Raw genomic sequence first — 239,440 nt, 5'->3', positions numbered from 1 at the left:
CCCTACATTTGAACCCTAAAGTTCAAAGTGGGGATCCAGCCTTGACAAGGCCTCAGATTCAGAACAGACATTAGGAACCAGATCGACAAAGGCAGTTAGACTCCGACCTTCCACTGAAACCACTGGACGTTAGGAGCCTAAATACTGATGTGGATCTGGGCCCAGGAGGCTAAGTGCAGCACCTCACTCATCATGTGAATTATGACAAAAATCAGAGTGACCCAGGACGGATCTGAAGGCAGAAGGACCTTGGCCATATCTCGGCTCAGTGAAACTGAGGCTACGTTTGCACTAGCACTAGCACTTTTCTCCGTAAAACCTTTGTTGGTCGGGGTATGAAAAAAAAACCCACAACAACACACCCCGACTGACAAAAGTTTCACCAACAAAAGCGTCGGTGTGGAAAGCGCTGTGCTGGCGGGAGACACGCTCCCGCTGACGTAGCTGCTGCTGCTTGTTGCGGGTGGTTTGATTATACCGGCAGGAGAGCTCTCTCCCGTTGGCATAGAGCAGCTACTCGGGAGAAATGACAGCGGCACAGCTGTGCTACTGTAAGGTCCGTAGTGTAGACATAGCTAAATAAGGCATGCATGATTGACACCAATAGGAATTATACACGTGGACAGAGCCCATACCATGCCCTGGAGTACCACCTGCACTTTGAATGGCCTAGGTTTGCCGGTCAGAATGACAACTTTAGTGTGACTTAAAAGGGATCCTTTGGTTGTGGTATTTAGTGCACTTTCTCAAGCTCGTGTGAGAGGCAGCACAACCTAGTGAACTGAGCACAGAGCTGAGAGTCAGCATTCCCAGTGTGAACTCCACAGTGACACTGGTCCTTGCAGCAGTCTTGGGCAAGTCGCTTAGCTTCTCTGCCTCCATTTCCCCATTTACAAAATAGAGAATTCTTACGAACCTCCCTCCCAGCAGCATGGGGAGGGTTAACACACTCATTTTTAAAAAGTTCTTATTAAACAGACTTGGTGTGATCTATTTGAAATGATAAAATTATGTGTTTATGGGCTGCTAAAATGGCATGTTGCTGACCATATGTACTTAGACGCATTGGGCCTAACTTGGCCTTTTCATATAACTATCACTAGCGTCTAATGGAAAATATGCCCAAATTAAAAATACATTGGTAAGTTACAGACTCCTTATGCCAGGAGCAGACACTATTCAAAAATTAATATAGAACACTTTGCACTGCTCTAGTACATCCAATGATTTCAAACCACTTCACAAATATTAATGAATTAAGCATCATAACACACGTGTAGGGAAGGGAGACATTATCACTGTTTTACAGATAGGGAAACTGAGGCACTGGGTAGTTAAGTGAGTTACCTCAGCTCACACAGGAAGTCGGTGGCGGAGTAAAGACTAGAACTACCTCCTTCCAACTCCCCAGTCCTATCCTTTCATCACCAGACCTTCTTCCTCCTTCCCCTCTGCTCCACTGAGTTTTCTGAAAATGTCACTGGCATGAAGCAGATGAATCCCTTGCCAAACATAAAATTAGGTGAAACTGAAGACTTTCTGGAGTCATGGTGGCTGAAGCCAACTAGCTAGTGTCTTTTATACTGCCGAACCCAGAAGAATCCTGTGCCCAGAGCACACCACCGGTGTAATTTGAGGTGATTGGGTCCCTATGTGCATAAGACATTACAGTGTTTGGCCAGATGTTTGGTTTCAGAATCTCATACATCGAGTTTGAACTTTGGTGGCTGAGTTATAAAACCTTAAGTACATGAGGTTTGTAATCACAACACTGATTCCACCTTAAACTACAGCAACACTACCGGGCACAGCTATAATCCCCCTTCTCATTCTATTACTCAACCCAAGAGGTTACCCTGCACTGTGACTGTGAGCGGAGGAAAAAAGAAAGCACAGTAGAGGCTATGCTAGTCCCATCTGCAAACACACACAAGCAGCTCCTTAGTTAAAAGCCTTCTGAATACTCAGAGAGGATCATCTTGAGCAGAAATAGGTCATGAATCATCCCTGACACACAGGTCAGCTCCAACACAATTATCTTGAAATACAATGAATGCCATCAATTCACCCGCTTTTGAGGAGGCACAAAGGTTGACAACTATATGAAGAGCATTACACAGCAAGGCAGCATCTGGGCAGCTCCTCCCGCCAACTATCTCCATATCCTGGAACCTCCAGGATGACAGAGTCTGGTTTGGGTCTTTTCCAAAGACACAGCCGTTGCTGGGATCTCACAAACCCCAGGATACTTATGTGGCTTTGCAGATAAAACACCCAGGAAGGTCTCACTGAAAACTGACTCCACAAAACACTTTTATTTCCAAGGGAATATTCCTTGTGAGAGTGAGTCCCTTGCTGAGGTTTGAAGAGGCCTCCTGCCAGTCTGATCTGGACCCCCTCCCCCCAAAAGTGGGCTTATTGCTTGTGCTAATTTCAGCCATTGAAGGTAAGGAGTAAGGGGCTCCGCCAATGCCAGCCAAACCTCCATCCTGTCTTGTGGGCAGGAGATTAGTCTCCAGATGTGGGAGACATGGGGGATATAAATAATAATCAAAGAACAGGAGAGAGTTTAAATAGGTCCCCACTAAGACACTTCAGGTTCACAGATTTTAAGGCCATATGATCATCTCATCTGGCCTCCCGCATAACACAGGCCAGACAACTTCCCTTGCTGGCAGCTTGAGGCATGAGCTTTCCAGGACAGGCAAGAACGTATTCTGTGGGACATCAGGATTGCCAGTTTGGATCAGACTCATGGCTCATCTAGTCCAGTAATCTGTTTGCAACAGCGTCCCAGCACCAGATGCTTCTGAGGCAGGTGCAAGAAACCCTACAGAAGGTAGATGTGGGATAATCTGCCCCTCAGGGAAGTCTCAGAGTCTAAGGCCAGAAGAAGCGACCAGATCTTCTAGTCTGTTCTCCTATATATCACTGGCCACCAACAGCCCAACACCCGCACACTAAACCCAACAACCAAAATGAGACCAAAGTATTACAGCCCACAGGAGACTAGACTAGTATGTGCCACAGGCAGAGAATAGGAGGGGACCAAGGTGCATCAGTGTCCGAGGCCCCTGCAGTGGCAGGGAAATGACTGAGTGAGAAATACCCAAATAATCCTGGCAAGTGACCCACACGTTGCAGGGAAGGCAAAACACATGGAGTATGGCGATCAGCTACAGCCTGAGCACGTGAGCAAGAACCAGCCAGCCCAGTACCTGAGAATGAGAATGCTCGGAGCCACCTCAGAGCCCTGGCCCGACCCATCCCACCCAATGTCCCTTCTCCCACCGTGGCCATCCTTGATGCTTCAGAGGAAGGAGATATAAACACAAAAACAAACCACCGCCATCACCACACAACCTCCCAGAATACATGGGGGAGGGGGCATGCACAAAATCCCTTCCTGACCCCTCCTGGTGGCCAGCTGAAAGTCTGAAGCATGAGCTTTTAGGAACATAGACATAGACCAGAAGTGAGCCCCAGGGCTGCCCTCCCGCCCCCATCCCAGCAACCCCGTCATACAATTGCACTCTTAAATTTGTCCAGCTCTTTCTTAAAATTAATTCTTTGCCCCACAACTCCTACTGGGAGGCTGCTCCAGAACCTCACCCCTTCTAGTTTCCAGCCTGAGTTTGTTCATGGCCAGTTTATACCCATTTGTTCTTGTGCCAACATTGTCCTTTAACTTAAATAGCTCTTTACCCTCCCTGATATTTGCCTGCCAAATGTACTCAGACTCAGAGAGGAATCATATTCCCTCTCAGCCTTCTTGTTGCTTGACTAAACAAGCCAAGCTCTTCCAGGCTCCTCTCATAAGATAGGCCCTCCCTTCCCCTGATCATCCTAGTAGCAAATCTCTGCACCTGTTCCAGTTTGAATCCATCTCTCTAGAACAGGGTGACCAGAACTGTGCAGTGTTCCAAATTAGGTCTTACCAGTGCCTTGTACAGGGGCATTAAACATTTTTCTCTCTTTATTGGAAGCGCCTATCCTAATACAGCCTAGGATCACGTTTGCCTTTTCTCTCCTCTCCTCTCTCCTCCTAGCCTGTGGATCTTGTCCTTTTTCATAGGTGACTGGAGCCAAGGCTTGCCTGTTAAATCAGGCTTTTAAATAATCGCCAATCAGTGGAAGGGTGGTAGTTATGAATGAAAGGCGGGAGTTTACTGGAGGATCCCCAGATACTATTGTGTTAAGTATTCAAGCAATAGCTTATGTAAGTTGGTAGCTATCTTAGCGAGACAAGGTTTGGGAACACAGGTACTCACTTAGTTCCCCGGTCATGGTTTGGCCAGTCTCCTGTGCACGACCCTATCAGCCAAACTGCTGCCCGGTGACACTCCACAGACTGAGTCACCAGGCAGAAACATGGCCTAGTGTTTTGTTTGTTCAGTGTCTCAGAACTCTTCCATCCCAGGTCTAGGTGGTTGGGGTAGTATATAACCCAGGACCTACTTATTTTTGAAAGTGTCTTTGCAGATCTGGCTGCATGTGTGAAATCCCGATACAAAAATATGTCATGCACTTTTGCATGTTTAGGCATTTGAACAGCAGAGTGCCTAACTGATATGTGCAATTACAGTGGTTGCAGAGGTACAGCTGGGTAATCGCACATGCAAAAAGCCAGTTGTGACGTTGTGCAGTCTACATGGTTTTATAAAAATATAAGTGAATATAATGTAACTGGGATAGTTTTATAAAAATTTGGCAATAAGTGAATATAATGCAACTGGGATATGCTTCGTGCAAAAGGTCTCTTGTAAGGTATCATTACAAATTGCATAATCTACTGAGTATGATCATCTGATTTGTATAAATGTACCACTCTGGTATCTAAAACTAGAAGTATAAAATGTAACTCTGAGGGCCTATTGTAATTATGTAAAGTGTGGGCCATTAATGATGGTTTGGAATCTTGATGACTCCCATTGTCTGCAGATGGCTGTTTACCTGTGAGTCTTCCTGTATATGTGTGTGCTGGCAAGTGAGTAATGAAGTCTTGCAGTGACATGTGATCGTGTCACCTGAACTGGAATCCATCTTTGACCTGGTGCTTTTCCAGTGAGGGGGGGTGGAAACCCAGAGGGACAAAGGATTCCCGCCTTATGCAAAAGATATATAAAGGGGTGGAAGAGAACAGAGAGGAGAGAGGAGCCATCATGGAGAATCCCCTAGATAACACCTAAGCTGGAACAAAAGCTGTACCAGGGGAAAGAATTGTGCCCAGGCCTGGAAGGTGTCCAGTCTGAGAAAAACTTACTGAAGCATCTCTGAGGGTGAGATTATCTGTATTTAGTTTGATTAGGCATAGATTTGCGCATTTTATTTTATTTTGCTTGTGACTTACTTTGTTCTGTCTGTTACTACTTTGAACCACTTAAATCCTACTGTCTGTATTTAATAAAATCACTTTTTATTTAGTAATTTACTCAGAGTATGTATTAATACCTGGGGGAGCAAACAGCTGTGCATATCTCTCTATCAGTGTTATAGAGGGCGAACAATTTATGAGTTTGCCCTGCATAAGCTTTATGCAGGGTAAAACGGATTTATCTGGGTTTAGACCCCATTGGGAGTTGGGCATCTGAGTGCTAAAGACAAGCACACTCCTGTGAGCTGTTTTTGGGTAAACTTGTAGTTTTGGGACAAGTAATTCAGACCCTGGGTCTGTGTTGAGGTGGACTGGAGTGTCTAATTCAGCAAGACGGGGTGCTGGAGTCCTGAGCTGGCAGGGAAAACAGAAGCAGGGGTAGTCTTGGCACATCGGGTGGCAGCTCCCAAGGGGGTTTCTGTGATCCAACCCGTCACACCAGTTATAACTCCCCACTGGCTAGCCGTTTGCACAATTGCCCAATTTGCATGAGCAATTATAGTAACCACATGCATGCAAAAGTTTGGTGCACAAATTTGCTCACATTTTTGTGCATGTACTTTTGGAACTCAGACTGTCAGATTTTTACTGACTGTCTCCATACTTATAATTCTCCGCAGCCTTGCCCTACAAATATCCAGCAGGGAGCGAGGGAGAACGGGATCAATGCACTGAGTCATGCCTTACCTCCAATATATGCTACCGAGAACCCCCTGTTGGCCGTGTTCCTGTCTGTGTGGAGGACCAACAGCAGTTTGTTTCTAGTGGATGTTATGGGAGACAGCATCTCTCTCCCACACCACTTCCCCAGGAGGGAAGCTTTCTCAGTGCCTCCATCAAACACTGCCAGATGGTCGTAATCACAGCCATCTGTTAGGCTGTTCCGCCCCTCCAGAGCCAAGTCCAGGAAGAAGACTTTGATTCGGTATCCTGGGGGGAGCTGGATGGTCCAATGACATTTGATATTGTTGGGGTAAAAGTTGGGATACTGAGGACTGGAGAAATTTCCTTTGATGGCTGTGTACACTTCCTGGCATTTGCCTGGTTAGAAAAAGAAAACGTATTACCAATCAAACCGAAACCCCTGGGTGTGGAGGGAGCAGCTGCTGGGGGGTTCTCTTGATTTATTGCTAAAATATATCGCAACAAATTATCTTTTCCACATAAAGGTTTCACAGCCACATGCTGTACAGATCTGCCCCAAACGTTCAAAGAGTTAGGGGGGTCGTTAGCTGCACAATTGCGGCCAGACTCCACACAACGCAAAGGATTTCAAGAACAGTGATAACAACAAGCACCCATGCAGAGCTTTTCAACTGAGGACATCAGTGTGCTTTGGCAAAGAAGGGAAAAGGATCCTTATCCTCAACCTACAGACAGGGAAACAGCGAAGTTAAAAGCTTAACATGTCACATGACCAGGACATAGGCAGGGGTCATGGCTACAGGTCAGAGCAGGAGTCCGGGGGTCAGGCCTAGGTTACCTGGAGTGAGGCAAGGCTGCGACTAAGCAGACACAGGGACTATCACAGCCACTGCACGGCTGCTGCAGCTGGGCTTCAGAGCCAGTCTGCTGACTCTTCCCACCAATCATGCATAGGGTGACCAGACAGCAAGTGTGAAAAATTGGGAGGGGGGTAATAGGTGCCTATATAAGACAAAGCCCCAAATATCAGGACTGTCCCTATAAAATCGGGACATCTGGTCACCCTAATCATGCAGTGTGGCCTATTGGTCAGCCTGCTACAGGCCAGCTGTGCTCGTTAGGTTGCCTGGAGACTGGCTTTGCTGCTGCAGGCCCTGATTCCTGACAGTGCTACCCCAGCGAGGTCAGTGGGAGCTTTGCCATTGACTTCAAGGAAGCAGGCTACAGCCCTAACCAAGAGCAGGTGGTCTTGTGGTTAAGGCCCTGGCCTAAGACACAGGAGCTGTAGATTCACTTCCCAGCTCTAGTACAGGCTTCCTGTGTGACTCTTGGTAAGTCCCCTGATCTCTTTGTGTCTCAGTTCCCCATCTGTAAAATGAGGCTGATACTGTTTCTCTACAAGGGTGCCCCATAAACATTTTGAGGAGGCTTAGATGCTACAGTAATTGGGGCCGCAGAAGGACCTAGATAGGAATGACTTGCTCAAGATCACACGGCGAGCCGGGGCAGCGGTGGGGATAAAACTCTTGACTCCTGAGTCCCAGTTCAGTCGCCCTGCCTGGTCAACCATGCTGCCGCTCTAGAATTAAGGTCTGAACACTCTTAAATGTACTTTTTATTTAAATGGATATGACACAGATGCTAGAAGGGCCCCTTCCACTCTCTGGGAGCCCCTCATATACTAAGGCTTACAATTCACAAGCATGACACCAAACCATTTCACTTGCTGGCCTGCACGCAAAAGATCTTGCCATGGGTGGAGGAACAGTGAATCTATACCCCCTTTGTGAGAGCAACACCCTGGGACAGTGGTGGAGAAGAAGAGGGCCCAAAGGGCTTCCCATACATCTGGTAGCTTACGCTGGACAAGCAGTTGCCTCCGTACCTGAGAAAAAATAGGCCTTGAAGCCTCTACCTCCTATATTGAAGTCTGACTTGAACACCAGCAGGAGCTCGTGCGTGGAAGAGACGATATCAGGGGGTTTCATATTCCCACAGTAGTGGCTGAGATGCATGTCCCCCATCGTGGGCCCATCATAGACGGCCACGTAATCAAAATTGCATCCCTCGTTGTTTTCCATCTGAAAGTCAGCAAAAACCAGCTTGATGATGGAGTTGGGCACTGCCCGGATGATCCAGCGGCATTCAGCATTGTTGGGGTAATTCTCAGGGTAATCAGGGCTTGTTATCATGCCGGAAAGGCCAGTGAGCACTCCCCCACAAACATCTGGAAACAAACACAGATGGGTTACACACATAACACCTCCGAGAGAAGCAGAGGGAAGTCCCATGGCCCACAAAGGGGATGGAGAACATCCACACACATGCCTCCACCCTGGAAAGAGGAACAAAGGAGGCAAAGAAACAGCTTGGGGGTGTAGAAGGCTATAGGTTGTCTCCAACTCCATAAGGAAAAGCAGTTTCCTGCCAAATGAGCAGAGCAACCCAAGTTTCATTCCATCTGGAGACTGACGATGGACTAATGTACTGGGCCTGGGAGATTCCTCCTTCAGGGGGCATTGTAGAGAAAGTGTTTTTTACTCTCCTGTCCTGTTTTTTACTAGTCAAAATGGTACATCACATGATGCTCATTCAGCACTAAGGTCCCATTGCAGGGCTGAATTCTTCTCTCTGTTATACCTGTGCATCCCTGCTGCTCATTGCCCAGGTCTAATGACACAGTTAAGCCCCCAGAACCTTTATTCCTGGTGATGCTTCATAAGGAGGAAAGAGACCAGCTTGTCTCAGAGCCCAGAGAGTAAACTGTGGGCTGGCCATTAGAAAAGCCATCCTTTCAGTTGTAAACCGAGCACACTGGCGCTGGAAATCACTGTGCTGGGGGGAGGGATAGCTCAGTGGTTTGAGCATTGGCCTGCTAAATCCAGGGTTATGAACTCAATCCTTGAGGGAGCCATTTGGGGCAAAAATCTGTCTGGGAATTGGTCCTGCTTTGAGCAAGGGGTTGGACTAGATGACCTCCTGAGGCCCCTGACATTCTATGATCTATAATAAGCCCCAGGATTTTGCAGACTCACTTTTCAGACCAGAGCTGCACTTTAAGCCTGATACTATGCAAGACCTGTCATTTTTGGGGGTGGATTTTTAGCAGAGTTTATTCAAACACCCTCAAACAGACCAGATTCACACCAGAACTGAGCCGGGTATTCATCACATCCCTAATTAGTTCACTCTGTATAATCCTTTAACTCTACTTTGTGGGACACAGTTTGTTTCAAAGGTGCTCGTGTAACAGTCTCTTTGTCCACTGCTACACAGCAAACCTAGAAGCCTTTCACCCAGGCGTTTCATGCATTAACCCTTTGAGGAAACTCCACATAAAATCTATTCCAACCTTTCCGGTAAGCTGCAGAAAAGCCTTGACTGGCCACGTGCTTATCTGAGTGGAAGATGATGGACATGACATGCCAGGAAGAAGTAAACTGCGGAGGGGAGCTCTTGCCACAGAACTTTCCCAGGAGATTCCCCTCGTCCTCGGAGAAGCCGTTGTAGATTTTGAGGTAGTCGTACTCACAGTTGTCGTGATATTCCAGGTCAAAGTGGTCAAAGGTCAACAGGGCCGAGGATCCTTCTGTGACCACTATGAGCCAAGTGCACTCGGTGTCATAGGGGTAGAGTCCAGGGAAATTAGGGCTGGAGAAGTTGCCATATGGTGCGGCGAGGACTCCGCCACACTTGACACCTAGAGAAAACAAAACATTGCTTATAAAAAACAAACAAACCACAGAATATTTATCTGCTTGGTAAATCTCCGAAGCCGATGATTTGCAAACCAGTTACAATAATTGCCCATTGTAGCTGTTTGCTCTTAAACAGCATCCATGTTCTACCCAAGAACTGTCTTGACTTCAGTGGTGCACAAAGTGATTTTCTGTACATTTGCAAAGTACTTCGGGCTAAAGAGAGGAGGAGCCCAAAAGTGAGATTTTAAGATGGAACTCAACATGGTGGTGATGCTGTTGTGCCAAAGTTATTTACAGGAACAATAATTAATAGTGATTTATTAATCTATTTTCATTCAGGGATAGTTTGCTCACTCACTTCCCAATCCTTTGCCCCTCTAATCTCAGGATACTGGCCCCTCTCAGGTCATCAAATTGTTTATATTATATCTATAGATAAGGGATCGGCAACCTTTGGCACACGGCCCATCAGGGAAATCCGCTGGCGGGCCGGGACGGTTTGTTTACCTGCAGCGTCCGCAGATTCGGCCGATCGCAGCTCTCACTGGCCATGGTTCACCGTTCCAGGCCAACGGGGGCTGCGGGAAGCAGCGTGGGCTGAGGGATGTGCTGGCCGCCACTTCCCACAGCCCCCATTGGCCTGGAACGGCGAACCACAGCCAGTGGGAGCTGCGATCAGCCAAACCTGCGGACGCTGCAGGTAAACAAATTGTCCCGGCCTGCCAGCGGATTTCCCTGACGGGCCACGTGCCAAAGGTTGCCGATCCCTGCTCTACATGAATACACACAGCTACGCAGTAGAGCTTTCCCACTCTAACTAGCTCATGCTGCCTGTTTGAAATCTCCCGCCAGGAAACGAGCTCCATGTGGTCCTTTCTGTCCTTTTTCTTGCTGGAAAAAAACCAAAGTGAATCTGAAACCAGTGGAGACACTGGCCTCAGTTGTACCCTGCTTGGAAAGCTGCCTTCACACTCCAGAACCCACTGACTGTCTGGGAGATGACAACAACAATACAGACTGAATCTAGAAGGCAGATCTGACAGCTCCACCACCCCATTCAGAAGGATGCTGTGCTGGGTGGCCATTCCATCCGTCTCCTCTATGCAGCCCTCTCAGGTGGACCAGAGATGGTACTGTGCATGAAGCAAAGTATCTTCTTGGAACATCAGGAGTCATGAAACATCAAGAACGACAGTAAAGTATCCTGCCACCCCCAATACACAACAGCAACCGCACGATGTTCCTGGCTACCATTGAGCATATGGAGAACTAGCTGGGGCCTGTATTTTCCCCAGAAGGGGACCGGACCATCAATTTACATTCAAACATTGTCTTTTAATCAGTGGAAGACTATTGCATTGAGGAAAAGTCCACAGAAGGAGCTTGTTTGGAAAAGGCGTCTGTGAGAAAATATACCCCTGAATTCACCTCTTGCACTCTATTGTAACAATCTTTGTACAAAGTATGCCTCATGCGGTGTCATTTGAAAATTCAGAATTTACTGGGCATTATTGTCCTGGTAAAACATGTGTAGCAACATTGTGTGTAGAGTTATAAGATTCTACTAAAACATGTTCCAAGTCTGGGGGTGGCCAAACCAGTCCCTCAGAGACAAAGAGCAAGCTGACACCTCAGACAAGCGTAAACAAGGCCAATAGGTCAGTACCTGATAAATGGCCATTCTTTGGCAGGAAAGGAGGTATGGGTGAAAAATCTATATCTTAGCAAAAACAAACAAACAAAAAACAACAAAAAAAACCCAAACAAACAGCAAGAAGTTCTCATCCAAACAGACTTTTTGTCTCCTGAATCTCAGTTGGAAATGCTTTCCAAAGGAGATTGACACTATACAAAGGGGGAAAAACGCACCGAGGGACCTCACCCCCTTCTCCTCCCCCTCCTCCCTCTCTCTCTCTCTCTGTCCACCAATTCACTGCACCAGAAGGAACAAAGGAAGCAGACATTACACAGAAGATTGTCCTGGCCTAAGAAGTTCAGCCAGTAAGACTGTTGAGAACATGTGGTGAGAAAAACTGTGCTTTGAATTTATCATAGTTTATTAAGTTAGGCATTAGTTGTGTTTGATCTTTATGTTTCTTGTAACCATTTCTGACTTTTATGCCTCATTACTTGTATTCACTTAATTTTATCTCTTGTAGTTAGCACACTTGTTCTATCGAAACAGGTGTGTTTGAATTGAAGTATTTGGGCAAATCCATTTGGCATTACAGGATTTGTGCATATAATTTCTCTTAATAAAATACAGGACTTTATATGAGCTTCTGTAGTCCGTGAGAGGGCTGGGCAGTACAGTACATACATTTCTGGGGGGAAATCTGGAAGTGGGAATGTGCTGGGGTCACCCTGCAATTTAATTCAGGCTGGCGGGATGCAAATGCACACAGACATAGCTGGGAGTGATTTATATGCTAAAGTGGAGGCAACAACAGCAAAACAGTGTAAAGGACACCCCAGGTTAGAAGGCAGGAGTGACACAGTTACTCACTAGTCTAGATTATATCCTGGGTATGTCACAGCATATAAACACCTGGCCTCTGAAAGCATGAACTGTAGAACAAAACCACTGTCAAAGTAGGTGAGTATTCAGACCTGTCAGCCTTGTCAGCATTCTTCTTTCAAGTGCTAATATGTTGGGGAGGGGGAATATTTAAAGCTGGTATCTGAGAATCTAAGCTCAAAGAAACAGGGGTGAAGGGCTTGATTCATTTACCAGTGAGTTATGGATTTACCGATTGATTTTCTAATGAAAACTTTATACCACAATGTCGTCTTCTTCTTCAACGCACAGCTGAACAGTTGGCCACAGTGATTGTTCACCATTTGGTCTATTCCTGTGTGGCCGCAAGGGCTTGACAGCCCAAGAGTCCAACATCGTAACAGACTTGACGAACCCATGTAATAGGGGGTCTGCCTCTGGGCCACCTCCACCCCTCAGTTGGTGGAATTTTATCGCGGATGTTACAAGCCACCCGGAGAACGGCGTTCGCTGGAACGTCTTGAGGGATTCTCGCGACATGTCCGAAAAGCGTAAGGCGCCGTCGGTGGACAATGGCCCCAGTAGTCTGTAGACCGGCATGACCATAAACATCTGCATTACAGGTTAAGTCATTCCACTTTATGCTCAATATACGACATTGGCATTTTGTGTGGAAAGTCTCCAGCTTTGCCCAGTCTGAGCGGTGTAGTGTCCATTGTTCGCTCTTTTATACTGCAATGCAGCTACTATAAAATAAAGGGAGTGGGAAGAAGCTAGCAAACACCTGCAACTCACCATAATCAGAGAGTGGATGAATGTACGGTTGTGCTAAGCATATACCACCAGGGCCAGCCCTAGACAAAATGCCCCCCCTTCATTTGTTAAACTTTTGAATACCTTATTTTTTATTGCATTTGTAGCCCATTTCATTACTTTGATGCATGATTTACATGCATGCTTTATCCCTGTCATATAAGATGATAAATTTGCATGCTAGGATGTGTAAATCTGTATTTATTCATGCCATATATAAGCAAATAAAAAAAATGTGTTTCCTCTAAGCTTATAAAAACTTTTTAATTTTAAGAATAACTGAAGTGTACTAACATCAAGAAACTGAACTGTGCACCAACATTGGGTGGACCAGTATTAAATAGTGTTACAGTAGGTGACAGCCTTCTTAGACTGTTAACCCTAGTCCTTTAGTTCAAAAGGTTGCTTTTTTTGCCTTTGTCCTCATGAACTGAAGCACAGCGTCAGAGATTCAAAACTGGCCAATGGCATTTTCAAGCAATAAAATAGCAAGTGATGTCAGTCTCTCGTTAGTCATAGTCCATTGAAGATATATTTTAATGAGCCTGAGCTTTGAAAACTGCGCTCCCCACTCCCAACTGTGACCGGCAGCATGAGCAGAGTCCTCAAAGCTATCCACACATTAGGAAAAGTGTCCTTCAGCTCTGCATCATAAATGAATTGGAGAACTTGGAGTGGAGAGTGCTTCCCGTGTTGCAAAATGTGACAGATGTTGTCTAATTCGACACAGAGGTCTTTATCATTGACGTCCGAACGTTTCCCATGTATCAGCATCTGGTGAAGGTCGGTACAATTGTTCAAGAGTGTTTTCCTGTCTTCCAACAGCTTACTAACGTCAGGTCTTTTTGTGGTGCTTCATTTGTCCAAACCTTTCTTCAATGGATACTCAAGGAGTGTCAATGAGAGAGCAAAAATACTCCCTCTTGAATTTTTCTTCCGAGCTTCCCATCATCTCATCTCTGCCCTCATAACCAAACTGTCTCTTCTTCCGATGAATACGAGTTTCCTTGAAGACAGGCTCAACTCCTAAGTTTTCCACCATCGCTCTGGCAGCAGTGATGGCATCTTCAAATCCGTTGTCTCTGTAGGCCACAACGAAATCAAGGCAGCTTCTCATCAAAACAGTAGTGGTCGTGATGTCCATCGACTGAGTTTGTAATGCCTTGCTTACAACATTTACTTGGAACAGGATATGATGCCAAACCACAACTGACACCAGAGATTTGAAGTCAGTGATCTGGTTTGCCAGGCTTTGTGCCTCGTGTCTGATTATGGTCTTGGCTTTACTTGACTGCACCAATTCCATCAGGCCGTCGTAAACCTTAGTCACTCGGTACCTCACTGGCCTTATGCTGTCAATTTGGCTCTCCCAACGAGTGTCACTTAGTGGCTTCACCGTCAGATTTGTAACATTGTCCGTGAGGATCTTCTCCCTGATAGTTCATGCTGAAAACAGGATGCATATTCTTTGCAGTACTCTGAAGAGAGATACTGAATCTAAAGAAGATGATGCTGCATCTCACACAACCAGGTTGAATGAATGGCAGCCAGAAGGCACGAAGAAACCTCTTGGATTCAGCTCATGGATTCTTGCCTGGGCACCACTGTTTCTTACTTCTTGTTTCAGAGTAGCAGCCGTGTTAGTCTATATCCGCAAAAAGAACAGGAGTACTTGTGGCACCTTAGAGACTAACAAATTTATTAGAGCATAAGCTTTCGTGGGCTACAACCCACTTCTTCGGATGCATACTTCTTGTTCACGCCGTTGTCATAGCCTTGGCCGCGGCAGTTCTGAAGCTTTAGTTTATTCTCATTCCAAATGTTCATAAACACTTTTGTTTGGTCTTTTCCAGTGGAGTCGTCCACAGGACGGAAACAGATAAAGTGTCCCTTTACTTGGATACAGCCATCCTCATCATCAACAAATCTTACTGTAAATGACATCTTTTCACTGTGACTAATGTCGGAAGTGCAGTCCATTATTACGGCGTCATACTTTGCTTTGATGAGACGCATCAATATGTTATCAAGCACCTTCCTTGCCAAAAGGTCAGTCAATTCATTTTGAATTGTTTTGCTGTGGTAATGGTCCATAGCTTCTTTACAAACTACTTGACGTAGGTGCTCACGCATGAAATCGTTGTATTTCCCAAGGAGCTTGACAAAACTGAGGAAATTACTGTTACGTTCAGTGAACAACTTGTCCAATGAGCCCCAGAAAACCAAATTATTCTTTGCAAGGAAGAGGGTAATTGAGATCAGACACTTGAGCACGTTCCTACAATGCTTGTTTCTACATTAACAATGCTCTGCTTTTCTGCGTCTATGCATTTATTCAGCTTGAGCCTGGACTCACCCTCCATCCATTTGGAGTAGGCCATAAAATGGCTGCGTGACTTTTCATGTTGCTTCAGAGCATCAGTTAAGCTATGCTGGTAATTGCACACAGAAAGCACACGCAACAATTTGGCATTCTTGTCAAATATTCTGCAACACAAACAGACCACTTTGTCAGCTGATTTTGAGTAAACTAGCCAATGCTGATTCAGTTTCTCGCCATTCTTGAGCATTCTTTCACAGTGTGACTTTGAGAAGTGTCACTGCTGTTCATTTACTGGAAATGTCATATCCTCGATTTTGCACGGCTCGTTCAAAACTGTATGATCAATATCGGCAGAGTTTAGGATCGCCACTCATAAAGCAGGATCTGATGTATCGATTTGTGGTGTGCAATTTTTCTCACTGCTGTTTCTATCATGCGAGGCTGATTCTTCTATATAGTTTCTCTCTTTTCATGTAAACCAGATTTTTCTTTATCATCAGTCTCCTTTTCATGTGAGCCACATTCTTCTTTATCATCACTCTCCTTTATATCACCAGGAAAACTGGACGATTCTCCATCACTTTCCTCACATTTCCATTTCTTATCTACAGGAAAATCTGCTAATTCCTTAGTAATAGGACTTCCATCACTTACACTTCGCTCCTCAATTTCTTCTGCACTGGGACGATCACTACTGCCTAAAGCCCGGCCTATGTTGTTCGGTTTCAGATATTTTCCCATCAAATTTGCCCCTTGCTGCAAACTAGATTGCAATTGCGCATTTTGCTTCCTATACCTAGCTCCTGAAGGCTTGTTCAGGGACAGCTTTTATTTTCTTTAGGAGAAAACAGATAGTGTTAGGGAAAGCAAAAGTCTATGTTCCGCAGTCTTAGAAAGTCATCAAACATTACGTGTTAAGCATGGCAAAAGAAGTAACAGTATTTATTTTAAATTGTTGCATAGAAAGGGATTTGGTAGTTATCTCTGGCATCTCATTAAATTTGTCCTTTATTAGTCACTATTTACACGCTTCAAGTCTTAAAACACAAGTACACTTTCACAATTACACAATAAAACAAGGTTCCCAATATCGCAACTGGGCTCTCACTTCGTTCTATCTCACTGCCTGACTGGCGACGCCCCACCCCTTATACACCCATGAGGGCATGGCTGACAACATTCTAGGAGGTTCTAGGAAAATTTAGTTCTCAGGAAGTCTGGAAGGTTCCATGAGATTCTACAAAGGTCCAGAATATTTTAGAAGGTTAGTAAAAAATGAATAAGGAATACCTGAAACATTTTACTTCAAACATTCTATTTTCCCTTTTATTGCTAACAACAAAAACAGCACCCCAAGCCCAGCGCCCCCCCCCCCAACAAGCCCAGTACCCCAGGCAGTAGCCTGGGTCGCCTTCCCCTAAATCTGGCCCTGTATACCACATTTGGGAGCAAAGTAATATCCTTTGTCCCTTCTGAGGGACACGTGTAGATTCCCAAACAAGTCTATATGCTCTCAGTCTGGGCAAAGTCTATTGCAAATCAATAACTGGCCATTGCACATTGCTTTTCATTATGCTTGGCAGTGCTGTGACCTGCTAAGGAGGGAGGATCTCTGCATAAATGAGCATTGTGATGAGCAGTCAAAGACAAACAGTGAATGTACATTTGTGTGTGTGGGCGCCTGCGCATGGGTAGGATGGTCAGATAGCAAATTGACATGGTAATTACTAGGGATAGGCGATAAAGTAATGTGGGGAAGGTATTAAACTAATAATGTTATTGAAATAAATAGCTAAGCGGGGAGCCTGCAGGAGGAGTAAAGGTTACTTCAGAGACAATTACTGATGAATTAATAGCTCAGTGCTTCAAGGTACTTAAGTGAGCGCAGTAAGTGACAGTGGCTCATGAGCAGCCAGCACCGTGTGGGGACTTTGGATTAAGAGGGAGGTTCATTGAATTCTAGTGGACTTATTTCATGTTGCAGAACAGATGGCAGTGTGGTCTAGTGGACTGGCAGTCAGGAGATCTGAGCTCTAGCCCTGGCCCTGCCACCGACCTGCTGTGTGACCTTAGAGGTGTCATCTCACCTCTCTGTGCCTTGGTATCACCTCTGATTAGACTGAAAGATCTTTAGGGCAGGGAGTGTCTCTGACGATGTGTACATACAGTGCCAAGCACAATGGAGCCCCAAACTCAGCTGGGACACCTTGGTGTTATTTTATACTATGATATAATATAATAATTATAATGAATTATAACGAATACATAAATGGGCAAAGGGGGACAACCCACTGGCCCAGCCCCACCAGATTTAGCAATTCAAGGCCCGCGAGGTTGAATGACACATCCCAGCTGGCTGGAGTTGCAGTAATTTTGACTGACAGCTCAGGGACATGTTCCTGGAGGAGTCAAAACACACAGGGAAGCTGCCGTGTTCCTGGGGGCTTGATACAGACCTGGTTTGAGCGACGTTCTGGATGGGGTGCTGCACCCACGTGAGCACTTCTGCTTCTACTACTTTTGCCCCATCCCGCTCTGAGGCCACCACGGAGGTGATGTGTGACTTGTAATTCTGTGTGCAGTGTGCATGGAGTAGCAATGCAGCATCCCCGCACCTGTGTCCACTCATTTCTCTTCCAGCAAGGAAATACCCCAACCTTAGGCTAGATCCTGCAAAGTTCTGAGCACCCTCAGCTCCGACTGGCTTCCAAGGCACTGAAGGGATCAGCCTCTGACAAGAGTAGCTCCCAGAGTCCACATCTTTCCCGACTCCTCAGACACCAGGACAGCTCCAAACTCTTGCCTGTCCTTTGAACTGAAATCAAACCCTGGGAGGATCAAGAGGGGGTAGCTTAACTTTTGGGTTGCTCATGTTTTGTGCACCTTTGGCTTCCTAGCTCCACTGGGAGATGCTGGTGCCACAGGACCTCCAACCCCAAACAGCCAATCTCTCAGGTTCTTCTCCGAACTAAACTGAGTCCGTGAACTCCTGGCAGCTCCCCCACCAGTAGCAAGGGCCTTTGTGTAGAAAATAATGTTTGAGGAAGCCCAGTTATGAGATACAAGCACTGATTGTCGGTGAAAACATGACAGATTTCATGGCCTGATCTGAGAGACGCATATTCTTAGTCCAGGATCAAGTCCACATTGCATTCATTTTACAGACAAGACAGAGCTAAAACTCTGAACTAAAAACAGCTCTTAACTTTGCTGAAGCTCTGATCTAGGTCCAGATTTTGTGACATGCCTCTGTGTCTTTCTAATGAGCATCTGAACTCCTCCAAAGGAGGGAGTGTGAGTCTCTCTAGTTAATTTAGTGACAAAACCAAGCTGTCAATATCTGACTCTACAAAATCCTTAATGTGGCAGTGCTTTTTAGCCGGAATTTCCTCTGCTAGACTTTCCCTACTTCTGGACCAGTTTAAAAGAAGAGTAATTTGTTGTGGTGGTGGGTTTTTAGAAAAATAATACTTAGAGAAGCAAACAAATATTTCAGAAGAGTAACTGTAGACCGATGTGGAGACTTCCACATTGCTACCCCTCAATCTTTAGCAAACTAAAAGAGTGAACCATAAAATCAACCAAGCAGCATTCTAAAGCATTTTATCCTGTGTCAGTGACTGTCAAGGAAAAAGTAACTTCCCCCAGACCAGACACATCGCTACACAGAATCATAGAGTATTAGGGTTGGAAGAGACCTCAGGAGGTCATCTAGTCCAATCCCCTGCTCAAAGCAGGACCAACACCAACTAAATCATCCCAGCCAGGGCTTTGTCAAGCCAGGCCTTAAAAAGTTCTAAGGATGGAGATTCTACCACCTCCCTAGGTAACCCATTCCAGTGCTTCACCACCCTCCTACAAATAAGGTCCAACTGCTGATGAATAAGTTAATGGCACAGGGTTCTACTGATGCGGTTGAAATATTTCATTTCTATAGTTAAAAAGCAAATCCAGAACTACCACACTGCTTTAGAGCCAGGCCTTCAGCTGGTGTACATGATCCATTGATTTCGGTAGAGACACCAGCTGAGGAACTGGCCCATACAGTCTACTGTATAAACAGTTGGGACGATGCAGCAGAAACAGGGCAGGGGTGCCGCCAGCAAGGGACAAGGGTTAATCAGCTTGACATAAGCAAAAAAAACCCAGAGCAACTGCAAATGCCCCCCAGCCTGGCACTCAACTCAGTCCTATGACCCTGGGGGCAGGAGGAGCCCTGCCATTCACCGCCTGTCTTCCAAGCAGTCATTTGATAGCCTATCCCCTGAGCACATGTGCAAGAGGGGGAAGAAGTTGGGCTGAGTTTAACCCCTTGCTTGCTGGAGAATTGGGAGCAGCGCTGCCCCAAGCCAAGTCTGCACACACTGTACTGTCTATACATTAAAAATCTAAATGAAAAGGAGACATTTACAAATGAGTAAATACGGTAATAATAATAACGCATAACAATACGGAAGGGCTTGGCCTAGAACTGCTTCCTCACACGTCTAGTTCCGTCGCAGCCAATGAGACTGTGTGTGTGTAAGGATGGCTCATATGAATAAGGGCTGGCAGGATCAGGCCCTAAAACAACATCAAATATTGATACACCAGACAGAATATCAAAAAGCCCATGAAACGGGCATCGTTCATTCATGCATACACACTGCAGGTGACCTAGGAGCGTGCCTGCTGCGAGAGTCCTGTAAGAGCTACCCCAGCTGGACATCAAACTGAAGGAGCCCCTGGAAGTTAACCCTTGGTGCTTTGGTGCTCAGCACAGCTGAACAGAGTCTTACCTTCCTTAGCATGCATCCTGTTTGCCACCCACAAGAAAGTCATTGCCACAAGACACCCGACGTGAATATGCCGCATCCTCAGACACAGCTGTGCTATGAAGCAAACAAATGTACTGTCATGAAACAGCAAGGATATGCTCAAAGCCACCTAGCTGGAAAAAAAAATAAAAAATAAAAAGTAGGAGGCCGGTAGAATTAATAGTGGAATTAATAATTCATTGCGTGTTTGAATTAGTAACCTGATCTCTTCCTTGCTCCCTTCACTTGGTTTTAATGATCTGGATCAAATGTCCCTAGGATTTACACTGTACCAGATACCTTGTCAATACGCCATATTTAGAAGAGATATGAATGTTTCGGCTATGGTATATAACTGCAGTAAGGCTGTGCTGACAACATGCCCTTCTGGGGCTATGAAAATAATTTAGTTCACAATGCAAGACAGTGAACCAAAATGGGAATTTCAGCCTTAACACAGAAAAGTACCCTAGGAATTAACTTGATTTATACTGCGGCACAGGCACTCACTGCACAAAGCCAACTGTTGATAAAAGCAAAAGAAACACAGAACATATTTTAGTCCATATTTTTAAACAAAAGCCACATTTCACTGCTGTTCCCAGAGATGTCATGCGATACGCATATCAAAGATCCAGGGAGCTTCCGATGCAAAGGTGCTTGCTCGCTTATCCGCCCAAAGGCTTGGGCTGGTTAGTTAGTTCTAACTGCAATTCAAAACTGCCAGTGAAATAAACAGAAGGATTTTGTGCTGCACAGCAGGGCCTGGAAGGGGGAGGACGTTTAACCAGCATTTAGCTGGTGAAAAGTGGATGAGAAAGGGCAGCCCATTTTCTCGGCTATGTCTTGTATCTTGGCTTGAGTGGCAAAAAGCAGCACAGTTTGAAAACCTGGCAAGATTCCAGCAAAGCTTAGTGGTTTGTTACTACCTGTGAATATGGTTGGACACAGCCTGATGTTGGAAAAGGAGACCTGTGTATATTCAAGTGGGAACAAGGCAGGTTTGATTAGCTAAGAATGTCCTGAAAGATTTGCCTCTAAAAGATTACACAACAATTCTTTTAAATTGACTTCCTTCCCCCCAGCGTCCAAACTCGACTTCCCATTTTAATATATTGCTTTTTAAAAAAGAGGGACTAACAAGATGCATCTGCTACGATCAGACCCTGTGTCCTCTTTGTTTTATTCCTCACCCTTTCTTTATGGTCATCTTTCTTTATAGATGCATTAACAGGTGTGTTGTGAGCAAGACACGAGAAGTCATTCTTCCGCTCTACTCTGCACTGGTTAGGCCTCAGCTGGAGTATTGTGTCCAGTTCTGGGCACTGCATTTCAAGAAAGATGTGGAGAAATTGGAAAGGGTCCAGAGAAGAGCAACAAGAATGATTAAAGGTCTAGAGAACATGACCTATGAAGGAAGGCTGAAAGAATTGGGTTTGTTTAGTTTGGAAAAGAGAAGACTGAGAGGGGACATGATAGCAGTTTTCAGGTATCTAAAAGGGTGTCATAAGGAGGTGGGAGAAAACTTGTTCATCTTAGCCTCTAAGGATAGAACAAGAAGCAATGGGCTTAAACTGCAGCAAGGGAGGTTTAGGTTGGACATTAAGAAAAAGTTCCTAACTGTCAGGGTGGTTAAACATTGGAATAAACTGCCTAGGGAGGTTGTGGAATCTCCATCTCTGGAGATATTTAAGAGTAGGTTAGATAAATGTCTATCAGGGATGGTCTAGACAGTATTTGGTCCTGCCATGAGGGCATGGGACTGGACTCGATGACCTCTCAAGGTCCCTTCCAGTCCTAGAGTCTATGAATCTATGAATCTCTTGCTGTGTTTTGTCTCTCAGATTGTAAGCTCCTAGGGACAGGGACATGCCCCTGTTTAGTGTCTGAAAAGCACCACGTACATCTCTGGTTATTATTAATAATTATTTGTATTACAGTAGCATGCAAAGGCCCCAACTGAGATTAGAGCCCCATTTTGCTAGCCCCTGTACATGCATATTGAAAGACTCAGCCCCTGCCCTACAATCTGAATAGACAAGACAGGCAGCAGGTGGAAGAAAGGAAGTATTATCTATATTTCACAGATGGAGAACAGAGGCACAGAGAGATGAAGTGACTTACCCTACGTCACACAAGAATTCTGTAGCAGAGCAGTTCTGGACTCAGCTCTCCTGAGTCCATTATGTGGTACCGTCTAAACAATAAATAGTTATGTGTAAGAGGACCAGGGTTTGGTTCATGGGCATGTCTCACTTGGCTTTCATCTCCCGCTGTGCACAGATAGGTTGCTACCACTGCAGGTTTGTTGTTGTAACTCCTCTGTGGATTTTTTTCTAGCCCAACCTCCATGAACGCTGAGAACTGTTTCACAGCGCTCACTTACAAGAATGAATTAGCATTTCAATTGAGGGAAGCAGGGGTTATTTGGTACTGTGTTAGGTACATACCAATGCCCAAGTTAACCCTGGACTCCCTAAGCAGGGGAGGCCGCCCTTGTTAAATGTGGTGCGTGGTATGCTCAGGGAAAATGCCACATCCTCAGCAGCTGATGGTGTCATATCCTTACCATATATCAGTGCTGGTGAAAGGTGCTGAGCTGGCAGTCTTGGAAACCAGAGTCCTCTCTTCACTGATTCCTCTATGTCGTCAACCAATATGTTTTAAACCTGATGGGGAGGGATCACTTCTGAGGGATGAGGATAATTAAGTCTCAGGCCCATTCTGCCTTGGGAAGGATAAAGAGGAAGATATTAAGTACGATGATGGTTTTTCTGATGTGGTCACTCAGCCCCTAAGAACAGGACTGGGACCCATCAAGTCATTTCACACAGGAATTCCAACAGTTGTAAGATAATGCCAATCTGGGATAGAATTCAATCCAAGATCTTAAAGGCTCTGTATTCCATCACCAACTCACTTCCCATGCATTTATTCACACAATAGCCCAGCCATGTTCTTTGTTAATTTAATTTTATGGCTAGTCTCATGATACCTGGTACTTTTCTGAAATCCTCAGCTCCTGGAGAAAAATGCTTACATGCTGCGAACCTCGGCTTTTCATTTAAAAAAAACCCAGTACGTTTCTAGCCTTTACGGCTGCAGAGAAAAGCTTGAGAAATGTGACCTGAGTGTAAAGTAAAGGTTCAGACAACAGAAGCTCAAAAAGAAGAACCCAACAATAATTTTTATCTCATGATTTTTAAGCCAATCAGTCATCATGCTCATCCCCTCAACAATGTTGTGTATTGACCTGATTATTCCTGCAAGTAACATATTTTGGGTTGATCATTCTACCAGGAATGATGACTATGATGGAGGTATTCAGTGGTTACCAATCAGGGTAGATGGGCAAAATACTAGATCTCCCATCTCTCATTGGACATTGATGCAAAGCATTCCCATGTTAAGTCCAAAGAGGTTCACAAATATTTTATGCCAGATCCAGGTCACATGGGCTCACAGGCCCTGAAGTTTGAAAATCTTGGTGGGGGGCACACAGGCAAGGGTCAGGGTCAATGGCTTTGTGCTCATTCTGCCTGACTGAATCTACTTATAAAGCATCAGCTTCTATGGGTGCTAGGTGTGAGCTCATAGGGGGACTGGGACTAGAAGTGGGGCTAGTGGTGCTGCTGGAGAATACCATTTGGTCTTTCCAGGCTCAACGGTGAGAGAGAGCAAGTGGGCACCATGATAGGGTGTTTACCCCACACTGGCATACAAGAGGTTACTAAAGCCCTAGGGAGGCTGCGCGGGAAGGGAAGCAGCCAATAGGAGAGAGGCTGCGAGGAGCAGTCAATCAGGGCCCAGGAGTCTCACAGAAATGGAGCTGCAGACAGAGCAGAGGTCGGTTGCTACTGGGAGCACAAGAGGGGAGAACTGTGTCCCTAGCACTCTAGCAGGCTGAAAGAAAGCTAGCAGCATGGACAGGTCAGTTGCTGGCAGGGACCGGGGGAGCAAGGGAGAACTCCTGGCTGGCTCCAGGGACTGAGCAGCTGATGGCCCTGAGGTAAGGGCAAAGGAGGAGCTGGGGCCATGGGGAAGTGTCTAGGGAATCGTAGCAGTGGTGAGAGGAGCTAGAGGAACAGCAGGAGGCTGCGATACACAGGGTCCTTGGGCTGGGACCTGGAGTAGTAGACGGGCCCGGGTCCCTCCAACTCACCACAGGGAAGTGGCAGGATTTGGACTGCAATACTAATCGCCAAAAGGGGGAAACACGGATGGTGACCTGGCCGAAGGGTTGAGCCATGAAGAGGACACTGCAGTTCCTGGGGCCGTGGGAAGGGCTGCAGACAGACAACGGGGACAGAGCAACAGTGTGCAAGCCACGGATGGGAGGGCATCGGCATCGAGCTAATCCCCAGGAGGCAGCGCCGGACCAGCGGTGAGTGATGCCCCCTGACAGGCGCAGTCTAAACGCACTGGCCAAGTGCAGCCTCAAAATGTGCTCATGGACAGCCAGCTAGCACCAAAAACCTCCCAGTCAGAGGTTCACAGACATGAACAGAACTTGTCTGGGCCTCTGCTGGTTCAGTCACCACCGTCCTCACTCAACATCAGCGGGAATCTCTAGAGTAAATTAGCAATGGACGCTGCTGGCATCTGTACACTGATTTCCCTCCTGTAGCAGGATTACCATCCCCAGTGCCCCGGGGACGTCCCGAGACATTATGGAACCGTTGGTCAGGAGGCACCGTGGAAGCACAGGGACACCACAAAGATGGTCCTGGCTTCCAATAAATCTCAGGAGAGCTGTGCATTTTAGGGTTGAACCCCTTTCCTGGTGGACTGGCGGATGGGGCAACCCGCTGCTTCCAAAGAATTGGTCCAAACCGACATTCGTCCAAAGATACTGAGGGTACGTCAACAGTGTGATAAAAAAACCTCTGGTACCGAATCTCCGAGTCAACTGCCCCGGGCTCGCGGTGCTATAAAGTAGCAGTGTCAACGTTCAGGCTTAGGCTGCAGCCCACACTCTGAGAGCCCACGAGGGTCTCAGATCTAGGGTGACCAGATGGCAAGGGTAAAAAATCGGGACGGGGATGGGGGATAATAGGTGCCTATATAAGAAAAAGCCCCCAAAATTGGGACTGTCCCTATAAAATCGGGACATCTGGTCACCCTACTCAGATCCCAGGCTCCCCCCCGAGCCCGAACGTCTATGCTGCAATTGTATAGCCCCGCAACCCAAGCCCTGCAAGCCTGAGTTAGCTGACCTGGGCCAGCGGTGCTCTTTTATTACAGTATAGACATACCCTGAATTTCCTGTCTCCTATTATTATTGTATTGTATTACAGAAGCTCCCAGAGGCTCCAGCAAATATCAGGGCCCCATTGTGCTAGGCACTGTACATACGCATAGCAAGAAACTGCCCCTGCCCCATAGAGCTTACACTAGAGAAGGCACAGAGTTGCATGGGAAACTGAGGCACTGAGGGGTGAAGTGACTTGCCCAAGGTCGCACAGCAGGTCAGTGGCAAAGCTGGGAATAGAAACCACATCGCCTGCCTCCTCTCATTCCTTATCCTCCTGACCACGCTATTTCCCATGGAAATAACCCCTACAGGAAACAATTTAGTCCTAGGACATTGCCATATGTTATAATTTTATGACCTCAATCTAGGTAGCATCCCTGAACTGCTTTACTTAATATCGCCCCCCCAAATTCCTATGGATGTTAGTTTCACCAGCCGCACGCTCCGAAGCCAGGAAGAGTTTATGCTTACAAAGGGAGAGCCATGCCAAAGGACCACCAATTTTGTCACTAAAGGGCCGGCTTTCTAATGGTTAACAGAGTAACATCTCACCAGCTGACTGAGGGAGAACAAAGCAAATGCTATGTAAATAATGCCTCTTTCTCCTGCTCTCTCTCCAGAGAAAGAAATGCAAATCTTGTTTGCCTTAATGTTTATGGAGGGTGGAGGTCTGGAGAGAGTCAACACAGTAGCCAGAATCAGTAGCTAGAGGAGTGTTAGCCATCCATTTTGTACACACTGGAGGGCAGGCGTCCTGTTAAGTAGAAGTGGCTTCATTTTATTTTAACTTAATCTGGTCAGTGTTTAACGTGGCTGTCACAAGGAGAGCAAAGCACCTTGAACCGAGGCTACACCAAGGCCATCTGCAGGTAGGACAAAAACAATTCTTCCTATCTGTCAGTGAGTAGAGTGTCCCCGTCCCTGGAGCCCGTGTGATACACTGGGTGATGGCTGTAGTGTAGCCCTGTTGTGTAGACATTAGGGCCGTTACCTTCTGACTGCACATTTTTACACATTTACCTTTCTTAATACAAAATGCATTCCAGATTTGCAAAGGGAAAATCTTTTTGGTACACTGAGGGCCTGACTCTGCTCACTCAGATTTACACCTGTGTAACTTGGTGGCTCTGATGGGAGTTACTCCGTATTTACAGTCCTGAAAGCAAGCCCAGAACTGGGTCCTGACTCTCCTGGCCAATACTATTGGCATTCTCAACATGAGATAATACACGTGAGCAGCTCTAAGACAGGCAGTGAAAGAGTAATGCCATCTAGAAATGTTCCAGGCAATATAACAAGCACATCGTTTACCAAAGGCAACCCTGAAAACAGTAATGTTTATGTGTCTGCCTTGTAATCTAAGGAAGAAGCAGGTCATTTAGTCTACACCACTCAGATGAATTCTGTTTTGAAATCTGATTGGGTGAGACAGCGCAGTCCTAGTCTTTAAAAAGTGATCTTGGATCCAAGATTTCCAAAACCAGGGATTAGTGATTTTGGATGACTCTGTTTTTTGGGTGCTCAACTTGAGACACCTTAAGGGACCTCATTTACAGAGGAGGGTGTTCAGCACCTTCTGAAAATCCCCTTCTGGCAACTCAAGCTGGGCACCCAAAACCACTAGCCACTTTTGAAAACAGGGCTCCAAATCAGATGGGGACAGTGCACCTGACTTAAAACTTGATAGACTGGTAATCGCTCCTAATTAGTGTGGTTGTTTCTCAAAGACAGTTGGTAGCCTAGAACTAAAGATAGCAAATCCACCCAATAAAGAAAGTACTGAAGATGAATGGTGACTCATAGGCAAGAAATTGATTATTACAGAAAACGTTAAGACCTCGGTGAATTACAATGTTCTTGCTCGACAGCTCATGCTCCTTTTTGTGCAGACTCTTGTAAAGCGGATGTAATCAGCTGAGGATAATCAAGACTTTGTGTTGCTTCTGAAAGATTTGCTTCTCGTGCGGTGCCACATTAGCCAGGGAAACGCAGAAGACAGCAAGCGTGTCATCTGTTTCCCTCCTTCTAAGGGTGAAATTCTCTGCTGCAGCAACAAAACAACACTCAGATGAATGCCAGGAAACCAAAAGACCCAAAGGCCTCAAAGGAAAGAGTGACAGGTGCTAAAAAAGTCACCTTCAATGCAGCAGGAAGAGAAGAAAGGGCCGTCTCTAAATCTAAGCCAGTAAGACATGTTGCATTTATTAATTAAGCAATAGGGATCGATACCCAAGTCATTTCTTGTGGATTAATGTCCAGCTGGGAGGAGCTGACAGCCTGAGGGACATGAACACCAATCTGTCATTAATCCCCAGGAAATGCTCTCTGCCAAGGTCATTAAGTGCCTGGATTTATTTTATGGGTGATAATAACAATAATCATACTTCCTCCCTTGACCCCCACCCCAGCTGAAGTGCTATGCAACAGCAGGAAATCAAATACAGTACAGTGTACACATGAATACAGACTTCCCTCTTCAAATACAAACACTCAACGTGTGTGTGTGTTCTATTTAACATCAGGGAGGAAAAGGCATTCAGCTACTGTGGTGCAGGGACCCATGTAAGAATTAGATTCACTAGCCAGACGACGTATCCACGCCCAGAGATGCAGGGCATTCACTGCCCCCATTCACACTCACTGTGGGTGGCTGGGATGTGCCGTGGGATGTGTGGGGTTGGGTGGGGTTTGTTGTGAGATGCTACCAGGGTGGTGCTTCTGCTTTCTCCTGTTGATATCACTCGGCTGCGTGCGTGTGTTCCCTCTGTGTGCTGCCCCAGCTCTGCGCAGATAGCTGATACAGCAAACCCGACGAGAACACCCAATAACCACAGAGTCTTAGTAAGGTACAAAGGCACCTCGGCCAGGTTTATTGCGACCCTGACACAATTTCAGTTCCCCGTAGATTACTTAGTCTACCGGGCATACTGCTAGAAAGTGCCGCTCGGCAATGGACTCAGCTCAGTGGCGGGACTTTCCACTGCCCCCTCAGCCGGACAAAGACACCACCCCAGGGATACATTTTTATACACAGGTACAAACAAGTTATACATCACTCCTGACGTATTGAGGTGCAACCCCTCTACGCAGCAAGGTACAACCCTTCTACGTAGTAAGGTGCCGCCTCGCACCTTGTACCTGTTGGTTCGATCAAAACAACTCTATCCATCATTTTACCCTTTTGCCCCTGTCATTGGGATGGGTCGGCCTGTTCCATGTTATCTGTGGAATGTTTCGGTATAATGTGTCTTGGTACCATGTTTATACTGTAACTATGCTAAATGAATATACATTTATGCAACATCAGCCCTTTCCTTGCCAGCTTCTGTGAGCAGGGCCTGCCTCTTGCTCACAGCTTAACTTTGCTTTATGCTATCAAAGTCTTGACCATTACTTTAGTTCAGGCCTTAGGGCCTTTACTTACTACAGGGTTTACCTGTTTGGTTAAAGGGTTCAATTCGTATTTTTGTTATCTTAACTTGGGGGCAGGCGAAGGGTTTGAGCTGCCAGGGCAGGATGGGTGGCTAGCGGCTCAGTGGGAAGCCATTTGGGGAAGCGTCCAAGACGGATGTCATGGACCAGATGCTCCTGCATCTGGTGTCATGACACCGGCACGTCTCTTCACTCAGACATCCGCACGCGCTCACTTCTTGGTCCGTATATTCCCCTTAAGTCCCCAGGTGCTCCTGCTGCTGGCGGTTACTCACCTTCCAAGCTTCAGATGGGCATAGAAACCACAAGAGCTTCAGAAGCCACAACTTCTAAACCAGCCTCTGTCAGCCTGAGGGGCCTTCTAGCCGCCCAGCGACTCACTAAGGAATTTAAGGTACTGTGGTTATTGCTGTAGAGATGCTCCCAATAAGAGCCACTTAAGAGCAAGGCTCCAGTGACCCCCTGGTTCTGCTGTGTCCCATAGCAGTAACCATCCCCCTCGAGCAGACACCAGGAGGATTCAGAACAGGAGCGAAAGAGGCTGGTATTGCTGCTAAAAGCATCTATACCCAGGTCCGGTTAATGGGCACAAACAGTAAACCAAAGTCTGGGGCCCAGCTGCCCAGTACAACCTCCACAACTCCCAGCCCTCTGCAGGCCCACAGCCTTTGCCCCCCCCAACACCAGCAGGTGATCATCCCCCACAGGCAGTGGGAGAAAGCCCAGTGGTTTTGACCAACCCCATCACTGTCAGGCTGGCTCTGACTGCAGAGGTTTGAAGCTGTGCTGTAGAGCTCCTGGCCCTCGCTAGCACGGTTAACAGAGACATCCGCCTGTGCCCCTTTCCTGGGGCACATGCTCGGTACTGGAGTGCATCCCTGACTCTCTTTATCATCCCACCTGCCCTTTGAAACTGGCCTCTGCTAACAGGATTAGCCCTGGGATTAAATCCATTTTACTCACGGCAGGAATCGATGATGATGTTTTTAACTCCCCCTCATGTAGCTTACCTGTTTAAGGCAGCTGCTAGCAGTGGGCTGGCCATTGACTCTGTGGTCCAGCCACAGCCACTGTTTTCTGGTGGTGAGGGCTCAGGTAAAACGTATAATGCCTAATACTGGGGCTCAGGTGTTTTCTGTTGGGAGCCAGTACCAGGATTTACGGTACAGCTAGAGGTGCCAGCTAATAGTCTGACACTGGATAGCTCCCATCTCAGCCACACAGTGTATTAAAGCAGCCTACTCCCCTTAGTTAAACAAACAAAGCCCAAAGGAGCCCTTAGAAAAGTGCTACAGTAGGAGCCGAGATGTTAACCACAGAGTCTGGGACAAATTCCAACTCTGGCAATGACATTCTAGCTAAATTCTCCTAGCCCAGGGCAGGGAGTAAGGGGAGCTGGGGTCTGTTCCCAGCTCAGCCACTGACCGTCTGTGTAACCTTGTCAAATGACAGCCTCTCAGCTGTAAAACAGGGATACTGACACCAGGATCTGCCTCATGGGGATGGAGTGAGGCTAAGCTCAGTAGTGTTCATAAGGTGCTTTGAGATCCCCTTATAGCAAACAAAATAAGGCTGTATTTGGATGTTTATAAGTCAAAGGCAGGCTATGTGAATGTAGATAGTTCAATATGGCTGTGAATATAGTCTTGTTCTTCACTCCCTGCCCTAAAATGTTGTGTATTGTTGCTGCCTTCAATTCCAGAGGTGGCTGTATTGCAGTGGTAGGTGAAGTGATCCCTTCCCTGTCTCACAGAGACATTGCAAAGCTTACTAAGATCACCTTTGTAAAGTGCTTTGAGATCCTTTGATGAAAGATGCTGAAGAATGGCGAAGTGGTACCGCAGTGTCTGCAGGCCCCATTGTACTGAGCCGTGCACGTGCCCACAGTCAGACACTCCCTGCCCTGAAGAGCTGCCCAGTGTGTGGGTATGAAAGGCGGGCTGGAGCTTTGTTGTCTTGCTCGTGTATCTTAGCACCTGGTAAAGCATGCATTTGACTTGTAGAACCGAGCCACTATGAAAAACAAGTCAAGACTCCAGATCTCTCGTCACAAGCCCATCACCATCATCAATGAGAAGGTACGTGTTCTGTCTGCCTAGCGCAGGGTCACTCAGATGACACACTCAGTGCAGTTTTCTATTGGACATTCCTATGGCTGAGGAGAATGGTGACATCCCCTCAATTAGCAATGAAGACTGACCACTCGATGCCAATAACAGTGGGACACACCACAGTGGAATTGCCCTGTCTAGGAACTGCTCCAAGGGCTTTCAAGATCTGGACTGGGCTGGACTCAGGCCTCTTTCATTGACTAGGATATGTGCATGTTTCAGGTACCACTGTGGTCTACATATGATAGATCCAAAGAGCTCAGCACCCCATGTGCACTTATTCTGCTGCCTAAATGGAACCTGAGCTTATTTGGAAATTTGGCCCTTTGGGCCTGATCCAAACCCCACGGACATCAATGGGGTTTGGATCAAACCTATAGGAATGTGTCTTTTCTAGCTGATGAGGTGTGGTCCCAACTTGAGTAGCCTAACACCAGTTAAAATCCTAGTGAAGACCAGGCAGTTGGTAGTTTTTCACATATTAGTGGGTTGAGTTAAAGACTATGGAAAATCCTAGATCTAGTACTAGGATTTTACCTCATGTTAGTTACCGTGTGTTAGTTAACTTGAGCTAAGAACACACCTTGTTTCTGAGTGAAGGCAAAGCCTTAGCGTCTGATTTTCAGTGGTGCTGAGCCCATAACTCCAGTTAGGGTCAAAGGGTGCCTTGGGTCAGGCCTATGCTGTCCAGAATAGCCTCCATTGCTACGCTCATGGATAAAACTACGAAGGTGGCGATTAGCCCTTGCCTTGCTTGGAACAGACTCATCAGCCGGGCTTAGAAAGAACATGGGTCTGGCTGGAGAATCTTGCCCGCATGCTCGGGGTTCTGCTGATCGCCATATTTGGGGTCGGGAAGGAATTTTCCTCCAGGGTAGATTGGCAGAGGCCCTGGAGGTTTTTCGCCTTCCTCCGCAGCATGGGGCAGGGGTCGCTTGCTGGAGGATTCTCTGAGACTTGAAGTCTTTAAATCATGATTTGGGGACTTCAACAGCTGAGTCAAGGGAGAGAATTATTCCAGGAGTGGGTGGGTCAGCTTTTGTGGCCTGCATCATGCGGGAGGTCAGACTAGATGATCATAATGGTCCCTTCTGACCTTAAAGTCTATGAGTCTATGAGTCTATGCTTCCTCCAGGCTCGATTATTGTACAGGTGGTCAGAGCACTCTGGGTTCCGCCTGCTTTCCTCCAAAGCATGCATCCATCGCTGGCCACTGTCAGCAACAGGCTGCCTGCCTGGATGGCTCACTGATCTGGTCTGGGATGGCAGTGCCTAGGATGCTCTTCTTTGTGTGGTTTAGCTTCCCCATTCCATCCAGCTGCATGCCGTGTCCCCAGTTGCTGCTATTTGTTGTACCCACTGGATACAACATTACTCAGGAAGCCAGGAGAGGGGGTGGAGAGCTCTCTACCAGGTGCTCCTAGGAGACAGCATATATCAGCCTCATGACACGTTCACCCTCGTGTGACCTGGGGCCTGCAATTCAGCTGCTGTGCCTGAACTGAGGAATCCTCATTTGTCAGCCAAGCAGTCCTGGGCTAGAGGGTGGGGGCGACGGGATGAGGAATAATGGTGACCAGCCAGGTCAGTCCTGTCAAATAGGAGTCTTGCCATTAACAGCAAGGACCTCTGCATCAGGACCACAGTGGATTAGTTTGTACTGCAACCATTTTGCTTCACTAGAAACAGAGTTACGCCATATCTGGGTCTCACACAGTTTCTACCAGGTAAGAATCTATAAACCACAAGTCGAAAAAGACTTGGATTCATTTTAAATGGAAGGGATGTTATCAAACAGTGGGACTTCAGAGCTGATCAAGGGTTTAAAGACAGTACCAAGTAGGGAGAGGAATTACTTAGGCAGGAACACGAAGTAATGAGATGAAATTAAGAAAGAGAATATCTAGGCTGCATATCGGAGAAACCTTCCTGGCAGTGAGCTGCATTAGACGGTGGACTTGTCTCCTTGGGGAAGTACTGAAAGCCTCATTGCTAGGTTGCGGGTCTAGCACTGGAAATGTCCTGTAGGGACCAATCCTGCATTGGCCGGGAGATGAGCTGATCTCTTTGATCCCAGCATTCTGACATGAAATGAGCCATCTGCATCTCCAGAGATGACTCTACACACACACAGCACTAAGAATCCATTTCATAATTGATGCAACAATCAATATCTAAGCATTTTTTCAATGAAACTCTTCCTATGGGATACTTCTCTGTTCTGCTCCTAGAGTCTGTTGAAAAGTGGGGAAACCCATCTTCCTTTAGTAAGTAAAGAGCCCAGGCACCATCCTGCCAACTGAGCATTAGTGTCACACACAGGCTGGGGCTGGAGTACAAGAACAGCCTGTCTTTGCAGCATGGCTTTCACGCTCAGCACACTGAGCAAGGGCCCCTACCTCCTCCAAACGGGGCTGCCTGAGCAAGGGAAGGTGTAAATCCAAGCTTGGGCAGAGGGAGTTTGTGGAGTGGGGGAGAGCGTCTGTGGAAACTGGAGAATAAAGATCATTAGGGCCTGGCCAGAGGTGGGGTCTGTTTAGAGCAGTGGTCCCCAAACTGTGGGACATACTTCCTCTCACCCCCAAGAGGGCACAGAGGAACGTTTAGAGGGGCAAGCCCCCACGGGGGGGGGGCAGGGAGGGAGCGCCCAGCTGCCCCGCCCCCATCCGCAGCTCTGCCCTCATTCCCTCTGCCCCCTAGGCCAGCTCCACCTCTAGCCCCAGCTCCCCCCACATCCCCAATTCTGCCCCCAGCTCCGTCCAAGCTCCTCTGCTGAGCCAACTGTGCAGTAGTGTGTGTGTGTATGGGGGGGCGTGGACAGATTCCATGACTGGTAAGGGGAGGGTGCGACAGGAAAAGTTTGGGCACCACTGCCTTCGAGATTGCTGTGCCGACAGCTGCTGTTTAAGGCTCTTCACATTTCCAGGGCCACCTCCCACACTAAGGGGAAATTCCCCTGAAGAATTTCCCTCCTCCAGGGAATGCAGATGGCTGAGCTGGTGGAGCCGCATGCAAAACTGCCACCCTCTCTCCCTGCAGTCTGCCTTTGCAGGATTGCAACCCAATAATATTCACAGCCTGGGCTGTGTGTCTCTCACTCCCCTCCCTTCTAGCCATGAACAAAGAGAGAAGGCTTAGCAGCAGAAGGGCCAGACCAGCTGGGCAGGGTTGTGCCCCATCGTGTTCCATATGTGCTGAAATATCTAGGCATATTGGGGTGGAATGTAAAGTACAGTTCCAGTTTTAACTCTCCCATTCTTTGCTAACTTGAAGTTATACTCCTGCATTTTCAAAGAGCTGCACTGGGTACATCGATACTGCAGCTGGGAGCATGCGTCTCTGCTCGGACACAGACGCGATTTGCTCAAGCTTGCGTACTAAACGTAACAGCGTAGTTGGGGGTACCACAGGCAGTGGCTCAGGCTAACTGTCTGAGTGCACAGCCGGGATTCCGGGTGGATTTGTCCTCAGGTGGCTAGCCCAAGTCTCCCCCTGGGCTAGCCATGGCTACACGGCTATTTTTTGCATGCTAGCTTGAGCAGAGCATCTGCCTAGCCTCCCCAAGTAGGGAAGCATGCTCCCAGCTGCAGTGTAGACATACCCACGGGTGTTTAGCAAAACCTCTAGATTTTCAAAGCTTAATGCGTGTGAACAAGTCTTCGAAAATTTGGCTCATAATGGTCTGAGATATGATGCCTTCCCCTGTGTTCCTAGCCAGGGCCAAAGTACAGCCAGTGACTGAAGAATCCATCTCAGGCTTTATGAGACCCAACATATGTTGGGACAGGACTTGGGCAGTCAGCATTGGGTAGAAGTCCTACTAGAGCGGATAGGTTCACAGAACTTCCCCATCTACCATAATAGTATAGTGGCTGCACTCAATATGGTTAAAACATGGTTTGATATTCCAGTGCAGACCTAACCAGATTTTAACCATGTGTCCGAATTGGGCAAAAGCCCTGGATATATCTTAGCATTTACCTATGCTGGGGAACCAGAACCACATTTTGTGTTGTGGGGATGACTGTATTGTGAGCCAGCACACTGACCCAGTTCCGTTAATGTGCTTGTGTGGGTTAATTCGAGACTCCCAGTAATTGGAGTCAACTCTTATTGACTTGACTGGAAGTTGACTGGTTAAACCCCAGGTAGCTCTTTGAAAATGTAGAGATTCATATTGTTGGAACAGAATTTATTGTGGTTCAATTGTAACACACACACACACACACACACGTGTGTGTGTGTGTTTGTACAGGGTCTAAAACAATGGGGCCCCAATCCTAAGGGCGCTGGACATGACTGTAATACAAATAAATTAATTAAATTATATTATAAAGTTGGGTCTTTGTTACAGATTCCAGTCTCGTCTGCAATACCGAAAGAGAAATTCTCTTGTGGCAGAGCAGAAGAGCTACTAAGAGAATATTTACCAACCAAACTTGCCAACGTTACTTATGAGCCTGCAAAATGTGCCAGCCTCACTATTGCTTTAAGTGAAGAAATAAAACACTTGGTCAAGCAAGTCACTCCTCCTCGGTATAAGTTAGTTGTCAACGTCACCATTGGAAACAAAAGCAAAGATGAGACTGTGGATATAGTGGTGACTAGCCAGTGTCTGTGGGACCCTCATTCAGATAACTTCACATCCTCCCAGTACGTGAATGAGACACTTTTTTGTGTTGTTTTGGTACATGCTGTTTATTTCGAGTAACAATCCAAATACATCTCCTTCGCATAGGAAGAGCTTAGGTATGTTACTAGCTACAAGTAAAGCGAGACGCTGAGACACGGGTGTTTGATGACAAACTTGGAACTGTGCCATAGCTACAGCATACACAGTATGCAGAAACTCTAAAACAGAATAAAAATGCTAATTAACAGATGAATTTAAAGATGTGGAGAGAGACTATGTGCACCGTACATCACGTATACACTTATGTGCGCAAGATGCCTTGTCATATCCGTAACAATACCTGGCTCTTACATAGTGCTTTTCACCGGTCTGTCTCAAAGTGCTTTACAAAGCGAAGTACATATCATTCTATCACTGGATGTACTTTTACTAACAACTATTGTTTTCCATTAATAATGTTTTAAAATGGAAATTATGATACCCAATACTTTTATTTCTGAGATCAACCATCTCCTCCAGTCTGTTACATCTGGCTGAGCCTGGGTCTGCATGGAACTCACAGGCAGTTTGGACTTGTTGCTAAAGAATCCCAGGGACAACTCCTAGCCTGCACCTGCCAGATGTTCTGCCTCTGGCAGAACAAATTCAGCAGCTCCACTCTCTCCTGCCCTTGATTCAGCAAGGCACTTAAGCCTGTGCCTAACTTTCAGCATGTGAATAATCCCATTGATTTTGTGTACTTAATGGTCAGCAAGTGTTTAAGTACCTTGCTTGAATTGGGGCTTTTGTTGTTTTCTACTTTATTTTGTATTTCTTTTAGGGGGAGGGGTGGTAGTGAGGAATTTTATTGAATAGATTGTGTTTTCTTCATTCCTTCATCTCCTCTGGGGTAACATAGCTGCTTTGAGGCTTTGTAACCAGGGCCGGCTCCAGGCACCAGCACAGGAAGCAGGTGCTCGGGGCGGCCAATGGAAAGGGGCGGCACATCCGGGTCTTCGGCGGCGGGTCCCCCGGTCCCTCTTGGAGGGAAGGACCGGCTGCCGAATTGCCGCCGAAGAATGAAGCGGCGCGGTAGAGCTGCTGCCGAAGTGCCGCCGATCGCGGCTTTTTCTTTTTTTTTTTTTTCTTCGCTGCTTGGGGTGGCAAAAAGCTGGAACCGGCCCTGTTTGTACTCTGGAACAGCTAGTAAGGTGCAGCCCTGCAGGCCTCTATGCACTGCCCCTTCCTCCCCCCACAATGCTAGAGCAGAACAGCCCCGTGGAAAATCCAAACATTATTCCAGATATGAGGCAGTGTTCCTGGGAAGTTCAGAAAGTCAGTTCTGGCAGCCCTCTGCCTATGGAAAAGTCAGGCAGTCACCATGAAACAGCTTTTCTAACTTGAAAATAGCTTCAGTTTCATAAACAATAGAGACTATAAAATGCTTGGGAGCAGGTAAAGCAAATAACCATCATCCCTAAGAAACTGAGGTTTAACAACAGCTAGAACATCATGCACACACTTTCTCAAATAGATTTTTAGGATACATTTTTATTCTCCACGTGAAGTGTTGTACACAAATGATAAAGGATTTTACATTTTTGGGGTACACCGGGCAAACCCATACCAGTGCATCAACACATCATGGGGCAAGGCTTCATAAATGCCCAGTGGCCAGAAGTATTAGGGTATGTCTAACTGCATTGTAAACCCGGGTCTGCGGGACCCGGGCTCATGGACTCGGTGTTCCCAAGCCTGTGTTTGAGCATCCACACTGCTATGTAAACCTGGCTTTACAAGTGCTGGATCCAGGTCTCACAGCCGTGTTAACGCATCAATGCTATTACGCTATGGAGACCTTCTGACTTGGATCTGTGGTTTGACCTGTGTTCACGCTGCAAAAGGAGAGGGCTTGGACTGGAGTCACAGCAGGAGTCGGGCTCTGACCCACTGCCCTATTAGGGCCCTAGGACCTGCGTCCTGAGTGCTTGCTGACCTAAATCAGACTGATTTGGAATGGGGGCTTGTAATAGGGTGCTGGACAAAAGGCACTGACTCAGCCCCTGTTAGCTCAGAGCCTGCTAGCTCAGCTCCCAGTAAGGGGAAGAGATTGGAGCTGACAGGCTGTGGCTGATTAAAGCCCTAAAGGAGAGACACCTGTGCGCTTGATGAGGGAAGGCCTATAAAGCTAGCAGGAAGGAAGTAGAAGGGGAGGAACAGGAAAGTGAGGACCTGTTGCTCCCAGCTAGCTGTAAAAGCAAGCTGTTCCCCAAGGGGTTACCTGCCTGACAGCAAACTGTATAAAGCTGTATATACGTGGTGGTGGGAAAATACAAGGAAATAAAAGGGCACTGGTGATTGAAAGAGTGGTCTCTCACGAATTTGTGCCACGAGCAATGAAGGGTACGTCTACAGGGCTCAGGTTCAAACCTGCGTCAAAGCCTGGTCTTTTGTGCAGTGTAGACATACATTTAAAGTCCCTTATGGCAATAACCTCTGGATTAAGAGTTCCCAATAGTGCAGTGACATGGTAGACCCAAATGGCTTTCAGGGTGTTAGTACCGTGACAACGATGCACAGATCAGAGCAGTTACTTACCTTCTCCTTTTTAATTACAAAATGAAAGTGATGACACAAAAAAATGAGATAAAAGTAATGCTAAATGTCTCTTTCATGAAATTCTGAGTTACTGCTTCCACCTTCATTCTCCTCTTTCCTAGCTGTGCCACGTTATTGTCAGCTAGCCTATAGGGATTTTTAAAATAATATATTAAGAATTATCTTAAAGACACTGTATACAATATTTTATACAAAAGCATATGAAAATATATGCACGAGAAACCCAAACAGGTCAAAGGACAAGTTCAAATTGATGTTTGCATAGGAAACAGCAAACAGGTGCATGCTTGGTCTGCATTTCTTTTCAGAGGAAGCCGGTCTGGAACACACTGCTAAAATACAAAATAGGAATCCTCTTTGAGTCCGATGGCTTTCAGACATCTAGTCATATCTTCATTAAATGCTACCGAGCCACAAATCAGCACAAATGGCTTTCTTCTACAGGAATTTATCATTTTCTTAATCAAGTTCTCAGTTATATGGCCAGTGTGTGTGTTTTCTTGATAGCTCCAAGGAAGTTTTTCCAGGGAAGATTCCTGGAAAGGCAAAAAGTTTACACTGTATCAAGTTATTTTAGAAAAAAAGGATGATTAACACTTTGAAGAGTTAATGCTTAGACCAAACATCTGACCTCCCTTGACAGAGTTTCATCTGAAAGTTTACCCTTCAGGAATCCATCTAGGTGGTTTCTTCCAGGTCAATAATTGATGTAAATGAACCACTGCAACAGCTGTGCTTTTCCGGGACAATGAAAATCACAAAGCCCAGGATGAATCAGGTGTGAGCTGGGAACAAAGCATTCTCTGTCAAGGGGATCTGGCTGTGGAACAATCTTTCAGAGGAGATTGGGCAAATCCAGAATCTGACCATTTTTAGGAAATGTTGCAAAACATTCCTCTTTGAGACAGCCTTCCCATCAGAAGTGACACTTACAATATGAAGACCTCCCTCTATTCCCAACCCCCTAATAACACCCCTCTGCAAAAATAAAACCCTACCCCAAGCAGAGTTTTGACCCTAAAAAGGGAGAAATGCCAGACATTCCATGAAGTCCACTAGGGCCTTTGCCATTGTTAGTGATTTTATGTGGAAGGTGCTCACATACTACCATGATGGGCAGCAGTATAAAACTGATTGATAAGTAGACAGATAGAATTATAAAAAGGAAGCTGTACAACTTGGTGTAAGATTAAAACAAACCTCTTATGAGAGGAAATCACAATGAGACAAGATAAGAGAAAAAAACGTATGGACTGCCATGTACTGATTAGTGTCAAACAGGCACCACTGCCCTGTACAGGATGAAATTTCAAGCCCTCCTCAATGTTTGTGACCATCTTATTCTTTGATGGCAAAAGGGTTTTTAGGAGCAGAAGGTCATGAGTTCTATTCCCCATTGCCCATACTGGCCAAATGAGGGATGCAAAAAATGATTCATGCAGGAAACGTAAAATGCTGTGTGATTCATACTGTTAGCATAAACAACTTTCTATAACCTGAGTGCAATGAATCTTTATTTCTGATGTAAATAATTTTCAACAATAAAAGTGAGGGAACACCAGATTTGTGTGGAACATACGTAAATTTGAGACTAAACGAGCAACATCCCTGAAAATGAAGGCTACTTCAGAGGTAGGCCCGTGTCCATGAATTCGGTATAGTTAGCAACTTTAAGTATGTGGCCCCAACATTTTTACACATAGACACGACATTGGCTTCATCAGAGGACTCCAGTGTGAGATAAGTTGATGAGAAGCTGGGTGGATACATGCTGCAAGGTGAGACACCAAGCTGGCAGTGAACATTTGTGATGATTGAAACTAGCTAATCAACGTGAGCAGCAAATGAAAGCAGCTAACAAATCAATGCATGGGTGCTGAAAAAGGAAAACCCTTTGGGTGCAGTTTGTTTATTGTGAGTTTCACAGAGAGCTGAGAGTTTTATAAATACAACTTTTCATATGCAGCAATGATCAATTTGGAGGGGGGGAAATATTCCATGGCGGACACAGTTCAATGGGACTTTCCTAACAGAACCTCTGTCAAGACAGGTCAACTAGTGAGTGATACAGTTGAAAGTCTGCTAGTTAGTATGAACAGGATTTAAGAACATGTTCTCAGACAGATGCTACTGGATCAACACATGCCGTTGGTCACTGGTAAGCAATCAACTTAAATAACACTGAGGCAAAAGCAGAGAAGGCAGAGAGTTGTTCATCACAGAGAGCCCAGGGATGAGTGTATCTATATCAGAATGTTACCTGGCTAAGGACGTAACATGTTCTGACGTTCCAGTATCGAGACTGATCTTGGAGAAGAGGTTTCAAGTAAATATTTTCAAAAGTCCGGAAGCAACCAACCAGGGTTATAAAGGTTTCATCATCTTCATTTTCTGTTATGTACTGGAGAATGGGGAGCATTGGTGCTGTGCCAGTTCCAGAGGCAAGCATAAGAAGTTCTCCATACTAGAAATTAAGTGGAGGATTTTGAATGGATTATAGTAATTGGAAATGGAAAAACCTATTAGATGACTCCATTTCTCTGAAAGGGTGCTATAGCAGGCCTATAATATCTGATATGTTCTCTAATGGGGGATTGTGTCAGGTACATTTACACACAACATTTAGTTTTTTCAAAGGCAAGATTTTACAAAACTTGGGGGGAGGGATAGCTCAGTGGTTTGAGCATTGGCCTGCTAAACCCAGGGTTGTGAGTTCAATCCTTGGGGGGGGGCCACTTAGGGATCTGGGGCAAAATCAGTACTTGGTCCTGCTAGTGAAGGCAGGGGGCTGGACTCGATGACCTTTCAAGGTCCCTTCCAGGTCTAGGAGATAGGATATCTCCATTAATTTATTTTATTTATTTATTTATTTATTTAACGGAAACTTTTTCATGATTAAAAAAAACAAAAACAAATGAAAACCATTTTTTCTTGGATATAAACATACCCCTGAGTTTTAAGCTTGATTTCAGCTAAAACATGCTGAGTCTCAGTTCAGTGCCCCCACTGCTGACACCCCTTGTCAGCAGTGGTTTATATTTCCATTGTAGACAAGCCCTCAGATAAAGATGAAAGCACTCAAATCTCATGCTGTAGAGCGTAATTTGGACAGCTGCAGGAAGGAACTCTTTCCTTCTCTGTACAATTGCTTGGTGCATTATGGAAGTTCTCTACCTTCTTCAGCAGCAGTGGACATTACAAATAAATAATAGTAATACTTAGAATTTTGATCCACAGAGCTCAAAGCACATACAAAAGGTGGGTGAGCGTTATAATCCCCATTTTATAGATTAGGAAGTTCAGGCCTGGGGAGGGCTTGATTTTCAGAAGAGCTGAAGGATCTCAGCTACTTGCCCAAGTTCACACAGCATGTCAGGAGAACCCTGGTCTCCTGATTCCCAGTTCGGTGCCCTGCCCACAGGACCACCCTGCCTCCTTTAGCTATGGCTAGGGACTTGATATCAGACTGGATGAACTACCAGGTCAGAATTGATATGGCAAATCCTATGACTCCATACAAAATCAGATGAAGTGCTCACAGCCAAATCAATCACTTTTATTCAAGAGTTGGATTGAGGACAGCTGAGCTGTATCCCAACAGAAAAGTTAGTGGCCTGTGGAAATCAAAGCCCAAAGTTCCATTAGACTGAGAATAGATTTGCAAAATAAAGGGCCCACTCCAACTCCTATTGACTTCAGTGGAAGTTGGATCTGATCTTTTATGAACAAATCTACCTTAAGTGCTATGAAACTTTCAGCTTCCTTTTATACAGGCCACTGATTTATACAGCATACTAATTCTTTGGGACTGCCATCAGTGGGAGCCAGGGGTGCTTAGCACCGCTCAAATTCAGGCCCTACATGTGCCCAGGCTACCAGTAAGGCTGGTTCCCCGTGGTACAGTTTGCAAAACCTATTCTAACTTATGAATTGGTAAATTAGCTGAGCAGGCTGGAAGCAGGGCACAGAGATGGTGTTTTGGGACTATTTCGCGATATATTGTGAATGAGCTATTTAAATTGCTGAGCCATATCCACTTTTAAAATACGATCAGTTTTGATGTATTTTGGTAACAAATTACTCTGAACGCAAAAATAAAAGGGAATTTTATTTTTGGGTGTTAGCAGAACTCATAAAATACCCTCCATCTATTATTATTATTCATAAATAATACAAATAATTATAAACAGTTTGAGCTTCTATGGTGACTTTCACCCAAGGGTCAGAACGTGCTTTATGAGCTGTATTTACCAGGGCTTTGGAGCAGAGTCCGGAGCTGGAGCGCAGAGCAACTCCGGAGCAGTGGAGCTGCAGGTTTTTGCCTGGAGCTGGAGCACAGCTCCAAAGCCCTGGATTCACCCTCTGTTGGGATGCAGTCACTTCTGGCAATGCAGCACAAACTTGATCACGAGTTCTGAAGAAGGGGAAGTGAAGAATAACTTTTCCAACTGAAACAGCAGGGGGGATTTCAGCAGGCAGAATGTAATTGCTCTACCTGGAATTTGGCCAGGTCCCTGGGGTTTTCACACTCCTACGTTGCAAGTGCCATGCGATCTCTAACAACCAGAGCCACAATTCTACATCTCATCCAAAAGGTGGGGATTAAGTAACAGTCCCTACGTTTGTGGGAAATCTCTCCAAAATTTGATATAGTCATTTTTGCTGTGAGTTTGGCACCCATACGTGGGATCACTATTTGCAGCATCATGGACATAAGACTGCACACCTCACTGAAGTCTGCATAATCTGATGATACCACATGGGCCAAATAAATATATCAAATGGGTGAGATCTGGCCCTGGGACTAGGAGTTTGATACCTCTGCTCTGGTCAAACTTGGTCTTGAAACATCAATGTAGTTCAAAGTGATGCAAAACAAATTTGCACGCATTTTTGGTGATAACTCTGACCAGTTTTCTTCGTTTCAACACTAATGAAATGGATGCTCAGCAACAGTTGCTAGTGTTTTATAATCTCCCCCACTCCTCCCATTCCTCTCCCTCCTTACATATTTTGCATTCTAACAAGATCCATTTACTCCAATCGACTTCAAATGCTGTAGCACTGTACAGTAAATGTGTGAATCCTTCAAATAATCAAAATAGTAATCTAATTGACACTCTCCCTTTGGTACATTACACAAAGTGAGCTACTATGTGCTGAGCCATTCTGTATCTATTATATAACTAACCTGATTAGGGCTATATGGGAAGCCTCCAAATGGCCCTCGCCAAAAGACTGTGTCTCCTTCAATCCAGGATTTTATATATTGTGACATTAGCCCAGCCTTGTAGCACTATTAAAAAAAATCACACAAAAGGAAAAAATAATTATACTTTGTTGGAAAATTTCCCAGCTTAACGTTAATTACAAAATTATCTCTGTTTAAAACAAAAGGGGGGAAAACATTTCAGGGATTTAAAAAATGACTGTTCTATTTGCAAAATAATATAAACTTGTAACAGTAACAAAAACATTTAACTGAAATGATACTGGATCAAATCCAGCTTGAATAGAATGTAAACACAATACACACTTATGAAGCCTAGGCTTTCTGAAGCTAGGAAAGCCTATCAGAACTCTCATTTACAAAGCACACAAAGAAGAACTCCTTACAGTCAAAAGCACAGCAAGCTTTCTTGTGTTCTCCAGAGCTCAGAACACGGCCATGTAGCACAATTATTAAATGACTGGGAGCTGGAAGTGCATTCTGGGTATTGATATTCAAATGAACACCACATATTTTACACTTTGTTTCAGATCTCCCAGATGCTACAATGGCACAGCAAGTAACTACTGAACCGGAGTCAGATTTCCCATCTGAAATGTTAAAATGGGTATTTTTAGTACAGATCATCTGAATGTGAAGGGATGCTCTGAGATTTTACAAAAATGTGGACATGGACCTCACTAAAAACGGCATTCACAAAAACTGCTCTTCTTCCTAACAGGTACAAAACCACTGTGAAAACACTGTTAGAGACTTCTGCATAAAGACTTCATGTGTTACTGGCAGGAGTCATAGCTTGCCTGCAATAGAGGAGGACACAAAGGGAAATGCTAAAACCCTGGGATCATCCAGTTAGTCCTGTTACCATCCCTAATGGCATCCATGCTGTAAGATACTATCAGAGACATTTTCCATTCAACGGGCCTTGCATCTTGGGTAGTCATTTAACACCTATGCTGAGTGGGTAGAAAAGGTATCATATCAGAATGGTTTGTATGGTAAGCATCTTACACTCACCTTCCACAAGCATAAATGGCAATGCAAGGTATAAGGCAGTAGCAAATTAGCAGTTACTTCATGTTGCCTACACAGCACTGGGCGAAAAGCATTTGGAACTGAAACACTCTCCACATCCAAATATCCCCCCTCAATCTAAATGAGAAATGACTGAACTGGTTTACAATTAATTTTTGTAAATAAAAAAAAATATCTCCTGGGATGAAAACTTCTACACTCAGTTTTATACCAAAAGAAACCATAACATTATAAAATCACTCAAAAGAAGGTGTAAGAGTACGGCTTGGCACTTAAGGACTAGAGGCCTAGGGCTAGCCAACTCTGATTACTGAAGGAACTGCTCTAGCCCACCTATGCTGTGGGACCTGAGGGAGACAGCAGATTCCCCTATCAGGGGCAGCAGGAAGCTGTGGTAGAGAGTGAGGAAAGGTTCTTGCAGGGAACATGAGAACTCAGAGCCAGTAGGATGAACTCCAGCCAAGTAAAGCATGGGAGTGACTGTTAAATTAGGACCCAGCTCTGGAAAGGAGGAATGGGGACTTTCTACTGAAGGGGAGAGAGATATTGAATGGGGGTTGGGGCCTGGAGGGAAATGTGTTTCTGAGGATTGACTAAATTGGACCCCAGAAGGGGACTGTTTTAAGTACTGTGGACTGTGCAGTTCTTAAGGGGAAGAAGGGGAAACAGAGTGACCCTAGGCCACAAGGGGGGGTGCTCAGAAGGTGGCTGTCCCTGTTACAGAGGGTTATGCATGGTAAATAGCAACTCCCTCACTCTAAACTGTAGTATCACAAACGTGATAGTGTAACAATAGGAAACAGAGGGGTTTGAACAGTACGTGGATTGCACAGTAATAATAATATAGTACTTCCCAAAATTGCCTGAATAGTGTGAAATACACTACAACCTACACAGCAAGTTATAAAAATGGGTACTTTCTGAGGAGGTGTTGCAGGCCTTTTATTACTGCCAGAGAATCATTATAGTTCCCTTTGGGATGAAAGGTTCTATATAAAGGAAAGGTATTATTACAATCATTACTATTATTATTGAAACGCAAAACCTGTGTAATAAGCGAGTATACATGAAATTTCACAGTCAACTTATAAATGTATCCTATTAATGCAGCTCAAATGTAGCACTTTTCCCCGATTGCCACAACAGTGAAATAACCCACCCATAAAAGTCTTTTATCAGAGTTACACACATTTCTAAAGGACTACATTCTATCATACAAATGAATAATAAATCCTCAAAAGTATAAACTCCTGAGAGACAGGCAGAGGCTAAGAGGTTGTACTCTAATCTGCCTGGAAGCTGTAGCTGTCAGAATTTTACACGTGGAGTAAAATCCATCTTCCCCCCAGAAATTAGCAGAGATATGTAAATATGACCAGAAAGATGGAACTGATTTTGATTTCCTACACAAAATAATTATTTTTGCTGACCCTGGTCCTGCAGTCCTTATTCAGGCAAAACTTCCATCTAAGTCGAGGGGTAAAATCTCGGCCCTGTTGAAGTCAATTGGAGCTTTGCCATTAGCTTCAATAGGGCCAGGATTTCACCCCAAACGGGTCTCAGTATCAGTTTCTAAATGTGAAGACCACAAAACAGATGCTTTATGGTTCTACATATTTTGCAGCAAAATGAACAGTTTCCCTGAAAAGTGTCCTTAAAGCAACAACCCCATCAACAAGCCTAATTGCTGAAGGTTGCTCTTGTGATAAAGGCACTCTCCAGGGATGCAGGAGAGCTGTTTCATTTCCTGCTGTACCACAAACTTTCAAAATCCTCCATTGGCATTGCCACTGCACTCACATGACAGACTTTAGGGGTGAAAAGGGACCAGAGGGGCATCATTCCCGCAGGGATTCCATGCACAGGATTTAGAACTAAGCCCTGATCCTATTCCTACCATAGTCAATTGCAAAACTCTGGCCTTGATTTTGTAAGGATCACTTAATAGAGAATATGTTGTAAATAATTTATTTACAAGACACCTTTTCACTTTCAGTTTTGTGTATGTGAAATGACCACTCTTATCAGCAAAGCACAATTGCCCCTAAATAATTACAAAAATGCTCCATGACACGTACTCCTAATTATTATTCTCATTTGCTAAATATTAACAGAGTGAGTTCTGTAGATTCAATGGAAGAAAAACACAGTCCCAAATTGTTTACAATCTTATCAAACTAATATAGACTACCTACTTTTATTAAAACTTCAAAGTATCCTTCAGCGTTTACAGGGCTAACTGGAGTATAAGCTCTCTGAACCTCCAAACCATTCACCATCCCTCTGAGAAGAAAACAAGATGGTACAGGAAACCATTACTGGAATCACTGATTGATACTCTTTAGAGTGATGAGCAAAGGCTATTGTCTGAAATACACAGCAGTCTTTCCTCCCCATGGGTCATCCTTTGCTGAGACAGATGTTCCCTCAATTAGCTAAAGATCCAGGGAGTGAAATAACCTCAGATTTCTCTGCAGACCCTTTACGACACTCTTTAGTATTCCTCCAATTCTCTAGGCAATGGCACCAGCTATGTTGCGCTTGTTGTCTGGGGAAGCTAACCAGGCAAAGGAGTGTAACAGACGTTTTGTGTGGAGCAGATGAATGTGCAGTATTGTGAGGAAATGCTATATTGGTAAATTTGAACTGTTTGGGCTAGAGGCTGTTTTTCACTGTTTGTACAGCATCCAGTAAACGTATAATAATAACTGATATATATCAATGGTGCCTATAGTCTGACCTTCTTCTGTATCTGACAGTGGTCACCATGAGAAACTAGCACAGATGACAGCTCCTCCCACATGGCCCCTTTTTGGCAAATACTATGCCAGGGGAGGGAATGTTTTTCCTGACCTCAGCTGGCAATCAGCCACAAAGCACATGGACTTTGGATACAATATTGCACGGTGCTTAGCCACCCCAAGCTACAGGGCCTAACATTGAACTCCTGATTTCGTAGTTTGCCTTCATGCCACCACATTGATAAAAATCGTGTGCTGAAACAACTACTTTTTCTCTTTTTCCTTCTGTTAATTGCTCTTCTTAGCCACACTTAGTTCTCTTTTCCCCACCACCAACACAAAGGTAATGTTGGGAAAAAATGAAGCTATGGAGTGGGCTTTCACTGTAAAATTAACAAACTTAAACTCATGAGTTCTTTCAACTGTATCATTACAGAAGCACAGAAATTACGATTTACTTGGTATGAAATCTTTGTATATTGACAAACTGCATATTAAGTCACGTAATGTAGCCCATTTAACTAGAGACAAGTACAGTACCTTAACACAATATGTTGTCCTAAACTCAATCCCAGGCTGCTATTTCCTGGCAGCTCAAATTTATACTGGTAGGTGTCCTCTGTTAGCTGTTCCACAGAGCTTATCTTGAAAGCAGTAAATGTATCTGGATTTAATTCTGAATTACTACTCTGCAAGAACAACAATAAGCAATTACTGGGGTAGGCAGCATCCTTTATTTCACTTTTATTTTTAAAAAAACTTGTGTGTGAATTTAGTGCTGGTGAAACTTAGGACCCCAGAAAAATGTGCCTTGAAAACTCTAGGGACAAGCACAGATTTGGGGTCTCTCTGCTGGTTTGTTTTTTTGCAGTGTTTTTTTCAAAATCTAAGATGTCATTTAAAAAAAAAAAGTTAGATTCCAGATCCTATGACCACAAAGAAAACCTTCTAAACATGACTCAGTGCAATGCTGTCTTCCTGAGGGTACAGAGAGAGTTCAGTAGAAACAGCTCTAAGAGAGCGTAACATCCTAATGGGGACTTAACGCTGAACTCTAATGACCATTTTAAAAACCAACACTGTTAATTATTTCACTGCTGATTATGTTAGTAGAAACATCCTGCTTTACCAGCATGGTTGGATTTATTTGAAAGGGCATTTGACAGGAATAAAACTATGTTTTGAAGAGGCAAATAATTGACTGCTGTGTCAAATGTTAATTTTTTATCCTCAATATATGAACCTGAAAATGAAGGTAAAATAAAAGTTGTCTAAGGTGAACAGTGAACGCTATCATAGCAGAAGAGATGCTGACACTCTCATCTCTGCTTTTTTCCCTAAAAACTTGTTGCCTCAAGCTGTGGAATCACCACCTATTCTACACAGGGCACATCACTGTAATATCCAAACACCTTCAGTAGTGCATTAAGAATGAGAGTAACACCTGTCGTGTGTTTGTTCTCTCATCCTCTCAAGAGAGAAAGACGTATGTGCAGGACTTTTTTTAATATACATGTTGCTATGTATTTATGTTAGGGACAGAAAGACCAAAGAAATGCACCTTGCACTTGGACCGGAAGGTGGTGAAGTTTATGATGGTCCTTCATTTTCTGGGTGAGTTCATTCGAGTTTCAGACTGGCCCTGAAGAAAGTTCTGTCACCTGCACAAACAAGCTTTAGCCTTATTTTATCACCTTCATGTGATGTGAGCTTGCTTAGTGGCACCAGAAACCGCACTTTAATGAGGTACATATTAAAGTGAGAGTTTGGGAATTTCCATTACAGCAGGTACACCTCTACCTCGAGGTAACGCGACCCGATATAACACGAATTCGAATATAACGCGGTAAAGCAGTGCTCCGGGGGGGCGGGGCCACGCACTCCGGTGGATCAAAGCAAGTTCGATATAACGCAGTTTCACCTATAACGCGGTAAGATTTTTTGGCTCCCGAGGACAGCGTTATATCGAGGTAGGGGTGTATTATGGGGGAGGTCTAAATTCCTCTAATAAAAGACCATTATAGATCACCCCACCCTCAGCTACACAGCTATCAAACGCTTACAAACACAAATGTGATAAAAGTACTGACTGATTGGATGCTATGAAGAAGGCCTTTAAAGTCCCTACCTCCTCCTTCTGTTTGGTCAGGAGGCTTCTGTCTTTCTTTGCTTTGGCTTCTTCCCACTGGGCTAGCTCCTTCTGATACACATCATAGACACACGGTTTGCAGCCACTGCCACAGCACTGAGATTGCAAGGGTTCAGTGGGCATAAGAGAGAGCCAGTCATCCTCACTTTCACTCATTACCTACAAAACACAACCCAAGCATCATTCACAGGGCTACATGTTTTAAGAAAGAGGCACACATGAATCTGGTGCTAGCTATCTGCTGCTTTAGAAACATCCATCTCAATATGTTGAAGATTTAATTCAGGAGGCATCCAAACTTTATCTAGCTGAAGATATATTTGGCTAACTTGATACAAGCAATGCTCCATCTTCATTTGAGTGGCTGCAATCCTCTGCTTTAATACAGAATTGTTATACTGCATATGACCAATGGCCCACAAAGTCCAGTATCCTGTCAGTGACTGTGGCCAATACCAGATGATGCAGAGAAAGTTGTAAGAAACCCATGAACAGTTTGGTGAGCGGTTTATGCCCAGCAGAATAAGTGTCTGTATTGCGTATACATTAGACAGGAAAAATAATGTAACCGTGGATGTTCTCAATATTCATATAAGTTGCTATATTTTTTAAATCCTAGACTCAGCCTCAGTGACCAAAGAAGAGCATTGTGACCTAGGATTTATTATCTCTGTGGGCCACACCCCTACATTAAAGATGAATACGTGGTGTGCTCTGGTCCCATCTTTATCTTGCATCTTCTTCTAAATCCCCTCCTTCAATACATCTTTATTAAAGTACTGTATTCAACATATAAAGTAGCATTCTAAAACGTGGCCTGCAGCTGCCCCCGCTTTTAATAGAGAGGTTCAACCTCTGGGAGGCTGGAAGATAAGCGATGCTGGAGAAATACAGGTGGTGGTCAGAGAGAGGAACTTGACAGGGAGCAGTGTTTAGTGAAATCAGTCAAGTGAAGGGCCATTTTGGTGAGCAAGAGAGTTGCTACAGGGTTAGAGATCGAATAAATAGGCGAGGGCAAGTACTGGTAGAATTATCTTTAACTCCCCATCCAAATATCCTTATATCAGACACTCCTAGATCATGTCCTATCAAAAGAAGTCCCAAAACTGACCTCTGTGGAACATCATAACTTTTTAATGCACTGCTAAACTTGATATTATTCTCAATGCTTTGGCATATACCGATGAAGAGTGCTAGATAAGAACTAGATATTATTAATGCTGTATCATTCAAAAATGAAGAAAATTATAAAACCACAAGTGGTAGCGTTGAAGAATACTTAACACCTATAACCATTTTCATTTTCAAGGTGCTTTATGGGCATTAAAACTTATCTTCACACTTGTGACAAACATATTATTATTCTCATTTTACTGATGGAGAAATAGAACACTAAGGCCACCATTTTGAAAAGTGGCCACTGACTTTAGCAGTCTAGCCACAGGGAGCAACATGCTGAGCATCCATAGCAAAGTCAATAGGAGTCGTGGGTGCTCAGCATGTCTGAAAAGTTAGGTCCTAGGTGTCTGTTATCTCAAAATAAGTGGCCATTAAAAAATTAGCCTTTGTGACCTGACCAAGGCCAAAGATTAATCTCAGTTGTTAGCACAGGGCCTACAACTCATGAGAGCTGACTCCTAGCATTGTACTCAGACCGTGCTACCTTCCACCCAAGGAATATTCTTCTTTCACCCAAAGATAGTAAGTTCCTTGGAGCAGGTACTATGCCCCTATCTTTCTGTTGGGAAAGAGCCTAGGACATCAGGGAAGGCAGGTCTCTGCTTTGGTGAGTTTCCAATCTGGACAAACGGAGAGTAGACGAAAGGAACCTGTACAACACAGGAGCAGTGTTTGGGGAGGGCATTCAATATGCCTCTCAGTTCTGTGATTCAGGTACGGCTGTAGTATGATAAAACCATCTTCCCCTTGCAGTCCAGCCCAGCCACGCAACCCCATCATGCTACCAGGCAAAGGCGAGACTGGGAGCCTGCTGCTCCCTGTAGCTACGGGAGGTGGCAGCTAATCATCCCAGTTGGTGGGACCGAGTCAGGGCAGATTGTAGAGCGGCTCTCTTGAAGCCCCAGCTCCCGGAGTCATGGGATTAGGGGAGAAGCTCTGCATTCATGGATGGACAGGTCCAGTCTGTGCCACGGCAGAGACAGGCTTGGAAATGGGGCCCCCAGCTAGGGTTGTCAGGTGTTCAGTTTTTGACCAGAACCCCTGGTCAAAAAGGGACCCTGGCGGCTCCCATCAGCACTGCTGACCAAGCCACTAAAAGTCTGGTCGGCGGCACAGCATGGCTATTGTAGTCTCCCTGCCTGACCTGCCTCCCACGGCTCCCGGAAGTAGCTGGCACGTCCAGCTCCTTGTTGCGGGGCGGCCACTGGGCGAGCGCTGGCTCCGCAGCTCCCACTGTCCGGGAGCCACGGCCCACAGGAGCTGTGGGGGCGGCACCTGCAGGCCACTTCTGGGAGCTGCCTGAGGTAAGCGCCACCTGGCCAGAGCCTGCATCCCGAAACGCTCCCACACCCCAACCCCCTGCCCCAGCCTGGAGCCCCCTCCTGCACCCCAAACCCCTCGGTCCCAGCCTAGAGCCCCTCCTGCACCCCAACCCCCTCGGTCCCAGCCTGGAGCCCCCATCCTGCACCCCAAACCCCTCATCCCTGGCCCCAGCCAGAGCTCTCACCCCCCCACCTCGCCCCAACCCAGAGCCCCCTGCACCCCAAATCCCCAGCCACACCCCAGAGCCTGCATCCCCAGCCGAAGCCCTCACGCCCCTGCCCGGTGAAAGCGAGCGAAGGTGGGGGAGGGCGAGCGATGGGGAAGGAGTGAGCGGAGGGCGGGGCCTGGGGCAGGGGCGGGGCCAGGGTGTTCGGGTTCCCCCGATTAGAACCTTGTCAATCCTGCTGGCGGAGCAGGGCCCAGCGCCCCTCCGCTCCGCTTATGCCTCGCTATAGCCCACGTGGGGTGGGCAACACAGGACATGGCGGGGGGGGGGGGGGGGGTTGCTCAGGGACTGACACTCCCCTCCCTTCCTCCCTCCCTCCCGGCAGTGACCGACTCCCCGGGCTCCTCGTCCTGCCCCGAGCCATCCTCCGGCTCGCGACCTACCAACGGCCGCGACGCCCTCACCATTCGCGGCCCCCAGAACCCGACTGGCGCGCGCCCCCTTTCGTCGGGAGGGCGGGAACAGAAAGAGCTTACCCACGAGTCATTGGCTGGCGGTGCCGTCAGTCGCCGGGACAGCCAGCGCGCTGCGTACCCGGCATGCCCCGCGCTAGGGAAAATGGCGGCCCCCAGTCGGTGACTCTTCCGGGTGGCTGGGCCGAGGAGGGCGAGGGCCGGAGTCCCTGACGGGAGCCGACCATGGCGGGGTTATGGTGGCCTACGAGGCCGGCGGCCGGGGCGCTGAGGGCGTGGGGCCCGCGTGGGCCGCACCGCGGCAAGACTGTGCAGGCCCCCCGCAAGCCGCTGCCCCGCACGCCCTGGACCACCCGCGGGCCGCCCCCGGGGGCCCCCCTGCCCCGCAGCTGGCAGGACAAGCGGCCGGTGCAGGAGCAGATCCCCGGGCTGGAGCAGGTCACCTACGCGGGCAAGCAGTACTTCGTGCCCTGGCTGGCCCGGCCCCGCCACCCGCCCTGGGAGCGTGGCTGGCACGACCCCCGCCACGCCCTGGGGCCGCGCTACGAGGCGATGCCCCTCTACAAGGAGCGCGTCTGCTACGTGTGCCACCAGCGAGCCAAGATGCTGGAAGGTAGCGGGCGCGGGGCAGAGGTGCTGGGTGGGTGAGGGAGCCAGGCCGCCGTGAGGACTGGGGGGAGGGGGGCAGCAGCACCCAGCCTTGCCTGGGGTAGCAGCGGGGTGTTGGAAAAGGCGGCCCCCTCGTTAGGGCACCAGCCTCGGGAGAGCCAGGGTCGGTTCCCTGAGCTGGCACTGCTTTCCTAGGTCACCCTGGGCAAGTTACTGCAGCTCTGTGCCTCACTTCCCCAGCTGTAGCTGGGGATGATAGCTGCTCCCCTGCCCCCCCCCCCCATTATAAATACATGAGGTTGTGAGGTGCTCAGATGCTACAAGTGATGGGGTCATATAAATACCTTAGACTGGGAGGAGGGGTGTAGAGGGACCTGCCTGAGAGAGCTAGAGTAGCAGTTAAGGGGGAACCACAATAATATGCAACAACTAGCTGCCAGACCTAGCCTATAATTGGGGCCCTACCAAATTCAGGGCCATGAAAAACTCCTCTCAGACTGTGAAATCTGGTGTTTTGTGTGCTTTTACCCTGTACAGATTTCAGAGGGGAGACCATCATTTCTCAAATTGGGGATCCTGACCCAAAAGGGAGTTGTAGGGAGATCACAAGTTTGTTTGTTTTTTTGGGGGTGGAGGGGGAGGGAGAGAGAGAATCACTGCGCTGAGTGGCTGGAGAGCAGTGGCTGTTGTCCGGGCACCCCGCTCTGAAGGCAGCACCATGCCAGCAGCAGCGCACAAATAAGGGGGGCAATACCATACCGTGCCATGCCATCCTTACTTCTGCACTGCTACTGGCAGCAGGTCTGCCTTCAGAGCTGGGCCTCCCAGCAAACTGCCGCTGCTCTCCAACTGCCCAGCTCTGAAGGCAGCACTACCCCAGCAGTGCAGAACTAAGGGTAGCAGTACTACAACCCCTTCTCCAATAACTTTGCAAACCCCCCCCCCCCATTCCTTTTTGGGTCACTACCTCTACAATTACAAAACTGTGAAATGGCAGACTTAAATAGCTGAAATCATGACATTTATGATTTTTGAAATCCCATGAACATGAAATTAGCCAAAATGGACTGTGAATTTGGTTGGGGGGTGGGGTTGCTGCGTGTTATAACTCAGGTGGAGGCTGCCCGTTATCCTAAAATAGCTCATATCAAGAAGGCATTTTGTGTTGGCTGGAGTGGCTATAACCTAATTCGTGTTGGGGAGTGGGCCACGCCTCCCCCCAAACCAGCTCACATGTATGCAACAATAGTGGTGTGCATAGTAGTCTAGCACCTACTTTCTTAGGTGGGTGGACCAACAAAAATACTGGATTAGTTTGTAAGGGCTGCAGGGTAGGAATCATGTCACCTGAAGGTACAGGGCTGTGCACAGTGGGGCTCTGATTTTTGTTGGGGCCGCAGCTACTATGATAATGTAAACAGAAAGCTAAGAAACTTTGGCAAGGGGTACAGGCTCTCTTTCCTTTCAGTATGGATACCAGCACTTAATTTCAGATGAACTATGCATGCAGCAGAATGCAAGATCCCATTTACATTTAACATGAAGTATAATATGCAAAGTATACATATGCTATATGTAGTCTCTCATATCTTGTTTCCTTGTAATTCTTAACCCAATATACTACAATTAAAAAATAAGTAGGGAAAAACACTTCTAAACTAATCTCTTTCAACTTACATGTGTAACTTATATGGTGCTAATGAGGCATGCACACTTATTTCAGTGTTGTAAAACAGTACATAAATGAAAGTGGTCAGACTACATAAAATTAATGTTCCTGATAACTTGGTCATGCTGAGAAGTATTCTATATTAGTGGTAGCATAAGTGCTTAAGATTCAATAGGTAAAAGAGCATTTTTATATTAACCCATTTATGGCATAGTTAACACTGCTGAATATCTTCAATAAATATATTTTGATTTGACTCCAAGGAGTAAGGCAAGCGCTCTGGCTAACAAAGACAAAATTAATGGAAGGCTTACCTCCAAAAGTACTTAGTATTATTGATGAACCAGCCAACCAACTAGAGAATCAGGATGAGAGAGTACAAAATGCAATTTCTCATGCCCGTGTCTGGAATACCACTGAACTTATTCCCAAGAGAGAGAGTTATTGGTAAGTCCTCAAAAGTTAAAGAAATCTTTACTTACACTGCAGCCTTTTCAGGGAAGCTCTGCTTCAAACAGCCAGTTTTTTTTTTATCAATATCAGTTTTTTTAAAAAAATGTATTACCAGCAGAACATTATATTTACTGTTTAATGTTACTGAGGTGAATTCAGTTTGTATCTGGTTGCCAGCCCTCACTTGTTTACAATTGTACTTGTGTGTATATTCAAAACTTGTTTTCATCTTATGTCAAAGTGTGTAACAGTCTGTGGGTTTGTACAAACTTAGTTCTATTTTAGATCATATCTCAGCTAATACAGATGTCAATTGTTTTAATAATTGAAAGTAAACATTATCACTGCCAACTTGGAACCCGATTGGTATGTCAGATGGATTTAAGTATTAAACAAATCTGCATTAACCATTTGGAAATGTTACATATTTCATACTGTTATGGCTTACTTGTATTCATGTACTAGACTGTATTGTATATTCTGTACACCTATAACTTTCAAAGTCATTTTGTATCCTATCCTACTAATTCTTGTCTCATTCTAAAGCCCTGTACTCTTGGAAGACTTGTTACATTTGTGTAGGACAATGGCTAGCAAGTATCCTTCCCTCTCTAAAAGAATGTTGGCTAGAGACTACAAAGTGGCGGCTACATGGGAGAGAGGTTAGTAACTTTATTTTATTTATTTGGAGAAAACACTTCTCTCTTTCTCTTTACTTGTAATCCTGATAGGGAATAATAAAGAAAAATACTAGCTTTAAAGCTAAGGACATGGATGAGGATTAAAATAAAGCTAGCACCTATGAAACCAAGTGTCTCAGAACCTGTTAGCTTTAAATAGTGCATTAGGCATAGTTGAGGTAAGATAGCTGGTCCCTTGTCCTCAGAAGTTTACTATCTAAACTTTACAGAATATGAAAGAGACATTGTGGGGAGAGGAGACAGACAATGGTGCATGACAAAAGGCAATATGAGCATTGTTTTCTAAAGAACTGATGATTTGTTTACTACAATGTGTGCATGAAATCTGTACAATCTTTCAAGCCATACTTATATGGGATCAATAACTAGTGAACTGGATAAATAGAAGTGTTATGTTTGTATTCTGTGTAAATCATTGTCTCCAGTTGGGCAGCTACTTAACATTCATTTTGGGCGGGGGGGGAGACAACACGAGGTGCCTTCCAAAATAAATCAGTATTCTTGCAGTAAGACTATTGCGACACTTCATGGTTAACTATGCAGGGGTTAGCCTATGGCTTCATTTTTCCATAGAGTATTAAACATTAGCAAATGAAACCTAGGGCATCTTTTCCTTTGGATGCATGTTACAGTAAAATTATAGCAATAGAAGAATAAATTAATAGACGTGGTGGTAGATTATTCTAAATTAAGTACAAGTGTTTAGTGAGTCTTTGCAATGTTTGCATGCAATATAATCTCTCTTTACAGAATCATCTATTCTTCAGGTTCGTGGCTTGAATGGAATACTTCTGAATGCCATTAATCCATTATTGCCAGTAGCCTCCAAGGATGAGATTCTGGCTACCGAAAACCACATTCTAGAGACCTTCCATCCCATCTCTCCTACAATTGATCTTCAGGAAGTTAATGTATATGAAGAACGAAATGATACAGGTAAAAGTTGCGTAGCACTTACATAAACATTCAGGCTAATGTTTACTAGTGGACAGCACTACAATCTTTAACTTCCCCATTCCCTTAAACATTTCATGTGCGGAGGTTAGATGGTGTACAGTTGATAATGGATTAGCCAATTTGCTAGCCCTATATAGGGTATCTTACATGTTCTTCATAGCAGTAAGTCTAATCTGCGTTAATACAAATTTAATAATTACTGAAAAGAGTAAAGGAAAGACTAAACTTTGTACTAAACTTTTTTTTTTGGTATCTCATGGTTACCCATAATCCAGGTTTTAGAGAGGGTTATCCCTACCCTCATCCTCACACTCTGTACTTTATGGAATCAGCCAACATTCGTCCAGCCCGATTTAAACCAGAACAACTCCGGGCTAAAATGCTCATGTTTGCTTTTGGCAATGCACTGGCAAAGGCAAAGATGCTATATGGGGTACGTATTCACATGACTGTCATACCTCACTACTTCTATAGTAGATGTTATTGTTCATGGCGGCTGTTGTAATGGTATGATCTAAAGGTGCAGTACAACCTGTGTGGTTGGAGATGAATAAATTGCAAGCCAGCAGCAAAGAAAGTTTTGCTTTCAATTATACAAAATTGAGAAATGGTACAGTGATCTCACAGACTTGGATTAGAAGGTAGATTGTTGAAATACATACTTACTACCTGCACTTTTACTTAACTATGGAGATAGGAGGTATCTGTTGATGAGTTTTAGTTCAGACAAATATAGCATGGAGTTTGTGATTCAAACTTTCCTATACCATCCCATCCTCGTGCCCCAGTCCTGACCTAGAAGTATGAATGCTAGATGGGAGTGGGTAGTTCAGTCCATAGCATTGTAGCTGAAATTTCCAAGAAGGATGCCAAGCACTGTGGACTTATGATATGGACTCCTCTCTCTTTGAAACTGGAGTGAAACTCAGAGCACTTCAGAGGCCACTCAGCAGCCACTCGATGGCAATGACTTAGTCACTGTTGACCTGGATTGAATTTGAACTGATGACGAGGGGTGAGAGCCTCTGAATTCCATTAAGTCGGATATTACAATATTTTGAAATCTGCATTGATAACCATTTGGGGGGGGAGAGAGAGCTCAGTGGTTTGAGCATTGGCCTGCTAAACCCAGGGTTGTGAGTTCAATCCTTGAGGGGGCCACTTAGGGATCTGGGGCAAAATCAGTACTTAGTCCTGCTAGTGAAGGCAGGGGGCTGTACTTGATGACCTTTCAAGGTCCCTTCCAGTTCTAGGAGATAGGATATCTCCATTAATTTAAAAAAAAAAAAAAATTTATATCATCTAGTGACTTTAATGGCCAGGGATTTATAGGTAACCTTTAAAGACATGTTTGATTCTTACTCTGAATTGACAAACAACTTAACACCTTGTTATGCCAATAGCAATTATTTTAATGTGTTAATGAAGGTTAAGAGTAGACTGGCAATGGGTAGAAATCAGTTGAAGCAACTGTCTTGTGTGTAGCTGAAGTGAAAAACTAGAACAGACATAATTCAGTTTACATCTATATTCCATTGCCATTTGAAAGAATTAAAATTAGGGCTGTCAAGCGATTAAAAAAATTGATTAATCACACTTTAATAGAATACCATTTATTTAAATATTTTTGGATGTTTTATACATGTTCAAATATATTGATTTCAATTACAACACAGAACACAAAGTGTACAGTGTTTATATTTGATTAAATATTTGCACTTTAAAAAGCAAAAGAAATACTACTTTTCAAATCACCTAATACAAGTACTGTAGAGCAATCTCTTCACCATAAAAGTTGAACTTAAATGTAGATTTATGTACAAAAAAATAACTGCATTCAAAAATAAAACAATGGAAAACTTTAGAGCCTACAAGTCCACAGAGTCCTGGTTTCTTGTTTGTCTGAGCGATTGGCTCAACAAGTTTGTTTACATTTGCAGAAGATAATGCTTCCTGTTCACGTCACCTGAAAGTGAGAACAGGTGTTCTCATGGCACTGTTGTAGCCGGCGTTGCAAGATATTTACATGCCAGATGCTCTAAAGATTCATATGTCCCTTCGTGCGTCAACCACCATTCCAGAGGACATGCGTCCATGCTGATGACGGGTTCTGCTAGATAACAATCCAAAGCAGTGTGGACCAACGCGTGTTCATTTTCATCATCTGAGTCAGATGCCACCAGCAGAAGGCTGACTTTCTTTTTTGGTGGTTCAGGATCTGTAGTTTCTGCATAGGAGAATTGCTCTTTTAAGACTTCTGAAACCATGTTCAACACCTCATCCCTCTCAGATTTTGGAAGGCACTTCAGATTCTTAAACCATGGATTGAGTGCTGTAGCTATCTTTAGATATCTCACATTGGTACCTTCTTTGTGTTTTGTCAAATCTTCAGCACAGGTGTTCTTAAAATGAACATGTGCTGAGTCATTATCCAAGACTACTATGACATGAAATATATGGCAGAATGTAGGTAAAATAGAGCTGGAGACATACAATTCTCCCTCAAGGAGTTGAGTCACAAATTTAATTAACACTTTTTTTTTTACGAGCATCAGCATGGAATGGTGGCCGAAGCATGAAAGGGCATACAAATGTTTAGCATATCTGGCACGTAAATACCTTGCAATGCCAGCTACAGAAGTCTCATAAATAAGAAGTGGGCAGCATTATCTCCCATAAGTGTAAGCAAACTTGTTTGTCTTAGTGATTGGCTGAACGAGAAGTAGGACTGAGTGGACTTGCAGGCTCTAAAATTTTGCATTGTTTGAGTACAGTTATGTAACAGAAAAAATCTACATTTGTAAGTTGCACTTTCATGATTGCACTGCAGTACTTGTATGAGGTGAATTGAAAAACACTAGTTTTACAGTGCAAATATTTGTAATCAAAAATGTAAAGTGAGCAGTGTACACTTCGTATTGTGTTGTAATTGAAATCTATATTTGAAAATGTAGAAAAACATCCAAAATATTTAATACATTTCAATTGGTATTCTATTGTTTAACAATGTGATAAACTGCAATTAATTTTGAGTTAATCGCATGAGTTAACTGTGATTAATCGACAGCTCTAATTAAAATACAAAATCTATATTCAAAACCTGTTTGAACAGAACTTTCTGAGCAAGATATTACCTTTGTTAAAGTCCTGGCTTTAAACCAAATGATAATTGCTGATTCTGTATCTTCTCATCCATTGTCTGTTGTAACTCTTCCTCCCTTCCCTCCACCCTACCCAGGATGATCCCAAAGTTTTAGAGCACCCAGTAGTAGTACAAAGCATTGGTACAGAGGGTCGTATTTTCCAGTTCATGGTGTTCCAGTTAAATACAACAGACTTGGCCTCTAATGATGGTGTTAAAAACCACGTCTGGATTGATTCTGATCAGTATATGTATGACTACATCCGGTATCTTCCAGGAATCAGGAAGAAAGTTGTCAAGGTAAGTTAACAGGCTTGAGAGAACTAGTTTACTCACCAGAATTATAGAGTGGAAATCCTACCCCTTTACATATATTTTGAGCCTTAGGAGCTTGTACAGACGGTATTGGTATAGATAGGACAATAGGCTGTTTGGTACTTAATTGTGAACATTGAAATAATATAGGGCAACTATCAGTCCTGTGTATATATCAGTGTATTCAGCTGCATTGCAATTTATATTAAGCTTGCTAAGATGGAGACATCTTATGTAGATGTACAATTTCATTATGTCCTTATTGAAAAAGTTATTCAGTGAAATAACTAAGTAAATGAAGAGAATATTAATTGTCAACTCCCCTTAGACTAGGAAGACTCTAGTCTCACTGGGTAAATTCCCCACCCATCAGTGCAATCCCAATGGAAATACGCTCAAACCCGCTTGTCTGTCAGAGAAAGCTTGTTTCAGACAGACTGCCCTGTTTCAAGTTGTCTCTAAGTATAAAGAGACTATTGCTTGGGAAAATATCAGTTCACTACAAACTGAATATCCAAGTCTCTTCTCTACAGTTTCCTCCTGGAATATATGGCTATCGACCTGATACATTCAAGAAGTTTCTGGCACTGTATTTGCATGGAGCTGTGCAAGATTCTACTCAAACCAAAATCCTTTAAGTTTACTTCCTGCTATTTTCATCAGAAGATCGTACAGCTAAGCAAATGTGATCGTATACTACTCTTAAATGGAGTAATTTAAGGGTTTAAAACCTAACAATTTTTGAAAATAAAGACTTTTTTTTAGTAAGTGTGTGCACTTGAATATAAACTTTCATTGCAATGGCCTAACTGTACCATTATACACATATGCATTGTTAATGAACCCAGCCTCCGTGAGTATTTTCCCAATTTTCCACTATCACCAAGAGGGAATATGCAAACCAAACTACCATTTATTTCTTACTGTTTGTGGGAGCAGATTCTGGATGTAGCAGCTGGGAGAGCAGAAATCCACAGAGTAGAACCTGAGCACAGAATGTGTTGAGCGGGTACCCGACTCCAAAGCAAACAGCACAATCGTTACTTACCAAGTTGCATTATGTAGAAAACCCACCTTTATAAAGCTTTAAGCATAAAGTCTTGTGGGACAATGGGCCTTCACAATCACCACACTTTGGTTTTTCTTCTAAAATGCTTTTGGATAACTTAGTGCCCAACTCCTTATTAGTGATTTACTTTAGAATATTATCTTATTACCATCAAAATGGAGTCTCTCTATAGGCAGAGAACTGAAATTCTTCAGGGCACGACACTGGTAAAGAGTCCTGTTAGCCTGCAAAGGTGTTAAAACAGTTTTTGCTGCTATAGCTACTAGTTTGGGGCAGGGAGAGGGAAGGATCGAGCCCCTAGGTCTGAGCTTGGGTGGCTAGCCGGAGTCTCTCTCTGCTGGAGCTGCAACGTCCACACTGCTTTTTAGCACGCTAGCTCAAATCTGTCCATCCAGGCTAGGAGGCTTACTCCCAGGTGGAGTGTAGACATACCCTATGGTGCTACAATAGTAAGTGGCCTCAGAACCACAATTCAAGAAGGATTATTAATAAAGTGGAGAGGGGTCAGAAGAGCCACAAAAATGACTTATTAAAAAGATCAGAAAACATGCCTTAAAGGATAAGCTAAACAGACTGAGCTCCTTGAGTCTAACAAAGAGAAGGTTAAGTGTGACTTGAGTACAATCTAGAAGTGCCTATACAGGGAACAAATATTTAATAATATGCTCTTCAATGTGCAGAGAAAGGAACAACAATCCAATGGCTGGAAGTTGAAGCTAGACAAATTCAAACTAGAAATAAGGTGTAAATTTTTAACAATGAGGGTAATTAACCCTTGAACAGTTTACCAAGGGTTGTGGTGAATTCTTCCTCACTGAGAATTTGTAAATCAAGATTGGATGTTTTTCTAACAGATTTGCTGTAGGAATTATTTTGGGGAAGTTCTAGGGCCTGTGTTATACTGGAGGTCAGACTGGCTCGTCATAATGATCCCTTCGAGCCTTGAAAGCTATGAATTCTTACCCAGCAGACACGAATTTAGACTCTTTACCTTCAGATCAGTTGTCCGTAATCCTAGGCAAAGAGGCTGGATTGGCTGTGACCCACGTGAAAGCATTTTCTGACTCCATGCATGTAGGAAACAACATGATGGTTTGCAATATTTCTTAAGGCACAGTGCTAAAGGAATTTGAGCATACTAGGGCCTCAAATGGGATACCAGTCTCTGCTTCCTTATCTTGGCTGGTGCTCTGGATAAAAACCTCCTGGGTGGTCCTATAATAGAAAACATTAAAGAGCCTTAGCCCTTACTCAAATTGTTTAGGAAGCCAGAGTTTCACTAGCCAAATTCTGGGTCAGCAGTTGTACCCAATAAATCTTGATGTCAACTTCTGTAAAATCAAGTTGAAAAATTCAATATGCAAGGGCAAATGCTGGGGGGGGGGGGGGGAAAAATCAACTGATGTACCACATCTATCTAGATTATATTAATTTTGCTTGCCCAAGAGATGAATAGCTCATCTATTCAAATTGTGTTGGAGTCTATTCTTTGCATATAATTATATAGGAATAAATCTGGACTAATAGCTATACAAAAACTGCATTGCTTGTCAGGTGCCAATATATTGCTGCTCCAGCTTGGTTTGCCATTTGCCGTGTCACATGGCGCTCAGAACAATTACGAGCAGTTGGCCTAGAATAGGCTAGCCAATGGCCCTGCTCCCTTCGGTTCCTTTCCAGAATAGAGACGATATACTGCAGAGGCAACATAACCCAATTAGCTCCCTCCATTCCTGCTCTAGGTGCTAACTTACCCTAGAGAAAGTATCCTGAGGATGGTCAACACTTACGATCCTATTTGCACTCCCAAGACAGCCAGGTTTTACGCTGATGCGGCAGGTAGTTATGTTTGACATCAGATGTCAAACATGACAGCGTCTCCACTGGAGCTGGGAGAGTAGCTAGCAATGATACACTCCTGCACCAGAAGTGGGCTATGGAGTAAACCCGCAGGGGGCTGTACCACCACTTTCCAACATGTGCATAGGACCCAGGCTGTGCACCTAGAGAGTGACTGAATGGAAGTAACCTCCCTGCAGAGCTCAGCAATGGGAAGTTTACTGAGGCAAACCTTAGAGCAGCATCACTCCTGGCTCTTGCAACTGGTACTTTAGACACCTGCTTTGGTGGAGGGCTATGCCTTGCTGTGCCACCCCACCCTAATTCAGCGTGGCACACCATAACCCGTAGTGCAACTCACTGCTCTAAACCCCAGTCTGACAGCAGCTGGCAGGGCCCTGGATTCCAAATGCCCCAGGCACTAGTGCAGGTTCATTCATGCACAAGTGGGAAGTAGGCAGGGCAGCGTTACACTACAGCCCAGCATGGAGCCTGGATTCCCACCAAAAATGGGAGTTTTAATGTTCATGTGAGTAGGAAGGGGCTCACAGGTGGGAGAAAAAACAGAAAAATGATTGATTGGTTTGCTTTGGAGATGTTAGTTCCCCCTACTGGCTCCCTCACAGCAGCATCAGTGGTAGCTGGAAGCACCGAGGGCTTAGTGCAGTAAGCTGCTAATTGCCAAAAGGTGGTCTCCCTGCCTCTTACGAGTCCATTTCATCCGAGGCAAAGCACTCCACATGTTTGTTTGGGTACAGCCGCTTTCAGGATACCCTGCTGGCCATTTAGACAGTCCGGTGTTGAGCTAGAGTCCCCTCTGAACACTTTCACTGACAGGCAAAATAAAAGGCAGGATTATTTACAAGAACAGCTCCACTTCACAGGATTGCTGCCTCCAGGAGTCATTGGGGTAGGGAAGAAAGATGGAGCAGTTCAAATGAAATTCAGACACCCCACTGGGGAGACTTGAGGTAGGCTGAAGCATTACCTTCTTATGGAAGAGAGTGAATAGAGTTTGGAGATCACAGGCTGGGGTGAGAGTGGAGAGAAGGGCAACTCAGAAAGGCAGTAAGAAAGAACAGTGCCCCAGAGGTTCAATATGGGGAACGCAGGCACCAGCTTAAGGCCACAAGAAGGTGCAGGGGGCCATTTTACAGAAGTGTGCCATTGAGTAGAGCACAGACACGGTTTGTAGGACTGTTTCGCGCACAGCTCATTCTTACCTTTGCAGGCCAGGGAAGTAGCGAGAGGCCCTTGCTAGCATGAGATTTGTTCTGGCTAACGGGCTTTGAAATCTAGCACAGACGGTGCCTAAAATAGGCAAAGTGGGTCTCTGGGGTTGTCACTTAGCTAAATATAGGCAGTAATGGGGTGTCTGGCATTGTAGAGAGAATGTAAAGGCTCCATAGAGGAACACACTGTTACACAGGGGCCACCTGTAGAAGCTGGACAGACGCTATATACAGAGCAGACCCAGCACCAGACTAGGTTTTGTGAGCATCTCATATGAATGTACAAAAAGGCGTATGCTCAGTAACCGTGAGTAATCAGTATTCTCAACATGCCTCAGCTACCCCCTTGTTTCCCTCTCTTGTGAGCAGAGAAATACCTCCTCCTCCTCCGATTTCTACAGTACTGTGACAATTCTAAGGCCGGCCCCTGCAGGGACCAGCCAGAGTGTTTTGTGACAGGCTTTTCAAGCTGCTCCCACTCATTGATCTCCTGTCTGTACTGTTTCAACAGGTATTCAGGGCTTAGATAAAACATTTCTTGTGATGAATTCCTCATGCTGTTCAAGGGGAGAGTTGTTTCTTAAACAGTATGTTCCCTTGAAGTGTGCCTGGTATAAAATCAAACTCTTCAGGCTGTGCTAGTAGTGCTGCCACGTCAACTCAGTTCTCAGTGGGAACCCCGGCTTGTACATACCCTCCTCTTGCATTTAACTAATGAAAACAAACGTGGGAGAGAATTATCCCTAGGCTGGGCCCTGGAGACCATTTATTTGTGGACCATGGCAGTTTCTTATTCCTGTATTTTAACAAGTTAGTACGTAACCCAACAAGAACCAACAGGAGAGTTTCCTCTGTACCTTGCTATACAAATGCAACAGAAGCATAGGTAAGGGCTGGTGTTCTTGTCTGATTTTGTAAGCTAAGGAGGGTCATGCCTGGTAGAGCACATACTTGGAAGGGCTTGACCCACCATAAAAATCTACCATTGAACTGAGTGTGTGTATCTGCTGGCTGTATAATACACAGTGAGAAAGAACATTACCCTGCACTAACATGCAGAAGATGCATGGGCTCCTGGCAGTGGTGAAAGTTAGGAGCTACTGGGCTTGCTCTTCAGGCATGGCCACCATGCCAAAGCTTGAAGGATCATCCTGATTTCAGCAGGTTGGACCTGCAGCACAATGTTTTTTTCCGTAACTCACTCAGCCATGGATCTGAAAGTCAACCTAGGTTCCTTTCTGCTCATGTATCAGCACCCCATCTTGTGTTATTTGTAAGCTGAATTCTTAGCACCAAGGACAGAAGTAAAACTGTAATCAGAACGTAAGTCTGCCGAGGACACATGAGCACGAATAAAATCCAGCCCTTCTCCCATATCTGTATGAGCTGTGCAGTAGGAGGATAAAAAATATCAATGATATAATTTACATTAAAAAAAAATCTTTTTATTTTTTAATTAAATGTATTTTTCCTTTTTTAAAAGGAAAATATTTAAAATGAAATCTGAAATGATAATCTATGTTAAGGCCTAAATTTACTATCATTTATTAAAATACTTTCAATTACATACAAGTAATATTCAAGCAGTATATATTTGCTGCCAAAGTTTTAAAGAAAGTCAGACCATTGAACTGGTGGAAGGCACTGGCTACACACCTGGAAGCAGAGTTAGTTGATGTGCTAAACAAGCTTCTGACAACAGTAGCCTCCTCTGCAGGTACAGAGAGAATATGTTCTTCATTTCAGTTTATTCAACTAATTCATTTCAATGACTAGTTCATTCAAAGTTAGGAAACTGATTGGGAATGGAAAAAGGAAAGCTTGTTTTCCTCTCCCAATCTCCAAATAAAAACTAGGTGAGAGAATGTTTTAAAATCCTGCAGGACATGATTTGTGGTCACCAATCAGTTCTATCTACCAAGTACTGTTAATTCTTCCTTGGTCTAATAAATCAGTTTTAAATGAAAAACATGTTTTGATAAACTTACTCTTTATTGTGTCCAGCATATTTGATAGTTTTAATTTAACTAAAAACCCAATTTTAAAGTGTTTTTGTACATTTTTCATTTAATTCCAATTTCTATCCAGAGCTCAACTACAAATCACAGGTGAAAAGAATAGAGCAAATAGAAAACGGTGAATGATGCATTTCTTAACATACATTTATTTAGATTCTTAGTTTTTACATGTTTTGTTAAGTTATATAATTTGCATAAGTAACTATGTATAGACATAGTGCAGCCTCCTGGTTACTAACAGGAAGAACCACATTTTAGTTTCCTTAGCTATACTTTAGTTGGTTTTGGTTAATGGTTACCAAACAATAAGAATCAACCTCTTGTCAGGAAAACAAAAGTACAAATTCAAAACAGGATTAAAATCTATTTAAATCATGCCCAATTGCCCTGACAGCTACAGCTGGACACAAGAGTTTGTAGCATTCTCACAGCCACAGAGACTGGGAGCAATTGCAGAGTATTATTGTCAGAAATATAAGGAGCTGGGGAAAGTTGGTCCAGCACAAAGCATCCTCACTGTTTTCCTCTGGTTGTGGTTTCTTCCCCTCCACCCAGAGTTTCAGGTTTTAGAGAAGCAGCCTAGGCCAGCAGCCTGAGAGCTAGGAACTCCCAAAAAACACTACCATCCACCCTGCCTCAGTTTCCCCCATCTCTATATCATGCAGACTACTTCACTGGGGCTTGTCGTAGAACCTTGAAGGGCTGAACATTTACACAGGGATCCCAGTCTGCTTGCTGTCCAGCCTTTCTAGGGCATCTCCCCACAAGGATTTCTAAAATCATTCAGGGCTATTTTCCCCAAGGAGGGGTGGGAAACCTATCCTCAGCCACTTTGTCCCCTGCCACTGCCTCTCCGTTCAGCAGATGTCTCGTGGCTCAGTCTTACTAGAGCAGAAGCACAACATGGCAGGGGCCAGTGGTCCTCGTTAGGTAGCTGTATTGGAGAGGTGGCTGCCTAATAGAAATGAAGGCCATGTGGGGAAGGGAACACACAAAAGGTTCCTTTTTAATGTAAACAAGATCGAGTTTTGGAACGTTACATTTCCGACAGTCTTTTGAGCGAGCATGCCCACCTTATAATGCAGGAAATCAATTGCCAGTGAAGCTGGTTTCTTTGAGTGGCTCTATGCTACTCCACAGGCATTGTCATATTGGACTAGATCGGAGTCGACAGCCTTTCAGAAGCGGTGTGCCGAGTCTTCATTTATTCACTCTAATTTAAGGTTTCACCTGCCAGTAATACATCTTAACGTTTTTAGAAGGTCTCTTTCTATAAGTCTATAATATATAACTAAACTATTGTTGTATGTAAAGTAAATAAGGTTTTAAAAAAGTTTAAGAAGCTTCATTTAAAATTAAATTAAAATGCAGAGCCCCCCGGACCGGTGGCCAGGACCTGGGCAGCGTGAGTGCCACTGAAAATCAGCTCGCGTGCCGCCTTCGGCGCGCGTGCCATAGGTTGCCTCCCCCTGGACTAGATGGATCACTGGTCTAATCCAGTATTCCATCTCTGACATCGGCCAGCAGAAGCTGCGTCAAAGAAAGGTGCAAAAGAAACCCTGTTGGAACAAATCTTGCTACCAGAGAACACATTCCAGGGGGAGGAGTTCACTCAGCTACTCCCCTTCTAATATGGGTGTATTGGCAGATGCTGCTCTGAGGTCCTGAGTAGTGCAGGTTCCATTCGTTCTATAAAGTACGCTCAGAGCAAACATTTGCCATCCAGTCCCAGCACCATCATCAGAGCAGTTCAACAGGGAGCTGGGGCCCTGCCTGGCACAGTGGGATGTGGACAAATTAAACAGGTAGGACATTACGCTGCCCAAGCATAACTTAATGCCAGCATGGACAACAGGAGTGCAAATTCCAGCAGCGTTACCCCGTGTCAGGACACTGGGGGCACCCTATGACTAGGATAAGTCTAAACTAGCGTGATTGCCAGCTTGAGGAGACATTCCCACGCTAGCTCTGATTGAGCTAATGCACTGGAGTGCAGCGGCAGTGGCGCAAGCAGTTGGACCACAAGTACACACTTGGGGCTGCTGCCCCTCCTGCCACAGCGACACTGCTATTTTTAGCACACTAGCTCAACGAAAGCAAGCGCAGGGGTGTCTCCTCACGCTGGAGTTCACACCTTCTTTCTCGGGTGGAGATATACCCTTAAACTAGACTGTGCAGGATCCATCTCCCACAGCTGTGGTGCAGCGATCGCGGTGGTGTAACGATGGGAGAAAGGATGCCCAGGTGCCTGCTTTACACCCTTCACAGAGAAAAGCATTTCTGAGCCCAAAGGACAGGTCTCACGGAATGAGAGGGCCCGGATACAACGGGGCCATGTAGAGACCTAGCGGACACAGGAACCTATTTATGCCAAGCAGTGACAGCCTCCTCAATGCATTCTTAAATCTGATAAACCACTGAAGCCTTGAAGGCACAGGAGCCCTGTTAGGTCCCACCTTAAAGACTGATCAATCACCACCATGGACATGGCACAAAGATACCATATATATCTGCATATAAGCCATCACCCCAATTTAGATGTTACATTTGAAAATAATTCCCTGCTTATAAGGGAAGTAGACTTATGCAGAAGTATACATGGCCGCAGGGAGGTGCCAAGGAAAAATGGACATAATTTTAAGGGGTGCTGAAGAATTGAGACAGCCAAGTGCTAGAGGCCTTTTCAGGTCGATCCACAGAGCTCCCTTCATACCTGATCCAGTTCTGCAGTGTCAGAGCAAAGGGAATGAGAAAAGAGATTTCTAGGGGGAATGCAATAGGGAATAGGCTGATGGAAAGCCAGGTGGCACAATATACCCCTGCAGTGCCCTGACTCTCCTGGCTAAACAGGGGACCACCTGGAAGATGCTTAAACCCCTTCCTCCCTGGGGATTCAGAAATGAGGTGTGGAAAGCAGCAGCTGCAGAGGAAAGTAGGAACAGCAGAGCCAGGCAAGAGGCCCCTGGACAGCAGCCGGCTGGCTTGCAATTTTGGCAGCTGTATTGGCTGGCACAGGGAAGAGTTTGCATGCTGGCTATTCTGGAGGAGGGAGCCACAAGCCAAGGAGCTACAGAACCAACTGTCTAAATGAGCTGTTCCCAAGGGGCCATTAAAACTGCACCGGGATTAGAGGATTATCTGAGAGGAATCTGACACCTTCCTTGGGGTTTCACAAAGAGCAAGTGGGGGGGGGGTTCATTTAGCCCTGGGGGAGGCCCTCACACAGACTAAGGGAAGGCTGAGCCTGAACTTTGCCTTGTCAACTGCTTTAAAAACAGGTTTCAGAGTAGCAGCTTTAAAAACAAAATTTAAAAAATCCAAAACCCAGCATTTCTCCAAGATGGGAGCCCATCTTGCTCCTTCAAGCTCTTACACCCTCAATGGCTTCTCGGGCCCTTAGCAACCCATTAAAGGAGATGTGAACAAGGGATGAGACATCTAAAAGCATGTGGGTTTCTCTTTGAAGCAGGGCCCCGTAGGTACCATGGACTCTGCTGTGAACAGCGTAGGCCAGATGAAGATATGGAGGAAGGTTCAGCTGTGGGAGGGCAACATTTGAGTGCTCCCAGCCTAAAGGATTTTACAGCCAGAATCTGACCATTCTTGGAAACAAGTATCAGGGGGTAGCTGTGTTAGTCTGTATCCACAAAAACAACAAGGAGTCCGGTGGCACCTTAAAGCCTAACCGATTTATTTGGGCATAAGCTTTCGTGGGTTAAAAAAAAACCCTTCTTCAGATGTGAAGGAAGGCGTGGCTTTTTTACCCATGAAAGCTTATGCCCAAATAAATCAGTTAGGCTTTAAGGCACCACCGGACTCCTTGTCATTCTTGGGAAGGCTCTTTCTCCTCAGTGGGGAGTGAACAGAACAACTTTGAATTTAGTAACTTGAACAAGTCCGTAGCCACACAGTGATAAATCGAGGCAGCCCTGACATCCCAGAGTGGCTGCAGTGGAAGAGTCAGACCAATGCTCCTTACGGTCTCTCTGAGCACAGTCATTGTAACTGTTATACGGGAGCAGGGAAGGGATGGCCTGGTTGAAAGGCAAGTACCGAAAAGTCACAGAACACTCATGAGCCTTCTCACTCTCGTCTCACTGGCCCTTTGGGGGATGGGCTGGTTTTCAGTCCTCTCTGACAATATTGTCAGTCCACTTTGGAAGCTTGGAGAACTTCAGCCTTAGGAACAGCGTCCCTTAAAGAACAGAAAAGCAATTGAAAGGGCTTAAGGAACAGTGGGTTTCTGATGTGAATGAGCTCACCCCTTATAGCATACTTAGTGGAGAAATGGAAAGGAGAGAGCTCTTCCTATGGTTAACTCCCCATTCCCTTCCAGCTCTGGAGCGGTGTGGACCATCTTAAAAACTCCAGCTAGGGAGGCATCCTACCTCCTCTTGGAACAGTTTTTCTCCTCCTCAGGGCAAGTTGTCCCACATCCCAGGCCAGGAAACCAGGCCCATTTAGGTGGTCCTCCAGTGATAGCTTTGCTTTTTCCCCCCCTGCCTGAAGGAAGGAGACTGAAGCGTCTGCCTGGAAAGGTGAAGGCTGAAATGAGCACTTCCACAAAAACCAAGAGCTTTATATAAAGGAGGATGGCATATGGGAGGGGTACCTGCCTTTACGCAGACCACCACCATTCTGGACCCATGAAAAGGAACTGCTTAGCCCTCACCACAGTATCCAAGTCTAGAGTGGTCGAGGAACAGAGCTCTGACGTTTCTGTGCATGTGGCACAGAATGGCAGTGAGACGACACTGACATGGACGTCCACACAACAAACATTCGTATAAATGGTTCAGGACATGACCATGCTACCCCCCATGCCCCATAACAAGTGGAATGGTAAAGTGCTGGGGGGGCAGGGGAGGAAGAACTGCTCTGCAGCCAGCCTTCCTTTCTCCAGAGAGGGCCTTACTCCAAGAGCCACCACACCTATAGCAAGACCCATGCACTGACTGGCTACGTAGATAGTCAGGAAGAGACGGCAGTGCAGGAACAGTTACGTTGGGTGCTGCATGAACTGGGCAGGACTTCACCCAGCACCCAGTGCAGCAGACTCTCCAGGGTTGGAAAAAGCAGTTGAGATCACAAACTGGTGGCCACTTTCTTGCAGTTGATCCTTGCCCACTAGGAGGAGGAAAGACACTGCTACCCTAGGGCCATCTCCCCAGTGTGCTCTGGTCAATGCAAAGGGAAAAATAGAGCACTCACTAAATCAGGCCACATCCAACCAGCTAATCTTGACCAAGGAAAGGATTGAAAGGAAGTATTTGCCAAAGAAAAGGAGAACACTTGAGTAATTGCCACCTGCTGGGAACAGGAAAAGAACTTGGTGGGTCAGCGAAACATACTTGTAAGTGAAGAGACAGCAGAAGAAAGGTTACTTACCTTACAGTAACTGTGGTTCTTCGAGATGAGTTGTGCACATCGATTCCTAGATTGCACAGCCAGAGAGGACCACTGTGATCATCTAGTCTGGCCTCCTGGGTAACACAGGCCTTAGAACTTCACAAAGTAAATCATAGAGCATAGTCAGAAAGCCAAGGAGGTGTAGCACTACCAAAGTAACATGATGATGGATGCACTAATCTCAGAAATGTGTAGCTTCCTGGCAGAGCAGAGAGGATCTAGCTCCTGCTTGCCTGTTGATGTAGTGCAGCGCTGTGGGTTGTCCATCATGACCTGTGCTGTCAAACCCTGGATAAAGACCTATGCAGAACTGATAAGACCTGCATGAATCTTTCCAAGATGAAGGGTGATGGCTTCAGCTTCATGTCTCTTGCCTTCCGGGTTCTTTTGGTGAAGGACTTGCAGACTGAGCAGCACATGGGAGCATACATCGCGAGTGCCTGCTATTCACTGGCATAGTAGCAGTGCAGGCGGGGCAGAACTTAAACCTCAGCCATTTTAGGCTAATGTACAGAGGGTCTTTACTAGAGAGAGATCCCTTGTCAGGGATGGTAACCTGCCACTACCATTCTAAAATTAGGTATCTTAAGCCAACTAGCAAAGAAAGCCCATCAACACGAAACTTAAGAATAACCATCCTTTCCCATTAGGAGAAAACTGTTCGCTAGGAGCAGAGAATGTAGATGCTATAGAGTTCCATCTCAAAGCCCGGGGTGGTAGTAAGGAACTGAGGGGGTTGCAACAGCCCTACCCTTTAGGCTATGGGTTGTGAAGGGGTACTCAGGGCACAGGCATGGCCCCAATGGGCTTTAGTATTGAAAAGAATCTGAACTCATTTGCACGTGCACCAAGAGTGGAATCTGAGTGTCCACACAGACAACTTTGCTTTTTCCTCTCTAATTGCTGTAAGAGTTTCTGGTTCTCAGCTGTTGGGCCAAGTAGAGAGAACATGAGAGCATCGGCAGATTCCAAATTAATCCCTGCTTTCCCCTCTCTCCCCCTAGGACATCAAATTTAGCAAACAGCTTTCAAAGGTCACCTTATACCCAAGTCAAAGGATAAACTAGGTCCAGGATAGCAACAGATTCTGCTCTCTGTAGGTGCAGATGGGTTGCTGGGTAGCAGGAAATACATGTTATCTACTCAGTAAGCAACCCAGCAACTCCTCCCTACTGTATATGCCTGCATAGGAGCCCATGCAGCATGGATACAGGTCAGTGATGTTAAAATACACTTTTACAAGTCAAATTTACAATGCTAAGCTTATTTGTGAGTAGGTTTGGGACTTCTGTGCTGTTTTAACCCCAGCCCAAGAGACAGCTATTGGTTTTCCAACTCCTGTCTTCGAATGATCGGGCGGTATTCTGGAATAAACTCCGAGTGGACACGCTTATTCAGGAATTAGGGTAGTAATGCCTTATTCAGAATTAGAAAGTGAATTGAGCTAATTTGGAAGATGGCACTCTTATTCTGGAAAAGGGATGTCCACACATGGAATTAATTGGGAATAGTTAATCTGCTTTAAATTCACACCATCCCTTATTCCGGATTAACTTTCACATGAAGACAAGCCCTAAGGGTCAGATGGAGAAGGATTTCATTTCTCATCAGTAACTGAGAAAACTATCTAAAGTTATATTGCATTGGAAGTGCTTAGAAAAAGCAGTAACTTTGCCATGCTAGACCTCTACATCCCCTCCCCACCCCCCAAATCAGGTATCATCTGTTCTAACATGAAAATACCACAATCCTTCCTTACATTTTAAATAATTAGCATGAGCACACCTTGCCCTTACAAACCCCTTGCACCAGAGGATTTCAAAGCCATTTACAAAGGGGACATATCACCCCCATTTTGCAGATGGGGAACTGCAGTACCAAGAAGTTAAGTAACTTGCCCAAAATCAGACTCAACAATTGTCAGAGCTGGGAATAGAACCAAAGTGTTCTGACCCCCATTCCCTCCTGCTGTGTTATCAGCGATTACTGATACTCAGACAGGATAACCATCTTATGTATGTGTTGCTCAAGGTAAGGAACATGCCTATTTTCTACAGAGTGATGCGCACATAAGGAGGAAAAAACGGTTATCTACCTTTTCATAACTGTTGTTCTGTTGCTCATGTCCATTCCATTCTAGGTGTGCGCGCACTCGTGTGCGGTCGTTGGAGATTTTTGCCTTAGCGGTATCTGTAGGGTTGGCTGTGGTGCCCCCTTGAGTGCCGTGCTCATGCGTCGGTGTATCAGGAACGGTTGGCCCTATGCCCTCTCAGTTCCTTCTTGCCAGCAACTCCGACAGGGAGCAGGACGACGGGTAATGGAACGGACATGGAGCAACACATCTCGAAGAACAGTTACGAAAGGTAGGTAACCATTTTTTCTTCAAGTGCTTGCTCATGTCGATTCCATTCTAGGTGACTCTCAAGCAGTATCAATGGAGGTGAGCTCGGAGTTCACAGTCTTGCAGCGTGCAGCACTGCTCTGCCAAAGCCAGACTCATCCCGGGCCTGCTGGGTAAGCACATAATGGGACGTCAACGTGTGGACAGACGAGCAGGTAGCAGCTCTACAGATCTCTTGGATCAGCACCTGAGCCAGGAAGGCCGCTGATGAGGCTTGCGCTCTAGTTGAGTGTGCCTTGACTACTGCCAATGGAGGCACTTTCGCCAGCTCATAGCAGCATCGGATGCAGGCTATGATCCAGGACAAAATCCTTTGAGCAGACACTGGGTGACTTTTCATCCTGTCTGCCACTGCAACCAACAGCTGCGTTGACTTGTGAAACAGTTTTGTCCTGTCAATATAAAGGCCACACCCTCCTGATGTCCAGGGTGTGCAACCTGCATTCCTCTTCGGATTTACGGGGCTTTGGGAAGCAGACGGGTAAATATATGTCCTGGCTGGTATGAAACTGGGAAACGACCTTGGGCAGGAATGCCAGGTGCGGCCACAACTGGACTTTATCTTTGTAGAATACTGTATAGGGCGGTTCTGAAGTGCCCTGATCTCAGACACCCTGCGGGTAGATGTGATCACAACCAGGAATGAAACCTTCCAGGAGAGAAGCAGGAAGCCAGAAGTTCGAAGGGAGGCCCCATGAGCCTCAACAGCACAAGATTCAAATCCCAGGGAGGGACAGGGTCCCGGACATGAGGGTAGAGATGCTCCAGACCTTTCAAGAACTGGGCCGTCGTGTTGTGAGTGAAGACTGACCTGCTTTGGAACAGAGGGTGTAAAGCAGAAATAGTGGCTAGGTGGACCTTGATCGATGACAGGGAAAAGCCCTGAAGTTTGAGGTACAGAAGATAATCCAGGATCCCCTGCAGCGAGGCCTGCTTGGCCTGGATACATCATTCCAAAGCCCAGCACCTGAACCTTTTCCACTTGGCCAGGTAAGTCGCTCTGGTGGAAGGCTGCCTGCTACCCAGCAAGACCTGCTGAGCATGGGCCAAGCATTCCCACTCTTCCACATTCAGCCATGCAGTAGCCATGCTGACAAGTGTAACACCTTCAGGTTCGGGTGCAGAAGACTGCTGGGGTCCTGGGTCAGCAGGTCTGGCCAGACAGGTAGCCACAGCAGGGTGGCTAGCGAAAGGTTCAGCAGTGTGCCAAACCAGTGTTGGCAAAGCCACTAGTTGGGGGCTATCAGGATAACTTTTGCCCTGTCCTGTGATCTTCACAAGGACGCTGTGGATCAATAGCACTGGCGGGAAGGCATATATCAGGGCCCCCGACCACAGGAGCAGGAAAGCATCTGACAGGGAACCCATTTATCCCCCGGAGTGAACGGAACACATGGCATTTCTTGTTTATGTCCCATCAGGACAAGTCCACCTGGGGAGTTCCCCACTTCCGGAAGATCATACTGGCTGCCTCCAGATGGAGCGACCACTCATGGCGAGACAAAAAGGTCCTGCTGAGGCAATCTGCTAGCACATTCCTGCGCGGCTAGCAGATGAATGGTATGCCGCACACAGAAGTCCCAAAGGCAGAGAACTTCTTGGCAAAGGGCCGACTACCTGGCTCCGCCCTGCCTGCCTGTTGATGTAATACATCGTGACGGTATTGTCCGTGAGGACCTGCACCACCTTGCCCTTTAGGTGGGGCAAGAAAGCCTGGCAGGCCAGGTGAACCGCTTTTAGTTCCCTCACATTGATATGAAAGGCCAGATCGTCCCACAGCCACTGGCCTTAAGTGCTGAGCTCGCCCAAGTGGGCTCCTCACCCCAGGTCCAAAGCATCTGAGGCCAGGGTCAGCGATGGGGCCGGGGCCACGAAGGGAACTCCCTCCAACATCGACCCAGGATTCAACCACCACTCCAGGGACGACAGGATGTGATCTGGCATCTTAACTACCTGGTCTAGGTCGTGTGTGTTGAGGCTATAAACCAATGCCAGCCACACTTGCAGAGGCTGGAGATAGAGCTTGGCATGACTGATGACGTATGTGTACACCGCCATGTGGCCCAACAACCACAGGCAGATATGAGCTGTGGTGAACAGGTGGTTCTTTACATGGGAAGTCAGGTTCGACAAAGCCTGAAAACAAATCTCTGGAAAGAAGGCTCTGGCTCACGTGGAGTTGAGAACCACCCCGATGAACTCGATTTGCTGGACTGGCCTTAAAATTAGATTTTTTGCTAGTTTATCAACAGGCCCAGGTTGCGGCAGGTGGAATGCACCAAATCGAGGTTCCTCTGCACTTTTTCCTGAGACTTGCCCTTGATGAGCCAGTCGTCGAGTTACGGGAAGACCTGGACCCCTCAATATCTCACGTACATTTTGTGAAGACCCTTGGGGCCGATGAGAGGCCAAAGGGCAGCACCGTGAATTGGAAATGACGTCCGCCCATATGAAATGGGGGAAAACGTCTGACCTTGGAATATGGAAATAAGCATCCTTCAAGTCGAAGGTGGCATACCACTCTCCCGGATCCAGGGAGACCATGTGAAATTTCAACTTCCTGAGAGACTTGTTTTGAGGTGTCGCACGTCCGGAATGGGTCTTAAGCCCCCTTTTGCTTTCAGGATTAGGAAATAATGGGAGTAGAATCCCTTTCCTGTCATGTCCCGAGGGACCTCCTCTACCGCCCCCAGGCACAGCAGGTTCTTGACCTCTTGAATGAGGAACTGGGTCCCTGAAGAGGGACAAGAAATAAGGGGGGATGGAAGGGAGGGGCAGCCGAAAACTGCAGGGTGTAGCCTTGAGACACTATCTCCAGCACCCCATGGTCTGAGGTGACATGGGACCAGGCCAAATGAAATGGATGAAGACAGTTGAGGAAAGAACGGGGTGGATCCTGGGAGGTACTGGGGTGTCGCTCTCAACCGCACCCTCAAAATGAGTGCTTCTGGCTCCTAGGGTGCTTTGCCGGGCCAGGCTGCGTGGGTGAAACTAATGTCCCTGCCCCTTCTCTTTGCAGACCCCAGAAGAGGCTGCTAAGGCCTGGGCGGAAGGGGGTGGCCGGAACTGCTTTCTTGCAGACTGTGGTGTATGCATGCCCAGCGAGTGAAGGGTGGCTTGAGTGTCTTAACCATGCAGCCTTGTATCCGGCTGATCCAAAAAGAGACCATTCCCATCGAATGGGAGATCCTGGATCAAAGTCTGCATCTCTTGGGACAAGCCGGGGGTCTGAAGCCAGGAGCTGAGCCTCATAACTATTGTTGACACGACCACCCTAGCCACTGAGTCAGCTGCGTCCCACGCCATTTGGAGGGAGCAACTAGCTGCCGCGGTGCCTTCCTCCACCAGGGTGCTGAATTTCTGGGCCAAACCCTGCGGGAGGGACTCCTTGAATTTACAAAGGAAATCCCATAAGTTGAAATTGTATCTTCCTTAGGAGGGCCTGATGGTTCACCATCCAGAATTGTAGGCTGGCAGTTGAATACATTTTTCTCCCAAATAGGTCCAATTTTTGGCCTCTAGTTTTGGGAGTCGAGCTGGTATGCCCTTGTTTATCTTTTTCATTGGCCACAGAGACCACCAGCCTGGGGGAGCGTGGGCGTCGAGATACTCAAACCCTTTGGCCGGGACAAAAGTATATTTCTTTTCGGCCCTTTTAGAGGTGGGATGGATGGATGAAGGAGTTTGCCAGAGAGTCTTGACAATTTTGAGGACTCCATCATGCACTGGTAGTGTGACATGGGCCAGAGTAGAGGCTGAGAGGACATTAAACAAAGTGTCTGCCTGCTCAGCCATCTCCTCCACCTCCAGGTCCAAGTTCTTGGCCACCCATTGAAGCAGGGCCTGGTGTTCTCGAGGGTCCCGCAACCACCTTGTCTGGGGATGACAACGACGACTACCACTCTGGGAGGCTCCGGGGCATCTTCCACCACGGGGGAGGGAGGCTTAGAGGTGGGTGCAATCTCCTCTGCCTTGATCTCCGAGTGGGTCTCATGCGCCGAGCTGGTGCCGCCAGCTGTTGCTCTGAGGCAGCGGCCGACGAGTGGTGTGAAGGGGGCATTGCCATGACTGGCATGTCCCACGCACCCTAATAAAGCCACTGCGCTGGCCACTGGCCGTGTTGCCAAGGTGGCGCCAATGTAGATGCAGCCTCAGGTGCCCATTCGCACCAGTGGGGTCTAGGTGAGGGGCTGAACTGCCCTTCTGTGCCGGAGGAATCCCCTCTGGTGACCACGGTGGGGCCATTGACGCCTGAGTTGGAGAATGGTGCCCGGAGCAAGGGGACGGTACCAGTATCAAGTGGACTGGAGATGTGACAGAAAATGCTCCCGCAGGGCAGACGACCAGGATCTGCACCAAGAGGACGACCAGCGAGAGAGCAAATGGTGCTGGTAGTACAGAGACAGGCATCTCCCTCGAGGCAATGTGTGTTGAGACGGCAGGGACCGCGATTGTGGTGCTGGTGACCGAGGGCGAGCCCCAGAGTGTCTGGGCTGCGACTCCGGCAATCTGCAGCATTGAGGTGGAGAGCGCCGCTTTGTCTTGGGGGATCGGCGGTCTCCACTGCCCCGAGGGATCTTAGTGACTGGCTTGCCCTCGGGGGGAGTTGGCTGAGTGGTTGGCTTGCCGATTCCTGTGGCACGTGCTGCATCAGCGGCGCAGGTGGAGGCTTCTGCTCTCTCGGCACCGGGGGAGCTTGGGAAGGAGTCTGTGCTGTCAGGGGTTTAGGTCCCATACCGTTCCCAAGAGTCGGAGGACTTTTTAAGGGGTTAAGGGCCCCGACCAGGGAGGCAGAAACGCGTGATTCCAGAGTGGCTGGGCAGCCTGAAGTGGGTCCCCTGCCCGATGCCCCATGGCCCTTCTTGCCCGGTGCCAGGGAGCCATGCTTTCTCATTTCTTTTTGGGCACTGGCGACAGGGGTGCACTGCGCACCGAGGCACCCAGTGAGTCCTGGTGGGGCAGCTCGGAAGCCAGACAAAGGGTGGGCTCCATGAGAAGCACCCATAAAATGAACGTCCTGCTCTGAGTCAGGGGCCGAAGGTTTTTACAAATACGGCATTTATCCCCCACGTGTGATTTCCCCAAGCACTTGAGGCAGCTGTGGGGGTTACTTACAGGCATAGGCCTGTTACAGTCCGCACAGGGCTTAAACCTGGGAGACCGGGGCATGCCCTGCCTGGAGCGAAGTCCCCACTGGGATTCTAACTACACTTAACACTAACTACTATAAACAACAACTTATAAGGCCAAGGCTCAAAGTCAGTAAAGACAAAAAACCGCTAGCCCTTGCTATGCAAGGAAAGGCGCTCTGACTAGCCACCACGGGTGGTAAGAAGGAACTGAGGGGGCGTAGGGCTGGCGGAGCCTGATATACCGGCGCATGAGCGCAGCACTCAAGGGGGCGTCAGTGCCCACCCTATGGATATCACTAAGGCAAAAATCTCCGATGACCACGCCCGTGGGCATGCACACACCTAGAATGGAATCAACATGAGCAAGCCCTCAAACAACAACAGCTTTACACTGAACAGAAAGTCTGTGTTTGCAGTCTCAATTTAAGACAACCTGCAGCATTGGGTGAAATGGGAAACAAATCTAAATGCACAAATCAAAGGTTTGTTAGGAACACGAATACTTTCCGGTTTTCACAAGGGTAACCTACTCTGCCAGTCGACCCTTATGCGAATGGACTTAGTAGACAGGGGGATTTTTCTTGGTGTTTTCTAAACCACACAGGGGTTTCAATGCAACAATTCAACCGTGTCACACAGCTCATCTTGCACTGAGTGGTCTGTGGGTCACCAGCAATGAAACCGTTCCTAGGGATGCAAAGACATTTTGAGAAGCAAATTATGGGATGCTGTGAGCAGAGATGGGTCTAGAATGGATTAAACCGTCTTCTGCAAAACTTCCCCCCCCACACCTCCAGCTAGAACATTCAGAGTGTTGCGACTGGTTGCTGGTTCAGGGCTTGTTTTGCACAGCCACAGCATTCCATTCTTACATGATATAAGATACAAAACATGTTCCCCCTGAAGAAAAGCTCTCTAGAGAGCAGCATTAAAGCTGCATCACTCTGTCTAAGAGAGACATTTCCAGACCATTTATAAGAAATCCTAGTTCAAATCATATTAAAGCTTTCCACAAGCAAAAGGGAAAAAAGCAGGAAAATTCAAGTAAAAAAAAACAAAAACAAAACAAACAAACTTACCTTCCCCATGCCAATCAGTTACCGAAAACGAGAGGACAAGTGTCAGAAAACAAGTCACAACAAATGATTAGCAGTTATCCGGCATACAAGCCCACAGTTATCTAAAGACTGAGAAATCAAAACATTTCAGACTTGTTCTTAAGTGCAGAACCTCGGTAAAGTTTTTTCTCTTCACAAAAAAGATTGATCAGAAACCTGGTAATAGGTTATTCCACTGTAAGGTCAGAAGGTCATACAGAAAGACATTTATGCACCTTGTCACAGTTGAGGGTAACTGCACCTGTATTTTGGGCTCTAGGCTCCCAGCTCCTCAGCCATCACCCATCTTGCGTAGAGGCCCACATCTCTCCTCCACCTGACCAGGGTTTTTCCAGGCTTCAAAGTTCCCTGCTTATACTGATATCCCCAGCAAGCCAGACTGCCTAAACAGGCCAACATCTGCACTTTGCCCTCTCTCTGAATGCTATGAACACCTGGCATTGTCAGCCATCACAAGTTACCAAACAGCTTTTTCTATGCAAGCACATTTATTCTTAAGGTAAAATGCATTTCAGAGGAAAAAACAAAAACAAAACCCTGCATGCATGCTAATAAGCTTACCAGAGATCACCCCGACTCCAAAAAGGGCTCTGACGGGAGCCAGTCCTTCAAACCCCACAGGTGGTTTACTGTAGTTATAAGTTCCTAACAGCCTTAGCTCAGAACCAGAACAGTCACATCAAAATCTGAAAGAACAGCTCTCCTGGAGCGTTTTCTTCAGAATAGCTACATTAAAGATGAACTTGTATTTGTATTGCAATAACACCTGGGAATTATGGCCCAGGACCCCATTGTGCTCGGCACTGCAGATCAGGTCTTTTCGGTGTGTGTGTGTGTGTGTGTGTGTGTGTGTGTGTGTGTGTGTTCGTTCCACATGCTGTATGTGAGAACAGCACGTGCTGACTTGATGTTTACGGTTTGTTAAAAACAAAGCTGTAAATTTTAACACTCCAATATCCTTTCCTCCTTCGATTACCCTAATCAGGGTTTTGTGCATCTCCTGCAACAGATGCTGGCCACAAAAAAAATCCAGCTTCTTTCCCTACATTCTCCACTTTGTTGTGTGTTTCCAGAGCTGGTGCTAGCCCATTGGGGGCCCTAAGCAGGAATAGTTTAGGCTCCCCAATACTAAAACAGGCAAGTTCTTATAAAAAGCAAATAGGGGGCCCCCTTGAGCTGCTTGGGGCACTCAGCAATTGCTTAAGTCTGCTGATGCCTAGCACCAGCACTGCACGATTTGATGTCACCTGGGAGCTATATTGTAATTGACCTTGTCTATATTTGTGTATGAAACATGCCCTGCTCTACAAATGACGAACAATCAACAATTGCATGAAGAAGAGGCCCCTGGAAGGGAAAATGGAGGAATTTTCAACTTGATTATTTTTTTTTTTTTTTTAAAGAAGATGGATACCTGGCATACACTTTACACATTTTCCTAGGGTGAAATTCTCTCTCAGCCCACACGCCAGCATGAAGCCAGAGTTTGGGCGGTCTATCCTACAACCAGAGGCTGTTCAAATGGCTAAAAATCAAGTGAAGCTGCCGCAGCATGGGCCTCAGTGCAGGCTGTACAAGCCCGCCCGTAACACTGGGTACATACTTACATTGCTAGCCAGTGCCTGGGTCCTGTACCACCACATCTTCATGGCTAGTTTTAGACTAAAGCTGGCCTGGGTATGTCTGAGCAGCAATCACACCTCTGATTGCCACGTAGACTGACTAAATGGACTCTGCTCATATTGCTCCCAACCTGCATAGCAGGCTGTGGTGCTGCAGCAGGATGACTCCTCGTGCAGATAGAATGGGCACCTCACACTTCCATCTGCACTGGCTGCTAATGGGCTCACCTTCCCCAGCAAATATGGGGGGGGGGGGGGACTTCTTCATCCCAGAGAGAGAGTCATGGGGCTTCTGCGGTGTGGAGCGCCTCCCCCAGGCAGGGAATCTCACTCTCCCAGTGAGGCTCCTAAAGGTCCTTTTAAAATACTGACATCCACTTTTAACAGAAGGGTCTCCAGGCCCCATCAGTTCTCTCCCGGCGAGCATGCTCACACAAGGCAACCGCGTTGTACATTTACCTTCCTGTTCAGCAGCCCCACGAGTTTAATCTGGCCCCACAAGCCAGGCTGAAGATGGGGAATTGTAACATTCTTCCAATGGATAAGACACGCACCGTCCATCAAAGTTTCAGTTTTAAGATGAAGAAACCCTGACTTCGACCCCCTCACCTCCACCCGACATTACTGTTAAAGCTTCCAGTCCTAGCGTGGCAGGAGACAAGCTTCCAAAGATATCCCACAGATCAGAGTCCTTAGCAGGCATAGCCCTAAGGAAACTATTGATACCACGGAATTCACTCATTCCACTTCCCCTGCCCTGGGGGGCCAGGTTCTACACGGCACCTCTTGAGAGGCCTAGCTCAGAAGGTGCAGCTTGACTTTATACCACCTCGGTGCGGCCCAGATTCTGGGCTGAAATGGCCACTGGCATAAGGGGTTATTCTAATTGATAGCTGCCTCTCCAAGGTGGTGGTGTAGCCCAGAACCCAGTGCTACAGGCACACCTCTACACTAGGGCCTAATGGGGCGGGGCACAGAGCTGCTTTCCTCAGTCTTCCGTGGCTCTGGGCTGAAGGAATTCTCCACCAGCCCCTTAGCGGCATCTCCGCGACTGCCAAACCAGTGTATAGAAACTGGGGCTAGGCCCTGCCACCCCTTCTTAACCTTACCGCTCTGTCTGGAACCGAATGTCTCAATACAAGTTCCTTGTGGGGGAGGGGTTAAAACGGCCAATCCTCAATGGATACACTCGTCCTCCCCCCAAAACTGCACAGAAGCGTTCGAGTCATTAGAAGCAAAACTAAGTGCCCAGCTTTCTCATGGCAAATCCCAGTAACAAACAGCAGAGACCTGAACTCAAATGTTTATGTTTATATTTATTACAGCATGGAGGGGGAAAAAAGAACCGTTTCATTCAAAAACCATCCCATACCAATGAAGACAATAATTTAGCTATCCATTTTAAAATACATTAAAACCGGTCTGTCATTTCTCACTTCAAAAAACAAAACAAAACAAAAAACAAAAACAAAAAATAGATGACCCATTCTGGAGACCACGGATGTTTCAGCAATACAACAAATCTTCATTTTATTTTTTTTATTTTTAAATATTAACCTGACTGTAACTATGAGACTGACACCCTTTTCCCACCCGCATCCCCACCCTCAACCCCACCCCCACCGACCTTCTACAGGTAAAGCACAATTAAAATGCCTAGGAAAAAGAAGGCAAACATTTAAAAAAATTCATATTACACACTAAAAAAAGTTTGTCATCTCATGTCTTGCAGTCAGAATAATAAAAACCAGCCAATGTTCCCAAAAAACATCTCAATGAAGGGGTGCGGAAAAAAAGACATCCCTTTAATAAAACATTTTCAACAAATATCATACACAAACTACAATGTATAATAATTACTTTTTTTCCCTCTCTTATTTTAGAACCAGACTACAAGGTAAGAAAAAACACTGAAACAAGATACAATGTTCTCAATAATCGGCACAAAGGGAAATCCAGGGAGATAATATTTTACATAATATGATATACATGGATCAGAAGTGGAGATTTATAAAACAAAGACCAACTACAGGGTAGTGTAATGTACATAGATCCCCAGACTCTGGCGAGTGTCACTTTAACATGGTTGGTTTGTTACTTTTCTGTAGTCACCTCTACCACAAGAAGAAAAGGTAATTTTTTTCATTTTTGTTTTTATTTTTATTTTTTTGTTACAGAGTGAGCCTACAGAATAGCAAGTATACATTTGAACAATTACTTGAAAATATCTCCATCCAGTTCCAAAACACATACAGCGAAACCCTGATAAGATCACATCTTTAAAAAAAAAAATACAAAACCAAAAATCAACAAAGATGTTAGCTTGAGATCACAGTTACAAAATCCCAGGTCAGATTAACCCTTTCTTTCTCTCTTTTTTTGGTGGTGGGGGGAAAAATAGCTCAAGGATTCTCACAGGGGGAAGTACTGAACTCTCCTTGTATTCTGAGAGGGGGAAAAAAAGACTAATACAGTGCATGCCACGGTCACAGATAGTAAGATCACAATTAATTCTTGAGGATGTGATCCTATGAGGGGCCAACTGCATTAACAACTTTCTATGAGGTGGAGGAGTCTCTTCTGGAGGAGGAGGTGGTGTTGTGCTGCAAACAAGAAAAGAAAAACAAAACAGGCCTTCCAAACAAAAACCACCAATTGTAAACTGTCCAGTTTATTTTAAAAAAATAGGACTACAACAGGGACAACATGAGATTTCATATCTAGACTAGCTTCCTGGTGTAGCACAGCACAAACATACAACAGGTTTAAAAGAACAAAGCAAAGAGGTTGGAGTTGGGTACTGGAGGCTTCCATTTGTTTCCAAAAAAAAGAAAAAAAAAAGAAAAAAGAAAAAAGTGTCATGTACATATATAAATCCTTCCGCACAAGAAGGATCTTGTCACGTCTTGAAATATTTTAAGTTTTGTCCTTCATGTTTTATGGAATAAAAAGTTCAGCCTTTTTATTGCATGAAACTAAAACTGGGGTTTGGCCCCCTCGCGTCTCTCTGCCAATACACCTAGCTTCTTCTTGCATAATTTCTTTTAGATCCTCCAAATGGCAGCTGACTCTCTTTATCCTGGAGAGGAGGAAGGGGGAGGGAAATCACACACTCATCGTCATGCTGGGGGAATACTGAAAGAGAGACAAACACAGAATGAGTACTGGGCAAACAGGACTGAAATACTAAAGGCGGCCAAGGCCAGGGAAGAGGGGATATACAAGTAAGACTCGGGCTTATGAAAACTATAAAGCAACATAATTGGATATAATAAATCAGAAAGATAGAATATGCTAGAGACTCTTAATTTATCAGCACATAATCCGCTGCATAATGGTCTTTCCAGGGAGAAAATAAGCAAAACAGTATGGGGTAGGAAGCAATTTAAATGCATGCATGTATATAATGCTAAATATGGCGAGAAAAAAAGGGGGAGCCTCTTTCATCTGTAGAGCTTGAATCCAACGTGAAAATACTCTGCAGATCTCAAAGATGAGTGCACATTTGTTGGCAGCTGAAAGCGAGCATGGTTAGCTGGGTCTGCTCAGGGGCAGCTCGGAAACAGCAGGGGGTGGTGCAAGCCTGAGCAAAACTGCTCCCGAGCATCAACAGGGGGTCCCAAGATTAGACCTGCAGCTTCCCTGCTGTTCCAAACGGCAGCACAGCTGTATAGGGAGGTTTTCGCAGAGTGAAGATGTTTGTCTCTAGCTCACCATGGTAGCTCACTTTCACCCGTCTATTTCACGCACGTGATGGCTAGAAAGGGGGCCAGCAAGGTTTATTTACACCTTTATTAAAAACCCTACCAATTGGATGCAGAGCTGCGTTACACAACCACGTGACCCTACTGCTCTCATTTTTTCTCCCCCCTCAGCCTCATTTGTTACATGCTGTTGCCATCTTGTCTAGCCTGTATGCTTTTTGGTTCAATACCTTGTTCAGAAATAGATCTCAAAACACAGTGCAAAATGCAGGTAAGAGTGATTATCGCTACTTTTTGGTTTTCACTTGGATAGGGAGCTCCAAAGCACAGAGCTTAAGCAACATTCCCAGGGTCAAACAGAAAGGCAGTGACAGAATCAGGATTAGGAACCAGGGCTTCTCAACTCCCAGCCCCCGTGCTGAGTCCCCTGGACCACAGCTAGATCTGTATTAAATGACAACATGCTCTCTCTACCATCATCAGAGATCACCCCTGCCCCTCCAGACCCCGGGCCCCACCAGGAAGCAGAGACAGAGCCTTATAAATTTGGTGACACCAAAAGAGAGGGGGCTTAGAGATTGGGTGTCTGAGCAACTCACATTGTCATTTTGGAAGGAATGGAGGAAGTTACCTCCCAGTTCACCATCATCTCTTGGAGTGCCCGGGGGGTTGCTAATGCCACTTATGTTGTTTGGAGAATTCTAAGGAGACAAACGAAGGAGAAGGTGAGTACGCCTCAAATACGTCACTGAGCACAGACTGGCAAAATCCCTCGCTAACGACTATGAGCGGCCGGTGGGAGAGCAGGAGAGAACGGCTGCGTTTTATACAACCTTCCGTTAGTGCCGAAGCAAACGTCTCATGGGAAAGGGCTACAGGATGGGAGAAAGCCCCTTGTGTCCCTCTATTGCTCCCCCTACACTGGAGCCTCTCCAACCACACACACGATTTCCTCACTGCTAATGCTTCATGAGGGAGGGAAGGACTACGGTTGAAAGGAAAATGATTCACCTTTACGGTCACCACAGTGCACACTTACTTTTGGAAGTCCATCTATGTCGCCTGACCCTATCAAAAGAGGGGAAGAAAGGGAACTTTTATTTGCAAGTTAGTTACATTCCTTGCTCACAGTTGAGGTAGTTCTCCTCCTTGGCTAGCCCATTCAGTGCAGGAGCACGCCGGTGCTTAGAATGCCATCCAGAAACAGGAGGCTGTTGCTACATGCAGCTACTCCAGGGCATTGCTAGCAGCAGGCAGCAGCAGGCAATACAGGTCGCAGCTGTGCTAATCCCACACCTCTTAACATTTGCCTCTGGTAAAAAGGAACAGTGGGGGGCCTCAGCTGCCTTTCCTTTGTATGCTGAACTCCAGGGAGTTGAGGACAGCTCACCTGACTGCATAGCGCTGGGCACGCTGACTGCATGGCACTGTAATAATGGCAGGTTAGTTGCAGGGGCCTTGGCTCTCCCTGTGGTACTCGGACATTGATCAAGCTAGAGCATAGCTCCTATAGCAGGACAACGTAGGAGACGGACTCGAGAGGTTAATGGGCCTTTCGACTGCTTTCAATTAAACACCAACACTGGTTTTGAGTTTAAGCTCCTCTTCTGACTGAATCTATCAATGCTGCTCCAGTGAGCCTGTGCCTAGTCTACATGCTACAACAGAAGAGTATCCAGCCAGATGGCGGACAGGCGGCCTGGCAGGTAGGTCATGGCAAAAGAGGGCCGTGTGGGGTATGGGCCAGAGGAAATAGGGTGATTCTCAGACCTCTGAAACCTCACAGTGCACACGTGCCTCCAAAAATCACTGACCGGTATGTCAGGAGCAAGACAGGAAAAGCCACCAGACAATAACATCTCCCTTACAGAGATCTAATCCTGAATGGCAGATCAGCATTAACAGCTTGTTAAGGGTCAGGTCTAGTGCGCTTCCCGCTCAGCCGGCCTTGAGCTTACCTAACGATCCATTCATGTGATGTGGTTCCATACCTCCCATGCCTCCCATTGGGCCGTCAGAACCGGGCCCCATTGGGAACTGAGAAAGAAAACAGCAGAAAGTGTAACCCCAAAAATCAGAGACCCGTACTCCTATCAGCATCAAGCAGATCCGCCCATCCACTGGTAAGGATGGCCTCAAAACAGAACAGAATGTTCTACGATCCAAGTTTTGTCCAGACACGGGAAGGTGACCTGGCTCCCGTTGGGTTGGGAAGCAATATCCCTTGAAAACTTAACTGCCTCAGGAAAGTTACAGCAAACATTTTGTTCGGTCACTAAGGCTACATCTACACTACAGAGCCCACGTCGGCACAGCTATGCCTACACAGAGTATGTGGAGAGAAGGCGTTTTTCCGACAGGGTAGGAACACCATGTCCACAGATGAAGCACTCTTCTGTCAGTACCACTGAATCTACCTGGGGGTTTTGTTGGCATAGCTACATCATTGGGGGGTGCAGGCTGTAATACTTTGGTCCAGATCTGGCTGTTGGATTTAGTGTGCGGTTGGTGGTGTGGCCTGCGACATACAGGAGGTCACAGACACTTTGGGGGGTCCCCTCTGGTCTTCGACTCAATTACTCCCGACTCTATAGCTACACAGAAAGCAGGGCTCTGGTTTCACCCTCTGCAACCTCCACTATGAACAGTGTTTACAGAGGAACTAATATCCCTCCTTTAGTTCTATCGACATGCACAGCGTACAGGGCCCCCCACTGCCCTGGAAATAACTCATTGTGGCAGGCTGATGGGGCTGAATCACAGGGCTATCAAGTCAGCCAAGACACCCAGCGAGGGGAGCGGGTAACATGACGGGTGTCAGGCACATTGGGGAGGGCTTCCTTTCTCCCAGCTGGTTTAATACTCCAAGGTGCTATGCGGGGGGCAGGGGTTCAAACCCCCTCTTACAGAAACACAGTCACAAAAAACACACGGCAGTGAGACCTGTGCTCAGACACGTGCGTGAGGTCACCCTTTGGCCCCTCCTGCCCCGGCATCAGCAGACACTCTGCCCCAATAAGAACAGCAGGGAGGGTGGGGACATGCACACATGTGTGGGGTGACCCCCCGCTGCCTTGTTAGCAGCACTCCGTGCTCTCTCAGCTGACTGAGGCACATGCAATGGTTCTGCAGCTTCTTTGCCCAAATAGTTACACTTCCTTGAAACCAGGAAGTGATGTCTAAAGGGCACATTCTCCCCACCAGCATATCCCCAAGTGAACCAGCCACTATAACCCAACGCGGGTGTCAACATGCTGCGCCCTACAAAGATTGGCTCCCTCCCTTTCGTTCGTGACATCCTTCTCTGGCCACGAGGGGGTGTTCCAAGATCACGCCATGGCAAAAACCACCTCCAGTCTGAAGAGTGCACAACCTGATCTACCATTGCAAATCCAGGCCAAAGATCTCCCGCCCCACCCACCCGGCAGCACATTTCAACGGCCGGCTGAGGGAGCCAGCCGTATTTCCTTACACCACCTCCCATCTTCCCCCAGTGCTGCTCCAACCACATTCCCAGGGATCAGTGAGGCTTCAACATGATCGCCTAGATCCACCCGAGCCCCCTGTGCTGTGACCATCATCCATCTGTCTGCAGGGGGAACGGATGGGCCTCCCTTTGGGGCCTACCCATGCAGCTCCTCAAATCAGCCAATAGTGTTTGCTCTTGAGCAGTCTGAAGCCCAGGCGTCAAGTGCCTCGCGTCTGCCAGACTCCTGACCCACGAGAACAGGAGAGGGAATCTAACCATGCTCTGCCATTTTCCTGAGGAATAAAACCATTGAAGCTAGCTAGCAGCCTGTGCACCCCATACCGAGCTGAAGAGCACTCCAGGATTCAGGCAAACCAGCAGCTTCTGCTCAGGCAAGGCCTAGAGACCTAGAGTACCAGGCCTGCTAACGGGCCGGATGGAGGAGCACTCCCCTCACTGCTGAGCAGCTCCTCCAAGCCAATGCCGTCAGCTCCTCCCTTACCGAGCACGGAACCAAAACAGACTTCAGGTGGAACAGTCACACTCTGACACACACACCCCCACCCCACCCCACCCCCCCCTTTCTGGCATGACCATTTCTTTTTCTAAGTGGATGGGTGTGATGTCTTCCCACCCCCACACCATTCCTCCTCAGCACACAGACAGGAGTGATGGACCCTCACAGCTGATCCAGCCAACGCAGCCACTTATGGGTGCCACACTGAACAGGGGCAGGCAGATTCAATAACGCGTCAGCTCCTTGGAGCTGGGCCCACCCTCGTTGGGAGACTGCAGAGCACTGAGCGGGCACTACTGTAAAGAAGCGGGGGAAGGTTTTCGTTTATCACCACCACCGCCCTCATTTTGTTTCCCTGTCCCTAGATCTGCAAAGATCACATTACTGGAAATGGCCAAGGGAGTTCCCGCTCGAGTCACTTTACCTACGTAAGCTGAAGATAAAACCAGCAAACATCTGTATAAACAGATACACAGCCAACGTGGGCACAACTGCCCCCCTCTCCCCCCCCGTCAAAAATGGGTTTGACATCTTACTGGTTTACGTGCCAAGCTGCAGGAGTTGTAACGCCCCTTAAGGTACATCTACGCAGCGAACACCCACGGCTGGCCCAGGTCCGCTGACTCAGGCTCACAGGGCTGTAAAATTGCTGTGTAGATGTTCAGGCCTGGGCTGAAGCCCGAGCTCTCGGACCCTGCAAAGGGGGTCCCAGAGCCCAAACACAACCGTTTTTAGCCCCGCAGCCCAAGGCCTGGGAGCCCGAGTCAGCTGACCCCGGCCCCGCCATGGTTGTGCCACAGGTCTTTTATTCCAGGGTAGACATACTCCAAAAAAGTCAATCTGGTCTGATCTTTTTCACCTGCAACACCCATCAACGTCACAATGAACATGGCCCTCTTCCCCCCCGCGCCCCTTATCCAGTTCATTGATTTGGGCTGAGATTGTCAGAGAAGCCCAAATCCCACTGAAATTCAATTCATCCTTTGAAAATCCCTAGCTTTGGGTCTAGTCAGTTTCGCTGTTCTCCCCTGAAGAGTCAGCTTCCCCTGTGGTGCAGGCTTTTGTTATTATATATTCACCCTCCTAGGGGGGGAGAGAAAAAAAAATCTCACACGTGATCACAAAAAAACCCACCCACGCCGGCAGGGGGAATCTCAGAAACAGGCAGTGCTTGGAACCAATAGTTTATAAGTTGACTGTATCCCTTTAAATGTGACTGCTAACTGGATGCGTTGCTGACATGATCTTGACCAGAGCAGCATGAACGGCACCATTTTAATAAGCATAAAAAATTAACAAAGTTGCTGAAGAGTTAATCGCTTTTTGATGGTTTGTTTTATTTCTATTTTGTAACCAATGGCTGAAATCAATTAAACTGCTCTACCCTCAACTGATGAAGTTAATTATGATTTGTTATGGTATCTGATATGTAAATTATTAGAAAGCAGAGACTTACATTCGATCGACTGCCTCCAGGCGGTACTGGATTAATCATTGTGTAGATGTTGTCACTTGAATTGGTTGAATCTGTAGAACAGTGAAGCCCAGTAAGTCAGAGTGATTAATTCATTTCTTAATTAAAACAAACTCATGCCACTTGAACTCATTCTTTTGTATTTTATCACCTAAAATTCCCTTTAAGTACCACCATTTTCTGGCTAATTTGTATTTAATGAAGATTCACAAAGTTTTTAATCACAGAAATTCAACTGTGAAAATAATTCAACTACTGAGAATCACAGGGCCTGCTCGTCAGAAGAGGCGTAGAACGATAATTTGCTTCTATGTATCACTTAACACCTCAAAATTATCCAAACATCCTCCAACATTATTACAATACTGGCATTAAAAACAAATCCCCGAACCAGTATGGAAAAGGAACCCATCTCTTTATAATGCACATGGTAACAGACAAACCATTTTAATCACGCCACAATATATAAATGCACAAATGACAAGTGTGCTGCCACGACAGAATACTGGAGCAGTGACTAGCAGCACCCATTAACATATGGATTGTTTTATTATGACCTAGTCTGAAATGTAGGTCAGAGTTCTCATAAAAATGCAGAAGCAGAAAGACAGTCGTAATATTACATTTTAGCTCCACCCCTGCAGCTGTGAAACACCACAGTTACAGAGCAAGGCTACTTCCCTTGAGCCCACCCACCCGCCATCCCCTCCTATTGATCACTACAACAATTACAAAATCAGCCTTGCAAAACTGCCAGAGAAATTTACCAGCCCAGATGCAGAATCTACATGCCCACCTTTATGTGGGGAAGGAGGAGAAAAATCACTGTGGGAGATATTATTGACCCATCCAAAAAGAATTCGAAATTTGGGTCGAGGGAATTAGCCTACTGTGGCAAGCAGAATTTTGCAAAGTGGGTTTCAAAAGCCCCTGCAAGTCCTCATAAATCTGACCACCACAATGGTAGCCTCCACAGCCTGACTTGGTCTTTTTAAAGGAGGAGGCATCAGAGTTAAAAATTGGGCGGCGGGAGTGGGGGGGGAGAAAAAGGGCGGCACACAGGAAACCCTTCTAGTAAACAGATTGGATTTTTTTTTTGTAGCTAATACAATTTTAAACCTTGACTGGATTATTATTATTTTTTTTTAAAAAAGAGCAAGCAGTAGCTGATTAGTCAGCCCCTAAACAGTACAAAATGACTCCCTTGCTTTTTGTTTGCTAACCAGCATGAAAGGAATAAGAAATAAATATATTCAATTTTTTATAAGGACATTTTGTCAAAGAACAAGCAGCGTTTTGCACATTTCTAGTTTACATGCCTCACAAGGCTGGTTCACTTTAGTAACACGGGGATTAAACGTGAAATGACTACTGCTTCTCAGGGAAACAAATCTGGACACGGAGAAGAGCTCCCTCCCTCTTCCCCACTTCATATGTGCTCACATGTGCTCTCAGAGCTCCCCCCCCCCATTTTCACCCTCTTGAAACTCAATCCTGGGCGGAGAAGTGAATACAAAGCCCCATCCTAACAAACACCAAAATCTTCTTTCAATACTACTGCATACGATCAGGAATTCAATGGAGCAGCAGTTGAGCGTGAACTGAGGAGTTAGGGGGCTATCATTCAAAGAAAAACACCCAGCAAATTTGGATTTTTTAAGTGCTGAATTCGTCTGCTGTTGAATTTTACCTGCAGGACTAGGCATGATCGGTGTTCCTGGAGGACCTCCACCACCAGGGGGCCCCTGTAGACAAGATTAAACACACATCAGAAACCACTGTGATAACATATACTGCACTAGGTCAGCAAGATCCTGCTGCTGTCAGCAACAATGTCTCACCTTGGTATTCAGCCAAGCATTAATCTCCTGCTAAAACCTTTGATGCACTCTCGTAGCCAAAGTACAATGCTTTGTTTAAGCCTTGAGCAAAATTTTTTTTTTTTTTTAAAGTATTCGAGAGGTGTATATGGGAGAGAGTGGAAATCATTTGCAGTGTCCACGGGACCCCTTCTAAAACATTTTTTACATTTACAGATGAGGGAGGCTGTTCTGGGTACCCAGAAGACACGCAGATTTCTAGAAACAAACATTCTTACATTTTAGAATTTCTGCCTCTGCCCAGACTTTTGTACAACTCAGATAGAAGGACATGGCTACACTATATACATCTAACTCACACTGAGAATCTATTTAAAAGTCTGAATAAGTTATATCTACATACACACGTGTGTGTACAAAGAGTCAATGATCTGTAATGTATATACTTGAAATCTGACTATACATCTGGCTAGAAATAAGAACCCAGCCCAGGAACTTACCACGTATGTACCAGGCGATGAAGAGGAATATGGAATCTATAAACAGATCATAGGAGATAGGTGACTATCTGAAATGCAGCATTTCATCAATAATATCCCGATTTACACATTTAACTCTGGTGCCCACATTCCGCTTCGTCAAACAGAAGCGGAAATTAGGTTGAATTACAGTAGTGGCCACTGACGTGTTATAAATGCCCACAATGCACCGAATATGCTGGCACACAATATTTCACTTACCCCCAAACCCTACTATTGGCAGGATACAAAAAGGCAAGAAAAATTAATGTTTCAAGAGCAAGGTTGTGGGTGTTCTGCACTACATCAGACACATCTGTGGTCACCGAATGACCAGGTGGCTGCTGGAAGATCCTGTCTCCTTCCTTCCCCCCTACATTTTTTTTTTTGGCGCACAGTGCTGCAAAGTATCATACCTTTCTCCTGAATTACAAAGAAAACGGACAGAAAACTGGCTAAGGAACAGATCAGAACAAAGAAACACAAGCTTAACTTTTAGGCACACCAACGCAGTAACCAAATTAATGGAATGCTGTGCAACATAAAAATCTTCTCTAGTTAGCTGGATGCTCGCACACCTATGCTGGGAAGCGCTCTATGGTATGGAGGATGGTGAATGTTTGCCTGGGAGTTTGCCCACATTTAAATGGGTATAACACTACTCTCCTGTCCTGATACTCAGGCACATCCACGTAATACCTGTAGACTGGCTGTCTCTAAAGACGAGGTTTTAGTCGGAAGTTGTAACAAAAGACACGAGAAGGCAGTCACACTTGAAGAGATGCTCATGTACAAACTTTTGCTCTAGTCTAATACCGATAAAAAAAAGACTTACTGAATTAGCACTGCTGGGATTAGGCCATGGTCTACCAGCTCCTGGGCCCCTAGAGTTTAAATGAAAAAGAAAAGCTTTTTATACACGGCACATCAGAATACAGCATAACAGCAATGTAGAACTGGGATTCCAAAGTCATTTCAAAGCAAGGGTCAAAGCCGCTGTCAAACACCAGAGTTAAAGCATCATGGGTTTTGCCTTACATGTTAATTCCAGGCATGCCGGGGCCTAAAGAGTTGGGTGGAGGTCTCATTCCGCCGCCATAGTTCTGCAATGATAACCAAGGATCAGTCTACCATAACGAGAAGGGAAACCGGAGAAGAAAAGAGAAGGGAAAAAAACAAACAAACAAAAACAAGAGGGTTAGTTTGTGAAAATGAACTTTAATAAAAAATTAGATGATGATGAACATACAAGCAATTAAAAACTTTAAAATAAACAGGACTGTGGTATCTTTCCATTGACTCTCCGCAAGACATCATGGGCTGTTAAAAGATTTATACAGAAGCCAGACAGATTTTGCATTATGGCTTCCCTATTGCAGACCAGAGCACAGCACTGGGTTATCCTAGGCCCGGACCTGGCCTCTGGGAGTGGCCCATTTCAGAGGAAAGAGAATGCCCCGGCCAACTGTGCAATACAATTATTATGGAGGGAGGGAAATTCCCTCCCAACTCCAGCAGGCAAATCAGTTTCTGGCTTGTGGTCTCTTTTGTTTAGGGGTGGAAGGACAGAGAAAAAGAAAGTAGCTGCTTGAAAGATTATTGCTACAGTGTAATGAGCAAGCAATGGGATGCATGGAAGAGATGCCAACAGCATGAACGTTTGCAGTAGCCTTCTAAAGACGGGAAAGGAACCTGTCCTCCTAGGGTTACATCTCCAGTTTAAAGACAACCAAAAAAAAAAAAAAAGATTGGTCTTAAAGTCACTACAGAACAATGTGCATTTCAGACATGTGCACACAGGCACACACACAAACATATGTACAGAGAGATTCATGGCCCACAGTGTTGCAAGGGAAGGGACTTCGATTTTGCTACAGAACTATTCAGATTGACCTCTTCATAATCAAATCTGATGCTGCGTCAGCACGTAAAACCCAAACACGTGTACACAGGGTGGGGTGGAAAGTGACATGCAACACAGAAATGCTGTAAACACATCAGGCATTACACAAAACTCCCCAACTCAGGCACCTGCTCTCCTTTCTTATGTCACCCCCTGACTTTGCCTATTGCAGGAGTCTCCGATCAGTGTACCTGATCTAATAAGAACATATCTACTGTAATGCCAAGCCAGAGGATGCTGCTGTGGCTCCAGAAGTCCTCATGCTGAATTTCTCTGCCTCTCTCCAAGTCAGTTCCCCATCACCAACGTATCTGGGCACACCTTTCGCAGTGTACATCAGCCTTGCTAAATTCTTCTTGTCCACTCATTCAAGGTAAAATAGCATTAGTTTCTTCTGTGCCTGGACCAATTTATTTCCTCAGCAGTTTTGCAAGGCTGGTTTATGTAGGAAGCTACCACTCCCACATACGGAGCTAAGCACCCAACCCAGCAAACCATGACTGTAAAAGGGATAAAGAGAAGGATATTGACAGCCAGCGACTGGGGGAAAACGGTGCAGTCGCTTGATGAAGCGCCTGATCAAAAGGGTTCTCCCTCGGACTTGCTTTGCGCTCCCTGTATTTGCACGTATGGCAGCGCAAGTAGCTTAGACCACCCATTTCAAAACACACACATGTGTGTGTGTGTGTGTGTGTTTCCATTCAAGAAGAGGAACAAAACCTGTGTGGCTCCCAAGAGAAGGAAGGCTCTCCCGTTTCACAGACACACTGACTCCCATTTTCCCCCTGCAAACTTTTACTCACTCGACAGGTTCCCCCATCTCCTTGAGAGAGCCTAGAGAACTCCCCCCTCCCCCCACACACACTTTAACTTGACCTTGCGTATTTCTGAGGCCCTGTATCCGGACAGCTATCCCTCTGGGACTGGAATGGGACAACTTCTATTTGTCCTCAAAGAGCTCCTAAGATACACTTACGCCGCACACGCCTTTTGGCAGCACGGGGAGCACAAACACAGCTCGTTCCCCTAGCCTGGGTATAACAGCAATGGAGACCATGAGGTGCTGCTTAGGCAAATGGAGTAAAACACACTCCTGAACCCTTTGGGTGCGTAATCTACTCCCCAAGCCACGTGTCCCACTGCTGAAGTCTTTCCCCAAAGCAGGGAAAAGACCCAAAGGCTCTGGTAGCTCTCCGTTGCAGGAGCCTTTCCCTGTCAGTGGAAGACTAGCAGGGGGACAAAGGGAGAAGGCTCTGGAAGCTTCCTGCTGCCTCTCCCGGCCAGAGGCTTTCACCAACACTTATAGCTACGCATCACCATGTGGACACAGCCTGGTTTTCGCAGTGGCGTGTAGCAAGAGGTATGCAGGGGAGACGGAGTCAGCTGTTAAGAGGCTCTCTTCTCGCTGCAAATGAGGGGATAAATGGTGTCGCCAGCAAACTCTTTGTTCGTTCCTAGGACTGGAGCGGTACCTAGTTACTTGGCAGTGTAGTACTCCACCAATATTTTTGATTTGCCCCAAGACACATCCAATTAATTTTGGGTTGGCTTATTTGGGAAATCTGGTTTAGTCACAAGACTGAGCATTTTGGGGTTTGGTTTTTTCGGTTCCCCTGCCCTCATACCTTTATTTGTAACTCAAAGCGCAACAGCTAGGTCAACAGAATGGTGTTGTAGGAGTACAAATATTTCATTATGGTCCCAGTTCAGCAAAGCATTTAAGCATCTCCGTAACTTTAAGCATGTGCTGAAGTCCCATTGAACTCTTTGGATTTAAGCCCATGTTGAAGTGCTTTGCTGAATTAGGGTCCACTATCTTATCTACATGCGTACTTTGAGGAGGATGAAAAGGGTTACCCGAAGAAATCACTAGCAAATCTTAATTGATCAAATCTCAGTTTCTATGCTGAACTACGTAAAACCCCATGTTAAAACTTAGTACTTCTAATTGGAGCTGAAAGAAACAAACAGGCCAAAGCATTTTAAAGGTGTTAGAAAAAGGGAAAAAGGTGCCCTTGTGCTGATAAGCTGGGTGTCAACCTTCAGCAAAACGTGAATTAAAATGAGGAAGTTACAAACCCTTGGAAGACCATATTTAATAGAAGCACTGACACATCTAACCTCAGCAGCACCAACAAATGCCTTTATACTGTTCACAGAATTAACGCTACGATCATCACAGAAAGGAGATAGGAAGTCTGAGTTTAAACCATGATGCTAGATTGTAAAAGAGGACTGGTTTTCAGTTCATGTCAGGTGGCTGGTACATGACTGCAGGTTACCACTGGTTGGATAAAAATGTATTCCATACGAATGTTTATTTTAGAAGGTCTTGAAAAAACACTTTGGGAAGGTAGTGGGTGTGTAGTGTGTACACAAGGATTTATTACACACAACAAAAATGGGGACGTTCAATATTTTTGATTATTTCTTGTATGCACTAAAGCTTCAGAGCACCTGCTTCTTTAGCATTTTGGGAAGACTCAAAAAACATGCCAACCGGTTGATGAGATTGCACGTCCCATTTTCACAGGCTTGCACTTGTTTAAAGGAAAATTAAATAAGGCGCTCTCTCTAACGTCTAATAGTCCCAGCATAAGAGAGAAAGCCCTAAAACTCCACAACTTTCAATACCACCTGTGACCGAGAAAAACCTAGATGGTGCTCGATTAAAACGCAACCACTTTCAAGTCCTACGGCAATCACCTTGGATTGTCCAAACTGCACAGAGCATCCAGAACTTTCATGGCACTTTTTGCTTGGCTGATGCAAGCGCAACAGATGTAGGCTTTTGTCATCATACATGTGGGACTATTAAGAGCTTTGTTGTACCAGTTCCTGACAGTGCCAGACCATTAAAATGTATAACAAAGCAATTGGAATCTAAGCTTGCCCGCAAAGAATGCTTGGGATTTTTTCCCCGAGGTGTGGAGAATCTAGTGGAGTTTCACACCGTGCCCAAGGAGATGGATATACATTTTTATTCAATTAACTTTTCTCCCTTCTTGTCAGTATTCAACAGTTTTGCATACATTAAATCATTTCTTAACTCTCTTCACACAAAACCTCTTTAGCCCAACAGCCTCCTGGAAAAACTGTGCAACACACATTCATTTACTGCAGGGTTAAAAAGCACTGAAGACAACACAGGAAACAAGAAGTCAGGGAGGATAAACCTACATCCGAGATATGGTAGTATGTTGTTTAAAGTCTATCACAACGAACAAACAGGAGTGAGTCAACATAGTAGCATGCAAATTCACTTGTTAAAATGAATCAACACAAAGACAGAATATATTAACCCAGATCTACTTCATTTAAAATGTACTCATAATTGGACTGGTTCCCCCACTCCCTGGGACGTATGCAACCAAAGAGGGATTTGGCATCATTCAGGAACTACAGAAGATTTTGTCGTTCATCGAGCTACTACTCATGCTAGTGAAAATTCAGAGGAGAATGCTACTCTGCTAACTTTAAAAAAAAATCTGAGCATTCTTGAATAACGCCGATGTTTAGATTCCTTTATAGTAAGAGCTAACAAGTTGGCTGAAATGCCTGGACAAGAGCTTCTGAAATACACTTGGAAAAAAGTTACAGGGGGGGGGAAAAAATGTCAAAACCTTTCCGAAGCTCATGAGAAGATCACTCAGCATATCCCACTTTGGGGGGAAAATCCCTAAAACTCATCAGCAAATGTTCCCCTCATCGAAAATCCCCAACCTGAAGTTTAAGGTAAAATTGAGAGAGGGGAAAGAGGCAAGCGTCAGATTTATCCAGGAAACAAAGAATGGCTTAAACGCCAGAGAAGTGAAATTGTCTATAGAATAGGATAGGGGAAAACAGAATACAGGAGAGGAAAGCTTTATGTCCCTGTGATAAATAACTTACTTTTTTATGTGGGCACTCCCTTTCTTAAGTGTTATCAAAGCAAGCTGGATAATGCATTCACCATCACTACATGGTCACAGCTAAACAGCACTGCCTCCGACTAATGAGCAAGAGGGGCTTCTGCGATATCCCTAATGAGGATGCTGAGCTCTGTCGGAACACCGGCTTTCCAGCGGCAATGCACTAATGTAAAATGCATTAGTGCTAATGGGGAGTAGGTGGGAAGAACGCCCAGCTCTTGAAACCCCTAGAGATTGTTTGGATGATGTTTTGCTTATAAACTTTATGAAGTCGTAAGATGTTATTTGGCACGGGACAGGAGAGAAAATGTGCTGCTTAAGTTTACCTGCGGACCAGGACCCATGGGGCCCATCCCTCGTGGAGGATTCATCCTTTGCATTGGTCCTCCCATGTTAGGGTGCCCTGTTGGGAGTAGAACCAATGAAGTCATTATAGCAGAGTAACAGTGTTTGGCCCAAAGTCAACAGTGAGACACCTTCCGGCATCCTTGAGCATGTTTACCTTGTTGTCGTGTAGGGTCCATTGAATTGGGCAGCAGTGGCTGCGTACCAGGAACAGCCCCTGGAGGCTAGAAAAATTGGGGGGGAAAGGGGGAAGAAAAATAAGCTTTCAGGTATGTAACCAAAATATGTAGTTTAAATTCAAGGCTTTAAACACAAAGAATTCAGGTGACATGGTCTATTTTCTGGGAAACGAGGGCCTTGTCATAACTTCCTCTGCTTACACACAGCTCCGACCTGTATATCTCCCATGACATGTTCTATAAATCCCTGTAATTTGCCTAACTTCGCTTTCATAACCCTCCTACTTTGTTTCACAGCCTTTTAAAAAGACCAAACCCCAATTCTCTTCTAATCCTTCGCACTACTGTACTAATGGTCCGATTCCAAGCTTCTACTTGTAAGTAAAAAGGAGGGGACACACGCGGCTGTCGGGGTGAGCGAATGTCTGATCAAAGCACTTCAATGAAATGATACTGATGCCAATGTAATTTTGAGGTATACACTTGGCAAATATGCTATGTAAATATATTAAAGTTATTTATTTGCCAGTGAAGAGACATTTCATCTGCAAAGAGGATTTTAAACATTCTTACTGAATAGCTTACGAAGATGACCTCAGGAGTATTAAAAATGTATATTTTCTCTCATTTCCTAGTATCCCGAACACTGTATTTCTTTTTTCAAAGTCATACTCCGCTTGGACAACAAATCTATTTAAAGTTCAAAAGAGGACTTCCACGTACCGCTCAGTGCAGATAAAGGGGGAGGAAGAACACAGATACCATATGCCTTGGGGAAGCAAACTGTAAACAATTTTGAAACACGGTTGCTTTTCTTTTATTTGAATACCAACATGAAATAGATCGTGCTGTAAAAATTTAGAGACTCTCCAATAAGGAAGGATGACAGTTTAGGCAGGCCAGGCCACACATCAATGCCATGAGTAGAGGGAAGGTTTTCATTCCAAATCTTTATAGATTTACAGCTTGGGAGACAGAAGTAGGAAAATAATAAATGAACTTTTCGTATATGGTTCTCATTGCTATTAACTTGTTTCTCACCTAAACAAGAAATGAGGCAGTAATGATTATTTGGCCCTGTTGTCATGTTTTTGCATCTCTGGATCTACCCAGTAACCTAGCTAAACTATGTGAGTGTATTTCTCTATGCAGCGGGTTTTTTTTTTTTTTTTTTTTTTTTTTTAAAAGTCGGATTAGTTTTATCCTCCTCATTAACTTAAATTATCAAGTGTATAAAAACAAAATCACAGAACGCCGAGATTCTGAAGTTGCAACGTTACAAATAATATCCCTCAATGCCTGGTCACAAACATTTCTGGTATGTCATTGCAACTTGAGACTGAAAGGAACCACGGCTCCACCTTGACACTATTAGACAAATCAAAATAGTGTCCTGCAACATGAAATGTGCACAAGACTAATCCATAGCACTTACAGATACTGACAGCACCATCCTTGTGCTGTCCATATTTCAGCAGCAAGACCTTGGACTTCTTGCAAGCCTGATTTAAAGGGACATTGTAAAACTGCACTTGACAAAAAAAAGAGTGACTTTCTGTATTTCACCAGGCCCGGACAGCACAGATTGACTTGTCTGTTTAACTTCTGCTCCTAATCAGTTTCACTTTCCTGTTCTCCGGCACTTGCCGGAAACTAGAACCTCTAGCCAAGAACACGCCTGTGCACTCTTATGTATGAACCTGTGAGAAAATTGTAGCGTAGTCATTCTCAACTGGTGGGACATCACCAATAGTCTAAGCAGGGTGTCAAGCAGCTGATCGCATCCTCAGGTCTTCCATCTTTAGGTGAAACAGATCTGCCTAGCCACTTGACTCCAGTCCTCTTCCCTGAACCTACTGTGCCAGGCACCAGAGAGTATGTGATTACAGTCCTAACCAGGCTGAGGTCCTCCATTGTAAAGCACTCCAAAACAAGTTACACAGAGCTGCCTAATCAGTGTCATTTTCCATGTGCAGGTCTCTCATTACAGGGCTGTGAGATTTCACCAGCACCAATGAGGAAGGGAATTCAGAGAAGGTGGAGGAGTTGCATAAAGCCGGGTGGACATACCTTCCTCAAATCATCCCCATTCACTCCCTAAAACCCCAACAGAAACACACGCTGTCCACTCTCAATCTTTTTTAAAGGAGATAACAGGACAGGCTTATTTTTATTTTTAATGATTCTCCACAGCACAGGGAAAGGCTGGAGTTAAGAGTTTATACTGGTTTCAATGCATTATAAGAAGTTTCATCTTATTTAGTACTTGGTAAGATAGTCTATGTTTATCTCTACCAATCCAACACTTTGGGTAGCAAATCTGTCTCTTGTAACTGACTCAAACTGATAAGCTTGTTGGCTATAAGATAGATTTCTCTTTCGCAAGTTTTTCTTACAATCAGACAGCTAAACAGAGATACAGGGAAAAAATGGATGCCTAAATTTGTCTAACAGAAAGAATGCGTATGCACTATTTGTGATGACCGAAAGTGACAAGAGCCACTTACTACTGGCAGGGGGAAAAGTCATAGAAAAGTATTAAAAATTAAATGGAGTTTTCTAAATCATATTAATAAAACAGTGTCTTGTTTAACAGACAGCGTAATGCGCTAACAAGAGTTACAAGGTTTATTTTAAAATGTCTGTCTTTGTTAACAGTAAAGCGACATGTTATTGGAATAGAAACTAAGCAGGTAACTATTTTTCTGAAGTACTTTGTGCTACACCTGCTAAAAAGAAACCGAAGGAAAGTAATTGGTGAAATTCTTAGAATATGCTTCAACAGGATAAATTACAACTAAATGCCACAATCTTAAAACTTCTGCACATAGAATCACAGACTTTAAGGTCAGAAGGGACCATTATGATAGTCTAGTCTGACCTCCTGCACAACGCAGGCCACAGAATCTCACCCACCCACTCCTGTATCAAACCTCTAACCTATGTCTGAGCTACTGAAGTCCTCAAATCGTGGTTTAAAGACTTCAAGGTGCAGAGAATCCTCCAGCAAGTGACCCATGCCCCACGCTGCAGAGGAAGGTGAAAAAACTCCCAAGGCCTCTGCCAATCTGCCCTGGAGGAAAATTCCTTCCCGACCCCAAATATGGCGATCAGCTAAACCCTGAGCATGTGGGCAAGACTCACCAGTCAGACACCCAGGAAAGAATCTATAGTAACTCAGATCTCACCCTATCTAGTGTCCCATCACAGGCCATTGGGCATATTTACCGCTAATAGTCAAAGATAAATTAATTGCCAAAATTAGGCTATCCCATCATACCATCCCCTCCATAAACTTATCAAGCTCAGTCTTGAAGCCAGATATGTCTTTTGACCTCACTGCTCCCCTTGGAAGGCTATTCCAGAACTTTACTCCTCTGATGGTTAGAAACCTTCATCTAATTTCAAGTCTAAACTTCCTGATGGCCAGTTTATATCCATTTGTTCTTGTGTCCACATTGGTACTGAGCTTAAATAATTAATTCCTCTCCCTCCCTGGTATAACTATATGAACAAAACCCCATTTTCTTTTAAGCTGCCATAAGGCAGAGGATAAACACAACTAAAATTTAACCCTGCAGCTGATCTAAGTGTTCTGGTGGACCAGTTCTCTAACAGCAGGATTATATGCATCACTTTGATTTTTAAAGATTCCAGGGAAAATTTACATTTTACGCTAGCTTTGTTGTAAACCATCATCAGTCGCACAGCAAAACTTTGTTTAGATCAGCTGAAATCATGGGAGACAGTCAGGGAAAACCAAGAAGTTTGTGTGATTATAAAGGAGAACTCAGAACTGCGTACTACATGGAAGATCTCTTGATAGCGAAGAAGCTGTTGGCAGTGGAGGGAACACACTTTCTATGCCAGGTCCTGATATTTACTACATTTATGTGATTGAGTTTCTACCAGCAAATGGTTTCTTGAGATTCAATGCATTACAAACCCCTCATGGAAAGAGGAGAAAACGTTTTGATGGAATTTGTTAATCAGTGAGTTAATGTTATTTGAATGACAGATACCACAAAGTCGTCTAAGAATATAAGAAACCTTCAGCTCTGTGGAAGTCTAGTTTTCCCCCACTGCCAAAAAAAAATTCAGTTTAAAATCCCCAACTTAACTCAGGTAACAGATGAAGGAAATACAATACCTGGTTTCCCATTCTGATGGGGGGCCGGGGACCTCCTGCATATCGCGGTGACATAAAAGGCTGTAATTACATGAAATTAGTTCAATGACAGGATGCACTCACAGCATGGAGATAAAGAGAATTACTACATTCCAGACAGACTCTGGTTACAATCTACACAATTTTCTGGAGAAATCTCTTTTTTAAAAATAAGTTGGTAAAAACAGATCTTCACACTCCATTTTTGTATTTTTCACAGATTTATTTTTGTTGGCGAGATTGTTTAACGTACTTGGAGAGTACTATATAAGGCTGCTAAAATTAGTGCATGGGAGACCCTGACCATTAGACACTTTCCAAGTGAAAAAGAAAATTGGTAAATGAAGCAAAAAAACAAAACAAAACAAAAAAAACCAATGCCAAGAACCAAAAGCCAAGCACTTAAACCATATATTCATATCAGTGCTATGAATGCAATTTTTAAAAAAACCACACAAATTAACAAAGTTCTCTCACTATCATAGCTATGTATATTTGAAACTTACGAATGGACTTTCGAATCCATTGTCAACTGAACATACAAAATCAAAAGGAAACAAACATTTCATATTGGCGCTGGCATGATGCTGGAAGAATACATTTGAGGATCAGATCCCCAGCTGGCGTAAATCAGCGAAGCTCCATGAGGATCAAAGGAGCTCTGCTGATTCACATCAGCTGACAATCAGACCCAACAAGCTTAAAGAGCAAAATAGAACGCAAGCCCCGTTATCAGTGCCCTACATATTTCTAGTGTCTTTACCTGACTGTGGGGTCCCATCATGCTGTTAGGATTGTGAGGTGGAGGCTGTGCGTGTGGCGAGGGCTGAGAACCAGGTGGTCCCTGTGAGGTCAGACAGTAGAAGGAGGTTATAGATTAGCACATGAAAGCGCAGAAAGAGCTAAAAAGGATTTATTGGTGGATCTGTTTGTAGGGAAGCCAGTCTCATTTTAGATGAGTTTCTATTCATTTGTAACTGAACAACGAAATAATGATATATGCAAAAAAAATAGGACATCTGTCAAAGCACACCAGCAACGTTACAGTAAATGGTTCAGAATTCAACCAGTCTGCAATGACAAATACACTTGGATACGCTTTGAAAGTGTGCGTATGGAGAGAAAAAAAGTCTTCTCCACGACCCTCCCACAGTTTCCTGAAGGTAGGAAACACCTTAAAGGGCTTCCTTTTGATTTGTGGGTCAATGGTTAATACAAGGTATTAAAAATAATGTAGAGGCAAAGATCTTGCTTAGAAGCACATCCCATGTTTGTGCCAGATATTTTTGAAGCTGAAGCCTAGGTTTAGCTCCAATAAATGGATGGCACAACTCCAATCCATTTCTACATGCAGGGCTGTGTTGTTACCCTTAAAGATCCAATATCCTTCCCCAAGACGAATGACCTAATGATGCAAGTAAAGTTTCTTTTGAGTAAAGCGATACTAAAACATGTCTGGGGGAAAAAAGAAAGATTAGTGCATGTAGCTTTTAACACCGCAAGACAGCAGTTTCTGACATTTTTGGGTTGAACACCAATTTTTTCCCCCTTTAAAGCATGAAAAGAGAAAGTTTGTTTGGAAAATGTGAGCTCTGAGCAAGAATACACTGATGCATGTTAATGTAAAAAAAAAAAAAAAAAAATCAAGTCCAAGAACTTGTAATTGGTATAGAAAGCAAATAAGCCTTGTAAGTATGTTATGTGAAGCAGCCACACACTTCAGTAAAAGCACAGCAGCAGATGTTCTATACCTGCCACGTTACTAATTTCAACAAGTGTTCGCCTTCTAGCTGCTGCCAGCAATGGCATGGTTTGTTACCATGAGCAATTTTCTTAATTAACAGACATTAATTAGCCATTTAGCAATTTTGCAAGCATTTGTTTAGCAGCTTTCCTAAACATGAATACCACTGTGATAATGGTACTGATTAGAGGGGTCCCCTAATTAACAGTACAGGGAAGGAAAATTGAAATCACATAAATTAAAAAGGGAGGGGAAGTTAATGAAGGCAGGACATTTGCACCTGCAAATCTTTTGTACTACAGAAACTTGAGTGCACCGTAAATAAAGTAAGAGGAATTTTTTAAGTGTTACACAGAAAGACACAGCCACAAAGATTAAAACAGAAACAGCCCTCTGTCAATCTCCCATGTTTAGTTTATATGCTCATATAAATGAAACTCTGTTGCATTAACAGGATATACATAATTAGTCCTACCTTGTAATTTATAACTAGTACAGTAAGGCAAGAATAGTTCTCTTGCCTCTCCTAGATTCATTATTCTGGGCAGAAGTCATAACTCAGAGTTGCAACGCCCCACTATGTCCTACCACCACTTTAAAAAAAACCCTGAATGTTTCCCCCTGCTGACATGTTTGCAGAACTGACATCCTCCCCCAGAGAAATCCTTCCAAAGCAGAGACGACAAAGCTAGAATCATTGCAATTTGAACACCAATCATTTTGTTTATTTCACTGGGACATTTCAGGCCTTTTTAACATTCCCTCCCTGAACTGAAAGAGGAGAAAATCCCATAATAAACCAAATATCTACTGAATACCAACTAGACAAGCACAGGGAATGGGGTCTGTCCAGAGTAGTGGATCTCACTAGGAGAAATCAGTCACATGCAAAAAAAATAAATCTAATTTTGCCTTTCTTCTGTGATGGATCCACTATGCTAGACAGAAGTCAGACCTCAAGGGAAGCTGCCAGTGTGATCACCACCCACCAACCACATGGGGAAAGTAAATTTGGCCCTGGATCCTGCAATTGACAACATGCAGGTGGACTACTGAGCCTGTGAAGAACTCCACTGAAGTCTATGAAGTCCACCCACATGCTGCGAATTGCAGAATTGGAGCTTAGTGAGTAAGTACAAAAACAACAGTCACTACCAATAAAAGAAAAGGGTGATTGTGAGTCAAATGAAAGACACCACAGAGAAACCCTTGCTAGTTAAAACTGCCTCAAGATTAAAGAGATCCTTTATGATGTACATTCAGGTAGCTTGGAGCTCAGAAATGGCCATTTCCCACAAAAAGTATTTTCTCTCTATTTATAGATTACACACCACTCCCTCTTCATCCTGAAACATACACAGAACAGAGAGACAGGCCTGTTGCCCAAATACTGTATCCAAAGAGAAAAGACCAACTCAATTTTGTAATGCTCTGGGAAAGAAGGAATTGACCACAAGTTGGGAAGAAACCTACAAGGCTGCTAAGAGGGCTGATGTTTCTCCATCCAATACCTTGCATCTTTGGCAGAATGAACCCCAATCTCTATAGCATTTCCTGGAGTGCTGATTCATCTACCTGGGGAATGGGATCGTTTGATCGCTGCGGCAAAGCAAGAGAATGTAGCCGCTTTCATGAGACTGCCCAACACCACGAGCAAGGCATTACCCCTTCCTCCGCAGAGGAGAACGGTTCAGACAGAAATTATTGCCCAGACCGCTTCCTGAGAATGAAAGTGCATTTGTAAGTGGCATAAAGGCTCATGACTGATAGTTCCTTTTCCCGTTGCCTACTTTAGAAGGAGCTCAGTGTTCTAAGCCAGGCACGGTCTAGGGCTGTCATGCAAACCTGCCCGGCCAGAGAGTTGTAACTACATATCTACAAAAATGCAATAAAAGGAACCCTGCTCGCTTAACCCTCCGACCAAACTGAAAGGCAGGAGAACGGCGATCTGGAGAGTCAGGAAACAGACACCAAGGATGGCTGTTTGAAAGGAGCATTAGTAAGGGCCAGTTGCAGCACTTAAAAAGATTCTGGTTCCCCGGGTGACCTAATCAGGAGGCAACTGGTAGCTACAGCTACACATAGCGACAGATATCAGGATGCAACCAATGACTTCAGCAGGGGAGGGAGTGTGGCACAGTAATGAGACTAACCTCAATGAGCACCTTCTCGGACCCTTGTGCAAAAAGCCTTCTTAGGGGGATCCTAAGGTAACTCCCGGGGAAAAGGAGAGGTATTGTGTGTTGGGGCTCGCCGATGCCAGAATCTGTATGTGACTCAGTAAGGCCAAGAAAGCAGCAGGAGCGGAGATCAGGAAGCATCAAGGAACCACGATATACCAGGGCTTGCTCTACCCGGAAGAACACACAATTTGATGCTGGACTCCCTGTGAGGGAGTCTCTGGCCCTTACTGGAACATGCCTGCAGGCTCTGCGGCTGGATTCAGGGTCTGCAGGGGAAGCAGACCGGCCGTGTCCTGCTGCCGTCCCCAGGGGAGTTCCAACCCATCTGCCAGCGAAGCGCGGGGGGGGGGAGGGAGGAGGCTGGCTTGCAGGAAAGGCCGTTACTGAAAGGGATACAGGCCAGCGCCCAGTGTGAAGACTGCCTTGCTGAACCCCCCCTGAAGCATTCAGCACAGCAGGAGGCAGTGCAGACCTGGTGGTGTGCCAATGGGGCGGTAAGTGCTTGGGGAATCCTTTGGTGCTCAGAAGCACCTGCACTCCAAATTAAGAACCCTGCGCTGAACATACCAGGAAGGGCGGGGGGTGGGATTACTCATGAAGGTTCTCTCCATTCCAAGAAACCAAGCTGGGGTGAGGGAATTGCCAGGGGAAAAACAAAACAAAACAGGAACCTTGTTTCCTGGAAAAGGGGGCGGGGGGAGAGAAATCACTTGAGAAAGGCTCTGTCACAGACAGAAGGGGAAAAGGTCTGCTCCATTCCGGGCAGAGCAACTGGGAAGGCTGCAGTCAGCCCAGAAACGCTCCAGCAGGGGGAGCTATCCAGTTAAGTGAGAGCAGCACTGTCACCAGTCCGCTGGATAGGCCAGAATACCCAAGAATTATGGGCTCCCATGAAGAGCAGAGGGCTTATCCCAAGAGCAATATAGCTTCAGTAACAGTACTGCTAAACCACCCTCTCCCACCAGCTGACACACCCTGGAGAATTACCAGACTGAGCAGATAAGATTCCTGTGTATTGGCAGGGCCGGCTCCAGGATTTTTGCTGCCCCAAGTGGCGGCAAAAAAAAAAAAAAAAAAAAAAAAAAAAAAAAAAGGCAAGCCGCGATCGGCGGCAGCTCCACCGCGCCGCTTTCTTCTTTGGCAGCAATTCAGCAGCAGGTCCTTCCCTCCGAGAGGGACCCGCCCCCGAAGAGCCTGACGTGCCGCCCCTTCCCCATGGCCGCCCCAAGCACCTGCTTGCTGGGCTGGTGCCTGAAGCCGGCCCTGTGTATTGGTGCTTAACCTGGCAATGGCAAGTGTCTATGTAAACCTAATGGTCTCACACATTGTGGGGAGGGATAGCTCAGTGGTTTGAGCATTGGCCTGCTAAACCCAGGGTTGTGAGTTCAATCCTTGAGGAGGCCATTTAGGGATCTGGGGCAAAAATCTGTCTGGAGATTGGTCCTGCTTTGAGCAGGGGGTTGGACTAGATGACCTCCTGAGGTCCCTCCCAACCCTGATATTCTATGATTCATGAGTTACTTGGGTTGGTTGCATATCTAGGGGCTTTCAAGATTTTTCACTGACTCTGGGGTATGGCAGGTTGTCACATAAGGAAAAGGGGATATAAACCTGGCACTACCTGCAGGGGAACCTGTGACAGCGTACCCCATAAGGCTTTATGGGGGGGGTGTTTATAAATGTACGTATGATATAACTGAAATATGTTTTGTGCTGCCTGTGCCAGGTAACATATCTCCGTAAAGGTTATGGTCTACTATATCTATTCATCCTATTTGTACATATATATCATTTTCTACTTGAGGTTAAGAATATGGGCTGTATGCTTGCTTGGTTTCTAAGTAAGCTTTGTGAGGCATTTGGTCAGCTTCTTTAGGAAGGAATTCGCCAGGTTAAGTACCTGATCAGGAAACACTTGGGGAACAATGCATCTTGGAATGCTCCAATCCACATGAGAAGTCTTCCTGGAGACGTGCAAGATACCATGTGGACAATGGCGTCGGCCTGTAAAAGGGAGTGCTCTGGAACTGGTGAGGAAATTATCTGTATTTAGTTTGATTAGACATAGATTTGCGCATTTTATTTTATTTTGCTTGGTGACTTACTTTGTTCTGTCTGTTACTACTTTGAACCACTTAAATCCTACTGTCTGTATTTAATAAAATCACTTTTTATTTAGTAATTTACTCAGAGTATGTATTAATACCTGAGGGAGCAAACAACTGTGCATCTCTCTCTATCAGTGTTATAGAGGGCGAATAATTTTGAGTTTGCCCTGCATAAGCTTTATGCAGGGTAAAACGGATTTATCTGGGTTTAGACCCCATTGGGAGTTGGGCATGAGTGCTAAAGACAAGCACACTACTGTGAGCTGTTTTCAGGTAAACTTGCAGCTTTGGGACAAGTGATTCAGACCCTGGGTCTGTGTTGGAGCCAGACAGGAGTGTCTGGCTCAGCAAGACAGGGTGCTGGAGTCCTGAGCTGGCAGGGAAAACAGGAGCAGAGGTAGTCTTTGCACATTAGGTGGCAGCTCCCAAGGGGGTTTCTGTGATCCAACCCGTCACAGAACCTTAGTAGTAATATCACTGACACCAGGTATTCTGCTGCTCTGACGGGAACAGAGTAAGAAGAGTATGACAACATACGACAGCTTTCCCTACGGGTACGTCTATACTTACCTCCGGGTCTGGCGGTAAGCAATCGATCTGGGATCGATTTATCGCGTCTTGTCTAGACGCAATAAATCGATCCCGGAAGTGCTCGCCGTCGACGCCGGTACTCCTGCTCCGCGAGATGAGTACGCGGAGTCGACGGGGGAGCCTGCCTGCCGCGTGTGGACCCGTGGTAAGTTCAAACTAAGATAGTTCGACTTCAGCTACGTGAATAACGTAGCTGAAGTTGCGTATCTTAGTTCGAAGTGGGGGGTTAGTGTGGACCAGCCCTACCACTAGGATGTACTGCTTCTTCTGTCTATGTTTGGGGAGAGACCGATGAGTCATTAATGTTTACATTTAAGCTGCTTTTTAAAATAAGGCTAAAAGATGGATTTCTCATTTTGCCATGCATCTCAGTAACACCTTCTGCCTTTATCTTAAATGGACTTCAGTTTCAGAGCAGAATGGTCTACTGCAGGCGTTGGCAACCTTTCAGAAGTGCTGTGCCGAGTCTTCATTTATTCAGTCTAATTTAAGGTTTCGCGTGCCAGTCATACATTGTAACGTTTTTAGAAGGTCTCTTTCTACTAGTCTATAATATATAACTAAACTACTGTATGTAAAGTAAATAAGGTTTTTAAAATGTTTAAGAAGCTTCATTTAAAATTAAAATTAAATGCAGAGCCCCCCGGACCGGTGGCCAGGACCCGGGCAGTGTGAGTGCCACTGAAAATCAGCTTGCGTGCCGCCTTTGGGGACTCGTGCCATAGGTTGCCTATCCCTGGTCTACTGTTAATCGTACAAGGCATCAGAGGGATAAAAAAAGTAAAGATCATTATCATTCCTAAAAGCATCATTAGGGAACTGCGGCAGGAAATCCAGTGGCTTCCCCAAAATGTGAATAGCTCCTTTTGGAAAAAAAAAAATCAAGGTAGCTAGCGACTTTTAATTAACAACTTTCAAGAAACTTCTAGCCTGTTAACACACATGCCCAAATGGTCAGTTGCATCCCTCCAAAAAGGGAAAGATCTCGGAAAAGAATGGGGACTAGTCAATGTCCTGCCTGAACACTGATTTCGATAGAATCAGTGACACCCTGTCTGTGGTTGTAGCGGTTACAGGCAAGAATATTTCAGCATTGGTTCGATTGCCTGTGTGAAGAAGGACTAGAAGTGGCATAGGAGAACAGCACTGCTGGAGCTGTGCAGAGAACAGTAATGCACAGCAAGAGTGTCAAACACACCTGTCATTAAATTGCCCTGACAAATAAAGCTTCTCTTTCATCACAGCAGAGTTAAGCACCCACAATACAGCCATGAATCAGCTTCTGCCGAAGAACAGTTTTCCATATACCAGCGTGCAGATAGGTGTGGTTAAGATACATTTAGGGCATTGTTGTAAAGCAGATTGAAATTTTGGAGCTGTGATTAAAGCTTTAAAACCAGGAAATCTATTTCACAGAATAAGTGATTCAGAGTAAAACATCAGCAATTTGACAGCGAATGAATGCCCCATCCAGCCTTCAAATTAGAAGTGCGTCTTGGGGTTTTGCCACTGAAATGCATCAAACGTGGACTGGGTGCTTGCTTTTTCCCTTAAGATGCTGTCTACCTTCTTCTAACAAGCTTAGTTACCATATGGTTTAGAAGGAGTTAGATGAGGGCACAGACTGCTTACAGTTGTGTTTGAGAAGTTTCAGGTACCATTTAAACCCCACTTAGAGAAGGAGTTAGACTCTCAGATATTTGAAAACATCTATGTCTCGATCTGGAATTGGCCATTGCTTGGGACTCATCTTTTGACCCTCTAATGGAACAGATGCGTGAAGGTATATTCAGCTCACACTCAACTAGCACTGGCTTCTTCCCTGGTGAAGTGTTACATGAAAACAATCTGGGACAAAGCAGCAGAGGTTAAAAGCGACACTTGCATGCATGAGGCAAGCACGCTGTCTGAGAAGCGTCTCACCCTTCCCCATGCATCCCCTGCCCACATTACATGGAAAAGCATTAGAGTGATTCTGCCCTAACTGCCGGTGTTAATTAAAAGGGGAGAGATCAATCTCTGCTCTTAAGTAAGACTGATCAGCAAGTAGATCATTGCAATTCACAACAGCACATCTCCTCTGAATTCCTCCAAACAAAAACTGGTCTTGGAATGGGATCTGTCTGCACACTTCCAAACAGACAGTCCTTTTTTCTGGTACAACTTGCTTAATCTCCAGAAAGTTCAGTTTGCCAAAATACAGCTCAACGTAAAGAGCAGCAGCGGTTAATTGAGTCCTTTCCAAGAAACTCCAAACCTCCCCCTCCCCCCCCGCTCCACAATAGACAGACAGACAGTAATGGCCCCGTGCAAGCTGCAAGCACGCGAGGAATTGTAACGTACTCCCAGGAAATTCAAGACTTTGTGAAACATTTTGTTGGCAAGCAGCACACGGCAGTAAATCAAATCCTCATGGCCGCATTATTCTTCAATAGCAATGCTCATGACAGCTACTTCTGGATAATATAACTGCAGATGTACAGTTTATGCAAACATCTCAGCAAACGCTGCATGCTCTTTCAACTTACGCTGCATGCTCTTTCAACTTGTTATGCAGCCTGGGAGGAGCTGGATGTTTTCAAACGGCAACAACAACAAGCATCTGAAAATGTTAGCTACTTCCTGTCTGCTACCCTGAGGCCACTAAATCCATTGTGCTCAAATTAAACTGCAGCCTTCCATTCTATTTTCTTCTGCTCTCCCACCTCCCAAACCCTTCCAGCTTTTACAGCACAGCTTAAGATTCATTTCATACCTTTTATTCAAAAAGAAAAGAAAAAAAGCAGAACCTCTGGATGTTGTTATCTCTAAATATTTGCAGATGTTCTACAACCGAGGAGAATTGCATTTCAACCAAGAGTGCCTGTTGGATCTTTATTTTCCTCTTTAAAACAAAAACAAACCAAGACAATTGTTCTTTTGGTTATAAATCTATGAGTGAACTCATCTGACTGATCAAAATGGTTCAGAAATATAGAATGCTTTATGGAGCCAATTCATCGTCTCCTATCGGGGAACCAACGCTTCTATTAGGATGTTCAACATACATTACATAACTTGTCTAATAGGATGGGGCCACTCGCTCACCAAAAAAAATCCTTTTTTTTTTTTTAAATGCTTGTTCAGGTACAAGACTAATTATCAGGGATTTCATTCCGTATTAAGAGGAAAAAACAAGTGCTTCTGAGCAAGTGAGCGCTGATCTTTGTGATTAGTTCAATATCTCTTTTAGATGGTTTAGCCCAGTATTTCCCAAACTTGTGAAAGCTGAGCCCCTTTTCAGAAAAATTAAACCCATTTTCCCTCCCAGCAGCCCTACTCTGGCTAGTTCTTCGGGTCATCCCCACTGAGATGGGCTGGAGTAGATGTTCTGAGCATAATTCCTATTCTTTCTACGTAATTAACTATTCACTGCTCATCAAAGTATGTTGACTTTTGACACATCAGCATCTGACTTAGCACCCAATGAAACGAATGGGGCAGTTTGCAACTCAGACATCATTTCAAGTTCTCTGTAGAGATCTGCTTGAGACTACATCACTTATGCTCAATTCACATTTTGAAAGTTTTCTTCACAGCCATAACAGCTAGAAACTTTTTTTTTTTTTAAATGAAAGATGAGACTTCAGGAAACAACCTGTCCCAGTCTCTGCCCACACTTTGGGAAACAATGGTTTAACTCATTGCTTGATAAAAGTTGCTTTATCTTCTCTCAGGTACTTCTGAAAGACTTATCACAGTGGTCTGGGAAGACAATTACAGGTACCTGTAGGTGTTCTGGTCCATTTCTGTCAGCACAGCTCATTACAATGGCCTTAACTAGATAGACTATGAGAAATGTGTCTTTTAGCAACAAATCTATACCAATAGAGAATTGAAGTGTTTTGTTGTTGCTGATGAGCTTATTTCCACTCTGTCTTTCATGAGCTCAACTTCTCAACCTTCTTGTAAAATATTAAACATGGAAAATTGCACAAGCGATCACAGGTAGGGGTGTGTGTGTGTGTGTGTTTTTCAGGAGTAATTTAGCACAAATGGATCATGTTTTATGAGCTGTATACTTTCAGATAATGGGTTTTTTTTGTTTTTAAAAACATTTTCAAGTACCTCTGGGGGTGGGGAGAATAATGAAGAATGGTATAACAAGGTAAAGTATCAACACCACAAGTTATCTACAATTTATACTTCGCTAAAGGAATGTATCCCACGTTCTAAATGATATTTCTCTAGGTACACATTCCAACATAAAAGAGGGCACCCAAAATGTAGTTTACCATCATTAGAGAGAGGTCTGAAATTGTATATTTGATTGGGTAGAAAATAGAACCTAGCCCCCTTTTTAAAAGATCAAATTTTAAGATGCCAACTGGGAAAATTAAATCACTAATAAATTCTTTATTAGAGAAACTCTGGAATCCTTCAAAATAAGTGCAGGAATGTATCACAGAACCTTCAATCATTCGATCAGAAAACACTGCAGAGATTAAAGAGGCATTTTCCATAACAGCAGATACCATCATTTCCCCCTACTTTAGAACTCCACAGTTAATCACGACAACATTAGCAGTAGGTGAGATGTATATTAAAGGCATCAGGCCTGCCTTGCTAGCCAAAGGATTAATGCTGGACTTTAACTCAAGCCATATAGGCAATAGTCAGGAATGCAACCGCATTTTACAGTCTGAACGACAGGAAACAAACAAACAAAAAAATCTGTCCTGCAGCAGCAGCATGATTCATCACGTACTCAGGTTCAGGATACAGGGCTCTGGCAGGATTCAGGGTGTTTAACAAGCCATACCTCAATTACTAGGAGACTCAAATGGCTGACCTATGGGCATCTGAAATGACGACTCTTACCTACAAGTTCGGATTTAGTATCCAATACATTGCTGAACAGCTTGGTTACTCTCCCTGCTCAGGATAAGTAGCAGTTAAGCAGGACCAGTCCTGCTTTGGAACACTGTCAAACACCCATCCTTCCCCATAGCTGTGATGTTCCAGAATCATAAGTTATGAGAAGGATGAGCCCAACTATAGGTCACCGAGTCCGTCCTCCTGACACGATTACCCTCTATAGTCCCTTACATTTACTGTGGGCTTTGTGCAGGGATTTTAAATGTTTCAAAGAATGAGAGCTTCCCTCACTGCCCTTGGGAGACTATGCCACAGGACTAGAGGCTGCCTTCCCAACTGTAAAGCGGACCATGCTCAGAAATGTTTAAACTGCTGTAGTTTTGCTGCTAGTTTGGCTGGGGTGTCACTTTTATAATGCTGTTATGGAAAAATATTTTAATAATAATATTAATAGCCCTTAAGTGCCTGACTTTCAATGGGACAAAGGCTCCTAAGTCACTTCTGAAAGTGTGTAGATTGACTGGGTAGATAGATTTGAGTTCATATGTTAAGAGGAGAGGATTTATTTAAGATGGTGCTAGAGGTAGATATAATTTCTCCCCTACTTTAAGACTCTACAGCTATGTGGCTGTATTCCTGACTATTGTGTGTGTATGGTTTGAGTGCGACAGTAGAGCATTAATTATCTGGATAGCAAGCTAGGCCTGATGACTTCAACTTTCTAAGTCACTTTTGGTTCCTAAACCACTATGGTACTTTTGAAAGTTTATCCTGAGAGCCCGTTTAAGTTTCTCTCTACATTTCATCCCACCACTCCTAGTATAAACCTTAAATAGATTCCTTCCTGGCATCAACGGCTTCAAGCATCTCCGTAACTCAACAATACTTATTTATTCTTTTAACTAATTGTTTTGTTCCCCCAAATCAAACTCCAGCAGCTATAAGTTACAGACCACATAAGCTTTTTTTTTTGTGTGTGTGTGGGGGGGGGGGGGGAGAAGAGGAAAGCAGTTATAAAAGACAAAACTTTCAATAACTCCTAATCTCCCTCTCCATATCATCACTCCCCCAAACAGTCACCCAGCTATGAAGTGACTTGGAGGGGGCCCTCAGAACTGGCAAAGCAAAGCAGAAACTAAGTTTACTGACAGGTAAGAATCCTCATTGTCTGAGATTGTCTTTACAACAATGCTCTTAAAAAAATATACCCAACTACACAAGGATTTAGTGACAGTAAGAAACAGGTACTTACGGTCTGAAGAGCTCTACAACTTACTGCTGCACCTAGGGGAGAAGAGTCTAAACTGGCAACCCTTTGTGAATGCCAGAAGAGACCACTCTGCAAACCTCCTCTTTGCCAAGGCTCAGGCTACAATTCATGTCTCATGAGCTCTACTCTTCTGGGTGCAGGGAATTCTTTCTAGAACAGTCTTCTCCTATACACTTCCTGGTCCTTAGCTAAGGAGTTTGAATTTCAGAGGCTTACATCCCCTCCCACACAACCAAGCTTATCAAAAGATTTCCCTCTCTTGTCCTCATGAGAACTTTTTAGCGCTTTTAGAATATCCAGCACCCTCCACCCCCTACAGTTCAAGTGTGACTAGGTTAGGACAACAGTTTGAGGGAGGAGTCTTGCATCCCAATTCAAACGACAGGAGCACGTGACCCTTTGTCATAAATAATGGAAGGAAAGCCCACTGTTTCCCTGTAAGAACCCAAATACAGCCCTCTGGAGAGTTCCCAGGCTGGCAGCCTGGGCATGCAAAGGCAGACAACACTGTTTAGAAAGACAGATGGCAGAAGGTGCTTAAAGGACAATGAAGTTGCAATGTGAAGAAACAAAGGACAAAACAGGACAATAATTCTTTACGCTGGTCCAAATTAATACCACCATCAGGACGAGAGATCCTGCCAGAAAAGACTTTTCCCCATCTGATGGCTTCACGAGGTCAAGAGCTTTCATTTTAAGGGGTATCTGAAAGCCAACCAACATGTGAATCCTCCTGGAAACTAACCGAAATGCCAGAGGAGGCCAACAAAGCGCACTTCATCTGTGAGGAACCACCAAGGAGAGACTCTATTGGAAATCCCATCATATTCAGGGGAAGGCACAGGAAAACATAGTAACTAGTTCCAAGTATGGGAATGAGTCCCTTGTGGAACAGATCTGGCAAGTTCTCACCAATCCAAATACTAGGCTAATGTTGATACACCCACTGTGAATGCTTCCGCACGCACGCACGCACCACTCCCTGGGAAAAAAACTTTCTGCCTGCTCAAATAATCTCCTGCTAGATTACTTGTGCCGACCGTGAGGTACTGATTTCCTGCCCAGTTTGGTAGAAAGCAACTCATCTCTCTCCACAACAACTGGACCCTGGTTCCCCTGGGTTTGTCTGTTGGCACCTGTATTGTGGGGCTGAGTTTGCCATGACAACCTACTGTTGCAGAAGATCGTCTTGGAGCTCTCTAGACCATTCCTGTTGCGAATACATTTACGTGGTAAGCTTTTGGCCATCTCTCACAAACTGTCTGAGGCACTGGATGTGCTTGGAAAAAATGGGCTTTGGTTGTCACAAGAAGCCATGCGGGATCCCATAATTGAGCTCTATGCGTAACGCTACAGCTTTCTATTCCCTAGAAAAGCAAAGAGGACTGCTGAAGGTAAAGTTATTCAAGTGCCCTGAGTTTCTAGGAAGATAGCTCTTTGTTTTAGGAGAAGGAGAAGAAGAAGGAGAAGCCTGGAATGGAGGCTTGAAATTGGGACGATGCATAAACAGAAAACGAAGAGCACTCTAAGGATCAGCCCTTGTCTCACAGGAAAGGGGGCAGGCAGCATTTGTTGCAAACTCTAAATTGCAGGTTTCTTGTATGACTGTACACCCTGTTCCGCTAACTGGGCTGAACATCATTCCCAGATGCAATGGTCAGCCAGACAAAGCCAGCCTCCGCTGTGAACAGCTGGAAGGCTAAAACCACTGATCTTTAGTCCCATGCGCTCTTGGAAAGATGTCATCCTCAGTTGGGAGGGAAGATGTCGAAGCTGCTGGTGGAAAATGCAAATCCACTATGGAGAGCAATGCCCAGGAAGCATGCTGAACCCTGGCTAGACAGGATCATCAAAACATACCACTTAATAGAGTTTTGAATCGAGATATCCCCATGGGGAACCATTAGAGATTTGATCTGTGGGGGCCCTCCCGGGGGCTGGGTAGGAGAAGCCTATTGGAGAGTATTTTCCACAGGCAGAACAAATAGGATAAGCCCTCACCCCTGTATTTTCTTGCTGCATCCTAGGAGTCTCATGACATTCACCTTCACATTCGCCTGGGAGCAGGAGACAGGGTGTTTTGCCCTTCTCATGCTGTCTAGCAGAGACTGATTCATAGAGGTGGTGGGTGAAGGAGAGCGAAGTTCTGTGGCTGCTGCCAGCACTTTGCTCTTCTGAGGGGTCTACAGAGTAGTGAGGGTAAGAAATCAGTGTCTGAAATTGCTCACATTCCAGTAGAAAAGCCCATGTAACAAGGCTAACTTGTGAAAAATGTTGGTTCCTGACATGGTAGCAGAGTAAGGAAAATTCCTTCTGTTTCCCCTTAACTTCATATTATATGTGAACGGCCCTGCCAGCAATGTCTGTTCCTTAAAGCCATCCTCTCCTGATGGCCTGAGGCTCCCACTCCTACAAAACCAGCAGTGACAGGGTTGTAAGAGTGGTGCACTAACCCCACTAGGGTGGGCTGATGGTGGCTTCATTCTCTGGCCCCATGGAAGAACCCGGGTTGGCTGGCTACACATGTACTTAAGTGCAAACAGGTCTGCTCTGGGCTACAGCTGTCCTTTCCCCAAGGCACGAGGCTACCTGAGGAAGGAATGTTGCAACTGTGGCAAGAGAGATGCAACATTCTGGCCCTCAAGCTCCGGACCAGGACTCTTCATGTAGCCTGCGACACGCATTGGTGGTGCAGCAGCAGCCCAACTATTCTGATCTGGGGAGCCTAGAATGCAGAGTCCGGCTACACTCTCTTTTGGTCTATTCCTATTAACTGGTTAACCAGCAGTCTGGTGTCTACACTACTTGGAGATTTTTTTTTTTTTAACCAATCAGTTCCCACCCCATATTTTTAGAGAGAAAACAGACTGCCACTGGTTTATTAGCAAGCTAAGGCATATGCTGAGCTTTATTACACAATCAGGAGTGATGTGTTTATGCCTGAAACCCAAGAAGAAAATAAATGAAATGACAAGGATCTCCAGTTTTTCCAGCACAAGAGAAATAAGTAATATAGAAGCACTCACACAATTAAATAAGAGCTACTTGGAAGTGTAATAATCAAGGCTTTAGAAATATTAATGAGACACATCGGATGTGATACCAAAAAAAGCACAGTAGCCTGAAAGCTTCACCTAGGGGGATCATGAGTTACATACGGTACCTTAATTTCTCCTCCATTAGTCTCATTTCTGTTTTACCAACAGGATTACAAGCTAGTAAACAAATGCATTTATTCTGGGCAATGAACGCTAAGGAGGCGAATGAAAAACCAACTTAGAAATCCCACCATCTTTCACAAGTCCCAAGATCTCTAAGCATTAGGGGGCAGTATAGGAACACTGACTAGCTAGTGCTTTGTTATGGTGCATCTCTCACACTAACTGCTGATGCATAGCTAACACAGCAGCAGACATTGATTTATGTTCAACTTTCCATTTCATCAGAGTGTGTTACAGAGCGACATACAGAGTTCAAACTTTGGAGAAAATATATAACCAGAGTGTGTCTCATGATTATTAGATATGCACATGTGTGCGCATATACATGTACACACACGCACACTTGCATGGCATTTACTCATTACTAATAAGGCCTTAAACTTTTGTTTGTAGCTCTTGAGCAGTAACCCTTTTGTCCATTGTTAGGAACAGGAGCGATCTAGTCTATTGCTGTTGACATTAGGCATAAATTTAGCTTTCTAACTAGGATGGGAAGAGCGTCCCTGACCTTTTTGAAGATGAGTGAAGGGAAAAAATGTTTTTGTACTATAGGTCACTATTAGGAAGGGAAAGGAATTTTAGCAGGTAACCATCCATGTGACCATAGTACAGTCACATGATAAACATGAGAGTTTCCTGCCACTAGTTCATTAACATTCTGAACCCATATATGTGTACACGGCACTTGTTAAAGTGTTTCATTTTTGGCAAGATGCCTGGCAGCAACAGGGATCTAATGACAATGCTTTACCATCAAGTGTGTCCAAGCTTTGCACAACTGAAGGCTGCATTTACCATTTGCCACAAGATGAAAGGTTGCAGCTAATTTTTATAAAATGGAATAGATTGTAGGCATTCTCCACCACAAACTCCAACACAAAGTTGTGGCCTGCCACTGGGGCATTACATGCTGGGACCAGTAGTCTCCCAGGGCCACCATCATCTTGGATACAACTAGATTTCAGAACTCTGCCGGTCACGCATTTGGCCCACAGGCTATAGTGAAAACGGCTTCACGATGAGAGTTTTTACAAACCTCATCAGCCCTAGAGAACCTCATACCCAGTATTACAATGTAAGAGCCTGTTGGGCTCATAGCTGTGCGTGCTATACTAAGATCTACTCCCTCCCAGTGACCCTTATGGCTTCAACCACCACCGCTATTCCAATACACCCAAAACCTGCCCCCTTATCTCCAGTCTCTCCTACAAAGCCATAAGCCTGAAGGAGGAGATGTCCACGGTCATCTCTAACCTAATCACCCCTCAAACTGACCTCATTTTCCCCTGTAATCTTCATTGACAACTCTACAGGTCTTCGAGACCGGCTGGGCTGATCTCATTGTTCCCCATGACCCTTCTCTCCTTTGTTCTCCTTTTCCCATTCTTGGCCTTGTGTCTCCTACCATGCTTCCCTTGATGCCTGGAACTAGTTCTCTGGCTTCGCATGCCAGGCCTCTTCCTCCTCTAACCCTGCTAAAAGCTAGCTTTGAAAGGCAATCCCTCCTCCTTTGGGATCCTCAGTAATCCTCAGACCTTCCTTTCCTGAATATCCTGTATCTGGTGTTAAGCTCACTGGGGGAAGGGGCCAGATCTAGGATTCTGAGGTGCTGTGCAGATTAATGCTATTCTGTAATAGAATTTTTATGTTGACGTTACTGGAATCCATACTAACCACTAATAGACAAAATCCAAGGTAGTAGGTCAAGTCTGGAAAACAATTGGGGCATAGTTAGAGCACCCCTTATATTACACCAAGTCAATGGTCTTCAGTGATCCGATTCCACATCACGCCTTTACTACATTCTGGTTCCATTCCTTGCCTCCATCTGCTAGTGGACTAGTCAGTCTATTGCCCAGGCTGACACATGGGTCAGGGAGGCAAATCCTAACTACTTCAATCCTTCGCATTTCCTGTGTCCCTTCAGACATTGCCCTCTCCAACTCAGTGTTCTGTTCTGCTACAAAGATAAGAAATTAACTGAAAAGTAGCTAACAGCTCAACACAGAAACCCCCCAGCAAGACTGCCGGAGCAGGCAGAACTTTAAGTCTCCAGCATATCCATACGTGGAAACGATCCGAACATCTAAAAACATATATATATTAAGGTCGTTTTGGTACCAAGTTCAGACACCGCTAAAACATGGCATCCTTTCCAGGGGTGAGGGAGACGGCAGTTGGGGGTGGTAGAATTTGGGGTGGGAGGACAGGTTTTAGGGAAGCACTGCTTGTGACAAGTGAATCACGTGGAGGGAGTCCTGTTGCCCACCAATGGACACCAAGGCTACTAGAGCTGTGGGCCATTATAAACCAAAGGAAGGAAGAAATGCTTAAATTCCCTCTTTCACTCCTACCCCACATCCACTCGGATTAAATAAAATGTGTTACTTCTCAATCTGCTCCAACTTTTTTGAAATTTGGAAACCCCCAGAGGTGTGAGGTTGCAGGCTGGGGCGGGACAGGTAAGGACCAATTCCTCACTCAGCAGAATGAAAATTAAAACCCTGGAAACACATTTGTTATGTACAGGGAACAGAACTCAAGTTGCTGGCAGCAGCTATAATCGGTGAGGCATCATCTCTTTTCTCTTTGTCTCCTCCAATATCAGAGAGGCTTCGTAACCCTGAAACAGGCCAATCAATATTCAAATGTTCTTATTTTGACATAAGCGTGTTCAGGAAATGGGGAATTGTTTAAAAAAAGATCCTATCTCTCCATGCATGCACATCAACTGCAATACTGCCACAACAAATCATGATCAGTTTATCAAGTAAAGCTGTCTATTGCCCAAGAACTTCTCCTGTATACAAGTCATGAACCCAGATAACAGCAGCAACTGGTCAGAACAAATATTACCCACCGACAGCCAGCTCATTTGTTACATGAACAAGCACTTATTCCTTAAGAAATAAGATCATAACGCACCAAGATTTCACATTGAAGCAACCAGTACATATACATGGCATACAAAGAGGTTTCAGAGAAATTAAAAACATCTTACAAGTAATAAATCTTAAAGCTTCCATTCCAAATGCTCTTTAAAGTCCTTCCCATTAGGATCACGCATAGATTATACTGCCAAGTCTTGAATCAGGGCATAAGTAAAATGAACCATGGAAATGGAGGGGACACTTAAAGAACTCTGACAGACAAATTCTTACAAGGTGTCTCCTTGACACGCAATGATTTTTGACCCATATTGAATCTGCTTCTGCCTGTGGCTACAATTTAAGCTAGTGTTTGTTAAATGCGTTCAGTGATTGCAGTTGGAAAAAATTAAGTGGTTAACCAGAGGAAAAAGGTTCCAAGAACCAAAATCCAGCATGTTTTGAATTATGCACAAGCCCGTTATGACCGAAGAATAAAATAAAATCTCTACCCGCCTTCCTCCCCAAAAAAAAGCAATTTTGGAAAAATATCGATTGTAAAAAAAAAGAATCCGTGAGTAATTTGCTGTGCTTACAAAAAGCAATGTGGAATAGCAGCAGAAGGTTACAATTGATTGGCTACTTCTGGCTTTTTTCATTAAAAAAATTAATCAAGAGATAAAGCATCAGACTGTTTTCTGGGATCCTCTTGGAAACTGCAATGCTGACATTAAGAAGCCAAGGAGAGACATGCAACACCACCAAAAAGAATCAGGAAGTTCAAAACCTACCTGAAAGAAGCCTGGAGGGATGGGACCGCCTGGCATTCCATCATTAGGAGGAATGTTTCCTAGTACTGGACTTGGGGCTGCAGCTGCGCTCTGCAGGAAACAGAAAGATGGACAAATTGATTTCATGTCAGATTTAAAAGACAACCTCTCCTGCCATACCTCACTATACCAATTAACCCACGACTAATCACTGATAGCATCAAAGGGGTATGAAATCAACCCTCACCCTCTATGCCCATTTACAGAACACTGGGCTTAAGCACTCAACCAAAATGGAAGCCGATGGTGGTGTTTAGGTTTAATATCTTGGGACCAAATATTGCTCAGGTCACCTCTATGCCTGGGTGCAACTGAGGGCAGGGATTGACCCTAAAGTGACTTTTTAAACAACTTTTCCACGCCATCCATTTAATGATGGTAAGTACGTATTTTAGAAATCCAACAGCGTCATTCATATCAAAGGAAATCAGCAAAGATGCCCTCAGGTGACGCATCATCATCAGCTTAGATTTTTTGTTTGTTTGTTTAACTCCAAGATTTTTTGGAACAAAAGCAGCTATGTCTCTTTCCCTACTGATTTTCCCTTCATGGATCATCAGTGAGGACTCTGAACCCACTGTTCAGGGTTTCCAATTGACCTAACACTCTCTTCTTTCTCTCCCCCCACCCACCATTTATTTACTTCCTTGTTCCTGCACCAGTGTGTTCTCTCTCTCTCTGAGGTCAGCATGCTTCTGGGAATGGAGTTCACATTATCCATTAACAACCAAGAGGAAGAGCTCATGTTGCACCCTGTTCATGGCCCTGCAAAAACTGGGGCTTTTTAAAAACAAACAAAAAAACCCAACCACGATATTTAGTATCGTTAATCCATTGGAGAATCTGATTTTGGATTCTAATGTGTCAAATTTGGAACTATTTAAAAAAAATAAACGTAACAAGTCTGCTTTATTTTTCCAGATTTGCCGCACTGTTTTGCTCTGTCCTCCAAGAAGATGCATCCCCCACCTTGCAAGTGTGCCATTTTATTATTTGTTTTCAAGTAAGTGTCTTGTAATAACTGCCAATGTTTCAGCTCTACATACAGCCCCTTCTCTCCAGGCCCCTCACAAAGCCTGTGCATTTCCTTATATTTTAGTTGCTTGGACGGTATTCCTAAACTGCAAGTGGCTCTGCTGAAAGCCTTTGTTTTGGTAGACAAATGATTTGGTTTTGTTCACCCTTGTGTACAGCAGAGACTGCAGGTTACTTGGATAATGCTTGTTCCTATTTAGCAACCGTATTAATATTTACTCCCTCTAGATTATATACATTGTGGGGCAAAGGGGAATTCTCTGGCATGCAGATCAGCCCCATAGTGGGCCGTGAAACAGAACACCTTCTGGGTTTTGCTGGGTGAACAGGCCATTTTTATAACGACAGTAGGTAAAGATAAACAGCTGCAAGACTAAACAACTGAGTATTCACTTTCAGTTTATGAACCAATCACTCCACTTTGGCCTTTCACCTATGGATACAAACTGAAGGATCTTAGTTTAAATTTGGCAGATTCTGCTTGTGTTAAAAGAATAGCTGTACACACTGAACTAGCCTGCTACTTAATATAAGTGGCAGTTTCTGCTCTGAAAAGGAGCAGTATTATGTAAGGCTGCTGCTACTCAGAAGGAAAAGAAAGATTTCTTCCCTCACCACCACAGCTGACAGAAATGTCCCTTCTAGGACAGGGATAACCATTTTGCTGTAAAAATTTTGCTGTTGCTCATTTATCTGTAGACAAGAGAGCCAATACTTCCAGTGCCGTTTTAAAGATCATAGTAATTTGAAAACCAATGTGATCGAGTTTAATGCAATCAGTGATTACTTTCCTTTGAATTTTTATGATGAGCTTGTGTACTTGATGTTACATAACAGAACTCTCTCTCTTCCTCCAGTCATTTAAATTGCATTCACAAAGGAAAACCCACAAGATAGCAAAACACAGCAAGATCCTCTTTCCTCTTGGTTTAAGTCCCACACCTACAAATCTCCCCTTCCCACCAAAACTTCTCTAGAGAGAGCAACACTGGAGAGTCCATTTTAAAAAGGTAAAAGGCATCTTTTCAAGTGTTTATCGTAATTTATGTGATGGCAATTTCAACAAAACAAGAAACTCGGAAAGCATTCAAATGGGCAAGATAAGCCTTATGACAAGTCAGGAACGAGCTGAAAAACACCACAATATTTCACCCAATTTCAGCCAACAAAAACCCTCAGATTCAGAGTCCAGATAGTGAGTTTGGGTTCAGAAGGCCCCATATGACAGTTAGCACATCAACCAACTGAATTCACCTCTCCTCCATAGCCTCTCTCTCTTCTATCCTTCACGCCAAGCATCATTGGATGTATGTATGTAAACAGGGAGGGGAGGGAAGCCAGCTTAATAGAGCTTTTAAATTATTAAGCCATTTTCAGTTTTTGGTAGAAAATTTGCCTCGAGGCTAACAACCTGTATGCCTGGGTTTCAGTTCAGTGTAATTTGAAACTGCCACGCTATTTACACCTTGCTGAGAAAAGGCTATGTTACCAATGCAAAGTACAAAACCCAACACAGTAATACTGAGCAGCAAGACTGAAATAACCTATTGAGCATAAATAAAGCCCCTCATACGCATGGGATCATTATTCTGCAAGTGTTTTTTGAAGGAAGGAATAATGGTCTGGTTGTGGGGAATGCCCCTTTTAGCGAGGGCACAGGACCGTTTCTGCACAAATTAGTTCAGAAGGAACTTTTGCGCTCCTGACTTTTGTTTTAGGTTTCTCTGCCTTTGCAGGCAGCCAGCTCCTGCTCCACCAGTCGCATGCAGTGAGCTGTGAAGTCACAGCTATTACTTGCTCCAGAATGGTTCTGGGCACTGGCTAGTCAGGAGGGAAGCAGGGGACAAGTGCTGCTTTAGATTGTATGGGTTTGTAGTTCACCCGTACCTGCATTACATTTTATAGCCAAATCAGTGTAAAGCATTTTTATTAGACATTACAAATAATAAAGATCTCAAATAGACGGGCTGCTTCTAAAATGTCTTTTAGCCAGAACATGGCAACAACCTCTCCCCACAAAGCCATCCACAGCAATCATCATAAGCCACTGCTTTCACCCTTGCAAAGCTGATTTGGACCAAAGGCAATTTACAGGATGGATTAAAAAAACAAATGTAAAAAAATGTGATTTTTTTAAACATTTAAATTAATTAAAAAACAAACAAGCCTACTTACAATTAAATTTCAAATTGACCTAAGGTCCTAAGAACTTCTTATAATCTATTAAAGTCATTTAAATTAAATACAATAATTTTAAGCAGTCCATGTTTGTTGCCAAATTTTAAAGGAAGGCAAACCACTGAACCGGTGGAAGTCACTTGCTAAGCTCCTAGAACCAGAGTTTATAGAAATATTAAACCAGCTTTTGGACAGCCTTAGCCTCTTCTGCAGGTGCAGAGAGAATATTCTCTTCAATTCAGTTTATTCAACCAGCTCAGTTCAGTTCATTCAAAGTTAAGAAACCAACTGGGAGCTGAAAAGGAAGGAGAGCTTGTTCACCTCATCCAATCTAAATAAAAACCAGGTGTGAGGATGAGCTCTACTAGTTCTAAAAATCTTGAAGAGCATGGTGACCAGAAACAATCAGTTCAATGGGTTAGCTACAAATAACATTTTTGGTGTTTAATAAATCAGTTAGCTTTAAATGCAAAATATTCTATTTTTTTTAAATGTATCCAGCACTTAATTTTTTACATTAAATAAAACTACCCAACAAGTGCATTTTTAATTTAAATTAAATTACCATTCAAGTAGAACTTGACAAAAATCACAAGTAAAATATTAATCTGGTAAATAAGGAATGCATTTGCCATTTTCTGATATAATAAAAAAATGTAAAGATTAAGAATCTGAACAAATGCAACTTACATAGTTTAACTGCTTAAATAAGTAAGTGTGTACACACAAACCCCTCCTGGTTAGCAAAAAGTAGTAACAAACAGTGCAAAGGCTATATTTAGTTGCAAATCAACATGTTTTAATAGTTACAAACTAATGAGAATCAGTCCTTTAGAACTGAAAAGAACTAAAAAAGTACAAATGTAAAACATGATTAAAATAGGTGATTTACTTGCTGATTTATATCATGATTGAAGTCAGTGATTTAAATTGCTTTGATATAAATTAATCCACCTCATCAATTTACAAAACTAGATTATGAACCCTGACATTCCAGGTTTAATAGCAACTGTCAACTCTCAGGAGGTGCTACCTAGACCAGTCTCTGTAGTACTGGTTACAACATCTGAGCAGCCTTTTTGGTGGATCATACATTTAAGGAGCCCAGCAGTGATTTTGTCATCAAATAGCCACGTCCCATTCCTGTACACAATGAAGCAGGCCTCGCCTCACCCCACCAACTGTGATGGCCATACATAACTGGCTCTCAAAAGCACAGGCAGGTGGAAGACTTATTTTTATTTAAATCATTTCAGTAAAAATTATAGGGTGTCCCTAGATGAGGAAAGTTTATATCGCAGGCAGTGTGTGGTCTGTGATCTCTGGAATGGGAGTCAAGAAACCGGCTGAGTAATCTGATAAAAGTCACTTCACCTCTCTGCGCCTTTGTTTTCCATCCCATTCACATTGTCTGTCTCGTCTATGTAGGCCAGAGGTTAGCAAACTACGGCCCATGGGCCACATCTGGCCCGCAGGACCATCCTGCCCGGCCCTTGAGCTCCCAGCCAAGGAGGCTAGCCCCCAGCCCCTCCCCCCCCCGGCTGTACCCGCAGCCACGCCGCTGCGCGGGCAGGACTCTGGGCAGCGGAGCAGTGTGCTCCTGCCGAGCAGAGCAGCAGCGTGTCTAGCTCCGGCCGGGCGGCGCGGCTGCGACATGCTGCTCTGAGCGTCATGGTAAGGGGGCCAGGGGGGGTTGGATAAGGGGTAGGGAAGGGGGGGGGGGGGGGCAGTCAGGGGACAGGGAGCGGTTGGATGGGGCGGTCAGGGGACGGGATAGTCAGGGCACTGGGGGCAGGTGGGTTAATAGGGGTGGGGTCCCGGGAGCGAGCGGTTAGGGGACAAGGAGCGGGGTGTGTGTGTGTGTGGGGGGGGGGGTCAGGGAGTCTGAGGGGGGACAGTCAGGGGGCAGGAACTGTGAAGGGGCGGATAGGGGCAGGGGCCAGGCTGTTTGGGGAGGCACAGCCTTCCCTACCCGGCCCTCCATACAGGTTTGCAACCCCAATGTGGCCCTCGGGCCAAAAAGTTTGCCCACCCCTGATGTAGGCGGTGAACACAATAGGGTTCTAATTTCTATTAGGGCCTCGAGGAACTACCAAAATACAACCCATGCAGAACACACAAGAACAAACCCCTCATTTATGACTTAGTCCTGCCTTGAGTGCAGCGGAGTGGACAAGATGACTTATTCAGGTCCCTTCCAGTCCTACACTTCTATGATAAGAGAATGCTGCCCCAGTGCAACACAGGGTGTGCACCAGGGGTAGCGCATCTACTGCTGCCCCAGTGGAAAAAACAAACCCCCAAAACTCAGACAAAAAGTGTTAGGCTATGTCGACTGAGTTTCTCTCACCCATCGCCTCCCTTCACCGCACCTCTGCCCCCCAAGTCCCCACCCATTTGTAGCAGTTAAGACAACCTGCAGGTGTGTTGCATCCCTTGCAAATGGCTCAAAGGCAATAAAGAGCCACACAACCCATCACTGCTGTCCCAAAAAATAAGCTTCTATTAAATTCAGCATTATTCAAAGCCACTGGTGTGCTTCAACCAGGCTGCCTTCAACACACCCGTGGCCCCATCCATGCAAGCCTATGTTTAAACGTGACCTGACAATGGGGAGGGGGGGGGGGGAAAAAAACAGGCCTGTGCCTTGGAATACTATGGATGACATCACAAGTACAAGGAAGCAAAAGCTGAATGACAGGGGAAGTGATGTTTATCCAGGCTGTTTAAAGCCTAGGTTTGTGTTACCACTTATCTAAGAAAAGCACTCAGGAGAAAACATTCTTTCCCTTGGGGATTCAACACCCCTTCAGCCCAAATTAAGGGCTGAGAACGCAACTGTGCATCAGAAGCAGAATCCTCCAGATAAAACAGGGAAGAACCAGATCTGACATTCCTGGTATTCGTACAGTTAAAAATAACTAGCAGGAAAAACAAACCCACCCATTTCAGGCTGTCTTTATACAATACAGAGCAGGAAAAAAAAAAAAAGGGCACAAGCCCAATTTCTCTCCCCTTTGCAGGTCAGACTTTAGAAGTGACATGAAATCTTAATTCAAGCCCACTGAACACATTGCAGTTTCTCTGCAAGGCAGATGAATGCTTTTAATGAGAAAATATATAAGACCCAGCGCCAAACTGCAGCAAATCCACTTAAAATTTCCTTTATAAAGCCCTCTATCACACAAAATGCTTCTCTCCGAAGAAGGCAGCATTGCAATAAAGCTGCCAGGCAGTATTTTATGGTTTCCAGAGATTTCCAGCACACCATAATCCCTTGGTGGGAAACCTCCCAAAGCTAAACAGATCCCAAAGCATTTTAGAATAATACAGTTCACATATCTGGGCACTTCAGGGCCCATCTACACCACAGAAAAACTGTGTGCCATGGAGAGCAGAGGTGTTGTGATCTGACTGGTCACTGCCAATGGGCAAAGAACACATAGGTTTAACACCATGTAGGGGGACCTAGGTCAACCTCAGCTAAAACACTCATTTATCAAGGCTACCATACCCTGTTCAGCACATGCTGGCAATAAAGTCATCATGGCTGCCCTAAGCAATGGCAGAGAATCATGCACCACAAAATACATTTTGCTAGCGTACACAGACCCCCAGTCTAATTTAGCGAATACATTTTCCTGGTTGAATCAGAGTGTTGTGTTGCATTCTCTAGGCGAGAGCTAAGGAGCAGAGTAAATGGGGCACAATGAAAATGTTTTCAAGCATGTGCCCATTTTCCATGAAATCCCAGAATTGTTTTTCCATGATCCATACCCCCACACCCCGTTTATATGTAAAGTTCCATGCACATGTGGCACTTGGCAGAATTTAATAATTAAAAACCCACAAGTGCCCTGAGCACATTGCAGGATTGGAGCCAGATTGGCCAGTACTTGATGAATGATTTAAAAGACTGCAAAGTGAAATTTTACTTTTTAATTCTCCTCCCCAACCCCTCTGCTCTCCAGTAACAACACTAGGTTAAACACAAAGGTCCCTCTATACAACAGCCTACCTATGACCTTAGAGAAACAGTAGATCCCCAAATGCATGGGCTCTTGGACCAGCTCTGCAAGAGCACATGGCATGAATGAACTGGCAGTGGCTCCAGTAAAGAGTCACTACAATGCCATCAGATGCCACACTAACATGCTCTACATCAAAGGGATGTCTTTTCAACTGGTGGGTGGCCCCTTATCCATAAGCATCCACCTCTGAATTCGTTACCCCTTGCATTGCCTGGTATCAACTAAGAGTGTCTCAACTAGGTTAGCCTCCTCTCCTGCTATACTTCATCCCCACAACTACCTGAAGGGTGCACACACCAAGAAGAAAGGGAGGATGGTCTTGTGGTTAAGGCACTAGATGGGTGATCTGAGTTTGGCTCCCAGCTTTATTATATGCTTCCTGTGATATTGGGCAAGTCATTTAATCTCTCTCTGCCAAAGTCCCCAGCTAAAAAAAATAGGGCTAATACTACTACTTCTCCCGCACCCATTGTCATGTCTACTTGGATTATAAACTCTCCAAGGCAGGGACTCTTTCTTACACTATGAGCTTGTACAATCTTGATTGGGACATTTAGGTACTACAGAAATACAAAACATAGTTCAGAAGGGAGAGGAATGGTGTGGGGTGATAAGGAACTAGGAACAATGGGAACAACTGAAAATTTAGGCAGAAGATCCAGAAAAGGTATTTTACCCAAGAGGTCTAGTAGAGAGCTTTTCAAAGGGAAAAGGTACCCCTTGATGGAGACACTTAACATTAGACTGGGCAAGGCACTAGAGATTATAGAATCAGAGAAGTATAGGACTGGAAGGGACACGGAGAGGTCGAGTCCAGTTCCCTGCACTCAAGGCAGGACTACGTAATAACTTGACCATTCCTGACAGGTGTTTATCTAAACCTGTTCTTAAAATCCTCCAATGATGGAGATTCCACAATCTCCTTAGGCAATTTATTCCAGTGCTTAACTACCCAGACAATTAGGAAGTTTTTCCTATTGTCCAACCTAAACCTCCCTTGCTGCAATTTAAGTCTATTACTTCTTGTCCTATCCTCAGAGGTTAACAAGAATCATTTTTCACCCTCCTCCTTGTAACAACCTTTCATGTACTTGAAAACTTATGTCCTCCCCTAAGTCTTCTCTTCTCCAGACTAAACAAACCCAATTTTTTCCAATCTTGCTTCACAGGTCATGTTTTCTAGACCTTTAATCATTTCTGTTGCTCTCCTCTAGACTTTTTCCAAGGGGAAAATCCTGCAATGGCTGGAGGCACTGACTAGATGACCCCATAGATTCTCTTCTCTCTCCCCCCCCCCCCACATTTGATCAATTTTCTGGCTAAAGAGGGATTCTTCATATGAGAGGGACCCATGTTACCACTGAGCCAGTTTGTCAAACTAAAAGGTATAGTATTGGCTTGATTTTCTGAGGTGCTGAGAGGCCACAATTCCTACTGACTTCAATGGAATCTGCAGGTGCTGAGTACTTCCAATACTTCAGACTGCTACAGCGCAGAGGGAAGTGTTTAGGAGCCCGGGAAAGAGTTTTCATTTTGAGGACGCCAAGAGCTAGGGTATCTCTCTCGTTGCTTCAATTTGGGTGCTACATCAAGGAACAGAGTTCAACGTTATTTCTGTAGTGCCAAGAGCATGCCCGATGGCAAGGTGACTGCCTGAGAGCTCCTCCTAAGCAGACAACACATACGTTGTGGGTGGGGAGAAATGGTGAAGCAGAATGTGCATCTTCTGAGTTGGTTCCATGGCTTCTGTTACCTTTGTTGGTTATACATATTTCATTATTTGATAATAGAGGCGGTTATAAAGCCTGCTAAACAAACAAACAAAAAGTGTGGGGGGAGGGGGAATTCTGCAAAGCATTCCCCATTAGCCTAGCTCTGGTCCCACTAAAGGAGCAATACTATTACAATGCATTGTAACAGTGAAACACCCACTGACTGCAACGGGAGCACAGCTAGGCCCATTTGGCAGGCTCTCGAAAATCCCACCTTTACATTTTCAGGAAGATTGTAAAGGAAGAGGATGGAGCAGTGGTGCAACCGGTAGTGTTTCCTCAATGTAGGGAGCAGGACCGGAAGACTCCAAGATGAGAATGGGAGCTGTTACTTCAATAGCTTGGCACAGCAAAGACGGGGTAGCAAAGAAACGAAGCCAGGGAGGAGCTGACTTGTGCAAGGCGGCAGTACTCAAATTTGATGCTGAAAGGGATTCGGCTATTTTAAGGCTGGAAGGGACAATTATAGTCTGATCTGCATAATGTAGAACCTCATCCAATCGCTGCTGGTTTAAGCCCATAAATTGCTGTTTGAGCTATAGCATCTTTTTTGGAATGACATCCAATCCTGAATTCAAGAGCTCAAGTGATGGAGTATCTACCACATATCTAGGTAAGGGGAAGATGCTGAAGGGATTCAAAGTACCAGGCAAGGTAGGGCTATTTGTGCTTGCATTTTGGATGGATTGAAGGGGTGGGAGGGTGTCTAAGCAAGAGCCAAGGGCCCAGACAAGAAGGGGATTACAGTACTCAATGTTTGAGGATTCTGACTCATCACATTTGAGATTTTGGACAGTTAGTAGAACAGCCCCCTGTAAAGTCCCCCTTGCGTATAAGGACATATCTGTTGTAACTGGATGCGAGACAGGTCTTCCTACTGTGGATATTTGCAAGGCACAGATTGTGATGGGGTACAGCAGGTAAACAGTGTTATTTATACAGCACAAGATTAGGAAGTCTTTTGTGCAGCTATGTTCATTATCAGATTATACACACATGCTGTTTTTATTTGTCTAGTTATGTTAAAGGCTCTTTGCCAACCTCAATAAACACGCAGTATTAGGCAAATCACATCTTGTTACATGCCTATTGACAGTCACTTCTGGGTGGTAAAACCTTGTTGGCCATAACCAGATATTCACATCCACTGCTACAGCTGTAATTTCAGAAGCAAACATACTTAGCACTCACAAAGCACCTTGCACCCAAGGATCTCAAAACTCTTTGCAAATGCAGCATGACAGCCTACAAACAGGGACTACAGCCCAGTGATAAACTCGCTAGCCCAAGCGCACACAGTGGCAGAGTCAGGAGTGGGGCAGAGGTCTCCTCCCCCCCTCCCCCCCAAAGTCTCATGTTCTAAACCTATCAAGAAGGGGCTATCCACTGGGGAGAGGGAGGAGTGGGTTGGGGCCAGCTTGCTCTTCCCATCTTGCTAAATGAAATGTGGGGGAGGGAAGATCCTGGCTGGATTCTGGCCATGGAAAGGGTTGAGTACCATCAGCTATCTATTCATCTTCCCTAATTTTCTGGTGGTGACAGAGTCCAGGCCAGACTGACAGTGCTTCAAGCAACTCCAAGAAATGGTACTTTTATAAAAAAAGATTCATGAACCCAAGTTCCTCAAATCATTCAGCAATTCCTGGGATGGTTCACATCTTTCTGTGCCCCTGGTATTGTTGCTGGCATTCAGCTTTAGAAGGGAGTAGGTAATTTACCTCCTTCCAAGGGCCTGAGCTATGACTGACCTACTGTCCACGCACTTGGAGCACGGCATGATGTCAGACAGGGTCAGTTTATTCTTGGCTGGACGCACAACGCAACTCGTGGAACAGTTTTGAATAGATCTGTATTTTTTTTTTTTTGTAAACAGAAGCCGCCAGTAGGATAGCGACAATCTGGATCTCTGAGTTTTGCTTTCCAAACCTAGACACTCAGTTAACACACCAAGTTGGTACTCCAGCAGATGCCGTCTAAGCCTTTAAATCGCACACTAATTGCACTAATTGAGCTAACAGTCTCTGTTTCGTCTCCCTACCCTGAGTCAACCAGCGTCTTCTGGTACTGCTGTAGAGATCCAAGCTGTTGGCTTTAGTGTTATTTTGTCAGCCATTAAACGATTCATCAGAGTCATTAATTGATTTATTACTGCTGCCTGCGAGTATAGCTTTGCAAATAAAGAATGATGTAGGTCAGAACGCAATAGAAATTGGACAAAACAACACAGCTAGGAGCTGGATACTTGAATTATCTGTAGGAGAGCACTCATGCAGGCCCCCTGACACCAGGGTACAAAAAAAGACGATGTGCTGCTTGGCGGTGTTGCCAGAAGCCCTGCTAACTGGAACAGCCTATCAGCAGGGGGAAGCTGTGGTACTAAACACCAGCCTTCCAGTGCACGAGGAAGCCATTCAGGCTGTCACCACTGCCAAAAGCGAATAATCATGCACTCCTGTAATGCAATCCCCTGTACCTGGCAGCAGAACTAGAAACACAACAGAAAGGATGTGAAAATAACTGAAGTGTTGGAGGTACAGGATACCCAAATTGGGCTTCAGCCAGACTGAAATTATTCAATGCAACGGCAGCCTTAAAACCCTCACTCTTCGAGATGTACGTTTCTCTAGCGTTTTCACAGTCCACTAATTTGTTGTGGAGACTGAGCAGCAGCAGATTTACAAGGAAATAATCAACTGCCTCTATCTCCTTTCAATAGTGAACAGGACCCCTCATCCCCACCCATTATGCTCTATGGAGCAGAATTTTCCCTGGCTGAGATGCACAAAGTAGACCTGCATCTACAATCAGACCCCTGTAAATCTCAAGTCCAGGGTGCATTAGCAGCCAAAGGAATCCCTGTACGAGGTTTGGGCATCACCTCGCACACATGCCAGAAGCAGTCCATATGCAGTATGGATGTGTCTACAGCATATAACTGGCAGCCTGTGTAGATCTTGTCCAGTAACACAGGAAGCATAGAGAGGAAAAAAGGTTTTCCTGTAGTGGAGCATAATCATACTCAATGTATTAAACTCATACGCAATGCAAAAGAGTCTGACGCGCAAGGGCATAATGGTTTTAAGTCAAAATATACATAGCACTTAAAGAGCGATTAAAAACAAGGCTGTTTTCCTAAACTAATCTTTAATATGAAATCCACATTACCCGACTATGTTAATTGCATTCAAGGGGGAATATATATATATATATATATATATATACACACACACACACGTAACTATTGACCTAAGCCTTCTGCAGCATGTGTCGCAATCATAAGAGAAATATCCTCACATGGCTCAGTGCGTTTTGGTGAAGGATCTGGAGCGTGTCATTCCAGCAGAAGGTAGTGATGTAATCTCCACAGGAATAGTTATTCTGCTCTTGTATCTCACACCTCACTAGTGGTGCAATTTACACATCCGCAGACAGGGCCCAGGGCCCACTACGTGGAAGACAAACAGCAATTCACTTTCCAAGTCCAGATTAACTATGAAAACAATTTGCCTCTGTTTAGGCGGAAGCCCTGTGTGCTGGAAAGTGTCCAGTAAAGAGGGCTGTCACACAAGGACTAACCTCTAAATGAGACAGAGCCTTTCTGCATGCTGCATTCTAGCTGCAGCTTGAAAACACTCAGTGTGGTACTTTAACCACATGGGGGAAACGAGAGCTCAAATGCCACAATTCACTACTTCATGCTACTGTGTAATGGAGGACCAAGGAGTCTCCTCGTGTTGGTTATTACTAGCAACGTTGTGTGTGGGGGGGTAGAAGACTTTGGAAGAGGAAAGGGCATTTTGCTGGGCATCCCGTTTGACACCACTTCACCACCCTTCTAGTTAGAGGCCTGGACGGGACGTGAGCTTTTCATCACCACCGTTGAGTCAGAATTTAAGGCAAGAAGCGACCACCAGATCATCTAGCCTAACCCCCTGTATATCACAGGCCACCCACCTCCCACACATTAAACACCAAAACCAAAATATTACAGCTCACAGGAGACTAAACTACAGAAGCTCGCTCTCCTTCATCAGCCACCTTACCAGCACTATTAGCTCCTACAGACATGGAGCAGACCAGGACCCGAAATCAAAATCCCGGTGTTGAACTGATCCCCTTTCTAAAATTCCACAGCCACACAGCCTACCCAAAAGCTATCAAAAAGCATGCTAGGCACACTCAGTTACAGCATCTAATGAGCTCTATTTAAAACGTGGGGTAGAGTTTAAAGTGTGGTTATATACTATAAAAAGTGACTTTGTAAAAGTGGCAGCACCATGGGCCTCCAGGTTTATTGCCTAGCTATGACTCCTTCACAGGTGTGCCCACTTTTCAAGTAAAAAGGTGTTTTCTCCTAACTACCAGCTTTGTAGACTCAACCCAAGATCGGTGAGTCAATCTGCCTTCTCAAGCATCGCCATCGGGATAAAAGTTTCCGCAGGCCAAGTTCTGCCCTTGGTTACACACACACAGAACCCCCCACTGCCTTCAATAAGCTTGCTCAGGAGTAGCTGATTGGAATGGTTGATACACAACAAGAGAAGTAATAGAGTCCTGCTCACTTTCTTAGCTGCAGAGGCTCTGCAGGGCTACCAGGAGTAAAAAGCAGGAAAAACCTATTCTGGTCACTGAAGTCAGCAGATACGCAAGTATGCACAAGTGGCAGATCTGTGGAGCAGCGCAGTGGCATTTTTCCAGACTCACTTTTCAGAGCACATACACACTAAGTAAAATACACTCCCCTGCCTGCCTAGACACATCTGTCTCTTGTATAATTTGATTGTAAGCCTCTTTGGGCAGGGTCCATCTTTTAGTTCTGTTTGTACATAAGTAGGGCCCCTCAGTGCTACAGTAATACAAATAATAGAAGTTGGAGGAGGCACTCAGTTGACTAACAATTAACAAACTACAATACATTCACTTCCCTCAGACCCAACATCCAAAAGGAGATACTAGTTTTAAGCGAGGGAGCCAAGTAACTTGCACAGATCCTGGAGTCCGATCATAACTCCGAGGCATGGGGCACAGTGCATTTCGGGCTCAGACTGAAGTGAAAAAGGGGGATAATAGCAAAGGATCCTTTTAGAGCAGTAAAATAAGCTGGTTCCATTGTCAAATTGCTCACCATTGAAACCCTGCAGCACCTGATAGGTAAGGAAGAGGAAGATTGGTTGTGTGGTTAAGGCATTTGACTGGCACTCAAGAAATCTAGATTCTATTCCTGGCTCTGCCAGAGGCTTCCTGGCTGACATTATGCAGGCTGTTTCATCTCTGTGCCTCTGCTCCCATCTGTAAAATGGGGCTAACACTTCCCTACCTCTCAGGAAGGTACGAGGATAAACCCCATTCAGGTGTTCGAGGTGCTCCAATACCATGGTTATAGGTACTGGAGGAAAGTCCACTAAAAAAAAAATAAAAGCTCAAACTGCCTCAACATTTCTGGGTTTTGTTAAGAGTCAGTAATTGGTCAAGCTGGCAAGAAATAAAGATTATGAATATTCACCTCCCGACTCTCCATGGAGTGATCCGAGCTTCTGAAAATCAATCAATTATGACATTCCCAAAGCATACTTCAAATGTGTAAGTCATTATTCACTGGATTCTTAGCCTTTATTATTTCTTTCTACCCAAAGACTGTCTATATTAGTGGTTCTCAACCTTCCCAGACGACTGAACCCTTTCAGGAGTCTGATTTGTCTGGAGTATCCCCAGTTTCACCTCACTTAAAAACGGCTTGCTTACAGCACACTGTTATTGAAAAATTGCCAACTTTCTCATTTTTACCATAGAATTATAAAATATATCCATTGGAATACAAGTATTGTACTTCCATTTCACTGCAATACCGAGCCTGTTTTCCACTGGTGAGCCTGGTCTGAAGCCCAAGCCCTGCCGTCCGGGGCTGGAGCCCAAAGTCCTGCACATAACTTAGTTTTGTGGGAGGCCCCAAGCAATTGCTCTGCTTACCACCTCCTAATGCCAGCCCTTCATATGCAACTCCCTAAACCCGTCCCATGACTACCCTCAGGGCTGCAAGCCCCAGGTTGAGAAACACTGATCTAGATAAGCTGAGTACCCCCTGGATGACCTTTAAGTACCCCCAGGGGTACACGTACTCCTGGTTGACAACCACTGGTCTATATGATCGCGTTGCCCAGTGTAGCTCACTTATTGATGAAATACTAAAAGAAGGTCTCCGTACAAGACCTATTTCCCAAGAGTTCCCCCTTTCTATATTGCATGGCACTATATTTCTCTTCTAAAGAAGAGGAATTGACTTCCTGCCATCTGCTCTCAATCCAGGCCCTGCTGCAAGCAGAGCCGTGAGGATCCTGATGGAGCATGCAAACTAGCCACTTTTGCTCAACAGTAAATGACACTTAATACTTCATCCTATCTTTTTCTACATGATCCTGTTCCTGATGCCCTATGGGTATGTCTGCAGCAAGTTGGACCGAAGTTCTGTCACAAGAATGTTTGGTTTACATTCAGTCTAAATGATGCATCCAGTTCAGTTACTTCAGAAGTGGATGGTTTCTACTGAATGAAAAATTAATAATTCTCACTATCAGCATTTATTTATTTCTTTCATTATTAAATTCAAGTTGACTCTTCTTCTACATGTTCTGTGTGCTGAAGAGTTTGTGATTGAAAACGTGCAAGACTAGTATCCCTCCCACACCTGGGCAGTAAACAAATCCCATTGCTTCTATAGTCACACATCAAATCCACCCCTTCTTCCCTTCTATCCCAAGGGCTAATTCACATGTCCACAGCCTACTTACCACCTCTATTCTGGTCCAGGGGATGTTCTCTTTGCAATCCTCCCTTGCTTTTGAGGGCTCACATCCCTCAGTGCTGACCTGCATTTCCAGCCCCCATCGATGCTAAAGTCAAGGCCCCTTTCTTTCCTTCTCCCAAATCCTACGTTCGTACCTTCCACAGTGCCCACCTATGTATGGAACACCCTCCTTAAGCCAATTCGCCAAGCCATCACCCTGCTCCCCCCTCTTCCAAATCCCTCCTACAAACCCACTTCTGCCATACCCCCAAGAGCTTAAATGAAGAACTAAACTTAATGGAACCGTCAACGTGTGCACATACCTCACTGTGAGGTCTCACTGTCGCCCTTCTCCTTCCTATCCCTCCCCCGAACCTGTAAGAACCTCATTAGCTGTCTCATGTATGGCTTTCATGCTCTGTGGCAGAAACTGGGTCTTCATTTGCTCCTACAAAGCACCTCACTTGCTTCAGTGAGCTGAAAAATAATCCCAGGGTACACGGGGCACTGGTTTTCCTCTGAAAATATATTTTTCTTAACCTCCAATGCTAGTGAAAGACAGCAGTGAAGACCAAAGTCTCTAATCTAGCCACAGATTAGTCACATCTCAGGCAGCAGTACAAGCTTACCCCCCTTCCCCCCCACATGCCTGATCTATTCTGAAAGGACTATCCTCGAGGGACAAAAGGAGTTCCGTCTCTATGCTCATTTAACCCTTGACCTTCCAGCTGTGGTTGCTAGCTAGTACCGGATGGTGTAATAATATTAATGAGATAGACACAAGTTTGTTAGGAATTGGACTAAAAACAAACAATGTCATTAGACAGTGGCTACTTAGAGTACATGAGCATTAGAGGCAAAAGGATCTGAGGCCCAGTAAACCCTCAAGCCAGCCAGCCCTGCTTATGACTGGCTTTCTTTCCCTGTAACAGGGTGTCAAACAAGTACAAACAGTTCTATCAGACATAGCACTTCAGACCCTAGCAGATGGGTTGGGAGGGAGACAAGACTGCTGCCAGGAAGCAAAGAGAAGACAAAAAAAAATTGATGGCTGAGCATTTGCACATTAGGCTCAAGATATTCTCTTCCCTGGCCTGCCTTTCAGCGTGGCCCCAGCGTGAGAGTGCCCTATTTAACAAGGCAGCCCTCAGACAATGCTGTTGCAAGTAAATACAGCACTTCCATTCTCTCCCCCTTGTCAGGATAATCACACTGCCATCATATCATTTCTTTCCCATGTCACAAGTGGCACGAAGCAAAGCTGCTTAACGGGTCACACAGTTGAAAATTGAAGTTAACCTCAAGACACTTGGGTATATATTTCCCACTTGATTCAGGCATAATTCCTGGCTTTGGGTCTCACTTCCCGAGCCAGCAGGGAGGGCAGGAATGGGGGGGCTTTGTCTCAATCAGTGCAACACCTGCTTGATGACGGGGAGGGATTTTTAAGGTCCGAAGGGAGCTCAGCCAAGCCCTCAGCGTCAGACAATATTCATAAGGCCAGCATGTTGGAGAGGAGGGTAGGGGAATAAAGCCTTAGCGGATGTATAGTTTGGACTAGAACATACAAGATTTCTCACACACACACCCCTGCCTCCAACTCCTCCGGGTCCTGATTTTCACAGCTGGGCTATTCCAGGCAATACATCTTAAAAGTAGGGCATGGGGAGAGGAGAAAAGAGCAGATCACCCACATAAAGTGGCCTCAGAGGCTCTGTGCAGGTGCAGGATCGACATACATGTGCATTCCACTATCATAACCCAGGTTCTGCACGCTGGGACCCCGTTACAGAGCAGGGCCCTGAGCCACATCAAATCCGCGAAGAAAGGAGAGAATTGTTAGCCTGAGGTGAAAACTTGAGGTTCTCCCCTCTCACTGCATTTCTTCCCCATACAACTGGAAAAGGCACTTGCAGGCCACAGCCACATCCCTTCCCCTTCTCCCCGGCCTTCTAGAAGGGAGTTTAATTAAAGTAATGAATTTCATTACGAGTGTGGTGCATGGTACTTAGGAAAGGCGCTCCTGGACTCTATTCCCAACTGCTGTTGGTTTCCTGTGTGACTGTGGCCGGGTTATTTACCCTCTGCCTCAGTCTGCCCATCTGGAAAATAGGAACACTATTATTTACCTATCTAATGAGGCTGCCTGATTCATGTCTGTGGAGTACTTTGCACCCTACAGCCCTCTCATCTGAGGTTCTCCAGGTGTTGCCTGCCGCCTACACCACAACTACCGCAAACCAGAACAACAGGAGGCAACTGGACAAGGTGGTTGTGGGCCTAGACATGAAGGGTGTGATAAGACCAAGTCTCAGAGCCCAGGGCTGTGGGGCTAAACATTGCAGTGTAGACATTCAGGCTCAGAGTGGAACCCTCCCCGCTCACAATTTTATAACCCTGCAGCCAGAGCCCTACGTGCCTGAATCAGCTGACCCGAGCCAGCTACGGTTCTTATCACAGTGTGGACCTACCCCTAGAGTCTCAGACAGGTGCTTCTGGATGTATTGAAATAACTTCACGTTAGCAGTGACTAAATATTAGGTGAATCAGCAGTTACTTCACAAAAAAACACTGTATGGTGCCTTGTTTAAAATCTACCCTGGAGGTACGCAACGTGAATTCACATCCCCAGTGCAGACTTTCAGAGATGGCTGGGACAGATTGGTGATCTGGTATTTATCTACTTCGCCACCCTCAGCATAGGCTTTGAGAGCATAAAAGAAAGAATTAACTTACCGGTCAGGACTTAAGCAGACGGCATAAACAGGTAAGACTGAATTTAATTGGACTCCAGTTAAGCCTTTTCATCTCATTAAAGCTGCCTTCATCTTATAGAGTGAGGTTTTAAATTTAATAATAGAACTCTACCACACCTCACAGTAAACTGATTAACAGAGTATGGGACTCTGTTGACCATTTCATACAGAGCTAAACATCAGATGATTTCCTGCATTAGTCTCTTTGGGCTAGTAGTGCCTGCGTTGCATCAAATGATCCTCCCCACCCCCTTTTTAGAGTTTACACCACATGACAGAGTAAAACCGTTGTTTTGTAGACGCCATAATTTGTTACATTAAAAAACTGCAACATGCTAACAACTCTGAAATTTTTTTGCAAACCGTGACAGTGTGCGGAGAAGGGGAGGAAGAATTTACGCAATGGTTCCAGCAGTTAAACTGCTATGTCAATCAGCTTACAGCTTTAACAACATATTAAAATACTATATACAAAGTGTTTTCTCCACCATATTTCCAACCACCATTTTGTCTGCTGTTTCCAAAAACTACCCAAGGGGGATAAGAGGGGAAAGAAAAGAAAAGAAAAAGCCATGAATGTAGTACCAAGTATTTGGGAATAGTTTCCATATTAACAGTAATAGCACTTTACTATCTCTCATACAGTGCTAATAGCCTGTAACTGTAATAATTCAAATAGACTGCCTCACTATTCCAGAGATTTAAAAGCAAGTGGCAGAATAAGGTAAGAGCAACTGTCATACCATTTACATTTAACTCTCTCTTTCCCTCTCTCCCCACTTAAGATGCAATACATGCAACTAGCAACTTCACAAGATGAGAAGCTGCTCACCATGTATGTAGGTGTCACAGTGCCTACTGTCCTACCCAATTCAATTTAAACCTTGGAACAGTCTGAAGATGCATTTCCTCCATGTTCTTAAAAACTTCAGTATTGCATCAATTCAAATCGATTCCAGACTAAAGACAAAACTTAAGCGCTCTTAAAACCTGAAAGGAATGAGGAAGATGGTGCAAAGAGGGGTTGATGGCAATTTTCCATCAAAGGTCAGATGTACATTGCTCGTTCCAGCCAGACCCACAAATATTTAAAAACAGGTGCATCACAAATATATTCAGTGATGGTGAATATATATATGCTATCCTTTTTTTTTTTTTTTTTTTTTTTTAAAAAGAGGATATTGTGGTAATTTGCAGAGGTTCCCAGAAGAGAATAAGAGGCTAACATTTTCTCTGCTATAAGTAAAGGAACTAGAGGTTTTGAATAGGACATTAATTGCGTTTTACTTTAAGATCATGTAATAGACAGGCTACGGTAAAGATTTGGGTTAGTGCTGGGAGGAAGAAAAAAAAAGACTCAAAGGATTGCTGTGGTGTAACTATGCATTAACTCCATGAATGGTATCCGAGAGCCAGGCTTCTGACCTATACTACGACCTCAAGGTGAAGGGGGGGGGGGGGGGGGAGAAGGGTAAAAGGGTATTTACTGCAAAGGAGACTTTTTGATGACAATGAGTTTAGTTTACTTATGCTTCTAATATTTTAGCAGACTTTTATGATTACTTATAATGCACCATCTCAGACACCTGCACACCAAGGAAATCCTTAAAAACCTAAATGTAGCAGTTTGTGTTTCAACCAGGAACAAGCATGTATTTTTCCACACCCCCCACCTCCAAAAAAACCAACAAAACAAAACCCCACATTTTCACATACAAAGCTAATGCTTTTAAAAAAAGGCAACACTGCTCAATGGTGTTCCAGGCTAATACAGAGCTTTCCCCCTTGTAATGGATAATCTGAGGCGGCAGCTACACCAGAGCAGCTTCAGACTCAAAACAATAGGATTTTAATCTTTTAAGGTGGCAGCCCCCTTATCCATGGGAAGGAAACCCCTTCAGCCATTTACAAATTTGTAAATAAGGATCTTGGTAGCATCTCATGGACATCTGCTCAACAATCCTGACAGTGTTACTGCTAACATTTACAAACATCCTTACGCAAACACACATCACTCTCTGCTGATCTTGCTTTATCTAAATATATCCCAAGGAAATAACTTGGCAGTGCTGCAAAATTTCACAGCAACCAAATTTTAAAAAAGGGGAGAGAAAATCAAAATGAAAGCTGTAAGACAATAGACGAAGAAAACAAAGGAAGATGAGCAAGATTCTCTGTGGGCGCACATGTGCACGCGCGCAGAGGTTAAATAAGGCCAAATATTATTTACTGGCAATTAATGTTTTTTTTTTTAAAGTGATGCTTGCTCAGAAACTGTCCAAAAAGCTGGTTTATACAGATATAATTGACAAGCTACTCAATAGGATAGGATGCTAAACTGAAGCAAGCGACAGCTGCGCACATGCATCCTCAATCATTCTGTAAGCTGGTCAACTGGAAAATTCAACTCAAGGGGGTTAAGTGACTCTGGTTCCCTTGCAATTCTGGGATTTATTTATTTTTTTAAGATGCCATAAAAGCGGTGACAGAAGGGTGTTTTCAACCTCATTTTCAAGAAGCTTCACGGCAACGTCTTGTTTTTAAATCCACCGACTTCGGTTTTTGCCTCAGCTGGGGGAGTGCAGAACACACGCATTTTCCCAGTGGCAGTTTCATGGCTCATACAAGAAGCCAAGCACAATACAGTAACTTACCAGTTCCAAGCTTTCCTGTCTTACAGTCTAGCTGGCAGGGAAAGTCCTTCTGAAACCTGCAGTCCCCTGTTAGGCTACACTGCCAGCGATCAGGGCAGGTAGTTTTAGCTATGGAAACTGTAGATTATACAGGCACTTAGAAAAACAGACAAACGGGGGTTTCTCTTCCTGTGCGTTTGTTCGGCATATGGCACATTCTGGGCATCACTATAACATAGTATAATAAAAACGATACTAACGCAACATTATTGTTACATGTTCTCAAACATGTCTGGAAATGTAAAGTTGAGGTGTCAAGAATAAAATAAACTGCTCACATTGCCTGAGGTATATTACGCTTGCCACAAAAGGGGAGATTTTCACGAGTGCTGAAAGGATTTAACGCTAGTCCCGCTGACTTTCAATGGGATTTTCTTCCTAACTCCCTTTTGCACATTTAAAAAAAAAATCTTCTCCCAAAGTAACTAGCTACGGCAGTTACACAATTCCCTTACCCAGCTGCCCAGTTCCAGAATGATGCATGTAATTACACAACTTAGGGAGGTGTTTTCTTGTGCATGCAGAGCCTTTACTCCTATGATTTTGTAACTTGTTTTTAAACTCAGCTCTCCGTAATCATCACTCACTGTGGATTGGCTTCAAATTTGAAGCGTTAGGGACTGCATATTAAATGGATTTACTCTGCTGGAAGTCAGGAGTAACTCCACAATACTTACACTAGTGTCTACCCAGAATCAGGCTCTGTAATTCATTTTGTAAAACGGCAAATATATTTTTAAAGCTAAAAAAGTCTCTCGATATACACACATACTGCTAACAATCAGCTGAAGAGATTTTCAGAAGTTCCCCAAAAGTTGACCTTTGGTGACTCCTTAGCCCCCCCCCAAAAAATTTTCAGAAATTTACTAAGTAAATTCACGGAGTTCCAACGGAAGTCATTTTGCAAACTGAACTATAGCCTTCACAGTGTGAACACGCTGTGCTCTGGTTTCTTTCGCTAGCAGGTTGGAAAGCGCTGACAATCGAAGGGTTACAAGAACTTATTTTAACGCCAAACCTCCAGTGCAAAATCAATTTCCAACCTAAACATTTAAAAAAAGTTTATGAACGTCCAATGCTGCCAAACAAGCTCAAATGGGTTTCACTGAAGCACGCAACTAGCAAGCTTAAAAAATTATGTAAATACACAGATATTAATTACTATAAATTCTCCTCTAATAATTCCAGCAACAGAAACACCAGGCTCTTTTCCAGCAATCAATACTATCCATTTAAGGACCTACCTGCCAAAAAAGTTATATGAAATAATTATATGAAACTTTCATTAGATAATGCAATTGCTTAAGGCAATTAATCTACCATTCATCTATTACCAAGTGTTCTTCAGTTTTATTGACCTCATTGTGGCATGACAATCAACACCACTATATTTTTCTCCTCAACACCCTAACCCACAGCAAATAGTTTCCATATTACTACAACAAAGAGAATTCCTTTTTTTACAGCTATACTGGCCACCTAAACTCCCTCTGGGCTTGCTTCTTACCTACCTACACAAGATTTAGAGAACGCTTACAGATCAGTTTCAGAATTCTGAAATAAAAGAAAAGCGACACAACAAAGCTGCTACGAGAGGTAATTTGCCAGAGTTTCTGCGAAGTTGTGAGCATTAAAGCAGATGGGTGTTTACTCCTTGTAACGCTTCTCACTTCATGTGCTGTTACCACCATGTTATAATTATGAAGGGTCATTCAACCACATGCTCATCAGCATACTTCCCTTCTGGACACACACATGTACTTGCATTTCATCTTCTGATATGTTTACCGTAAAAGCTGCATTAGAATGAGGCTAAGCAATGGAGCTCTCCAAAATCAAGTTCTCTTATTTAGCTACTTTTGAAAAGGCTGAACTAGAAGAGAAACACCTCCCTCTAAAGAGACTAATTGATAAGCTTGCTCCTCCATCCCCAGTGGTATCTCCTTGGCAGAGTCTAAATTAACCCCAAATGGACAATGTGTTGACTTGGCCCCGCTACTACCCATATGGAAAGCAGAACGCTCTCCCTTCTCGTAAGCAGTCTAACTTCCACATCTCCAGTGGAGAGAGCAGGTGAGGGACTCCATTGAATACACACCACAGGCTTCTGCCTCAATGCCACTGTTTGGGCACAGGTGGTGCTGAAGTGCACTTCGAGAGCTTTAACTCCCCCAGAAACTGGAAGTGATCACCTTGACTACACACACAGGGCAGGGGTGAATTAGCTTTCCAGAATAGGTAGCTTTTCCATTCACAAAGATTAGCCCTTGTCAGGGTAAGCAGCAGGGCTTTGGAGCGGAGCCCGGAGCAGCTCCGGAGCAGTGGAGCTGCAGGTTTTTGCCTGGAGCTGGAGTGGAGCCGGAGCACAGCTCCAAAGCCCTGGTAAGCAGCGATGCCCAACGCGTGAGGCACCTTTGCAAGAGCACTGTGGCTCTTCAGACCGCTGTGGCCAAGGTCGTAAGCAGCGTTCTCCACTGCATAGTGAAAAAAAAATACATTAACTCTGCTGATCAATTGACAGCTGTCACCCAGCGCAGCTCGCCAAAGGAACGCACAACTAGCGCCAAAATGCATTTTGGTTTTATTTCCACCCCACACTAGTGTTTATTTATAGGCCGGTCCTGGGTTTTACCTGTTCCCTGAAAAATCCCTTCTCTCATCTTCACTCTCAATGAGAGATCAGCGGTGACTGGGACAGGAAGGATGGTCTGAGGCTAATGCTCTAGACTGGGATGCAGGAGATCAGGATTCAATTGCCAGCTGTACCCTAGGCAACTCGCTTACTCTATGTCCCAGAACTCATCTGTAAAATGGGGATAATACCACCTCCCTATCTCATAATGAAGTTATCATCCTCACAACAGCCGTAATGAATGGGATATGCTCAGATGCTAGCATGATAGGGGCCAGATATGTATGAGGGCAGATTCCTGGACACCTACGCAGAGAGGGCATATGAAGGGTGACCATCATAAAAGGATCAGAAGGTTCAACCTGTGAGAGGAGGCAGTGAAGTTCAGACACCCAGTGCATCTGGTGAAGAAGGCAGTTAAGCATTTTCCAGTATTGTGGGGAGGGGAAGAGGGATAGCAGTTGTGGAAACAGAACAAGTAGCAGCAGCTTCAAAACAGAGAAAAAAAATTAAGATTGTTAGGAAAAAGCTTGCCTGAGTGCAATTAAGGGACTATCTAGTGAAGCAGAGAAGGCCACATCACATCACTACGGTTGGTAGGGGTCAGCTCTTCCCTTAGCCTGCATGATATCCTTTCTTGTATGGGGGCAAAGATACTGAAAAGAAAGGCAGAGTGTGAGATTCTGTTTAACACCACGCCTACTTGCTAGAACAGGGGAAAATGGCACTTCGTGCCGTGCCTGTAACGGAGCAGAAGTAATGAAGAGGGTTACACATTACATGTACATTTTGTGTCTAGACAAAATTAACTACATGCAAACATACACAAGCCAATGGGCTGTATCTCTGGGTGGGGAGCTAGAGTGGAATGTGGTATCGCCCAGCTCCTCTGTCACCGGGTAATCAATTTAAGAGGTTTAAGTGATTTTTAGGGCAAGTTAAATCTGAAAAACATTTTCCCCTTCAACCATGCAGACAGAGCCATTGTTTTCCAAACAGCTTTGAAAATTAAAACTTTGGAGCAGATTACTATGAAAACCACTGAGATAGATATGTTCAGATCATAAGCTCTTCAGGGCAGTGACCATGTCTTGCTTGCTAAATACCATTCTGTTATGACTGTGTAAATAATAATAATTAAGTGAACAGGTGTAATACATCTTTAACCCTAAATCCCTTGTCAAAAGCCTGTTGGCTTCAAGAGATGGGACTGCTGTTTCTTAGTGCAAAGAACTTTCACTGTTGCTTTCTCTGCCTATTTATTTGGCCAACTCAAAATGTTGGGAGGGGAGGATGAGGAGGGCTAGATTTAAACAACTTAAGTGAAAAGAAAAATCCATGGTAAAACATGCACTGAACTATATTTACACTACTGAGTTCTTTTTTGAAAGAAGTCTCTACTTATCCAAAACGTTTACCGACATTATGCTGCACTGACTAATAAAGGTTTTGCCACTCATGTCGAGCTACACAGAATGCTGCATGATACTTTGAAAATTTGCAAAATCAAGATGCTGCTATTACTCCACAGCAAAAAGGGACACACAATGGGAAGTACTCTGTGCAGCCCCCTGTTTAAACGGACAGATCTTATCAATAAAATTACAGCTGCCCTATTTGTAACGGTATCTTGAACAAGCATCAACTGATCATACAAAGTTAACTAAGCCATTAACCTTACATTTAAAAGAGCTGACAAGAGATAAAGGGTTCTGAATTTCAAGAAACCCAAATAAAAGCAGTTAGCTTCACATGCTTTTTCCAATAAGCCTAGCGAGTTTTCAAGGGTTAGCAGGAAACAATTTTGTCTGCACTGAAACAATCCCCCTTTCCTAGTTCTGAAAGTCAGATGCCTTCGGGAGGGGAAAGAAAGCCTTGCAATTAGGTCTAGAAGCATACACGTTGATATAATCTTTTCCGACTTGGTATTTAGCAATTTATCAGCTCTAGCTTCACTATAAGGTGTGAATCGTGCGAAGAGAACGGTCAGTCAGGTATAAGGGGGGGGGGGGGAGACGAACAGGGGTACTGCAGGATTGAGCCAGTTCTGAAAAAAAGAATGATGGGGAAACTGAGGCCAGGTTCTGGGATAACAAATCAGGACACTGATTATTCTGTAGAAAACGTTCCTACTTTGTATATTATCTTCTAAGAGGAGGGAAAAAATTAATGCAAATACTATGGACGTTCTCCCATTCTTGTTGTGCACTTCCAAGCATTTGAATGCCAAAATATCGCTTTTGCTTAAGCCTATTTTACTGCTAGCAGCTGTCTGTTATTATTCTACAACACCAATGGCGAGTTTGAGAGAGTTCTTCCAGAGCAGGTGAACGCCATCTGCCCGTCCCTGACAAGATGCCCATTTCACTTAGACAAAAAGCTGACAGCTATGTGGCCACCATCTTCGTGCAATAATATGAAAACCTTTTGAAATGCTGCTGTAACCTTTCACAGATATTCAAATAGGCATTGTGTACCTACAGAAGCAGCAACACTTCTCCTCTAGCATCTCCTCGTTTCAAGCCCCTCACAGGCAGGCTGGAGAGGAGCAGGTTTTCAGAAAGGCCTGTAATTGACTTGCCTACTGATCTGTGAAGAGTAAGTTTTCCACAAAAGCCTTTAAAAAAAAAAAAAACCCCCCCCCCCGCCCCCACCCAGTGTAACAAAGTTGCAGGTTAACAAAAAAATTACCATTTGTAACAAGTGGCTTTATAATGTATTCTATAGAACGTTAGTGATAAGTATTAAATATGGCAACAGAGCAGGAAGGAAATGGCTTAAATTGAGGCGAACAGGGCTGAGATGGTGACTGCTTTAACTGTCCATCATCCCCAGGTATTTACTATCTGTGTCCCTTCTCAGACAGCTTTTGAAGAGTATCACTACTGAAAATGCTATCACATGCCCCCTCTCACCCTCACTGCCAGGGTACTTGGGCTAACAAGTTGGGCAGAAGCTACTAGTCAAGTTAGAATTGATCTAAGCCACAAGGGTACCCCTGGACAAGAATATAAAGGCTCTGGTGGTGGAAGACTACAGGAAGCCAAGAGGAACACTGAAGCTACAGAATCATCTACTGATGGACAGGTCTCTAGTATGTGAGACTATCCCTGTCTGTAAACCCACACAGGGCCAAGACAGACTGCCTTGAGAATGCTGAGCTGGAGGGTTCAGCCTCCCTCCATCGCCACGTGGGATCCCAAGATTCAAGCAAAGGCTGAAAATGCGGTGCTCTGAGCCGGAGAAGAGCAAACACCTAATGCTGCTCAACACCACCTCCCCTTCACTCTCAAATCTCAGCCCTGGTCTACACTGCCAACTTATGTCGGTGTAATGATGTCGCTCAGAGGCGTGGAAAATCCACAACCCTCAGCGACAGTTACACCACCCTAGCCCCCAGTGTAGACAGCGTTATGTCAAGGGGAGGGCTTCTCCCAGATCTAGGCCTTCTTAGCTGGAGGCATGGGGGCCTGGAAGGTGAAGCACAATGGGATGGGAGTGCGGAGAAGATTGAGGAGATATTCTCAGGGTTCTTCGTGGAGGAATAAAACAGAAGCTGGCAAGGGGAGAAGGGTACCAGAATCCTATTCTCGCTGTGGAGTCAGACATACGTGGATATGGTCCAGCCCAGTGGCAACCCCCAATGTAGCCAAGCGTGACCCTTTTAGTTCCTGGGAGTGAGTCCCAACAGCAGGGAGCTACCAGTGGATTCTCACTCCTGGCTGTTCAAAATGGGAGAGGGCATCCCCAATGCTCTCTTGTGCCCCAAATCTGCAAATCGGATCCACATGAGAAGATCCTTAGGCCCCACGAAGTTCCACTGAGGTCAAATGGGCTCCACTTGGGCCCAGCGGTCCATCCCCTTATATCTGGTTGCCGGAGCAAAGGGGCTTTGTTCCTAAGTGCCCAGAGCTTGTTGCTAAGGGACAAGGAGAGGAAGAGGTTGCTAAAAGCCTGCTGGGACCATGCTCCCACTCTAGTCACACACGGATGAGAGGAGAGCCGTAGACCTCACACTGCAGAAGCCTTGCATGGAATTTGTCAGGTCACCACTGCAGGAGGAGGGAGAGAAGCCGGGCTGGCTGTGCCATATGGGGAAGAACAGGCTGTAACTTAAGGCAGTAGAACTAGGGGCCACCAAATGTTGAGCTGCTGAATGGCTGTCACAGACTGACATTTCCAGTCTTCCCAGGTCACAGCAAAATCCCACAAATCAGCACTGAGCCGGCAGTGAGGTTAAATCATGGGGTGTATCAGATGGCAGCTTATGGGGTTAGGGAACACTTGACTAGAAAGGGTAAGCCACAAAAGAAACACGGCTGAGAGGTGTTACAGTGAATCAAAGCCCAAAAGGGCCTGCTTTATCCTGACAAAAGGGGAGGTTTTCCTTTGGCAGTCCTGTGCATTATAATCCAGCCCACACAAGGTTACGAGAGGACTCCCTTCGTGAGTCCTCAGTTTTTCACCCTGAAGGCATTTCAAAGGGCCCGTGGGGCTTGGAAATGGTACATGGACTTTGTGGTTGTATTCTTTGAGGGTGGACCAACTGCTGTCTAGGCTTTGCGAAGCTCTCTGGACAGCATGCAACAATCACACTGGGGCGTTACCATGAAATTCTGTGTCAAGTATTTTTGGGTAGGCTTTTTTATATGAAAAGGTGAGCTTGAAAAGCTTCCCGAAAAATCCTCCTAAGACCAAGTATCTTTAAATGCTACAAGTGAAACAGAATTTACTAGCTACACAGCCACACATGGGACTGTGTAAAAGTTGCATGTTGTGTGGGGACATTGGTGCCACCCTGAAAGTTTTCAAGGTTCTTACCACATAGGTTGCCTTTTAAATCTCTACTCCTCCAAGATGGAGAAACTGCAAACAAGATGAAGGCCACTGGCCCCTCACTGTAAGAAGATTTGTTTCAGGACGCTTGTGCCTGCCACGTCACTGGACCTGGTCTTCTTACTAGTTTGCAACTGACCAAGCGCACTTGATGTAATGCAAACATAACACACTCACTGGACAATGCACAAATATATATCCTAGTCCCATGTCCTTAGAGCATTCCTTTCCATAGGACATACCACAAACCACTTGCAGAGTCTTTGATTAAAACTGCCTTGTATCTGGAGTATGGCTGGAATTGCAGATTAAGATCCCATTTGACTGGTCGGGGCTTTTCAAGATCACATCCATGCACCACTTCCCAAGGCATGCTCATCTTTGGGAGAAAGTTACTGCACGCCATTGTGCAGTAAAACTGTTCTCTGAACCTCTTACAAAGGAAATATTTTGACTGAACTAACAGAATTTGGAAACACGTCTCTAAAGTCTGATCAGACAGGCCAGAACTGACCAGTTTAAATTGAATTAATTAATAAGTACATTCACTCCCATAAGTTCCAGGCTAGCAATTTAAAGGTTGGATGGTGACACATGAAAGAACATTTGGCACTTATACAGCACTTTAAAACTTCCGTGTGCTGCACGGGCGTCAATTAGCCCTCACAGCACCCTTGTTCTGCCTCCCTTTTACAGCTGGAGAAATAAAGTGGATTTGCCTAACAAAACACAGGCTTTGCTTACACACACACACACACACACACACACACACACACACACACACCCCACCAACTTAACTCAGCTGATTGAAAGCAGATCAGTTTCTAAAGTGATCCAGTTAAATTGGTGCAACGCATGCATGTAGACAAGGCTGCAGAGAGTCAATGGCTGGGCCAGGAGTAGAGCCCAGGAGATCCATGCTCTAACCACTGGGTAATTCTGCCCTCCAAATTTATATCTATTCCTGTAGAGGTGGTAATGGGCCAGACACCACCGTACATATAGGAAGAACTCACAAGTTAGACAAGCAAAAAACAACAGGGCTGGAGCACCACTGGAAAAAGTTAGCAGGTGCTTAGCACCCACCAGCAGCCAAGCTCCGCCCCTCCCCGCAGCACCTCTCGCCTGCCTGCAGCCCCACTGATCAACTCGTCTTCCCTCCCTCCCAGTGCCTCCCAACCACGGCATGCAAGAGGCACTGGGAGGGAGGGGGAGGACGACTGGGGATGGGGTGGAAAGAGGCAGGGAAGAGGTGGTGCAGGGGTGAGGCCAGGGCAAGAAGAGGTAGAGTTGGGGCAGGAGCTGGGGGGGTCCGAGCACCCCCCCGGTAGAGAGGAAGTCGGCATCTATGCATGCAATCAAGCATATCTACATAAAGTTGTATATACATGAAATATGATTTTTTTAAAAATATACTCAGATCAAGTTTCCCCTAACTCCCCCACAAGCTATCCCATTGGCTGCTGGCCTATGTATGATGCTTTGTGTTTTCAAAGCAGTGCCTTGATCTGGAATCCTCGTAGAAGGATGCAGCCCTACAATGCCTTAGCATTGAGCCGAGCTCGAATGGCAAGAGACCTCTCTAGAGAATTGCTCTAATGGCTATTTGAGCTCTGACTCAGGCTGGCTAGGGATCCCACCCTCTGACCGCGGGCCACTACACTCCTGCTGCAGGATGGAGATGGGCATTTCCTTGCTCCTTTCCACGTTCAAAGGGATGCTTTCATGTTTTAATTATTATATTTGTCTGTTGTCCAGCACCTTGGGCAGGGGCACCAGGAAAAAAAAATTAATTGTTCCTATAAACCATTCTTGTGCATCTCCCCAGCTACAAGGGGCTTGATTACAAGTCTTGCAATACAAACCGATTCCATCTATAGGGCTGTGAACGTTACTACAAGCACAGCAGCTTTCCTTACATGGCTACGGCTTCTGCTCCTAGCGGCTAAGAGTTCGGTCTGGCTGTCGCAGCACACGGTCCCTGCTTTATAGGAAGGCTAGTTGGTTTTAAATCCAAAGCAATCCATGATAAAATGTTGCTCCCATGGATTGAGATCAGCATCGACCTACTAGGAGTGAACGTTCCCCTAGAGATTTAGCACCACATGTGCAAATGCCTGGAGGAAGTGAGCACGCCAATGGACCAGGAGGGGTCAAAATTAAGGGCTAAAATCTGACTGGCTGTACTTACTCCACCTTAACGGCCCTCCATTCCTGACGTTACCCCTCCAAGCAATTTGTTTTAATGCTGTCCCTACACCAAAGTCATACTTTGCCTGGTTTCCCCCACCTGTTCTGCACTCCCCCCCCCACACACACACTTAATCCTCAAAACCAGTCTTGACTAATCCCTTTGTGCCATATGGTGCTTGAACCATTCAGATCCCAAATATGCCTCCAGAATATTTAGTGCTGAATGTGGCAGCGCCTTGTAAGTGCTGCAGCAGCAGGTATAAAATTCCAGAATGCCTCCGAGATCTGAAGGCTCCAGGGAAAGAAGGTAAGGGATTGGATGGACCTTTTCTCCCACCCAGCAACTCTGCTCCCCTCCCTTCCCTCTCTTAGAGGCTCTCAACCTTCAGAGTGAGTCATGTCAAGGTCAGCTGTGATGCAAAGATGCTTGAGAGGCTAATGGGGAAAGACTCCGGCCTCTGTTGCAAACTATACAATATTCCCAGGTTCTCACAAAGGGCTGGTCCAGCACACTGAACATTGCTTAGTGATGGTCCAGCAAACATTTCTCAACTGTTCAACCTCCGTTCATCCACAAGACTTTTCCTCTTCTCTTCCATTCCCCTCTGAAATACACTATATTCTTGTAAATCACATGGCTGCTGCTTAGAGAGTTGGACCACTGCTCTTGTATCAAAAGGAATTTCTGCAGCCACAGAAGAGCAGGGAGGAGCACAGGTTAGACGGGGGATATGGGGACAGATGAGAAAACCTGACCCATGGTTTTTGTTTTAAATATTTTATCTTTTTTTGTAGGCTCAAGTTTTTTATCTGGGCAAGGTAACAGACTCAGGAGGCCAAGAGCTACGTTTCCCCCTTCTCCTAGCTTTTCATCAGATCGGATTTGTAATCAGGCCTGAACACAAATTAGGCTCAATTTAGGGGGTGGGGATGTATCTGGTCTTCCAATACAATGCAGCAGTAATGGCTGAATAGTGCACACCTAGTGTCAATTTCCCCTCACACGGGTTTATTTTTGCAGTTGCATATGTTAACCAGCACTGCAGCATCTGGACACCTTAAATTATTATTACTGCAAAAACATTGAAAAGTGACCACCACCCACGTAAGGTGATTAATGACTACTAACCAACTCTACCCAGGGGGTATATATACAGCTCGTCTCCCTGCCGCGACGAACACACCGAAACAGATGGACCATGCACCATGTCCTGAGTAGCAGCATTTGGTTTAGCTCTTAAGTCCTATAAATATCCGCAAGAAAATGACTAACCTGCAGATTCTTTTGGTTTGCAGCAGAAGCACCACCACTTCACCTCTGGAAATTAGCTCCTTTCCATCAGTAGGTCTCAAAGTGCTTTACAAAGGAGACCTTATCCCCATTTTACAGATGGCGCAGAGGGGAAGAGATTTGCCAAAGCTCACCCAGCAGAGCCAGGAATAGAACTTAGTGTTCTATTCACTGGGCCACACTGCCTCCGATTGCAACAACTAGATGTGACTGGGTGTGGTTAAGGGATCCAGGAGATCTGGCACCTGTTAAACTCGCTTCAGCACAACACTAACAACATATTACAGGATGCAACAACGAACAGGGAAGACTGAACAGGCAAAATTTCAGTCCACACACTGATGAGGGCTTTTTAAAACAAGTACAGGGGCCTGTTTCCACGGAGTAATTGGTTTACTGCAGTTATGTGTAGGGTGCAGCTCCAAAAGCCAGTCTCCCAGAATCTGGACTTACTGGAGGCATTTTCAAGTTAATAGACTAGCTTGAGTGACAGGGAGTAAATTTGATGTAAGCTACCGTGTAATTCAGCACTATTTGCTATCATTGGTGGGTTTCTCCACACTCTGAAAAAGCCAGAGACTAATCTAGCATAGAGGCCAGTCAGATTTCAAACTACCGGTAGGAAGGTCCTTTGGCTCGGAAGAGGATAGGTCAGAGCAGTCTGAGTTCCAGAGTGATTTAACTCTTAGGTGCGGTCCAGAGGAGGATACAGAGCGCGCATGCGTATGGGGGCCGGGGGGAATTAATTATGGCAACTGTACAGTGAGAGGGGAAGGAAACGCCGATGCAGCCTCATCTCTGCATCAACACAATGCAAGACTTCCAAGGACAAATCATTACATCTTACAGCTACTGTTAGCCAAGGACGTCTTGTTTTCCCTTCAGCAGGCATCTTGCAGTCTTCAAGATTTCAGCTACATCAGCCAAGTTCCCACCCCCAACAAACTGTCTGGACCACTAGCCAGAATGTTAAGTTGGTCTCCAGTTTGGGAGGTTTAGTTGAAATGCACTCGATGCTGTGAAGTTCTTGGGTGCTACATGGGGATTTACCTGCGAAACACCCTCCCGTTAACATCTCTGGGGCCAATACAATTAAATCCTCCCACAGCGCCCAGAAAATTTCACCTTTCAGCATCTATCAACCCTCACAACCCACACTTGCTTCCAGATTTTTATTCCACCGGGGGGTTTAAAAAGCCAAGAAGCCTTGCCGTTGCTTACTGCCTAATAAAGCATGAGGAAGGACCTCTGTGTTGGACCCAAAATGTTACTTACTGTAGCCTACCTTGGATTTTGCTTATCCCTGCAGGTGGGGGAACCCCTTATCTAATAAAGCTCTGCAACACTGCACATTTCTTCTGTAGCAAGATTTTGCAACCTAAAAACAAAGATCCCGATCCTGCTGAGACTTATGCACTTGCTTACTGGACCCTAAATCAAAACCACACTTTTTTTTTTTAAGCTTACCAGTGTGAGTAATGAACCTGAAGAAAATGCCCCCCACCCCATGAGATTTTTAGCTTGCAAAGGAACAGTCAGTTTGGTAATGCAAGCACTACATTGGTCCTAATGTTTGCAAAATTCACTTCTTTTAAAGATGCCTTCCCGTCAAAAGAACAGTTAATACAAGCCGGACACATTTCTGAATCAGTAAAAAAAAAAAGTCAGCTTAGGGAAGCAGGCTCACAAGTAACCCTAACACACCAGGGTTCAAACCCCTGACTTCTTCACCCAATAATAAATTGGAGCATGATGCAGGAAAACATGTCGTAGGGCTAGTCTACACTGGCAATGCTAAAGCGCTGCAGCGCTTTAACATGGCTTCTGTAGTCACGGCAGAGAGCGGGGAGAGAGCTCTCAGCACTCAAACAAACAAAAAAACACCACCTCCATGAGAGACGTAGCTACTGGTTCCAGCGCTAGTGCACTGGCTATACTAGTGTTTTACAGCGCTGAAACTTGCTGCGCTCAGGGGAGTGTTTTTTCACACCCTGAGCGAGAAAGTTGCAGCGCTGTAAATTGCCAGTGTAGACAAGCCCTCAGTGGCAGGAGATTTTAGTTTATCACTTTCAAGGGGCAATATAAACAATGGGGGTGGGCACGGATTTTAAAAAGTCATTATCACTGGGTCTTGTTTAGAGACAACCCCTCCCCCCTCCCAATGACTGGAGGGTGGGGAGGGTAGAGGAGGAGGGAAGGACAAGTCCAGAAACCAAATCAAAGTTCGCATATGCCAGCTTTCTGCTGCTTGGGCGAGCCTCTGGGATTGAGTGTGTGGGTCCCCGTAGCCTCCCCACTCATGTTCTTGGGCGTCTGGTTGAGGAGGCTATGGAACTTGGGGAAGAGGGAAGGTGGTTATACAGGGGCTACAGCGGCAGTCTGTGGTCTTGCTGCCTTTCCCGCATTAGAAGTTGTTGGTTTTTTTTTAGGGGGAGGGATAGCTCAGTGGTTTGAGCATTGGCCTGCTAAACCCAGGGTTGTGAGTTCAATCCGTGAGTGAGCAACTTAAGGATGCTTGAGGGGGCCACTTAGGGATCTGGGGCAAAATCAGTACTTGGTCCTGCTAGTGAAGTTTATTTTGCTTTACCGGGTATCAGAGGCTGCTGGTCGCTCTGTGCATTCAGCGCTGGAGCCTGGACCGTTGAGACTGTTCACATGAGGGAGATAATTCCATCTGCTCAGGAGAACTGGTGCAGTTCCGCAGGCACCGTTTTCATTTAGATTCTCAGCAGGGCTGCATTTCTGCTGAATTTTCAAACCAACTGGGAAAGACCAGGGATCTCCCCCACACACATACGCAGTCTTAACCCTCATGTGTATGTCTGAAGGACCCAGTGTAATTGTCACCTTCTGGAAACTCATTTTTGTTGGCCGGGTGTTAGCACCTCCCAGTGTTACATGGAGGAAGTATATGCTTCTCTGGAACCCAAAGTTGTCTTATGCCATCAGACTGACACCTACAGACCATTCTTCCTAACAGAGCCCACATGCCCCTTGGCTTAGAGTACCACCTTTTGGAATTCTCTCAGTTATTGCCTAGTAACTGAATGTTTGATTTCAGCCTCATCTCATGCATCTTTCATTATTAGATATTCACCACAACAAGAAGAGGATCAGACTCAAGAGCAGACTGCAGCGGTATGGCATGTTCAAGACACATGAGTGAAGACAGGCCGCACAACTTATTCAGCGCTGGCAGACTCCCAACCTGAAGTTCCACCTAGGAACCTCTGAGCTTCTGCTTGAAAGCATCTTAAATATATCAAATACAGACAAAGCCAAGCAACAGTTAGGGAGACTCATGTCAGAGGCTAGGGAATCCATCAAAGTGGATGCTGTTATGGAGACTGAGTATAGAGGGTTCCTCATCAAATTGCTACATTAATGAGACATAAAACTGTGCCCACAAGCAAGAGGAAGGATAACCAGAACAGACTGATGCAGCAGAGCTGGCAAATCTTTACAGTGCAGAGGTGGCTTTGCCCCATGGCAGCAGTGGGCCAAAACTGCTCACATGAAGGGCATGTTTTCCTCTGCAGCACACCTCATGTACTCCTGCTATGTGACATATGGCTGTTCTCAATAACATAGTCCTGGTGCGGGCAACTCCAAGGAAGTCAAATTGCCCAATGTTTTATTGGGTGATGGAACACTGGTAAACCTGAGAGGGTTCTAACTAACTGGTGATAGCGTCTAGGGGTACTCCTCTCGACTAAAGCTGTCCCAGGGCTTTTCAGAACGCTACAGGCTGCAATTTGGCATGCCTTGGCCAGCTATAGGACAAGACGTTTTACCTCATTAGACACATTAGCCTATGTTCAAATAGCCACAGATGTGCATGACATGAAGTGGGTATTTTTTAAAAACCCATCTGCCTCCCCCAGCCATCACCTCCTCCCCCACTCGACAGCTGGAGGGGGGGGGGGGAAGGGGGGAGAAAAGAGATGGACCACACCTGTCCACTGCACTACAGGAAACAATGAAAGCTGGTGCACCAACAAGGCCTACCAGCTTGCAATGAACAGTGACTGTGGGGGTGTGAGCTTGCACATCCATAGATTTTTTTTCAAGCTGTGCATTCACATTTGATGATTTGGGAACAAAACTGGATCGAGGAGAAAGTTGGCAGAATGCTGTGGGAGCTAAAATCTGGAGGGTTTTCACACTGCTAGCTCCTTGTATTAGATGTTTTCCTGTGGAGCACTGGAGTAAGTCAATCTGGCCTCTGCTGGATTTCTATCAAATTCATGTTTTGGTATGATGGACTACCAAAGTTCAAGAGAGGCCCAGTCCTCGAACAGCAGAGTTGTGACACATCTGTTTATGACTAGTACCATTTACATGCACTAAAATTACATTAAAAAATATTTTCAACTTTGTTATGGACAACAATTTGCATCATTCAGTGGGTGAAACTGGGGGCTTAGTAATGAGATATGGAGACTGTCAACTGAGATCACAGGTTCATATCAGGTTCGACTGTTCAATACCCTTCATTAGCACAAACTTCTGGTTTGGGGGGGGAGGAGAAGGGGAGGGAAGGGATGGGAAGCAGGCAGCACACGCAACCTCTGTCCTGTAGGTACCCCAGGAAAACAACTACTGCATTTGTAAGCCAGACCCTGATGAATAAATAAAAACACAAACTCAATGATTTCCTCAGACATTGGGGCATTTAATGAAGGCATCAAGGCAGTATATGAAACAATGAATATACTCAATATTTTAGTGCAAATCTATGAGCGATGACTTAGCTACAAGCTGGGCAATTCCCATCATGGGAAAGCTTTTTCCACATAGCCAAAGGAAGTGACATCAGAAGCCAGGGGCTTTTATTAGCCCAGCACCCTGCTAAGCTTTACAAAGCGGAGATGTGGATTCTAAAGGTTCTCTTATTGCAGCGAAGGGCCCTTCAAATCTTCCCCCAGGCTGCAGCTTTTGTAGTGCCTTTACCGCCACAGCCTTGACTGGATTCGTTAACTATCATCGTTAAGCCGGGCCTCCTTCGAATGGAATTACTGCCGATTTTACCGTGAGGCAATAACAGCAAAATCGCCCCTTCACTGGGCCATAAAGGGACTTGCGAAAAACAACATAATGCAGCTGGGATGCAATCACAATGATTAGCTTTAAAAAAAAACTTGTTTGAGAATATTTTGATAGCTCTGCCAAAAGACGCCTTTCCACTTCCAACAAACACGGGTTAATGGTGAGAAAAAGGAACAGGAAAGAGTTAAAAACCCACATATGCCATGGAAAGAATGAGCTAACATGACCACAGGGAGCAACAGGGCCAAGAGTGAGGCCCCCCCATTCATCAGGCACGGACGGTCCAGGGCTTCAGTGTGGATCATTCAACCAAGAACAGGGCTGTCCAGTCTGGGTGTATATCCACGGTGCAGTCAGAAGTGGGACTGCAGTTCAGGCAGGCGGACCCGTGGCTAGCTTTAATCTAGCTAGATTGCTAAAACTAGCAGTGAAGACATGGTGACACCAACCCAGCATGGGCTACATAAGCATGCCCAATCCCCAGGGTACATACCCTTGTCTCTAGTCTGCACCGCATATCTTCACTGTTACTTTTAGCGAGCTAGCTATGGCACGCCTCCAACTGCAGTCAGGGCCGGCTCCAGTTCTTCTGCCGCCCCAATGGGGGGGGGGGGGGGGGGTGGGGGAGGGGACGACAAAAAAAACACCACACAAAAAAATCCCACATCGCTTCTTCTGCGGCAGTTCGGCAGCAGCTCCTCCCTCTCTTCCTCTTCGGCGGCAACTCAAAAAGGGAATGAGGGACCCGCCGCCGAATTTCTGCCAAAGACCTGGACATGCTGCCCCGATACCGGACAGAGTGCCGCCCCTTTGAATTGGCCGCCCCAAGCACCTGCTTGCTAAGCTGGTGCCTGGAGGTGGCCCTGACTGCAGTGTAGAGACAGCCTATAGTAGGAAAATAGGGAATGGAGACCTACCTTACCCAGTCTATAAACAGATGTAATCCGATTTCTTACTGGGATCTCTACTATACAGAAAGGGGGAGATTTCGATCAATATCTTCAAGACTAACTAGTGATTCTGCTTGTCCAACTTGAGACACCCTCAAGGATTTTTAGAGTGGATGGTTGCTCAACACTTTTTGAATCAAGTTGCCTTTGAGGTGTCTCTGGTTGGACCCTGAGAAACTGGGGCACCCAAATCACTAAATCCTACGTGCAAATCTCAGCCTTAGTGTGTAAAGATGCCAGAATTAAGGAATGAACCGTATCATTCTTGTACGTGAAGTATTTTGCACGGCATGTTCAACATTCCAACTTCTTAAAGGGACATAATCCACAAGTTTGTAACAGTAGATGTAAACGTTGCTAGTAACACCTCTGATTGCTGTAACACAAAGATCAGAAAACAGACTGTTTTTCAGTTTTACCCTGTGAATGTGAGAGCAGGACAGCTTCACCAGTCCGCTTTGTGCAAGTCTCATACACAGCAATAAGGGAGAGAAAACTACTGGGGGGGGAGCGGGAGACAGCTACAAACCCACAAAAATTAACACAAGGCCTCAGAGGCAGGGACAACTGTGGAAACAACTTGTAACTCTTTAGAGCTAGCTATTTTCAGGTTGACAGTCTCCCTTAATTTACTGTGGGATTCACTTACATCACAGCCACTTTTAAAATAAAAACTTAAAGTTCTGACTGAGTTCAAAAACGGGTGCTTAAAGTTAAGCTCAAATAAATCTGGCTCAGTTCCCAATAACCTCAGACAGTCTCTTCACCCCCTTATTGCTACATGAAAGCTCCACACAAACAGAAGAAAGGGTGTAGAGAAGCAGAGGATACTCTGTGCTTTTGAATCAAGTCAAGCTTATTTGGAAGCCTAAACATGGCTTTGGAAGCAAACTTTAACCCTATTTTTAAAATTCTTGACATGAGTCAATGCTTACTCTTGTGGTTAATGAAAAGGCAGGGAATGGTTTGAGTAACTGTTTAAATCCAGACAGGAAGCTCACAGCCTTACATTAGCAAGGCTTTAAGGAACAGAGAGATTAATTCAAATTAAGGTTGTCAACCACACCCAGAAATCCTTGGGTGCTTTCCCCCTTTAGGAATTAATTAACATTTAACACTTTCTTCCCAGACATTCCTTCTCCTTTGTCTCATCTAAATTGTTGGAGAGATCAGGCAACTTCTCAGGTTCCAGACTTTAAATCTGGAAAGGGAATACAAATACAGGTTTGATCTGATCAAGCAAACTCCTCTCTGGTCAGCCTAGCTGATCAGCAACACTTCTGCATTTTTGTTTATTAGAAACATTTAGACAGAGCAGGGATATCAAATTAGTCTATTTTAGAGCAGGCCTCATGCTGATGGGCTTGTGTATAGATTTAAAATAGAAAATCAACTACAATTCAGGCTTCTGGTTTATAATACAAACAACTGTTTAAAAGCTGAGAACTTCTGAAATTCAGTTTAAGATTTACTAGTAAAAGTATCTCTTTATGGTGACATGGCCCAATTTCAAACTTCTGTCCACATAGCTAGCCTGGTTTACTTTGTTTTTATGCTAGTAAATGGACAGGATGCAAAATACACCTCTACCCCGATATAACGCGACCCAATATAACACAGTAAAGCAGTGCGGGGGAGAGGGGAGCTGCACACTCCGGCGGAGAGACCGACCCAAAAAAACCCTTGTTTTTTGAGCAAAAGCTTATTTGAGAAATGCATACATCTGGAAAAAGAGAAATTTGCCAAAAGCCAGAGCGCACAATAATCTACAATAGGAAAAGATCGCATTTGTAGACATGGTAAATAGTAGCCATATATTAAAAGTAAGTGCACTAGATGGACATAACCAGCCAGATTTCATAGTAAAGAAAGTGCAATAGGGCAGCCATGCAGCATAGAACATGTAAATAGTTGTGTAACCTGAATTGTTATTGATATTGTGGAAAAGGGTGTTGAGCACAACTCTACAATGTAGAGTGTATTGTCTAAATCCAATGGGTTCCAACAGAGATCACTGAACATTGTTATTCTCACCCTGATGAGTGGATGCGGTCTCTGTACATATTCCCATCACCATTAACTGGCACTGCAGAGCTGAGGTCCTCAAAACAGAACATCCCACTTCACGTACTGAGGGCGGGGAGGTGAGAATGAGGATATTGAGGTGTAGGGGGAACAAGCAGGACGGTGGGTTAAAACCCTATGGAAGCAGTTGGTCTGTTGGCTCAAATGGTCTTTTCCTACTCCTCATATCTGAAGTACAATTACTAGCTTCCCTATTGTGCTGGCCTCTTGCTTTCTTCAGCGTACCTGGAGCCCTGCATGGATACAAAATTTGTATCCGCATCCGCAAACATGGTCCCCGGATATAAAGCCGATATTTGCAGATTTGCAAGGCTGTACGCATATCCTTTGTGTGGGTAGGCCATGTATCAAACTAGAGAGACAATGTGGGTGAGGTAATATCTTTTATTGGACAACTTCTGTTGGTGACAGAGAAACTTGCACAGGGTTCTTTTACCTCACCCACCTTGTCTCTAATATCCTGGGACCAACATGACTACAACAACACTGCATAGAGGGATAACTAGGAGATACAATAAATGAGTCTGCTTTCTCCTCCAGGAAGTGCCCCTTTTAATTGGTCATTATGTGATCTTCATAACATAAGCTTAAAATAATTTGTCAAGACCAGCACTTCAGCACCAATTTGTGACATTCTCAATGTAGAGTTTTTCTAGAAACATCAGTGCACAAGAGCAGCAGCCATTTCCATTCGTATTTGAAAATGCTTACTCAGGAATGCTGAGACTGGGGAAAGTGAAACACGTCTTCCCAAGAATCTTTTCTTGAGCTGGACCCAATAGCCGTACATTATAAACTGGGAGAAGCACAAGTTAAACATGAAGAGCAATATTCATAAAGCAGCATCTGATGGGTTTTATAGTTGGTTAAGCAGCCTTGAGATTTGTACCTTGAAATGCAGTAATGTACGTATGATACACTCAAGGTACTTTGTAGGATTGAACTCTCTGGAGTAAGTAGCCATTAAAAGTGAACATCAGGTTAGTAGGCTAGAATGCAGAAATTTGGTTTGGGTGAAAATAAAAAAAATTTTTTTTTAAAATAGATCTCTATTAGCCCCATCTCTGCGTACGGAGTTCACAGACGCGCCATTGGTTGGAGCAGCAAGAATGGCGTTGAGGGTTAGAACTGGGAATCAGGACTCGTTCTGCACCTGCTTATCACTGATTTACTACAAACCCGTAGGCAAGTCAATCCATAACTCACTTTACCCACACATAAATTTGGGTATATTTACATCCCTTCCAGAGTGCTTATAAAAGACTAAGATCTTCAGTTGAAAGGCACATGCCACAAAGCATGATCTGCTCCAATTAGATCAGTCTAAACCAATTAAATATAAGAATTTGCTTGATGCATATAGGATGCATCAAAATAGTAGATCTTCTGGGACACACAGTATCACATACCCCCAGAAAACAGGATTTGCCAGTGTGGCTGGATACAACAGTTATGCCCTTGCATTCCTCTGACTTCAACAAGTAGCCTGTTAACACAGTAACTGGGACAACCAGCTACACTGCAGTAGTGAACAGCTTAAGAACAGTTTTAGACAAGATAGGACAGGACAGCATATTAAGTGCATCCAATTCAGTATATGCACCAAGGAAAGCTTTACATTTATATGTACTTAAACGCAGTAAGGGGCCCACAATTGAGCTCTGTTCTCAACGCTACTAGAACAGAGGGTAAAGCTTTAGGTTTTACATTGAATATATTGTTCTCTAAGTCAGGTTTGATGCCATTTTAGAGTTATGGCCTATCAGAAAAGTCCAGATGTTGAAACAGATTCCAAATATCTTGTTTCTTTGCATCAAAACTTCTCTTTAGAAAAAAAACAAAATGGTTCTCCCACATTTCCCCCCCCCCAAAAAAAACAGCAAAGCACACTGCATGTGACTTAGAGAGAATGAGTTGTAGAAGCCTTGACCTTGACTGCCCATCACATTCAGTGGTGAATTCTACTGTAAATACCCAGAGATTTGATAGCAAACTAAACATTCCATAACTTTGCACACAATGGGGAAGGTGGGTTGAGGTCCACAGCTGTTGGTCTCCTAAGATTTATAGGCTGAGATGACTTTAGCTCTCTTCCAGTCCTTTGGGAAAACTCCAGTTTTAGGGACAGATTAATGATATGAAATTGATGTAGTAGCAATATATCCTGCTTCGTAGTTTGAAAAGTTCTGCATTGAGCAGATGAAGTCCAGTGGATTTGCAGTGATTTAGTACCTGAAAACTAATGTCTCCAATATGTCAGTAAATCTGCTAAACGAGGTGGTTTTGTAAGGGCGATTTTTAAGATGGATTGTCTGAAATGGTGCCAAATTTTATCACTAGTTTAGTCCAATACGGAGTACCCCGACACACTGAGAAAGTTTTCTGGTTCTGAAACTTATCTGTATATAAACTCAGCATGTGAGACAGATCCTTTAACAGAAAGGAGCTTTAAGCTTGATTTGTCTGTTCAGAAGAGAAGCAAACAGGTCTCTTCCCCAATACCTGTTTCAACGTGAGAGAAAGGAGTCACAGATACTATTCTGCTTCATACTAATGTTGCCAGTGCCTCGAAGGAAGCAGTGATTTTACTGATGGGGTATGGAAAGGATGCCACAGCTATGCGGAGGGGCAAAACAGGGGAAGAAAAGCCATTCCTGCACGTTTGTCTCAAATTTAGAACCCTGGCTGAGATTTTTATGAGAGACCAAAACCAACCTGGATATTATTAGTCCCATTCAACAGAATTCCTCTGGCAATCTAAAAAGTATAGGAATGGGCGGTTAAGATGCTTACATTTCCAGAGCCCCTAGATCTGGCTGAGTATAGCAGCATTTAAGGATAAAGTCGGGATCACTGAGGTTAACACCTTCAATATTTCTTTACTACCAAAAGAAGTGCATTTATGCATGCACATGTATTTTATTAACGATGGCAGCTGAACAGATCATAGACAAAAGCTGGCTCCAATATTCCTCTAATGCCCAATCTAGGTGCAACATAGAAAGGATACAAGTCAGATGTATGACCTGAACATTTTAAGTAACAGCAGAAGTCTCAGAGTTGCAGATGTAGCTGCAATATATCAGTTAATCACTTACACCAAGATCTAGCCCTCTAGATTTTGTAGCAAAGCTGACTTAAAGATCCATATCAAATACATTATGATACTGCTCTTTCCCGTTACTCAAGCTGATGATTCAATTAATTTAAAACAGCAATGAAATTTCTACATTATTAACCATTTAGGTCCCCAATCCCCTACAAGAGAGTTCAGAAGACATTGGCAGCCTGTGCAAATGTGGGTGGGCATAGAGGTAAGCAGGAAGATAGTTATTTCCACAATTTCTCCCTAAGAAAAAGGAAAGAACAGTAGAAAGAATTTGGGGGGGGGGGGGGGGGGAAAAAAAAAAAAAGGGGGGGATCAAAGAAAAGGGGGGGGGGGGAAAGTGGGGGGGGGGGAAAAAAGGAAACACTGCAGGCAAATGCTGAAAACAACAGACCTTGATCTGAAAGTCGTGAAGCCAGGAGGAAAGGGCATATAAGAAGCAAAAGATGTGAAGTAGGTTGGCAGAGCAGTGGATAGATTATTCCACAAACAGTGGATTTTGAATAATCTATTAAACAGGTACTTCCTGTGGTACTCTACCAGCTCTGTTGGATGATCAAATACTAGTTAGTAAATACATCAAAAGATTGATGGATTTGAAGGCCAGGAGGGATCATCTAGTCTGACACACTTGCATAATACAGTGTAAGGACTGTAGAACTTCCCTGATTTAATTAATTTCTGCTCTGACAACCAGTGAAATCCATTGAGTAAAAAAAATGAAAAATTCTTTTCTGCTATTTGACTAGCTCTAATAGTAACACTTAATGTAGCAAACAGAAAGGCAATTCACAATCTACAATTAAATAAAACACAACAAATAGTACCCAGCTCTTTGATTCCTTTTAAATTACAGAGGGGATGGTGGTACAGGCATTTATCAGCCTGGCTGGCAGGCTTAAATCTCAGGTTAGCAAGCATTGGGCAAATTTTTCAAGGGCACCTTTACATTTTGGTCTTAGCTACTCTTGGGACAACTAAGAGAAAGTTTCAAGTTGAATCCAGTGAGCCAAGATTGAGTGAGGAAGCATGATCTAAAAATCTTATCCTCTATTATCAGCTGATAAGTCACCCAGCTCTGAGAATGAAAATGGAAGAAGAAAAGCTAGTTTTTAAAAACTAGTCAAGAGATTCACCGACCATCTGTCCCCTCTCTTTAGGTACTTTTCCTGCACTCACTTGTATTATCAGATGGCAGCAGGAGCACATCTTGTGGATCCGGGAGGAGAAGGAGTCTTCCCCAAGGGAGCATTAAACTAGACAATTTAGAGATCAGGGTGCCAGACTCCTGTCTCTTCCATAATTCATCCAGCTCATTTAATTTGCACTGCAGTCACCCCGTTGTGCTACAACGAGACAGACTGTACGCCCTTCGAGGCAGGGACCAAGTAGAAGACAGGGGGGAAAAAAACCAGAAGGATACAGACACAGGAGTCAAAACAGCAGCAAGGGGGTTATGGTCACCTGTAATCCTTACAATTAAATTTACTGAACTGGCTTTGTAATTTCAAGACCTTTGATCCGCTATTCTTCCCATCTGCATCCTTCCCTTCAGTGCAGCTCACACAATGTGTTGTGCTGTAAATACACTGGTTGGGGGTGGGGGAAGGAGCCTGAGATGCCTTCAGAAATGTAATTGTGGACATCACTGGGAACGGGGGTTACTGGTAACCATGGAAAGGAGCACAAACCCACTAGAGACAAGTTGTTCTTTTGGGGGGCTGGGGCGAGAACAGGAGAGGTTGCCATTCAGATATCTGCATTAATGGCCTTTGTAAAGCGCCTGTTACGGATGGCTGAACACAGGAACCAACTTTCAAGCTAAGTTCTAGCATCAAGTGGGGCTCATCTTTTAATTTTCTCAAGGCAGACGCGTTCGCCAGCTAGAGCAGCATGAAAGCGACATGGCCACCTTACGGGTTTTCCTTGCGGACACTTGCCAACCAGCAGAGAATAGTTGGCTTAACCAGCGACCTCCCATCTGCTTTTGTTTTCGAATGTGCTCTTCAGTCCTAGGCTACACTCAGCCCCTAAAGTCAGTGGGCATCTGTTCTCCTCCACCCCTCGCAATCTGCCCCAAACTGCCTTTCTGACAGCTATCAATCAAGTAGTAATATGCTGACCACAAGACCCAGTGGGACATGATTTTCAAGTCAAATGTAGCAGTTAGCATAAATAAAGCATTGCCCTGTTTTTATGATTCTGCAGCTGCTGCTAGGGACTCTGAATGCAACAAAAGTAAGAGGGGGGAGAAAAGGCAAAGGAAAATGGCAATTCTACTTTTCTGAGTCATAACAATTATGACGTTGTGATAAGAAATGCTTTTCTATGAATTTTTAAGTACCAGTAATCCTGTTTTGCAATTGTCCCCAGGGAAAGAGGCAAGAGATGGAATGGGATTGACAGCTATTTTCATCCTGACAAACCCGGCTACAACTTAACCATCCTTAGCCTCACCCGCCCTATTCCTGACACTACTTGGCTTCTAAGCTTCCTTTGGCCCCTAGGATAAAGGGCTTGCCCTTTAAATGCATTTAAATGGAAGATGCTTTTGTACGAATATGATCCTGAAAGCCAGCGTTTATTTTTGAACACTGAGTACAAGACTCCGTGTAATGAAGCTCTCAATACGCATTTGTCATGGTTTTCCAAAATACTTTGCAGAGAAGTGGGGAAGCAAAAGAAAGCACAAATACTAAGAGAGAGCCCACTTCTCTACAACCACCACACCAAGTGGGCCAATAAATTCCATGTGAAGCTAACCCCAAGCAACCTTCATCTTGCTAACTACTAACACACGGATGTGAGCAGCACACAGTATGCCCTGGAACAAATGGCTCCATGGGTTACCATCTGTACTAGTTCATTCTTACTAATGGTTCAGTGCTATAGTCTCCTGAGTATACTCCATGTTGTCTACCACCTCTTTCTACGAAGACCATGCAGTGATCAAAATGACTAATTTCCCATTTTTCCAAAAATTTCAGGTTAATTAAGCCCAGAACAAATATCAAAAATGTCCTCACGGGCCTTCTGCCATCATTATCTAATTTCTAGCTTCAAAACCAGCACTTCAGCAGTTCCAACAATGCACACATCAGTGATAGAGTAGCCCTAAATTTCTAGGAGTTTTGTTGCAAATACACAGCCAAATCCTTTTCAGAAGTCATGTCTGAGGCCATCTTTAGTCTGGTTTTTTTGTTTGTTTGTTTGTTAAATGGAGATATTCTATCTCCTAGAACTGGAAGGGACCTTGAAAGGTCATCGAGTCCAGCCCCCTGCCTTCACTAGCAGGACCAAGTACTGATTTTGCCCCAGATCCCTAAGTGGCCCCCTCAAGGACTGAACTCACAACCCTAGGTTTAGCAGGCCAATGCTCAAACCACTGAGCTATCCCTCCCCCTAGTTAGAAGTTTCAATTGATCCATGCACCTGCAGAATGAAGTTTAGCAGGCCACAAACAGCTGAATAAAAGCTCTTGCTCCACTGATTGAAGCTTTGATATCTCTGCGCAAGGAGGACCTCGCCTTTACATTTAGTGGAATACAATGCCAAAATATATATTAGTACACCTATAGAACCCAGGGATGTTCTGCCATATCATTCCTAAAGCAAATGAAGACTGCACACAGCAAGCGACTGGATTATTGACACACAGCTCTTCGCTTACATGGATTATACACATTGCAGCTATTCCACTTGCTGACTTGAAAAAATTCAGCACCAATACCTGAAACATGATGTGTATCTGGCATATTTTGGTTACTTTCATTATGTCCACTATCAGCAGTCATTGGGACACCAGGAAGATTTAGACTAACAGCACAGAAAGATGGGAGACTGGGAAGCAACCAACATTTTATAATGCTCCAAGACAGGTTTTAAATTTTCTCTTTTTAAACTAGACCACAGACCATCACACATTAAAAAAAGAACTACAGATTTCTCAGTGACATTCTAAGTATGCTCCAAAAAACAAGATCCTTAAATCAAAAGTGCATTTTTTTAAGCTTGTTAGATTAGGAATAAACCTGTTTATATTTTGCCTTTCGTGAAAACAGCACCGTCGCCAGAATTAATGCATGCAAATGAATTTGTTTTCTATAGAATCAAATGAATTATGAATGATGTGAAGGAAAGCTGCCATGAAAATGGTGTTTAGCGTCTTGAGATGTTCTGCTCTACACCAAATTTTCTATTCCATTAATTTCTATGGCACCTCACATACAAGGCTGCCTCGCCTTCACTCAACTCCACATCTTTTCCAGGGCCTCAGTTTTTTGACTGGTTACTGATTTTTGCCTGTGTCAAAGTGACTTGTCTGAACAGAGTGAGTTCGTAGCTTTTTTTGGGTTTGAAACCCTGGATTTCATTATCCACCAACACTTTGCTGGAGCTACTAGACCACATTGCAATTCAGACATTTTATATGACCAGATATCACCTGCCCTCAGCAGCAGATCATGCAGGTAGTAAATATACACTAGATCACAGTGCTGTGACCCAGGTTACCCAGGGGATCTTCTACAGAATGTCAATATCAGTAACTTCAGTAATACCCCTTGCTGACATTCTTCCAACTGTAATGCTGTTTGTACATTGCAAAAGGGGAAAAACAAAAGAGGAAGAGGCTGGCTCTTTTGCTTCTTTACAAAATTCACAAGACCTTCCAATAAACCCAAAGGAATCCACCACACAGGGATCAAAAGTTAACCTATGTGGTCAGCTGTCCTTGACAGACAGCAAGGCAGATAGATGAGAAATGAACCACTGGAGGTCTCACCAAGCCCCTGCTTTCCCTCCCCCAGCCCTTTTGAGACCGGGACAAAGATTACAACTATACCTGTGTATCTGGGAGGTGCACACTACAAGTCGAACTGACAAATGCACCTGCAAATGCCATTTATTTGGGTAACAAAGTTTTCTCAAGCAAACAGCGAGAAGGAAAGTCTCCATGCACACCAAGGAGAAAGCAGCGACAGCAGGAGGAAAGAACTCAGCCCTTATGCACCCTGTACAGTTCACATCAAAAACCTACCTGTAGGCAACCATAAGGGCATGTGTGTCCTCTGACGACCTCCTGCTGGCCAAATCTCAAGGTGTCTACTCTGTCCAAACATCTCTGCTGCTGACATCCTCTCCTTGACATCTTGGACATGTGTTTTCCTCCTACCCTTCTGACCGCATGTTCAGTGGATCTTACTTTCCTACTCCCCCGCTTCTACTCTGTGGGCATTTCCCCAGGGCATTGTCCTCAGCCCTTTGCGCTTCTCACTTTACGCCATGTGTCTGATTTCAGCTCGCAGGATTCAGTGATCATCTGCGTGCTGATGACTCACAACTCTCTCCAGCCCGAAAGCCTTGCCTTTGATCCAACTCTGTGTCTCAGCTGGTCTCTGACATCTCCTCTTGAATGTCTTATCACCGGCTCAAACTGAACAGAGCCAAAACCAAAACTTTCCAAGTCATCTCCTCTCCTACCACTGTTGACACCCACCCCAGCCCAATCTTCTGCCTCACTCACACCTGCAATCTGGAGATTATTTATTTTCAACTCCTTCCTCTGCCTTGCTCCAGACAATAAGTGCATTTCCCAATCCTGCCGCTCCTTCCTCCATATTCCATCCTTTTCTCTCCATCCCCATATTTCCCTTTCAGGCACTAATCACAACCCAGCTTTATTATTGCAACATCCTCCCCTCGTCCCCTCCAAGTGTTCAGAGGTACATGTTGCCCCCAACCAAAAGGTTACCCACTGAACACCTCTTCCTTGCCCTGTTTGAACTTCCTGTGAATCCTTCCACTGGCTTCACCGCCAGCATCATCCCAAATTTAAGCCTCGTCACCACCACCAAAGCTTTTCATGACTCGGCTCATCCCCTCTCGCAAAGCTTGACATTGCTTGGCAACCCTCGAGTCTCCCCATGCTTCCAACCTGCTGTGCCAGTTTGTCAGATTCTCAACTCTGTGCCTCTTCCATGCAGCCCCCGAGTATGAGACCTCCCTGAGCTTCTCCACAAAACCCCTAACCCGTCCACATTAAAGTCTCTCTTGCAGACCTATTTCTCCTGTGCTACGTATAGCGAATCAAGTCTGTCTCATCAGTTGGACTGTGAGCTCCTCTGAGCCAGGCGTGAACTTCTTCAGTTTTTGGAAAGTGCCCAAAGCACAAATGAGCCACCACCATAAGTAATTGGGGATCAGCAGATATTTCTGAGAAGCCACAGCACCAAAAGATCCATGCGCTCAGGATTTTGGGCGGCTGGTCTGTAGCATTACTACTCATAACTAGAAGCTAGGTGTCCTGAGTTCCAGTCCTGTGCATAATCCACTACAAATGCCTTCCCTTTATCCATGCAAGATTCATGAGGATTGTTATAATGCTGAACACAAGGATAGGCTCGGGGTGGGTGCGGTGCGATGTACACGTGTGTACTCACTGTCTCACCCTCCTGCCCACACTGACCCCTTCAGGTCCACCAGCCTGGAAGTACGGGGGCTGAGCTGGCAATCCCCAAAGCCATGGTTTAAAGCAGCCAATGCGGAACATGCAATAAGATTGTTCTGAAAGTAACAAGGCAAACAAACCTCAAAAAAGAAAACAAAAAGCCTGTGAAGCCACACTAGTCAGCCAGACGATGCTATACATGTTTCCGTTTTGGTAGCGTGTACGGTCCTTATCAGATGGTCCCACTAACCTAGTCTGAGATTAGGGGCTTGATCCTGCCCAGTGCAGGTGCAGAGTGCCGTGTGTATAATGCAATATTCATGCTCCCCATCATTTTATAGGAGTGCGGGGGAAACGTGATCCTGCATTAACCAGAGCGCAGCCGCAGGGGTGCCCAAAGGGCCCCTGCCTAGCACCAGAAGCAGAGCATGAAGGAAGGGCTAAGGTTAGAGGGGGAAACAGACAGACTCCAGCCAGCAGGAGCAGCTGCCCGAAGCAGCCAAAGCGGGATCTTCGGCCATTCAGAGATCTTTCTACAGTTTCGACTGGGCATTCTCTGCCTGTACTGATCGGCTGCTTCCTCCAAGCCTCTGCCTTTCCTCCCCTCAGTCTCTCAGACCTGCCCCTCCTACCCTTTTCTCCCCACCCTGTCCCCTGCTTCCCTTCAATACACCCCCCTTCACTTTTCTTCCCATTCAGCTGATCCTCTCCCCCCTCCCCCCCGAACCAAAAAACACAGTGGCAGTAACGTGTCATTTGCTGCCATCCGCCCTGCTTGTGTGTCCTACCTCTTCCCCCACCCTGCAGCTGTCTTCTCTGTTTAGACTACAAGCTGTTCAAGGCAAGGACTGTCTGCTACTGTTTGTAAAGGGCCTCGTGCAGCGAGGCCCCCTTCTTGGTTGGTCTTTAGGCACTTCCAAAATAAACAGCGTTAACAAGAGTGTAGTTAAGTTCATTAGCATCAGGATTTGAAACCCATACAAGCCCAGTCTTCGCCCACATGTTGCCCCTTTTTAATCTAATGCTTCAGTTAGATATTGTATTGTGGTCGCACCATCACCTCCCACGTGCTAGGTGTTGTATAAACATAGGGAGAGAAAGTTCCTGCCTCCAAGAGCTACAAGTCTAAACAGATGGGGGCAGGAGGGGAAACAAAAGCATGGAGAAGGAAAGTAATCTGCCCACAGGCACAGGGCAGGTCACTGGCAGAGGCTGGCATAGAACCCAGGCCTGACTCCTAGCGCAGTGTCCTAACCACTAGTCCACACTGCTGCATGAGCAATAGACTAGACCAGGCACACTAGGAGTGCGACAATGACTTTTAGTCAGGGCAGAGGACTATTACTATCACCCTCACTTCCACGGAGCACCTGTGCTCTCAAGAGGCTGGAGCACAGCCATCCGGGTCTCCCTGCACTGCACTGGCAAGGACCCGGGGGATGCAGGCTGAGGTGTGGTCAATTAGAAGGTTCAAGCGGTTTAATATTCAAATAAAGGCAACTTTAAAAAAAAAAAAGTCACATGAGAATAGAGAGGTGGCCAATGTACTCCGAACTTCCCCACTTTACTCTTAAATTGGGTCTGTGACAGGAACAAGTCTCTTGTTCGCTAAATCATACGTGAAAAAAAATTAAGCTTTCAAAATAAAACCATATGGAGTAAACTATTGCCATGAGGAGTGAACCTCCCAAGGTCTCCCCTGCCTGCCACATATCACAGCAATCAATTTTGTATCTGAAGTGTAAACATAATCTGGTTTATCACATTCCCATAATATTTTAGGGAAAAGGGATTTGGAAGAGCTACATTTCCCTGGAACCAAGAGACGTGTGCTAAAATAATGCCAAAAAGTCTGGATGGTCCACCGTTAGGAACACTTTGGGAGGCTGGAATGAGAGACATGGCAGGAGCTTAAATTAATTTCATAATTAAAATGTATTACAAGATGGCAAAGACTAATTTTAGATCACACAGAACAGTTTTATTTTATAGAAAGTTAAGACTTTTTTGGGGGGGAGGTGAGAGAGGGGGAATATGTCTCCTGCATCCAATACCATCTTCCGCCATTATCTAGATAGACTAATTCACCTGGGATTCTTAGCAAAATCTACTCCCATGCTGCTCTCTACGTCCTCTGGCATGCCACTTGGCCACACCTCTTAAAGACCGCTTAATTTCTACTTCAACTGAAGAAAAAATGTAGCATCCTGAGGGCCCTGCAAGTCTCCTTTAATGGGAGCAATGCTGTATATCCTAGAGCACTCAAAGGATTAATTCAATTGAAAGGAAAGTTCCTTCTGGTTAAGCATTTTTCAAGTGTGTGACCAAGACAGACAAGCATTGCACCAAGACTTTAGATACATATTCTCATTAGTGTCGGAATACTGGACCCTGTGCTGGGGGATTCATCCCGCACTCCATTTGAGAGAGAACAGTCTAGTCTATAGCTCAAGCCACAAGTGTTCCAACACCAGAGGATAACTGATCACTAGCTTAGAGTCTCTGGGCTTAATAAGAGACCTACAAAAAAGTCTCTGATTTGGTCTTCTGGAGGAAGCTAATGCAGAAAAGGTGCAAGCGTTATAGACAAGTATCAGGGGGTAGCCGTGTTAGTCTGTATCTACAAAAACAACAAGGAGTCTGGTGGCACCTTAAAGACTAACAGATTTATTTGGGCATAAGCTTTCGTGGGTAAAAACCTCACTTCTTCGGATGCATGCGTTATATACACTTTACCTTAAACGCAAGCTACGTGTAAGAGGTCACTTACCCTGCCTCCACAATCATATTTAACCGCCCCTACACAACAAGCGAACTCATTTTCAACCTTGACTGCCATGGAGGGTAAGAAAACAAACTTGGTATTTGTGATATACTGTAACATTAAATGCAAGCAAACGTGAATTTAACATTGCAAGACTGCATGTGTCAGCACTACGAGCCAGGAAACTCCAGAGTTAAGGTGCAATTCCAAATCCTCACTCTGACCCCTGGTGTGCACACATTACAACAGAAGCACAACCTCTGACTCCATGCACATGTGATAGATAAGTATCAACTTAAAGATGGGGTGCCAGGGCAGACTGAGTGACTTGCTCATGGTTACAGAAAGTTTCAGACCAAGCCTAAAATCCAAGTCTATTGTGTTAGGCATACGCTCTCCTGACCACTAGAGCACAGGGCCTCCCCCTAGGCAGGGTACAACTTCTCCATGCGCTACCCTCATAAGTATCCATATGACAGAACCCAGAGACTCCAACGAAGATCAAGGCCACTGTGCTGGGCACTGTACAAACACAGTAAGAGATAACCTGCCCTGAAGAGTTTACAGCCGAAGTAGACAAGAAAAGAAGTGGGAGGGGAAACAGAGGCACAGAAGTGAAGTGACTTTCCCAAGGTCACACAGCAAGTCAGTAGCAGAGCAAACCCTCCCGAATCCCAGTTCAATGCCCTAGCCGCTGAACCACACTCCCTCTCCTGTTAACACACACTTGACCCTTAGTGGTTTTATTAATATGGTGCTCTCAGCGCTTTAGAAAGCCCCAATTTACAGGCAGCCTGACAAAAGAGTGCAAAGAAGTCTGGCGGGCCAGTTGCAGAGCAGAGCCCAGAACCTCGTACCGCCCCACCCTGCGTTCAGCACCCTAAGTCCTGGGGCATTCGGATAGGGAGCACAGTTACTGAAAGAGGATCCCTGTTGCCAGCCCATGGTTTTCCATGAAATATTTGGCCCACTGCTGGGCTAGTTCAGAGCAATTCAAGGGACTAAACAATCCACCTTGAAGCAGAGCTATCTTTGCACACACGCCCGGTAGGTCATTCCTTAGATAAGCATTTAAGCCAACAAAAAACCTCCACTGTACATGCTTGGGATACAACTTTCAAATGCTTGTCACTGTAGAATCAAAACCAATTCCCTCCTAAGGCCAAACACCGCTTCCCAGCGAGGACGGTTTCCATGCCAAACTTCAGACACCAAGCACTACCGCTGCAGCCCTGATAAAGTCACCATCATTGTATCGTTTTTAAACAAGGGTGGTGTGGGGGGGGAGGAGAAGGGGAGGAATGCTTTGTTTTTAATTTAATCCCAATGGCTGGACTAATTTTTTGCTCAAATTTTTACCTTTGGCAGCAGACTAAACCCGGTGATCATGTCAAAGCTACTATCTGAAAACGGGCTTATTGTAGTACAAACTGCTTTGCAACTTTCTCTACTAGGCATCCGTTATACGAAGAGAGTACACTCCATGTATACCTACAAAGCGTCCAGGGTCTTTAAGCATTATATAGCCAGGAGACATAAGAACAGACTGTCAATTTAGATGCAAATGTATTTTAGATGGGACAGAGGGCTTACAAAAGAAGGTAGGCTATACGCTGGTTTCTTCTGCTAAGGCTATTGTAATTTGGCTCCCAAGTGTATTAGACCGTATTAGGATGGGTGACTGGATGGCTCAGGGATTGGTAATGGGATATACAGAGACTTTCACCTCTAGGTCACCCTCTGGTTGAAATCCAGCCCAGCTCAGTATTGACTGAGTCTTTACAGTCTGAAAGCTGTTCAGGCTTCATCCCTTCCTTAGAGGGCATGAATCTAAATCACAAATTGGCACCCTTGTCAACAGCCTGAGCAGAGGTCCAGGACAGAACAGGCATGGAGACAACCAGCTTCTCACCACTTCAGGCAAAAACTCCACTGCATACTGTTAGGAGTGCTGTCCTATTACTTCAATTATGGTAGTACTCCAGATGTTGTTCTTCCTTTACATTTGACAAACATCTAGATGTTCCCTGACTCAAAGAACTGAAAAGCATGACCAAATTTGCACTGCTTCTGCCCATGCCGAACCTTTTGTTCTGTGAACTCTCCTGAGTTACTAACACACAATACTGGGTCCCAAGGAATAATGGGACACCCACCACCAATGTCAACACGTTTTGAAGGCCTCAAAGTTATCCTGCACAGCAAATCACTGCGGAAGGTGATGGACAGCACCAGGGGATTCTGGATTGAAGCCCCTGGAAACGTGTTGGAATTTGTCCAACTTGGTAGATATTTTTTAAATCCCAGATAAGTGGAACACTTTAAAGCCTGTGCAGGAAATCTACTCTTCTTCCAAGCAATTTCACTCCACGTATTTAATCCTGTTGTCTCCCCGTCACCCCCCAAAAAACTGCAACTCACACTCAAATGCGCACGTGCACACCCACACCTTGCCACTTATCCTCACTGAGATCTTCCAACTCCCACCCTAGGAAAGGAACCTGGTTCTGCCCTGCTTAGACTGAGCGAACCTCAGCCAGAAATGGCCAGTTCTCTGGCTTGGAACACAGTAAAAGTATCCAATTTCACAATTCCAAGGATGTTGTTACAGGGAGATTATGACTGCCCCAGGCTCAATCTTCTTTAAGTGGGCAATGAACCAGTGCCTCCTAGTCCGATGATCTTCAAAAGTGATTGATATCTTTTGACTAAGGCATAGAGAGGTTTAAGACTAATTGTTTTCAATCTATGGCACCTCATATGTAAATAGGTGTGTTCTCCTTAACGTCCTATCTGGATGAAAATCTGAGTATTTCATATCATACCTCGATTCCACCTATATTGTACTTTACATGTCACACACTTTTTGCATTCTGAAGTGTCCCTGTGAGCTCGGAAATAGAGACTGCTACCCATCCCACATACGGATGAACTTTAGTTACCGCTAAAGTGCCCTTAGATCGTTATGGATGAAAGGTGCTACATGCAAGTGCGATATCAGCGTAGGGCTCTATTGAAAGCAGCTGAGAACCCTCCACAATCCTAAGGATGTCATAAACAAGAGGTGCTAATAATGCGTACAAACCCTTTCATTTACACTGGTTTTGATTACAAGGATGTATGAAGCATACTGCAGAAATTGCCTGACAAGAGTTTATTTGGATCTTACTAATCTTGGTAGAACATTTATAGTACTTGCACAATTTTTGTGAGCTTTTAGGCATGTGCTGACATTGAAATGATTTTATTTCTAAGATACGCTTTTGGGTGCCCAGAAACGTACTGAAGTGTCCAACGGCAATATCTACAGTGCACTTTATATCTAACCTAAGCCTTGCCTACACTGGGAACCAGCTCCATTTCCCACAGCCGATGGCCAGCCACTGATGCACCGGCACAAAACCCAACTGCAGAAAGGGACAAAAGCAGTATCGCGAACCACTGCTTCCAGCAAAAGGCAAGTTTGCAGCAGTTCCTGGTCTATATTTTGGATTTGCACAACTGCAGCTAATATTGGTGTCTCACTTCTGATTGCTGGAAATTCCCAATGGAGGCAAAGCTGGCATGGATGGCAGGGAGAAGACATTAAAGTTATTTCCTTCTGGCCACAAGATATATGTTCCCACCCCACGTTATACAAGAACAAAAGCCCTGATCCCACAAACACTTATGCCTATGGGTAATCCCACTGAGCTTAATGGGACCACTCACCTTAAAAGTTACTCGTGGGTGTAAGTGAATCCAATAGCATCACCAAAGCTGGCAACATGTGACTAGGTGACAGTAGGTCAATGCCCAGCCTCTGCACAGAGGACTTGGATATTGGTTACAAAATCTTCCCAAGGGCTGTTTGCGCCTTGTTGGTTTCATGAGCACCAAACTGAACTCCCAAACATTTCACAGCAAGGGGCAGCTCAAGTGTAAATCAGAAAAACTTTGGAGGGAGGGAGGGAGGGAGGGAAGGGGAACCAACAACCCAACAACTCAGAATCTAGAGTCACAAATACTCACTCTCCTGGCAGCTTCATGGAGAACATCATCACAAACGGAAGTTTATAAAGTAACTACTCTGGCCAATAGCTGGACAGGCTGTAATCAATTAGAATGCGTTTCTGGAGAGGAGCTTGGCCCATGGTAGTTGCCAATAAAGAGCAAAATGCACATTGCAAAGTCACTGCACAAGCTTGCCAGCTGAGATTTGTAGCAACATGAGCACTCCTCTCAGTAAAAGTCAATTGTTCCATCCCAACTACAGCGTGTACATCTAATTCACGAGTGCCCATGAAACCTAGCAGTGTCAATCTGCCACCCTATTAGCACACTGCTGGGTGATAAACCCACTGCATGGTCAACTGATGGTTTGTGTCTCCAAACTGTTGCCTATTGTTTGCCTTTTGATTGTAAGCTCCTTAGGAGAGTTGTGTGGTTCCGAGCGCACGGTCAGCACTCAGAAGCAATCTTCTGTATCCAGGAGTTTAAATGAAGCGGACGGGTCAGTTAATTCATAGCTGTAAATCGCTAAAAATTCACACTGGGTAAAGGTGAAATCTGAACATTTTTTTCCCCCCCCCCCCCCAAAAAAAAGCCTGGTTAAAAATAGCCATGTTTCAGCAGAGCCCATTTAGCACCCAAGAACAACGCTATGTTTTTTACGAGAATACTGCATCTTCTAAATAAACCAAAGAGTGGAGATGAACAGTTAAAGGACTCAACCCACCATTTCTCCACCTCAGCTTAATGTAAAGCAAGTCAGAACCAGGGTTTCCCTCAGCCTGAGCCAAATTCTCCCCCCATCAGATGGCTGATGCAAAGAAATAAAACGATCAGTTCTTAACTTAGAAATCTTAAGCCTATTCATTGTCCTTCAATTTCCCATCCCTCCTTGCTTCATGGCCCTGTGGCTTGGCAGGCCCTTCCTTTTCCTTTCAGCGCCCCTCTAGGAGCATTTCACAGGCTTCCTTTTCTATTACTGCTTTTACGAGCCCATGATTAACCCTTTCTATGCCTATGTTGGTGTTGAGAATCACAAGCTCTCTTTATTAGGTAACTGGTACTGGACCTTTCCCCCTCTCCAAAGAGCATGACAAGATGAAAGGGCATTTCTCAGCAAGGTGGGAGAAGGGGGGGGGGGGGGGGTCTACAGAAATTTGGCATTTCCAGGTCAAGCCAGATTGGAGATATGAGCCAAAGAATAAATTGGGGAAAAAATCAAACCAATTCAAATTTTGGTTAAAAAAAATATAAATATAAATATAAATATAAATATCAGAAGAGGTGTACTACAGTTGGGGTATTGTGAAAATTTCCTCAAACTTCCTAGAAAAATCCTGGCCTGGAATGAGATGTGGCATGCAAAGTTTCAAGAAGACTGGGGAGGTGATGAAGAACAGTTTGTGGCAGTGGGTTTGAACAAGATTGGGCTTAAGGTTGATACAACAGTTACCATCCTCCCTCTTCAAAATGTACTGGTGAGACAGGTCCTCCAGACACTTTTCCATCTTTGTGTTTATGACTGAATGTGTCCAGTGCAAGATCCCATTTTTCCTACATTGGTAAGGAGGAGAAATGCTTTTCCTCCCCACGTACACTTTCAACAGGAAATCACTAAGCAGCACAAGGCTTGGCAATACTCACTAACCACATTCTGCAGAATTTCTGTATACTTCCTCAACAGGACACTCTACCAAATATCTATTCCATTCAGGAATTATTTCTTTTAGTTTGTAAAGCAATCACCACTGCTTTCTAAGAGGCAGAAGGAAAAAAAAAACCAAGCAGCTTGGAGTAACCTTTCCAGTGCTGATCAAACATGTGGCACTGAAATCAGTAGCTACCTAGAGAACTAAGTATTGCTCTGGTTGAATGCCTTCTTCTTTGCCCCGCTGGAGACCGAAGCGGTTTGTGAAAACAAGATAGTTTCATCTCAACTTGAGTCCCAAGCAAGCATTTGTTTGGAATTATTCACCCACCCCTTCCTGAACAGCATCACAAATAGCCAAAGACAACATGTGCCAGTGAATGGCACCTGTAGCCTGATCTATAGATTACGTATGGGCTGACGTGCAATCCCCCGCCATAGTACAACACCCCCGCCATCCAGTGTTATTCAGGCTTCCTAAACAGAGACTGCCACTTTGGGTCTGTCTGCAGTGCTGCTGGGAGGTGTAATTCACATGTGCTAGCTCTGCTTCTGCATGCTAGACATAGCAGGGTGGGTGCGCCACTAGGGATATAAAGAAAGTTTTAGAAAAGTTAAACGGTTAAACGATTAAATTTATATTGTTTAACCGGTTACCTGAGGTTGCTCCGGCCAATGCAACGAGGTTGGCCCTGGGGCCCCTCCGGCCGACACACAGGGGGTTAACAGTTAAGGCCGGTTAACAGTAAGCCTAATGCTTATCGGTTAACTGTTTAACCTTTTACACCCCCATGCGGCATACCTAGGATCTCAGACAGGATCTTCAATAGAGAAATTAAATTGCTCCTGAAAATTCTCTCGGTAAAAAGGGTGTGTGTGTGGAAGGGGGAGGGGGGAAGGAATGGCTCATCATCCAGCCGGAGAAATATAGCTGTTCTAAACAGAGATGAAATACACTCCCGAATGATCCACAAGTACACTACCGGCGGTAGCATTTTTTCACCCTCTCCATGGCCTGCTATTAGAACTGTGGGAGCTCTGAAAAATCCCCATGGAAAGGGATCAAATCCCTAAAAAGCAAGATCGCAGTCTCAGACTTCCGAGGAGACAAGATGCTCAAGTAAGGGATTTTGCCTTCTGATCCTTTATTCTCTGCTTCCTTCGTGACAACTTCCATCTCCCAGCAAGCCTACAGCTAAAGCATGGCATAGCTGGTATGCCAAGAACCATGCCCTGAGTGAGGACCATTTACTTTTAATCTAGAAGGCTGTAAACCGGACTAGGATCCCATGAGGTCACAAGGGTCAGGGTAGGTCACTACTTGGATTAGAAACCTGTGCATTACAGAAAGTACTCAGCGGGTCATCATTCCCTCAGAGCCAGTCTGAACCAATGAGACAGTCCCATCCCTGCAGCGGTGTGCGACTCCTGTCCGGGAGCATGTGGGTTGCTTGCACACAGTGTGACCAGGGACAGCTGCCGGTGAGCCTGGTGCCTGTCCCAGCAGGCAGGGCTGGGAGCAGCAGAGCCATGCCAGAGGAGCTGCCTGCACTGGGCGCTGACTCCTGCAAGCGGTGGCCTGACATGCTGCTGCTTTTGCCGCTGCAGTTCCTGGCCTGGTCGCTGGCCATGACCATGGCCCCGGCTGGTCTTGCTAGAGTCTTGCAGCTCCGTGGATATAAATTCTGTGTCCGCGCAGGGCTCTACCAACCTCCCTTTCGCATCACTCAAATTCACCCACCAGCATATACAGGCGTAAGATGAGTCATGGTGCCTTTACTAGGATACTTCTGACCAGCTTTTAGGCTACCTTAACTGGTGAACTCAGCCAAAGAAGCTGTTTCATGTGCCTTTAAGCCTCGGGACAGCCTTGTCTCCCCTTTCCTCTCTTCTGCCTACAAGATGCACGTATATAACAAAGCAAGAGACTACCCGCTGGTGAGCGGGGTTAATGGGCAGCATGCGGAATGGGGACACGGGGACTCATCCTGAGAGAAGCACAATTTTGGTGCAGAAGCTTAGCCAGGAGAGGAGCTCACAAGCTGTAGTAACGAAGCACCCTTGGACTGACCGAGCCTGCACAGAAGAACATCTGAACTTCTGGCTATCCATTAAGTTAAGACGGGATTTACTGCACTTCAGTAACTGCAGAACAGGCACCACCTGGCATTTGTGTTGACTCCACCGTCACTTCAACAGGCAAGGGACCAAAAACTCCTCTTGATGTGCAAGATAAATGGTCATAAGCAGAGAAGGGAGATCGCTCACTGGCTTAAAGCCACCAAACAGTCCTGCACCGGGGTGGGGGGGGGGGAAGAAGGAGAGGAGGAAGGGAGGAGCGGCAATGGAGAGAGCTGAGGTACCATCCAATGACTCTTTCTACAGATCTCCTGTGCATCGCCAAACACAGACGCTTCCGGCTGGAGTTGACCAAGAGATGGGACAAACTTTCACAACAGCTCTCACTAGCAGAGAGGTCCTTTCCCCCTCCCCACATGCCAAGCACTGAGCGTGTGCAAGATACTTAGCAGAAAGATTTACTGTGGCTGGAGCCAAAGCTTACGAGATTTATAACATTCAGCCTTCAGATCACTTTCTAGAAAAACTCTTCACTTTATTTTGGCTAGGGGGTCTTTGCAGCAAGTCGTTTTTCTAACTGATTCATTAGCTCTCCAGTCAATTAACATGTTCAGGAAAAGCATTAGGGTACAAAAAAGCCTGCTCATATTTGACTCCATACACTATGCAATCGAGGGCTTCACATCACACCGACGCCATCTGAGATCAGAGTTTGCTGCAGCTAATGAGCATCTCATCTAAATGCTGAAGTTTTCAGGATGCACTCTCTTTGGTCACTTGCCTTGAGGTGGGAACCGCAAGGTCTTTGATAAGTGCATTGCGAGGAGTTGCCTCCTTCCACTGTAGCTTCTCTAGATCCTCAGCCAAAGCATTATCTGCAACCTCCTAGAGCAAGGATCAATCAATAGCCTCAGGGCTCAAACACCAGCTGGCAAGAGAACTAAGTCTACCAGCCAGAGGCTGGACACACAGGCTATCCTACAAACCCAGCGTCTGACAGGCTAAATTCTGGGGTCCTTACCAGCCGCATCCAGGGGTCAATAGCCTGGCAAGAAGCACAGGGCTGGGATTCCTATCAAACTGTGCCCCTGTTTGGTGGGGGGGGCATTTTCATATCAACCACCAGCCAGCAGATGTCTGAAATGTGAAGCCCTCACTCACAGCTGCTGGCGTTTGGAAAGGAAAATAAAGCTCCGTGTCTCCCGCTGGATCTGTGGGCCATTGGGACTCCACTACTCTGCTTTGCGCTCAGCTTTCAGGCTGCTGCCAGGAGAAGGGAGTCTCCTGTAATCTAACCCTTCCCCCGCCCGCCAGCCTCTTCCCTTGGGTTCCCCCTCCACAGGGCCTGCCCCCTTCCCTACTACTCAGAGCTTCTCCCACAGGAGCAAGTGAAATCAGCAAGGCTCTTGTCAATTTCTCTGCTGCTTTCCAAATCCTGAGTTTATTTATTTAAGTTTATTAATAGCATCTATCCATGCTCTAGGCACCTATAAAAATATTAACACAAAGGATAAATATCCCTAATATGCAATTTTACCGCCTGAAGACACTTCACAGTAGCCTATCGCTAATGCAGCTCCTAATTGCCTTTTGCAATTAAAGATCTACCATAGCTCTCAATATACCCTGCCCTTAATCATTCTCAATACTACTACCCCAGCCCCTTTGCAGCACACCCTCAAGATGCTTGGTCAGACCGAAGGAGAGGGAAAGGAGAGAGTTCCAGGGCCAGGGAGACCGGCCTTCCTGTACCACCACCTTTCACAACATACATTGATAGCTCGAACACCAACAATGACTGCAAGTGCACAGGTATCATGTAAGCAGACAGGTGGTCTCTTGCAAACCAGGAAAAGCTTTATAGGTCAACACCAACGTACCAAATTAAACCCCGAAACAACCCGTGCAGATCTTGGAGAACTGGCACAATGAATGCTCTCAATGTGAAGTACCACTTAAATGGACAGTCACGTTCTGGGCCAAATTAAGTTTAAGAAATCTTAAGGTGCAGCTCTACGCAGAGTGTGTTGCCAGAGCCTGGTTTCAAGGTGGCAAAGGCAGACACCCCATGGTGAACCTTATGCTGGTCCAGCTGAAGGTACAGATGACAAAAGCAGCCTTGGCCACACTTCTGCTCCCCGAGTTTGCTCCTGGATGCTATGTGAAATGAGGACCTGAGTAGTTCACGGTCATTGCACTACCTCCATCAATGGGGCAAATATGATTTTTGTTCCCACAACCCTCTTCTGAGCCAGCTATCCTTCACCCAAGCCCCAGGTCTACCTAGAGCTGGAGTAAGTTGTTAGTCAAGTCTGACGAGATGGACTGAAGCGGAGTGGAATCACGGTGCTGAAGGCATCGTAGACCGTGCTTCCAAAAGTGCCTATGTTCATTTTCAAAAGAGACTTAGGTCTTCTAGTCTGACCTCCTGTATATCACAGGTCACCCATACCACCCAGCACAATGCTGGAATTAGACCAAAGTCAGACAGCCCACAAGAAATTCAACTATTATATGTCACAGACAGCCAACAGGAAGGACCAAAGTGCACCAATGCCTGAGGCCCCTGCAACAGCAGGGGAAGATTAATTGTGCTATACCCAGATAATCCTGGCAAGAGACCCACATGCACTGGTGAGACCCCTGAAATGCATGAACTCCCCCCATATATTATAGGCCAGGATTTCCATTTGCATTGAACAGCGGTGTAAAAGAAGTTCGCATGCTACTCTGGGCAGTTTATATTCACACGTTACGGTGCTTGAGAGGGACTCCAGCTTACAAATGCTAGATACTGCTGAAGGGATATTGAACAAAGGCCTTTCCTGCAGGGAATGTGCCTACTAACAGTATTTTAGCTGACAAGGTAACTACTCTAAAGAACCTGTTGGCCGCATGACAAAATGGTCGAGATAATTTACTAGCCCAAGTACAAAAAAAATAAAAATAAAATCTACTCTGCTTGCTCTTTACCATAATGATTGACAACAAAAGATAGTTTGACTGGTGAAGAGTTTTGTAAGGGTGCTGTGGAGTTTATATCCAACTCTCATTGTAACACCATGCAGCACTGACTATAGCATGCATGGCAAAGTGATACTGCATGTATGTTTTAGCCACTTTTCCAGCTCTAAAGGGCTCAAATATTAGAGGAAGCATTGGCTAAATTAAGAAGCTACACAGAAAGGCCCAGTGATAAAAACTGTGGAAATACAAAGAACCCAATGATATTAAACCCTGAATAAGACGGTTACTCCAATCAAGCAAAGCACACACTAGAAGGCTAACTTGCTGTAACAAAGATTTCACACACATCTCCAAGGGGAGGAGCAAAAACCAGGAAACCTAGACATTCCAAAGCCTGAGCTGCTTTGTTAAGCAAACTCATGCTACCATTAATATAGCAGAACCCACTTTGTGACTTGATACATAGTGAAAACAGGATGTCCATAAAGCCCAGTTTGAGGTGATTGGGGACTACTACTATCCCCCTCAAAAACTGGTATTTGGGAGAAACAGCAACTTACCTTCAGTAGTCATGCACAGACATCAAATCTCTGAAAGACAGGCAGCTATTGTAAAACCCAGCTCCTTCATATAAAACCTTATTACAAAGAAAGTTGGACTACCAACAGCAAAATCAAACTCAAAATGAGAGAAAGTATTGGCTGGTATCAGGGTAGCCTAAAAGAGTCAGGTAACACGACCCCAAATCCCTAATTCTCCTTTGAGACTCATGTTCTACACAAACTGCTGATAAGTCATTCACTGACCAGTCTATCTTGCTCTCCATAACCTTGTATTGTCTTTACTGGGTTCATTTACCCCCCGCCCCCCACCTTGAGATCCACATTTGCCTCTTACTCTCCCTGCTTTTGTTCAAACTCCAGCTTCCTATCTAAAAGGATTTTGATGGGTTTTGCCCCTTCTGGAGTTGCATTACATCAGTAAATCAGAAAGGAATTTGGTTCGCCAGGTTTCCAAAAGGGCCTAGGGAAATACCCTAGCACCACAGAAAATGAAATACATTCTGCTTAGCTAATAAGGCCAATCCTTTAAGCAAAAAGGAAATCCCATCTGTAATACACACATTTAAATAGTATTTATTGGGCTTGAGATTTGCTGTGTGATTATGGCGCCAAGGGAGCTTGTGGATCACCTACAAAAGACAGGTGAAAAGAGAAAAATTGAGCGTCACTGCCTCTAAAAACAGGTTGGCTTATTAATTTATTTTTAATATCACAAAACTACTTGTAAATTGCACATTGTCTCCAAAAATAATTGCCTCCACAAAACCAGGCCACAATGAGGAAGCTCTAGCTGGGACAAAGAAATTCAGAAGTTTTAAAAAAATTATTTGCAAGAGGGACAGTGCGCCAAGCCTAGAAGGAGCCGTCTGCATTGTTCTGGGTAATCCAAACAGTTTTTGTTTTGTTTTGGAATGCCAGTAATTCTAGTGGCAGGAACAGCAGCTTTCACGCTCAGAAATGAACCAGCTGGAGAGCTGCAGCCTCATGAAATAATGAAATGCCAAACCAACCCCTGCATCTTCCACAGTCTCTCAGGTCACCTACCAGATTAGAAGGCCTGTTGCTACGGCAACCATATCTTGCAAGTGCTAGCTGAACTTCCCCATAATTTTTAACCCTTTAACTAGAACAAGAGGGTAATGCCAATAATGCAATACACACAAACTTGGGGTTACTGCTTGTTGTTAACACACCAGAAATTTCTTTCCTTGATGTACTCTGTTTTAGCTATTTTCCTAGAAACTAACATTACTGAACAATATAAAAAAAGATCTAGCAAACTTCATATGCATCTGGCAAGGGGATGAAAAAAAATCAGATTATGCATATGAAATATGAACATGCAAAGCAAAATGGAACTTTTACTACCCCTCGTGGTCAGAATTAGTGGACTTGTATTACAGAATATGGGTAAACCCTTCTGTGGTAAACAGAAGGCAGACTGAAGCCATACTAAGGGCGACAGATGGCCAATGCTGTACTAGCACCTTCCAGTTGTCTAAAAGGAACCCACTGCCAAATGACAAGGTTCTTCCACCCCCCCCCCCGCCCGCAAATAGCTTCACGGCAAAAATGTCACAAAAGTACAACAGTGATGCCGCACACCCGCATGCACCCACATGGCTCCACAGCAAGTTCTCTCACTCACAGGTGCGGCAGAATTTTGTATCTGCACGCCCAAAGCTTTATAGAAGTACAGTCAAAGAACAAAGTAGAATGCTGGCACTGCCAGATGTCTTGTCAACTTTGTATGTAATTTGAGAAACAAGGGGGACTTTCTAGGAATTCATCCTAGCTGCGGGAAGAACAAATTATCAGCAGGTTTTAGTTGTTTACAGGCCTTGAACGAGATCTTTAAAAAAGATTTTCTAAAGAGGAGTAAAGTTCAAACACTAGACTATCCCAGGCTATTTCACAGTTCACTGGGAGCAGCCGAGTGAGGGATCCCTCTGCTCTGCGGAAAGTTTATTTTCTGCCTCCCTCCCTCATGCGGGTAGCAAATCCACCTGCTTGATCTGGATCACATCTGCCCCTACAGCCCCCACACATCATGACAGGGTAAACCGGACTAGAATATTATCAGTTACACTCAACTGCTGATTCCACCAGCTAAGCAAGCACTGTGTACAGCAGCAGTAGCATGGGTGCGATCCTCAGGTAGGGAAAAAGAGGGAGGAGAAAAGGGCCAAAAGGTCGAGTGCAGCACTAAAGGGCGATCAAGCAGCATGTCACAGAGGGGGATACAATTCAGTCCTTTGCTCCCTAACCAACAGGAGCTAAAAGTTTTGAGAGGAGGGAGGACACAGCCCGAGGTCCCTAGTCAACCCCCTTCTGACCAGCTAATAAACAGCATGTTGGAAAGACTCAACTGCTCTCTGCTGGAAAGGCTGCCAGGCACAGCTAAGAAGGGGGCAAAGAGTGCGTGTTGGGAAGAAAACAAGGGTCCCAGAAGGTTCTCTTCCTTGGAGAAGTTGAGAGCCCGGAACAAAAGGGACAAAGAGGGGGAGGGGAAAGATGCACAGAAGGGAGAAGAAAATGGAGAATGGCATAACTCAAGGGTGAAGCGGAAGAGAAGTGCATGAAATCTTTAAGGGGAGGGGGCAGAGAGAAGGAAAAAAAGTACATGTTGAGTTTTAATAGGACAGAGGGGTAGCCAAATGCCCTCAGAACCCCTTGGAATCCTTCCCCCATTCGAGAACATGCAGTAGGGAGAGAGGCGGCCCTTCCCTCCCGCCTCCAAGCTAGTCCCAACAAGCTCCTGGGAAAGTGAGGCGAATTTCAGGTTTTGCCTTTGGTCAGCATTAAGCACTGCTGAGGGGAATTACGTTGTTTTTATTAAGTTAAATAAAAGGGCAGCCTGTCTACGAAGACCAGAGATGCTGGGATAGAGGTATAAAGCAACGGGGCTGGGGCTGGGCACTGCAGCCACTGTTTCTAGTGTTTATCGCTGGGCTGCACACTCAACCTGAATCTGGTAATCTGCCAGCTCTTATTATGTAAGGGATACAGATATGGAATGTTTGAGAAATTACCCAACGGATTCTAAAAGGGACAGGCACCCTGCAATATGATCAGCTACAGTAAAAGCTTTAACAGGGCTGCCTCACATTCCCAAAGATAACACTCCAGGTACCCCTAAAAAAATTAAAATGATGCCCTTGTTACTCACCCCCCCCTCCACCTCAAGTGCTAATTTGACACTGGCAGCGAGGAGCATTTGGTCTGCAGTCAAAGCAATTTAATACTCTGTCATTCAGAGAGTCAAAATCTCTTTAGAGAAGAAAAAGCCTCAACTGACAACAGAAACATTAACCACGTAATTGCCAGATTCAAAATAGCCAGCACCTGCCACGGTGCAGGGCCCAAGCAGTTATGAACAGCCGATTTCAGACAGTTGTTAGAACCTCAAGAAGTTGCCCTGCCTATGTGTGAACGTGAGATGGTAGCTGCACAATTCTTTCCATGTGCCATTGTTAGAGATGTTCCAGTACTGCAGGGTCCTTCTTCCCACCCCCCTCTCCATGCCCCCGTTTTCCCCAGGCTGCTCTAGGGTCGAGACAAGCTGAATGCCTCAAAGTTCATTCTAATTCATTTCACATTAATGAGTTCGAATGAGTAGCACCTAGTGGTTGTCAAGCATGCAAGTGCCATACAGATGGTAGTGAGAGAAGACTGTCCTGCAGTCGTCCTTTCAGGCAAAGTCCCCAGTGAAGTCCATGAGATTTTTGCCCTGACCCTAAATGTTTTTTGGGGGGATTCACTTCACAGCAAGCCTTGGAGGATGAATTCTTGAATTCCAGGGTGACCTGTGGAGGAAAGTACCAAAGTCTGGTGCTGATATATACCCAATGCCATCAAAGTCAGGGCAGGAGCCAGGCAGCACATGGACATTATTAAGGGATGGGGCTGGAACCTGGTATTTTACCGTTGCAGCTTATCTTAGGAGAGAGAAAAGAAGCCATCTTCAGAAACAGCAAAACTGGGCTAACGGTTCATTGCAGCACTTCCTCTTCTTTAGCTGCAAGGTTCTCCTTCATCACACTGCATTATGGTTAAAGACCCAAACACCACCACCATTCACAGTATCAGAGGGTAGCCGTGTTAATCTGGATCTGTAAAAAGCAACAAAGAGTCCTGTGGCACTTTATAGACTAACAGACGTATTGGAGCATAAGCTTTCGTGGGTGAATACCCATTTCGTCAGATGCATACGTCTGTTAGTCTACAAGGTGCCACAGGACTTTGTTGATTTTCACCATTCACAGCATTTCACTTGACTTCTTTACTGGGTCAGTTCAACCCCCCTGTCTCCACTGGCCTTTCGCTGAACTAGTTTCAACCATTTAAATAGTCTGCCTGGCAAACGTAGAAAGGGCCAAACCATTTTAAATCACGCCCAGACACGGTGTTGTAGCTTTAGACCCCAATACAGGGGTAGTCAATAGGGGGATCACAGGCCAAACCTGGACCGCCAGACTCTTTTGAACAAATCTTTTTCGTTATTATTTTCTCTGGAGTCTGGACCTCGACTATACCTTTACCAAGAAATCTGGACTTTGACAAAACCTAATTGACTACCCCTACCCACAGTGCTCACACCATGCAGGTATGTCTCGCTCAAAAGCCCAAACCAGTTGGAACCATGATCAACAAATGCTGTCACCCAAGACCAGTGCAAAGGTCTTGGGTTTCACCCGCACCAGTTGTGGAGTGGAAAGGATCCAGGTTGCATGATCACTCTGCAGCAGGAGGAGCAGGCACAGAGCTTTGGTGAAGGAGCACTGGGCCACTCTGCCGCATGCAGCTATCCACCTGACTCAAGAGCACATATACAGCAACAGTAGCCCAAGTAGGTTTGTCTTGCAGGATAATGCAGGCGATCAAGGCTTGCCGTCTCTCTGAACTACCATACCTCAGTTGACCTGTTCCTCCCTTGGTATCAGTGCGTACCCCCCCACCCCATTACATACACACACTGTTTAGAGGTATGCTGTTCTCCCAAACACTCTGCTACAGAAATGCTCCCCTTTTTAAACACAGCTCATTTACCACATTATATGACTCTACTAGAAATCTCTCCCAAACAGCTTAAGACAAAACAGATTTAAACACAAACCAGCAGCCTTGCTCAATTCCCCCCTCCCAAGCCATATAGCTTCTTCATGCTGCCCTCATCAGAGCCCAGATGACATGCTTTCTCAGCAAGACAAGCCTGGTCAGGGGAGATGTACAGTCCTGGCTTGGGAGCTACAAATGCACATAGCTAGTAACAATTCCATAGGTTAGGATCAAACAGTTTAGTCCCTCCCTCTCAATACACTCATCCCTGCGCCTGCCAATTGGCTTAAGCAATAACTTAATTAGCTATGTATATCAACACTAAACATCTGTAACCAGCAAAATTTACAACCAGAAATAAAGAGGAGTGACCTTCTCTACATTGAAAGACATTTAGGTTCTTGTATTACAGCTATGTGGACAGGCAAAATTCATTATCTGTAATAGCTGCCCTTATAACCAGATTAAACACAAAGGCATCAATTTCCTATTCCTTGACCTAATGGTGTGCTCCCTCCCTTCCATTGCAGTAGCCTTCCCTCCTAGACGAACGGGCAACATTCAGACAAAACCCACCATTTCAAATTCAAAAGCTAGGGTTTATGCATATACAGATCTCCATTCTCCCCCCGCTCCCCCCCCCCCCGAGCGGAAAAACTCAACCCCCTCTTCCCAAGCTGCTCTTCATGGATCCCTGGCTGGTCACTTGCTGGCAGGAGTGCTACCTATGGTACTTATATGGCCCCCATTAATGTATTTAGCTTCACAAATTCCTCTGAGGTAGGGAAAGTACCATCATCCCTATTTTACAAATGGGGGGTGGAGGGACAGAGAGACTAAGTGATTTTTCCCCAAGGTCACAGGAAGTTGGGTGGAATGGGAGACCCAGCCTAGCACCCTAACCACCAGTCCATCCTTCCTCTCCCAAAGGAAGTGACCTGTGTGATCACATGGTGCTAAGATCACATCTATTTCATTAAGACAACTAAAAATATGTCCGTACTTTCCTAAAGTTACTCTTCCATGTATGCATGTTATACAAACACAGACAGGAGGGGAGGTAGCATGTGTGATCATGAGCAGGAGGGAGGCAACGTACACAACACTATGAAGATGTGGTGCACACAACTGAAGCCCTCTCCAGCATTTGCACCAGATAAGGAAGGGTCCTGAGGATCAAATTATTGTTTTGCAAATACCTGGTCCACAAGCTATGTACTTGGTTCCTTCGATCTTCCAAAAATGGAAGGATGGAGATGGTTTCACGTTCACTTATATCAAATGTGTGTTCCCGAAACAGATTTCAATACAAACCTGCATCTCCCTGTTTTTCTATAAGTTGTGTCCAATGGTCTGCCCAGTTCCCAAGAATTTCAAAGGGGTCTCAGAACTGTAACAGAGAGGTGCCTCTCTTACAAAAAAATACTAGGAAGTTGCAGACCCTGCAGGCTGAGTGCACTGCACACACCAGGGGCTCCTTACATCTCTCCGTCCCATGCACAAGCTCCCTATGTGCCACCCTCCCCCTTGATTTCAGGGACATGCTGCACCACCTCCCCCCCCCATGCCAGAGTCTGTGTGCCCCCCCACATTCCCTGCTCTCCAACATGCCAGGGTCCTCCATCTTCCCCCAATGCCATGGGCTCTCCCTTGTCAGGGTGCTTCACTATTCCACTATGCCAGGATTGTGCGTGTGACCCATAACCCTCTCTCCCCCTTTTTCCATTTACTGAAGTCCTCCATCTGTCCCCCGTATGTCAGTTCTGTGCCCCCCTCATTCTCAAGGCTCTGCATGTGGCCCTATTCCACCCCCCCATTATTCTCCTCTTCGCCCCCCGCCCCCTTTCAGCAGGTCACTAAACTCAATAGGATTCTGATCACCACCACACTCAATGTCCCCTGAAATGCTGAATTGATCGGATGTGACATTTCACCGTCCCTGCATTACCTCCAAACAGCACCATGCCTTCGAGTCGGCAGAGTTTGTAAGTCTTATGCTCAACAGTGCAACGGTACCTGAATGACATTTCAAAATCTTATATTGAAGGTGAGAAAGGGCAAAAATACTTGTTTTCCAAACTGCTAATTAACGTACCGTGGCCCTTCTGAAAAAAAGAAAAAAAAGATATTTCTGTTCCTGGTTGTGTGTTCTTCATGGGAATGATGAATGAGCCCTTGTGTAATGAAGATTCAAACAATACTATTTCACCTCCCCAGTCATTTCCTACAAGGCATGTTCACTACAAATCAGCAAGCCAAGCAGTGATAGCCTGTTATTTTCGTCAGATTACGCTAAGTGTACGCTGCACTCAGAGCCTTCTTCCACCCAGAATAAACCATGTGCTTGAGTGAACTAACTTGCTGAACAGCCCCTAATTGCTTCCCCCACCCCCAAACCGATCAATATATTTGTAACAAAAGGAAGGAGACACACGAGTACAACTAGTTGCTGAGAGGGGGACCAAAAGGGAGCAGTATGCAGTCCAATTCCATCGTTTCCAGCGACGAGACAATGGGCTGCAGGAGCTACAAACACGCTAGAACATACGAAACCTGGACCACGTGGAGAGCAAACCGAGATGAAGCAACATTAAAAGTTAAAATTAATTAGCTGGCACATTGACAGAGAATCCATTGTACTGCACAATCAAAGCAATCGAAAGCGCAAAAGCTTTATATAAGTAATGCTGAAAACTCCTTAATGACTGCAGGTAAAGATAGACGCACTGTTAAGACATGCCATGACACCAACCAGGCTCCAAGAGAAGCAAGAGTAACGCTTCTTTTAACACAGCTCGTAAAGCTTGTCTGTGTTGGGTCCCATAAGGATTTAAAGAAAAAAGCCTGGACTGAAAAATACAAGTAGTGTTCACCACTGCCCAGCGTTGCAGGACTCACTGTGAAAGCAGCACTTTCTTGAAAGAAAGGGCTTTGAAACTAGGTTGAAGGTTTGCTCCTGGACTCCAGACACCCCAGTATTGCATCACTCACTACATTTCTGATCGAGTCACTACAGTATCACTGATTTTTCAAGGCGTGCAACAATACATGCCTGCGACAAGACCTCATGCGCAAAACCCGTAGGAACAAAATTAGTTTCAAGCCGCAGCCAGCATCCTTTTATTAAACGGTGCCACTTGAGTCCCCAATACCCATCTTCTCCGCCATGAAACAAAAACCATGTATCTTAGGTACTCCTATGGCCCCTATTACCACAGCAATGAGCACTTCACTATGATGTATATATCCTCACCATCTTTGTGATGCATGCAAGTACCATCATCCCCATATAGTGATGGGAAACTGAGGCACAGGGACATTAAGTGGCTTGCCCATGGTCACAGATATAACTGAACCTGGGTCTCCCAGACTAACACCCTAACCACTGCTCCATCCATCCTCTCCTAAAGGTTATTTTCCTACCTGTAAGACTCTGCAAGAATCTCAGGCCTCAGAATTACTCTAAGGCTGTACAGGAAGCGATTTACACAGCCAAGATGATGAAATCAAGAATGCAATGAGATGTAGACAGTCATTGTTGACGTGCCAGTCATAAGGCAAATCATGAACGTGTCCCCAGCTTCTACAATGAAATGAGCTCTGGTTGTCAAAGGGGGTTGGAGGAGTAGTACCCAAGCCACTAAAAGAGTGGAGAACACCTGTTTCCCTACAAACTGCCCCCAACTGCAGAAACTTTCCACGTTCTCTAACCAGGGCTTCAATGTACACCGTAGGCACCTTTGAAAGGCCTGACAGAAGGTAGATAGTCCTGTCAAAAAAGAAAGAATAAGCTTTTGAGCAGTGATCTGTATCAGTGGAGCAGGAAGTCCAGCGGTCTTTTCAAGTGTTAAGGATGATCACCAGCAGTACAAGAATGGCCATACTGGGTCAGACCAAAGGTCCATCTAGCCCAGTATCCTGTCTTCTGACAGTGGCCAATGCCAGGTGCCCTAGAGGGAATGAACAGAACAGGTAATCAAGTGATCATCCCGTCGCTCATTCCCAGCTTTTGGCAAACCGAGGCTAGGGACACCATCCTGGCTAATAGCCATTGATGGACCTATCCTCCATGAATTTATCTAGTTCTTTTTTGAACCCTGTTATAGTCTTGGCCTTCACAACATCCTCTGGCAAGGAGTTCCACAGGCTGACTGTGCGCCGTGAGACACAATACTTCCCTTTGTTTGTTTTAAACCTGCTGCCTATTAATTTCACTTGGTGACCCCTAGTTCTTGGGTTATGAGAAGAAGTAAATAACACTTCCTTATTTACTTTCTCCACACCAGTCATGATTTTATAGACCTCTATCATATCCCCCCCCCCACCATTAGTCATCTCTTTTCCAAGCTGAAAAGTCCCAGTCTTATTAATCTTTCCTCATATGGAAGCCATTTCATACCCCTAATCATTTTTGTTGCTCTTTTCTGAACCTTTTCCAATATATCTTTTTTGAGATGGGTCGACCACATCCGCACGCAGTATTCAAGTTGTGGGCATACTATGGATTTATATAGAGGCAATATGATATTTTCTGTCTTATTATCTACCCCTTTCTTAATGATGCCCAACATTCTGTTTGCTTTTTTGACTGCCGCTGCACACTGAATGGATCTTTTCAGAGAACTATCCACAATGACTCCAAGATCTCTTTCTCGAGTGGTAACAGGTAATTTAGACCCCATCATTTTATATGTTTGTCTACAAACAAAGTACCTGAGCTGAATATTGCACAGGGTTTCTTGCATCATCTGATACTGGACACTGCCAGAGACTGAATAGTGGACTAGATGGTATCTTGATTTTGATCCAGTCTGGAAGTTCCTACATTCACAGAGCAATAGCCAAGGCCACTTCCTACCTTATGCAGCAACATACATCCCTCTTGCCCTCCTAAAATGGCTGTGACATCCCTAATTCTCTATGTTGCTTCACACAGAGAAACCTCTAACAAGGAGTCATTCCACGCTGAATGGGTAACATGGGAACTGCTGACTGGAACCCGGTCAACAGCTCATCTAGTAGCTCAGTATTGAGACGTAGCCAGATGTGTCAGAGGAGAAATGGAGAATCCCGCAACGTACACTTGAAAAAGCAGCAAGACCTTTAGCTTCCACCTAGGTTCTGGGCCCACCTACAGTCCCAACTCAGTTCCCTTGCTTCCTGCAGGGACTAACACCACAGCACGCTGCACTTCAGGGAGGGAGGCTGGGAAAAAGGAGAAACTCCTTCTGTTCTACCAACTGCATCTGGCTGGCACTTGAGAGACGTCGTCTGGCTCCCGAAACAGCCACAGCTGGTCACTCAGCTGGAGAGAAGGTCGCCAGGGAGCAGGTGCAAATGGCAGAGAAACTTACAGAACAAAGCCACACTTCAGGACTGCTTTATCATGTGTGTTAAAACTCATGCTGAGGTTACTCCTCCAATTCAAAGTGGCAACTCTGTCACAGTTCAGGCTCTCAGATAAAAGCTCATGGGTTCACCTTGCGATCCTGCAGGCAGATGGGCATAGGCTCCAGGAGACAGAACCCGTTTATGTGAATTACACACAGACCCCAGCTGCGTGGGGGGGGGAAGGGGGGAAGAGAGGAGAGGAGAGGAGAGGAGAGAGGAAGGAGAGGAGAAGGGAAGAGCCTACAATTAAACGTCTTACTTTTCAGGCATGAATCCATGCAAGTAGGGACACAGGAATGTGGTCACTTCCATACACCCTCCCCAGATCCAGTCTCTGCCTCTCCCCGTGATGAGCCCAGAAGACATGAGCACTGGAAAAACAATTACATTAATAATGCCCAGGGCAGCCATCATCTCCACTGCAGCTGGCAGGAATGAAGGACATGCTGTTGCTTTGCCGAGTCCCATAACGGGACACTGGGTCTCACTGGCACGCAGTGACGGAACACTGGGGCAAATCACCAGTCACATACACCAGCCAGCCAGCTAGCACTGCCACTCGAACACTGGCTCCTCCACCTAGTAACCCAAACTGCTCCCACTAGCAGCTGCAGCTCCATCATGGGCAGAGCCTTCCCACAGAAGGTGGTGGGGACCCTGCCACGTTACATAGCCCCTCAGCCCCATTGTTTTTCTACTGAGGGGTCAAACGAAAGGCGGAGATCTAAGGCCTCTGAGCTGATACCTTCTGCTGCCAACTAGAAGAACCCACAGCGATCTAGGTGCATGTGAGAAGTTGTGTTTGATGGGGGTGGAGGCGTGTAAAAGGCAGGACACTGCTCACCACCATTTTGTTAGCCCTAAGGAGAAAGCCTAGTCAAACTCAGCAAGAAGCCTGTTTGTTGGCTCTAAGCAGCCACCCACTTCTCAGCCTCGCCATTCCTTTGGCCTGAGTGCCCTACCAATGCCATCTTACTTCCTGTCACATGAGGCGGTGAATTACAATAGCACCAGTAAAAACCTTTCTGGCACACCTAGTCTGCGGCAGTGCCCGTAGTGTAGATGCGGCCTTTGTCAACCCAGAGCAATGCATTTCCAGTGCGCTTTGAACCATGCAGTTGTACTCAGCCTTCAGAAGAAAAAGATGCTTTGCTTGGTGTATGGCCGGGCTCCAGCCACCATTTCCACTTACGCTGTGCCCCATCTCACGTGGGGAGAGGTGGCCCCCAAACTGCTAATAAAAACCTTCTGATCCCAAATGGACAGGCTACAGCATTTTCTGCAAGGAAGCCCCCCCACTTGCTGTGCTAATTTTGTTCATTGCAAAAAGGCCCTTCTTTCCCCTTATCCCTTTAACCTAATTGTTCTGTCCAAGCAACTAACTGGATAAACTGAGCTACAAATTCCTTACATTAAATAAAAACACACTTCCATGCACTCACCTGGCAAAGCAAACAGGTTCATTTGACTGGTTGGCATTCTGAGCTAGTACTATCTACTGCAGTGGTTCTCAAACTTTTGTATTGGTGACCCCTTTCAAATAGCAAGCCTCTGAGTGCGACCCCCCCTCCTTATAAATTAAAAACACTTTTTAATATATTTAACACCATTATAAATGCTGGAGGCAAAGCGGGGTTTGAGGTGGAGGCTGACGGCTCATGACCCCCCATGTAATAACCTCGCAACCCCCGGAGGGGTCCCGACCCCCAGTTTGAGAACCCCTGATCTACAGCATCCAGTACTTTCATTGTGTAACATCCTTAGCACCTTGCAAAACAAGAATTATGCTCGTTTTGCAGAATGGGAAGTAGAGGCAACAGGATGAAGTGATTTGCCAAAGCCCATGCAGAGAGTCGGTGCCAGAGTCGGAGTTAGAACCCAGGAGCCCCAGGCCCAATCGCCAATGGCCCAATCTGCCCCGCTGCCTGGAATCACCCATTCCATATTACCCACCCACCCTGGGCCAAACAGCAGAATCATAAGTGTTCCTCACTGCCCGGTCGAATCGCACATTTCTAGAGTATGCTAGAGCTAAGCTATAGACTGTAGCCAAATAGGAACTTAATTTCAAGCTTATTTGCAGTAGCTTTGCCTTTCAAATGTAAGAATTTGGATTAGCAGCCAGGACTTGCAAAAACATCTTTCAGATAAGAAAGCCAACACTGAAAGTGACGCATTGTTTTAAGAACAAGTTAAACACCCCCTCTACTCCTTGGGTAGGATGGTGCTGCCGGCCATGTCCCCTTGCAAGGCAGATTTCACTTACAAGTGCTCAGCTAAGACAGCACTAGCTAGAACACATCCTCTGCTTTGAAAGCTTATTTGTATTTAGAAAAATAATCAGAGGTGCAAGCTCAGCCTTGTGAAGCTGCATAAAGTAAACTCCAAAGCAAAGACAGCTTGGGGCGGGAAAAAATGGTTACAGGCAGTAAAGATGGGCCGCAAAAGCTGATTTTCACTACAAAAAGCTCCTGCATCCTGGGAGGATAAACATTCAAGATCAAATATTTAAGGGTTTACACAAACATTTTTTTAAAAAACGTTAGCGTAAGACACAGCCAGAGGTCTTCCTTTGGACTTTATCTTGACACTACAGGCTGCAGAGTCACTGCCTTTATAAGAGACATCAGGAGCGGTTAAAAACCCAATCCCTTGGCAACCAGACTGTCTCCCTTGTGGACCTCCTCCTGCCCTCTTGGTAAAAACAAACCCAGATGACAGCTCTAGTGCAGCACCAGGCAGAAGCGTATGTCAGCAGGATGGCACGAATGAACTGCGTGGGTTGAAGCAACACTGCACACAGCCAGCACCCAACAGCAGAAGTGGCAGAGCCCGTTAAAAAAAAAAAAAAAAAAAAAAAAAATCTGCATTTTCTGTAGATTTCTTTGTGCTCCCACCGCCTCCCTTCCCTTCCCCCACCTTAATCCCCAGGGCAACAATCAGTTATGCAAATAACAAGCCCTGCCCCCACTCCTTCCACACGCCAGTCTAACTGCTCCGCATCTGCGCCACGTCCTTTGCTCACAAGCCACAGTGTTTCTATTGTTCGGCCCATGCAAACTCTATGCCACAAATGTTCCCTTTCTAATCGCGATCGTCTCCATCTCTCGCTTTCCATCCGAGCGCCTCTTCAGATTTAACCTCGTCTTTATTTTAAACGGGAATTATAACGGAAAAAATCATCAATGTTCTAACGAGGTAGATGGCCCCCATCAAGCCAAGCACAAATTTAACCCATTATAAGCACCACACAGAAACCAGGAGGCAAGCTTCATTTAAAATAATAATAATAATAATAATCCTTGACCTTAGCAAAGAACTGAAATAGAATACCACAGTTTGCTCATTAGGATTTCATGGTGGACGTGCCACTCCTAAAGGACGTCCAGTGCCCAGTATGGTACTTCTGACCTGGCAGAACCAATAGATTTCGTATTGGGAAAGCGACCAGAAACAACATATATTTGAAACCCCTCCACGGGGATGAGACACACACACCAGCTTTAAGAGGGTTGCTAAACCAGAGTTTTTAACCATGCCCTTCAGACTCCAATGGAGAAAGTTGGCAAACGGATGTTAAAATAAAGGGGATCAAAATGTAGACAATGGATCTTAAACTTTTCATATTTTTGCAGCTCATAAAAAAGGGATGCGGATTTAATGTTCTGGTTTCAAAATTAAATCAAACACCCAGGTTAGGGTTTGGTTTTTTTTGTTTGTTTTTTTTTTTTCCCCCAATATAACTGAGCTTGTTGGAAGTAAAAGTTTATAAGGAGAAGGAAAAAGAATAATCGACATCGGGCACCCAAAGGTCACCCCAGGAGAGAGGAGACTGTGCTTTTAAAACCACACTACCACTATTCAAACTGAAATGCAAATGCAAGTATCAGCCCAGTGAAAGCAAACTCTGAACAGCCGCCTGACAAGCTATTGCTCACTTGAGTATTTCTCCTTAAACAAACAGCGTACAGATGTAGATTCCCTAACCTGTGTCCAGTCTGAAACATCAATATGCCAAAGAGAAATCTACAGATATAAAAACTGAAGACTTATGGTGTCAATAACCTCAATTTGTACTACAGCTTCCATCACTGCTTCTACCAGCCAAAGCAGTGCCTGCTCTCTAAAGAGAGACGAATCCCAAGCAGATAAAGCCGAGACAGAAATCAACTTTTAAAAACCATCTGTCTTTTCATGGCAATTTCCATGAATTAAGAGGAGTGACGAAGGCAGGCAGTCCTGCGGGTCAGAAGAGTGTTGGATGGCTCCATGCAAAGCATTATTCTCCCTGTCAAACCCAGCACCATTTCACTAGCCTCGCTATATCACACCACTTCGCTCTGCACACAGGGAGTCCCATTATCCCAACACAAGCAGTGTCCACCAACACACGTTTAAACATTTACATCTTTGGCAGAAGATTGGATTTTCCCCTCTTCCTTCATTAAAACATCCTTTAAGACAACACACATGCCCCAACGACAAAAGAAACTCACCACTGCAGTACCATAGTGCTCCTGCAGATGGACCTGTGTCACCCTCTACTTCCAAAGTGTTACCCAACCAGCTTCAGTGCCCTCAGCATGTCTGCTGCCCAGAAGCCGCTAAGTGAAACTTTCTGTGCCTAAGTCCACACCTAACACTGTGTGAGACGTCATGAAGCTGACTTGAGCGCCAGTGTAGACACAAATGGCAGCATTCCTCCTGCAGCCTAGCAATCTAGCTACCGCCTTCCCGAGAGGTAGATTGTAGATAATGTTTTCACCCCTCAGCTCAGAGAACCGAGAAGCTACATTGATGGAAAAACCCTTTCTGTCGACAAAGGAAGCGTCAACACTACGGCGCTGTAGCTGTGCTGCTGTAATGTAGACATATTCTCAGTCTCTAAATTTCACTTCAGTCTTCACTGGGGGGGATGGGGGACACAGCACCCAAAGGGCTGAGAGCCTAGCTGCGACGCTGGGCATCTGAGGAGTGCAAAAGCACTGTAGGCAGCTAAGTGAAGGCTTAGGTTAATAAACTTCTCAGGTCCACTGCATGCACACAACACAGGGATGGAGCAGCTTGGGAGAGGAAGGCTGCAGGGCAGGCGAGATGGGGATAAAGAGGACAGGAAGGAAATGATGCTCTGGCCATATAAAAACAGGGAAGGAAGTCTTAATTTTTCCAACAGACTAATCCACATGAGTTTGAAGGAGAAAGCCCAAGGTTTTCGGTACACACCCATCCTCACCTTGCAGCCCCCCAACCTCCCACTCCACTCCCTTTGCCAAAGCCGACAAAGCCCGGTCACTGAGAATGGGCCCCACTCTCACCAGCTCCTTGGCAGACAGATTCACTATTGAGGCTAGTGGCAAAGATCAGACGTTCAAAGCCGCGGACCTTTGTTTATTTTGAGAAAAGAAATGTTCCCATCAAGTCAGGGCAGGGCCAGAAGGGGATGCTTTCTACACGGGGGAGAGGGGAAGTCAGCCAAAGCCACATTCTGCTAGAATCTTGGAAAGTGCTGTAATGATGCAACTACACATGGCGAGGAGAGAGCACAGTATACATTCTGAACACCCCGTCCTGCTCCATGCTCTCGCCGCCCCCAGACCGTGCATCGTTGTGATCCGAAAAGGCACCAACTCCTGCTCATCCTCAAGCAGGGTGTGTAATTTAACTTTCTGGTCAGAAAATAAAAGATGTGCTAATTCAGTAAAGCCAAGGAAACCTCTAAGCTGCAGTGTGCGCTGAACTGGTAAGGCAGCGGCTACTCCTTGGCTCCTCCCATCCTGCTGTGTCAGGGCTTAAGCTGGCTACAAACCTCACTCATCAAGTCACCAGGGTAAAACACATCACCCCTCCCCCACAGTTAGCAGTAAACCAACAGCCTTTTCAGTTTAAAGAAACAGCAGCACTCCCGTCTCTGGCTCTATTTGGGGGATTGTTTTTTTTAAAAGGCTTTCAATATTCTTCCCTTAACTCCCCTTCTACCCTCAATTCTGAATCTCGCAGCCTTTCACCACGAGGTGACCACAAAACAGGTAAAGTGCTCGCTAAGTTAACGATCTTCACAATTGTTCTGGGATCCGAATCAGTTACCATGCCCAATTATTGCTTCAACTCTGTTAAAAGCCCAGCTGACCCACTCTTTTCCGCTCATATAAATCCTGGCAGATTACAACATATATGTTTACTCAGAACCTGGTGAGCAGGTTTCAATGCCAGCTCCTGACAAAAGAAGCCAGCAAGTGACAGATGTGATCTGAATTTTACCTAGTTATGGCTGTGCTGTGACAGATTAGCTGACTCATGGGAAGGGGGTTTACCTAGGTTGTCTGAAGAACTGCATCCGCTCACTCCCCGGATGGACAAAAGCTATTTGGTAGGCATGGATAGAAGATGGAAAGCTGGAATAACTAGCAGAAGGTTCAGAAGCAATCTGGTTTCTTTCTACATGTCCTATAAAAGGTTATGAAATGCACAATTACACACTGCTACCTCCTGGGGTTGGTGGATTATTTTAAAAATGGCAAATCTGAAAGGGTACTTTCCACCTTCCCCAAAGGTATAAAGAGATTGTACCAAACTGGCTTAAGTATTTTCAACTAAAATGACACCCTACCATTGTTATAATGATTACTTCTGTTCCAGCACCTAAAGGGTCCCCTCCAATAGAGGAACCAGAGCCCACTGCGCTAGGTGCTGTAAACAGCCAGAGAATCTATGCTCCCAAACAGCTTACAAACTACTGTATATGGAGAAGTCGGAGGAAAATCAAAGACAGAAAGGGGAAGGTCACACAACAGGTCATCAGTGGCACAACTGGGAACACAACATATGTCTGCCAAGTATCAAGTCAGTGCTCTGCCCACTGGACCACACTGCCTCGTGAAAAAAAAAGAGCATGGGTCGCAGTGTGTTTACAATCTGCACAGGCAAACGTTTTGCCCCTTGCATTCGCTCTGCAGTGTTTTGGAACTGAAAAGGAAAAAGTCCGCAACAAGCTCTCTTGACAAAGAACTCTCTTTTTCGGAAGGGGGAGTGAAAGTCACTTTTGATTCTACCGTAATTGGTAAATAAAATCACAAGCACCAGCAATGTGTCAAAAAGTTTATGCTTTTAAAGGGCAAGCTCCGCTCTGAGGCTCCTGCTAAACAGCAGGAACCATTAACACAAAATGAACTGTATCTGTGGTTCTCTGGAGATGAAACCTCAGAAAGCCTCCAACTGCACAGTGCATCCAAAGCCGTTTGTCAGGCGTTAACACTCAGACCCCCGGACATTTGATGTTTAGTTGTGCAAGAACGTAAAGAACCGAGGCAGTTCTATGCCCATTCTCTTGCAGCTGGACTGCAGTCAATTGGATGAACCAGTTTCAGCATTAGGCTTCTCTCCTCTCCCATTCTTTAATCCTCTACCTTTACATGGTTCCTTAAAGAAAGGAAATTACCCAACAGTGGTACAGACTCCGCCTCTAAAACCCTGTGCACAAGCAAGGATTCTGCACAATCAGTTGCCCTTTAATTTATTCAGCATCTGGGCAAAGGTTACTTTTTATTCCGTTTTACAGGCTGTTGCAGCTGCAGCATGCAAACACACATGCAGTATTCTGAAAAAACCCAAGTATTCGGTTAGCTTCCTAGGATTGGCCTGCAGCTGTTTTCAATGGAGCAAGAGGTTGTTTGAAAAGAGAAAATATGTAACAAAAGGTAGGAGAAAATCCAAGTTTCCAAGGTAAGGAAGGAAATGATCAGAACAGGAAAGCCTCACTCATACCCATACATGTTGCACTGACCTAACAAATCTTCAATTGCCAACCAGAAAAGCAGAGAGACGTTTTCTCCTGAGGGCTGTAATGTTTTGGTCTCATTTCGGTTGTTGGGTTTAGTATGTGGGTGCTGGTGGCCTGTGACATACAGGAGGTCAGACTAGATGATCTGGTAGTCCCTTCTGGCCTTTCAACTCTATAATAAAATTCTGCTCCCTCTGAACAAGACCCTCACTCTGCAAACACACCTTTTGCTGCATACCTTGCAGTACCTGGTTGGCCCAAACTGTTGCTTCAGAGAGCTCTCTGAGCTCCCCAATATAAGATGTCATCGTCCCCCTGGCTTCATACGTGAACTGCAGATGCACCTTCTGCTTCATTTTCTTTGTCGTCCTTTCAGAGGAACAAAGGAAATGACTGAAGGCTTACAAGCTTTGGATTTACCCAGAACTACAAATCTGGCAGCGTCTCGGCCCTTAAGAACACCCACCTCCAAACGTCCGCCGAGACAGGGGGTCAATCACAGACCTAGACACCTAGAGCCCATGGAGGGATCTCTACAGCAAGCATCTAAGAGCAGCTCGTCCTGGGTGCTTGACATTACACATGGCTGTGTCCTCCTGAAGCAAACAATGAAATCCTGCATCACAAACAAAAAGCAGCCTTTTATACTGATGGCTGTTCCCACCCATAACCACCTACTCCTTCCTCAGTGGCTTCGCTTTCCAAATGCCACCGGGTTCCCTCCAATGGTGATCAAACCTAACAGTGGGGGGGGGGGGGGGGGTTGAAAAAATGACTCACTTCTGTATCACTGACATCTCAGTACTACACATCTATTGGCTAAAGGCTGGTCAAAGTGGCCTTTAAGCGGGGGGAGAATAAGGACGAAAAAGAAGGATACAAAGCTAGGGTGACCAGACAGCAAGTGTGAAAAATTGGGACGGAGATGGGGGGTAATAAGCGCCTATAGAAGAAAATGCCCCAAATATCGAGACTGTCCCTATAAAATAGGGACATCTGGTCACCCTATACAAAGCATACGCGCTGCCCAAAGCTAACACAGAACACGTGATCTCAGCAAGCAAGAACACGGGAGGGGGGGGGGGGGGGAGAAGAGGGGAGGAAAAAAAAAAGACCGCCCAACAGACCTTTGAGCATTTTAAGCCTTATGGTGGGAAGTGTGATTTGCAACACCCACAGTACCTTGGGGGGGGGGGGGGGTGATTTCCTACTCCCCAACCCCCAAACAACCACTGCATCCAACAAATCTGTGATTGGATCATTTTATTTGCTACAAAAGCATTGTTAGATTTGGCTCTATTGATGGCCACAGTTCGTGGTGTGCTCAACTTCGGCGCGGGGGGGGAAAGAGGAGAAAAGAGAGAAAAATCCTCTTCCACTCCGGAAGCACACATTCCATTTGCGTTTTGTTTCCCGGCTAGAATACAAAGTGATTTACTTTGCTACTGATGGTCTTCGAAAGACAATTTTTTAAAAACATGTTGTTTAATGTAACTTTTTCCCACCCAACTCTTTTTAGATGAAATCCCTTGTGGATTTAAACCCGAGAAAGTTTGCATCTTCCCACTATTTGTTGACATAAAATAAATGTTGCTGCCTTACTTTACAGAGGCAGTCAGAATCAGAGGGGGGGAAAAACGTCTGTTTCTATTTGAAACTGTCAAAATTAGCATTCAGTAATTAAAAATCACACCCTTTCTCTTAATAACCTAACCAGCATGATACAATCAGGTTGTGCCAACTCTTTAATCTAATTGACTAATTACAGATTTTAATTTAGTCAGTTACTGAACAACTGTTGACAATTTGTTTTCATTAGGGACAGAACAGGATAAATATTTAGGAACCCCCATCACAAAGACTACAGCGCAAGTTCTGCGCCATGACCTCAAGGGTAGGGCACTCTGTTTTTCCATCAATATCAACTAAATGAAGGTATTGCTTTAAAAGCCACACACTCTCCCAGCTCCGCTGCAACCATCCAACACTTCAATAATCCTTGCTATAAGCACGGTATCATTCCAAGGCAAAAGAGATGGTTTTGTCTGCAAGAACTGTCAATGCTATTAAAACAGCGCAACTTTATACCAAGAGCTTAAATGAAGGGGTGTATTTTAATGATGCAGTTTTGCTTTTACATATTAGAAAGATATCAGCTGTCCAGACAAGTTTATCAGCTTTGGCTCATTAAAAAGTGAACTTCTATGGGGGGGGGGGGGGGGGGGGGGAGAGACACCTAAAAAGTTACGTAAGTGTCTGCTTTGGAAACTAATTATTGAAACTCTTAAAGGCACATGGATTTATTCTTATTGAAAAGACAACCATCCTTTCCCCTCAAATGTCTCCATCCAAAAAGAGATGGGTAGACACATGGGTAGAAGACTAAAATCAGCATGTTGCTAGGTTGGGAGAAAATTCTACACTCCTTTTAGGGGTTTGGGGTTTTACAGATAATCCTGCAAAGGTGCCAAATGTTAAGAAAATTCCTCTGTTCAGTTACCTATTGGGAAACTCTGGCCCTACTGAACGGCTATGAACATGCCTTGGAGACAGAACAGGCATATTTCTTACCAGGGAAGCAGTCTGTTTAGTTTGTGCCTGCGCAAGCACTTCCTTAGCAAAGCCACAAGGGAGTGAAGTTTTCTAGCAATCCCCTCTTTCCATGTCCTCCTTTCAATGAAAACATGACAAAATTTGATTCTTCACAATTACTGCATGGAACAGGTTCTGCTCTTTTGCAGCAGCAGGACTGAAGTTGCAGCATCACTGCTGCTGTAAAGGATGCTATGGCCACTGAGTGCAGTACAGGTGCAACTGACTTCCTAGTTGGTCACGGATATGCCACAAAAGGCTCCTAACTGATGGCATTGAACTCCTGTCAACCCCAGCCTTTGGGGACAAACTTTTAAATGGTAGAGTATGCAACAAACTGGCTAGCGTGTGTGCGCACCAGTGTCCTCTAACAGACTAAACCCGACTGGCCTCATAGGCCCTATACTGCTCACCGCTTTAATGGAAGTGAAAGGAGAGGTGCTTAAGACCAGCTCTCTGAAGTCCTGAGATGACATGGTTGCACAGGGTAGCACCCACCATGAAGTCTTAGGATATGGGTTTACTACACGTAAGCCAAGAACAACAGCTCTTCATTGGTGCTGAAGAGGTAGCAAGAACTACACACAAGAAAAGTCTAGAATAGATACCGAAAACCCCAACAACTGCACATGATTTATCAATTGAGTCCATGGTTAGCCTACATAATGCACATCCAAACACTTTACATCTCTTAGGGCAGTGGTTCTCAACCAGGGGTACGCAGAGGTCTTCCAGCGGGTACATCAACTCATCATTTGCCTAGTTTTACAACAGGCTACATAAACAGTACTAGTGAAGTCAGTACAAACTAAAATTTCATACAGATAAGGACTTGTTTTATACTGCTCTATATGCTGAACTGTAAGTACAATATTTATATCCCAATCGTTTTATTTTATAATTATATGGTAAAAAGGAGAAAGTCAGCAATTTTTCAGTAATAGCATGCTGAGTCACTTTTATATTTTTATGTCTGATTTTGTAACCAAGTAGTTTAAGTGAGGTGAAACTTGAGGTACGCAAGACAAATCAGACTCCTGAAAGGGGTACAGTAGTCTAGAAAGGTTGAGAACCACTGTCTTACGGCGTCACAACATCCTGCCTTCCGCTAAGATACACAGATTTGAAATGGTAAACAATCCTGTCCCAAGAACAGAGGACAGGGACAAAACAGACCTTAACAGCTACAATGTACAACATTAGAGCTACAGTTTAGACCAGGGGTCAGCAACCTTTCAGAAGTGGTGTGCCGAGTCTTCGTTTATTCACTCTGATTTAAGGTTTCACGTGCCAGTAATACATTTTAATGTTTTTAGAAGGTCTCTTTCTATAAGTCTATAATATATAACTAAACTATTATTGTATGTAAAGTAAATAAGGTTTTTAAAATGTTTAAAAAGCTTCACTTAAAATTAAATTAAAATGCAGAGCCCCCCGGACCGGTGGCCAGGACCCGGGCAGTGTGAGTGCCACTGAAAATCAGCTCGCGTGCCGCCTTCGGCACGCATGCCATAGGTTGCCTACCCCTGGTTTAGACCAATGGATTTGGGGGGAGGGGGAGAACACACCTTTAAAACACCAAGATCATCCCCTACAGACACTAGTTTAAAGGCATTGTGCAATCACATTTAAACTAGCACAGACTGCCAGGTTAGTGGAAGTTGTGGAAACAAAGGCCACAAAAAAGCTGAGGTTTTTTTGTTGGTAGTGAAGGAGTAATAGGAGTGGAGATTACCTCTACAGATGCCTTCTCAGAGAGGTGATGTGCCCTAAGGTAATGCCTTCCAGAGTACAGCACTTGCAGAGAACAATCTTGGCCTGAGGAATTGGCAGCTTAGTTTTCAGGGTTCAGAAACCACTATCTGGATCCTATACTTGGTGTGTGGCCATTGAGGGAGCATGACTGCACTATATATGATCTTATTCTGCCCAAATGAGGCCCTACTGAAGGAGCCCCAGCTTGTCTTCTATTCCCCTATTGATTAAAATTACACATATTAACACCAATCATTGAAGCCTTTTAGGAAAAAAAATATTAACACCATATCTGCTGTTCCTGCATCGCGTAAGGCAGTGGTTCTCAAACTGTGGGTCGGAACCCCAAAGTGGGTCCTGACCCCAACTGGGGTTGCCAGGACTAGCTTAGACTTGCTAGAGCCTGGGGCCCAAGCCTGAGGGCTTCAGCCCTGGGCATTGGGGTTCAGGTTACAGGCCCCCTGCCTGGGGCTGAAGCCCTTAGGGTTTGGTTTTGGACTCCTGCCCGGGGCTGCGGGGCATGGGCTTTGCCCCCCACCCCGAGGCGGTGGAGCTTGGCCAGGCTCAGGCTTGGGTCCCCCCTCTTGGGGTCCTGTAGGAATTTTTGTTGTCAGAAGGGGTCCCGGTGCAATGAAGTTTGAGAACCCCTGGCATAAGGGATTTCCAAAAGGTACCATTTAACACAATGGGTGATTTTCAGATGTTCAAAAGAAAGAAAAGAAACATGGGTTGTTAGACATGTGAAGCAAATGAGATATTTTTACTGAACCAGCCATACCATCTTTTCCAGGACTAATCACAGCTTTCCTTGCACTGTCCATCAATCCTTTAGCAATGCATCTTTCAACAAGACTGGCGCAGTTGGACAGGAAGAGCTGGATTGATTTACGTTTAAAATAATTTAAACCATTAAAAAAAACAATGCTTTATTTTACATGCAAACGCATTATCTAGTGATCTAGCATTCTTACCCCATCAGCAGCCCTCAGGGGGACAAGACACCTTTTGAAACCTATATATGAATGCAATGGGGGGGGCGGGGGAGAAAATGGTGGGTTTTTTCCCCCCTTCAAATCTCATGTGACCAAAGCGTGATTTTTCTCGATACTTCTCGCCCTCTCAAGTTCAGCTTGAAGGAGGTTGTGCAGACAGAATAATGCCACAAAAAGTATGTAGCGACAGTCAACTAGATTTAAGTTCATTTTCTGTAGCTTGAGGCCAAAATCGACTAAAGTGGTTCTGGTGATCAAGTTTTCTGCAATTCCCCATTCTATGTATTAGCTATTTGACAGAAATTCACTGCGGTATTTAAACTGGCAGTCATCACAGCTAACTCAAATTGTATTGGCTTTCACAATGTTGAAATGCTGAACTGCAACCATCAATCGGCCAATTCTGAGATAACGTGGTGGTTGAAATTCCCTGTCATGCTGTACAATCCCTTTGTAGCTCACCGGCTCAGAAGATGCACAATGAAACCTGCAACAAGAGTGTCTGGCAACACAGCGCACACTGTAATACGAGTGTGCTTACAGAGGGGCTTTGCCTAGAAGCAAGATAAAGGCAGCCGTGCCAACAGCAGTAACCTCCAGAGAGAATATAACATTTTCTATTGGAAACGCACACAAAAATACTGAAACGAGAGACAGATTTGGGATATTTCTCCCCCACACTCCCTTTTGATGTTTTCACAACCCCAAACAAGTGAAGCAGAGAATAAAAGAAACACGTCCAATTTGATCAGATTCCCACTGCATGCAAGATCCAGAAATAAAGTATATTAATTGCTAAGAATTGAGTGCAAAGTTCAGAACAGGTCAAATTAGAAGAGTCAACTGGAAATCAATGTATGTGGCTTAAAATGAATGTAATTTTTAGCGCTTTTTACTTTTGGATAAACTGTTTCTGTATAAGTTGGGAGGAATAGGCTGGCCATAGCAAAGCTGCAAACAGGAATAATTTATTGAGGAGTGTTGGCTTTTCACACACACTGGAAAGCTACAGTATTTGATCCCTTAACAGAGTCCTGCTCTTATACATTATGCTCCCACTACCAGGTATTCTGGCACACCACCTCACCAAGAGCACAGCATCCTTGAAACTAAGCTAAGAGCTCAAACTCAGTGGAAACTGCATTTCCTAACCAGGTAAGGAACTATGTTAATCAAGACGTCATGAAAAAAGTCGTGAGAGACTGAAGTGAGAGAGTGATTTTTATTTAAATATTAAAATTTGATGGGGGAAATTGGTAATTTCTCCTGCTGCTACTATTAGTTTTCATAAGGTTATATTGGGAAGTGAAATGGAAATTACACAGCATGCAAATACCACACTTAACGCTCTACTAATGAAGCACGCTGTTGCTCTTACTCCAAAGCCTGTGTTCCCTAAGCCGGTTGATCTTGAGAGATGTGTCTCTTCATGTGTCCAAATGACCACACCTCCAAGATAAACAATGGGAAAGCAGCATGGAAGGGAAACTTGCCAAGTTTAAAGTGTATTTCAACCGGCGTATAATTTCTGTGCTAGCCAGGCACGAGAGGTTTTAAGACCAAAACATCTAGAGTTGATTATTTTACAGTGCTTCGTTTACACAAAGGTGAAAGTTGAGAGTAGTCCACTAGTGTATATTGGAGCAAATACAAAGTCTATTGGTAAATAAATGTCATTTTATGCATTGCAGACATGTGCAACCTCCAAAAAACAAGTTCTGTCATTGGTGAAGTTTAAACAATGTTCTACAAATCTGTGACATGCTGCATAATGGGATATTTTTACTCACATCCAACGCATAAAATTCATTATCTGGCCACTCTGTTCATGATTTGCAAACCACACAGGAATGGTACTGCCAGCCCTTTCACACCCAGTGAGCAAGGGACAAGGAATCAAACCCTGGTGAGAACCACTGAGCAGCCCCATAACTTTAGGTCATGCAAGATTTGCAGGCAGTTCTTCACACATCTTCAACACTCCTTTCAGCTTCAGCAACAGATGTTCTGCTTTGGAACAGCAATTTAAGAGAAAGTTCAGAAGGTGACAGGAGTCTCCATTTAGACTTTGGTGCTCCTTAGTAACCCTGAGAGGATAAATTTTCCCCAGACTCCACCTCCCCAAACAAGAAAATCCTGTGCCTCCTCATCCTTCCACATGTTACCTAAACAAAGACCGGCATTATCACCCCACACCAGAACTCCCAATGGAAAATACCAGGGCATCAACAAGAGATAGCTTTGGTGTTGCAAGCATCTAGCATTGCTGCCCCATGAACGTGCTATGTTTCTTTGCATTTTCAGAGCATTCACACAAGGGCCCTGGACCTACCGCTCAGAGAAACAAGTTCCTATTCACACAAAAAGTTTATCGTTTGCTCCCTTTCTTTGGTCAATATTTAAGTTTTATACGGGTAGTTTCCTCGCCCTGTAAAGTACACTACATTCTCCTGCTGTGAAAACATTGATTCTCGAGGAAAAAAGAACCCTTAAGCATCCGCAATAAGCAACAACGTGGAGCAGAAACATAATCAACCACTTTCAGGCCAATGAGAGGATGATGAGAATAAAACTAAGAGAAGGGAGAAGAATGGGGAGGAAAGCAAATCTTCTTATGAGTCTTCATAATAAAACTAAAAAGGTAAAGTACTTAGGGCTGTTATGAAACTGCATTACACTGAGAATTAAAAAACAATCAGGATTGTGTCTATTTGCTGTAAGCTTAAAGCAACATGTATTAAAGAAGTTTATGTGAATCTAATGCACTCATGCCTATTGTTAGAATTATTACCAAGCTAAAAAAGATTAATTTCTCTAAATACACTAAATCCTCAGACACTATTATAAGGCTGCTGCTAGCGTTGCTATATCTTGGCTGCCAATACCATCAAGCACACCTTTTGTTGTGCACCCAAGACCCACCCACCCCCCAAAAAAATCTGGCCCGCTGTGCCAATCATGGAGTCTTAACACGTTCAGGAAATTGACAATTACAGAAGAGATGCTTCAAGAATAACTGTCCACTAGGACACAACTGCAGTCTCCAGCAGAGTTTTCAGGAACTTTTAGTTACCAAAGTTGGCCTTAATATGAAAGGTCTGCTGACAAGTAGTTAGTCACGTTGTATCTTATACTTTTGATTATGAAGTCCAAGCTTTTAATTCAATCTATCTAAAAAAACAATACGTAAAGGACGTTGCCACATCATTTGAAATATTCTGAAATCAGGAGCACATACGGAATGGCACATGTGGTACAAGAGTATTCACCAATAGTCAGCAAGTCACAAAACAAAATTCCAGTTTGGCTCCCTTTGGGGGCAAACTGAATCCCAAGGGAGATGAAAAACCACAGTAGAAACACACAGACCCAAGGAAATCAGAGCAATTTCTGTTGGTTTCCCCTTATATTTCTCTAGGGGACAGCTCAGCAATTCCTGATTGGGTTATATCAAGGGGGAAATCAATTACACTTCTGCATCCTGAACCACTATCAAGATATTTCTTTTTTAACCTGTTCTGAAAACAGGTGCTGGCTTGGTGGAAACACCACCTTTAAACATTCATAGCAAATATTTTCAAACAGCACTTCACTATCTATATCCCATGAGCTTTCATGCTTTGCCACCCCAGCAACAAATGCCTTACCAAGCAACGGATGGAGCAGTTGGGAGGTCTTTAGTGTGGTCCATAACTCATCCACTGAGTCATGTTTACAGGACAAAACCTTACGTATGTTCTAGAGGAGACTAGCAGATGCACAGGCAGGATCACAGCAGTAACATAACAGGAAAGGAAAAGATTCTGTACCATTTTCTCCTGAAGATACTATGATCTGGATGGGGAGAAGAGGGCTGCTGTTGCTGTTAATAAAATGAAGCTCACTGACATTTTCCTGTAGCAACCCAGCCCAAGCCTGCATCAATTCCTCAGTTCAAATTCCTCTGTCACTATCCTAACAACATAGCATTCACATGAACATAGAGTCTTAATTGAGCAGTTTCATCTGCGCAGGAGCAGACAACTCACTTTCCCCCTTCACAGCTCCACCCTTTATTGCCCTGGATTCCGCCCTGGCAGAGGTTATGGTAGAAGGGAGACTGACGACAGAGGATTCCCACTAGTCAATTCTGACTTAAGTGCCAAATTGTCTCATAAAACACTCAGAGCACCAGCAAGGTTATCTGGCTGCTGCAGTTTTAGAGGTGCACCTCGGAGGTCACGCTAATATGATGTGGTCCAAAAAGAATAAAGTCTGCTCTTATCAAGTATCTTAAAACTCTTCCACTCTGAAATCACCACTGCAGGCAAGCCAGGGTCTTCAGAACAATCCCATCCCAAAGCCTGACAAGTTGCCAAGTTTGCCTACGAGTACACAGAACAGTCAGCCTAGCTTGGAGCAACGTCCCCACTGACAGGTTCAGATGGCTGCAAAGTCTCAAGCAACAGCAGCCCTGTGACTTTTAGTCATGGGGTTGCTCAGGAAGCATTTTGTTCTGCATTACAAAAAAAGCCAGCTGCCAGATACCCTCATTATGCACATCTGCTATTTACCTGGGATTCCCCAAACATGAATCTGCAGAACAAACAGTCATTGCTTCACATCCAATCCCAGAATTCAGCCTTTCCCACCGGTTACCAAAGGTAGGTTCAGTCCCAGCCAACACCTACATCATTTTCAAATAATTTCTCTCTTCCAGACACTCCACGGCCCTTAAAAACAGGACCTTCAACAAAACGGGGTTAAAGAAAAAGACTGCAATGCAGTCTTAATGAAATGAAGTACCTTTATATTGATATTTTTGAGACGGGATTATTGGACGTCCAGAGCAAGCTTCCTAGTAGCCCTAAGTGCACTTTGTCTGCAATGAGTGGATAGTTTTTTCCCCCCCACTAAAGAAACTGAAGATTTTTTCTTTTCAGATCCATAGATTACATACTTTTTTCTGTGCAGCAAAAAGGCTGGTAAAGGAGATGTCCTCGACATGAGAAATATCAGCAGTGTTCCCCCAACGCATGGCTACAGTAATGCTTTGTTGTCCATTGCTATGCAAAACTACTTCATGCTACCAATAGTCTGAACACCTTTAAGCACTCAAGATAAGTATCTGAACTAATTTACATAATTGCAACATTATGAAATACTGTTCAACCAAGTCGGAACACTACTGATTTTTTTTTTTTTTTTTATAAAAAGATACCGCCAGTTGGCTAGTTTGCTTTTGGTGTGTTGAAGAGGTTCAAGCTATCTGACCCCCTAATTACAACAAGGATTAAAAATTTGTTACTCACGTAATCATGAAAGGCTTTTGCTTCACTTGAATGTTCACAAGTATCTCGCCTTTCAGGAGCTGCACAGTAAAGGTCCCAAAATACGCTGCATGGCAGAAAAAGCAAAACAGGATCCAGTTACTAATTATTACCTATATACTAAACAGCAAACATACAGTGCCATAGTACAAACTGTGCCAACAGTTCATTAAAGGTGAACAGCTTTCCACCTCAATTGGCCTGTGGTCGAGAACATTTAAAGTCCATCAGAATCATGCATCCCATTTCATTCCATTCAAATCTTCTCGCAACAACGCCAAATAAAAGCATTTCAAACGGGGTTACCTTAAACATTTTAAGAGACAAAATTAGTACTGGTAGTAGTTACAGCGAGCTGGCAATCTGCCAAAATGAAGAAAGGTAATTCATGGACTTCTAAAACCTCAACTTAAGAGGTTATCAACACTGTCATCTCAGGATGCCTCTTCTCCCCTACCCCCAAAAGGTGTTCCAGTAGCCAGCTGTTTCAGCTTGTTCAAACCTCCTTTCCACACTCAAAGTTTTGAGCAACGCTTTGCAAGAATCCAGTCTGGAGCTTCAAGATCCAGTGTTAATCTACTGAACCTCGAAGTAACGTTTCTCACATGTGGGAAGTATTATTCCCACAATGAGTACAACCCAATCACAGAAATTTCACTTTGGCACGGGAAGCCATACAGCAAATGCTCTTTGATGTTGACCACACACAGGATTTCCAGTTAAGAACATCTCAGAAAGCACCCCTAGACTGCTCTCCCTCAGATACAGAGAGCCCCACTCGGCACAGCATGTAGGTACTGACTCACTGCTTCTTGTTGACCTGCACCGGTTGCAGGGCAGCATCTTGCCACCTGAGAGCCTGAAGTTGACTGGATGGCAATCCAGTGACAGTATTAGCATATATATGGCAGCAGGCAGAGAGAATTCAGTTTTGCAGCATCCAAAAGCCTTAATTCTATACCATGTTCCCCAAACCCTTCTTTAACTGTGTTACCCAACATGCAGGCATGGGCAGAAGTTAGACTGCCTAGGCATGCAACATAAACCGACTCCCCCACACGTCCAGTAATACCACAGATCTGATCTTCCGAGACTAGTGTGCACTATATGCTTCGTATGTCATAAGCATCCTGCACTAAGTTGGCAAATGCAATTAGGAACTGGTTTTCTCAGCTAATATAATGTTCTCAGTTACTGGCTGCAGGGCAACTCACAGCGGCTCCAGTCTCAGCCACTCCCAAACGCAAGGTGTCTGCTCTGGAAAACTAGTAGGCATGTATGCCTGGTTTTCCTGAATTTTGGGAATATGACCAAAATCTCTCTCAATATAGCCAGTATTTGTTTGTTTTTTAAAACACCTACCACATGCTCACAACACTATTGCAAACTTTAAATGAAAAGGCATTTGAAATCCATTGACCGTAACTTCATGGACACAAGTAGTCTTCCCTTGCTTCTCAGGGCACAATAGTAGATTCTCCAGAAACTTAGGGGCCCTGCAAGTTTGCCACAACAATACACCTTTGCCAAAGATAAGCCACAAAAACGGACCTCTTATGGGTCTGTATAACTGTTATTTCCACCAGTCAGCACTGAACAGAAAATGGCATCTCCTCCCCTCACCCAAAAACAACCCCCAAAAGATCAAGTCATCCTGAATCACCATCTTAAAGAAAGCAAGAGCTCCCTTCTGCCCTTGCTTTAGAATGATGCAGAGGGACAGACAAGCACTTATTTAGATACCCTGACTATCCAGCGAGAATAAGAAAGAAACCAACAGGAAGTTCTCCCCTTCTTCCTTATAACAAAGCACAAATTTCTACTCATTAAAAAAACAAATCGTATCCTTTAGTAAAAGGCCACAGTTCACCACCATACACTGCTACTACACAACATTTATTTTTCAAACGAGACAAGGATCAAGCCAAAACTTTTACCTAGGCTATTTTTTTTTTTCTTTCAGATGGGTTAAGATAAAACATTTTTCTTTCATTTTTTTCCAGGAGGAACTAGGAATGCACACTTACCACCACCATGAATGTAGAAACCCAGGAGGCTCTCCTAGTGTGATATTTTTTTCCCATCGGATCTACAAACAAGAAAGCGTGCAAATCGGTTAGATGAGGCAGGCTGAGAGCAAGAGAGGACGCTCCTCCAAATAGCCAGGAGGCTCTGAGGCCAACTAGCAATAAATGGCAAAAGGTGATAAAAATTCAAAATGGAGGCCACAGTGGCTGCTTCTGAAAACAAAGGCTATCAGGGGAAGGGGGGGGGGCAAAAAAAAAAAAAAAAACAGAGCCACTTACCTCTGATAAAAAGGTCTGTGCTGATTTCTGCGCTCCTACATGCAGCAAATATTCGTAGACGTATAAAGCTAACCTGTAAAAGTACAGAAAGAGAGAGGCACCATTACACTGGAAAATACTTCATGAAACCATCCCACTCCGACAAAACCGTGCCTCCTCTCCTGGGAGATGCATGCTAAAACCTGTGGCAGGAAAGGACACACCATCACCACCAGAGTGGGAGAGATGGGAACTGCCCCTTCCTCTCCCACCCTCCCCCCAAAAGTTGACCCTACTTTAGTGCAGGAAACAAAATTACTTCTCTAGGCACATGCACAATTCAGCATGCAGCCAGTATCCCAAGTCACTGAGCCAGCCGCGGGCAAGCCAGAGCCCCACCAACTAAAAAAAAAAAAGGGGGGGGGGGGGGCAAGGTTGGTTCAACCCTCTAAGTGCATGGGGAAAGCGGAGACTATAAGGGGGGGGGAGAGAGAAGAGAACTGCTTCGTCTCCAGTCCCTTTGCCCCCCAACATCCTCTGCCTGCCCCAGCTTACGAACTCCAGGAGCCAGCAGTAAGCGAGGGGACCAGACGGGGCACCGAGGTGGGAGTAAGTGATTGTGCCCAAACAAAGCCCCTCGTCCCTTACACTTGCGTGGACGGACAGCCAGGGTCAGACAAAAGGACGCGGCGGAACCAGCAGGCGCCCCCCCCCCTCCCTTCCCCGGGACAGAGCCGCAGCCAAGTCTGAAAAATACCCTAGGGGAGACCCCCGGAGATCGGAGCCTCCAGTCCAATCCCAACCTCCAGCTCCCCAAATCCCGCTCCAACATCGGGGCTCCCCCAGCGCCGCGAGCCCCGCCGCGGCCGCGCTTACTTTTCTCGAGCCTGCCCGTCCGAGGGCACCGCCGAGCCTTTGCCTTTGGCGAACATGGTCCGCAGTGAGGAGGCGAAGCCGCCACTGGCTCTGCTACCGCTGCCTGGGTCTCTTCGGTGCCGCTCGGTCTCCCAGCGCCGCTCCCCTCGCTGTGGCTCGCCCCGGCCTTGGCTGCCTCCCCGCTCGCTCACTCCGGCTCCAGCTGTCAAAGCCTCAGCCCCGGCCTGGACCCCATCACCCTGGAACCGCTCCTGCCCCAGCGCCTTCCCCTGCTGCCAAGTGCCGCTACCACCACGGCTACTCCGAGCTCAACCGAACGTGGCTACACTGGGATGGAACGCGGCGGGCGTCAACGTTCCACAATTGATACACGCCCCGGCCAATCGGCGACCGGCGGGGGGAGGGGCCGCGCCGCCCCCAAGCGGCATGTTAAGGTGATACGGAGCTAAATGCAAGAGCTGGGCTGCTCCGTGCTAGGCGGAGGCGGCCGGGTTCAGCCTGCCTCGTAAAGGGCCCCATGGGGTGTGGGGCTTCTCCTGCTGCTGGAGGCCTGGGGCGGTGCTGTTCCTTCCTACCTCTCTTACCCTCCGGCTTCCTCTTCCCTCCCAGCGTCCCCACCTACTTCCCACAAGGCGCCTTCCCCCTAAGCTCCCCCATCCTCCTTCCCTTCCACTCCCCCAGCCATCCGCCCTTCCCCACACCACCTACCTCTCCCCAGCCTCTTCCACCCCACTCCCCCGCAAGCCCCCCGCTAGCTCCTTCCCCTTCCGTCTCCCCCTAACGCCCCGTTCCCTTACCCTCCTCTAGTCCCAAGCCCTCCAGCAGCCACCCTTCCTTCCCCTCCCTAGTTCCCCTTTTCCACCCCTCCTCCGCCCTGCTCTTAAATCCCTTTACCCTCAGCTGCCCCCAGTCTACCCTTACTCCCTCGTGCCCCCCTCGCCAGTGCCTCCCCGCTGCTGACTTTTCCTCCCGAGGCTATTTCCCCTCGTGGGGAAGCGCTGGGTGCTCATAGGTACCCAGGCCAAGCTGTCTTGGGGGACCCATGCCACCCCGCGTCCGAATTGCCCTGCCCGCTGGTGGGCGAGGACTCGGAGCGCCTCACTCCGGGGACAGGGGGGAGCCTAGCGCAGCGCCGGAGTCCTGGGAAGTTACTGGGGGTGTGGGGCGGGCGCCTGCTTTTTAAACAAGGCAAACTTGAAAGTCCAGGATGAGGGAGGAAATTGACGAGGGTTCGAGCTCCGTGACCCAGGCGAGGAGCCTGGCTGGAGCCTGTCTTAACCGACAGAGCCACAGGCCAGAATTTGCGATTTATTCTCTCCCTCCAGTGTGAAGTTACAAACTCTTGGGGGGGGGGAAAGGCGGTGTTTCCAGCCAATTCTTTACTGCCTGTTTCTCTTTAAATATGATATAACCTGGTTGGTACTGTCCCTTTAAAAGAAACAAGCTGAAAAAGCTGTGTAAGCGCCGATTGGCTGCCTGTTTGGATATATCCTAAGGGGAGCCTGGAAACTGTTCGCCTAGGTTGATTTTTTTTTTAACTGCGCTGTTCCAATAAACAAGTAACGCCCCTCCCCCTTACATGCCTATCACCAACAATTAGAGGCTAGGTCAGTGTCCTGGGGAAAACACAGTGGAAGTAGGAAAACTCAGCCTCACAGTTAATCTAAGCTAAAAACCACACAAGCCCATTACAGTTCACTGCCGTTGTGCTAATGTGCATTTTTTTAAAAGGGACCTTTACATGCTGGGAAAGAGCGGTGTCTATGTGCCTGTCTGGAAAGAAGACCCTGGGTGGCTTTTTTTTTGGAGTAATATGCCCATGAATGCAATGGTCTCCCCCCCAAAAATGCTAAAGCCCTAAACCCTGTGTACGCTCCTTGATGTAATCTGTTCACTGCGGGGTCACTGAGATTTATTTGGAAAGGTAACATTCAAGGGGGCTGCTGAGCAGTCTACTGTGGAAACTCTTAAGTTTTAAATAAGATTTGTGTGTGTGACTGTGGGAGAGAAGGGGGGTGGGCATGGAGCAGGGGGGAAGGGAAAGACACACTCTACATAGAATATAAAGGGGTTTCCAGCCATTTTTTGTATCAGGAGTAAATCGGGTTTCTCTGAGCCAGCCAGCAGTAATCAAATTAGTCTGCTACAATTGTTAGCGTGAACTTCCTTAAATCTTTGGTTTGTAAAACACAAAGGTTAGCTCTCTTGTCTATCACTCACTTAGCAGCCAAGTTTTAACCGTCGCTTCCCTGCCATTTACTTGTACGATTATTATTAGAATATGGGCTAGTTGTGCCCTTTGGGTGGGGATTAGCTATGTGTGTGAGGCACATTTGGACAAAATTCAACTACTTCCCAAGAAGAACATTTCTTTATGCTCATAGATTACCTGTGTAATTCCTGCAATGTTACTTAAATAAGGGATACTAATGCTAATAGTAAGTGATCATTCATTCTACAAATACAACAGTACCCATTTGCCCCGCCACCAAAAACAAAAGACTGGCAAGGAGTATGGAGCAGTATTTTATGGAAAGTGTTGGCATATAGTTCAGGGCACAGCTGGTAGATGGAGATGGCTTTCAGTATGCACTACGTACTCCTGCTGCCCGTCATTTGCACTCAGCCCCTTCCAATGGTCATCCTTCCAGGGATGGCTTGATTCCAGAAGCTCAGCAGACAGTGTAGGTAGAGGGTGAAGAGGAAAGGAGGCTTTTTGTTTTTTTAAGTGCCTGTAGGAAGCTCCAGGTGGAGAGTGCCAGTATCTATTTGTTCCCTACCAATACCATTAAAGTAGATTGAAACAGGAGTGGGAGCTCTCGGTGCCAACCACAGAGGAGGGAGGGCTGTGAGGGACTCCCCCATGTCAGGGCAAGGAGGAGTGAGATCGCTCTCTTGCTTTTATCAGAGTAGATCCTCCTCCTTACTTAGCCCCTGGCACTTGCCTGCAAGACAGAGGGATACTGACATCATGCAGACAGTGGACAGTTTCCCCACCCACGTTAGGAATGTCAGTTGAAGCAAACAAGAACAGCAGCAGTGGCAGGGTGGGATAACAGATCTTGTTTCTGAACCAGGGTCACTCTAAGTGGGGGGGCTCTCTCTTTAGAAACTAGCTTTTTTTTTTTTAATTTAAAGTGAAGTTGTTACACTGGGGAAAACTTCAACAAAAAGACTGTGTCTTTGGGCTAAAATGCTTGAGCCTGTTACCCTCTGCCCCATTTCTTTGCCATTTTCGCAGACATCTGTGGGTGGAATAAAAGCTTTTTCCCTGACTATCCAACTTCTACTGGTGGATGCTGCAGTGAATCAGAGGCCCATGTTTGTGACATCACTCTGTTACCAGGGGAATTAGAGTGATGTGATAGATTCAGCATTCTGACTTCACTGCAAGCCCAAGTAGGGACATGATGGGCTGGGAGGGAGCCAACCTTCATCTCCACTAAACATCTTCAAAAAGGAGGAAAGGGATGAACTGTGAAAAATATTAATTTATATTTTAAGCTTATTATATTTGCAAGTTCGACCCAGGTCACCTGCAGATCAGGACTGGCTCCAGGTTTTTTGCTGCCCCAAGCAAAAAAAACAACCCCCGAAGTGCCGCCCCCAAAGAGCCGGAATGCCGCCCCTTGAAAAGGGCTGCCCCAAGCACATGCTTGGAACGCTGGTGCCTAGAGCCGGCTGCTGCAGATGCTCCTATCAAAAGCTACCTAAATGTAGTTTTTTTGTGTAGAATGTCCCAGACAGCACTGGTAATGGCCATTCAGCACAAATAGTTTCATTCTGGTCTTCCCTTGCCTTGCCCTGTTCCATGCCCAGTCCCCCAAAGCTGCACTAGCCAGTTCCTACTTCTTTATGACATGCTAGCAGACATAGAGCCCCCACCACACTGGCATTTGTTATATGCTATGAAGCACATTTTAAGCTGTCTTTTATCATCTGCAAAGCTATTAACCATTCACCAAATTTGTTCAAACTGAGCAATCTAATAATAACCTGATCACTTATTGAGGGCAGGGCGGTTCCATGCTTTAGAGGGGGTTTACATGCTAATGGGGACTTCACAGCCTGGCAGCAGAATAAATCTAATTGGCTAGTCAAAAGTCAGGCTGTGCATGTATCCAGATAACCACCAGGTCACAATCCAGCTAGCAAGCCCTCCCTTAAATTAGCACATTCACCCAGTTTAATGCAAAACTTAATGATTCATTTAAACAACAGACTAGAAAACCACTCTAGGGAACAGTCCTGGATCAGTAGGATTAGATACATTTATTGGGCTTTTCCATTGTGGTTAGGTACTATTTCAAACCCCTTTGCTTTGTAAATGGCTTGATCCTGTAACCCATAAGCACAACTTCCACTGAAGCCCAGTGGCTGAATTTTGAAAGTAGGACTTGCAGATCTCAGCAGGCAGCCAGGAGCTGAAACCTAGGATTTCCTTCTCTGCTGCTAGTTGCCCACTGTCTAGCAGCAGTTTTCCTCACACAGTTTCTGTAGAACAAGTTGAAGCAATGGAAGTAATCCTTTGCAGTTCTATAGCAGCTCTTGCTACGGAACTCAAAGTCCTTTACAAGCCTTAAATAAATTTCAGAACAGTGCCGGGAGTTAGGTTTAAGTATTTGATTCATTGTACAGCTGGAGAATCTGAGACAAATGCAGGTTATGTGGCTTGACCAAGGTCAAGCAACAAATCTGTTGCAGAGTCAGAAATAGAATTCAGGAGTCCTGATTCTAACCACAGCTATAATCCTTGTGCCAAGCATGCAGTATCTTTTCTCAAGATCAAGTTTTCAAAAGCTGTATTTTATAATCCTTACCTTTCCTTGCCTTCACCTTCCGATGGCCATTTCTATGGAAACCTGGGCATAAACAGGAACTGAAAGCCAGCAACTGAAACTAACAAGAATTCCAGCTCTCAGCTACTGGCTTATAGTTACAGTTTCCACGGGAACAGATGTTGGATCAGCACTAAAAATAAGGAACAGGCTGGAAAGAGACCCTTTTTCAGACTTTGCCTCTACCTTGATGTTGTTGTTCTGACCTTGCTCTCCAAACAACAGCCAGAAACCTGCTTTCAAAGTCTAGAGCATTTCAAGCTGGTTAAAGAGTGTTTCAGAATAAACTATTAACAATTATCATTTGCACTTTACAAACAATGGCCCTAATCCTGAAAACATTTTCGCACTTTAATAACTTTACGCACATGAGCGGTCCCATTGCTTTTGCACTCAGCATCAACAAGTCTCACAACACTCCTGCAAGGTAGGCAATAACGAAGGCCCCAGTCCTGCAAATACGTACATACATTCAGGAGTAATTCCATTGGAACAAATGGGATTGTTTGTGCATGTCAGCACTTGAAAGATCAGGGCCTCAAACATTTTGAATAGCAATATTTTTAAAAAAATCATCTCTCTACAATGTGCTATGATCTGGTTAAAGTAACAAAAACTTTAAATGCCCCTGGAAGCTTTAAAAAAAAATCTTTGTTTTAATTTGATATCTAATTTCACAAAACACCACTAAAGGCAACACTGTTTTACATGAGACCTGCCGCTCTTGGCTGGTTTAAGGCATTCAGTAAAGCAACAAACCTCCTCAGGTGGTGGTGTCTATGTAAAAAGTGACTGGAGCAAAGCTAAATCATTTCACCTGACACAATAATATGTTGTTTCAATAGAGTAACAGATTCTCACTCTTCCACTGACCTGCTGTATTTTGATTTGAGAACAGCTCTAGTGCAATTTAGCCCATCAGAATCTTTAGCCATAAGCATGCAGGCTTTCTTCAAAGCACACTTCGCTTTCCTGAATGGAGTCTTATAATTTAACTCTTATCAGTGAGTAATAGGTATCCCAGCAATCTGATTGGTTGGCTCAGGTTCTGCCTCACTAAACTCCCTGAAGTGCCAGTCAGGCACAGCGTTCATCACTTTTTATTCTACAGCGTTGTGTGACGCTGCTGGGTCCTTTCAAACAGCTCCCCAAAGGGCAGTCCAGCAGAACTATGCCAGGTAGTGGACAGCCTGGTGAATCCAGGTTCCCTTTGCTCGGTTACAGGGCTGAGTGTTCCTTGCTAAAAAGTGTTTTCCTTTGCTGATCAGATTGTTCAGAGTGGGACCAGATTAGCAGATCTATCTGTGGGGGAGTAGCTGTGTTTCATCCAGTTTTGCTTACTGTTCTTGACGTGGTAGGGGAGCTTCTGGTTAAGAGTGTCAAGTATCAGAGGGGTAGCCGTGTTAGTCTGAATCTGTAAAAAGCAACAGAGGGTCCTGTGGCACCTTTGAGACTAACAGAAGTATTGGGAGCATAAGCTTTCATGGGTAAGAACCTCACTTCACTTGCATCTGAAGAAGTGAGGTTCTTACCCACGAAAGCTTATGCTCCCAATACTTCTGTTAGTCTCAAAGGTGCCACAGGACCCTCTGTTGCTGGTTAAGAGTGGTGATTGAGACACACCCTGCAGATCTAGTGGGAGACATTGTAGGTGGAGAGCTTCAACACCTCCCTTTAGGAGGACAAGGTGCTAGCAGCTCTTAAACAAAAGATTGTTTTTCCAGTGCTCAAACAAACAAACCCAAACTGCCCCACTGCTTGCTGCTGACAATCTTTTTTGGGGGGAAAAGTTACCAAGAAGATGGTGAAGCAACATTGACAAAAACTGGACTTGGATTTCCTTGAGCCTTTTCCACCTGTTTTTGGTGTGATATGGAGCCTTCATTGATCTCCTGGTGATGGCACATAGAACATTTCCACACTGAATCTGTCAGCTGTGAGGTATTGCTGACAAGCCTCTGGATCCTGGAATAGATTGAGAGGCAGGTCTGCAAGGATAGATTAAGTTGCCCTTGAGTACATTCCCATTTTCTCTTTCACTGGACAGAATAGCAAGGGGCAATTGCTCATCTGCCCCAGGGTCTCATATGTAGTGCTGCAAGATTCTGTCTACCATCTTCCCTGTTCAGGCCACGAGGGCAAATAGCGAGATGGTTTGCCATCAGTAGATACAGCAGGTACAGTCACCTCTACGTTGCTGCTTCATTGGACGGGAACACTATCCCAGTGTCTAGGAAAACTGGAAAAAATAATAGGAGTACTTGTGGCACCTTAGAGACTAACAAATTTATTGTAGCATAAGCTTTCGTGGGCTAAATTTGTTAGTCTCTAAGGTGCCACAAGTACTCCTGTTCTTTTTGCGGATACAGACTAACACGGCTACTACTCTGAAACCTAGGAAAACGGGGGTACAGATGGGAACTAGCTGGCTGAAGTTCAGCTGGGATACAACAGGAATAACATTGGCTGCCTGGGGCAAAGAGGCAATGACAGAAGTAATGTGTCTTCAAGTGTGTAGGGTCTGCCTGCTGTTTATTTCTAAAGATTCCAGTCCTGAGGTTTTATCCGATGCTGGGTTGCTTCTGAAAGTACAGCTAGCTCTGGCACTTCAGCTGTGCTTGGCTAGAAGGTGTCAGACAGGGATTTTGCCTTGATTAGCCACATCTTTGTCACCCCATTGTGGATTACTGCAACATGCTTTTCTTTGGGCTGTCCCTGATGATCTCTGTGATTTTTATCTAGTGTGGAAGGCAGCCGCCCACTCCTCCCTTAGTTTTCCCACTTCTACGGCCTAATGATCACATCAGTTTATAAGCCAGAATTCTGGTCACAACAGCCAATAAAGATTGGAAGGCGACTAATTGAAATAACATTTTACCATAGATATGAAACGTACTTCAGTAGCTCTATAAAGTTTAAACAGGAAATCAAAGACTGAAGGCCAGCAAGTGTATCTAGCGTGGTCATGTAAGCCTGTATCAAGTGTCTCATGTATGGTCAAGCTCTAGTGAGTCTAGGGAAATAACTTAATTGGGCTTTTCCTAACACAGGTTTCTCCTTGTTGGGTATTTTCTAGGGCCTTGCTTGGTTTTAAATAATGAAAGCAACAGGACTGCTCAAAAAATGCTCTGATCATTTTAGCTGCTTTGCTCTGAAGTCCACTGCTCTTGGTTTCGGCTGCCTCTCTTGAGCCTGCCGCCATGTTGTGCAGCTTTCCCTTCTCTCCTTTTAAAAGCGTTCCATTCACACGATGAGAACGTGCCATTGCCTCAGGAATAAGAAGGGCGAAAGCAAGACTGGAATGAAGGGTACTTGCCGGCTAGAAAAAGAAAGACACACAGCAAGCAGCAGCTCCCAGTTGCAAAATGACCACTCGAGAGCTGTAGCTTCTACTTCTTGTGTTTTATGACACAGCAGCCTCCCTAGCTGAGGCCGAGGCCACTAAGCACAATTCGAGAACTAAAGTCTGTCCCCTTTCCCCGTGTTCTTGAAGAATTTCAATATTGCTTTTTTTATAGGGCCCCATTTTCCTGATGCTCTGACTAGGCGTTGCAGAGAAATTTTGATACTTGGAGGCTTCTATGTTTTTCTTATAAATACCCCCTTTCAATGGTAAATGCTTTGCCCACCCAACTGAGATGATCGACCATTTCCTGGACCTTGCATCTCCCACATAATCCATCTTTGCTTTTGTTTATTGGAAACAAATTCCTATTTAAGCCACAATGGCCGTTTCAAATTCTAAATACAGCCACTTCATGCTTTCTCTCAGGGTCTTGGAGTATCTCAGCATTTTCCACTCTTGGGCATGTTTCACGGAGTCGTTTCCCCTTTGTTTCTTTTGCCCGTATTTCCTGCCATTCCTCTGTTAACTCGTTTTTAATTAGAGTTTTAAACTCCACTTTATTTAAAGGGAATCTCTAAATCAGCTTGCTCCTTTTTAAAAGCATTTTTTTGGCCACTTTGTCTGCTGGCTCATTGCCTACTACCCCTACCTGTGCTGGGAACCAAGCTACTACAGTAGAACCGCAGAATGGAGATTGTAACTCTGAAATGTTGGTAACTGGACAAAATGTTATGGTGGTTCTTTCAAAATTTTATAACTGCCCATTGACTTAATGCAGCTTTGAGAGTTTACTATGCAGAAGAAAAATGCTGCTTTTAACCATCTTCATTTGTATGAAACCAGCACAGAAACAATTTCCTTACCATGTCAAATCTTTTTTTAAACTTTCCCTTTTTTTTTTGTAGTTTATGTTTAATACAGTACTTTACTGTATTTGCTTTTTTTTTTGGTCTCTGCTGATGCCTGATTGTGTACTTCCGGTTCCAAATGAGGTGTCTGGTTGCCCAGTCCTTCATAAGTCTGGTGTCTGTAACTCTGAAGTTCTACTGTACTATGATTACACTCAACTGCATCAATTCTGTTGTTAACAGTAATATTGCATTAAGTGTATCATTTCTGTTATCTGAAGGGCTATTTTTTATTGGCAGTAGTCCTGATAAGGAATCAGACAAGATGACCATGGAAGTTGGGCATACATCTCTGACCCAATTCAATGTAAGCATTATCCCTACCAGTTCAGCCATCAAAACAGCTACAAAATTTGATAGCCTTAAAGCTTTCTTGATTCTGAGTATAGGAATACACAATGCTTCTCCCACTCTTCCTGCACATTTAACACTTCTTTTCTTCTTTCAGTTTCGTTATATAATTCCATCTCTACCTCAGGAGGTATAATTTTCCAATTATAAAGCATTTGTCCACAGCTATAGATTTTAACCTCTTTTAGGCCTTTCTTTTCACTAAGATCCTTTGTCCACACTTTAACCCTATTGACGTGAGGCATATTGAGTTTTTTCCCTACACGTTGACTACTTAAGTCCCAGCATTCATTTTATGTTATCTTCATGTTACCATCTTCACTGCTTCCAATGACTTTGGCCCAAAAGGTTAGGGTTGGAGCTGTTTGGCTCAGCCAGATTTAAAGGGCCAGCCGCAGAAAGGCATGCTGGGAAAAAAGCTCTTATATAATGGCAACCTTGTAGTGAGGGAGCATCAGAAAATATGTGGTTGTGAAAGGAACTACTCCTCTCTATTACATACCACCACTACGTTACATATATCAGTTGTAGCCTATAATCTGTTACATGTATAAGAACGCCCATACTGGGTCAGACCAAAGGTCCATCTAGCCCAGTATCCTGTCTTCCGACAGTGGCCAGTGCCAGGGGCCCCAGAGGGAATGAACAGAACAGGTAATCATCAAGTGATCCATGCCCTGTTGCACATTTCCAGCTTCTGGCAAACAGAGGCTAGGGACACTTCAGAGCATGGTTTTGCACCCTGCCCATCCTGGCTAATAGCCATTGATGGACCGATCCTCCATGAACTGATCTAGTTCTTTTTTGAACCCTGTTATACACTTGGCCTTCACAACAATAATTTAGAATGTATTATGTATAGGGGCTCATGTTTATTTAAGATCCTATTTTAGTTCACAAACTCTTTGTCTTTGCAAGAGCTCAGGTAGTCTTGCAGAATTTTCCATTCAGAACGTTACGTTGCATATATTGTAAATGAGGTGTCTTCTTTTCCAAAGAACACCACTATAATTTCAACTAGTTCCTCAAGTCCCTGAATCATTCTGGTCACCATCTGCTGTACCCTTGCTATTCTCATACATATGTTCTTTTCCTTTCCTCATAAGAAGATGAGAACTGAGCATGAGATGCCAAGTGTGGCTTCAAACAGCACCTTACAAAATGCTGGAATAATTTCTTCTGACTGGTGTTCAATACCTCTGATTAAGCAGACCAGAATTTATTAGTTGTTTTGAACTGCTTCTAAGCCTCATGCCAAACGTTTTAGAATTTCAGCCCCCCAGATCCTCCTTAGTCTCTTTATACTAACAGTATATAAGATCTCAAGTTATATTTCTGTCCTGTGTATTGTCAGCCAACCACTACTCCATTCCCTTATTACTATGTCTTCTATCAGCCAGGATACAGATATGTGAAGTTGTTGTTTGTTATTTTTATACAGTAGCACCTAGAAATGCTGGGATCAAGGCCTCTTTGGTGGTAGAAACACATAATAATTGAAAATCCCTGTCCCAAAGAACTTACAGTCTAAACAGACGAGACAGACCAAGGGAGGAAGAGAAAACAGGAGAGGTGAAGCGATTTGCCCAGGGTCACAGAGGGTCAGCAGCAGAGCAGTGGGAAAACCCCAATACAAGTCTCTGCTCCAAATCAGGCTGAGCATGGGTCTGAAAGCAGCTCTCTTACATCCTTTAGAATGCTCTAATGCTAACCCCTGGGCTATAAGGGGATGGATTGCTCTCTGTTCTTTGGGGCCGGGGAAGGATTTGACAGAAAGGGTTGACAAACTTCAGAGGAGGACTCAACTTAATTATCAGTCTTTTTTTTTTTTTTAAACCATGCACTCTGAAGGTGGGTATTGGACATTACCCATCCACCATATGTTGGGGCTCACCCAAATTTCCATTCCTAGCTATGGCACTGTTATAACCAAGCAAAATAATCATTATTATCGACCACGGATGTTCTATTATGAAAGAAAACACAAATCACAGAGCACTTCTGCTACGCTGTCTTCTGTATGCCTTCCTGTCGAGAGCTTCTAACAGAGATTGCGCCTTTGAGAGTGAACTGCCTCTGGGGGCATTCTCCGTTTGGTTCGTTAAGACCAAAGTATATTGTTTCCCAGGATTGTTGTGAATTTAGCCTGAGTATCTGATTAGAGACTTAAAAACTATTTATGTAAGGGCAAAATAATTTGTTTGAGGGCAGGAGGACCCTGTCTAGGCCCAGATCATGGGAATCAGGCACCTAAGTACAGTCCCACTTCTGTTCTCTGCGTTTCACTCCTGGCTAGCTTAGGCGGCTCCCTGTTCAGTTTGGTGGCATCTGTGAATCCATTTTTTCGGTGCCTAACTCTCCCCACACAATTCATGGGGAACCTGGGCACCCAGCTGCGGACTGCGAATTCCACTAGGAAGTAGGGTGCTTAGGAATTAGGTGTTAGGACAATTGACTCCCCTTTGAGAATCTAGCCTAAAGTGACCATTACTGAGTAGTCATATTTCTGCTTCTGATCTCAAACTAAACTGGATAATCATATTTCTATTCTCAATTGCTACGGAGTCAGCAGGGCAGGGTTGACTCCCGAGAAAAGTTGATGCAGTAAATAGCAAACAAATTAACAGCAAAACGTCACATGCTAATCACCCTGATATCTTGGATAAGGTCCTGCCTCTCTATCCAATTTTCTTACCCCACTTGTCTACATCAGTGTCAGCTGCTGAGAGGCTGGTGAGTCAGACTTTTCTATTGTGTTCTACACCTGCTTTCCTTCTAGCCCTTCTCTCCCTTAAAGGGATATCTAGCCTTGCAATTAAATATCCCCTCAATGAGCAAACCAGCATCATGGAAAAATCCTCAGACAGCTGAGTCATTATTGCTCCCACAGTGCAATACAGCCTCAGTGCATAAAGTGATCAAAATGGTGGGTGCAGCGTATAAGGGATTTCTGACAGGGCTGCTGAAAAGGAGCTGGTAAGTGTGTGTTTGGCTTAGCTATAGAAACACCTTATACAAGAATGACATAAAAACACATAGTCCTTTGTTTGACTAGGGGAGCCTTCCTAGGGGACAGACCCACTCCAGTGTGTGGAGCCCTTTGTTACTAGCACATGGGTTCTCCTGATTTCTAATGGGCAACAGTAGCGAGCTCTGGGGTGGGATGGATGTAGGGGAGTTCACTAGCTTGTGGAAAGGTCAGAGCAAACAGGCAGTGAGACCTAAAGGTCTGTGGCTGTACAGTGGGCCGGCCATATTCCGAACAGTGATAGGAAAGAGGAAGTGGCCCATTCCCACTTGAGTTCTGCTCTCTGATTTTTGCATTTCTCCTACCACAGTAAAGGAAAAGATACTCTTGCTTGCCCTATCACTGCCCCCACAGCCTGCCCATTTATGTGCAGGCACTGCTGGGGTGTGCCTCACTGATCTCGGGCCCTCCCACCATCCCTTAGAAGCAGGGGACTGTTCTTGTTCCTGTTTTGCAGATAGAGAGGTTCCTTTACTTGCCCAAGGTCAAACAGGAAGCCTGTGGTGGAACTAGAATTAGAATCTAGGTCTCCTAACTCTCAGCCCAAGTACATCTTTCCTCCCCCTACATTGATCTTTATCTGATGCTGTCCTGAAAGCTCATAGGTACAGTTTTTGACTCCACCACTGATCTCTCCCCTCCCCGCCCCAAACTCCCTTGTAAAATCCTACCAGAATTGTTAGGCATGTGTTCCTTACTGTTGGTCTGAGCTTCAGTTCCATGTATCTTTGCACTTCTTGGCTTTGTCCAGGACAGACTGCATCAAAACATCACGTGTGTGTTCTCATCAGATTTCCAGCCTGATTTCTAGATCAAAGGACCTTTTGATTCTCTACTTTGGAGGTTTGCCCATCACTAGTCTTATTCTATTCTTTGCTACCTACTTCAGGAGTCTGAGCTCTAAGGGCCCTGGTACCTTGCCTAACTTGGTAACTCTAAACTCCTATCTAGGCTGGGAGCATGCACATGCTGGTTGTACTGATTTAAATGTGGCTGTAGCAAGCAAATTTCTAAAACAATCTCCCTACATCTATGCAGACCAAGATGTTTTGTTTTGTAAGGGTGTTATAAAGCCAGGCTGTATAAGCTGAACTAGATAACAAGATGTGCTAGTGGATCTAAAATGGAATTGCAACAACTTAATGTCCTAAATGGAACTTACTGGACTGCTACAAACTTGGTCTATAGCACGGGCAGCGTGCTGGGGTTGTGGGAATTGTGGGCTCATTGCTCGGTAGTGTCCTAATATTTTGCTCTGAGGTTGGATGTTGCAACAGTACAAAAAGTACCAGCTGACCTAGAATTATGGCTGGGATCCTCCAATAGGCTTCACATGGGCAGATCCCTGCAAGCATGCAGAGCCTCGTATGGGGGATGGGAACTCAGATTTGCTTTATGGCTTTTTCTGCAGTATGTGGGGCTTACAATATCTCTTTTGAAAAAAGGACTGTAGCTACTCTGGGTGGTGTCAAGAGACTGATCCTGAGAAGGTGGAAAAAGTGTTTTCCCACTCTCAAAAGGTGGTGGTGGTTGTTTATATGGTAAAAAAACGCTCTATAGATTCCTCAATGATGTCACAATTCTTAAGAGGCTCATATGTGGTCTGGGAAGAAGTTCTGTCTTATCTAAAGAACCATGCAGATGTGCTAATGAGGGATACTTAAGGTGCTAAGGGGCGGGGGCATAGCATCCAGGACTCTGTGGGGGAGGAGGGGTTCTGCTTGTCTGTAGTTCATGTTGTCCCTCTGTTTAGTATAATTGTTTTATAATCAATAGTCACTTATTAAAATCAAGCCATGCTACTGATTACCGGAGATACAAAACCTGACCGGAACAGACTAGTATTGGCACCCATCCCCATAGGATCTGGGCACTTCCTAAGTTAATTAGATGGGCATAGGCTTTAATTAGGGGCAATCCTTGCTGAGCTAGAGCTCTAACAGCTGTACTTAAAGACCTGGCAGTTTCCACCCTCAGTGTGGAGGAAGTCTAACTTTCTTATTCCTTTTGTGAGGTGATTCTGTCATGTCTCTTGCTTCCCTTCCAATGTCTGTCTCAGGAGCTGGTCCCCTTAACTCCCTGACTGCTTGTTTACATTATTCTGCAGTGTCTGTGCCGCCTCTGCTGCTAAACTGTCCTGAGGAGGGTTCAGCTGAGGCCCTGTCCAATGGCCCCACAGATCATTTGCAGCTTTAATGAAAAGACTTTTTGCTCTGGTTCTTGCTTCACCTGAACTGAATTCTCAGTTGTGACTTTCCTTCAGTGGGTCTCTTATTGAACTCTGCAAATATTTCCCTTTTCTTCTTCCTTGGCACCTGGTATTACCTTCCTCTTCTGTAGGATTGCCTGGTGTCAATTCTCTACCCACCTCCTTCTAACGGGGTGATAGGTTGGAAGAAGCCAGGTCACCTGGAGACAAACTGGGTTTGGCTTGGGTTCCTTGCAGAACAGGAGTGCAGTGGGTTGTGGGAGGAACACACTTCATATTGTCAGAAGTTACTTTAACCCTTTCGCTGCTGATTCTTGCTATGTTATGGCTGTTGCTGAGGTGTCAACGCTGTCCCGTCATAGGAGACTTAGCCAGTCTGTGGGTTAGCAATGGAGCGGGATGTGTTCATGTCCAGTACAGTTGGAACATCAGGTGGGACGAATGCTACAGTTAATAATCAGGGTGATGATGGAAGGAAAAGAGTCTTCCCCCATCCCCCGTGGAATGTTTATCCCTCGCGCTCTGTGAGGGATACAGCAGGAGAAGGGTGTGGACTGCACTGAGGCAATATTGCAGAAGAGCAGCATCGGGGTGAGCTTGGTCAAACCTCCCTTATTTGCCACTGGCGAGTTCTGGTGACTTTGGGGAGGGAGGAAGCAGGGACTCAGCTGTGGGGGGCGGATAAAGCACACGACCAATGTGGTTGCAAGCTGACTCAAACTCTGTTTATTACAAGCTTTCTTTTATAGTCTTTCTTAACATTACATAACACAATTAGGCTATAATCACACATCTACCGATTGGACAAGAAGGAGAATCATGTGTTTATCACATGTACAGCCCCACACCGATTGGTTCAGATGTTCCTTACATAAGGCCTCATCTTATATAACCACCAAGGGGCCTTACATAAGGCCTCATCTTATATAACCACCAGGGGCCTTACATAAGGCCATGATTTATTGCCAGGCAAGTGTGCCATCCTGACCCTTACTCTCTCATGGAATTTTACATCCCCACACTCAGCTATCGGTCTCTGCAGCATCCCAGCCTTTGTTTTAAAAATGTTTCTAGCCCTTCCAGTTGTGAAGAGACTTTGCCAAAATGAACCCACGCAGAGCTGCGTTACTGAGTCTGCAGACAGAGCTCCAGGGCCTCTGCCGCTGATCCTGCCTTTCCACAGCAGGAGAGGGGAAACTGGCACTTCCACATCTGCTATGCACAGCCAGGTGGCCAGCAGTGAAGCTGAAAAGATTCATGTCCATTTTGCTATGTTGCTGCTTGGGGAACTCTCTGAATAGCAGCAAAATCAGGGAATGGGACTATCTGCAGGGAGGAAGACTGACAAGTGGGCTGGGGAAAGGGCTGAGTAATGGAGCCGTGTGTCTCACCCTCTAAAAGCAGCGGTGGGGATGGGGAAGGAGAGCAAGAAGGGCCTTGGGGGCATCACATTATCTGGACCACTACTAGCTAGAGACTGATCCAAAAGATGGAGCCCAGGGACTGTGCCCTGAGGGGGAGCCCAGGAGATGTGAGAGGGAGCTGGGTTTGTCACCAGGGAGTTCCCACTGGAATTCATTGGTGGGATTTGCTCACTGATCTTTCATCTCAGCTAATGATTAATGGGGAAAAGGTCTTTCCTGTTCCCTACAGGGGTATGGGAGGGTGGGGGAGGGGGAGGGGCAGAGTGTGGTGGAAAAGTGCCATAGTAAATTATGACTCTCTCTTTTTTTTTTTTTAATAGGCTTTTGGGCCATCTTACAGAACTTGTTTGAAGTATGCTATGGAGTTCTCTGTCACCCTGCAGAAAGGGGAGCATTTTCCATCAAGTTCTGTAGCTTTTAAGAGTCATTTCTATCAGGCTCTCTGTTCCATCCCTGCTAAATTCTATAGGTCTTTTCCATAAGGGAGGAAAGGAAGAGGTGATTATGTTTGGCTTTACCTAATGCTGTAGAATCAGATGGCTCCAAGAAAGTAGCCAAAGGCCTGGGGTCTTATGATTATCCAAATGAGACCTCTGCATCTTCGCTTGTTACTGGGAGCCTGCAACTAATGCTCAGAAATCCAGATTTTCCCCTGCCTTAAACAGGGCCGGACTGACCCATCACTGGGCCCTAGGCAAACATTCACTTCTGGGCTCCTACCTTTTAATGTGAATACCAACAAATAGCCGATATATACATATGCATGTGTTTCAGCCAATATTTCTGAATTGTAGAAGTCTTTCTAACGCCACCCTTTGCTGCTTGCATTCTTCTTGCTCTGGTTCCTTCTTTATATGCTTTGGTGCCCCCGAACGAGGCATTGTTTGCTATAATAGTCACAATGCCAGGAAATGCAACAGTAAAAGTGAGGAGGAGCAGAGATTTAAGGAAAGAAACGTAAAGATATGGGGGGGGGGGCTGGGATACACTTCAGTGATGTTCCCCTCCAGTAAGTGCTAGCAAATTCCCATCTCTGCCTGATCACTTAATGCTGCTGGAGAAGGAAGTGGTTCCTTTACCCACTTCCTTCCTCATGCCTGGGCTCTGTTGGGAATAGGAAATGAGTCTCAGCTGTGGGGGAAGACGACCTTTGCCCACTCATCCACAGGTGTGGGTTTGCATGTGAACTGAAACAACTTCACTCGAGTAAGTGGCGTTGTGACTTTGTGCGCCAGGTCACAGCACCACTCACTCAAATTCGGTCTGGCTGCTCCACCGTTGTGATGGAGCTATAGTGGGGCTGCTGCTGTTGTATGTCACATTCTGCATGATCTATTGCTAGCTGAAAAACAAAAGAACGTGAAATTAAAAAGGGCCAGGGAATACTCTGTCTCTTGGAAAAGAATTGCATAGCATTTATGTACTAACTACTCAGATTTACTAAAGCTTTCACATTTTGTTTCTGGAACAATAGCTCAGGTACAAGTGTGTCCCCTCTTTATCTCCTTCCATCTCTTCTCCCCTCCCCCCAAATCAATTCTATAATGGTTGCATTTATGCTAAAAATGTTTTTGACGGTGGTATTCTTGCTGAACTGTTACCAGCCATCGCTGCAGTAAGATGGCTGCCTCATAACATTTAGCCTCTGAACTTAGCTCCTGTAGTATCTACGCTGGTTTCCCTTCAGTTTGTGTGCAGTGTCTCCTTAGAGCTTGTACTTGTGTTGAGATCAGTACCTTGCAAGTAATGCAACTTTGAGGGATTTCTCTAGTACTCCTCACATAGTATTTCCACCTCGTACATATGCATGAATGAACCCTCCTAGCACCTATGTGATGTAGAATCCCTCCTTTTTAACTGCCAATGTTTATTTGTGGCTCGTTGGTTTCCTTTTATTTTGTATTGCGTGCTCGTCCCCTGCTGAATCTGCCTGGGGTTGGGGTCCTGTTATGACACCGCAGAATACCTTTTGTCTGCCAGTTGTATGAAATACAGGGCTTGCCAGACTCTCTCATTTTCCAAGGACCTATGAAAAGTACATTGGTTTAAGCGGCTTAATTTTTTCCCCCTGCTTCTTTAGTTGAAACAGTAGTTCTTTGTCACAGCAGTCAAATCAGCTGTGATTTATTAGTATACAGGAAGCTAACCCAGCAGGGGACTGAGGGTGTCTCTGCTTTAGTGAGATCATCTAAATGATGGGGAGGGGAGAGAGAAACACCGTGAGGAGCTGCAAGTGCTATTCTGGGGAACAGAGCAGAACTGGTTCGCTTTAGAGATAAGGCGGTTGCATGGGGAACTCCTGAAACTGTGTTCCTCACTGACCATGTGGCTGGCATAACAAATGTATGATTGTAAAGCATCTTCCATGTAATGTCACTGGACTAGCCTGGTGAAGCAATGTTTGAAGCACTCTCTCTCTATATTTTAATTGCGTGGGGAAGTCCCCAGTCCCAGGCACCCGTTTTGAATGCAACTTTCTGTTTAAAAATCGGTTTACATTTGGACCTGCAGTTTTAATGGGAAGGGTACACTGTTTTGAAGCATACTACGGTGTGTTAATAGTCAATTGGAAGGGTTAGATTGCATGCAGAAGCGGGCTGAAGCACAACGTTTGGGTCCAGCTCGAAATGTTCCATGGATCCGAGTGTGTTCAGATCTGGGGGTTTGTGTAGGTCAGTTTCTAAGTAGTCCAAGCTGAGCTCATCCTGCAAAATGTGCTGGGGGTTGGGGGGGGGAGGGATAGCTCAGTGGTTTGAGCATTGGCCTGCTAAACCCAGGGTTCTGAGTTCAATCCTTGAGGGGGCCACTTAGGGAGCTGGGGCAAAAATCAGTACTTGGTCCTGCTAGTGAAGGCAGGGGGCTGGACTTGATGACCTTTCAAGGTCCCTTCCAGTTCTAGGAGATAGAAGATCTCCATGTGAAGCTACAACTTGGTGTGAATGTTTGCTTGGTTTATTTATAGACTCGCTACAGGCTGTCCGTGCTCGCCTGAAATGCCCCACTCTGTTAGCATGCGGTGTTCCCGATGGGAAAGGGGTAAGGGGGTTCTGCTAACTCACTGAGCCCTAGTCAACACTACAAACTTACCTATGTCACTTGGAGAATAAAAAATCCGCACCCTGTGAGCGACGCCTGACCCCGGTGTAGCCAGCGCTCTATTTCTCCATTGACATAACTACTGCCTCTTTGGGGAGGTGGATTAACTACAGCAGTGCAGCTCCATCCATGCCGCTGTGCTGATATAGCATTTTAAGTGTGGACCTGTCTGAAATAGGGTTACCATACGTCCAGATTTTCCCGGACATGTCCGGCTCTTTGGTCCTCAAATCCCCGTCCGGGGGGAATTGCCAAAAAGCTGAACGTGTCTGGGAAAATGCCGGCATCCCTGCCCCAGTCCCCTGCTTACCTGAGCGGCTCCGGCAGGCTGCGAGCTGCAGGCGGATTCCCCACTGCGGCGGCGGCTGCTGCTCCCCCCCAGACACCTCAGCTCTGTGTAGCTGAAGAGCCGAGCTGCCCGAGCGCTACCGGCTTCACGGTTTGCCGGGCAGCCCCCAGACCTCCAGACCCTGCGCCCCCGGTCGGGCGCTTCCCCAGCACAGCCGTAGCCCGGGAGGGG

At 45.1% G+C, this 239,440-nt stretch overlaps 5 protein-coding genes across 10 annotated transcripts in view; 2 read left to right on the top strand and 3 right to left on the bottom strand.

Moving 5' to 3' along the window:
- CDCP2 (CUB domain containing protein 2) overlaps nucleotides 1-20,207 on the bottom strand; it is a 26,456-nt gene extending 6,249 nt beyond the window's left edge. Inside the window, exons 1-4 of the mRNA XM_024219633.2 lie at nucleotides 20,132-20,207; nucleotides 9,372-9,719; nucleotides 7,905-8,246; nucleotides 6,062-6,415 (exon numbers count right to left, since the gene is read on the bottom strand). Coding sequence (XP_024075401.2) covers nucleotides 6,062-6,415; nucleotides 7,905-8,246; nucleotides 9,372-9,719; nucleotides 20,132-20,207 — 1,120 coding nt within the window. The remainder of the gene's footprint in view (nucleotides 1-6,061; nucleotides 6,416-7,904; nucleotides 8,247-9,371; nucleotides 9,720-20,131) is intronic.
- Nucleotides 20,208-24,944: 4,737 nt separating this feature from the next.
- Nucleotides 24,945-35,657, top strand: LOC115271207 (tctex1 domain-containing protein 1-like). The gene is made up of 4 exons (XM_029911577.1): nucleotides 24,945-25,007; nucleotides 27,454-27,588; nucleotides 30,839-30,913; nucleotides 35,301-35,657. The coding sequence occupies exons 1-4, from the start codon at nucleotides 24,945-24,947 to the stop codon at nucleotides 35,655-35,657; spliced, it is 630 nt and encodes a 209-aa protein (XP_029767437.1).
- Nucleotides 35,658-38,509: 2,852 nt separating this feature from the next.
- Nucleotides 38,510-52,512, bottom strand: LOC112120570 (NADH-cytochrome b5 reductase-like). Of its 3 annotated transcripts, none has more exons than XM_024219699.2 (7): nucleotides 52,444-52,512; nucleotides 48,745-48,844; nucleotides 47,724-47,872; nucleotides 46,638-46,725; nucleotides 43,369-43,473; nucleotides 40,438-40,641; nucleotides 38,510-38,713 (listed from the first exon to the last, which is right to left on the bottom strand). In XM_024219699.2, the coding sequence occupies exons 4-7, from the start codon at nucleotides 46,719-46,721 to the stop codon at nucleotides 38,510-38,512; spliced, it is 597 nt and encodes a 198-aa protein (XP_024075467.2). In that variant the 5' UTR covers nucleotides 46,722-46,725; nucleotides 47,724-47,872; nucleotides 48,745-48,844; nucleotides 52,444-52,512. The 3 variants fall into 3 exon arrangements, with proteins under 3 accessions (XP_024075467.2, XP_026507496.1, XP_024075466.2); XM_026651711.1 differs by lacking the exons at nucleotides 48,745-48,844; nucleotides 52,444-52,512 and adding exons at nucleotides 49,312-49,491; nucleotides 49,632-49,910; XM_024219698.2 differs by lacking the exon at nucleotides 52,444-52,512 and adding an exon at nucleotides 49,312-49,397.
- Nucleotides 52,513-52,610: 98 nt separating this feature from the next.
- On the top strand, nucleotides 52,611-61,087 carry MRPL37 (mitochondrial ribosomal protein L37). The gene is made up of 7 exons (XM_024219689.2): nucleotides 52,611-53,086; nucleotides 55,015-55,198; nucleotides 55,751-55,866; nucleotides 56,656-56,841; nucleotides 57,138-57,295; nucleotides 60,101-60,304; nucleotides 60,853-61,087. The coding sequence occupies exons 1-7, from the start codon at nucleotides 52,699-52,701 to the stop codon at nucleotides 60,955-60,957; spliced, it is 1,341 nt and encodes a 446-aa protein (XP_024075457.2). The 5' UTR covers nucleotides 52,611-52,698; the 3' UTR covers nucleotides 60,958-61,087.
- Nucleotides 61,088-83,784: 22,697 nt separating this feature from the next.
- Nucleotides 83,785-220,004, bottom strand: SSBP3 (single stranded DNA binding protein 3). Of its 4 annotated transcripts, none has more exons than XM_024219659.3 (18): nucleotides 219,721-220,004; nucleotides 218,866-218,938; nucleotides 218,587-218,648; nucleotides 216,542-216,626; nucleotides 123,800-123,889; nucleotides 104,931-105,011; nucleotides 104,150-104,209; nucleotides 99,978-100,044; nucleotides 99,802-99,878; nucleotides 94,700-94,788; nucleotides 94,497-94,545; nucleotides 93,644-93,679; nucleotides 93,014-93,068; nucleotides 91,306-91,376; nucleotides 87,822-87,900; nucleotides 86,903-86,931; nucleotides 86,463-86,564; nucleotides 83,785-85,294 (listed from the first exon to the last, which is right to left on the bottom strand). In XM_024219659.3, the coding sequence occupies exons 1-18, from the start codon at nucleotides 219,774-219,776 to the stop codon at nucleotides 85,265-85,267; spliced, it is 1,191 nt and encodes a 396-aa protein (XP_024075427.1). In that variant the 5' UTR covers nucleotides 219,777-220,004; the 3' UTR covers nucleotides 83,785-85,264. The 4 variants fall into 4 exon arrangements, with proteins under 4 accessions (XP_024075427.1, XP_024075428.1, XP_024075430.1 ...); XM_024219660.3 differs by having other exon boundaries at nucleotides 94,700-94,764; XM_024219662.3 differs by lacking the exon at nucleotides 104,931-105,011.
- Between the last annotated feature and the right edge of the window lie 19,436 nt (nucleotides 220,005-239,440).

Source organism: Terrapene carolina, unplaced genomic scaffold, assembly GCF_002925995.2.
Source record: "Terrapene carolina triunguis isolate 2854851 unplaced genomic scaffold, T_m_triunguis-2.0 Scaffold102, whole genome shotgun sequence".
Lineage (NCBI taxonomy): Eukaryota > Metazoa > Chordata > Testudines > Emydidae > Terrapene > Terrapene triunguis.
This window is presented reverse-complemented; position numbering and strand designations above follow the sequence as displayed.

What these genes read in the sequence shown, in the direction of transcription:
- LOC115271207 (XM_029911577.1), top strand. Translation starts at nt 24,945, where the DNA reads ATGGGGCAACCCGCTGCTTCCAAAGAATTGGTCCAAACCGACATTCGT. An exon ending in TTCGTCCAAAGATACTGAGG is followed by an intron (nt 25,008 to 27,453) that starts GTACGTCAACAG and finishes TCTCTGCTGCAG; the next exon opens with CAACAAAACAACACTCAGAT. An exon ending in CCGTCTCTAAATCTAAGCCA is followed by an intron (nt 27,589 to 30,838) that starts GTAAGACATGTT and finishes TTTGACTTGTAG; the next exon opens with AACCGAGCCACTATGAAAAA.
- LOC112120570 (XM_026651711.1), bottom strand. Translation starts at nt 49,736, where the DNA reads ATGCAGTATAACAATTCTGTATTAAAGCAGAGGATTGCAGCCACTCAA. An exon ending in TGACCAAACAGAAGGAGGAG is followed by an intron (nt 47,873 to 49,311) that starts GTAGGGACTTTA and finishes TTGTTCTTGCAG; the next exon opens with AGTAGTAATTCAGAATTAAA. An exon ending in ACTTTGAAGTTTTAATAAAA is followed by an intron (nt 43,474 to 46,637) that starts GTAGGTAGTCTA and finishes TTTTTTTAATAG; the next exon opens with TGCTACAAGGCTGGGCTAAT.
- MRPL37 (XM_024219689.2), top strand. Translation starts at nt 52,699, where the DNA reads ATGGCGGGGTTATGGTGGCCTACGAGGCCGGCGGCCGGGGCGCTGAGG. An exon ending in CCCAAGAGAGAGAGTTATTG is followed by an intron (nt 55,199 to 55,750) that starts GTAAGTCCTCAA and finishes CTCATTCTAAAG; the next exon opens with CCCTGTACTCTTGGAAGACT. An exon ending in GGCGGCTACATGGGAGAGAG is followed by an intron (nt 55,867 to 56,655) that starts GTTAGTAACTTT and finishes CTCTCTTTACAG; the next exon opens with AATCATCTATTCTTCAGGTT.
- SSBP3 (XM_024219659.3), bottom strand. Translation starts at nt 219,776, where the DNA reads ATGTTCGCCAAAGGCAAAGGCTCGGCGGTGCCCTCGGACGGGCAGGCT. An exon ending in CAAAAGCCTTTCATGATTAC is followed by an intron (nt 123,890 to 216,541) that starts GTGAGTAACAAA and finishes TGTTTCCTGCAG; the next exon opens with AGCGCAGCTGCAGCCCCAAG. An exon ending in TCACATGAATGGATCGTTAG is followed by an intron (nt 86,932 to 87,821) that starts GTAAGCTCAAGG and finishes CTCTTTTGATAG; the next exon opens with GGTCAGGCGACATAGATGGA.